General features: G+C 37.1%; 1 protein-coding gene across 3 annotated transcripts; it reads right to left on the reverse strand.

Annotated features, from left to right (window-relative positions):
• Positions 1-42627: 42627 nt before the first annotated feature.
• Positions 42628-210716, reverse strand: ABCA12 (ATP binding cassette subfamily A member 12). Of its 3 annotated transcripts, XM_055345351.1 has the most exons (53): positions 210329-210716; positions 198261-198354; positions 158952-159105; positions 148928-149019; positions 145130-145227; positions 142309-142494; positions 140242-140420; positions 134203-134315; positions 129509-129581; positions 125823-125941; positions 124663-124769; positions 118282-118538; positions 118071-118183; positions 116713-116837; positions 114543-114716; positions 112278-112442; positions 111743-111953; positions 110645-110784; positions 108754-108873; positions 105332-105422; positions 102987-103166; positions 102105-102420; positions 99201-99315; positions 92783-93112; positions 91385-91454; positions 91162-91296; positions 89244-89399; positions 88108-88294; positions 85759-85977; positions 84588-84784; positions 83636-83796; positions 82033-82269; positions 81207-81357; positions 78536-78788; positions 77838-77924; positions 76941-77034; positions 73618-73745; positions 71075-71162; positions 68750-68855; positions 64798-64852; positions 64033-64210; positions 61967-62082; positions 60597-60756; positions 59232-59485; positions 57032-57236; positions 55282-55391; positions 54848-54989; positions 53714-53848; positions 51781-51884; positions 50220-50312; positions 48844-48949; positions 45264-45401; positions 42628-43778 (listed from the first exon to the last, which is right to left on the reverse strand). In XM_055345351.1, exons 1-53 carry the CDS (start codon positions 210395-210397, stop codon positions 43671-43673), a joined length of 7794 nt encoding a protein of 2597 aa, XP_055201326.1. In that variant the 5' UTR covers positions 210398-210716; the 3' UTR covers positions 42628-43670. The 3 variants fall into 3 exon arrangements, with proteins under 3 accessions (XP_055201326.1, XP_055201327.1, XP_055201328.1); XM_055345352.1 differs by lacking the exon at positions 142309-142494; XM_055345353.1 differs by lacking the exon at positions 158952-159105 and having other exon boundaries at positions 210329-210400.
• Between the last annotated feature and the right edge of the window lie 37597 nt (positions 210717-248313).

The following is a 248313-nucleotide window of genomic DNA, read 5'->3' on the forward strand; positions in this document are numbered from 1 at the left end:
GCAGGAAGGCTAAGTTTCAACCTGGTGATCTTTCTCCAGAATCCTCACTTTTATTCATTTTCATAAGGTCTCAAAAGAGGTCAGTGTGTCCTAACCCAATATGATAACCCAAACCCATAAGGATTGTCCCCGAGTTGTCAAAAAGATTCACTTCTACTCTACAGAGTAGAAAACTCTGTAGGATACTTCAAAGAATTATCTCAAAATTGATTAAAAAATGATGGTACCCTATAAGGGGTAAGCTTCTTATCTCTGGAGAATTAACTTATGGAGGACTGTAACAATGAACTGTTACTGTCTTATAGCTATTCCTTATTTTATCAGATTTATTTAATACTTGAGTTATACCTCATCTTTAATTTAGACCTAAAGCTTTATAGGGCATAGGTACATATATAGTACCATATTTCTGGAGTTACACCAGAAATGACTTTTATTTATTGTGTAACATATTTTAATGCTAAGTAATTTCTGGATCATACAGCTCTTTTCAGAGTTAAGATCAACAATAATCAAAAGTGGTGCTTTAGAACCCCATTTGAAAGACAATAGACTCCAAAGTAAAAATCAGTCTTTTCCCCTTATGTAGTAGCTGTCAATTCCATTTTTCTAAAACTTTGGCCAGGTGACTAATATTCTTTATTCCCCAGACTATATTTCTTTAAAAATAAATTCTAATTACCTCATAATTAAGGCACAGTTAGTCTGTTACAGGTCATGGTTTCATTACATCAATCTAGGTTTACTGCCAAATTATCTTGTTAGCATCCAGAGCCTTGAGGCCACTGAGAGTCTAAACAAAACATGCTGTCATAAATCTTTCCTGAGAAAGGGCAGATAGGGGTATTAAAAACATATAAAAAGAAAAAAGAAAAGAAAAGAAAACCATCTAGACGTTTAACTTTTTCTTCTTAAGAAATGCCCAACTTTGGTAATGGTTGAAAGGCAAGGCATCATCTCCTGGCATCACATGAGAATTGTAGTGAGACCTTGTAACAAATACTTGGGTTCCACCTGACAATGAGTAAGTCAGGAGCTCAGGAAGTAGGTTCCAGATATTGATGTATTTAAAATCCGCCCCCCCCCCTTTTTTTTTGAGAGAGAGAGAGAAAGCGCCCACACATGTGAGGGAGTGGTGGGTAGTGGTGGGCCAGCAGAGATAGCGGGCGGCGGGGAGAATCTTTAGCAAGCTCCATACCCAGCTCAGCACCCCACATGGGGCTCGATCTCATGACCCTGAGATCATGACCTGAGCTGTAATCCCAAAATCCAGAGTCAGACACTTAACTGACTGAGCCATCCAGGTGTCTCCTTCCCCAGTTAATTCTAATGTGCAGGAAGCTTGAAAACACAGATCTAGGCCAAGGGCTGGCAAAGCGTGGCTGCTGGCCTGTCCAATTTGTAAATAAAGTTTTATTGGAACATAGCTACACCCATTCATATACATATTATCTATGACTGTTTTGGGCTACCAGGGCAGAGATGAGTAGTTGAGACAGACTATATACCCCTAACAGCCTAAAATACCTACTATTTGGCTCTTTCAGAAAAATTTTGCGAACTTGTGCTGTAACACTAATGAAATATCAGGGTATTTGTGGGACCCATTACAAAGTGAAAATGTAAAACCCCGATTCAAAAAGCAGAGACACTAAAGGTAATGAAATATAAAAATTTTTCCTTTATTCTGTGCTGGTCTTTCAACTTGTCAAGGTGTTTTTATTTGCTATTTAATGTGGGTTTTTTTTTTTAAGATTTTATTATTAAAAATTTTTTTAAAGATCTTGTTTGTTTATTTGACAGAGTAAGAGAACACAGAGAGAGCAGCAGAGGGAGAGGGAGAAGCAGACTCCCCACTGAGCAGGGAGCCGGAGCCGGAGCCGGACTCAGGGTTTGATCCTAGGAATCATGACCTGAGCCACCCAGGTGCCCCTAAGGTTTTATTTTTAATAATCTCTACACCCAACATGCGGGTCACAACCCCGAGATCAAGAGTCGCGTGCTCTACTGGCTGAGCTGACCAGGTGCCCCTGCTATTTAGTACTCTAAATAAAGAAAAGCTTAAATCATGAATTATTATAACAAATTTTACAGTTGATGTTTATATACTGTAACGACAGTTTTAAATGTGAAGACAAGAGTGCTGAACTTGAATGCAGAATTACCCAAATTATACAATTTGTAGTTTATTGCTCGTCCCTGTTTATGGAGAAATGCACAAAATCAGCTCAACTGTTTATTTCTTGACTACTTTAACTCTCTCACCTTTGGTCTTGGCAACACGTTCCTCCAACCTGCCACAGAGCTCCTTCCCCAGGGCACCTGTCACACAATGCTCTGTATGCCAACGTGCTTTGCGACTACACAGTGAGTTCTTTCAAGTCAATGAACCTGTTACTCACCTTGGTTTTACAAGAGCCTAGAAAACAGTAAATATTCAATTCCTGCTCCGTGAGGGAATATGTAAATGACCAAGATTAATGAATGGCAAACTGCATTTCTCAGTTGTAAATTCCCAACTTCGTCAGACAGAATTATCAGTGGTGTGTTTCAAAGATTCTCAAGGATAGAAACTCTACAGCTGTTTTCCATAAATCCATTTCTAGTGCTTTTTTAAAAAAAATTTTTTTTAAATTTTTATTTATTTTATGATAGTCACACACAGAGAGAGAGAGAGAAGCAGAGACATAGGCAGAGGGAGAAGCAGGCTCCATGCACCGGGAGCCTGACATGGGATTCGATCCGGGGTCTCCAGAATCACGCCCTGGGCCAAAGGCAGGCGCCAAACCGCTGCGCCACCCAGGGATCCCCATTTCTAGTGCTTTATCAACTTGCTAGTTTTCTCTTACTGTCAAACGGTAAGGTTTTTTAAAATTTACTTATGACTCTTTCATGGGCACTGAGCAAGACTTATTCGGTCGGTGGTGTGGGGCAAAGATTCAGACAGACTTGGGGTCAAGCATATCTCTAGCAGTTACTTTTGTAAGAATTTTCTGGTGAGGTACCTATTTTTGGATGAGCTGCCTTCCTCAGAGCTATGGCAAGGATTATGTCAAACACATAATAATTAGTACAGAGTAGACTTTCAAAAAAAATCGTAGTCCACTCCTCTACTCTCTCCCCATTTAAACATCTTCCACATATTCAGTATAGCAATTGTCTCGTCGCTGAGATAAATAACTTTGTCATTATATTCAACTCAAGAAAAGACCATTAATGGTCCAATTTAATTTGAACTCTGAGTTCTTTTTTTTCCATTTTGTGTGTGGTGTTGGTTACATGGTTTAATATATCCCCCCACTACACCTAAATTATAGACTTAAGTACATTGGATTTTATTGAACATAAATTCTACCTCAATGTTCCTGACAATATAAAATAATAAAGATATTCTAAAGTCATGACTTTTTTGCTTCTGATATCTTTGTTTCTCTTCAGGGTGAAAGTCCCACACTCCTCCTACCTCCTGGATTGCTTCGCGTCAATCTCTGAAATTCACATTCTCTGTATTAGTGGGTTAGGGCTGCCATCCCACAATTCCACAGTCTGGGAGTTTAAACAATAGAAATTTATTTGCTCACAGTTCTGGCAGCTGGAAGTGTAAGATAAAGGGTTGGTTTCCACCAAGGCCTCTCTCCTTGGTTTGCAGATGGCCTCCTTGCTGGTCCTCCGTGGCCTTTTCTCTGTTTGGGCATCATCACTGGTGGCTCTCCTCTTACAAGAACATCAGTCATATTGGATGAGGGCTGCACCTTCTTGTCCTCTATCTAACTTAATCACTTCTTTGAGCATCCTATCTCCAAGTATAGCCATATGGATGAAGGTCTACCCACATGACCTCACTTAAACTTATTACCTCTTTAAAGGCCGTATCTCCAAATACCTTCACATTCTGAGATACTGGGGATTGAGACTTCAACAGATGCATCTGTGGGAAAACACCAGACAGCCCATAATACTCTCCTCCTAACCAACTCCCCTAGTTAAAACCTCCTTTTTTTTTTTTTTAAGATTTATTTATTTATTCATTCAGAGAGAGCGAGAGAGAGGCAGAGACACAGGCAGAGGGAGAAGCAGGCTCCATGCAGGAAGCCCGATGTGGGACTCGATCCCGGGTCTCCAGGATCACACCCCGGGCTGCAGGCGGCAATAAACCACTGCGCCACCAGGACTACCCAAAACCTCCTTGTTTTAACTAGAACCCCACTTCAGCAAAATACTTAACATATTCTTTTCTTGCAAATGGGAAATATTTTATTATTTTCATTTAGTGAATTCTTATTTATCCTTTATTCTCAACCCAAATATCCTAAATGTGATTTCCTTAGGGAGACTACTCCTTAAACTCAGGTTAGGTCCCCTGTTTCATGTTCACAATAGTATCCTGTAATTCTTTTATTTATTTATAAGAGATTGTATTTAAGAGAGAGAACATGAGCAAAGGGAGGGGCAGAGGGAGAAGGAGAAGTACGCTCCTCACTGAGCTGGGAGCCTGATGTAGGGGCTCCTGGTATCATGACCTGAGCTAAAGGCAGATGCTTAACTGGCTGAGCCACCCAGGTGCTCCCTATTATTCCCTTATTATGTGGGAGCTTTTATGGCAGCTTTACTGATATATAATTTATAAGCAATAAATATCACCAATTTTCAGTGTACAGTTCGAGTTTTGACAAACTATACAGTAATATAACCACAATATTAATGAAATAAAATATTTTTATTACCCAAAAAAGGATCCTTAGGGCCATTTGCAATCAACTTTCTCTATCCACAAGCAATGATCTATTTTCTAACGCTGTAAGTTTGCCTTTTCTAGAATTTCATATAAACTGAATCCTATGGTAAGTAGTCTTTATGACTGTTTTCTTCTTTTCATAATGCTTTTGAGATTAACATATAGTGTACATATCAGTAGTTCATTTTTTTAAAAATAGATTTTATTTCTTCATGAGAGACACAAAGAGAGAGAGGCAGAGACACTGGCAGAGAGAGAAGCAGGCTCCATGCAGGGAACCCGACATGGGTCTTGATCCTGGCTCTCCAGGATCACGTCCTGGGCTGAAGGCGGCACCAAACTGCTGAGCCACCTGGGCTGCCCCTAGTTCATTCCTTTTTATTGATGAGTAGAATTCTATCATATGGACCTACCACAATTGGTTTAATTCATTCCAGAGTTGATGAGCATTTGGGTTGTTTCCAGGTTTTAGCTGTTATAAACAGCTACTGTGAATGCTCACATAAGAGTCTTGATGTTGTTATGTCTTCATTTCCTTGGGTAATTATAACTGAGACCAAGCTCATTTTTCTTGCCACATAATGGGCTAGTAAGTCGAGAGGCAAGATGTTGGGGTAAAGAAAGGTATTTTATTTGGAAAGCTAGTAAACCAAGGACATGGAGGACTATTGTCCCAAAGAAACATCTCCTGTCAGCACGAAATTCAAGCTTCTTTGATATTAGCGAAAGGAGGAAGCAGAGGGGTTGGAATCAGGTGACTGCTGTCTATAGACATCCAAAGAAGGTTTTGTAACTCCTTTGCTCTTGGTCAGTTGGCTTTTGTGTACAAGAATGTGGCCGGGGGATCCCTGGGTGGCGCAGCGGTTTGGTGCCTGCCTTTGGCCCAGGGCGCGATCCTGGAGACCCTGGAGACCCGGGATCGAATCCCACATCGGGAGCCTGCTTCTCCCTCTGCCTGTGTCTCTGCCTCTCTCTCTCTCTCTCTCTCTCTCTGACTATCATAAATAATAATTAAAAAAAAAAGAATGTGGCCATGTCATTCCTGTAAATCTGAAACATAGCATAGTCATTTCTGCACACGCGTCCTTCTCTCCTTCGGTGATGTAGGTTTCAGGTAAAGAGCAGTTTTTTTGCTTTGTTTTGTTTTGTTTGTTTACAAATCTTGGCTGTAATATGCTACGTGCAGGGCTAAGCAGAAGTTTCTAAGCTGCGGGTCACAGCAGCAAGGGCAATAGGAGCAATATGGAGTCAGACATGCTAAGTTTCACTCCCTGTTGCAATTCCCCACTGTCAAAGCTTCATTCTACAATCTTGTGAGATCAGGGACAATGGGACATCATCTATCATCTGACTACTTCCTGCCAGATGGGCTCAACAGGGGCGACTGTGGAATGAAACCATTTGACTTGACTTATGATATATTCCTTAGTGTCTCTTTTTGGCATTGGGGTCTTAGAAGTAACCATAGGCATTTCTACGGAAACAAAAGAAATACAGAGATTAATGGTTGGAGTAAATTACAAACCCAGTGTCTGAGTGCTGAGTGCAGCCAATGAGAGGATTTTTAGATGTGGAAAGCATCCACAGATGGAGTGGGGCCCACAGTGACAAGCTGATAGATCTCTCTGGTTTGTAGTTCCAATGTCTCTAGTGATCCTTTGGAGTGGCCCACAGTGCAATAGGCACAGAGGCTATTTCTATAGGAGCTCTCGTGGCAATTTCTCTGAGGTTTACCAAGTTGTCTAGCTTCAGTTTGCAGAGCTTTAAGTAAGAGGGCGGTTGTTCTCAATGATTTCAAGTCAAGAGAATGAGAGAAAATTGGAAACCTTAATTTACAGAGCTATAGCCAGACATTTGAGGAAACCACAAAAATTCAGGATCCAGCCAGTTTTACAGGGAAACAACAAACACTCAAAGACAATCAGAACTATAATCTAATACCCACAAGGGTATGTTTTTTTTTTTAAGGGTGTGTTTTTGAAACATAATTTTTCTCTCTAAAATCACTCTCATTTTTATGAAACATAGCCAAATTAAAACTAATTGTAAAATAAGTCCAGTTTTAACAAACTTGGTCTGATCATTTACATAAGCACAGCAAGAATGGCAATTGACAATACAGGTTCTTTAAATACAGGCTCTGCTGTGCTAGCACTTTTTAAAAAATTTTTTAAATATTTATTTATTTATTTATTTATTTATTTATTTATTTATTTATTTATTTATTTATTTATTTTGCTAGCACTTTTTATAAGGAATTTCAGATTGAACTTTTAATAGCCTCTCAAGGTCAAAAACCAAGCCAAATACTGGCTGTCAGATTTGTCTGCAATACTTGTGATTTGGGTGAATTCTTCAGTTCTCAAGGTCCCCAAAATATCCTGAGGTTCCTGCACCTGCCGGGAAGTGACATTCTTTTTTTTTTTTTTTAAAGATTTATTTATTTATTTATTCAGAGAGAGCAAAGAGAGAGGCAGAGACACAGGCAGAGGGAGAAGCAGGCTCCATGCAGGAAGCCCAATGTGGGACTCGATTCTGGGTCTCCAGGATCACACCCCGGGCTGCAGGCGGTGCTAAACCACTGCGCCACCGGGGCTGCCCGGGAAGTGACATTCTTGACTCACCTGGTAAGACTGCTGGGAATTCTGTAATTAAGTTGTCAGACTAGCATTTCCAAGGGGCTCTACTGGCTCCAGAAAGTCAGCTGGTCTGGTCATATCTGAGTCTATGTGCAGATAACTGTAACTGTCGTGATAGAAAGAATATTCACTGAGAGCATCTGAGTTCTGAAGGGTTCATGTAAACAGGAAAGATAAATGTTTCACATTGTTTACAAAGGAATATTTTATCGAATTTCTATAAGTCACAGATATAATTTTTTTAAAAGATTTTATTTATTCATGAGGGACACAGGCAGAGGGAGAAGCAGGCTCCATGCAGGGAGTCCGACGTGGGATTCAATCCCTAGTCTCCAGGATCACACCCTGGGCTGAAGGCGGCACCTAGCCACCCGGGCTGCCCACAGATATCATTTTTTACAAAGATTTTATCTACCTATTTATTAATCTATCTATCTATCTGAGAGAGCATGCACACAAGCAGAGAAAGTGGCAGAAAGCAAGAGAGACAGAGACAAAGAGAGAATCCCAAGCAGAGTCTGTGCTGAACCTGATGAGGGGCTCTATCTCACAACCCTGAGATCATGACCTGAGCCAAAAATCAAGAGAGTCCTAGATATCTTAAGGGAGAACATTTCCTTAAATCTGAAAGAGTAAACATTAGAGAACCAGCCAAGTTTCAAAAGAGTCATACAAACTATAATCATCTTTCTCAATTCATTTAGTCCCATGTTACTTATTTTTATCCTGTTTGAATGTAGTTTTTCCATTTGTTCCAGAAATTCCTAGTTTAGTATTATGAATTTAAGGATATCAGAAACCTATAATTATCAAAAATCCTTTGCATGAAACTCCTTAAAGTGGAAACCGATTCTGACGCAAGAACATCAGAATAAAACAGGAACTGTAAAAAAAAAAAAAAAAAAACAGGAACTGTAAACGACAAAAGATTCAAAAGTGGCCAAGGTAAAAAATCTGATGAGAGCTCAGTATGAGGCAGTTGTCAAGGAAATTCGGTTATTTTTGCGACACCCCACATCTCAATGATTAGAACTGTATACGAAGACATTCTACTAGGACATATTAAAACTCAAAGGGGGATCCCTGGGTGGCGCAGCGGTTTGGCGCCTGCCTTTGGCCCAGGGCGCGATCCTGGAGACCCGGGATCAAATCCCACGTTGGGCTTCCGGTGCATGGAGCCTGCTTCTCCCTCTGCCTCTCTCTCTCTCTCTGTGACTATCATAAAAAAAAAAAAAAATTAAATCCTTTAAAAAAAAAAACTCTAAGGATTTTCATAATGTCTGAAACAGTTATAGCATTTACTCACTCAATATAACCTAAGAAGGTTTATCATCATTTGTTTGACAATGATTCTATGTAACTTAACATACCAAATACGCAAGCTGAATTCATCAAAAAGACTTCATCTAGAATTTGCATCTTGGAGAAGTTCCTAAAAACCTCAGAAGGTTCTAAAGCATGTACCTAAATAGGGTTAATTATTATAAAACTGAATATGTAATTATCTCTTTAACCAAGGTGGCAATAAGAGATTCTACAGAAGGTTATATAGTTGTTAGCAAAGCTCAGTTCCGTTAATATTGAGAAGATTTAAATGAAGTAATCAAAGACCTGACAAAGACAAAATAGAAACTTCATTTTTCTGGACAATAAAGAAAAAAAATCACTTTGTTTACAATTTCTTATCAAGAGCAGAATAATACAAGAAAACTTTGTCTTTTTAACAAAGAGAAAATCCAAATTCTAGACTTATACCAGTAATCTTTTAAAACTCATTCATTTCAATTTTGGTCCTGAGCACACATAAAATTCCCCTTCACAAACCTTTTACAACTTTTCATTCATATTTTGTTTGAGTTTTCCTTCTTACAATCTAAGTTTTAGAAACCTTAGTCTCAGTGAAAACTAAGTGATCTGTTATACCAGAATTCTTTAGATTGACCAATTTATGAACTATTGCATAATTTTTAGAACCATGATTTTTTCATAGTACAACTGTTAATAAAACATGAACCATGTTTACTAGCAGACCCAAATTTATCTTTAGTTCCTCTGGAATTGGAAGCCAAAGGCATATAAACCTGTTTAATAATTAATGTTTCAGTATTTTATCTTATTTGGAGAAGACTTAGATATCCAATGAATTCAACCTAATTTATCATTTAACCTAGTAAAACTTTAGTTTTAGGTTACCAAAGATTTGCAAGCTATTTATTTATTTATTTTTAAAGATTTTATTTATTTATTCATCAGAGGGAGAGAGGGTGGGGGGCAGAGACACAGGCAGAGGGAGAAGCACATTCCATGCAGGGAGCCCGACGTGGGACTTGATCGTGGGACTCAGTCCCGGGTCTTCCGGATCACACCCTGGGCTGAAGACGGCACTAAATGCTGAGCCATCCGGGCTCCCCAGATGTGCAAGCTATTTAATAGTTTACCCAGGGATGCCTGGGTGGCTCAGTGGTTGAGCGCCTGCCTTTGGCCCAGGGCGTGATCCTGGAGTCCCGGGATCGAGTCCCACGTCGGGTTTCCTGCCTGGAGCCTGCTTCTCCCTCTGCCTGTGTCTCTGCCTCTCTCTCTGTCTCTCATGAATAAATAAATAAAATCTTAAAAAAAAATAGTTTACCCATAAACCTTTTTATTAAACTACATGCTCTTATTGATTATCCACAATAACTTCATGAGGCAAAATTAGCTACCATTTTAAGTTGTCCTTGCGGACAAACTGCAATAGAGATAACATGAGCTTATTGACCTTCAGCAAACCTTGGTAGAATAAAAGTTTTATATGTAATGCTGACAACTTTAAAGATAGGTTTACTTTAATTAAAACAACCTTGAGTTGGCTTTAATATTGAATATTTTTCAGATCATGTTAGTTTGAAAAACATCTAGGTTCGTTTTTCTCTTTCTGAATTTCAGAATGCCCAGTTTTTACAAGAGCTCATTTTTAAACTAATTAAGTAGATGCTCCTTTCCTATGAGTGCTATTTACAGGCTCAAGGCTTGTTCCAGTGGGACCCTACTGTCCAATTGTCCTGGTGAAGAAGTCACTTGAGGATTTAACTTACCAAGGAGATCTTGGCTTAAAAGACAGCTTTTTTTGTATGTGCCAGAATGCCTATCCTATGTTTTAGCATGAAGTCCCCCAAATGACATTCCAAAGGCTGTAGGACGGAATGATTAGTGCTTTTCCAGATACACTGGTAACTGAGATAGCCTGAGAAGTCTTATTTTTTATTATTTTTTAAACTTTTTTTTTTTTTGAGAGAAAGAGAGAGAGAGAGAGAACACGGCAGAGAGAGAGGGAGAAAGAAAATCTTAAGCTGGCTCCATGCTCAGCATGGAGTCCAATGTGGGGCTCAATCTCACATCCCTGAGATCATGGCCTAAGTCAAAACAAGAAAGTTTGGCGGGAGGCCCTGGGCCCCTTCATGGTGATTTGGGAGGTGCTCCCGTTTGATCCTCAACAGGAGGTGGCCCAGCAGCTTGGGGTGCTTTTTATTCCTTGACAGTGAGGGTAGGAGCAGCAGAAGCCCATGGCCTTGGAGGTACAGCCAGGAGCAGCCCAGGGGGAGGTGGTGCAGGAGTGCTGCCAGCAAGGCTAGAGGCAGAGTCAAAAATTGGACTAACATTCCTTTCTCTCCTTCTCCAATCTCTCCTTCCTGCAAGACAGACTTTTTCTCTGGTTGCCTTTATTCCTCCCTCACCTTTTGTTCAAAATATGTCCTAATGGACTTTCTTTGGGAACAGAAAGAGTATTCCCCATGTGCCTGGGCAACAGTTCAGAAAGAACACAGAATAAACAACACTCTAAAGAAACGAAGTCCAGAGTACCACCATTAGCGTTCATTCCTCCCCAAAACTCAGAGGTTCACCGACTAAACCAAACAGCTTCCTAGACAAACTCAGAGAACCAAGCCTCAACCCCCTATTTGGAGTCAACCGAATGGCACGCAGAAAACTGAGTCACCAATATTTGTGGAGCCAACATTAAAGGCCTACTTTCCATATATCTCTTTTTGTTATAAAACAAGTCTAACATGACCAATTTCATCCAAAGATTAGCTAAAAGCTGCAGCCACAAAGGAACCACTTCACAAACAAACCGGGTAAAAGTCTAACAGGCCTTCCCCTCTCCAACAGGGTGCCACCAACATAGGCAAGCCAGTGGCTTCATCTCTACCTCACGGAGAAGCCTAAATGGAGGGGTGTGGAAGGGAGTTTCCGACTACACACCGGAGCGCCTTACCCTACTTCGGAGTCCATAGGCTAGCAGTTTGTCGACGACTTGTCCTAACAGCCATGGAAGCCTGTGGAACACCGGTCCAGGCAACTCTGGGACCCAGCCGCAGAACCTCGGGGGGGGGGGGGTGAGGCAGCTGGCCATGAGCACTTTCTCTGAAGCTCCTTCTGCTCCTGGAACAACAGGCCAGTGATTCAAGAGGCAAGATGTGGGAGAAAAGAAGGTCACTTTATCTGGAAACCCAGCAAACCGAGGACACAGAGGACTACTGTCCCAAAGAAACATCTTCCCACAGCATGAAATTCAAGCTTCCTTGACGTTAGCAAAAGGGGGGAACCATGAGGGGTGTTGATGTCACAGGTGGCTGACATCTATAGACATCCAAGGAAAGTTGTTTAGCTTCTTCATCCTTGGTCAGTGGGCCTTTGTGTACAGGAAAGTGGTCATGTCATTCCTGTAAATCTGAAGCAGAGCACAGTCATTTCTGCACACGCTTCCTTAACTCCTCAGGTGAGGTAGGCTTTGGGTAAAGAGCAGTTTTTGCAAATCTTAGCTGTAACATGCCCACATGCAGAGCTAAGCAGAAATTTCTACACTACAGGTCACAGCAGTAAAGACAATAGAAGCAATATGGGGTCAGAAGTCTTAAGTTTTCTTCCTTGTTATGTAATTACCTAGGAATGGAATTCTGGGTCACAAGGTTGGTATGTATTTAACTTTTTAGTCAACTGCTGAATGATGGTTAAGCTGAGTTGGTTAAGTGTTAACATTTGTTCCCTGTTCTCATCAACACTTAGTATTTTCAGTTGTTAACTTTAACCATTCTCATGGGTGTTTGTTGGTATGCATTGTGATTTTAGTTTTTTTCTTCATGACTATTTGTATTGAGTTTAAGTCTTTCTTAATATATTTAAGTACTTGCAGAATGTCTATTATACCTCTCTGCTAGACTGTCAACCCCACGACAACAGAAACAATATAGTTTTTCTTTTTTTGTATTCTTTATTTTGGAAATTTTATGTTCTTTATTCTCTAAAAGGGTTTTTATGGAATATTTCCAAAAATACAGAAAAAATAATAATGATTTCTTATGGATTCACCACCCACGTATGAAAATCTTCAAGCCAGGCCCCTGTTTTTTTTTAAATTCATAGAGACAGAGAGAGAGGTAGAGACACAGGCAGAGGGAGAAGCAGGCATCATACAGAGAGCCTGACGTGGGACTCGACCCAGAGTCTCCAGGATTACGCCTGGGCTGTACGCGGTGCTAAACCACTGCACCACCAGGGCTGCCCAAGCCAGGCCCCTTGGGTGTCATCTTTTAACAGCTCTTGTATCCCCATGCCTCACAAATGTGGATGTATTTTAAAACGTATCTGAGACTGTACCTTTCTTGTTCACAGATGTATCACTAGTGTTTAGAACAATGCTCAGACACGGAAGGGGCTCACTATTTGAACGGCTAGCTATAATTTTTTATACATGGCTTATTTTATCTCACGGTCTTATCTCAATGACCAATCATGACTTCAAGTCAGCTCATTACTGGAGTCGAGGTTTTTTGGTAAATTTAAACAGCAGCATCATAAGCCTCTTTCAAAAGCTGCATCTAGGGCAGCCCAGGTGGCTCAGTGGTTTAGTGCCGCCTTCAGCCCAGGGTGTGATCCTGGAGACTTAGGATTGAGTCCCACGTCAGGCTTCCCTGCATGGAGCCTGCTTGTGTCTCTGCCCCTCTCTCTCTCTGTGTTTCTCATGAATAAATAAAATCTTAAAAAAAAAAAAGAAAACTGCATCTATCCTTTGACTATTGTGAGAGGGATGGTGGAAGCTCAGAAATATTAACATTCTCCTTAAGCTAATCAACATCACTTGCCAAGATTTTTTTGGGGGGGTATGAAGCAGTGTCTCTGAATAAATCAGCCATGAAAATGAGCTGCCGCTATGGTAGATTTCGAGCTATTTACTGAAGTCTGTATTAGGTTGAATACTGAATAGTTCATCATACCAATAACGGGGCCGGGACAGGATTGCTTGACTCTGGTTCAATGCTGCTTCAATACATACATCGTAAAGCTGGCTGTCGGGACGGCATGAACAATCAGAATAGCCTGTAGCAGAAAAACATTCATAGGCTGATGATTGGGCCAGAGTAAAACAGATGTAAGTCAAAATTCTGGAGCCCACTTCTTCCTAAGGCATGATTCACAACATAAAAGCCCTCCAGAAAACCTGGTTAAGAGATAAACAGCACTGCCTGAGAGATAAGACAGGTAAATACATTTCCCATATTCCTCACTGGGTCCTACAATTAATCCTGAACCTAGTAGGTTTTGAGAAAAGCAGATGCCTAAAAGGAAGGATGGACTTTCGAAACCATGAGTTATGTGTGATCGCCACAGCTTTGTTTTCCCAGAGAATAGCAATTGGATGACTCAAAAGGCTTAATTAAGAGGTGATATTGCTTCGTGACTTCCAGTTTGTTTCTGTTTTTCCCTCTCTGTGGTGACTCAGCCAAGGTATGGTGTGCGCATTAGTTGAAACAATCCTTTTCCACAGTTGGCTTTTCATGCCGTGGGCTGTGGAATATGTGACACAAAAATATCACATTTTTAAAGCAGCAGTCTAACAATGTCTGTTAATCCTCATGTTGTGGTTAGATGCCAATAGCTCCATGAAGGCTACAGTTGAAAATAGCAATTATTTTAAAGTATGTCTCTTTTGTACACCACAAGTAAATTGGATTATGTTTTCTGAGCCTCCCGGGGGCATTAGCCAAAGCATATCTAAAGCTTTTCCAGTATTATAAATCATCTTTATAGGCTCGCAGATATTTTATAATAAAGGTTGGGATTTCCCTAATCTTTTTAATGTGAAATTCATGTTTCCTTCTCTCCATTAATCCTTATCCCATTTCTGTGACTCCACTCACACATTAAATTTATCTAGGCTATCAGCCAAAGTGGAGTGCTTGTTTACTTTCTTCCTAAAGCCAGTCTTCTCATCCAAATTACCCACGGTAGATTAGAACTCTATTCTGACCTTGCTGCAAGAAATCAGGTAACTCTGCAATTCTGAATTGTGAGTAGGTGATAGGCTTATAAATTACCCACTTGTTTTGTTGGTATTAACTCAAAAGAGGCAGTTTTTCTTTTTAGAAGCATGTTAAACTTTGTGAGAAAAATAGGAGAAGACTTCCTTTTGCATACTCAGAAGGAAATAAGATGTAACATTATGGCACATTTAAAAAACTGCTTACTGTTGGCAATTTTTAGTTTGCATGTGGAATACGTGTCTACACAATTACAAAATACTTTAATTTTAAAAAATTCCCAGCTGTCTAATTCTGAGCTTTATGTGCCTTTGTCGAGACTCTCCTCCAACCCCATCCTGAAGTAAAAAACAAAACTAGAATCAAACAAACAAAAACCACTCGACGAAGAGCTCCAGCCAAGTTATTGAAAACATACTGAAGGGGTAAATGCCATTAGAATCTGAATCTGTTTAAGTGTGATTTTTAGCATAAAACCAGAAAAGGAATCACAATTGGAGAAGTTTGCTTTAGCTTTAGCTTCAGTGAGAGGCTGTAGTAGATATCTCCCAAATCAATGTGATTCAGAATTTTAAGTAGATATTATTTCATAAAGATGTAGCTCTGCACTGCATAATAGAAATAAAATTTCCCATCAGTTAATGTGGTGGGTTTCTGTTTTTTTTTTTTTTTTTAATTCCTTTGCCTTCAAGTAATAGAATTTACATCTTATAATGGCTTAACAAAAACAATTATTTCATCGAAAAAGAAGTCCAAAGTCTGGATGCTTTCGGGATTGGTTCAACAGCTTAGTGATATTATGAAGTCAGGTCGTTCTATATTTCATCTCTCTATTCTCAGAGTTTTGTTTTGGAGCTTACATGTACTTAAACCTCTTGGATTAAGAGTGTAGGTATAGTTTAGGTATCACATACAAAGATGACAACATCTGCCATAAAAAAAAAAATGCAGTTTCTTTCCACATATTTTTTTTGTAAAAGGAAGGAGAATCTTTTTCAGAAGTTCCTAAGCAGACTTTCCTTTGGATCCATATGCTGGGACTGGGTCTCATGCCCATGACCTAGCTGCAAGGGAATTTAAGAAAACTATGTGTGACATTCGGAGACTCTAGTTGAATGTCATCTGGGCCACTGAAGAGGAAGTGGAGAGAGGGAGGACTCTGCCAATTGGGAAGACATCAGTTGTCCACCAATAATTTATATTACATCTTATCACTGTTTTTTTTAAATATAAAATAAAGTTACTAAGAATTAAGTGTAGTTTTATTTAAAATAAACTTCTGTGTTTTTGCTAAGAAACTTGTATCAATATATTACAGATCTTTTTGGGGCAATTCACAGGTTAATTCTAATTAAACTTCTTGAATTTCTTTCAAATAAATTTTAGAAGTCCCTTTTACACATTCTTAGAAAAGGAAAAGAAATTTCATTATGATATTTCTGTTTCAAGTAATAAAAAACAATAGGATGTGATGAGCTAATCCAAATCACGTTCTTTCAATGGAATGGGTAAAGCCCAACCGACTAGTAAAATAATCAGGAAACAAAGCCCTCAACGTGGACAAAGGCACGAGGAAAATCAATCAGATTAAATAGACATTGATGCTATAATTATATTCCACAGCTGATGTAGAACTGAAAACATCAGGGCTCTTGTTTTGCTCAAACCAAAGCTAGATTTTAAAGACAGAGTGTGAGAGGCAGAGGGCAACATTAAATCATCTCTCTTCATTTGACTTGATTCACTGGGGAGACATCTAGATTTTCTAGGGGTGGGACAGTTCCATTGTGGGGGCAGGGGATTGGAAAGAGACAAAAAAAATCAAACAACAAAACAAAGCAACGAAACAAAGATGTTCCCTTCTGAATGCTCCAGAAGAGGAATACTTGGAAGGCATGTTTCTCTTTTCATAGTTTTCTACTTTAATCTAAAATGATTACAGGTCCTCTCCACAAAACAAAAAAAGCTTTAATGCAAAGTATTGCTCAACAATACTGTGTAAGCAGGGATTTATAAATCCTCACTATAACTTCTTTTATTGTTTCCTTCTTTTGGTAGAAAAGAAAACACCTCTGAGAGTCACAAAGGGGACTTAAGATGGCTTGTTTAGTAAGTCCCCAAAGAAAGGAGCAGAGCCTAAGGCCTGCTGTATTTCAACCAAAGACAAAGGTGACCTTCCAAGTTTCACTAAGCACCAAAACAAATGCAATTCTGGCTGAATTTAATTGAGGATTAATAGAGAATACAGACATTACAGCACATTATTAAGCAGCTATTCCACCCCCTGAAAGATAAGGTGCTTTCCTGACAAAAACAAACACAGTATATTGAAATTTTCTTAAAAAAAAAAAAAAAAAAACACACACACACACACACACAAAAAAAAAACCACCCCAAAACTCATCCTAATGAAAATAGAAAAATACCATTTTATTAATTAATTTTTCAGGAATAAAGGCTTTTTATGTTCTTCATTATCCTAAAAGTCAAAATCTCCATTTCAATAGAGTGTCTTTAAGGAAAGGTGGAGGAAAATTCTAATGAATATTTATGTCTAATTCTAGCTGGATGTGCTTAGTGACAGGACACAGAACCTTTTTACATGCTTTTAAAAATGCGTATGGAACCTAACATGAAAAACAAGATTGGCATCACATTCAAATGCCAGAGCTGGAGGTATTCCAACAGGCCATTTCAAAGGTCTTAAAACAATCATTATTTTTCATAGTAACAAATGGCTTTCCCTCCAAGACACAATACAGCAAAACCAGTAGTCATTTCGTTGAAGCCTAATTGAGCTAAGACATTAGGTTAAGCCTGTGGAGTATTTCAACCAGCAGCAGCCATTAACAACCCCACATCTGATTATTTCTATCGGTCCATTAAGTCTGTAAATACTGAACACTAGTACTCACTCTGATGGATTCTGGGGACATGGCAGTGAACAAATCATGGGTTCTGCCCTCAACTTCAGTCTTCTTTCTCTTTTTTTGTTTTCTTCTTCAGGGTCTAAGGAACAATTCTGAAGGCTGTTTTTCAGAGATTCTCCAGTAATGCTAATGGATCAGAAAAAAACACCCATGTAGATGATATACATACCCTTCAGATTTCAGCTTAAGCATAGCTTTATACAGAGAATTTTTTTCAACTCTCCTGACTCCAAATGACATGCATCTTAATCATTTAGATTGGATTTTTATGAACACTATTATGTCAAAAAAATTTCCTTCCATTTACTTTCATTTAAACCAGAGGAGAGACAATAACTGCAAAATTAATATAGTGGTCCATGGTAAAATCTCTGAATGATCTTACTCGGCATGCTAATTACCATTGGTTTAGTGCCCATTGTTTTTACATGCATACCAACACACCCAAGACTCTGTTTGAATTTTTATTTCTTAAAATGTACCTCCTTACCACAGGGCCTTAAGAGAACGTCCATGGGTATTGAGAAATATTTATCTGCTCTATGAGAAACAGCAATGCAGGCATGATGATAAATTTGTTCACATATATGACAAATATTTATTGGGTGGCTACGATATATCAGTCAGTGTTCCAGGCTCCTTGAGGATACTGTGATCTCTGCTAGGTTAGAACTTCAATTCTAGAGTGAAGATGGAGTCACATGGGGCATCTGGATGGCTCAGTTGCTTAAGCTTCTGTCTTCACCTCAGGTCATGATACCAGGACCCGCTTTGCATTCCCTGCTCAGCAGGGAGTCTGCTGCTTCCTCTCCTTCTGCCCCTGCCCCTGGTTTGTACTCTCTTACACTCTCTCAAGTGAATAAATAAAATCTTAAAAAAAAAAAAAAAGATGGAGACACAGATAAGAAAGTAAGCAAGTGGGCAAGCAAGATTACAGCTGACACATGAATGATAGGGTTTTTTTTTTTAATTTTTATTTATTTATGATAGAGAGAGAGAGAGAGAGGCAGAGACATAGGCAGAGGGAGAAGCAGGCTCCATGCACTGGGAGCCTGATATGGGATTCGATCCCGGATCGGGCCCTGGGCCAAAGGCAGGCGCTAAACCGCTGCGCCACCCAGGGATCCCTGATAGGGGTTTTATCTGTGCAGGTCCACTTATATTTAAATGAGGATTTTTTCCATAAATACAGTAATGTACTATAAATGTATTTTCTCTTCTCTATGACTTTCTTAGTAACATTTTCTTTAGCTTACTTTTATAAGAGTACAGTATATCTGTATATAACATGCAAAATATGTGTGAATTAGTTATTTATATTATTTAAGGCTTCAGGACAATAGTTGACTATTATTAGTAGTTAAGTTTTTGGGAAGTCAAAAGTTATGCACAGATTTTTGACTGCTTGGGGTCAGCACGCCTAATCCTCACATTGTTCAGGGATCAACTATTTCTTAGAAAATGATAAGTGTAGTCAACTAAATAAAAGAGAACATGAAAGTAGAGAGTCACCAAGTTTAGTCCTTCATTTAGAATGGTCAGAAAAGGCTTCTAGGAGGTATGGAACACTAGCCTCAAAGTTAGGAGAGACTCCAAGGTGAAGGCAACTGTGACAAACCAGAGAGGTGCAAATCTCATCTGAAACAAACAAGCAGTGCTATTACATTTCTGTAGACTATTTATCCTTGGCAATAGGGCCATGGGGCAGCTGGGGAGACCATGATGCAAGATATGGCTTTTCAAGAGAAATTTAGATTAAAAAAAATGCTTTTTAAAATGTTGGCAAATAATCAGAATTTTAAATATCTTGCCTATCAATACTATACCATTGGGAACCAAGTATGTAGGAGGGCTGGATCAGAGTAGAGGGTGGCCAGTTCTCTGAATCTCTGCTCTAGGTCTTTCTTCTGTTCTAGATGATCAAGGGCTAATCTAATAAAGTAATCTGACCTAAAATGTTAATGGTAGATGTTGAATTAATGTGTATTTCTTCTAGAGATGATATTTAACAGCTTAATGGGACTTGCCAGGAAATGTTCATTATAACACATATTGGAAGGAGGGACTACTTAACCAGAGTGATCTGGTCACTCTCCCTCAAGTCATAGCTATGTTTCCACCCAGTCTGCCCCTACTTATGGGTGCAAAAACAATGAGAAATAAACTGATGGAATTGGCATAATGATTAACATCATTCAGAGATTTTATTAAGGACTACTGTGGATATATTTCCAACTGTATTAATTTCCCAGTCATCTCCTCCCCCCTGGTAAATTAAAATAAATGGAAGGAAAGAAAATGAAAATTGGACACATAGGTTCTTTCATTTAATAATGGAATAGCATGCAGATATTGTCAGTAATGCTTTATAAAATTAAATTAAATCATGCTTTATAGTAAGAAGTGAATGCTATTTCACCATAGCATTTTAAGTTTTGTTCATTTTCAGGTTTACTTGGAATTATTTTCCATTGCCTCTTTATCTAACTCCTTCATCACATCTCAGCAAAAATGTCAAACCTTGGCTATGATTCTTGGAAAAATCATGCCACATAGTGTTAATGCCTCACATTTCTAAGGAGAGCCTTTATTCTTCCCACCTCAAGGCACAGAAAGTATTGTAAGCAGTTCTTTATTAGTTTTTATTTCTGACTTCATCTTTTTAGAGCAGTTTTAGGCTTACAAGATCAAAAGGAACAGAGCTTTCTCATATACTCCTTACCCTGACACATGCAGAGCCTCCCTTTTTATCAACATTGCTCATTACAGTGGTATATTTTTTTTATCCAGGATGAATCTACATTGACAAATCATAATCACCCAAAGTCCATACTTAGGGTTCACTGTTGATGTTGTACATTCTATGGGTTTAGACAAAAGTATAATGACATGTGTCCATCACTATAATATCCTACAGAGTATTTTTCCCTGCTCTAAAAATCCTCTGTGCTCTGCATGTTCATCTCTCCTCCTCCAACCTCTAACAACCACTGATCCTTGTACCATCTCCATACTTTTGCCTTTTCCAGAATAACATATAAACTGGAATTATATAGTATGTAACCCTTTCAAATTGGCTTCTTTAACCTAGTACTATGTATGTAAGTTTCCTTTGTGTCTTTTCATGGCTTGATAGCTCATTTCTTTTTAGTGCTAATATTCCATTGTCTGGATATACGGTAGTTTATCCTTTCACCTACAGAAGAACATCTTGATTGCCTACAGAATAAAGTTGATAGAAACATTCATTGGCAGGTTTTTGTGTGGACTTAAGTTTTCAACCCCTTTGGGTAAACACCTAGGAGTATGATCACTGGATTTTATGATAAGGCTAGGTTTAGTTTTATACCTATTAGTTCTATAAAGAAAAGAATATCACAGTCTTCCATCGGTTTATATAATTGAGTGCAGAGATTTTTTTCATCAGATCTGTTTTACAGTCAGATGATGATTTCTGAGACACTTGACCAAGGTGTGTGTGTTTTTTTTTTTATTTTGAAACATTTCAGATCTGCAAAGATTGATGAAAGTTGGACTCTAAAATATGTTAAATAATGAAATTTTTCTTTGAAAAGAATTATTAAAGTAATTAAAACCTATACTCAGTTATAGATTGAACTCTTCTGGAAAACAAATTATTTACAATAGAAATATATTTTATTTTATTTTTTTTAAAGATTTTATTTATTTATTTATTCAGGAGAGACACACAGAGAGAGGTAGAGACACAGGCAGAGGGAGAAGCAGGCTCCATGCAGGGAGCCCGGCGTGGGACTCGATCCCAGGTCTCCAGGATCACACCGCGGGCTGCAGGTGGCACTAAACCGCTGCGCCACTGGGGCTGCCCCAGAAACATATTTTAAAATTGAAATAACTACCCTATTTAGATTTTATAGTGAAGAAGAAGATGAAGAAGAAGAAAATTAAATGAAATAAAATAATATGATAAACCATTTTTTGAAGCAGTCTTTCTTTACTTTTCACCAAGGACAGATGGTATCAAGAAGGGGCAGTGAGATCTTCCATCATACTAATGACAGCAACCATTTTGAGGATAAAGATAAGGATAAAAATCTCCCACATGGTGAGAAAGCTAACACTGAAACCAATTCATTTTGAATAAAAACTAGAACCATTTACTGTGAGACAAACACCATTATGAAAATCACACTTAACTCAAAGGCCCTGATTGTTTTCTAGTTCATTATTTTTTATTTTTCTGTATTTTCATAGTCATTCTTATAGTCCAGGGAGGAGCATGCAGTTTCAGTTAGCAAATTTACACCCTGCATTCAACCACTTAGAAATTACCTGCAGTATATTTTTCTCTTTTTCTTTTGAAAGTCTTAGTGAATGTTATGTACTTTGAAGAGGATAAAACACATAATATCGATCCAGAGGGAAAATATCCTCTACATAGACTTTCCTTTCCAAGAAAATGAAGAAAACTGTTTGTTCTTAAAGAATGCCATTTGACCTCTCTGTTAGGTTGTCTATTTGGGGATATAATAGGCTACAAGCTGTTCTTTCTGCAAAATGAGCTTGTTTTGAAGTTAGATGGTGGTTCAAAAAAGGATATACATATATATTTTTGAGCCTACATTAATACAGTTTATTAGTGTAATTACACACTACAAATTATAACATACATATAAAGTTGGGTTTTGATATCAATTTCAAATTCTACTTTGCTAAGGAACTGGGGAAGGGGGTGGGGGAACCCTCAGTTAAGGGTAAATATGATAAAAGAACCCATTACACATTTTGCATAACAAGGATGCAATGCCTCAGAGCTCCTGTTGATTCATTTGTGGTTGTTATTCTAATGTATTAGAAGCAGCATGGAGTCTACCTTCCAATTTCATTCAAATTTCATCACTCATTTGCCATGTAAATTTTTTCTTTACTCATCTTAAAATTTTGCAATATAATAACAGTACTCATTGTTCCTTACAACTGAATAGTACTTGAGAATTTATACTTTTATGTAAAATATCTCACTATACATCATAAAAGGAGGGGTAGACATTTGCTGAAAATTTATTAATAATTACATATATTGAACTGTGAACCAGAAAATACGACCTTAAATGATACTCAAAACGGGATTTTTGTGCAGACTCTTTAGCAAAGCTGGAATCTGGATGGGGTGTTATGAGTGTGGTCTTGGCTGTGGGATGGAGTAGCCAGGAAGGTTTGGATCTTATCTCTAGAAGCAGCCCTTTGAGAATCTATTCTCTTCAGTTTGGCTGCTTAGGATGTAGTTTATTAAGTCACTTAAAGAAAGTAAGCAAATAGCTGAGTGAATAGTCTTAACTTAGCTCCCAATTCCTAGAAGTTCTCAGAACTCTCCCTTAAAAAAAAAAAGTACTCTCCCTTCAAATCCCCATCTTCAAGCTCCTAATCATCCCAGCAACAAAAAACTACTTATTCCATCTCCAGAATACATTCTTTAGGATAAAATAAAATCTACTCTATAACCTCTATAACCACAACTGATGCGAGGCCTTCAATGATTAAAATACCCCATGGAAGAAAATCCTATTTCCTTCTTTACCTCTATATTCTAGTGTTAACAACCTTATTTTCTAGCAACAAGCTCTCTATTTATTAACCTCAACCCTTCCGCATCCTCACTATCAAAGGAAATAAACAATGATGTAATAATGACCACGAAACCAATAGTCATCAGCTACTGGGAAGTACGTAATTTTTTTTTTTTTAAAGATTTGTTTAGGGATCCCTGGGTGGTGCAGCGGTTTGGCGCCTGCCTTTGGCCCAGGGCGTGATCCTGGTGGAGACCCGGGATCGAATCCCACATCAGGCTCCCGGTGCATGGAGCCTGCTTCTCCCTCTGCCTGTGTCTCTGCCTCTCTCCCGCTCTCTCTGAATGAATAAATAAACAAATCTTTTTTTTTGTTTGTTTTTAATTTATGATAGTCACAGAGAGAGAGAGAGAGAGAGAGAGGCAGAGACACAGGCAGAGGGAGAAGCAGGTTCCATGCAGGAAGCCCGATGTGGGACTCGATCCTGGGTCTCCAGGATCACACCCCAGGCTGCAGGCGGTGCTAAACCGCTGCGCCACCAGGGCTGCCCAAGTATGTAATTTCTGAAAGTACTTTGTTCCTTCAAAATTAGGATGCATTCAATTAATAGTATTTAACAGGATTAATATCTAAATTATATGATATTTTATTGCCCTCTAAATAGTGTAACCATTTTAAAAATGTTTGATATAATTTATTTAATACGCTATTCAGTCCTCCCAACAAATGGTTGATCATGTAATAACACCTTTGAGCAGGCAAGGGAGTATTAGGAGTATCTAAGCTTGGCCTACAGCTATAAACCAGGACTGCCCTCTGCAAACCAGGGCACATGTTCTCCCTACTTCTAAGCATGTTCTCAAGATAAAGGAGAGCTAAGGTTCCTCATTCAACAGGCAACTTTCTCCCATTTGTATTTAGAGTTCATATTCGCAAACGAAACCACCAATTCTCTTTTCCTGTAAATAGAAAAACCGTATCTGTTCAAATTTTCAACATCAATAACTTCTCCAATGCGCATGTAACTCTACACTACACCAGTCCTCCACCAAAACTAGGGGATCATCTAGCAAGAATTTCTTGTTCCACTATCTGAAAATATATCATTACACCTTTGTTTTCCCTTTCATGTCCCTCCCCAATCACCATGTAAGCTCCATAGAAGTAAATACTTTGTCTTGTGTATTGCTGTATCTCCAGTGCCCAGAACATAGTAGGTGTTTAAAAAATAAATAAATGTTAAATAAATAAATGAGTGAAGGTTCATGTCCAATGAGCATTATTTGGTTAAAAACAAAAACGAAAACAAGCAGGGGAGGTAAACTTGGCGGGAAGCTTTGTAGGGCCTCTTACAGCAGGTAACAGAGACTGAACAAGAGAATGGACTGAACACAGTGGGGGAGAATCCTTAAATCTACATTGTGGGAGTGGTAGGCATCAGGCTCACCAAAACCCGTATCTCTAGCTGATTGCTCTCATGCAAATGAGATGGTTTGAAGCCTTTTAATGATCTTGATTTTTTGTTATAAAAATAAAAAGGGAAAGATAACATATCTACACAGTGATCTGTTGCTAAATGAATAACAATAACATTATGGTTTCACATTTAAGCCTCACCTTCTGCAAATTTGTCAGGGACTCCAGTAAAATGCATTTTTGCATATTTACATTCATTAACAAGTGAGGGGAGATTGTTTATCTTTGCTCATCATCTAACCAAGAATGATTTTTACTAATTTAAATTTTGAATAGTACTCTCAAACCAACAATTATACAAACAGGGTAAGTCTTAAAAATAAGGAAAAGCTTGTCAAACATTTATAAAAATCTCATTTCACAATAAATCCCAGTGATTCCCAACACTTAACCACATCTTTCTTTCTTAGGAATTGATTCTAGCAGCTTTCAAATGCCTGTGCAGGCAAAAATGTTTGAACATAAATAAAACTCAAAGTGGCTACATAAAAAAGCCCAATGCAAGTAACAAGTGCTGTTGCATCATTTTTTCAATCACAGTACCATCATTGTTTATTTAAAACCTGTTTACATGCAGGGATACAAAGTTCAGAGGCCTTGCAGACAGAAATTACACCCACACAAGCTGGAAGGATTCTGAATTGTTTTGGGCTTGGAACCGGGAGTTCTCCAAATTTTCCTCCTATACAGAATCCATTGGTTATCAAAGGATAAATCATTTTTTGAACTTCTAATTTGAAGCTTTCATATATTTATCATTAAAACTCTGTAGTAACCACCTCAATTTTTAGCATTTATATCAACAAAAGATGTTTTCGGGTAGGAGTATTTTATTATAGAGCTTGTTTGGAATTGCTGGAGTTAGGTAAACAAAAAAAACCCACAAAATTTTATAGTTGGTTCTATTATTATTTTTAAATTGTCTACAGACTTCATACCTCAGTTTTGTCTGCACTGGTGTGGACAGGCCCCATGGCCACCCTTGGAAGGTTGTAGGAAAACAGTAGTTAAGTAGAGGGAGGAAAAGATATTGATGAGGAAGGGTGTAATATACACGTGACCTTTCTCCACTTTCATGAAGATATTTGCAAATTGTCCAATGTTTAGCCTCTAGGTCTGATTTTCTACAGATGCTCAGGCAACTCACTGTTTCTACTTGAAGAAGAGGGATTCACTGAGGATGCTTAAGTAACTGAGCTATGGCACCCCTCATCTCGTGTGGGGTAACTTTAGCCCCTTTTGCTCCCTAGGGGCTGAATGTGGGGCCACACTGCCTGATATTGGACCCAATGCGTGGCTCTTATTTCAGCTATATCCAGCCCATGGGCCTGTGTATCTTATTTTTGAGTCCAGTTATGGTTTTGTTTTACCTATTACACATTTTATCTACCATTATTTGGTTTTTATAGGAAAGGTGGGTTCAGCAGAGCTTGGACTTATAGAGCCAGCATCTCTATTTTCTATTGGTATGTACATAAGCATCCTCATTTGTAAGTTTATTTAAAATCCTAAAAAGTTCAGGAGTGAAACACACTGGTGGTTATCTCTAGGGAGATAAGGATAGAGCCTAAACTGGGAATGGTGTCAAAAAATCACTTCATCTAGTCTGTAATATTTTAAGTTTTGAGGAAAACTGTAGAAATATATTTATTAAGTAGTTTAAAATTCACATAAACATCTTAATGAAATAAAATAATGAAAACAAGGAATGAAAGTATTTTATAAATGCCAACTGCTTTATTTATTTTAGTTTTTAACCGAGAAGCATAATTCTACCTTTAGTAAATCTTAATCCATCTATCTATGTGATGTTACTTTAATGGAACTTTAAAAATATTAAAAATATATATTAAGTTGTTGCACTTCTTGCTTTTATTAAAGGATGCTTACATTTTAAAAATTGAAAAATTATTCATAAGGTATAAAAATATAATTCCCTAAAGTACTGTAATGAATGCTTTACTTTTCCAGTCTAAAATCTGCAGACATAGGAGTATACTTCTGTCACCATTTTTTGTGAAAGTAATCAATTTATTAAAAAACTTCAATTTTCTGTGGTAGTTCTTATTCACTGATACATAACATAAATGCCTTAATACCAAATGGATTGTTAGGTAAGATTTAAATGATTCACATATGATGCTGAGACAAAGCCTTCTCTTTAAGAACAGCTCAACGTGATTCACATCCTGCATTATATTTTAAGAAAATGAGAAAGAATAGAGCAACAATTATAAAAACAGATGGGACAAATACTTTAGAAGCTGTTTTGGTACCTATAAGGGTTGTAGAACCACCTGGCTAAAAAAGCAAAAGAATGCTCATCGTAATAATCTTATATAGGATAGTTGTTGGGAAGAGCTTTTTTGGAGGGGAATATAATGACCCCAAAGAGATTCAGTTGTGTCGTTCTTTTGCATGTGGCAGTTGGTGCTTATCCATGTTTTATTTTTTATTTTTATTTTTTTTAATTTTTATTTATTTATGATAGTCACACAGAATGAGAGAGAGAGGCAGAGACATAGGCAGAGGGAGAAGCAGGCTCCATGCACTGGGAGGCTGACGTGGGATTCGATCCTGGGTCTCCAGGATCACGCCCTGGGCCAAAGGCAGGTGCTAAACCGCTGCGCCACCCAGGGATCCCTTATCCATGTTTTAAAAAGCCACATGAGTTTTTAAATATAAGTTTAAGAGAACAAAGGCTGGGGCATAAATTAATCTTCACATTATTTATTTATTTTTATTTTTTTCAAGATTTTATTTATTTATGTAGATAAAGTATACTGTGAGCAGGAGGAGGGGCAGAGGGAGAGACAATCTAGTAGACTACGCTCAGCACGTGGGACTCTATGAGGGCCCCATCCCACAACCCTGAGATCATGACCTAAACCAAAATCAAGAGTAAGCTGGCTGCTCAATGGACCAAGCCACCCAGGTACCCCTTATGACTTTTTTTTTTTTAAGATTTTATTTATTTATTCATGAAAGACACAGAGAAAGAAAGGCAGAGACGTAGGCAGAGAGAGAAGCAGGCTCCAAGCAGGGAGCCTGATGTGGGACTCGATCCTGAGACTGCAGATCACTCTCTAAGCCAGGGGCGGCGGTGCTCAACCACTGAGCCACCCAGGCATCCCATGACTTTTGTTTTTAAGTAATCTCTACATGGGGCAGCTCAGGTGGCTCAGCGGTTTAGTGCTGCCTGCAGCCCAGGGCCTGATCTTGGAGACCTGGGATCGAGTCCCACGTCGGGCTTCCTGCATAGAGCCTGCTTCTCCCTCTGCCTGTGTCTCTGCCTCTCTCTCTCTCTGTCTCTCATAAATAAATAAAATCTTTAAAAAAAATGTGATCTCTATACAGCAATGTGGGGCTCAAACTTACAACCCCAAGATCAAGAATATCATGTTCTTCTGACTGAGCCAACCATGCACCTCCACCTCATTTTAAACCATTATTTGAAGTCTCAAAAGGCTCTTCTTTCCAATTCTGATTTTAATGGCATGATTATAATACAAGTTTTCAAGGGACATTAGTACTTGGGATTTATACTGAGGCAATATAATTTATAATTCTATCTATGGAACCAAAGACTAATATACATTTGATAAGAGTGTAAGGAGTTATATATATTATTTTTGAACTTTTTCAGTGAGATATCAATTAACCATAGAAGATAGAACCATGACCATACGTTAGACACACTTGGAGACTTTTAAGACTCCCAGTGGCCACACCACACCCTGCTCAGTTATATCAGATTTTCAGGGAAGGGTGGAACTCTGAAATCAGTGTAACTTGCCCATGTAATTTTGATGGGCAGCTTAAATTGAGCATCACTGAGTTAGAAGTTACCATAATAAAGCATGCCAAAAATAATTTTCTTTTAAAATATTATATTGTGAAGCCGAATCTCAGATTTTGTTGAGAGGAAAGTTAAAATAAGATTTGTAGGACTTATCACATTTATTCTTTCATTTATCCATCCATGCGTCCTTTTATTCAACAGGCACTCATCGAGTTCCAATATGTGTGAAATTGAACTCAGTTTATCATCTTAAATTAGGGAAATTATCTTTTTGAAGGCACAAAGATATACTTTTGATCCTTTCTTGAGAAAATTTAACCTGAAAAAATGAAGGAAAAAAATAGTTTTGTAACAACTGCAGTTCAGAGGAAGATGGAAATGATTTGTCAACTAGAGTTCTTCTATTGTAACCCTTTTCTGCTTGAAAAGATACTTTAGGGGGAATGGACTTAATGAAATCCAGTTAAGGTGATTCTTGGAATCAACAAGAGGTTGTAATAAAACTGTTAAGTGTAAAGGGTCATCACATCATCCCTAGAAAACTTTGCTTTAATGATTTTTTCCTTTATATTCTTTTTTTTAAATTTTTTTAAAATTTTTATTTATTTATGATAGTCACAGAGAGAGAGAGAGAGAGAGAGAGAGAGAGAGAGAGTCAGAGACATAGGCAGAGGGAGAAGCAGGCTCCATGCACTGGGAGCCCGACATGGGATTCAATCCCAGGTCTCCAGGATCGCGCCCTGGGCCAAAGACAGGCGCTAAAACGCTGCGCCACCCAGGTTTCCCTGATTTTTTCCTTTAGAAGACATACTACAGACAAAAATAGCTTTAAATTTGCATTCATTACTGGTCTTCATAAATGGAACCGAGATATTAATGAGAGTTATCATTTATGCAGAACTTACCATAGGGCCTCTTCTAAGCATTTTTGACATCCATGCAATCCCTTTTTTTTTTTTCCATGCAATCCTTATAACAATCCTGTGAGGTAAATACTAGCATTATTTCCATTTTTAAAACAAGAAAAATGAGTTACAGAAGGACTAAATGTCCAAGGTCACCAGTTGGGGCAACTGGAAGTGAATCTCAAAACTGGGTGAAGAACTGCAAACCAAAGGTTGAACCATAGACAGTTGGTTCCAAGGTCAACCTCAAAGTGTGCCTGAGCAGCAGCACCAGTGGTATCCCTGTGATGGAGAATTCTGGGCTTCATACCTGACCTACTCATCAATATCTGCATTTTCATAAGATTCCTGGCCAAGGACATGTATATACTTACGTTTGGGAAGTAATTCTCTAAAACCTTGTTTTATGCTGTCTTTTAGGTCTGATATAGTTTATTTTATGAGCTGCTTGTAAAAGTGTAGATATATGTATATGTTGTCAGTATAGGCTGGCATATTGAGGAGCCCAGGCAAGAACACAGAAATAAGATGCATCAGATCATTTTCTAAAACAATGGTTCCCCAGTTTCTCTGTAGATAAAAAAATCACATGATTGCTTGTTAATAATACAAATTCTTCCCTAACTACTGATTCAAAATCTCCAGGCCTTCTCCAGGGGGAAGGTCTAAAAAGTCTGTATTTAGATAGATAGCCAGAGCTAGAGCTAGACCTAGAGACATATTTTTTTTTTAAACAAAGGGCCCTAAGTGATTCTAATTATGAGGGAAGTTTGGGTACATTGCTCTGCAGTTAACTTCACGATCAATAAATAATAAAGACACAAAATCAGTACGTTGGAAAAACTCTATTTTGATTGAAAGTGCTGTATTATCATATCTAAAGAAATAAGTATTCATCAAAAAGCAAGCTTGTTGGCCATAAAGGATTGAAAAGAGCTTCTCAGAGGCAAAAGATGGCAGGGCTTAGGGCTCACTCAGCTCTGAGGAGGAAAGACATTTTCGAGAACGAAGGATGGGTCTTTTTTTTTTTTTTTTTTTAGGATGGGTCTTTTGAAGGTATATCACACTATGGAGATGGATGCCTCAGGCTTGAGGCCTGATGACATTAAATGTTGGAATCATATAATTAACTCAACTCACCCTGAGTCTATTCTCAGCAAGCAAGCTTCTGATGAAAGCTTAACTTCCTATGCAGTGTGCTTGCCGGGAGAGAAATGCATCGGCTGGGGGATAGGAATGTTCAGTTCAAGTTCTCATTGTAAATCAATAATCTGGCACTCATGTTTTATCCATCGGTGTTCTGGACTTTAATGTGAGTCCACCCATGGGAAATATGTCTCCTTTATGCTGCAAAGGTATGATTCTGAGCCTGCAGAGCTGAGGTGTGGTGAAAGGTGACACAAGCCAGTCTGAGGAAAGATCTGCCTGGATAGACCTGCTGTAAGCCCTCCTTTTGGAGCTTTTTCTCATTTGTCTTTCTGATTATCACGCCATTTCCATGTAGCCCAAGGCCCTTATCTGTTGGGGCAGTGGGAAGATTGTAGGGTAGGAAATTAGGGGATTGGAAAATTTCTGGGGAAAAAGTGTGGAGGAAAAAGCCAAGGTACTCTTCAGTTTATGACAAACACAATAGACATATGCAGCATGACAGTGACTCTGAAGAACAGGACATTCTCTTAAGAATGGATTTACTGGGGATCCCTGGGTGGCTCAGTGGTTTCCCGCCTGCCTTTGGCCCAGGGCGTGATCCTGGAGTCCCGGGATCGAGTTCCGTGTCGGGCTCCTGCCATGGAGCCTGCTTCTCCCTCTGCCTACGTCTCTGCCTCTCTCTCTCTCTCTCTCTGTGTGTGTGACTATCATAAATAATAAAAAAAAAAATTAAAAAAAAAAGAATGGATTTACTATATTTCTTTGACTTTCCTCCCTCTGACCCACTTAAATTAAAATCTAGCCTGGAAAACTAGGGAATGAGTTCAATATCACAGGGTTTTCTTATGATGAAAATACGTTTTCTGTCTTATGATCTGCTATTTGTGGTAGAAGGAGGATCAGATGTAGAGAAAGCTTGCCTGCTTTCTGTTTTGGGGAATTAAGTGCAGAAAAAGGAAGAAAAAGACGGTAAGAGGAGCGAAGAGTGGACGTAATGATAATTTTATACTCTCTGGGCCTTGACATGGGAGCATGGGTGTCCTTGTGTATTAAATGTTCACTAAAGGAACTTAACGTGGAAGGCGAGCTGCTGTATCACTCTGGGACAGGCCATACCAAAGTGAACTAGACTGTGCAGGAGCGTACAGTAAAGGTGCACTGGGCCTCAGTGTCACCACCTTCAGTTGAACGTGGCATGGTCCTTACCTTGAGAGCAGTGTTCCTATCACGGTGTCCACCCTGCCAGGACCAGGTGACCTCTGAGCAAAGGGTGAACTGCTCCACCCAGTGGGGGGAAGGAGTCAGCCAGGAAGCACCACCAGACTCTGACCAAGCCAAGACTTTATGTCAGCCCAGGCTTTCCTCATCAGTCCTATTGGGAAAATAGTACCCAAGAAACAGGGGGGCATTGCCCACCCCAAAGACTCTCAGAGGCAGAGGGCGCTACCACTGGCAACCTTGACCCTTTCCTGCCCCAATAAGAACATGTGAAATCCCTCTTCTGGTATAACTGGTAATTTCCCTCCCAGTACCACCTATTTCTCTGCTCCCCTCTCCTCTCTTGAAAAACTCTCTTGAAAAACTTACCTATAGACTGCATGTCTGCTTTCCCTCTTATTTTTTATTGCCTTCGTTCCTGAGGTTTTCTTACCTATCTTTCCACAGAAACTTCTCTTGTCAAGGTCACACATGAATAGGTCAAATCATGTAGCCAATTCTCAGTTATTTTATTTTATTTTATTTTTTAAAGATTATTTATTTATTTATTTATTCATGAGAGACAGAGAAAGAGGCAGAGACACAGGCAGAGGGAGAAGCAGGCTCCATGCAGGGAGCCTGATGTGGGACTCGATCCCGGGACTCCAGGATCATGCCCTGGGCTGAAGGCAGGTGCCAAACCGCTGAGCCACCCAGGGATCCCCCCTCAGTTATTTTAATTTACTTAGCAGCTGCCTTGACAAGGTCAGTCACTCCCTACTTTTTTTTTTTTTTTTTTTTTTTTTTTTACGATTTTATTTATTTTATGAGAGAGAGAGAGAGAGCGAGCACACTCAGGGCAGGGGATAGAGAAAGAGACAGAGAGGTGAGGGGGTGAGAATCTCAAGCCAACTCCACACTGAGCCCTGAGCCCAAAGTGGTGCTTGATCTCCAGACTGAGATCATGACCTGAGCTGAAACCAAGAGTCAGACACTTAACCAAGGAGCCAACCAGGTGCCCCAGTCACTCCTTACTTTGAAGAAACACTTTCTTAACTTGCATGTTACAAATAATTTCTGGATGTTCTTCTCTCCCTCAAAAATAGTGTAATGCCCCAGGATGCTCTCTTTAGATTGTTTTGTTGCTTTAGGCACACTCACCTCCCTGAATAATCCCAACCAGATTGCGGCTTGAATTTCCATCTATATACCAATGATTTAAGCCCTTTTGTCCAGTATGGACCTTTCCCTGAGCTGCAGGATATAGATCTTCAGCTCACTCAACATTTCCTCTAGAATGTCTAACACACACATCAAACTTAATGTACCTTAACCTCAGTTCTTGATTTCCCCTCCTAAACCTGCCTTTGGCTCTCCAGCTTCCCCATTCTCCAACAAATGACAATTCCATTTATATAGTTGCCTAGGTCAAAACCCTTGAATTCATCCTTGACCCCCTTCTTTCTAACTACACTCCTCACTAATTTGGCAGCAAGTTATATATTTTAGATTTGCCTTCAATGTATGTTCAGAATCTGACCGTCCTACCATCTCTGCAACTACTGCCTTATTTTGCTGCACTAGTTTCCCAGATTGATCTGACTTCTGCTTTGTCTCCCTAGAGTGTGTCCTCCATAGCTGCCAGAGTAGTCCTTCAGGCTTGGCTGGACTCTGTGGCTAAATAAATGGCAGCAGGACTTGGTCAGTTCTGCTTGTCTCTGCTTGACTTCATTAAGTATGCAAACTCTATGTTATGGATAAGATGGGAACTGGGAGCCCTAGACTCCTTTTCACCCAGTTGAGCAATCCCAGGAAAAGGAAATATCTCTCCCTCCAAAATTTAAATATTAGTTTTGAAAACGATTGACTCACTTCACTGGGGCCACATGTTAATCTCTAAATCAAAGCGGTCAAGAGAACTCAGGTGCTCTGGCCATCCTGGGTCAGGTGCTCACCCTAATTGCTGGGATGGTATGGATCCACTATCATTGGCAGCCTCATGGAGATCACCTCGAATAGGAACAAGAAAACCGCAGAAATCAGAAAAGAGAGACTGGGAAAGAATTTAAGGCAGACACAAATATAACTAGCTACTATAATTTAATGCATGTGTTTGTTGCTCTGAGTTAATCACTTTGATCCTAGTTCCTCATTGGGGCAGTAACACTTCATGGGGTTGTTGTGAAGTCAGGTGATTCTATACATATAAGGTTGCTTTATTAAAAAATGAAATTATATACCTTGTCATATAACTGTTAGCTATTGAGATTAGTCCATCACTGGCTGATAAAATATGGATAGATCCAAAGGATGACCTTCTATAACGTATAACAATGGATTAGGTGTGGACAAAGGTCAATCGAAGAATTAATATCTTAAGCAAAGAGACAGGAAGAAAAATCATCCTGAAGACCAGGGCGAAGAGGATCGTTATAGCATACTTAAGTGACTAATGAATAATGAGTAACTTCAGGAAGGATTATTTGAAGGAAGAACGCTGTCAACAAGGCCGCAATCGCAGTGTTAACCAGGGCTATTTTTCATCTGCGTGCTTAACTGGAGAAGAATCTGTCTCCAAACTCAGGTGATTGTTGCTAGCAGCCTTTGCATCCTCGCAGTCTGTGGAACTGAGGGTCTCCGTTTCTTGCTAGCTGTCAGCTGGATTCTGTGTTCAGTCCCTTGTCTTGTTGCCTGCAGTCCCTTGCCAAGTGGGCCTCACTCTGGCCCCTTACTTACTTCATCAAAGCCAGAGAGAGAGAGAGAGAGAGAGAGAGAGAGAGAGAGAGAGAGAGAGAGAGAGAGGCTTCTCCCAAGGGAGATGTGATAGCCTGTGTGACATTATCACCTTTGCCATATTCTGTTGGTCAGAAGCAAGTCACAGGTCCTACCCACACCCAGGTAAGGACTGATCGCTCATGAACGTGAGAACAGAGGTGAGGATAAATGGGGGCCATCTTAGGAGGCCCGGTATACTACAACAGCCTCTTTTCTCTCCTTAGATTTGCAAAAGACTACTATTGCTAATTAAAAAGTGTTTAATGAGGGTACCTGGGTGGCTCAGTGGCTAAACATCTGTGTTTGGCTCAGGTCAAGATCCCGAGGTCCTGGGATCGAGTCCCGCGTCAGGCTCCCCACAGGGAGCCTGCTTCTCCCTCTGCCTGTGTCTCTGCCCCTCTCTCTCTCTGTGTCTCTCATGAATAAATAAATAAAATCTTTAAAAATATAAGTGCTTAACTCACTGTACTCAATACATAATACACTTTACATACGTAGGTCATATTATAGATTCCCTGTTCATAGAGGAATCTTGACATGCTAGACAGGTCATAGTTGTTAAGATAGGTTTCAAGCTCTCTTTTTAATAAAGATAAATTGTTTAATAAGATAAGCCATACTTTAGTTTCATTATCAAGGAAAGGTTTGGGGAAGACCTCTGAAAGGGGAGGCTACATCTGAAGACTTACCTAAAAAGGGATAAGTTCTTAAAGCTGGTTAGTGAAAAAGGAAAAATTTTAGCTTAGTTCATGTGTTTGTGCCTCTCACTAAAGAATCTGACAGAATTTTATAGGATTTATATCTGGAGTTACACCTGAGGTTTTCCTTGGGTAGGACTTTCCATTTATTCCATTCTTGAACTACCATGTGCATTGGTTAGGGCATCTTGCTTCCAATTTTTTAGTCTAATAATATTTAATTAACATCTTGATTTACTGGCTGAATTGTCTCAGACAAAGGAGAGGAACACTTCTATGGTAGTACTAAATATTTCTTTTGGGCTGGTTTTTGGAGATTTTGTCTTTGAGGATTCTGAGTTGCCAAGAGCAGTAGTTCAAGTGAGAGGCTTTCCTTTTTTTCCTAGAGACTTCTCAATGGGCCCCGGGGTAACAAGCACTGAAGATCTGTTTTGCGGTGTCCAAAGAGCCACTTTGGACATAACTTGTTTAGGGCAAGTGCCATTTCATAATGCTGGCTTCCTTACACTGGGAGATCTGTTTCCTTTTGAATGGAATAGTAAAACATAAAAATGAAAAGCAGATATAAGATGGGTGAAATAAATAGCCAAATTATCTGCTATATTGAAAATAACAGCAAAATCCCAGTAAGTACCAAGGAAAAATTATGGAGTTAAAATAAATGTAAATGATTAATAAATATCTGTATGTCTAGCTGACATGGTTGGATTTCTTTGTGAGAAATTTCAGAGGAGGCAGACTTGAAGACTGGGGTTTTTCTGGAGGATTCTTAGGGGAAAGAGGATTATCAGGGATGTCTTCTCATCCTCACCAGAGATCTGTGTTGCAGTAGGCAAGGGGGCAGTGATTAAGGCCACCAGGGCCAGTTCACTTACCAGGTCAACACAGACATAAATATAGCATACCCTTAAATTATTGGTGAACTTATGTATCTAAGTCAGCATATTCAATCTTTCTTTTTTTCTTTTCTCTTTTTTCTTTCTGTCTGTATATATGTATGTATTGGTCTATGTCAGAATATAGTCCCTGGAGTCAAGCTTACTTTGTTGCTGTATGATTCTGAGATAGATAATGACCTTTTCCCAATCTCCAGTGTCCTTGTCAATAGAAAGGGGCTAGTAAGTTGAAAGTATGCCGTCAGAATTAAATAAGCATATAATAAATATGGCACACTTGACCTGGTGTTTCATACATAACAATTTTGATAGCTGCTTTTATTTTAACTATATAACTTAGCTTTGTTTTTCCATTTTGCAACGAGGGTGATTAAGCATCACTCTATCTAGGTGAAAGGATTTGATTTATTTTATTTTAAAAATATTTTATTTATTTATCCATGATAGACACACACACAGAGAGAGAGAGAGAGGTAGAGGGAGAAGCAGGCTCCACACAAGGAGCCCGACGTGGGACTCAATCCCGGGTCTCCAAATTCACATCCTGGACGGAAATTTGGTGCCAAATTGCCAAGCCACCGGGGCTGCCCAAAGTATTTGATTTTAAACAGTATTTTTAATTTAATATCGCCGGGCAAATACTGTATTAGGCAATACTGTTAGTAAAATAATAGTACGTCCAGTGGCTGGCATTTTAATGAGATATGCTGTATGCAGGATCAACATTTTGGTTTTAAAATGCTGGTCATCTGCATATTATCCCCAGGAGTTAACTTTAAATTTTCATGGCTACTCTTCCAAGATTTTTAAAATATATTTTTTTAAAGATTTATTTATTTATGATAGAGAGAGAGAGAGAGAGAGAGAGAGAGAGAGAGAGGGAGAAGCGGGAGAAGCAGGCTCCATGCCGGGAGCCCGACGTGGAACTCAATCCCGGGGCTCCAGGATCACGCCCTGGGCCAAAGGCAGGCACTAAACCTCTGAGCTACCCGGGGATCCTCCTACTCTTCTAAGATTAAGAACAAACATAATTGCAAAAAAAAAATTAGAATAAAAATGATGAAAATATTTCTGAGTTGACATGGACTTCTTTGGTGTTTCAGAGATTTATTGAGCAACAGTATGTGAATATTGTGCTGGATGTGGGCCATACAAGGATGAAGGAAAGGAGTAGTTCTTAGAGTGTAGTGGGAAGAGGAAGGCAGCACAGGGATTGCTTCCTGCAGAGCCCTGCACAAAATGCTTTTGTAGCAGAGGATAGGACAATTAACTCTGCCTGAGGCTTTCCGGGCAGGTTACCTTAAAAAGAAAACACAAGAGAAGAGTGGTAACTAAGATGAAGAGAAGTTTCTAGATAAAAGCTAAGTGGGGACAGGGAAGAGGTCTTTCAAGAAGAAAGTAGTGTGAGCAAAGTGCCATAGAATCAAAAAAAGGTCTAACATACTAGAAAATAGCAAGAAATGCACAGAAGTTGGAGCAGATACTACATGGAGAAGAGAAGTGGAAGCACTGGGAGCTGGATGATGGAATACTTTGAGGACTGGTTAAAGCGTCTGCATTTCATTTTACAGATTATGGAAAATTAGTCTGGGTTTATAAGCAACGGGATTGATTTTGTATCAAATGATGTCAAAGGAAATAATTCACTTTTAGCTTGTTATTATATTTAAAAAGTTTATTGAGAAGCTTACAGTAATGAAGCAAGCAGGCTCCCAGGTCCCGAAGGGGTAGGAGAATGCAAACCTTGTCACCCCCACCCTCACCCAGGAGGGCACCTGCTGTTCAAGTACCGGGATGATCTCCAAGGAGAATGGACCCATCATTCAGGAAGAGAGCATGGCTGGAGAAAGTAGTCGTACATATCATTTTTCTATTCTTCTGATTTTGCACCAAATGTTTTAATAAGAATCAGGTTTTATAGGTGAACTGAAGATTGCCACAATCCTCAGAAGTAATTCACATAACTCATAAAAAAAAAAAAAGCAGATTCTGTTCGTGTTATCCAGAGTGGAGGCAGTCCTCTGAGAACTGGAAATTCTCAAAACATTTTCTCTATTGCAGAGAAATCTGAAGGGATGTGAGTCCTAACAGTTTTTTATGCATGTTCCTTATTTCTATGTAAAAATGTCATGAAACTCCTGTGCAGCACATCCTTACAGACAAAAGGACAAAGAAGAAATAATAGACAGAGATGTATAAAAGCAAAGCATTAGAATTCTGATTTCCAGGAAGATACCAAAATCCCCCCACACTAGTGGATTCACTGTAATATCTAATATGGAATAAAGCATCATATTTCCTTTTTCTTCTCCATGAATAAACTAGCCCTTGGGAAACTTCATTGCATTTCAGAGATTTATACTGAAAAAGGATGCTTGTTTTTCATATCAACCATGCCAGCTCCTCTTTTGTTTCTCCTTCATTTATTTAACCAACAAATATTTGTTGAGTGCCACAAATGCTCATTGTATGTGTGTAGGTGGGAAAATTAGGAAGATTAAAATAGATTTTCTGTCTTCACAGAGCTTCATGTCTAGTGAAGGAGAGAAATACTGAATGAACATTTAAATAAAAATGCAGGGATCCCTGGGTGGCGCAGTGGTTTGGCGCCTGCCTTTGGCCCAGGGCGCGATCCTGGAGACCCGGGATCGAATCCCACGTTGGGCTCCCGGTGCATGGAGCCTGCTTCTCCCTCTGCCTGTGTCTCTGCCTCTCTCTCTCTCACTGTGTGCCTATCATAAATAAATAAAAAAAAAAATTTAAAAAAAAAAAATAAATAAATAAAAATGCAATGACTACAGTATAGAGGCCAGCTTGGGCTTCCCTGCCTATGGAAGGGTAGATGAGATTGGCTGGGACCCCCCCCAGATTCACTCTGTGGGGTCAGAAGCTCCATTCTGCATATCCAGGCTTCTATTTCAGGGTCTCCTCTGCCTTTAGGCTTCTCTATGGTGAAGCAGTCACTGTTGCACTTCTTTCTTTTTTTTAAAAAAAATTAATTACAATACAGTTAACATGCAGGATTATATTAGTTTCAGGTGTACAATACAGCAATTCAACACTTCCATAATCACCGGTGCTCATCACAAGTGCCCTCCTTAATCCCCATCACCTAACCCTCCCCCAAACCCTCCCCCCTGGTAACCAGCAGTTTGTTCTCTGTAGTTAAGATTTTATTTTTTGGTTTGTTTTCCTCTTCTTTTCTTTGCTGGTTTGTCTCTTAAAATCTATATATGATTGAAATCATATGGTATTTGTCTTTCTTTGACTTTTTTTGCTTAGGTTCATACTCCCTAGATCTATCTATGTGGTGGCAAAAGGCAAGATTTCATTCATTTTATGGCTGAATAATATTCCATTGCACATATATATCACAACTTCTTTATTCATCTATTGATGGCCCCTTGGGCTACTTCCATAATTTAGCTATTTTAAATAATGCTACTATAAACATAGGGGTGCATGTGTCCCTTTGATTTAGTATTTTTGTGGAGTTTTTTTTTTTTTTTTTTTTTTGGTAAATACCCAGGAGTATGTTTATTGGGTTGTATGGTAGTTTTGTTTTTTTTTTTTTTTTTGTTTTGTTTTTTTAACATTTTGAGGAGCCTCCATACTGTTTTCCACTGTGGCTCCACCAGTTTGCATTGCCACCAACAGTGCAAAAGGGTTCCTTCTTCTCTACATCTCTGTCAACTCTTGTTTCTTAAGCATTTGATTTTAAACATTCCAACCTGTGTGAGGTGTTAGCTCACTGTGGTTCTGATGTGCATTTCCCTGATGATCTGTGAGGTTGAGCATCTTTTCATGTGTCTGTAGGCCATCTGGATGTCTTCTTTGGAGAAATGTCTGTTCATCTCTTCTGTCCATTTTTAAATTAGATTGTTTTTGGGTGTTCAGTTGTAGAAGTTCTTTATATATTTTGAATACTGACCCTTTATTGGATACATCATTTGCAAATATCTTTGCTCATTTAGTAGGCTGTACTTAATTTTGTTGACTGTTTCCTTTGCTGTGTAGAAACTTTTTATTTTGATATAGTCCCAATAGTTTACTTTTGTTTTTGTTTCGTCTCAGGAGACATATTTAGAAAAATGTTGCTGTGTCCAATGCCAGAGACATTACTGCCTCTGCTCTCTTTTAGGATTTTTATGGTTTCAGGTCTCACAGTTAGGTCTTTAATCCATTTTGAGTTTTTTTATGTGTGTGTATGGTGTAACAAAGTGGTCCAGTTTCATTCTTTTGCATGTAGCTGACCAGTTTTTCCAATACCATTTATTTATCAATACTATCCTTTTTCCATTGGATATTCTTTCCTGCTCTGTTGAAGATTAACTGATCATGTAACTGTGGGTTTATTTCTAGGTTTTCTATTCTGTTCTATTGATCTATTTTTGTGAAAGACCACATTTTTGTTTGTTTTTGTGACTGTTTTGATCACTACAGCTTTGTAATATAACTTGAAGTCTGAAGTTATGATATCTCCAGCTTCACTTTTCTTTTTCAAAATTGCTTTGGCTATTCAGAGTCTTTAGTGGTTCCATTTAAATTTTAGGATTGTTTGTTCTAGTTTTATGAAAAGTGCTGATGGCATTTTGATAGGGATTGCACTGAATGTGTAGATTGCTTTAGGTAGCACAGACATTTTAACAATATTTGTTCTAATCCATGAGCATGGAATGTCTTTCCATTTGTTTGTGTCATCTTCATTTTCTTTTATTAGTATTTTATAGTTTTCAGAGTACATGTCTTTAACTCTTTGGTTAGGTTTATTCCTAGGTATCTTACTATTTTTTGTGTAAGTGTAAATGGGATTGTCTTCTTTTTCTGCTGCTTCATTATTAGTGTATTGAAACGCAACAGATTTCTCTTTTTTTTAAAAAATATTTTATTTATGACAGACACACACACACACAGAGAGAGAGAGAGAGAGAGAGAGAGAGAGAGAGAGAGAGGCAGAGACACAGAGAGAGAAGCAGGTCCCGTGCAGGGAACCTGACACAGGACTTGATCCTGGGTCTCCAGGATCACACCCTGGACTGAAGGTGGCGCTAAACCGCTGGGCTACCGGGGCTGCCTGTTTTCTGCATTTTTATTTTGTATCCTATGACTTCACTGGATTCATTTATCAGTTCTGGCAGTTTTTTGGTGGAGTCTTTCAGGTTTTATATCTATAGTATCATGTTGTCTGCAAATAGTGAAAGTTGCCCTTCTTTCTTACCAATTTGGATGCCTTTTATTTCTTTTTGTTGTCTGATTGCTGTGGCAAGGACTTCCAGTATTATGTTGAATAAAAGTGGTGAGAGTGGACATCCTTGACTCGTTCCTGACCTTAGGGGGAACAGTTTTTCTCCACTGAGTATGATGCTCGCTGTTAGTTTTTCATATGTAGCTTTTATTATGTTGAAGTATACTGCCTCTAAACCTGCCCTCTTGAGAACTTTGATCATGAAGGGATGTTGTACTTTGTTAAATGCTTTTTCTTAGTCTATTGAAATGACATTTGGTTTTTATCCTTTCTCTTATTGATATGATGTATCATGTTGATTGATTTGTGAATTGTGAATATTAAACCAGTCTTGGAATATCTCAGGAATAAATCCCACTTGATTGTGGTGAATGATTTTTTTTATATATATTGTTAGATTCTGTTCTTCACCTCTTTTAAATAAGACATCAACTCACCCCTTCTTAATTTTTACCACTCATTTGTAAGTGTGGTTGACTTTAATGCAGATTTCTAGAAGTCATGAGGACAGTCCATAGCATGGTAGCACAGTGAATGAATGTGAAAATGTATTTGGAAATCCATGGTTGTCAAAGTCCGCTCAACCACTCCACCTTCTCCCTGGGCTTTCATCTCTTTAATACTCAGTCTTCCCTGCTTTCTCCTTCTCCACTTCTCTCCTTGTCTTTTGCTTTCATTCCTACCACTACTCAGAAATGAGAAGGCAACCAACCAACCAACCAACCAACCACCATCACCACAATAACAAACACAATGAACGATAAATCCTTTTATTCTTTCATGAAGCCTGACCACCTTTTTTTGTCTTTGGGCTCCCGAAGACATTCATGCTCTCAGAGTTACAACTTCTACTCTGAAAACCTTATCTACATATTATACTCAATACAGGCTTTTTCTATACTAAGAGAAATTCTGTTGCCATCTGTTAAGATGTGTATTTTTAGTCTGGATAGATTACAAATTAGGATGCATGCTCTGACAGAAAAGTAGACGGTACAATAAAGTACAGTATTAAAACAGAGGGATTGGGCTTAAACTGAGGAGGTAAAAAAGGAAGGCTTCTGTGAGAAAGAGTAACATTTCTGAGGACTGTTAGCATAGTCTCCTGACAAAGAGGAAGGAAGAACATTTCAAGTAGTGGGTCTGGAGATGCGAGGGGTTTGGTGCACTGGGAAAACTGAAAAGAACCAGCATGACTATACCCTAAAGAGGAAGAAGACAAAGAAAGGGATGAAGGTGGAGAGGTGAGCAGGGACCTGATCACTGGAACCTTGTAGGTCACATGACTCCAGTTTTTAGGTTCCTGAATCTTCTCTGACAAATGAAAAGACTTCATGAATTATTTTTTCTAAACTTTGAGTTTATTGGTTTTTGAAACCAATACAATTGTGCCAAAGCTGGCAAATATGTACACACACACACACACACACACACACACACACACATTACATAAAAGCACCTTCCCAGAGGGCCATATCATTATGAAGCCTATCCTATAGTCATATGCATGATTCTGGGTCAGCAGGGTGATTAGCTGAAATTTATCTCCATATTCATTTTCTCTCCACAGGAATGTTTCCTGCAGAGAGGCCCACAATATGAGGGTTTCTGTAAGAGATTAAAAAAAAAAAAAAAGTCGCCTGCCAGCAGCACATGAATTTTCCATCAGTTTTTAGGATATCTATCTGTTCAGCTGATACACCCATTTCCTCTGAAGAACAAATAGCTTCTTACTCTGCTCAGTGCCTTACTACGTGTTAAGGCCTGGCAGGAATAAATCTAAATTCTGTTTACCACCAGGGTAAACTGCCCTCTTATTGCATTCTTGTGGAAAGGCACTTTTTTGGCATTCAGTATACCCCACATATTTATAGGTACTGAAAATGACACACCACATATATTGCAGACATCGAGCCCACTGCTTACTGTCATTGCTAATCTATATCCAATGATGATGCTCATTCTGTTGTTTTCTGGAAATAAATTATTTTGTTTTCCCAATTCTATCTACCCCAAACTATCTTACTTTTCTTCTCCACTCTTACTTTTCAGCTACTAATAACTATGCCTTTTAAGTTGTCTTTTTATTAAAAGTAATAAATTAAGACATTTATCTTTAAGTGCATTGTGACCAGCATATACGTTAGCACGCTCGGAGTATTCAGTTTACCAAAATTCATTTCAGTAGCAACAACATTCACTGAGTTTAGAAAAAAAACTTTCCACTTATAGTAGGTTACTTGTTAGTCTCACACAATTGTACCTTCCATACAGTATAATACTTTAAAATTAAGATAGCTTGAGGAAGTGATATCTTCTGTGGCTCTTCCTTAAAAGGAAGCCATTGACCATTTGCTGTGCTTGACTTTGATAGAGATAATACTAAGATTCCATCCGGTCATCCTGTGAATCAACGCTTATGGTGGAACCTTGGCTACTGGTATCAGCAGTTTCATAGGACTTTTGATCTTTGGCAAAGTTGATGAAAACCTATTTTTTAAGGGAAATAAAGCCATTAGTGCTTGGTAAGCCAAAGGAAGAAATAGGGTTAATTCACACACACACACACACACACACACACAGTGAAAGAGAAAAAAGAGAAGTAAAGTAGATATTATAGGGACATGTCCACACAGAAACATACATTCTCACTAGTATTCCTTTTATATATTCAAATTTAACTGGGGCAGGGGATGCCTGGATGGCTCAGTCAGTTAAGTGTCCCACTCATGATTTCAGCTCGGTTGTCAGGGCTGTAGGATGGAGCCCCATGCTAGGCTCTGCGCTTGGCATAGAGTCAGCTTGCCCCTCTCCTTCGGCCTCTCCCCCTACTCACACTCTTTTTCTCTCAAAATTAAATAAAGTCTTTAAGAAAATTAACTGAGGTTTGAAAATAAAATCTATATCTAGAACTATAATCATAATATCAATCTAAAGCTATAATTAAATATCTATAACCACATATTTGCATTTATAAGATTTATATTAATATTTCTATCAAGTATAATCCAGGAACCCAAGCCATTATCAAATGTTTATATAATGATGTTGAGACAAATTTCACTAGTTTCAAGAGTTAATGTACTAAAATAAAATTTGTATCGAGAGCCCACATTATGTTCAGTAAGCCAATTATTTGACAGGCAGACCTTTAGGACTTGGTCATAGATACCTCCAGAAACTGAGATTCTACTTTTGTGTCAGACAGGGTCCTGGTAGTTGATTATAAGTCAAAGGCTAACATTTCTGGGTCAGTAAAGCCATAATTGGCTAAAACCCTCATAAAAAAATTGTCCATAAAATGCAGCACTTAAGAGGCCCCTGAGGCCTAACGTTTAGACTCGTCCTTAGATGCTACTCAATGTTCTCTATACATCAGGTTGGTTGAGCTCTACAAAATTAACACAGGGCAAAGAGGATGACAGATGACCTCTAAAGTCTCCAGTTATAGAAGATAAAATAATTAAGACAGATGATGTGAGTGAAACAAAAAAATTCTGCATTTACTAGTTTGGTTGCCTGAACCTAGCAGATCTACAGGTCTGGCACTGAATTCTCTCTAGAAACCCCCATCCTGTGCTAACCCTGGAAGCCAATCAATAATGTTATTTAAGAAATCTACCAAGAGAGAGGGGGAAAAAAATTTATCAAGGAGAAAGGAAAGTGTAAATAACTATTTGTTTTATGGGTGAAACTAACATTTTGTTTCTTTATATATTCCTACAACCTAATGAATATAAATGTCTTATAAGAAAGGAAAAATCTTTTCTCCATTAAAAAATGGTTAATGCCTTTCACATTTTTTTTTTTGAACATCCTAAAATGCTGTTAGAAATAAATTCAGCTAAGTTTTTCAGGTGCAAGCTTAGATATTGTTTCAATTACAAACAAATTGAATGTCATTAAAAAGAAATAACCAGAATGTGTAATAATTAAATGTGGCATTATGCACATGGATCATGGTAACCAGCTTACCTCTTCCAGAGTGGTCTGACTCACTAAGAAATTTGTGATATTTAAAGCAGTCTTGTTGGTTTCCAGCAGATCAAAAATGTTGGCTACTCCTCCTGCCGTGACTGGCACATGATACTCTAGCATGCTGAGGTGCTGATCCTGTGGGAACCAAAGGAAAAAATTTATTCTGCAATGTCAGGCAATATTGAGTTGACTAGACATAACTTGACCAAGAGCTAAAGAAAATACTGAAATTCATTCCGTTGACAATGATGAGACAGTGTAAAGGATGGCTATGTTTTGCAGCTAACAACCTGCAAAGATGAGATGAAAAGTTTTACAAATGTCAAAGAGGAAATAAAATTAAATGAAAATTTAATTTTATTAAATTTTATTAAATCTAATGAAAATTCCCAAGTATTCTATTTTCCTGTGCACTTATAAAGTCCTTATAGTCTTGCCTAGAAAAAAATATTGTGAAATGGTATTTCAGATGTCAGATTGTGCTCAGCTCACATAAGATTTTTTTAAAAGAGATCACATTTAGAAATTTTTGTTGTTTTAATGCTAGAACTGTTCTAAAAGGCTAAGGATTAACTGTTCAATTTATATTGGCTAAAGAGGCTAGATTTCAAAAGTGCTGCGTAGGAAAACTTTCATTAATATATGCCATATCTGGGGCATCTGGGCGGCTCAGTTGGTTAAGACTGCCTTCAGCTCAGGTCACGATCTCAGAGTCCTGGGATTGAGCCCCAGATGGGGCTCCCTGCTCAGTGGTAGTCTGCTTCTCCCTCTCCCTCTGCCCCTTACTTTCTCCCAGTCCCCACTGGTGCCCACTGGTGCCTGCTTTCTCTCTCTCAAATAAATAAAATCTTAAAAAAATATATGCCACATTGTCTCTTAATTTACCCTAAAATGCTTTTCAATTTCTTTATTTAGTCCATAGTATCACCATCTACTTAGTAATCTATTTTTGTTTCCATGGAGCATCTTTAATACCTTAATTTTCTACATATTCAATCAGTTACTATATCCTATTTGTTTTTTCTTCTAAAATGAGTCTCGCATTTAAACCTTCCCTCTCTACTTGCACCATTAACTCCATTCTCACTACTCCATACCTGAGTGACTGCCTCGGCCTCTTCCATGGCCTAGAACCTGTATATATTCACATATCCTGGCACAAAGCAGCTAGGATAATCTTTCCTGAGAACTATTTTATCAAGATACGTTCTTACTCCAGAATCTATCCCTGCAACCTAAATGGATCAGATGAAGACTGTGTATTTCACCTGGTTTTTATTTTTTTTTTAATTTTAATTTTAATTTTTTTTTTTCACCTGGTTTTTAAAACTTCTGTTACTGGATACCCCTCCTCTTATCACCATCTTTGCTCACTGGCTAACTCCTCTTATCGACCTGGTTACACATTGCGCCTGTCACTACCATCAGGCTATCTTATTTTTATTCCCAAAATGTTGCTCTTGCTATTTCTCTTCTAGGGATCTAGAAACAACTACATACTTGTCAAGAATGTTCTGTTTAGAAAGGAATGAAACTTTTATGATCACTCTATTTGCTTTGTATAGCCCTGGTCCTACAAGTAACAGACCAGGGTGAATGGAATCTCAACACCCAGTGAATAAACATAGATTTCTTGGTTTTGTTTTTTTTTTTTTTTTTTTTTTTTTTTTGGCTAAACACAGATTTCAACTCAGAAACTCACCAAAAGAAAAAGCACTATTGTGATTTGTGCAAAACAGAGTCCTTTAATTTTTAAATTTGTTTTTTTTAAATTTTTATTTATTTATGATAGTCACAGAGAGAGAGAGAGAGAGGCAGAGACACAGGCAGAGGGAGAAGCAGGCTCCATGCACCAGGAGCCCGATGTGGGATTCGATCCCGGGTCTCCAGGATTGCGCCCTGGGCCAAAGGCAGGCGCCAAACCACTGCGCCACCCAGGGATCCCAATTTTTAAATTTGATTTTAATTTAGGTGGTAGAAAATGGACTTTGATAAGAATCATAAAAGCTATTATTTCCTGGAGAAGCCAAGGTTTGGGAGGTAGAGACAGAGGTATTTTATAGAGATAAAAGAATTGTTTTAAAAAAATACATTCTATTTTGCTCTCTATAATCATGTCACATTAATATGGTGCCTTATAGTTTATGAAGTAGCTTTGTAGACATTTTATCATTTGTTTCTCACACCAATCTCATGAAGTAGATGTCATTATTCCTATTTTACAAAGGAGAAAAATGAAGTTCAGAGACTTTAAATGTCTTGCTGGTAATCACACAGGCAGAGCCCAAGTCTTCCCATTTCCTTCCATCATTCCACACCTAATTTCTTTTATTTTACTTTTATTTTAGTTTTTTAAAGAATTTATTTATTTGAGAGAGAAAACACGACTAGTGGGAGGGGCAAAGGGAGAAGCACATTCCCCTTTGAGCAAGAAGTCTGATGCAGGGCTCCATCCCAGGACCCTGAGATCATGACTTGAACCGGAATCAGATGCTTGACTAACTGAGCTGTTCAAGTACACCTACATCTGCTTTCCTTTAAAAACATTCATTTGCTATAATCATTTTGTACAAACTACCTGTACATCAAAGATGTTATGATGATAGCTTTTTCTGTCACATGCATTTATTTTAAGTATGTACTATGTGAGATATATAAATATATATGCCTGCCCATCCTGTGGATATGCATATATAAGATCAAATTAAGTGAACAATGTTTCAACTAGTGTGGGAATTAAGAACTTGATTTCCAAGCAGTTCTGCTAAACTACTGTGGTCTTATCTTTCAAATGAGAGAAGCAAGAAGATAATCTTCTCTAGCTCTGACATTCACAAACTCTATTTTTTTTTTTTTTGTAAGATGAAATGTCCTTAGTCATATAATATTTGTCATCCTTTAATTCCTTAACATATGTAACTAGTAAACTAGTTGGGACTATAACTCAAAAACTAATAGCATGGTCATAAGGTCTTTGTGAGGAAGAAATAAATAAAGCTATATAAAAGGATCACATTTTATTTATGTATATATGTTATGTATGTATGTATTTATTTTAATGTAAGCCCTACCCCCAATGTGGGGCTCAAACTCATGACCCTGAGATGAGGAGTTGCAGGCTCTAAAGATTGAGCCAGCCAGGTGCGCCCTAGGACTACATTACTTTCAACTAGCCATAAAATGATGTAATTAATTTGAAGATTCTATTTGTTCCCACTAAGTGTGTTTCAGAATATCATATGTAGCTTGAACTAATATATTAATAATAAGGCTATGTTCGACTTGAAAATGGTAAACAACCGTATTAGATTATGACTAGCAAAACTAATCAAGATCAAAAGGCAGGACAATTTCCTACTTACTTTATTTTTTTTTGGAAATATATATTTTTTAATTTTTATTTATTTATGATAGTCACAGAGAGAGAGAGAGAGAGGCAGAGACATACGCAGAGGGAGAAGCAGGCTCCATGCACCGGGAGCCCGACGTGGGATTTGATCCCGGGTCTCCAGGATTGCGCCCTGGTCCAAAGGCAGGCGCTAAACCGCTGCGCCACCCAGGGATCCCTCCTACTTACTTTTAAGTATGTTTTTGGGAAGTGCAGTTGCATAAACTTTGTGAGGGTATCCATGCTCACTTTGGTATTCTTCAAGTGAACCTTGACAGTAAATCCTCGTCCAAACCTAGAAAGAAAAAGTGCAAAGTGTGATAGGAGTTCTATTTTGCTGAAATAGCTCCCCTGGAATTCTAGGTAATGAAACAGGACCCAAGCTGACCATTATTTCCCCTTTTTTAATATAAAGACTGCCATTTTCTCATAAAAGTTCAAGGTATGTTGCAACTGGAAATAGTGCCCTGCCATGATTTTTTATTTAGTTCTACCACTATACAAAGTCACACTCCTTGGACAAAAGCTGCATTAGAAAGAAAACATAACTTGGCTTTCATTGATATCAATCAATTGGCAATTGATGTCAATATCTGGGGTTAAATACTTTCTAATTTAAAACAAACAAGGTCTTAAAAGGCAAGTCATTGGAGTTTTGGTGTCCAAAGTGAAGATTAAAGTCACTAGGATTTTAAAAATGAATAAGAAATCAATATGCTAGCTGTATGCCCAAGAATAGAGTTTGTAAGCAAGTCACAACAGACTCTCTGAGAACAATGTAAAATGTCCCTTTCTTCCTTCTACCTCAATTATCTTGTTTAATACTATTTTATAAGAAAACCAGGTTGTACAGATAAAGGTATAAAGTAATGTCCTGAAGTTTGGAGATTAACATAGATATGTATAAGTGCATATGCACTCTGGCAAATATAAATATTAATTTAATTTTAATTTGATAATATATTTATGTACATTTCCCCAAAGTATTCTTGATTAAAAGGTTTTGAATGCAGTAAAAATGTTAAATAGCTTGCTGAAAGCCTGTGCAAATGGCAAATGAACACGCTAGATAAAAATCTGTGCTTTCATGTACTTGTCAAGGTCTAATTTGTTATCGAGTAAATTCTTGAAAACTACTTTCCGAGAGTATTTGTGTTGTAGATTTTCTTTTAAGATCTTTTAGTAAGATAATTTAAGGTAAATCGATTATCAACTTTTTCTTTCCAGTTTTACTTCTCATTACAGGAAAATTGTTGAGTAATCCTCTAAGGTAAGTATGGTACTTTTAGATTGACTTCCCAACATCATATGTTAAACAATACAATTGTTCTTCACCTGTTTTATTTTTTTTTAAAGATTTATCTATTTGAGAGAGAGAGAGAGAGAGAGAGAGAGAGCGAGCATGGTGGGGAGGGGCAGAGGGAGAGGAAGAGAGAATCTCAAGCAGAGACCCCGCTGAGTGCAGAGCCCAATGTGGGGCTCATTCTCAACCTTAAGATCACAGCCTGATCCAAAACCAAGATTCAACTGCTTAGCCAACTATGCGACCCGGGCACCCACCTTACCTGCTTTTTATATGCTGCAAAGATCCAATACATTGGAACCTTCCATTTACCATAATGGCCAACCTGGTACAGAGAGCCTCACATTCTTCCATGCTGAAAGACAGAATCACATCAGCATTCTGAGCACAGAAAAGTGCTCATAAGCATAAGTTTAAATGTTTCATTATGGCACCTTAGAAATACTATTTTAGTTCCTTAAAATGTCTTTTCCCTTGAAGGATACAAAAAATACATTTTAAAATATAAATGAAATGTCTTCACATAGGGTTTATTACTCTTTATTCTCCAGCTTGAAGCCAGCTCTCTCACCTGGAATGCCCTCTCATCAAACACAGTATTTCTTTCAACCTCTTTCAAGCTTAGGCTTAAGACCTACATTCCCTGAGAAATGTTTCCAAAATAATCTTGAGCTTTTTTCATGATGCTTCATACTCCATATTCAGTTGGCTTTTATGCTTTGTTATTTATAAGTAGTTAACCTGTACTTGATTATATAATCTCTCATTTCAAGAACTATGACAACTAGTAGAGATCCTCTCCACTTTGTACAAAAGTGAATGGAAATTAAAGATTGGCTTCAGAACATGTAGTGTGCCGGGCAAAGCTAGGATATGAACAAGTCTCTTAATTATAAATAAATCTAGAATTTTTTCTATTATATGGTAATTGCAGTGAAGGGATGACTTTAATACAGGCTTACCTTGTAAGGAAGGCACAGATAATATGCTTCAGTAGCCTTTTTACTGAATTGATTGGAAGGGTCTACTTCATAGAGGAGGCTTGGAGATTAAAACTTAGATTTTGTGAAAAGACCATCTCAGGTAGAAAGCACAGGCAGAGAGAGGGTGTGGTGATAGGGAAGGGCAGTGAATGTATGTGGAACCACTAGTCATTCAGATGGACTGGGAGGTGGGGTTGTCATGGTAAAAAAAAAATAAAAAAGACTGGAAATTTAGATAAGGCCAGACAATAAAAGGCCTTTCATACTAAGGTGGAGGATAATGAATTTTATGCAATAGGCAACAGGGATTCTTAGTTAAATTGAGAAAGTCACAAGTCCCTTTTCATTTAAGAGAAATTTGTTTTTACTTTTTAAAAAAATTTCTTTTTAAAGATTTATTCATTTATTTGAGAGAGAGAGAGAGAGAGAGAGAGAGAGAGAGCACATGCACGCGCACGCACACAAGTGGGAGAGGGGTAAGGAGAGAGAATCAAGCGGTGGACTCTGCATGGAGCGCAAAGCCCCATGTGCGGCTTGATCTCAAGACCCATGAGATCGTGACCTGAGCCGAAATCAAGAGTTGGATGCTTAACAGGCTTAGCCACCCAGGGGCCCTAAGAGAAATTTGTTTTTAGAAAGATTGCTTAGGCCCTATCCTACCGGCCACAGGAGCTGGATTCTCACACGAAACCTGCCTGACTTCCTCCTCTTGACTGCAAACATAAAATACTTTAATCCAATTGTGGATTCATTATCAATACGTAATACATAGGATTACCTCTTTCCCTCTCTCCTCCTAAAATCTTGTCAATGGCTTTAAAGTTGCCACACGCAGTTTACCTGTGAGACGTGAGGATGACTGAACATTTATTCTGAACTTCTTCTGAAATGATCTTCCAGAGGTGCCGTTTCGACTTAGGATCCATCCCAGAGCTCGGCTCATCCTTAATAGAAAGTTACAAGAAAAATTTATCAAATTAATTAATTTTTGATGAGGTTCTTTACATAAATCACTGCATCTCACTTGCCTAGAACAGAAATTACTTTGCAAAGTCCTGTGACGAACTTGTTTTATACTTAATAGGCTTCTTTCTGCTGCTGTCAAAAAGCTCAAAATTAATCATTTAAAATTGTCAATCTGTTTTAAAAAGTGTCTCAGTGAAGTTGACACCCTGTTACTTTACACTTGTCTCATATTTCTTTGGAAAAAAAATCTGCTTCAATTACTGACAAAGTGGAGTTTCTTCATTTAATACTACATTGTCACATATATATCTGAAGCTGCATCAACAAGATTTCTACCTTGCTCCTGATAGTAGAATTGTGGCTATGAGTGATACGCACATGTGACACGCAGAGAACATAATTTGACTTTTCAGTTAATATTTGAGGTGTATTTTAAATTCTATGGTATTAATTGAAATGTAATCCTCTTTGGAGAAATAAAAAATAAGATTTGCAGAAATTGCCATGTAGAAAATATAAATTATATTTCAGACATAAATTCAAAATGCAAAAATAGATAATCTAAACAAGCAGTAATAGATTCTGAGAGATAATTAAATTAACAAATTAGAGGTCAAGATGAGGAAATAATTAAAGATAACATATCTGCAGTTGTATATAGGATTATCTGAGGCTTATTATAGTAAGAGATTAAAGGAATGAGTGTTGATTTGGGGAAACAGGAAGATATCTTGTCACTGCTCCTATTTTTGAAGGCGATAGCATATATGGCAAATGCATATGGCAGAAAATATGATAGCTTTCTCTCATAGCTTGTATTTCAGTTCATCTCACTACTGCATAACATTTGCATAGCACTTTTAAACATTTTAAGTACTTTATATCAATTGTCTCATGGGGGTGCCTCAGGGTTGTTTTGTTCAAGTTAAGGGACACTTAGGCAATAAAATTACACCATAAGCGTCAGTTGATAGGGATGTAATGCATTATAAGCTTCTGGTATTATAGAAAGAGAGGTTGGCATCCCTCTGCTGGGCAGTTTAAATGATTTGGTCCTCTGTATGACTTAATCCCTGGGATAATGTGCTGATTTATAGCTGAATTTGTATGGCATATGATTAAAACCCTTCTGAAGTTTGGAGTTCTTTGAATGAAGGGATCTTCCAAGATAAGGGCAAGTTCATTTCTCAGAAATAAGTCCTTTCACAATGTTTGGCCTGAAGAGCAGGATGCCCTATCATCTCTATGGGTAATTTGTATTTCCAAATGATTAATTTTCCAGCTCTTAACCAAAATAAAATATGTAGAATGCATTTCTTGCCTCCAAAGAATTCAAATAAAATAGAAAGGCAACATTGTCAATCACACCCCAAACTAGGTAACTCATATTTTTGAATAACAAGGAAATGAAATTTCAGAACACATTGCCCTAAAATGTATCTTTCTGTTTTAGTAGAAGTTGGAAAATATGTTGATTCACCTGATGAGTTACTAACTACAGATTTCTTCAGTAATAGACAATCAAATTCTTCCATATTTCATAGTATTACTTATTTGAATACCTGAATTTGTTTTGGCTACTTCCTGTTCACATGACAAGTGTTTCTTCTGAAATGGACTAGCCATAGCTCTTTGCTGATATAAATTCCCTTAATGAGATATTATATGTAAGATGTTTTGCAAAATAATCAGCATATAGTGAGACTTCAGTAAAGGTTTATGGCAACGATGAAAATAAAATGTTACACACACTATTGGGTATGTGGGTCTAATTATGTGGTCGCCTTTTCCATAATGATCCTCTTACCAGCAGTAGAATGGAAGGTTTCCCTATCAAGGCCAGTGCTGTGGATAATTTTCTTTTTGTGCCATAACTGCACAAAGAGGTAGCTCTGTCCTTGTAGGGCATCAGGTGAAGTCTCCTAAGGAGTTTATGAACAGTCTGTGGGTGGAAAACAGGAGTTAGGTTGTGATCTTCCCCTGCCAAAATTCTAACAGCATTACATGGAAAAAAGAATTGTGAAAGTTCTATAGTGAAGAAACACATACCTGAAAACAATTCAAACACTATACCCAACATATTTTATTTTTACTTTTAAAGGTCCACCTAAAAATTAATAATCATTTAAAGGGAGAAGAAATTCTGTAGAGGTTCATTTTCAGATGGGATTTTTTCCCCTAAATGTGAGTGTGTGTGTTTACAATTGTGGGTTGCACTTTCTGCAGGATTTCTTTATACAACTTAAAATTGCTGAAAGAGAATTTGACCCTTCATAAGGCAGGTTTCTCATGGATCATCCTCACTGTTTCATCTTTCTTCTTATGGAGGGGGCAAGTTGTCACAAAGGCTTTATGTCTATTTAAAACTGACCCAGTATCAAAATTTCAGCACATTAACTTAGGAATCATGGGTTCTTGAGACTATTTCTGTAAACAGCTCTGGCAAATAGTGGAATCCTAGGAAGATTTCAACAGGTCCTCAGGATTGCACAAATAGAGGAACCTGCCGGAAGGGTTAGCCATTCCATTAAAAAGGCAAATGATTGCAGTGAAGTCCAAAGTCACATTAAAAAAAACAAACTGGAAGCTATTTGATTTTATGTGGGCAGTTTGCAGGGAATTCCATGTTTCAAAACTTATCTAAACACTAGAGGATGTACAGACATCACCAACCAATGCTTAGCCCAGAGCCTAAGGATCTTTTATTGAATAGTTCTTAAAAGGTAACCGAGCAAACACAGGTCCAGGGGCTTCTGCAGCTGAGTTCAGAGGTGTATAGCTGATCTTCACAATTAAGGTAAGACTGCCTCAGTGCTCACTGACAGGAAGGAAATGCTATAGTTTTCCAGATTTCAACTTAGTTGTGAGCATAGGGGGTGGGTGGGCGGTGGCAGTGACAGTAATCATTTTCAAATGAACTAGTTTTCACACTTCTACTCACTTCTTTAATATCTTTTTCTGGAATTCCATGTATCCTGGCATAGAAATACAGGTGTTCTTCTACGGACACCAGGTCATCTAAGGCATCTTCCTGAGGGCAGTATCCAACCAATGAGCTGTGTGAGTCAACGTGACCCAGAGATCTGAATTGAAAAAAAGCAAAGACACAGATGCATTTCAAAAGGTATGTCCCTTCTAGTCCCCAAAACAGCTCTATTTTGGTCATGGTGATTGGTGATTCTACTAAAAAAGAGGTAAAATATCCCACCATATCCCACATCACACTGAAAGGTTTAAAAATTCACACTTGCTTTGGAATACCTATTTTTTCTCTAAGGATTTAATAATATAACTACAAAATAAAAGAGGCTTAATTTTAATTTTTTTCATGTAATTATGTTGTGCTCGGTAAGTTGAAGCCATGGTTTTTCATACCCAGTTTTATTTCTTATCAGAATATTTCCACTTGAAGGAATTATGTCTCCTGTCAGCATCTTGAAGATAGTTGTCTTTCCTGCTCCATTCACCCCAAGAAGGCCAAAGCACTGGTTTGGGAGAGCAAAAAAAAAAAAAAAAAAAAAAGATATAAATCTTAATCCAAACCAAAGAGATGTTACTATTATGTCCTGTTCCTCTTTCTCTCTGGGTGAAATAAATTACAAAGAAAAATAAATCATTGGAATTATTCATAGATACTGTAGTATTCTATTGACATTTGATAAAACTTTCTCTTTTAAAACAAATGGTTACTTACATATCTTTTTTTTCCTTTAACCATCTGAACATTTGTATGTATACATAGGACTTATTTTACATATTATCTTATATTATCTCTGTGACATGATAAAACATCCCACAAGTAAGATATGCTAACTTGACAAAGTAATTATATTTATAGATTTCACATTATTTACACAAAATCACAACTTTACTGGATAAGCCGCTGAAGGAATAATTTCTTTATGCTGTTGAATAGATTTGATGCATTTGGTTTGCAGCTCTGCTCCCAAAACTAAGGGAAATGCTGGGCAGCCCGGGTGGCTCAGCGGTTTAGCGCCACCTTCAGTCCAGGGTGTGATCCTGGAGACCTGGGATGGAGTCCCACGTCGGGCTCCCTGCATGGAGTCTTTCTCCCTCTGCCTCTCTCTCTCTCTCTCTCTCTTTCTCTCTGTGTCTCTATGAATAAATAAATCTTAAAAAACAAAGCAAAACACAACTAAGGGAAATGCTCACATTCTCTTTCACCTTTCTTTTAATTTATAATTTTTTAATTTTTATTTATTTATGATAGTCACACAGAGAGAGAGAGAAAGGCAGAGACACAGGCAGAGGGAGAAGCAGGCTCCATGCACCGGGAGCCCGACGTGGGATTCGATCCCGGGTCTCCAGGATTGCGCCCTGGGCCAAAGGCAGGCGCCAAACCGCTGCGCCACCCAGGGATCCCTTTTTTTTTTTTTTTAAATTTATAATTTTTTTAATTTTTATTTATGATAGTCACACAGAGAGAGAGAGAAAGGCAGAGACACAGGCAGAGGGAGAAGCAGTCTCTTTCACCTTTCAACGCTGCCTTAATATTTCTTTTTTTTTGTTTTTAAAGATTTATTTATTAGACAGAGAGTGCTTGAGTGCACACATGAGTGGGGGAAGGGGGAAAGGAAGAGGGAGAAGCTAAAGCAGACTCCACGCAGAGCACCGAATCCAGCTCGGGGCTCGATCCCATGACTCTGAGATTATGACCTGAGCTGAAATCAAGAGTCAGATGCTTAACTGAGTCACCCAGCTGCCCCAATATTTCTTCCATAAAAACAACAAGAATAACTACAGGTACAGTTCTAGGACCTCACTTCTGACCACTGGTCTCTTTATGATGTCTTTCACAGATGGCTGAAAACTAAAAGTTGAAGAGAGCACCCTGCACAGGCATCTTGACCAGAAGTCCACCCCAGCGAGGACAACAGCTTGGCAAGGGGCTCAGGACTGGGGGTGTGGTAAGTCCTCTCTGTTAAGAGGGAAGATTTAGAGGGTAAATAACACATGGACGTGTATAAATTTTAAATACAGCATACATCAAGATATTCAGGAGTTGACATCCATATTTCTAGAAAAAATATAGGAAAAGATAAAGATTTTTATCACTTAGCACGCCAATATAAAGGACTGTTGACAACGAAGCAGTGCTCCTCACCTCCCCAGCGGGTATCCCGATGCTGATGTTGTTTACAGCGATAATCTTTTTGTGGATCAGCTGATAGGTTTTTGTGAGCCGATGGAGCTGGACCAGGTCAAATTCACCTGCACCATTCTCCACTCTGAGTCTCTCAGCCCTCACATCTTCATCTTCGTCTATTGTCTCCATTACAGGCGAAGAATTAAATTTTCTGAAGAAGAGTCTAAAATATGGGCCCAGTGATTTTGCATCAGTAATATTGAATTGGCACCACTCAATTTTGACATGTTTTAATGGGTTCTCACTTCACCAAAAGTGTGTAATCACACACTAGGTTTGTTTTAAATTTGTTATGTATAATGCTACTTAAATAAGTTAAAAATTAGTACGAATGCCCTTCACCATATTCAATATGGTATCTGGAAAACAGCTTCTGCTTTCCATGCCTTAAATGCTTTCAGATCCATTGTAATAATTCAGTTAGTTTGGGTTTGAAAGTTACTTCCTAAAGGAGAGACCAGAGTCATTAGGTCATTAGTAAGCAACACTTAGAAGTCCATGATCAATGAGCATCTTTAAAAAAAAATCCTTTCCTTTTTATTTCTTTTTTAATCATCAATGACATGAATGTTCCTCTATGTTCTGTTTACTGTGAATGTCTTACCAAGGATCTAGCCAATATATTAAGGTTATCAGTCCTGAGAACTAAGTCTCAAAGCTACCTCAGTATCTTGCCTAACATACACTAAAGCAAACCAAACCAAATTTAAAACCCAACAAATCAATTCAGGTCTTCCTCCCAATGCCCCTGTTTCTTTTAATGATATCCCCAGAGATTCCAACTGTGAAGTATTCTTTGAATCTTCCCCATTCCAAACTCTGCTCATGTAGTCAGTCTCCTAGCACTGGAAATGCCTTGTAACACCCAGTCATCAATCATGTTCTGTCTATTTCTATTATCATCAGAGGCTTTCACTCTTTCTCACCTAAATTCTTCAGGAATCTCAAATTGCTCCAGTATCTCTGACTCTTCCATTCTAATCTGTAGGACCTTCACAGAATCACATTCCCTAAAGCACCATTTGATCAGGTTGCTTTCTGGTCAAAACCTTTATTGGACTACTATTTGTTGAATAAAGTCCAAATCATCTCTTTAACTAAGTATAGACCCCATAGTCTTCCAGCCATGTGCTGGAGCTCCTACTATTTTATTACATTTATTCTATGTTCTAATCACATTGTATTTATTACTCACTTATCAAATACAATCCAAGTTTTTTTGCTAGATCTTTGCTTTTGTCATTCTTTTCATTATTTTTAATTTATATTTTATTTTTCCATAGGTGATGCCTGTGTCTTATGTATTAAAAAGGCACTAAAGAATATATAGTGAGAAGTAAGTTTCCTTCAATTCTATACAGTTCTCTTCAGTAGGGCACCCATAATTAGAGACAGTCTATGCATATGGATATATAAATTATAGTTCTTTTAACTCAAATGGTAATATACATTACACAAAGTTCTGAAACTTGCATTTTTCATTTAATAAAAATCAGTAGTAACCCCAAATATTACATATAGAACTGTATGGGTCTAATGACTGCATAGTGTTTCACTTATGAAAAAATCATATAATTTATTGAACCCCTCTTTACATGCTAGACATTTAGGTTGTTTCATTCTTTTGCTATTAAGAATGGTTGCTATGATGGATGACTTTACAGATACATAATTCTGCAAATATGTGAACATATTTATAGGAAAAACTCCTAGAAATGGAATAGCTGGGTAAATGGTATATGTATTTCTTTTTATTTATGATTGTTTTCACTCAATCTCCTTCTCCTAAACCCACTGCTAATATTATACTTAGTTTTCTCCCCCATTTCTACTTTCTTTCCATCCTCTTAAACTCAACTCAAACACTACATCTTTTGTTTATGTATTTTCTCTGTACCACTGAATTTTAATTTCTTTAAGGCTAACAATTGAGCTTATTTAATTTTATTCTCTCATTCTACAATAATACTTACACTTGGTAAGGTTTGATAACTATTTTCTGAATGAAATGAATAATAAATTACACTACAATTTTTAAAAGTTTTTTGAGTACAACATTTCCATTTTACTAAAGGAAAGATGACTAGGGACCCCTTCCTAAATATTTTGAATTGGGTTCTCTCGTGGATGTCAAATGCTATGCTTTCATTTTATTTACCTGAGTTTCTTTATTAGCCATTCATTGATTAAGAGCCGCAAGAAAAAGAACATGGTGCCCTGAGAAACCAAAGCCACGAACATTGCACCTAGTTTATCCATCTCAAAGGTTTCACTCGGGTACTCCACTCCATATGCTTTTAAGAAGTCTAGGACCGACTGCTGTTGAGAAAGTTCAATCAAACCATAGCCAAAGCAGAATTGTGGAAAAATCAGGAAAATGCGCTTGAGGGTTTCAGAAATAAGTTCTAAAGTCTGAAATGAGAGAGAAAAAAAACAAAGTTGTTAGACTTCCAACAAATTGACAAAAAAGTAAAATTAGATGTGGACAAATATTAAAACTTGAGAAATTCATCTAGATTGGCAATTATTTCTCATGTATGTTGAATTTACACGTATTTACTATAACCAAACAGTAGAGATTTATGACTAAAATACAAGCAGAAAAGGATTATCTTTTTCTTGAGATGATGTATGATTAGGCCAAATCCTGGCAGCAGAATCACTTCTAGTCCTGCCTGACATCCCAGGAGTGCAGAAATAGCCAAGGTGTTGGAATCTGATGCAGGTTATTGGTCATGCCTGAGTAGAGGAGGTAGTTGGTAAGGTCAAGTTTTAGAACCTTAGATAACTCTACTTGAAGAGGGACTAAAATGGTGAAATGAGATGAAAAGAGAGACAACCTATCTCAATGAGGAGCAAATGGCTCATTTTCGTGTTATTCACACTTGGGCCAACCACTTGCAACTCATGAATTGTCTTCTTTCTCCTGGAGTATGCTCATGTATTCCTCAGTTCAGTTCATTTCCTCTCTATTCTTTCCCATTCAATTGCCTAGTACTGTTAGTGCTTCCCTTCCCACTAATTATAGTTGTCAGCTCTGAATGGAAAGTGATGCTTACAATGAAGTAGACTCCAATACATGATTGAAAGGGAATGAATTAGGTTTGTTCTCTGTGAACGTTCAAAAAAGTCTTAACCCACAGTCATAGAACTAAGCCATTGTCCTTGTTACTATCATACAATAACAATTGGTTAATTAGTAAAAAGTTTAGCCGACCAATTCGCTGCATGATTTTTATAGTGTCATACTATATATTCGATTTAACCTCCACTACCCCACTTAAACCCTATCAAATGTTGGTAGTTTTGACACTGGGTAAATATAATCATAGGCATTAACCCAGATGGAGCCTAAAAAGAATTTCAAAAAACTGTAGCTTCTCTTCTACTACATTTAATAGAATTAAATGAAATTCCTTTTTTCTATTAGATAATGTGAAATACAGAAAAATCTTTTCACCTTGAACATGTTGAAATGTTTAATACATTTATTGAGGTTTAGCAGACTAATAATGGACCTTACCGGATCATTAGGCTTTTCCTTGGAAAGAAAGTACACCACTGACAAGGAAACAATGGAATTGATGCCAAAAAAAAGGTTGATGCAGACGTAAGTGATGAAAGCCATTCCGGTTTCATGGAAGAGCCCAGCCAGCAAGTACATCCAAGAAAATGTGGCATACCTGCATGTTAATAATACTGAGGATTAAATTTATGCCTTCATTATTATTCTTTCACAAACAAACAAATAAAACCTTTGATAGGGTTTTGAAAATAAACATTAGGGATAATTGCTAGAGCTCTTATAGTTAGATCTCTTTTTTACAACATTTTTTGACAAATCCTTTGGATTTTTTAAAGTGATAGTAAGAAGCCTCTCTTTTACGGAAATTTGAGTAATTCTATATCATCACAGCTACAAAGTGATTCCTTCTAGAGATTGTTTCATCCTACCCAGGGAAGTTTTTGTTTGTTTGTTTTCTCAGAAATAAGATTTAATCAATATAAATCTTATAATTTAATGCTGAGGAAAAATAATGACATTATTGTAAGCTAGCTAAGCAGACAGGGATTGCTCAGAAGCTGGATGTCCTGCTCTGAGCAAACATTAGAGCAGCCTTTCTGGTTATGAAGAAGAACTAGAGACAAAATCATCCTTCATCAGCTATATTGTGAAGCCAATGGATACTACCCAAGCATTTAGGCAGACAGAACTGCTATGCTGAGCACTGATTATATCAACCTGTACTACCTGCATTGCCCTCTAATGCAGACATAATACTGTGTGTGTTAGATATCTATAAAAATATAAATAAAGGGGATCTCTGGGTGGCTCAGCAGTTAAGCGCCTGCCTTTGGCCCAGGGAGTGATCCTGGAGTCCTGGGATTGAGTCCCATATTGGGCTCCCTGCATGGGGCCTGTTTCTCCCTCTGCCTGTGTCTCTGCCTCTCTCTCTCTCTTTCTCTCTCTGTGTCTCTCATGAATGAGTAAATAAAATCTTTAAAAATAAAATAAAATAAAATATACATGGTACACATACCTCCTGCTACATATACTCATGATTTGTCAATACATAAATCCTTACATGTACACACATTTTGCTGACCATTCTAAAACATCCATTTTTATGTAAATTAAATTACATATGTAATTGCTAAGCATGACACTTGATACTTTGTAAGTACTTATTAATGTTAGATATTACTATTAATGACAATGGCATTCATTTTCAGAAGTATTGTATTTTACAAACTGTGGACTAGCACGTGTAATGTACTGTTAGTCATCATTCATGGCTTCTGAAACCCCAAGATAATGGTAAATTACCTAATGAGATTTAGGTTCTGTGCCTAGGAACACTTAATTCTGTTCATTCTTTCACAGCAGCTTACCCAAACAGCAGAAGTAGGAGAGATACAGCACCGAGGTTGTTTCCACTGTAGAAGGCAGGTAACTTGAAAATTGCAATGACACCAATTGAAAATGCTACAGGCACCAAGTAGAAGGCCTGGGGGAGGGGAGCATGTAAAACAAGGCTTAATATATGGCAAATATTTTCCCAAAAACATCAATAGCCCATCTAGTTAAAACTATAATAAGTTGACCTTGATATATGTTAAGGAATGAGTTTTTGTATATGTTCCCATTCCTTGCAATGTTCAGCTTATTTTACACTGATTTCACTCTAGATTTTGTCTCCTGAAATATAAGGTCAAGCCAGGTTCCATCTTTATAAATGTACATGGAGTCCCTGGTGTTCATGCCTCCAGGCTTTGAGACTGGGGATCATTCAGTGACAGAGGTGCAGTAAGAAAGATAAGACAGTCGGGTGTCTTGGTATTAGATTCGGTCCTCAAAGTATTGATTTCATTTTGAATGCTGGAACACTCTCAGGTGGTTGATTTCTAAGGCTTGGTTATCAGTGTGAGCCACTCTGTGTAAAACAGCAGGGCAGTGGGTTCTGCACATTCTTGGAATCAGAGGTATATGAACAAAGAACTCAGTGTTTTATTGACAAACAGAAATATTAAACGCTGTGCAGGTTGCAGCAAGATGCACACTATGAAGGAGATGACAATTTAATTTGGGTGTGTGTGTGTGGGAATCTCCTAAATTGGAAGAAGCACCAGACAGATGACAAAATCTAAGTAGTAAGGAGCTCTTCACAGAAATGTGTACTTTAAGCTTTCTTGGCTCCTATTAGTCCAGAGGAGTCATTACCAATTCTTTTAGATTTGACTTCTTCAACAAATGCATTTCAGACCCCACTGGATACATTAACAAAGTGGATATGCAGTTAATTACTCTCCAGCTCTTCAAGCCAATGATCTATACAGCAACTCAGACAATTTTGCCATAATCACCAGGCAAATGCATACCACATCCTGGGCTTTTTGCCAATACGGGTACATTTGGAGTCAACAAAACCATTTGGACTTTGGGACCATTTTATGCAACTGAGAGAGCTGTCAATGAAGTTCATCCTGTATTGTCCCAGCTAATTTTCTCTAATATGTCACTCATCAGGGAATGCTACTTCAAAGTTTTTACTATTGGTTGATTAAATTTTTAGAAGCTTGATTATCTGGGACCATTGGACAAGGCTATTTTGCTAACTTCTATTTCTCCAGAGTAGTGGCTCTCAAACTTTAGTATGCATAAAATCACTTCAAGGATTTTGTTAAAAACGCATATCCTGGCTCCACTCCCAAGATATAGAACTAGTAGGTCTGGAGTGGGGCCCAGGAATCTGCATTTCAATAAATGTCCTGGGGAATTTGATATAGATGGTCCTTAGACCATTGATATGAGGAGAGGTGGATCTTTCCTCTAACTATGGAATTGACTGTAACATTGATGCAAATTATTTTTTCCTTAATTTGCTGATTTGTAATAATCTGAACAAAATAGGGCAAATAAAACTAATGTATTCTTTTTTAAAGATTTATTTATTTATTATTTATTTATTTATTTATTTATTTATTTATTTATTTTGAGAGAGAGAGAGAGAGAGAGTATGAGTGAGTGGAGGAGGGAGGGAGAGAGGGAATCTTTTTTTTTAAATTTTTTTTTTAAATTTATTTATGATAGGCACACAGTGAGAGAGAGAGAGAGAGAGAGAGAGAGAGGCAGAGACACAGGCAGAGGGAGAAGCAGGCTCCATGCACCGGGAGCCCGACGTGGGATTCGATCCCGGGTCTCCAGGATCGCGCCCCGGGCCAAAGGCAGGCGCCAAACCGCTGCGCCACCCAGGGATCCTGAGAGAGGGAATCTTAAGCGGACTCCTCTCTGAGTGTGGAGCCTGACATGGGGCTCCATCTCACAACCCTCAAAATCATGACCTGAGCTGAAACTAAGAGGTGGACACTCAACCAACTGCGCCACGCAGGTGCCCCTAAAACTGATATCTTCTCCCCAAATCAATCCTGTGTTTCCTGCAATGATACAAGCTACTCACCATGTCATAAATAAAGTTTGTGACCCAGTAGCATGTCACACCGATGCCTGAAATGTGCTGCAGCTGCTTGGCTTTGGTCTGATGCTCCCTTACAACATAGGTGACAAAGCTGGCAGTAGTGACAGAGTAGCCCATCAGGATGGAGAGTGCCACTAAAATATCGATTAAGCTGCTCATTCTGTAGTGAGCAATAGGAAGAGGAAAGCATACATAAGTTTTTGGAACTCTTTTCCTTTCAGAAAGATTCATGACCAAAACCATCAACGAAACAGCTAAGACTTGGTTGGCTCTGACACAAATAAGTCTTCCTGCAAGGCAGCCAGATAATATCCTCTACATGACTCGGCTATGACCCTGGATAAATATAGCTCTAGTGCATCTAAATTGACTAGGGATATTTGATATATACATATAAAAGAAACAACAACAAACCTCGGTCTCTATGAGTTACTGAGTGTATGCAAGGCATATACGGTTCTGAGCACAGAAATAGTACTTAAATGCTATGCAAGGAAATTGAAATGATAAAGCACTTATGCACTTGACTTATAAAAGCAGCAGATTCTGATTCTATAGTCGGCAAGCTCACTTGGCAACTTCACTGTACAGACTCTCAGAAACTTCCTTTTATCCCAGTGACTTATATTAACAGCTCTCCTAGATTGACATTCATTCAGATACAACTGTGATTTCCAATTATAGTACTTTATACAGAGGCTTGACTATGCCAAGGAGTAAGGAGTCATGCCAGATATTTCTACTTACGTGGCTTGTTCTTGGTCTTGCACTCCTGGATAAGGATGGCTATACATGATGATGCCTGAAAGGAGAGACAGCTCTTTTCATTAGTAGATATTCAGAAATACCAATTTTTCGATGGCTAATACATAATATTTCCTCCTTATGCTATAATTTTACTTTGGGGATACTATTTGAAAGGAAAATTATCCAACCCCCTCCCCAATCTCATCAATGCCATAAAGTTAGTGTCACTCACATAAAGAGAAAACAAATCTTTTTCACATTGTGTATGGAATTTTGGAGAAAGAGGCAAGAAATTTCCCCTTCTTATATAGCATTTCCCCTCTATTACATTTTTGTTTTCCATTTTGTTCTCTCCACCTAATCATGTTTGTAATTTTTTTTAAGATTTTATTTATTTATTTGAGAGAGCACACACACAGGGAGAGGGGAGAAGCAGACTCCATGCTGAGCACAGAACCTGATGTGGGGCTTGATCTCAGGACCCTGAGATCATGACCTGAACTGAAGGCAGACACCCAACCGGTTGAGCCACCGAAGTGCCACAAGTTGGCATTTCAGTAGCACTTACTGTATTAGTATTTAGACCAATTATATGAGAAGCATCTAAAGAACATTAGCCACCCCCATCCCTCTTTATTGTCTTTTGTTGGGAAAATACTGTAGCCCTAGAAGATTCCTCCTTTTTCACTACTTCCAAGATAACAATTGTTCCAGAACTCTATCAGGGTAAGGCTTGGGGGTTTCAGCCATCCCTGAGGGATTTTCATGGAGACATAAATCTCCAAGAGAATTCAGAGAAACTAGCTGTCTCTGAAAAACTAGTCACTTAAATCCAATACAATTCTAAGTTATTGGGATGTCCCATAGTCAGTTATAGTTTCTGTGTTAGAAGCAAGGTTCTTTCCTCCACTTATCAGAGGATGCTGATAGCTATAGTTAGCCATAGTCAAAATAGGTGGCTGGCAGCAGTTTCCCAAGAGACCACAGTGTGAAAGCAAAGTCTATACAGTCTGAGTAACTTTGGGTAAGAATGGGAGAGGATGACAATGAGGCTAACCCTTAAACATCTTTTTTTTATAGAGTTCTAAGCTGAGCAAGAACTTTCTCACTGCTCATTTAGTATATGTTTATTATGTCAGGATATTAAGACCCTTCACAGCAGCCAAATATAAATTATTCTAAAGTTATATTCTTCCCATTAACTCGAATTTATAATTTTTATTAAGTAGAATGTAATATATTTTGAGGTTGAATTCTGAAATTTTTACATGTTAAAAATATACAATTAGAGCAAAACAAACTAACAACAATCAATGTGGTGTATAACTTTAATCACATCATTGGGGGAATGTACTTTCCCTATCTTTTGTGTAAATTAATGGTCGGTCTCTCTCTCTCTCTCTCTCTTTTTTTTTTTTTTTTTTTTTTTTACTGAGATTCTGTTTTCCTTGGGGCCTTACTTAAACCTTATTGCTGAATTATAATATAGGCAGGGGGAAAACATTTCTTTTTTTCTGCTTTGTATTTCAGAATCAAGAACTACTCTATATCACTAGGGGAATCTTTGCAAATGCATTTACTCCACTCTGAAAAATACTGCTGAACCAATTGTTTTATACATATTTTTAGCAGAAAGATCAAGTAAATGCATTAGGCATAAGGATGTATATGGAAATCTTCTCTGGGTTCTATAGCATCCAGTATAATGTCTTGAGTACAGTGATCAGTCAATGAATACTTATTAAGTCAACCTGAATCTTAAAATTCTAATGATTTCCCCCCATATGCAATTACATTAAAAGTAATACATTATCTGTTTCTGTTGTCTCTGTAGTTGTCAAACTAAAATGAGATGCTTCCCATTGATCACTGGTACTAATGCAATAAAGGGACAGAACGAACATGTCGGTGGAGGGACAATGTGTCAGTATGTTTGGAAAAGAGCCTAGTTGTAGAATATTTGTTAGACCTATATCGCTTGAGAAAAACAGACTTTTCATGTTAAATTAACCACTAGAGGGAACTCCATGAAAATAATAGATATTGACATGGCAAAGGAAAACTAATTAAAAGATATTTACTAGCATGTTAGAATTCAAAGAAAATCAATTTTACAGCTAAAACAAAGTACCAATTCATGCAGAATTCAACAAACATGTCTTTAAAACAGCTAGTGTTGTAGGGGGCGGGGGGTGGCATGAGAGTAATTGAGTTGATTTTTAAAGACCATATTACCATGGCAGACCCCTTACATGGGTTACAAAACAATAAAAGTATTTTAGTGTAACATGATTTCTTCTTTGAAGAAAATCAAACTCCTTCCTGAGAAAGTGAAAAGCTACCACCTTCATGAGTTTACACAAGAGAAGTTAATACAAATAGCTATATAATTCAAACTAAGCCTTATTTTTAAACCTAAAATACAAATTTCCTTTTAGGACCAATACAAAGTTTATGTTCGAGAATTCTTAATTCTTTAAATTCTGTAACTTAAAAAATATAGTGGTGGAGCCACAATAAGCCTGTTAGAATCCAGAGTGATTCGGATTGCTTCGGTCTTGGCAAAGAATACTACTAATAATTATATGAAACCTGTACACAGGTTTCAAAAGCTGAGTCTTCAAAATTGGCATTGGTCTCTTGTTCTCACCTACCTCACATTTCTAGCACTCATACTTTCATTATCTGTCACAGAAACGAACATCCTTTGTTCTGATGAAGACATCCTACGAAAAGTCAAGTGTTCAATTGTATTTCAAACCAGGTTATGTTAAACCTGTCTGGGTTCAGTCACTACTGAATTTAATTGGCCTCTTTTGACTATGCTCTTTATTGATGCTCCAGATCTAAGGACCGTTTATTAGTCTTGTTCTTTTCTTCATGGTCCCTCCCGCTAGGAAAATGCCAAAGCAATTGAGAAAAAATACTCTTCTCTCTAAAATGAAGACCGAGATTCTCTTGCTATAATGGAGGATTTGACTCTATAATTACTTCTAGAAATACCACTTCTACAAGTACCAGAACATCCAGCACACACTATTTTGCACCCCAGAAAGGAGATGAAGGAAAAACAGAGGTTGGCATTTCTGGAAGATATGTTGTGTCTTGTCTCCTATTTAATAGGCTGTTAGTCTGTTTATTAGGCTAGAAACTCAGTCTTGGCCAGGAAATAGCTTACTCATTCTTCTCCATCTTTATTATTATTAATTTTTAGGATCGGTATGAAAAATATTTTGAGCAGGCTTAAGAAGATGAAATGGTTTGATGAACAGTAATCAAATTAGAAAAAAATAAATCAGTCTCTTTCAAATCCCAAGCCCTGTTTTGAAAACTAGGTGGATGCCTCCTGGGAAATTCAACTGAAGGAAACCTGGCTGAGTCCAGAGAAATATTAGAAAAATGATGAGACAGGAACCAGACAGACTTGGGTTCAAATCCCACTTTGGAGCCCCAGAAGAATAACAGTGGGGAACAGTAATGTTCATCCCAAAAGGCTGTAAGGATTAGCAATATTTCATATAGAGCACATATTATGGCAATTGTTTCATTAATGGTAACAGTTTGGGTCAGTGTAGAACGTTTTATTATAAAATTTCCAGCTTTATGTTTAGATTTATTAACATTTAATTATTTTAAATTTCTTAGCCTATATACAAGCAAATAGTAATAAAATGTTTTTGTAGGAGTTACAGCTACTGGATGTGAGACCAGAAATAAGGATGAAGTAAGCATTATTATCCTGACTTGATAAATGAGGAAACTAAATTAACTCAAAGTTAAGGAGATTATCCAGAATGTTCCATCTGGTGGTAGTTACTACTTTTAGACTTCTTTTAAAGATCTGTGATTTAGATACCATAAAATACCTGGAAGAAACGGAACCTAACATGCATTTTTATATGGAGAGAGGCAAAAGTTGCAATATGAGAAGCTTCTGTGTAAGTAACTTTACCGTGTCGGGCAGCATCGTATTTTGACATGTTAACTCGCAGGAGGAAATTATTCAAGCTGTTGAGGTAAGCTGGAAGTGAGTGATAGCCTTCTGGATCATACCATACCTGTTAAATTCCAAAAGAGGGCAAGATCAGTATTGTGTTAAAATAAATTAGGCTGCTTATACATCTGATACCCCACAGAATTTATATTTAAAATCAGAGCACCAATTTCCCAATAACTTATTTTATCTTGGAAGATGAGAACCATTCCCCAGAGTGTTGCCCACAGACCTCTACGTTTCCAATTTAGAGATGGGCAGAGATTGGGAAAATAGTTTTTTTCTTTTCCTGTGTGATAGCACTAAGTTATTAGTTAGTGATTCTGTATCTTCTGCATAGGCAAAGCTTGAAATAAACTGCAGAAATTGTTAATATCTCCATCTCTGTGACTAGTCTACCGAGATTTTGGGGCTAGAGCTAAAACATTCTCAATAATAATAACAACAACAACAAATGGCATCTGGGCCAGTCTGTACAAAGACGTTAAATATATACACAAACATTGTGTCCTTAGCAACAAGACTGATAACCTTGAAATTCCTACACCAACTTTCCATCCCTACTTATAACCCACAAGGGAGTGAGTTACTTTATCTTCTCTGTCAAAAACAGAGGGACTTAAAATACTGGTGTGCTTCAATTCAGGAAACCCTGTTGATAATTTAAAATTACAAGAGAAAAAAAATAAAAAAAATAAAATTACAAGAGAAAACTTATTTAACATTAGAACTCTTTGTTTATGCAAGAATGTTTACTCTGTGTGTGGAGAGAGGAAGAAAAAGAACAAATGGCAGGTCAAGGACATTCAAATCTCCAACACTACTGTCTACTTTTTTTTTAAGATTTTATTTATTTATTCATAGAGACAGAGAGAGAGAGAGAGAGAGAGAGAGAGAGAGAGAGAGAGAGAGAGGTAGAGACACAGGCAGAGGGAGAAGCAGGCATCATACAGAGAGCCTGACGTTGGACTCGATCCAGGGTCTCCAGGATCATGCCCTGGGCTGCAGGCGGCGCTAAACCGCTGCGCCACCGGGGATGCCCTGCTGTCTACTTTAAAAAAAAAAAAAAGATTTTATTTATCTATTTAGGCTGGGGAGGGGCAGAAGGAGAAGCAGACTCCTGGCTGAGCTGGGAGCCCAAAGTAGGGCTCCATCCCAGGACCCTGAGATCATGACCTGAGCTGAAGGCAGACAGTTAACTGACTGAGCCACCCAGGTGCCCCTACTGTCTACTTTTTACATGACCCTATAAAAATCGGTTAAAATAGGCCATATGATATCTATCTCATAGGAATGTTGTGAGAATGTAGTCAGGTAGTTTGTATAACAGGTTATCAGTGCTTGGCTTATCACAGACACTAAATAAATATTAATTTCTCCACTTCCCCCAAGTTTATATATGTCTCATCACCAAATGAGAAGTATGAGAAGGATAATTTAAAATTCCTAAGACTACATAGATCATATATGCATGACTCTAGCTTTTTGAAAGCATAGGTATGATCTAAAGGTTAAAAAGAAAGAAAGAAAGAAAGAAAGAAAGAAAGAAAGAAAGAAAGAAAGAAAGAAAGAAAGAAAGAAAGAAAGCCTACAGGAGTATTTATCTCCATCAAATTCTGTTAAGTATACAGGTCTGTAAGAAACAAGGATAAAAAAATATAAAACATACATAAAGAAAAAAGGATAAAACATTAATGTTTGGTTAACAAAAAATTATAAAAAGAGTATACCCATTGAACTATCACTCGTGTTGAGGAACAAAAATTGCCAGCATCCAGAATATCTTCTTGGGATTCTCTGTGTCCCTCAAGATTATAATACTGTCTCTAGACAATATGGTTGAGTTTTGCCAACTCTTAAAGTTTACAGTAAATGCAATCATGGTTAAGTGTTTCTTTTTGTTTTTTCTTTTGCTTATTAATAATGTTTGAGATATTTACCTGCTTGCAGGGAACTGAGCTCATTTCATTGTTGAAAGTTCTACTGGAATACACAACAATTCATTTATGCTACTGTATATAGACATTTGGGGTTGTGTTTTTGGCTCATATGAGAAACACTACTATGTAAATTTTTGTATATGTATCCTGGTGCTTTTGTATCTATGTTTCCCTGGGGCAAATACATAGGACTGGAACCCCAGTGCTACAGGAAAAGTATCATGCCAAACAGCTGCTCAGCTTGATTGCACGCATGTTTTGTTTCTACTTCATGAAAATGCTTGAGCATTTCAAGTTCACATTCTCATTTGTATGACATCCCAGAAGAAAGGTTATGACTTACCTTAGCAAGTGTTCTATTGGCAGGAACTTCTGTTATATCAAAACGAAGGTCTTTAGTCAAAGGCAGTCCAAAACTCCAACCTCCGTATCTATATAGAATAACAAAATTTATATTTGTTTTAATGGAGAAAATAGTCATAAATGGACCTAAAAATTTTTTTTGGATCTAAAATGTTTAACTGAGGGTTCAATGTTTTCTTTTCATTAGGAGCACGTAAAGTATGAAATACTGCCTGATGAATATTTTCATTTTTATTGATTTCTTTTCTACATTTTAATCTAAGGTGCACATTATTTAAAGTGTATATTATTAGAAGTAAAAAACTCCTTTAAACAATTGCAAATACAGAGTAATCATTCTGAAAATAAGTGATCTGTAATCTAACCAATTCTTTCAAACTTAACTGGATCATGCACCACCTCAAAATTTAGAATACTTTAGCCCTTAAAAAAATCCTTTTTAAAGAAGTGACTTAATACTAAAGGGATATAAGATCAGTTCTCATCTTTTTTCAAATGGCTGTTTTCTTCGATTCTCCAGACTTTTCCCTCTAGCTTGTCCCCTGGTGTTATACTTTCTCTTCCTGGTATTTGAAGGTGAATTGTGCCTATATAATTGCCTGGCACTTGTCAGTTATAGTATCTTAAAAATAAAAAGTGGATTTAAAAAATCCAAGCAGTAATTTTAAGAATAGATTAAATGTCCCATATTAGATTTGGGTTAAATAAATAATGGCACAGTCATACTAGACTACTTGTGACTATCATCCTAAATGTGATATGATAGAGCTGTATTTTTGACATGCAAAGAACACTACAGTATATTGTCTACTTTTTAAAAAGTATGTTTAAAAATTTTTTTATAATAAACCTCATTTTGTTGAAAATATTTACATGTATCTGTATCTAGAAAATTTCTGGAAGGATATATAGTCAATAGTGGTTATATCTAGACAGAGATTCCTTTTTCCTTCTCTTATATGTAGTTTCTAATTATTTTAGTGAATATCAGTCATTTATGTACATTGAGAAATAAAAGAGGGAAGAGATGGAGGAAATAGTAGCTATTGCAAAATGACCAACTCCCCCTGCCCCTGCTTTATTTGAGGTATAACTGACAAATATTGCATGTATTCAGAGCACACAACTTGATATTTTGATACATGTGTACACTGTGAAATAATCACAATCAAGCTAATTAAAATGTCCATCACCTCACATAGTTACCATTTTCTTTTAGTGTGCACATGCATGCATGTATATGTGTGTTTGTGTGTGTGGTGAGAACTCTTAAGATCCATCCTTTTACCAAATTTCAAGTCTACGATACAGTATTGTTAAGTGCAGTCACATTGCTGTAGATTAGCTTTCCAGAATCTATTCATCTTGCATAACTGAAACTTTGTGGCCCTTAACCACATTTTCCCATTTTCTGCTACCCCCAGACCATGGCAACCACCATTCTACTTTCTGCTTTGTGAGTCTGACTATTCAAATGCCATATATAAGTGGGATCGTGCAGTATCTGCCTTTCTGGTTTATTTCATTTAGTATAGAATCTCCTCCAGGCCCATTCACGGTATCCCAAATACAAGCCTACCAACCTTACATCCACAGCAAACCTTTAGGTGGCTTAGGTACAAGCCTGTGGCCTTACTACACATGGACACATTTTATTCCGACACGGATATCATAATCTAAATTTGAGATATTTATATTGGAATCAAGGCCAACTGTCACCTAAAGCCATGCCTTAAAACTCTCCAAATCGGTGTAATCTAGCCAATAAACAATTTTGCTTCAAGAAAGAAAAAACGTACAAGTTTAACAATATGTCTTTGTGGCCTAAAGAAACTCCAGTGCTTCTCGATTTCCTAAAATGAGTCTTAATTTGAGAGACTGAAATTTTTTTTGAGAGACTGATATTTTTTAAAGAAACTTTAATACAGAAGACTCTTGATAAAATAGAGAATTTTTAAAAAATATTTTATTTATTAACTTATGAGAGACACACAGAGAGAGAGAGAGAGAGAGAGAGAGAGAGAGAGAGAGAGGCAGAGACACAGGCAGAGGGAGAAGCAGGCTCCATGCAGGGAGCCTGACGTGGGACTCGATCCCATGTCCCCAGGATCATGTCCTGGACTGAAGGCAGTGCTAAACCACTGAGCCACCCGGGCTGCCCTAAAATAGAGAATTTAACCAAGTAAATAGCCAATAGAAATTTTCGTCTATTTTTTTTAAGGATTTATTTATTTTAAAGAAAGCAAGCAAGCAAGACAGCATGACTGAGGGGAGGGATAGAGGAAGAGGGAGAGAAGCAGACTCCCTGCTGAGTGGGGAGCATGACATGGGGCTTGATCTCAAGACTCTGAGGTCATGACCTGAGTGGAAACCAAGAGTCAGACACTTAACCAACTGAGCCACCCAGGCACCCTGGAAATTTTCATCTATTGTTTCAAGGTTATAAGGCAGTTGCCATTAAAAAATATGAAAGCAAGGTAAATTATATGCTAAATTAATATGCTATAAGTAGAATATTTTTACCTTTTTTGCATAAATTCATTAGCAGTTGATATAAGATAATTTTCTAAGCGGTGTCCAGTGAGGTTGTAAATTATTTGAGAAGAATAAGTTCTTCTATGCGGTGGAGAGTAGTTAAATTTAGGACACTCCTGAAAAATAAAGTTAAAAATGAAGTTTTGACTGATGCTTTGCAAATCAAATAGACAATGTCAAGGAGCTTCGGTCTCATGATTTGTCTACTGCTGCAACAGGTAGAGTGTTATAGGACTGTCTTCTGACTCTGAAGAGCATTGAAAAGGAAGGCATCTTCCTATTCCAAGAAATTAGAATAATTGTTATTTATATAGAGCATATACATATGCTTAGGACTCATTTGAAGCCAAAAAGAATACAAGTTAACCAATGTGCAATTTTCTTTTTACTGTACTAAACAAGTTTGATATGCATGGAGAATAATGTTAGGATGACTCAAAATTCCCTTAATAATTCACAGGAAAGAAAAAATGTTTGCCTGGATTTGTAAAGATAACATTAATGGACATAAAGTTCTCAGGTGACAGCAGTGAAGTTTGTGTTGTATTATTTTTAAGGTACCAAACCTGGGTTTCAGAGCTCATGTTTACGTATATCTAAATCTATATAACTTAATTTTAAATAAATTTAAATCTAATCTTTACACATGCAAATGTAAAGTTATTCCAAAATAAAGTTTATATATATTGTAAAGTTGCTTATATATGTCTATATGCACACACATATATTGCAAATTTAATACTGAGAGTCTCTGTGTACCCTTTACCTAGTTCTCCCCATTGTTAGCATCTTACATTACTGCCATTGCACATTTGTCAAAATTAAATGCGTCGGTACATTACTATTAACCAACCTCACAGCTTGGTTTTATGCTCATAAGCTTTCTTAAGTTTTCACTGAAGTTACCCATGCTTCTGTGACATGAGGTTTAGTTGGGAGAATCCTAGTATTTTTCCAGTTTCTCTTTCCATCCTTTCACATGATGCCCCAGAGGCTAAGGCTAGAACCACATGTGTGTACTGAGATCATACATAAAGTTGCTCTAAAATACGAATGCTGAATTTCCTCTTACATCAAATCAGATGAACAATTAGATCATACTTAAAGAATGCTACTGGTTCTACAATTAGAGACACTCTTATGAATGTAATTATCTGGCTTTAATCTTTTGTTGAATTAAATATACAGAAGAGCACATATAGGTATGCTGCTTGATACATTTTTTTTTAAATTTTTATTTATTTATGATAGTTGCACACACACACACAGAGAGAGAGAGAGAGAGAGAGAGAGAGAGAGAGAGAGAGGCAGAGACACAGGCAGAGGGAGAAGCAGGCTCCATGCACCGGGAGCCCGATGTGGGATTCGATCCCGGATCTCCAGGATCGCGCCTTGGGCCAAAGGCAGGCGCCAAACCGCTGCGCCACCCAGGGATCCCCTGCTTGATACATTTTGACAAACTGAACACACTCATATAACCAGAAACCAGATCAGAAAACATAACAATGCAAGGACCACTCCCAAAGTACCCAGCACAGAATAGTTTAGTCTTTCTGTACATTATATAAACAGAATCGTATGGTATATACTCCCTTGTATTTGACTTTTTCCACTCATCATTCCTTTTTTTTTTCTACACATCATTCCTTTGTGAGAATTCTCCATATAATATGTGTAGTTGTAGATCAATCATTCTCATTTTGCTGTATATAGAATTCCAGTGTGAAAATGTATTACATTCGATTTATCCACTCTAATGTTGGTGGGAATCTGAGTGGCTATTATGAACAGTAGTGCTATGAATACCTAGCATATGCCTCTTGATGAACCCATTCACGCCTCTGATGGGAATACAATACAAATGGAATTGCTGGCCCTAGGGTATGTGTATCTTCAGCATTATTAGGTACTGTCAAATGTTTTATATACATATTTAGTGATTTACTTCTATTTTTAAAAAGTTTTTATTTTAATTCCAGTTAGTTAATATACAATGTTATATTTGTTTCAGGGCTACAATGTATTCAACACTTCCATATGTCACCCTGTGCTCATCACAGCAAGTGAGCTCCTTAATCCTCATCACCTATTTCATTCATCCCCCCACCCTCTCTCGTAAACATCAGTTGTTCTATAATTAAAAAGTCTCTTTCTTGCTTTGACTCTCTTATTTTTCCCTTTGATTAATGAAATTTATCTAATTCCAATTTATATAAATATATATGTATATATCTACACACATTTATATATTATTTATTTATTTATTTGACAGAGAGAGAGAGAGAGAGAGAACAAGCAGGGGTAACAGGAGAGGGAGAAGTAGGCTCCCCACTGAGCAGGAAGCCCAACTGGGGGAGGGGGGGTTCAATCCCAGGACCCTGAGATCATGACCTGAGCTCAAGCAGATGCTTAACCATTTGACTCTTAGTGTGAACTAAAGAAAATACATGATGAATTTCAGAAATTAGCTAAATCAGATGAGGGATCAGAACTCTCTGAGTACTAGGTAAGACTGGTATTGAAATATGCAAGGATTTCTAAAGATGCTTATGCGATCCCAGCTTTTATTGTTAGTAATTATCTTGCATGAGAACACAAAAATAGGTTGCGTTTACAGAAAACATTTTCATTCTAAAAGTTTCAATGATACAATGCTATTAAGAAAATATTGCTAGATTCCTCTCCTATGGGGAAGTAAGTTGACAACAGAGTCCCTCTTAGAAACTAACAGTGACCCCTTCAACAGTCTTTCATTTCCCCAGTGAATTTGGTTTTCTTAAAAGTATGTGGCATTGATAGGTCTAGAAGAGTAAGGTATCTATAAAATACAGATGGCATAAGGGATGGTTGGACAATCTTTTCTGTTTCTACCAGGACATGGATTTTTCTTGCATTGTGGAGGTATGCCTTAGAGACAAATGAAGTTCTGTTCTGGACTTGCACATTATTGACTTCATAGCTGACCATCAAATGGGCAGTCTCACTCTGTTTTCAAATGTGACACTAATGGTGGCTTTGTTGTCTGAAACATAGAGCTTTCTGGTTAGAACTGAACTGAGACCAAAAATTCATTTTTAGTTGGTTTCCACAAGATTGTCATAGAATTACCCGCCTTTGGAAATTTGTTCTGAGATGGATTTAAGACAGTGACCTGAAGTTCAAAGGCAATATTTTTGAGCTGCCCCGCTCCACGTCTCTGAGCTACTAGCTTCCATAAAATGAAATTATACTGACTCTTTGGTAACCTGGATGGATCTTTCAAGTTTCAATATTTATTCCTTTCTTTTTCCTGGAATGGAATTCCATCTTACCTGAATATTTTCTGAGCAGGAGCAAACACCAAAATTAGTGACAGGCTCCCCACTGGTGTTCCATTTTCCCAGACTGCCTTTCTTTAAACACCTTCTGCAAATAAAAATGTTATTAAAGTTATGTGTGCGTGTTCTCATGTTTATGTATGAATATATAAGCGAGTATTTGGTATTAAATTCAGGTGTATAGTCTTAGGTACAGTCTACTGGTTTTTCATAACTCAAATATACATTATACTACCATTTTCAAATGATCTGACATTTTACGAGGGATAAGAGAGAGCACTTATTGATCGAACAGTGTTGAACCAAAGCTCACTGAATTGTTTTAATGTGGCCGGATGGGGTTTTTTGATGCCTTTCTTTGCTCTTTCATCCTGTCCTCTGACAGGAAGGTGATACTTTAGCAAAATAGTGCACCAATGTCAGGTTCACATGCACTGTGTACCGTATCTTGGAAGTTCAAATAGGCAATACTACACAGAGCAAAGACAGGGATTGGACTCAGAAGACTTGTGCCTTAGTTTTAGCCGATTGACTTACAATCTAGATTTTTTTTTTAGACAAGAATCTCAGTCTGTATAAGTTTCAGTTAAAAATAAGGTTAATAATTCACAGGGTTGCTGTGATTGTAAATGGAAATAGGTACATAAGAGAACTCCACAAGTTATACAGGCCTTCATGTTTATTATTACAGGATAGCATAGACATGGAATGAGCTAGAGGGGAGGGAGAAAATCTGTTCAATACAGATTTTTCTTAGCGGGGGAGAAATCCCAGCCCCCAACACATACCTATTCACACACACACACACACACACACACCTGTACATGTACACACACAAACTGGAGTGTCAAGAGAAGAAAAAGAAAAAAAAGAAACCCAAGAACCACTTACGGATCACTGATGTTCAAACACATGTTGTCGATGCCAGGGAAGTTCCACATTGCTGAGACCAGGCCTTGTGTGCTTGGGTGAGAATTCCTGTAATATTAAAGGAAAGGAACACATTCTTGATCTTCCACTAGTCTTCTATATTCAAGTCATGCTCATGAATAGTTTGGAAAAATAAAATATGTTGTCTATGGGATAGTCTTCTTAAAAACCTGAGACTCCATATCAGGAAAAAAAAAATAAGTATCGTGGAAAAAAAATCAGCACAACTCTCTCTTTGGCTGCCTTGTTATTCTCCTAATCATCACATGCATTTAGTGATCACCTATTGTATATATGTAATATTATATTATGCAGAATTCTGACCTTACTATCTAACACTTGTGAGGCCGTTAACAAATTCTTTGCTATATATTACAACAGATTGGGAAGTCACACCTAACCTGGCTTTCTTGATTAAAGTCTAGTCATTAAAAATAAAAACCTGCCTATAACTTTACTTTTAGACAAACACAAAAACTCTTATAAAGTTATTTGTTGGCAATAGAAATGTCATATTGCAATAAATCAAACTGTCCATTCCTTTGGTAGAATCAGGAACAGCACCTCACAATTCTTTATCCTCCAGCATTGCAGGCAGTCACGGAGGCGCACTCACGCCTCTGGAGGCTGGGGAGATGTTTTAAAGGAAAGAAACTTACGCATAGAAGGTTGTCTGCTCAGAGGTACCGTAGAGAGATGGGGAGATCTGGATCTCTGGATAACTGTTGCTGGAGTTTCTCAGTGTGCCAAGGCCCATGGCAGTGGTGACAAAGACGATGGGGAGGATAACCTGAGCAATGATACCTTTCCAGTTCCTGCGTGTGTGGTGGAACCTCTTAATGAGGATAGCCATGATCTTCTTCAGTAACAGATCAAAACCACCCAACCTCTCTCCTCTTGTCAGGATTTTGTCTGATTAAAAAAAAGGGGGGGCATAGGGTTGGAGAGAGAGAGAGAGAGGGAGAGAGAGAGAGGGAGAGAGAGAGAGAGATTTGATAATACGGTTCTCGGAAACACTGGTAAATCACCTAACAAAGTAACTTCAAAAACCATGGATAGATAGTATAATGTGATATGGTAGGAATAGCTTGTATTTTGAAGGTTCTGATTTGAGGTTCAGCTCTTTCTTTTTTAACATTGGGCCCAAGCCTCTCCATGTCATAGAGCTGTATGTAAAAGTGCTTTGTGAATTATAAACCACTATACACAAAACATTATTAGTTGTATACACAGTCGTTTTACACGTCAGAGTGAGAGATCTATAATTTGGCAAATGAATATTGTCCCCAAGCTCCACAGTCTCAATTCCTGGTTGGTATGTATTGCTAATTATCAATATTCAAGAGATAGCTTCCATTGAGAGACTGAATTCAAATAACATAAACAGAAACCAACACCTGAAACTAATAGGACGTAAACTAATACAACAAATAACTACAGATTAAAAAAAGATAAAAAATAAATAAAATAAAATTTAAAAAACATAAATGGCAGCCAAAACATCTGCCTCGTCTAAGAACTTAATCCTACTGTGGGTAACTTAGTGATTATAAGTCTAACTGGCTCTCATTCTAATGGGAGGTCCAGTGAATTCATCTTCCACTTGGGAAAAGGGAAATGGTCTCCTCCAAAGTGTGATTCTAGTTCAAACACTCAATCATTACGTTCTCTTCAGAAATTTGGACCGATTTTATATGGCATTTCAAAACTCCATTTTTACCACTATAATCACAGAAGAAACCTCATTGGAAAAAAAAAATGTCTATGCTACCCCTACCACCCTGAAATGTTCTTCAGGTGCAGAGAAAAATCCCCTGACTTCTGAGCATGAGTAGCTGTGGAGGCCATAAACGGCTGCTTCCTCAATGGTACTCTTACAACTGATAATTCCATAGCCCCCTCTAAAAATATAATATTCTCTCCAAGGGCCTGCTGCCAAGCACTCCTCTAATGTGATAAGATGACCGTCAACTCTGTGGATATTTTTAATTCTCTATCACAAATTATGCAGCACAAAAAATCATGATCTTCATTTAGCTGATAAGGAAAAATACAAAGCTGCTTAATTTAAAATGAATTCCAATTAAACAGAGTGAACAAGTTTAAATGCAAACTCATATCTCTGCAAAGGGGAATTGTAGAAGGAGATGAATATTTTAAGTTAATTAGTATGCTTTTCTGTTTCTTGAGAAATTACATGTGGATGACTTACAGGTGTATCAAATGGAGCAAATGTGCTTTCTAAAAGATAATGTCAATGAGGGAAACATTTTGACTGAAGAATAGTTTCAAATTATGAGACAAATGCAGAGGCAAATACGTAACATTTACTTCCTGAGGCAGATGACCACTTTCTAATCAAAGTCCTCAATTCCATGGGCTCAACAATTATATTCCCCAAAAGATGATAAGTGAGGAATATGGCAGAGGACAAATGAGACTCCCAAGTTCCAGAACTATGCAAACATCAGAGATGATCTTTTCTAAGTTTTAGAGCCAGGCAAATGTTTAATTAAAAGTTCTATTCCTAGAGATTTTTTCCAAGTTAAGCAAACTGTTGAAATGACTATTCCATAATTTATACATCATTTTACTATATGCTTCCTTAAGTAAATAGTGTTTCCAAAGGCATAAATTAACTGTCAGAAAGAGAATAAGAGAGGATAAAAGTGAGGTTCAAAGGAGGTCAATTCCTCAAAGTCATATCAAGAAGTACGATTTTTGAAACATATCTTGTCTGAAGAATTGGGGGGAAACTATTATTACAGATTCTTAGCCATGGAGTCCGACTTCATCAAAACTAAGACCCTCCCCCCAAAAGCATTTTCTCAGAGTCAGAATTTTCTCCGCACCTGAATTGTTCACAGAAGGGAAAGATTAGACATGTTTTCCAACGAGGCCCCATAAAGAGTGATGACTCTTTTCTTATAACTTTTTTCGAAGACTTCTTTGCTGAATGTTTAATAAGCAATGAGTCAGCTATCTTGCAAGGTAACTGTCCATTGCTGAACAGCACCAATTACAGGAAAGATTTTAACTTGTTGAACACAAATCTAAAACTGTAGTAAGAAATGTCTTGAAAGTGACTTCTGGTGGGTATCAGGAATATGCACCACGACCCTAACAAGCAAGTTCTTTCAAGCTCTTCAATATATTTTTGAAATAGAGAATTTGATTTTCTTTAATAAATACTTGGCATATTAAAAAAAGCTTATTTTTCTTTATTCTTTTTGAATTTAAAAAGAAAATGTGAAGCTGAACTTTGTCCTGTGATTTTCTCATTTATGCCACTTATTGGAATTAAGCAAAATATGCACATTAGATTAATACCATCTCTGTCTGTGAAATTGCTGCTGCTCACAGATAAATCATCAGGAGCTGAGATGCCGTTGGTACTGGGATTTCCAATTTTCTTTTGTGTTAAGTGCTCAAGACTCATACTACTATTTTTTTGTGACTCTTTAGTCAAGTTCAGAAAGACCTAAAAAGAGAAATCAGAACACTTCATTAACACAAAACATGTATGTCCTTTCTAACTTCTAAGCTCAATTTTGATTTTTGAATTTTTATCACATTTACTGAGACAAGTAAGTGTAACTTTTAAAAAAATTTATTTATTCATGTAGACATAGCGAAAGAGAGAGAGAGAGAGAGAGAGGCAGAGATAGAAGCAGACTCCATGCAGGGAGCCTGACGTGGGACTCGATCCCGGGACTCCAGGATCGCGCTCTGGGCCAAAGGCAGGCGCTAAACCGCTGAGCCACCCAGGGATCCCAGTAAGTGTGACTTTAAGTGAATATTTCTGACAGCGAGTTTAAGTGAACATTTTTAACCATACAATGTTATCAAATATTACTGAGTACATTCTCTATGCTGTACCTTTAATCTCTGTGACTTACTTATATCTGGAAGTCTGTATCTCTTAAGTCCCTTCCCCTGTTTCACTCATCCCCTACCCCCCTAAGTAAGTGTTTTGGTACGTGAAAGATACGTGTTCTCTAATTGGATAAACATGTTTGTTTAAGAATGGTTTTGAGATAGTTTTAAGATTTTCTGGAAATGTTTATTTATTTCTTTTCTCGTTTTAAAAGAACTGCATATATTTATTCTAAGGGAACAATAAGTTATATCAGCTTCAAGAAAAGAAGAAACACACCTCTTCCACAGTGGTATCTGAAATGCCATAGCACCCGATGTTGAGGTCACCCATGCCATTGTCCAGCGCCCTCAGGAGTGACAGGTATGCCCCAGAGACTTTGGTGCTAAATGGAGGAAGCACATACACAAGCTCTCCCCCGATGTCCTCCTTGAGGTAGGCTTCAGCGAGATGTGATCGGATCATTGCTGTCACAGCCATCGTGTCGCATGTTGTATTTGCACTTAGATTTGGACTCTAGGGACAAAAACAGAGGTTACCACTCCCTTGTCCCTACACTCTGGTGGCACTCAAGGGCCCTAATCAGGGGATGGAGAGATTCTTTCAAACCACTCAGACCTGAGTCCGATGACACATCCCTCCTCAAATGGCTCCCTGTCCTGTGGGGGTCTCTAGAGCTGTCTACAAGTTACTATTCTATTGGCTTCATTCTCCCGCCTCCCCTGTCCCTTCTCCAGCAGCACTGCCCACTACTCATGGCCCTCATCTGCCCCACTCCAGCCTCAGCAGCCTCTTAGTGTTATCAGCGTGGTGAACTCAGCCACACCCTCCTCGGGCCTTCTCAACTGTGGTCTCTTTGCCCCCAGATAGTGACATGGCTCCTTCTCTCCCAAGCCCCAACTCCTGGCTCAACTGTCATCATCTCAGAGACCCTTTCTCTTCCACCCTACCTAAATTGGCACCACTCAGCATTCCCTATTCCCCCTCCTTTCCTTATTTCTACCCACAGCATTTACCACCTGCTAATACACTTAATAATAATCTTATCAATGGTATTATCTGAATTCTCCACTCTCTATTAGAATATAAACTCCACGAGGGTAGAGATTTTAATATCATCAGTTCACTGCTATAATCCCAAGAGCCTGGAATAGTGCCCTGGTCACACACAGAAGCATAATACATACATAATACACACATTTCTTAATGAATTAATGAATATAACAATAAACTACTTTTTATTTAGAAGTCACATCAGGATGTTCAGATGTAAAATAAATGGCTGTAGTCAAAGCCTACCTAATGGCATACACATCTGCACAGTATTGATAATCATATGCTATTTTTAGGTGGAACAGGGGTTCTATTCAGCACTGCCATTCTTCAAAGATTTCAAAGCATCACTGGCCTGAGTTAGTCTTCACATTGCCACTTGAGAGGTACTGATCAGAAGGTGAATACACAACTGCATATTTTCTTTATTTGCTTTAATGCAAAAAATCCAATTTTTAGCCTTATAGACTGAAATGCTAGGGAAACTAAAAGGCTGATTCTCTATCAGTAATCTGAGGATATAGATCCTTTTGTTAACAAAGTTAGCAACCCGAAGCATCAGCATCACCTGGGCCCTTGTTAGAAATGTAGTCAATTCTGGAGCTCCACCCCAGACCTACTGAATCAGAGACTCTTGGGGTGAGGCCAGAAATCTAGGTTTAACGGATACCTCCAAGTGTTCTGATGCTCCCTCAAGTTTGAGAAACATGAGACTAGCATATTAATGATGAATTTTAGCAACTAATAAAGTTGGAGAGATTCGGCGTCCATTTCACACAAAAATGAATTTATGACCCTATAACTGACTTGTATTTTCTCTCTTACAAACCTTTTTCTTGGTGAGCGTGAGGTGATACCCATCCCCAAATGCTTCCTTGAGGTAAAAAGGTGACCCACAGCAGCGCAGTCCACCCTGCTCCAGGAAGGCGATACGGTCACTCAGCACTTCGGCTTCGTCCAAGTGGTGCGTTGACAGAATGATTGTTCTGGCTTAAAAATATAGAGGAGAACAACCGAGGATGAAAAATGAAGACACAGTTTCTGAGATCTACAGAGTTAGCCCAAGTAAATCCTGTGATTTATGAGGAGAAGAGGCATGTTTTATGAGAGAACTGAAAGAATGACCAGAGGAGCTTTCAAAATAAACAAAGAGAAATTCAGAAGGGATGTTACTAAATATCCAGGGCTGTTTTCTTCTACGTTGGCAGCGAATAAGCATTTGTTGTGCTGTAGGGCTAAATGTCCATCCTTTGGAGTGTGTGCATTAGTGACTCCTTCCTTAGTTTGCTCCCTTGTCTTCATTTTCAGTTTTTCTCTCTGTCTCCCCCCCCCACTCTCTCCTCACTATGAAGAAGCAATAATTTTAAAGACTTTTTGAATATTCTTCTCTGATTAATGCACTCCAGTTTGATTGCTTCTTTGCTTCACATCCTGTTAGCACTTGTTTAGTCTGTTTTCAGTTTATTTTCGTTTGTGTATGTTTGGTATCTCTAATTTGATTCTAAGCTGGAGGCAGAATGTGGGACTGCTATCAGACGTGCATGCTCTCAAAAAGGTCAGTGAAGTGATCAGTTCACAGTGGACGATACATGGATATTAACTACATGGATATTAACTAATGGACCCAGAAATTTAGTGGGAAGAGAAGACCTGGGAAGGGGAAGACCCTGTCTGAGACTCTTAACAGGGCTTCTAAACAGAAAAGTCGTAAATTGGGTTGCATGCATCCCAAAGGGCAAATTATGACTTCTGGGTGCAAAGTTGTAAGAAAGTACTCATACCAGTTTTGTTCTTGGATATAACATCCCATATACTTCGGCGAGAACATGGATCAACTCCAGTGGATGGTTCATCCAAAATGACCACCCGAGATCCACCAATAAGAGCTATAGATATGGATAACTTCCTCTTCATTCCTCCTGACAATGTTCCAACTCTCTTATGACGATGGCTATATAGTCCAGTATCTTTTAGCGTCCTTCAAAAATAATGTATGGTGGTTATTTTTGACAAAAAATATTTGAATATTGAAAAATACAATAAGCATTTTATGTAATAGGTCTTTACTAAGCAACTATTATGTGCTCAGCAAAGTGCAATAAACTGTTGAGGATTCATGATATAGATTTTTTTATTGTTTATCATCTAGTTGGAGGCACAAAATTATTACCCAGAACACAGGGGATATATGATTCATTTTTTATTTGTTTATTTGAAAAAAATTTATGGAGGGCCTGTCTATTTTGTGCCAGACCATGTTTTAGCTGCTGGAGGAAAGTAGTGAGAAAATAATATTCCTATTAGGAGATTAGGTCCTAGTATATGTATGTATTAGGACAGATGCATATAAAATTCAGCCAAGAAACATCTTGCCAAGTAAGTTTATAATTTTCCAGGTGGTGATAAGTGCAATAAAAAAATACATAAAGCAGGGTACATGAGATAAGGAGTGCCTTAGGGCATGCTATTTTAAGCATCTATTTTATATATCGTCATCCCCTCAAAGAAGGTGACATTTGATCAGAGACCAGGAAAGTGGAAGAGTGAGTCAAACTGTGTCTGGAGAAGGCTGCTCTACATAGAGGAAACAGTGAGAAGTCCTTTGGCTGGAGTGTAAGCCAGCATGTGGCTTGGCCAGTGTTCCTAGAGCATAGTGAATTGGGGGAGAGTAGATGGAAATGACATCAGAAGTAAGATGGGGACGGGTTACGGTATAGTAGCCATTAGAAATAGAGGATTTAGGGCAATATGGTAGCCTGAGATGAAGAGAGTTAAACAGTTTCAGTGTAATAGCTGGCTGGTGAAGATAGTGATATATGTATACAGTGCCAGAAAAGTAGAAAAACTAAGAATCAGTTGTTTTGTGACCAAACGTTCCTATTGGATTACCGTGGCTTGACCTCATTTTGAGAGGCCTTACCAATGCACTTCCTGGTTGCTCCTATAACTGACCTTTTTACTTCCTCATGCAGCTGCTTTTTAGTCCAGTGAGGAACTTTGATGGAGCCATATAAGAGCAGGTGTTCTTTGGTAGTGAGGTAACTAAACAAGACATCGTGCTGCATGCAGACACCCATGTTCTTCCGTACAGTGTGTAAGTCTGTTTTGAGATCTTTTCCATAAACAAAGATGGTACCTGCTGAGGCCCCAAAGAGCCCAGTCAACATGGAGCTGAAAATGAAGAAATAATAAAAGTCTCAACCAAGCATTTAAGTTTGATTTTGAGGCTAAATATATCTCAGTCATTAGCAACCAATATTACAGTATATGTCCTCAGGCAAGATCAAGCTATAAAATAAAATGGTATTAAATGAGAACAAACATTAAATTACTTGTAAGCTTTTAATTATTTAGAGGATTACATAAACACTACCCAGTGACAATGATGGGAATGGGTTGGTGGTAGTAATGAAGGGCATGGCTGTGTGCTTCAATTGCAAGAATGCTCTCTCCTAAAAAAAAAAAAAAAAAAAGAATGCTCTCTCCTTTCTCTCCTTAAGCAAACTCATGCACTTCTCTGGCATCAGATAGTCTCTAGAGGTCGCGAAGTCTCAAATTTATAACTGTAACCAAGACTTCATCACTCAGTTCCAGGCTTGCACTATACATCCAGCAGACAGTGTCACTTCTCCCTGAGATGTCTTACAGGATCCTCAACATATTTAAAACTTAACTTAGAATATATTTGCCCTCAAACGCAGGCCCCCACTGGTGTTCTCTTTCGCCATATGATGAATCTACATACTAGTTGTACAAGCCTGGGATCCAGAAGTTATGTTTGCATCCTCCTCCTAAATCTGTTTTCTACCTGTGCCCTTATGTCCCATTTTCCCAGCCACACTACAGTACAAGCTCACAATACCACCTGCTCTTGACCACCGTAATCTCTTATTAACCTGCCTTTCTATGTGAACATCAGTCACCTTCAGCCCCTATCTCTACACTGATTATTCTCTATCTTATCAGATGATTGCTCATCATCTTTCAGATGGTTAGTAAACTGGGCAATTGTTTAATATTCTCCTTCTTCAGTAAAATGTAAGCTCCATGAGGTCTGGCAAAGGACCTATTTTCTCATCACTCTCTCAGTACCTAACTAGTACCTTGTACCTTGTGTATAATAGACCTTAAATGACCACCATGGATTTGATAGGGAATCAATATTATATGCAGTTCTTCCCATAAAAACACATTGAACTACGTACACTATACTTCATTCTTTATATTCAGAAGAATAAAATTGAGACTTCCTCAGCTAAAATTACAGCCTTTTCAAAAGCCCTTTTCTTCATTGGTCTCCTATTGCCTATTAGAAATCATGTTGTTAAGCCCTGTATGCTCACTAGAAAGCCAGCTTTGAATTTAAACAGGCCATATAAATAAGAGCAGCTACATGTTCACTCATTCCATGACCTTCCTTTGTCCCCTCTTATTTACAAAAGAAAAATTAATTTGAATATATTTTGGCAGTCACTGAGCTTACTTATGATGATATTAAATAGGATATCCAGCAACTGACATATTTTTTCAAATGAGGGTGAGGGTAGCAACAGCATCTTAGCGTGGACTTCCAGCTAAGCCATGTGGAGCGCTGGCGGTGAGTCACAAAAAAAAAAAAAAAAAAATTCAAAAGAATGTCTCTTCAACAACATTTGAGTCTCTTCTCCTTTTGGACACAGGAAAATGTTAGTTAAATGAAGAGTGAGAAAGAACAGCACATATACTGCTCCTAGCCCTTTTGATCTATATCTGATGGCTGGTGATACTTTTCTTTCTTCATGAATCAAGGCAAGGAACAGCTGGGGCTGAGTGTGTTTATAGCAGAGTGTGTAAACTCAAAATTATACACGGGCCAGAATAGAAATGCAAATATATGAAACAGACTGGGCATATGAGACAGTGCAGAGTGGTGGGGAACAGGAATAAATCAGAAGGCAGATGTCCCCTTTAAGAGAACAGCCACCAGTAAGCCCCCACCAATTGTCCTCGCCTAGGACTATGGACCCAATGTTGCCTGAACTTCCTATTACCCAAGAAACGTCAAGACTATTTTTTTCTTATTAGGAAATTTCTCCATTTTAAAATATTGTCCCTGGATTAAAAATTTTAAGAAGTACTGAGGCCTGATCTGACCTTTAAGCTCACAGGTTGGTACCTATGATTCAGACTTGATTCTACAGTATACAAAGTGAGCTACCTTAATCCATCTGGGAGATGTCATAATGTGATTCTTTATGAAAGAGGCAAGGAAATGCTAAGTAATATGCTGCCGTGACAGTAACTATTAAACAAGTAACGTACATTGTAGTAGTTTTCCCGGCGCCGTTGGGACCGAGCAATGAAGTAATATGTCCTTCATAAAAGTTCAGATTGAGGTGATTGACAGCAATTTTTGAGCCATAGATCTTTGTGACCCCATGTAGGGCAACCCCAACTGTGAGATCTTTAGGCTCGGGCTCAATGTTGGAGGGAAACATGTACTCAGGACCTGGAGGGAAACCAAGAGAAAGATTAAAAGCTCACAAAGAAGGAAAATGCAACTAGAGCTAGACCTTTCCTTAGTTAAAAATTGAAGACTAAAAAAAAAAAATAAAAAAATAAAAAAAATTGAAGACTATAACAATACAGCCCTCTAAATAAAAATAATTCTGGAAACAAATGATCTGTTATCTTTAGTTTCCTTCCCATTTGGTTAAAGAATAAATGAGAGTGAGAAACCAGGTTCTCCCAGGTTGGTATCACCCTTCTCTGTCAGAATAGGTAGTTGTAGAATATGGTATCATAATAATAAATTTTCTTTTATACAACAGATCTCAAATATTCAAAGGATAATCTAAGTCTTATTTCTCTGATCAGAAAAGATAATACCAACTTATGGAAAAAATGTCTACAAGGTTGATTCTATAGTGAAAGGCCAGCTCAGATCTGTGGTTTACAGAATCCAATTCATCTGATTATTATCTACATGTGTTTTAGGCATCACATGTAGACCATGGATATGGGTCATCCTTACTTTATAAAAATGGCACTACTTACCCAAGTCATGACCTTTCAACTGTTTGTGTCCAGTGTTGATGACGAGTTATGATATATTATCTGTACTTGTAACTTGGTTACTTTTTTTTGACTAGTGACAGATGGCTGGAGTTAGGGGTGTAGACTGTGGCCAAGGAACAAAATTTTTCTCTGTGTGTGTCTAACTGGACCACAAAGGGATCTCCAATCTTGGCCTAATTAGCACCATATGCTAACCAACCAAGCTAATGAGCCCAGAAAAAGCCACTGTTTAATTGTCGTAGAGTCTAAACACATATGTGTAGACATTCATCCATGATTAAAAGGATGATAATTTTGCCATTTAGAAAAACATAATTAAAATCACTAGTCATGTAAATTTTATATCACTTCTGTCATAATAATGCTTGTTGTTGACCTACTTGTCTTACTAGCAGATGGATTGGTGTTCTGCATCATGATATTAGTAAACATAAGGCCATTGCTTTTCTCATGCTTCACATCTGTACATCCTAATCGCTCCTTCCAATAGGAAGGAAGGACTGGAAAATACCACGGAGCTGCCATACCATATGTACCTATAACAAAAATACATTAGGAAGAGTAAATACTATTAGTTGATTATTAACATGAAGTATCAGAAACTAAACAGAAGATTATATATGATTCAGAAAGTATTTTCATTTTTTTGATCCATATCAAACTGAAGGGTAATCTCGGTTTCCAAAGTAAAGCAAAAAAGATAAGCTCTCTTTTATTATTTTTTAAAAACAGCTTCATTGAGGTATAATTATATGTCATAAAATTTACTCATCAGGTGTAGAGATAGATGATTTTTAGTAAATATAAAAAGTTTTGCAACCATCACCACCATCCATGCAATATAGCTTCAAAAAGTATTTTCATGACTATTTACAGATAATCCCTGTTTCTACCCCAAGTTCTAGACAATCACTGATTTGCTTTCTATCTCTACATATTTGTATTTTATAGGAATTTTATATAAATGGGACAATATTCTTTTATTCATTTAGAACACTAGGAAAATGTACAAATGGAAAAGCTCCCAAGCATATTAAAAGTGATGACTACTTGAGACCTGGATGGGGAACCCAATGAGTGTTTTCCATTAGAATTTGGTAAATTCTTCTTAGAATTACGAAACCTGGTGTTTGCTTTATCACATCTCAAAAGTGCATTTGGAAAGACTGGATTCCATGCTTCTTAATCCACTCCATCCTTTGTAGGAACATCAGATTATCATCAATAACCAAACTGGAAAGAGTCAAATTGTCCATAGACCAATGAATGGATAAGGAAGATGTGGTATATAAACACAATGGGGTATTACTCAGCCATGAAATAATAGAATCTTGACATTTGCAATGATGTGGATGGAGCCAGACTACTATATTAAATGAAATAAATCAGAGAAAGACAAAGACCATATGATTTCACTCATATGTGGAATTTAAGAAACAAAACAGTACAACATATGGGAAGGTGGCAAAAAAAAAAGAGAGAGAGGGAAGCAAGACTAAGAGACTCTTAACAACAGAGAAAAAACAGGGTTGATAGAGGGAAGTGGGTGGGGGATGGACTAGATGGATGATGGGTATTTAAGAGGGCAAGTGCTGGGGATGAGCACTGGGTATTGTATGTAAATGCTGAATCACTGAATTCTATTCCTGAAATCAATACTGCACTATATGTTAACTATTTAAAATTTATTTATTTAATTATTTATTTTTAAATTTTTATTTATTTATGATAGTCACACACAGAGAGAGAGAGAGAGAGAGAGAGGCAGAGACATAGGCAGAGGGAGAAGCAGGCTCCATGCACCGGGAGCCCGACGTGGGATTCAATCCCGGGTCTCCAGGATCGTGCCCTGGGCCAAAGGCAGGAGCTAAACCGCTGCGCCACCCAGGGATCCCAACTAATTAAAATTTAAATAAAAATAATAAAATAAAAATAAATAAAGAAAAAAAAGAAGAAAAGAAAAAAGAAAAGAAAAGAAAAGAAAGAAAAGAAAAGAAAAGAAAGAAAAGAAAAGAAAGAAAGAAAAGAAAAGAAAAGAAAAGAAAAGAAAAGAAAAGAAAAGAAAAGAAAAGAAAAGAAAAGAAAAGAAAAGAAGGAACTCACCAGTGTATTAGCTCATCCTGGAAAATTATCATTAGTTTTGGGATTTAAGTTGGGTGTTTTGGGATTTAAGTTGGGTTTTTTGGTATGGTTTTTTTGAGACTATATATGGCAAATCAAATACTAGGAAATATTTATTAGCTGATTTATAATTATGAAAACTATAGAAAAATATCTCTGTAGGAAGCATGTTCATACCTGGGAACACATTCCTGACATACCACGCGATAATGAAATAAATGAAAGAGTCAGCTAGGATTAGACAGCACAGCCAGCCAAATGAGGTGGTGTCATCCTGAACTGGGGAACTATACATATTTTCCCACTGAAGACCTAAAAAGTGAACATATATATTTATACTTCTGTGAGACATACTGCAGATGCAAATGCTAAAATCTAGTTTTAAAGGAAGTGGGCCTACCAATGCCTTGCTCTTCATATCTTGCAATATACTGACTTGCATAACTGAATGCTGTTGGCGACAGCAGGCTCTGTGAAGAAAACAAACAGCAATGATAGTTCTTATAGATTTTGTACAAGAGGGATCTAACCATACTTAAAACTTTGGACATTTATATAGGTAAAATTGACACTAACTTCCTAAGCATATTTAAAAATACAGAGGTCTGTTACCAAGAAGAGAAGAATGAACGAATGAAGAGAAGAGGAACAGCAGAAAACAAAAGAAGCAAAATTACAACTTGGAAAAGATTTGTCAAAAATCCAAAATGTATATTCTAAACTTGGTAAATATTGCTTAGCAATTTATCATATAGGTAATTACAGGGTAATGCAATGTTAAGACTAAAATCATATAAACAGGAACCAGAAGATATATATATATATATTTTTTTTCTATATCTATGAAGTTTTTAAAGATTTTTTATTTTTATTTATTCAGAGAGAGAGAGAGAGAGAGAGAGGCAGAGTCACAGGCAGAAGGAGAAGCAGGCTCCATGCCGGGAGCCTGACGTAGGACTCAATCCCGGGTCTCCAGGATCACACCCCGGGCTGCAGGTGGTGCTAAACTGCTGCACCACTGGGGCTGCCCCAGAAGATATTTTTATTTCATAAATTGATTACAGGTAACAGAAGTATTATGAATTAAAATATACTAAAATATGACTTGATTGAATACTTCTAATGCAACACATTAGAAATCTAATGTCATTTTAACCCAAAGTAGTCAACGTTAAATGAAAGTTATTTAATACTTTCTATTTCCATAAATATCAAAGTTTCAATATGACTCTCAATGAGATTTAGTTTTCTGCCTTTCAAATTCCAAAGTAAGTATTCTTAATGATTTCATTACATTTCTTTAATTCAGTATTTTTGAATTGAAACAGGCAAAAAAGGACTCAAAATTGATAATAGACTGTCAGTGCATTTGTATTTATGCCTATAAGTTATATTGTATATTAGGAAAAACATAAAAATTATTCAAATGTGAGAATAACTCCAGTTAAATAAGGGCTTTAAGATATTTAAGGAATTCAACCAGAGAAGAAGTCAGAATTTTTGATGATCTTTAAAATGTAACATATTATAACTATTCTTTCTTCAGAAATTATTTCTTAACAGCATTAAATATTATGATTTTTTAAAGCTGTGGGGGAAAGTTTCCTTTTCATTGTATTATACTGCTTGTACAGTATACAACAATGTAGGAAAAACTATCATTAGGACAGTTAAGCTTATTTTGCAATCACAGAACTTTTCAATTAGACAAACGAACTTTCAGTTTAAAGAGTCTAAAAACATAAAAAGAATCAATTCTTATCACCCCCTGGCCATTCAGTTGTGACAGTTGACTCACCATGAATACTTTTATTACATAGCTCAACTCATCCTCAACTGTAATCAGAACAATAAATGGAAAAAAGGCAATGATGTAGATGAGGCTTCCAATCAGGGCTGCAATATTGGTGTTGTTGAAGAAGACACTGATAAGATAGCTCATAGAAATAACTGAGAAGCTATAGTCCGAAAAATACAGGAACAAAATGAACCCATTTGTCTTAGGAAGAATATTGCCAAACTTGAGTATAATGATGAGGATGATGATGGTCACCAGTAAAAATCCAACACTCTCTATAAGCCAGGCAAAAAAGTGACTGCAGGAGTTCACACCCATCATCTTCATGTACTGTGAAAAGGAAAAAGCATTAGTCACTTTTGAACTGATATTCTCTCAAATAGCAATTATTTCTGCACCATGCCAAAATGCCCATGAGACTCTTCATATATATGCAACTAAGCATCTTAATAATCTTCATAAGTTGAGGATTTGTCCGTATTTGCTATGTAAAATGAATATGACCATTTATATCGGTCCATTTTAAATTATATGCTTTCAGAGTGCCCCAGTATAATGGATAATTTGGATGATGAGCTTTTTTTTTTTCAATTTCATTTTATAACTGGTATCTAACTGATGTATCCAGATTAAATTAGTTTAGAATAGATTATCAAAATTTATGGTATCTCTTGCAGAATTTTACAACACAAATTTGACATTTGTACAGTCATGAATATTTCAAGCTGGTAGGAAAACATGGTTTATTTCAAATGCTATAGTGACTGAGATAATAAAACTCCATTAAAAAAAATGAAACATTAATGGCAACACAATCCGTACTCTTGTTCCTGAGAGAGAATAAACTTGACCCCTAAGAATTAAAACATGGAAACTTTTAAGGGAGATTTTCTGACTTTTGGTACAGCTTTCCCACCTTTTAGATAACTGGTAGTTTAGGGCAGGTTTGTCATCTTCGTTTTCCAAAAAGACATTCATGCACCCAAAATGAACTCATGTATCTGAGATCATGTATACTTCTCTCTCAACTTATATTTTTTAATAACTCAGTGATATATCTAGAGGCCATGGCATTCCACCAAGGTAGGAAAACAGATCAACATGATGTGTTTGAGCATTAACTCAAAGGGATTCTGAAATTTCTAAATTCCCCTGGATCTTGGTTGTCTTGAATTTGGTGACATGTTGCCTTCAGCGGAACCTGGATATCCTGGTTTCTAGTTTTAATAATGCATGATTAATGCTAAGCTTATGAACCTAACAGTCCATTTTTAAAAAGAAATACTCCACTAACAGCTTATAATAATCCAGTATTTTGCGTGAAATCAAGGATTTTCAGTGTCCTTCTTTAACACTAACTTGTCTAGAAAAAAAAAATTGCCGAATCTTTTGCTCTACACATAAAATAGTGAATTTTACTTTCTGCCTTTGCAAGTTATCACATTTTGATAACTCTGCTGCTCCTCTTGTTGCCATGGAAACAGCTACCTGACTGCCAACAGTCTAAGCTGTGGGCCTTAAGCTAATCACCACTGAGAAAAAGCCTGTGACTTTTCCTCTTAACTTTGCCCTGTTCCTCACCCTCCTCCCTCCTTACCGTTACTCTCCTCCCAGACCCTCCTGCCCTTTGCAGTAAAGACTCAACTTATGTTTCCATAGGAATGGAAGTGTGGGTCAAAGTAAAAAAAATCAGCATGGAGTGAAGAGGCACTATGGAAGGTTTCCTCCAGTTGCTACGCATCTATCATTGAAAATAAAATCACATTTCAATGTGAGAAAATATTTCACAGGTCTTACTTTTGATTTTTTTCTCTGCTCCCCACCCATTTGAGAAAATTACTGTGTCATGTTTGATGACTGCATTTTAGAGACATTCATCTATTCATATATGGTTATGATATGTTAGCTCTTTTTATTTGCCTTTCCTATTTGTGTTTTGAGATTTAACTGAGTTTATAGTTAACTGTGGACTTAGGAGACCCATATAACTACTCTAAAGCTTATATTCACAACCTAATTTCATGTGCCTAATACAAAAAATATTTTCTCTCCAATAGCAGTATATATTAGTAGGAGACAATGCTAATATATTTCACAAGGTGGCTAAAAAATATCTAGGACAATATCAAGGACATGAAATAAAGCTGACTTGGGGTGTACAACATGTTTTCCTTCCCCAACACTTGATAGCTACGGTATAAAAGACATATATTTAGAAAATTCTCCATTCACAGCCTTATTAAAAGATAATCTGGCAAAGCTGAAGACCAGACTTAAGGTATATATTACTGTAATTTTGAAATTTTCAAGACTCAAGATCAGATTCCTATTCTTGAGAGTTGGTAAAAGTTCCTGAGAATGATCATTGCTTCTTATTGAAACAGACTAAGTTAGATGCTTCTAAAAGTGTTCACTATTTAACATTCTAGCATGAAACTTCTGTTAAACTTCAGGATTTTGTGCCACGAGGAAAACAGCTGTTATTCATAAGAGAAAGAGCAATGAGAGCATGTAAGTCATCCATAAATTATCCAGATTCACTGCCACTTCGTTATAATAAATAAGACCAAACTTGCTGATGGAAGATGGCCCACAGAGAACGTCTGGCTATGCTTTCCTGGATGTCATTAGTTGCTCCTCAGAGTGACATATGTCAGGTGCCAGCTTTGCAATCAAAGAATCACTTGTCTCAAGCCTCCCAAACCTGCCTGAAGCAATTCATCAATATCGGATAACCTGTTACTCAAGGAAAACCCCTCTACACAGCGATCAGAGTTTGCTCCAGTTTATGGCAGAAGATAATAAGAAGAGATTGTGTAAGATTTGGGATAAATGTGTTGCCACATTCAAGAAAAGCTTTTGCATGGGGATTGACATTAATGCTTTTGGGAAAAGAAATCACAAATATTCATATATTTACCTGGCAACAAAGTCTTCATTAAATTCAACAAGAATGTCAAGTACTAATTTATAAGGAATAATACCATTTTCTAATTCAGTTAAAATTATTTTCTTAACACTAGATATTTCTACTATTATTTTTTAGTAAGATATAAAGGATATTGGGGTCACTACATGAAATGTTCCAAATTCCCACTAGTATGATGGATAGTGTCTATCAAGAAGACACAAAAATTGTCTAAAGTGAAGCACCAAAGGACTAAAAATCCCTTACATAATTCTTGACACCATCTCTCTAGACCAGAGATATTTTAGATTTATCTGAACTGAGAAAGAATTCCAAAATTTTTTCTCAAGCTGAATATAAGCACTGAAATCCCCATAAATGACATATTAGAAGCTAACCCATAAATCAAGAAAATAATGTGAAAAAGTATTTTTCTGTGTGTTATAAATCAGTTTTTGCTTACCTTTAATATTTCAATGTTAAAAGCAAGAAACACAGAACAAAACCCAACTGAAAGGTATTTCAAAATAGTTTCTTTTAAACTACAGATTTAATTTCATCAATTAACTTATTGGGCATTAATATTTGTGCTAATTCTTTTTTTTTAAATATATTTTTTTTAATTTTTATTTATTTATGATAGGCACACAGTGAGAGAGAGAGAGGCAGAGACACAGGCAGAGGGAGAAGCAGGCTCCATGCACCGGGAGCCTGACGTGGGATTCGATCCCGGGTCTCCAGGATCGCGCTCTGGGCCAAAGGCAGGCGCCAAACCGCTGTGCCACCCAGGGATCCCTGTGCTAATTCTTTTAACAACTTAAAGGAATTCATTGTAGTCATACTATACCAAGGTCAAAGATTAATGGCTTCATCGACATAGCAACTAATTTAGTTTTCCTGCCCAGATTTAAGAACAATTAGAGAAGAAAAAAGGTATTTTTTTTAACCTTTCTAAAAAAATTTTTTTTGGAATGAAAATGATGTAGGAAATTAAAAGCTTTAGAACTTAGTGAATATTAAAATGATGGTATTAAAAAGTGATTTTGAGTCTCTGGTAACCTACAAGATTATCCATCATCATCTTCAAAAGTCTTTAAGGGTCCATGCTATCAAAATAAGATTGTGAGAGGGAAAGTACCTATGATGTGAAAAAGGATTGGTTGAAAGTCAAGACATTGGAGTTCCAGAACAAGATCTACCACTAACTAGCTCTGCAGTTTTCAGCAAGTCACTTCTCACTTACTGGGCTCAGCTTTCTCACTTCTAAAAAGAAAGAGGAAAGATAAGAACCACGGGCAGTACTGGAAGGCTGAGCAGGAGGCATTGAGAATACTCCATTCATTGCACCCCTACTTCCATCAATTTATCTCACAAATAGACTGCATTCCTTTGAATTTAGGATGCTGATTTTAAGACATGCCATTATTTGACATGGCAGCAAGAAAGAAAAATCACTACCAAATAAGTGATGATACCTTATCAAATGCATCCCAATTTCAGAGGCTTTAAGAAGCAAAGAAAAAAAAATCTTTGCCTTAGAACTGATAAAAATAGACAACCTTCTTTGTTGTGACAATAGAGCCACATTTTGGAAATGTATTGCTGAATTAAGTCTAGATGGTAACAGCTAGAAAGTTTAATGGATTGAGTCCAAGTGACTATGAACTGGAAGACTCACAGCCTCATTCTCTAATGCCAAGTTCAGTGATTTTCCACTATCGGACTTTGACCCTCAAGATCAGGTAATTAAATTTTGAAAGTAAATGCATGTAAAACAAAGACACAAAGCTACCAAACAGAAAGTGGTTCATTAAAAATGCATCTTTCATGTCTTCAATTAAGAAAGAACTATTCATTACGCTTTGGTTTTTGTGTGTGTGACATCCATAGATATATTTAAAGAGCATCATCTTCAAACACAAAATAATAGTGTGTATCACATATATATACAATATAATACTTATATTTACTGTGTGTTTCTACCACAAGTACTACTTTTAAGGTAGATATTTATTTTGAAGTAGAAAAGAACTCAGTTTCTATCACAGTTTTCTACTTTAAAGTTTTCCTTTAATCTGTGAAGATTCACTTCTGAGTACAGGAACCTGAAAGAAAAATATAGGTAGGAGCCTGCAACCAAAATTCTGGTTGAGGGCATTGATTCAAGTTTCTAAATTGGAATTAAGAAAGCATTGCACTCCATCTTAAATACAACAGAGCTCAAACCAGTTGATGAGGGGTTTACCAAATTATAACTGAAATAAAAAAAAAATACAGCTGTGAGGATCAACCAGAATTCAAATAGAAAAAGTAAGAAGTATAGGTTCAAACTCCAGGACATCCCTGGAAGCCTGATGCTGAGCTCACAAAAACATGAAGCAGTAATTCGTACCTTGGAAGGAGAAATAATCAATTGCCTGGAAGCACTGGCAAAGTAAGTTTGAAAAGCACAAGTGGACTAACAGGTTACTCTAACCTCATTATTTCAGATTGTCAGCGAGGCTTTGCAATAATTATTGTCCCCCAGTTTTGAAATGTTTCTACTTTCTCTTCGCTCCATGAGTGAGTGTAAGAATGGACTCATTACAGGATGAGCAGATAAGATAGTTCTTTCCAATACAGTCCCCAAATCACACAATGCTTTTTCATAAACTCTAAAAAGAAGTAAGATATTTTGGATTTGGAGATATTGATGAGCATGCTCAAGAAGAGATCGTGCTTTACAATGCAGGTCTTGTCTTTCATCATCATATTATTAACCTAGTCAGTAGCAGAACATGAAATTTTCAGTCTCTATAAATCACCAGTCAATGGAAGATAGGGGAGAAGATAATTGAAGAAGACAAGGCATACTGGAAAGAGAATTTCCTTCTTGAGAGCTGAAACAAGCCATCTGTCTGTCTATGACTGTGTCTGTGTCTGTGTCTACGTCTACATATCTATATCTATTTTCATTTGGACTCATTTAGTTACCATGCCAACAGTTATTACTGTTATTAAACTTCCTGTGTTAGATCCTAAGTCCTATAGGAACTTCTTGGACAAAAATTATTCTTAGGATCATAAATTGTATTCAGATTTTATTCAGAATTATTTATATTTCATTTCTTAGAGGAACTTTTTTTTTAAAAGATTTTATTTATTCATTCATGACAGACAGAAAGGGAGAGAGAGGCAGAGACACAGGCAGAGGGAGAAGCAGGCTCCCTGCGGGGAGCCTGATGCGGGATTTGATCCCGGGACTCCAGGGATTGCACCCTGGGCCAAAGGCAGGCGCTAAACCACTGAGCTACCCAGGGATCCCCTCTTAGAGGGACTTATAAAATGACTGCTATGTAACTTTTTGAGAAAACAAAATATTGCCATATCAGTTGCCTTTTTGATTCATAAAGTAGTTTTCTTTTTAATTCATGTACAGGTCAGGCTTTCTGGGTTTGAATAGGCATGATGAAAGTCATAGTAATTATTACACAAATAGATCTTATTCATAAGAGGAGATTCTCGACATACCTCATGAAGCCGGAGATCTTTCTCATAAACAAGCTTTTTTACAAATGCAGCTATAAATACAACCCAGGCAACCATGAGCACAATTGGAAGAGAATAAGAGACACTGGTTAGGAAGCTGTAAAAAAGAACAAAAACAAAAGCAACAAAAAAATTCAGTGACCCAAATGAGTATCATCTGTGCAGACTGTAATATATAAAGAACACATTCCCTCTTACAGTGAAATCATACTCCTGTTTTGAAATTGAGCATAGTTATTAATATTACCCCTTTGTTTTTGAAGTGTGAAGCCGACTTAACAGTAGGGCCATGATTTTCTTGCTGTAATGTTGCAAAAGTAAAAAACAACTCTGGATTGTTAGATAAAATTATCATATTGTTTAGAGTGTGTTTGAGTATGTCCTATCTAGAAAAATAATTATTACATAGATATAATTGCAAAACTCAAAACTCTTCTGTCTAAATTTTTATCTAAAAGGCAGATATAAAATTAGATGATGATTGGTTTATCTAGCTAAAAGCCATATCTTCCCAAATTACTGTATTTATCTACTCTTTAGAAGCTCATACTTATTATTAAACTAAATTTCCCAAAATGAAATAAAATAAAACTCAAAGCATTCAATTTAAAATGCAAACAAAGAAGTTCGATTCCTCAAAATAATGCTCTACGAGATGTTTCACATGTAGTATAGCAATGTCTTTTCTGATAATGTGCTGAACTAGGCAGTCACTGGAAGGCTTCATCAGGCGACAAAAATACTTCTAAATGGCCTGCCCGTCCCGGAAAGTTCCAATGCAGTGTTTCTCTTAAGTTAACCATGCATCACACACCTGAAGGGCTTAGTAAAACACAAATTTCTAAGCCTCACTCATAAGCTTCTCATTTATTATATCTAGGGTAAGACAAGGAATTTGCATTTTAGACAACTTCCCAGGTGATGCCGATGTTGCTGGTGCAGGGATCATAATTTGAGAATCATGGTTCTAACACTGGCCACCTTTTTATGGGGTAGGGTAAATGAGTAGTTTTCAAAGAGAGGAACTGTAAGTTGACCTGTTTTCCATATTAGGCTCCCCTGACATTTTCATGAGGAGATAGGTACCAAGGCCATTTCCTTTTTAATCTGTAAGGCTAAGGTATTACCTTCAAGTTCCTCATGAAAAATGCAAATATTAATGGAACATGACATCACCATCATTCATTATAACTTTAGCCATCAGAAGTGTATCACCATCAAAGATATAAGGGTTATTTGGCTTTTTTTTGGATGAGGGACGACTGATATTGGGGCCATATCCAATTTTCTTCATTCCTGGGAAACTGTCTGGCATGAGTTAGGCACTTAAACAATATTTGTTGAATGAATTTTCTCTCGGCTCAGGTCCAGCCTTAATGGTATTTCTGGCCCTAGAATTAGGCAAAGGCCCTCATTCATTAATAACATATCCCCTGTAACGTTTCTTCCAAGTGATTGTGTATTTTAAGATTGGTTTGGTTTAGGTTTGGTTTAATATAAAGAAGAAAATGCCGGTCTCCTAACTGAAGGACCAGTAAGGTACCAGCTGTACAACTTTGGACATGTTATTTAACCCTTTTGGGGGGTTGGATTTCAGTTTTCTTCATCAGGAAAATACAACTAATGATACCTGCTCCTGCTTATCTTACTGAAGTCATTGTATAGAACAAAGGAAATAATATATGTGGGAGCACCTTGTATGCAATAAAGAATTTATATGTATGTGGAAGATATTAGGATCATTCTGTTCCATGAAGAAGACAGAACAGAGTCACTTTTCTTCTTAAAAAGGAAACCGGGCACCCACAATCTTAGGCACCAAAATTTACAAGGAGAAAAAGATGAGCAGGAAAATAGATGAGAATTTTCTTTTAATTGAACCCACACGTCTTTACTATTCATGCAGGCCATTGCAGTTCACACACAGTTCAGGCTGCAAAGGACTGACCGGCCTCCACAATAAGCAGCTGACCTTGACAACCCACTGATGGAATCCTCATTCGTCTCCCTGTATCGCTACTGCACAAGGGTTACATAACCTCATTTCATCTATAGCTCTTGAAGCAGCCAAAGGAGACAGATGCATCGATAGAAAGAAAAATGAAAAAAAAAAAAGTCCAGAACAACCATCTGAATTGCATATAAACTGCAGTAACTGGGCTGGATAACAAGTGCAATGTCTTTAAAGTAATATTCAGCCTCCAGCTTTTATGTAGGAGGATGAGACTAACTGTGGTCAAAGTGGAGGAGCCAGTCAGTGCTACCCACCTGGTAGATTTCTTGGCCATTCAAATTCAGTTGTTTAAATCATGGTCTTTGTATCTTTTGTTCATTTAGCAAACCATTTTAGATAAAGATTCCTAGCAAGCGGACTAGTAGTGCATAACGTAGTTTCAGATAGCATAATATTTATCCTAGAGAGTTGATCAATGATGTGTTTTATTGAAATTTTTCCTTAAGATTGGCCAAATGGTCGTAAATTTTAATGAAATTTGAGAGTTAGAAGAGATGCTAAGATTGACTCATTTAATCCCCTCCTTTAACTAGAGAAAGGGAAGACCAGTACAAAGTGGGTAGTGTCAAAATCATGCAACAACGCACTCAGGTGTGGAGTCTGATTCTCCTGATTTGAGGGCCAAGGTCCTTGGGAAGCTCAGGGTCATGATCAAGAAAACCTGAATCATTTGAGAAGAACTTTGCCATCATTTTGGTAACAATGAGCAGCTGTTGTAGAGCCATGCCCTGTAGTGTGGACCCTTTCCTGGAAATAAGCATTTGACAAAAATTCGGTGGAAGAGATCTTGATCCATGTGAATGGATAAACAGAAATGAGTTATCACACACAAAAAAAGGCTCTTAAAAATGGCTACAACCACCCAGACTTACTTGTCTTTCATGTAGCAGGGATATGGAATTGCCTGAACCTGAACCGCTACTTCTTGGGAGTTTCTTCCAGTCTGCAATTCAATGATTGCTCTCTCAATACTATCCTGCAAGTAAACAAAAGCCCTGCCATAGATCTGGTTATGTGATGGAGAATTGTGTGGCCCCGGGGCCCAAATCTTGGTCCTTATGCTTCTTGTGGTCTGTGCAGTCTTGAGACTCATGCGGATGGTATATTTTATGACAGGAGGAAGAGACACATTTTCAGAGTCATAGCGTCTATGTTGGCTTCTGTTAGAAGGAAGCTTAAAAATAACACCTAAAAATAAAATGGCAACAACAGCAGAAAGGTTATTTTATGGTTGACATTATTCACTGTTTGGAGGGTACACTTAGGGGGCAGCCAAACAGGCAATTGAGTTTGTAATGTGACACTAAGTTCAGGCCCCTAATTTACAGAAAAGATGGCTAATTGGAAGTGACAACTTCAGAGATTCAAAGCAGGGGTCTGAGAATATAATTACAAACTAAGTGGCCAGATTAAATATATCACTCCAAGCCACTTACTAAAATTAAAAAAAAAATACACAATAAAATGAATAATCTTGACTGATTATGGACTCAACTTCACCCTGTAACTATGTAATCCGTTTCAGTCCTCGTCTTCATTTTAACCATGCCAACAAAATCACACATATGCAGAAGTCTCGTCAGATGATATAGTGGGTTGACTACATGAAAGGTTTTCGCTTCTAAGGACATCAGAGGGCACAGTGACCCCTCCCCCTGCCACTACTTTCCTGAGTTCTGGATGAAAGGGGTGAAGGAAGAATTTGGCCAATTTTAGTACAAAGAGAGCTCAAACTCTAGTAGAATAACACTTACTTCCAAAGAGTTCATTGCTTTTGTAAAGCCTGTTGGCCTCTCTCTCCATTTCATCTACATTTTCTGCTGCCTGAATACGGTCATATAATACACAGGAGGAAATATTTACTGTCAGGGAGGATAGTGTGTTAAGATGATCAATGAGGTCAATGCTGTTTTCTAATTTCAGCCTTAGAATATCTAAAAAAGCAAAACAAAACAGACAAAACACATATTATAATGTTGTAATGCTGTTTCTAGTAGTAATGAAACAAAATACTGACTTTTTGTTCAGTGCCTACCACTTAATAGATAACGAATAATAGGAACTTGTAGAATTTACTCTAAAATATCTGGTAATAAAAATATCAAGTAACACCTGGGAAAATGTGTCCAGGTGTGCAGATATTCATTGAAGAGAAAGTTGAGCTAGTACCGACACAGTAGACCCAAGTTCAGAGAGTGATACCCAACCTAAGCCAACTTAAAAGTATATTCTGCTACAATTTAATTAACCAGTGGCTAAAGGTGAATAATTTAAAAAATACATTTACATACAGTCAGGAAGAAAACTAGAGACAAAACTTTCGAGTAAAACAGAAATGCTTACCTTGTTCAGGGAATGTGAATGTAAGAATTTAAACAAAGGGAAATTTATGTAGCGTGTGTAGAAAAAATAAACTCTACCATTCAATAATTTGTGCTACAGAATCATTTCTTAGGAGACTGTGAGAATCTATGCCACATAGTGAACAACTTTCTAAAAATGTTTGATTTAAAACCTCATATGAGTTATCTCTATTGATATCTGTATTAATCTAGACAAAGTGATCAAGATTTTATTTCAGGTAATTACTCTGGAAGAAAGAGGATTTAATTGCTCTTCAATTTCATGATTCCTTATGAGGGAATCAACTGAGACAAAGGGTAAATATGAAATTGCAAGTTAATAAATCACTGGGCCAATTAAATTTTCACTGACTTGATCGTCGTGAATACCAAGAATGTTGTGAGTATCATAAATCCCTTCTCACAGAACCCAAACATGACTCTTCCATAGTCCAACATAAGACTTAATTTCTCACAGAGGGCAACTTATTAAATGCATTTCTCATTAGAATTTAAAGTGAAATGGTTTGTTTGATATAGACATTGGTGGGGGAGGGGCAAAACTGTGGTTGAACAGTGGCCTCCAGCGGCCACTGCAAATCAACACAACACCAAGGATTCCTTAGAAACGCTGGCAGTTAGGCTCAAAGAGGAGCCATGAGGGTCAGTGCTCCTTCAGTTCCAACTATATAAATTCCTAGATACTGAGTTACATATACAATTACACAAACATCAAGTCTCACTGCTACATTAATTTTAATATAATTTTAAATTCTAGAACTCCCTTCCCATATGATGTTAGGAAGATAAAACTTACATAAGAACTTTGTGTTGTATTTCCAATATTTTGATCAAATGGTTTCTTACCCAAATGATACTTTTAGAGAATAAATCCACTAATATCTTCCTTTAATCAAATTCAGTCAACTATCATAACGTGCACACAACTATATACAAGACAAATGTAAGCATAATTCCTCCCTACTGGTTTACAACCTGTGTTACTTCTGTTCCAGTAGTACCAGGGATGAGGAGGAGGGGCACCTGCTCCACTGCAGCCAAATTCTGATGCTCTCAATCTCTTCCTCATACTTGTGGTTGCATAGCAACAGTGAATGAGACACAGACTGAATTAGATGTCTTGCATCCCTTAGGTTGAAGGTGGGGATGTGGCAGAGGGAATGCATAAGTTCAGACAGGTTCCTTTGATCCTCTTTGCCTGTTCCTTTTAAATGACTCTGAGAGGAGGATCCAACCTTGAATACTGATTTAAGTTTATTTTCCTCTGAGTCTCTTCATTGCTTTGTTTTGCTTTTGCTAACTCAATAACCTCATCCAGTTACATTCTGGGTTAGTCAAAATGATTCTGAGGCTGGTGGAGATAAAATGTTAAATATATCCAGAAATAAACCATTTCATCTTCCTTTGTCCTTAAGGACTTGCTTTTCATCAAGTTATCCAAAAAAAAAAAAAAAAAAAAGGTCCTCTTATTTCTGTCAACCTACCAATGATTGCAGGAAACTGCATTTATATGAAGTATATAATGCTGAAACTAACTGCAGATATTGGGCATCCAAATAGTTGTTATTAGTTGTAATTATACAATGATCTAGGAAAAAGATATACAGGATTTTACTTTTCTTAGAATAACTAGCTAAAAATCAAATACAGAAGAAAACAAAAAGTTTCCATATGCAACCATGTTTCTCATATTTCTGACATGACTAGTGAACAAAGTTTTGTGAATCTGGACTTACCGAGTTCATCTATCTGTTTCAATAGTTCAACAGCATCGAGTCCCACAGAGAACTTCACAAAAACTTGCACAAAGGGGTTCCTTAGAGTATTCTAACAAATAGTAATAGGGAATCAGTGTCAACAGAAGAAGAAAACATGTCTGTCTAATCACCGTTTCTCTAATAACACCTACAGTGAAATGAAGTAACCACTACTCCACATTATAAATGCATCACCTTGCAGCCCTCACATAAAAATCCTTGAGAAAGAAAGAGAAGGTATACGGCTGCTAATGACTAGAAAGAAAGAATCACTAGACACAAATTGGCTAAAGCAAGCTAAAGTAGCCAGCTCTGACCCTAATTATCAACATCAGAAAATTATATTCAACGTTAAAAGTCATTTTTACCCATGGCCACTATATTGTTTTTTGATATATGTTGTATACAATTGTAGTGGTTCATAGTTGAATTTTGTTCAACTGAAATAAACTAAAACAACTCCTCAAAATTGTGATAACACAGTTGATTGTACCCCACTTCTCCTACTTCCTAGCTATGGGCTCTCAGCAAGCACTCGGCTTTTTTCCAGCTTCATGTTACTTTTCTGTAAAGAAAGAATGAATGGCTCATCTTATCAGAACAGTCAAATGTAAATTACTATAATATCATTTTATATTGTAAAAAGCACAATTATGTGAACACAGAAAAATGAGCTGATAATAAAACTTTAAATTACTCTATATCCATGGAAAGGCTGAAAATTTTTTAAAAAGCATAAATGCTGTAACATATAAAGACTTTTATAGCTATCTTCCAAATTAGGAGACACAGCTTTTACTACTGTAGAAGTACAACTAGGTAACACTTACTGAGATCTTATTGTGTACTGGGCACTGTCTAATACACTTTACCTTAATTTTCTTGCACAGTTTTCCCTAACACCTTGAGGTTGCCTACAGACACAAAATTAGTAAGGGCCAAGGGGAAAGTTGAAGGCAGAGAAATCAACTTGATTAAAGAAATGTTTACCTTATGTGTTAATTTATGGCCTACTCTTTATGTGAGCCAGGCCTAAGTTGGTTTTCCCTTTAGAGGACAATTCAGTACCACTTATTATTCTGTCCTTCTTACCAATGTCTTAGGTTTTGTTATCACAGAGGTAAGTGATTAAGAATAATATGTATTAACAGAGCATATATACAATAGAATTAATTCACTAAATCTATAAGTCTAAGAAAAGTTGGCAGCATGCAGACCAATGGCTATCACACAGCTACATGATGACCCAAGTCCTTTAAATTCTATTTACCAGGAATTAATTTGTGCATCATGAAAAAACTGAATCAGAGCATTACTAATAAATAAAGCACTGTGTTAGTTGCAGTTCAGAGCTGACCCCCTGAGCCATATTGCCATTCTCCCAGTACTCCTTCTTCCAAACAGTCTTATGATATGTAATACTGTTTTTATACACTTCCACACATATGATCCTCACAAATCCATGAAGTGGCTATCAAAATGCTCATTTTAGGGATCCCTGGGTGGCTCAGCGGTTGAGCATTTGCCTTTGGCTCAGGGTGTGATCCCAGTTTGGGGATCGAGTCCCACATCAGGCTTCCTGCGAGGAGCCTGCTTCTCCCTCTATGTCTCTGCCTCTCTCTCTGTCTTTCATGAATAAATAAATAAAACCTCAAAAAAAAAAAGATTCTAATTTTAGAGATTCATAAACTGTAGATCAAGTGTCTTACATCTTTTGCCTTGGGCTTCACATTGGCAAAGCCAGGTGTTGGGCTAAAAGTTTTAAATTTCAAATTTGTGTACATGTGTAGAAATAAGTTTTTCCTTAATAGCTTAGAATGATGATTTGTTCTGGTCTAGAATAGACCAGAAAGTTACTTTGATGAGATAATGGGCCTTTTATGGACAAGGTCATAGAGTTTCTCCACAGCAAATTACTGCATTTTGGAACTACTAGGCATAGATCATGTCTTTTGTTAATTCACTACTTTGGCCAACAAAACTTTCCCTAATGAAATCATATGTGTAGGGTTTTTTTCTGCTCCACAGGAAAAAAGTTTTAGGCAAAAAGGAGCAGTCTTCCATTTAGGAAAATACATATGTCAATAATGTACTACTCAAGTGGTCTTGGTTACATAAGACTCATCAAAAAAAAAAAAAAGGCCAATTAAAATGAACATGCGTAAAATTAGAAAATTATAACCACACTTAATAGTAAATTGTGGGGAAGGTGTTTGATGAAAGTTTCCATTCTTCTATTAATAAAATTATTAAGTATCTTTTTCAGAAATGTATTTTATCATTTATCGCACTATAGTATAAATTTTATGTATTATTTATAATAAAAGCCAGATTGTAATTGTAACTATGAGCTAATTGTTAGTCAAAACAAAGATTGAGCAAAGCATCATTTGGGCGTAATTTTTCTGACAAAGTTGTGTGACACAAATCCTTTATGTTTAGCTTCTTGAGCATGATTATAAGAAGGCCTTTTTGGGGTGGGTGGCAAATATATTTTAGCTCTCCATCAGTTTTCCATGGGCCTCTCTCAATATTCTGATATGGAAGGCATTCTCTCTTCAAGTTCCTAGGTTGCCATCCTTCCTGCCAGTTTTCTCTTCTCTAGTTGGTAACTGGCCTGACTCTGCTGCTCCATCGTTAAGTTGTCAATAGCTCTGTTTGTGATTGGAACATTTCCCTACATGATCTTCATCATCTTCAGAAAGCCTTGAATCTTTTGCAAGAATTGCCAATTACACTTTTGAGCCAGTGTGCATTGTATTTGAGTTGCATTGTCAAATCTTTAACCTAGAGTGTCGTATGTTTCAACCAAAGAATTCCCCAAATTTAACATTCTTCTCCAGAATATTAATATTTTAGGAATTCTGGTTCTGTTAAAATAGTTAAAAATAATCTAATGTGGAGGAACCAAAATATCAGCACGTTTAAAGTACTTTTTACAGGGACAGCCCCGGTGGCTCAGCAGTTTGGCACCGCCTTTGGCCCAGGGCCTAATCCTGGAGACCCAAGATCGGGTCCCACATCGGGCTCCCTGCATGGAGCCTGCTTCTCCCTCTGCCTGTGTCTCTCATGAATAAATAAATAAAATCCTTTAAAAAAAAAAGTACTTTTTACAGCATTTTATTTATGGAAAACAAGATTTAAGTCACTATTTAAGTCAAGTTCGACCTATAAGATGGCTTCTCTCTGAATTACAGAGAGAGGACCCACCACAGGTGATGAAGAGGACTATGAATGGGAGTGGCACAGACCTATTATCCTGTCTTAGACTTTTTCTTAGACACAATTTAATCTACTGAATATGGATTCTGAGTTACTACCTGCCCATTCCCATAATGAAGGTGACTAAAATCTAAAGAATTACAATTCCCATGAAAGAGAAAGACAAAGCCATGTCTTACTTGGAGCATGGGAATCGTCTGGTTTAACAGGTGGAAGGAATTCATGAAAAGTGGTGAGTTATCCATCCACTCTTGAGATTTTTCTCTTAATTCCGACAGCTGCCTCAGAGTCACATTAGACTAAAAGACAAAGAAACAAAAATAGATCCAGCCCATTACTATTTTTCCTATATTTCAAAAAGGCATTTTTAAGGTTGTCTTGTTACAGAGCTTTAAGAAACAATTCTAAAAGGTGGAGCTAGTAAAAGCATAGTGTCAGAAACCCCACAATGTCAGAGTTTTTGAGTGGCGACTTTTTATAGGGTCAAGATCACTTGTAAAAATTCTGGAAACTGTAAGGTTTGCTTCACTGTCCACAGTTAATTTAGAGTCAAAATGAAGATGTACCTTCTGGAGTTCTCAGAAATTATTTTTTCCAGTGACACATTTAACTTTACTACTACAGAAACACCCTAGTTCAAGGATATGAGAAAGATGCTTTCACATACCACTGGTGGAAATGAATATGTTACAGCCCTGTTTGGAAAGCAATCTGATAACAGTCATGAAATAAAATACGTTATCCTCAATCCTTCAATTCTGAACAATCATCTCATTAAAATAAAAATACCACCATATAAATAATATGCACGAGAGAATTTGTTGTCACATTATTTACATTAGCAAAAAAATTAGAAGGAAACACTCGAAACAAAATGAATGCCCTAAAATTGAGGACTGGCTGAGTAAATTCTATGATATGAAAAAGTTTGCAATTTTCAAAAAGAATGAATTAAACTACACCAACTGAGTTGGAAGAATTTCCACAAGGTATTGTTGTGTGAATAAAGCAATGCGTAGGTAGAAAAGCATTATAACGTAACCCCATTTTAATAATGCAAACAATGACAAAAACTCTGCATATGAATAGATATGTAGCATAATAACCTATAAAGAATTAGAGAAATGTGCATAAATTACAGGAAAACACATTTTGATGCTAAAATTCATTAGTTACATGAAAGAAAGAGTAAGATCAAGAGGAGAGAAAAAGAGAACCAAACAAAAAGGAAAGAAAAAAATGACTGCACTTAGGAAATAGGCAGGTGATGACTTCATTTATGCAAAGTTATACAGAGGTATAGCCAATAAAGCAAATAAGATATTAAAATGCAAACAATAAAAACAAAGAACCTTTTAGAAACTAGTGATGAACTCATGTCCATTTTTATATAGACCTAAACTGATATCATATTCACTTAAACTATGGTCTAATGACCAAGTAATGGTAAAGCAGAGACTTCTTTTTTTTTTTTTTACTTTCACTCTATCATTTTAAAAATAGCAGGTTTATAATTCAAATCATGAAAACTAACTTTAAAAGTTGGAGAGAAATGTAACTATGGTTAAATTAGGTAGATAAGTACAGTTACTATTAATAATGTCTTTCTTGACATCAATCTCTTATATAAACATAACATGTTGAATTGTACAACCTAATATGAAGCCAAAACTTTAAAATTTAGGGATTGTTTTTGCTCAAACTGGCTATGTAATGCTTTAATATAATTTTTTTCTAGTGCCATTATTTTTACACACTTTGAAAATTAGACACTACTTGTAGAAAACTTTTCTGCTTTTGGAGACAGGCTGAAAAATCTGAGGTCTTGCTTCAACTAATCTCATTCTCAAGGGTCTACACAGTTCCTGTCTCTTCAAAGAGCTACCAACCAATCAACATTGTTTACACATATAAAGAGCAGACTTTGAGAATTAAGAGTTTCAGAAAGCCAAGGGTAGCAGTAGGTAAGATATAAAGAAAGCGGATTCAGCTATAGTAAATTTGGAAGTTGATTACTTTAAAAATCATCTTAATATTCAAGATAGAAACTTTGAGTTATGATGGTCAAACCTTTTCCATTATTGCCTTTGTGATGGGGGTATAGGGTGCATACAAAATTTTTCCCAACAACATAGGTTTTAAGAAGGCCCAAATCACAGGTCCAGCAGGCATATTAATGATGTCTTTATAAAGGGAGAAGCAAAATGGTGCTGGAAGGAAAAAGTGAATAAAACCATTTAGTATATGTATCTAAAATCTATTTCCTTATGGTAAATTGACACAGCTTATTGTTATCACACTCAAAGATACATGTCTTCTACTTCCCTTATTATTAATGGTTATGAGGCCTCTGGTATCAAAGGAAGAAAGTGTAGTAACAATTTTTTTTTTTAGGTATGTAAGTTTAACCCATTCAACAACCTTATAATAAGTGATGGCATTTTGCTAAAAAGGAGTTAGAGAGGTTGAACATCACATTTCAGAATATCTCCCAACAGATTCACCTCACTAGTGCTTAATTTAAGAACACATATACAAAAATCTGCTACTAGAATAGTAGTACCAGATACATAAGAGTTTTTCCCTGAATGTTGAATGAATAAAAAGATGAATAAACGAGTCAATCCAATTGGTATACCAAATATCCATATATTATGTGGAAGAGCTCAGTTGATGGAATTTCGCATCTCAAGCATCATGGGGTTGATGTGCCCCTAAATGTTTATAGTTCTGCTGCATTCAGAACTTTTCTAATTCTGGAGGTCAACAAAAATGTTGACCTAAGCAGATTTAAAGCATTTTTTTTTTTATTATTATTATTTACTGGCAAGGATGGTGTAGTTGTGACTGGCAAATTCTCAGTGTGGTAATTAAGATCTTGCAATAGATCACTGAATTCAGATCACAGCTATGACACTTTCAGTTTGGGTGACTGTGGCCAGGTATTTAGTCTATTTGTGTCTCAATTCCCCTTACTAAGATGGAGATGCACACCTCCTAGGTTGTTGTGAAGTGTGAATCAGTTAATACGCAAACATGTTTGATGTGTGGTAAGTGCTGTCAAAGTGTTGGAGAAAATTAATACTTCATTGATTATAAAAGGCTAAGCTATAGTAGACAATGTTATCAGGAGATGATGTTACTGTGCTGATTTTGAAGCGTACTTACTGGTATGTGTGGGAATTCCATATTTGGAAGCAATCTGTTCTTTGCTTAATTTATAAGTCAAAAAATCCTTGGTATGGTTGCCTTTTCGCCTTTGAGAAGACGGCAGCATGGCCGTTAAATATTCAGTGGTAATTCCCTGGGAACACAATGCTTGGGAGATGGTGCTAAATGATCCTTGGGGTGTGTTCATCCGGTTGCTTCTGTACATTGCCTATGAGATAAAAATCCAAGATTTATTAACATTATAAAGCTATAAATGCTACTGAGAACAATACAGAAGAAAACCTGGTAGTGCTTAGAGTACCCGTACAGCTTCCATAATTCCCTTAAAGTATGTATCCCAAATATAAATGCAGAATGCTGAACTTCACTAACTTAGTGGCGAAAACTTTTGCCAGAGTAGAAGAGTTTTCCTGCAGGTGCTTTTTCCCAACATACTATATTTGTAGCTGAATGTATTATAAGCAATCTCAAGTAAAAGTTAATGTGACAAAAGGAATTTCCCAATAAATGTATTACTGGGTGATTTTCCTACCTGTGATAATGGAACACTTCTGGGCAGATGCATTTGTCTCAGGGATGTCATTTTATCTAGCAGCGGATGTGTGCCGGAAGCCATCTGATTGAGAATCTCTTTTAGCCTCATGAAGAGTTCTATCATCTTTTCTACTGGCTTTTGATCTTCCCTAGGGAAAAACACCTAACAGGAACAGAATAAAAATAAATGATATATGTAGAGACATTGGAACCCGCACACAGAGGAAAGTTTAAGGCAGGGCAGGAAAGATGTGTGAGGTACATGAGGAGGGAAAGCTCCTGACATGTCCAGGGAAGTCAACAACCATAGGAGCACAAGATGCCAATGGAATGATACTGTGAAGATACAAAGCTACCTCACTAGCACAGCTACTAACTTTAGTCATATTTTTTTCTAAATTACAAAATCAACATTTCCATTTTTCTTCAGTTCTGCAAAAATTCTGGGCATTCCTACACTGATGTGAAATAAATTGACTAGTGATGAGAAATGTTTATTTTTCTTTGCAATACCTAAAAGAAGCAGGAATGGTTTTCTGTTTGTCAAATGCACATATTTAATTACTAGACTCAACACAAAATATTTGGTTTGATTATCTGCTTTGTGGACATACCATAAAATGAGGATTAACATTTTATATGAACAAAATTAATAATTTCACTTCATATGCATTTTAGTTTACAGCTGATGTTAAGTAACCCTTTGTCTAGTTAATAGATACTTGCTGAGTGCCTCTTTGGGCCTGGCACTGTTTTGGCTTTTGAAATATTGACTGGTTTCTTGTAGCAGTCATGGGCCCAAGGAGTCAATGAGTAGGAAAGAAAATTTTAAAGATGGGAGAAGTTTTGCAGATCATGGGGTTCCTGTAGGATCTGGGGGGTTTACTCGAACAGAATGAGAAACCACTGGAAGGTATTGAGCACAGGGTCGGCACAATGTGACGTAAGTTTTAAAAGGATCACTCTGGCTGCTTTGGGATGGTGGGGCAGGGTGGTGGTGGTGGGGAGTTGCAAGGATGGAGACAGGGAGGCCAGTTAAGAGGCCACTGCAGAAATACAGGTGTGAGAAAATGATGACCCAGAATAGGATTTTTGATAACTAGTCCTAAACCATTTTCACCCTTTTTGTTGTAACAATGTACGTCAGCCATGTTGCTTCTGGTTCTTTTTTATTTTAAAGGGAAAAACATTTTTTTCAGTGTTTGCAATAACATGTAAATATTTTTGATCTAGTATAGATATGGGTGAAATAGGTGTTTAATTCTTTTGTGCTTACATTTTTCTTTCAGTTTTGTATTACACAAGTACTTATGAAGCACGTACTTATTGTAAGATGAGGTCATTGCTGACTTTCTTTTTTTTGGATTTTATTTATTTATTCATGAAAGACACAGAGAAGAGAGAGAGGCAGAGACACAGGCAGAGGGAGAACCAGGGAGCCTGATGTGGGACTCGATCCCAGGACTCCAGGATGACACCTGGGCTGAAGGCAGGCTCACTGCTGACTTTTAAGCTCTGATAATGACCTGTTGTTTTGTTGTTTTGCCTAAGTAACAGTAGCCTCTTTCTTTCTAACTTGAGGCAAAAGACACACACACACATTTTTAACACCAAAACACCTCCTACTTTTTATTTATTTCTTTATTTTTTTAAATTTTTATTTATTTATTTATTTATGACAGTCACAGAGAGAGAGAGAGAGAGAGAGGCAGAGAGAGCAGAGACAGGCAGAGGGAGAAGCAGGCTCCATGCACCGGGAACCCGACGTGGGATTCGATCCCGGGTCTCCAGGATCGCGCCCTGGGCCTAAGGCAGGCGCCAAACCGCTGCGCCACCCAGGGATTCCCCCTCCTACTTTTTTTTACAAAAAAAAAACAAAAAAACAAAAAACACTTTGCTCTAATCTTTATTATCCTACCAAATTAATGCTGATTCACTGTAAAATATATATATACACACAGACGTACACACACACATAACATCTATATTTCATACTTTAGTATGTATATATTGGATTTAATATGTGGTCTTGGATATATACAAACTGAGAGTTAATAAGGCAATAATATTAATTTCCTCATCTACAAAATGTGCAAATTTGCAGTATATGATCACTAAGGTCCTATTTAGCTCTAAAATAAAGCTATAATTCTAAAAGCTATAAATGGATCTCATTCATTACAGTATCAGGGAGCATCCTCATGTAATCAAATATTTTTATACTAAATTGTGAATATAAAATATTTCACTAACAGTAACTTGCCTTGTATGTGAAGTTGTAAATGTCCAAGTAGTGCAAAAGGGTGAGTCCGATGAGGTAAGACTGCCGGGATCTTTCTGTAAGAGGCAGATTGCAGAATTCCTTCATCTCATCTTCCATGTTGGAATAGGTCATATTAGCATCACAAGAATACAACCAGAACACCCGAGAAATAATCTGCAAGTTGGAGAAAGAAAAAGATTTTAGGTGTCAGTCCTTTGACAGGTATCTCTCAAAAGAAAGGTTTATCTTTACCCTTAGATTTCCTTTAATAATATGATAAATTATGCTCCAAGTCAAATTTTCTTTTCATTTAAAGCACTAATCACTGGACACCTGGGTGGCTCAGTTGGTTAAGTGTCCAACTCCTGGTTTCAGCTCAGGTCATGATCTCAGAGTCATGAGACCAAGTCCCATGTCAGGCTCCATGCTCAGTGTGCAGTCCACTTGAGATTCTCTCTTTCTCTCTCTGTGTCTGCCCCCATTGTGTTCTCTCTCTCTTGCGCACGCGCCCTAATACTGTCATTAATCCTATTTATTGGATCAACCAATCTACTAGGCCTCTCTCTCTCTTAAATAAAAATAAATAAATCTTTAAAACAATAATAAAGCCCTAATTACTATCAATGAACTATAGAGAGCCCAGAGTTCACTGGAAAACTTAGGAAACAAGAGGGAGAAAAAGAGACAAAGAAATATATGTAATGATCTGAGATTTCTTGTTTGAATGATGGTATCAAGAAAGGATTGATCTGGAATTAAGTTTGGAAAAAATACTTGCTTAAGACTCTTTTTCCCTTTGAAATTTTAGTTTATGTAAATTGTATTTCATTTTTAAATCATTTGAAGTTATAATCTTTTTTTTTTGAAGTTATAATCCTATGCAAGATCCTCTAGATATCTCTATCAAGAGATAGGGCAGCCCGGGTGGCTCATTGGCTTAGTGCCCCCTTCAGCCCATGGCAGGATCCTAGAGACCCGGAATCGAGTCCCGTGTTAGGCTCCCTGCATGGAGCCTGCTTCTCCCTCTGCCTGTGTCTCTGCCTCTCCCTCTGTGTGTGTCTCTCATGAATAAATAAATAAAATCTTAAAAAAAAAAGATAAAGGGCAAAGAAGAAAAAGACCAGAATTACATAATAATATGAATCAACCATCCTGGACAGTAATGTGCCATGTGAAAAGTAGGGTGTGCATATGAGAAGAGGTCTCTATTGCCATTGAGTTGAAATCAAGAGAAAAGTTTATGAAATCAAGGTTGTTGAAACTTTTCTCTTCCTTTTGAAGTATGTCACTCTCCAAATATATGCTTTTATTTACTAAAAATGAATCTGTTCACCAGAAGTCAAACACTTGATTGCTGAAATTAGATATTAGGAAAAAATGAGTAAAAGGTGAGATCCAGGGGAAAAGGTCAATGATTAGCATTTGCTGGAACAAGAGACAAAAAACAGAAGGGAAAGCAGTTTTAATTTTTTTGTATGAGGGAACCAATGAACAGGACGCAAGTACACCTAAATATTTCCCAAAGGCAGTCTTAAAGGCTTCAAAAAACTTTATCCGATATTGGAGAATAGCTGTGCTGTGCTTAGAAATGACACACCCTGTCACACGTAAGTTTTGAAAGGATGAGGTCTTAAGCCCTGCAGTTCTTTTGGAAAATTTCTATGACGTTTCCAGACAATGGATTTGGAAAATGGATAAAAGAAGAGACATTTCAATGGGAAACCCTATTATCAGCTTATGAGGAAATGACATTATTCATTTTCACACCAGAACATATTCCCTGGATCCTATCTATTTTATATACTATGTCTTGTCTTGGGACTTTTAAAAAGCAAAACTGAGTATTCATTTCAACAAATTGTAAATGGTCAGATGTTTTCTTTTCCCCCAATTAGGTTACTGAAATCGGTCTCTGATGTCATCATGACAGACTGGCAAATTTATCTCAGAAGTAGAAGGAAAGGAAATGATAGTGATAATCCTCTTGCTTCAGGATTTTTCTTCTAACCCCACTAGGAATTCAGCTGCTAATTTTATCATTAGCATGGAAAATTCACCAGATCTGTGGTGTGACTTCTCAGTGTTTTACTGATAAGTGTTCAACAAATACTAAACATTACTTAAACTTTTTTAAAGATCTGGCTGTCAGTACGAATATATGACACCCCACCTCAGCTCTGTTATCAGGGATAGGAGTGGCCAGCAGACTGTCAATACTCCCAGGGGACATGCCTGTTGTTCTCCTCAGTTCTTCTTTCAGCTCTTCAACATTTTTAAACATTTCTATTAACCGACCTGAAGGTAAAACAAACAAAACTCATGTTGGTTGCAATGTGATTCTTTTTCAGTTGTTGTACTAACATTAGAGAAACCTTCTAGACTAAAACACACACTCAACACACATGCCTTGTGTCAGGAGCAGAGGTCACTCTGTTTTGGCAAACTCTGCATCTTTAGGATCTGTTTCTATCTGATTTAGACTTGTTTCTATTATGATATCATTGATCCAAGGTAACAGATTGCTCTGGGTCATAAATTTTCCTTAAATGTCTACAATATGAAGTTGATTTAAAGAAATGGGGTTTCCTCACAGACTCTGATCATATAATGCACTAAATATATATATATATATATATATATATTTATCCCCCTGTTTGATTTAAAACATCACACAAATTCAAAATGCTTTCCAACCATGGATCATATAGTATTGTCAACTTAGGACAAGGTTTGCTAAGTCTGCACCATAATTCTGTAGAGCATTTTTCCTTAAGTCTGCCCAGCACATTATAGTTTATAAAGGATTTTTAATAGTCATTACCTCACTTTTAAATAGAATGTGTTTAACTTCAAACTTTTTTAGGACAGTGATTATAATTACTTCATATCTGGGTCATTTAATGCCTAACAAATAATATTTTGATTTGATTTTTTAGCAGATTATAATCTTCATTCTGCAAAAATCTTTCAATTTCTTTATGAAGTATCCCTTATGCAAATATACTCTCTTTATTTCTGGACTTAGTGCCCTTCGAATTTTGCAGCTGCCTGTTGTCCAAGATTCTGAATGCCTTTCTTTTCAGTATTGAGGTATTATGCAAAGAAGAAACGTATTGCATGGGGCATCATGCTCAGAATATAAATAGGAGGTTCTGAATTGCGATTTCTATAGACAGCAGTGCATCTTTTTTATTTTTTAAATCAGATTATTTTCATGGAAGTAAATAAATTCCATCCTGGCTAATGCGCTTTAATATATCAGTGAAATAAAAGGTGAATGGTCTAACTAGTTAAAATTTTGAAGATCTTTTTGCTGTGAAATCAAATTCCCCTATTTCATCCTCTCCTGGCTTTCTGTGTGTTTATTTTAGACAATAACCATATTTGAAAGCTTCAGGTTTCTCATGTATAAGGGCAGATACAAAGCAGGTTTGGTTGGGAACTTCAAAAAATCCTTTCTTAAGCTGCAGCATGAGAATCACACACATTCTTATTAAGACAGCACTTAAAATATGGATGGGGAAACACCTGGCTTTTCAGAAGTGTCTGCGCTGTTATTGACATGCAGCATGGCCTCTATGGTTGGCATTAACTGTGTGATATTTTCCAAGTAATTCATTTGCAGTGCCTGTTCTAGAAACCTGGAACAAAACAGAAGAGAAGAAGAAACTGAACTAAGCATATCCATAATTATTTGAGAAGGGATTTTGCCAAGGAAAAAGGCAATGGAGATACTTACCAATCCATATTTAAATTAATTTTGCTTGGATCCCCAGTAAGCAAATCCCTCAGTTTTTTAGATATAATATCGTCATGGTACAGTAAGTTGGCTGCTATTTCGGTGCCAAGCTCGGCAGCTTCGAGGAGCTGCACATGAAATGCACTTTCTTCACATAGGTTCCTAAAGTTCACGTCAGAAAGCTGGCACATTCTCTGTATTGAATCGAAAGTTTCAGATTTGCAAAGAAGTTCGGTCACGTTTCGAAGTTGAGACAGCTTTCCAGAAGGCGGAAGGAGTGGGAAATAGATTAGTTACATTACTATAAATATTTGGTAGTTGATAATAAGCAACCAAAAGTTATTTACTTCAAAAAAACCATGGTGCATATGTGTTTAGTTAGTTGGCATTTGGCAAGTGTTTAACGCAAAGCATGATTTTCTGTCATTTGGGTTAATTGTTTTCTTAAGAATTTTATAAGACTTCTAGACCTATTCCCAACTGGACTTAGATTTTGTAGATTCAAAGGTTAAAAAAGATGTAGTTTTGTTTTCTCTCATTTAAATCACAAGTACATCAACTAATTTATATTTTAGTTTATGTGTTAAATCACGCAGAAAGCAGAAAGCAAAATGAGTTGGGCATGAAACTTCAAAAAAGTCTTTCTTCCTCATACCCATTAGAACAACTATAGTAAATAAAAAAAGTAGAAGGAAAGAAGAAAGAAAGAAAGAAAGAAAGAAAGAAAGAAAGAAAGAAAGAAAGAAAGAAAGAAAGAAAGAAAGAAAGAAAGAAAGAAAGAAGAAGAAAGAGAAAGAAAGAAAGAAAGAAAGAAAGAAGAAAGAAAGAAAGAAGAAAGAAGAGAGAGAGACAAGTGCTGGAAAAGATGTGGAGAAATTAGAACCCTTGTGCACTGGTGGTGGGGATGCAAAATGATGCAGCCACTATGGAAAACAGTACGGAGTTTTCCTCAGAAATAAAAACAGAATTACCCTTTGATCCAGCCATCCACTTCTGTGTATATACCCAAAAGTACTGAAAGTTGAGTTTTAAATAAATATTTGTGGGATGCCTGGGTGACTCAGTTGTTGGGCGTCTGCCTTCGGCTCAGGGGTGATCCCCAGACTGGGGATCGAGTCCCACATTGGCTCCCTGCGGGGAGCCTGCTTCTCCCTCTCCCTGTCTCTTCCTCTCTCTCTCTGTGTCTCTCATGAATATAAATAAAATATTTTTAAAAAATTAAAAAAATTAAAAAATAAATATTTGTGCCCCCAGGCCCATGGCAACATTATTCACAATAACTAAGAGGCAAAAGCAACCCAAGTGTCCACTGACAGATGAGTGGGTAAACACAGGGTGGTATATATACACACAATGGGATATTATTCTGCCTTAAAAAGGAAAGAAATTGACACATGCTACAACACGGATGAATCTGGAGGATCTTGTGCTGTGTTAAATAAGCCAGTAACAAAAAAATAAATACTGGATGATTTCACTTAAATGAGGTACGTAGACTAGTCAAATTCATAGTGACAGAAAGGAGAATTGTGGTTGCCAGGGGCTGGGGAAGAGAGGAATGGGAGTTATTGTAATGGGCATAGGGAAGAGGTTTGCAAGATTAAAAGAGTTCTGGAGATTGGTTGCACAACAGGGTGGATATATTTAACAAGACTGAACCGTGCAGTTAAAAATGCTTCAGGTGGTAAATTTTGTTAAGTGTATTTTACCACAATTTTTAAAACTGCATTGACAAGAAAAAAAGTTTTTTTTAAATGCAGCATTTGAATCACATACATTTTAATAAGACTGTATTTAAAATATGGATGGGAATACACTTGGATTTTCAGAAGTGTCTGCGCTGTTTTGGACATTATCTTCCACCCTCTTATGTACTGAGGGAAACGGGGTGCCTTTGTTCTACGGGAGTGCTTAAAAGTTCTGTTGTGCATGGAAGCTACCCCGGGGTATTCCTTCTAAGAAATGAAATAATTTGAGATGCCTGGGTGGCTCAGTCAGTTAAGCATCTGACTCTTGATTTCAGCACAGGTCATGATCTCAGGGTCATATGATCGAGCCCCACACTGGGCTCCATGCTGAGTGTGTGGAGCCTGCTTACGATTCTCTCTCTCTCTCCCTCTGCTCCTCCCCCTCCTCTCTGTCTCTAAAAGAAAAAAAAAGAGAGGTCCAATCATTTGTAGTGATATCTAAAGAAGCAAATGTATGTGTCATTCATTGCAACTTCAATTTCAAACAGAAGTTTCATTTTGATAGAAATGAAATATTTTATGATACAAACAAATGTTTAGGGATGTTTCTTTCCATATATCAAATAGGAAAGGCACAATTTTGTGTCTTAGATGAGAGATTTATAGTAACTACATGTAGGCAGTAGCAATTAAACACTGATTATCTTAGTAAATATCATTGGTCTGTTTTTTACTGTATTTAATATTCTAATTGACTTCTGGCTTTGAACTATCTAAAATAGCTTCGTGCATATGAAAATTCTACTCACTAGTCTTACTGCGATGAGAAAATTTCCATTATAGGTCCAATTGTTTTACCAGCTGTAACTATTTGTTTGACACTCTATTTCTTCCTTTGATTTCCCAAATATCACATGATTAAACTTTTAATGAATGGAGCCAAGCCCCCCCCCCCCCCCCGCCACATCCTCCAGGGACTTTTAATGGTTTCTTAAACAAAATGGTAAATACTGGTAGCCCAATGAATTTGTTTTCATCAAGCTTTGAGGGTATAGTAAATATGAAACTTTTACTCAATAGAGACCTATATATATGTTTTTTGACCCAAATATATTTTTTAATTGCAAGTTTGACATACATATATGAGAAACCAGTAAAAGCTCATAAAATATAATCTTGGCTTGATTAAAGTTATTGAAGGAGAAACTGGAAATCTAGCCATGCTACTGAAGTAGAATTGGTTCTCTGAAATAAGGGTTTAATTCAGGGTCAATAATGTGGAATGCATCATGGGGCACATTCACTGAGGAGCAACTTGATGATCATTTAGTATTTGTCATTATTTTCTACTTTCTTCTAAAAGCAATACAAGCATTAAATTTTTAGAAGTTTCATGGATCATTAATAATCAATCATAAATTCAGAGAACTAAAATTCTCTCTTCAAACTTAGTGTCAAATCCAGATTGTAGGTTTGTCAGAGTCTCATATATCCTCCTCTCCTCTATCATGACGCTGGTCCACATAATGAATAAGGTAAGCTCAGGTCAAACTTGAACAATAACCCATAAACTAACCCCAGGTTCAGCTGTGACTAAATTCCCCAGTGCCTGTGGTCCCTGAATGCATCTGAATCAGAAATTTAAGTTATATTTAAGTAAGAACTCAAAATATCAGGGTCGTTCAGTTGGCTGAGTGTCCAAGTCTTGATTTCGGCTCAGTTCATGATCTCAGGGTCATGGGATCGAACCCTGCATTGGGCTCACGCTGGGTATGAACCCTGCTTAAGATTCTCTACCTCTCCTTCTGCCCCCACCTGTGTCCCTCCCCAAAATCTCTCAAAATGTCATAAAAGTGTTGGAACAGCAATGTTCCTGGGCTCTTGCCAAGTAAATGCAAGGGAAAGGCACCTATTTAAAAATTTAAAGGTATTATAATAAAAACATTGTGCTACCCATATTTCTGCCCAATATGGGGAATATCCACTTTATGAGTAGTTCCCCAATCAGGAAGCTATCCTTCTCACAACGAAGGGAGGAGAAAACACAAAAACTCAGGAAGAATACAATGTCAGGACTATAAAAGAAGGGTAGGAACAGAAGGAGAAGTCATCTTTGAATGGCAAGCATTTGACATTTTGGAGGGTCTAAACCTTCTTAGAAATACCACAGGTAAAGTTTTCGAATGCATAGGCCCTAACTGACTGTCACAATTAAGATACTAATTATCAGAGAAGGCAAAGCAAGCAAGTTAAATCATCTCTTGTAAAGCTCTAGGAAATTGTCTTCCTTCTTTCATGGATATGTATTGAATATTTTCCATGGGTCAGACTATATACTCGGTGCTGAGAATACAACAGTAGAGAGATGGACTTAACAACGTTCCTCGCAGAGCTTACAGTCTCGGAATGCAGGGGTTGTGTCAGTTGCAGACAGCAGCCATGCCTGTTGTAAATGACAATGGATTTTCTACCCAAGGGACAAGATTGCAGTATATTTCCACTTTGTGGCTTCTAGGACTTTTTTCATAATGTAACCCTCAAGTGGAGCAGTATATTCAAAATGTGGATGCTGTTTTAAATTATTCTTACATCTATTTCCCATTCCATTAGTGTAAATGACTGAGGATTATTGTTTCAGTTTCCCTGGTATATATTTTGTGCTGCCCGGTTATTTCACAAGTTGAGAACTACAATGAATAATTGTCCAGGTAGTGCAATTACATCACCAGGGCTCTGTACATCACCAGGTCTTTATTTTAACACCCTTATTTGTTCACATATCCGTGAGTTGTCTTAAGCTCCTACTATGTGCTAGATATGGGGCTTTAGGGATACAGAAGGCAAAATGTTATCTGAGTTTATATTCTAGTGTGGGAAACAGACCTCACTCACAACAAGTTACGATAATGCTAAGTAACAAGTTCCAAGAGCCAGAAGTCTCATTGGTATCAGACTCCTCTTCTTTATGGCTGCCGTGTTGTATCATCTGACTTCCTATGCCACTCTTGAAATGGTCTCTTCCTTCTTTCTCTGCCATTGACATAATGCAGGGCTCACTTTTGCTTAGTTTACCACAAAAATCACCTACTTGACTTTTCTCCAATCAGTCCTCCATAACTTTCCCAGAGAGATCTCTTTCTAAAATGCAAATTTTACTTTCTTCAAATGCACAACTTTCCAGATCAGATTCAAACTCCTTGACTAAGTATAAAGAGGACTCTGGGATCTGGGCCCCATCTCTCTGCAGTCCCATTTCCTGCCTCTCCTATAGGGACCTTCTGCTCTAGATGGGCACATGACTCCAGGTAACCTATATCTGTCCTTCAGGATCACACCTCTGTCTTAACAAATGCAGGTCTCCATGTCTGCGATGTAGGACTGTAACTCAATCCTACTCTGCCTGTAAGAGCAAGCATTATCTCCTCCATGAAATTTCTTCTTTCCACCTTCATCCCTCACAATCAGAGTTAAATATTCCACCTCCATACACAGAATCCTGCCCGTCCACATACCACAACACTTATCTCACTGTGTTCTAATTACTGGTCTGCTTTTCCATCTGCTACAGTGGATTGCTATAAGGACTTTGGGGTTAGAGATTATGTCTTTAAACAAATAGATTAGTGTTATGGGACCACAGATGATGGACTGAATGAATGAATAGATAAATATTATGTGCACACAACGCCATTATCCTGGCTGGGAAACAGGGAGAAAGGCAATACTCTAATATTACAGAAGTGACATTTAAACCTGTCTTTGAAGGATGAGTAGGAATTTTCCAGATGAATGCATAACTTTCTTTTCATTTGCACAAACAAATTAAGATAGTGCTAAATTAGGTGCATTAGAAATTTTGATTTGTATAGAAGACCAGGACAAAATGTAGGTAATCTCACTAGCATACCTACTTATAATACACAGGGACATATGTTTTGGATGCCTGCTTAATTGGACCACGTTGACTATACAGAAAGTCATCTTGCTTGCCCTGAATAAACCAGTTCTAATTTTGCTTTATCCCTGCCTACATAAATTCAATTAAACTGCTGTTCTTACTAGGAAAGCTGCTTTCAAATTTTAATAGGGTTATTTGAGAAATAAAATGATTATCATGATAACCTGTATACTATATGCATGAGCTAAACAAAGAATAAATAAATGTGAATCAATTCAAACTAGAGTTTAAAATTTTTTTCTGTTGCTTTCTCTCCTTTTTTTAATATCATATACCTTAAAATGATTTGTTAGTTTCTGCTTCTGATGACAATAAAATAAGGTTAGTCAACTTCTGAGATCTTTGCACACTGTGTGAAGTCTAAACACGAGCTTTTAAAATCAACTTTTAGAGTTTTAAAAACTGAAGACATATTAAATTAGAAATCATATTATGAATACTTTTTTGAAATTATGAAGTTTAATGAGATAACTATATTATTAGCCATTCCTTTATGTATGTGAATGCTGTAATTAGGCTTTTATGGGTCATTTCATATAAAGATATCCACTAATTAAGAACAAAGTGCCATTTTATAGCACAAGAACCCTTTCCCCCCTTTTTCTGGCATTAATCTAGTCAAAATAGGACCAATATTTAGGAAGATACAGATTAAAACTTAAACCAAAATTACATCTTGCCAGAGTATTACAGAAAATGTTGAAGATTTGTTTATTTTTTTCTTTCATGGCTTACTTTTGATTTCAGGACTTCAGGAACTGAAGAAAAGTAGTCCTCATAAAAACCATTTTGAAGAAAAGATTTTTTAAATGAAATTATGGACTGCAGGAGTCTTAAATTTTCTGTAAAGGAAGAGAGAAGAGTTACCTTATGTGAACCGCAAGGTCATTTAGGAAATCCATTTGAAAGACACCTTTATCCTAATTTATTGCTAAGTTTTTCCTAAAATAATGGCCTAGTTCAATCTAAATATACGACAAGTGAAAATTTAACCTTTCCTTGAACCATGGAGACTACAGAGTTCATTATTTTTAAAATATTCATAGATATTCTGCTTAGAGACAAAAATATTTCTAGCAAAGGTGCTACGCACTTTTGGCTCTTTGTGAAATGAATCTGCTTTTATTTCTGACTTTTGGATATACTGTTAAGTTGAAGCATTAGGGGGAAATTGATTATATAATCACTGTGACACAGATACGCCCTTCCAACCTTGATTAATTCATGCCTAGTAAACAGAGACCACGCTTAAATACTTGTGTGCTATTTGCTTGCCATTAAGTCTCAAGGAACTCTTTGGTGTGGGGAAAAAAGTGAATGTAGATCTTTCGAAAAAAGTGAGAAAAATTGATATTTCTCTTTAAAAAGGAAAAGAAATGTTTGATTAAATGCCGTCTTCATGGTTGTCCATGCAGGCAAAAAACTGAAAATAAGGTGTATAAGGGTGGGAAGTAAAAATAGTCTACCACACAAAAATCCTTTGTTTATATAATTTACACCTGCTTCGGGGAGTCTACATTATCATTCTTCATTATTTTTTGATAACTAAAATTATTAAGAGTACAGAAAATGTCATGAAGGGTTATATGAACTACTAATAATTCCAGAAACTTGGCAAGTTTGTCTGGGTGGTCATTCTCATATTCTCTGTTACATGGCTATCATATATTAAGGTTTGTCCAGGTGGCCAGAGGGTATTAGCAGCAGGAAGAGAAGTAATAATGTAATAACACGATTAGATATTCCCTTCATACATCAAACTACCAAACTGAAACTTGAGCATATGGTAACTAAGATCTTTTAAAAATCTTTTTATTTTTTAAGCAAATGTCTTAAGAAACTTAGAACAGAATTATAACCCTAAGCAGCATTTTGACTAATAAGAAGAGTATTACCTTGTGATCCTCTGGCCAAACTGTCTGTGACATTTCTCACACAGGCCAGGTAAGGAATATAAGGACTATCTGCTGATATATTTAAGAGAGCATCTTCAAAGTTTTCCAGTATTAGGAGCCTATAGAATTAGAAAAGAATATATAAATTAAGTTGTATAAAAGGAGAATAAAGCTATGTTGTTTTTTTGTTTTTGTTTTTGTTTTCTATAAAGCTATGTTGTTGAGATCACTTAAGTCCCCAGGTGTTTGGCATTGGTTGACTTGAGCATTGAAACTTTAAGTAGAACATCTTCCATATGGACTAAGTGTGTATTGGCTCTGCATCCTCTGAGCACTTGTCTGTGGGCATTATCTTTATATTTACTTATTATCTTTATATTTAGTTATTTTAATATTCAGTCATAAGTGATATTAAGATTATTTCTAGGCACATGAAAGAAAAAAAAATTATGGGGCTAGGATTGCCAGATGAAATACAGGCCTTCTCAGTTAAATCTGAATTTGAGCTACACAATGCATAATTTTTCTTTTCTTTTTTTTAACAATGAATTTTTTCCAATGTAAGTGCAACCTACAGGTCTTGGATGTTTTTCTTTTCTATTCTTTTTTTCTCTCCTCTAAATCTGGCAAATGCCCTCTGGGTCTCAGTTTCTTCCCTTGTCAAATGAGATGTGGGGGGCTGATGATCTGCTAATCCTATCCACCTATAACAGTCTTCAAATAAATTTAAATTTATTTAATTGTGATTTAAAAAAATAGTGGAATCTAATTGAAAATATAAGTTTTTTTCTTTTCTTTAAGCAACCAATTCAGTTTTTCAAATTAACCACTTTCAGCTCTCCTTTCAACCTGGCTGGCATATGAGAATATAGCCTAGGGTTTCTGCGGCATCAGTATGAGTGAATATGTGTGTGTCCTGAAAGCTCTGTCACTTCAACTATGAGGCTGCATTTCTTCATTTTGTGACATCTTCCTTTAGTGTCTATGATTGAATTTTAGGTACGAGAGAGAGAATAAATGTCAATAGCTGATTTGGGGACCATATACTTTGAATCAAACAACACAATACACAAATTAACTAGTTCTGTCAGATGTTTAACTAGATTTTGTTCAAATACTAAGGGAAGAGACTCATCCTGGCAATAGCTAGTAAAGATGTAGGAAAATGTTTGCATTAACATTAAAGCACTCATAAGGTATTGAGATGTGGGTTAATACCACTGGATACTTGAAGAACTTTAAAAAGAAAAGAAAATCTACATCAAGACAAGTCTCTAATTTGGTAGTCAGAGCACAGGTAATTGGTTAGATAGCTAACTTTTCTTTAAATAATTGATAGAGGTGCTTGGGTGGCTCAGTCAGTTAAGCGTCTGCCATCCGCTCATCTTGTGATCTCAGGGTCCTGGGATGGAGCCCTGCATCCGGATCCCTGCTCAGCCAGGAAGCTGCTTCTTCCTCTCCCTCTGTCCCTCCCCCCACTAGTGTGTGTGTGTGTGTGGGGGGCATGCTCTTTCTCTCACCCTGCTCTCTCTCTAGCAAATAAATAAAATCTTTAAAAATATAAAGATAAATAACTACAATTGATAGCCTCCATATAATAAACGGTAACCATTTCCATGTGTTGTAGTTATTATAGCATAGAGCCATTTGCATCGTGGTACAGTGCTCAATAGCAAAATATTGGTCTAACCTTCTACATGAAATGATACAAGGAATTCTCATGGTGAATTTTCAAGCTTAAAATAGAAGAAGTAGAAGAATGTTGCACTAAAAGTGACCTTGAAATATCTAAGCCATTCTTCTTAGTTTCAGGAAAAACACGTGACTGCCAAGATTTTGACAATTGTGTTTAATGTACTCTGAAAATTAAGATTCCACTTGTCACTTCTTTAGTATAAACATCTGATAATTCTTTTAAACCATTTATGTATCTTTGTATATAATCCTACTTTTTTCCAAAAATGTTTGCAATGAAGGATGAGCTTATGTGCACACACACACACACAGAATAATACAAATAATAACCTTAGGGCAAAAATAATAAAGAGGGAGAAAAGCAATGAGGGAAAAATATTTTTGAGCAGCCTTATTTAGAAAACTCTGGACTAAAAAAAAACCTTTTAACTTATGCCAAATATTGCCACTCTGTGATTATTTTAAAATGGTAATGGAAAGGAAGTTCAAAGATAAGAAATTCCTTAATTTCATCAATCTTAACAAGAACCATCTTAAAAGTACTGAATTCTTCCTAATACTGCCAGCTAGCTGCAGAATCTGTGGTCTAAAGTGCTAGTATTATCAATGCTATGGATCCTCAAGGCTCTGATAAAGGTACTGGTTTCAACAATAAGCCTGGTCTCAATACAAAGTTGTGTGCTTTTTTTTAAATTTTTTTGATGGCTATATAAGGAATGTGTTTAAAAGACCTATTTGGAATATGGCATCCTAGCCGGGGTCCAAGGCCACTTGATTGCTCTGGAAAGAGAACCTGCTTCAGCCATCTTAGAGGTGGGAGCAGACATACGAGGTGGTTGTTTATGGAAAGAATTTACCTAGAATTTACCCAGAGCTGGAGAACTTCTCATTAAATAATAAAAAGATTATAAACAACTACATAAATCCTATTTCAGAAAAAAAATAATGGCTAAAAATAAATCCTACTATTTGATTTTATTTGTGCAAATTTCCATTAGCACAGAAATATATCCTTTGGGACGAAAGTCAAACAATTTCAATAGTATAATTTATCAGGCCAAAACAACGTTTACATAACAGGCCATCTAGTCTCTAAATTTGCCTTGAGCTATAGGAATTTACTTCAATCAGCTTCTACAGGCAACTGCATGCATTCCCTACCATGATTATTACAGTTCCTTCAGAGAACTGCTTACATTAATGGTCTTTAGAGGCCAAGACTACTGTTGTCATTTCCACTGCCTATTTCTGGGACAACATATTCACATGCCCCAATAAGAGTCCAAAATTAAATTATCTACAGTTTTACCCATGCATATGCTAAAGAAGCAAATAGATGTTGTATTACCTTGACTGGTGTAAGAAATATCATGATTTTTAAAAACTAAAATAAGTCATAATGGGATCCCTGGGTGGCTCACCGGTTTAGAGCCTGCCTTCCGCCCAGGGCCTGATCCTGGAGACCCAGGATCGAGTCCCACATCGGGCTTCCTGCATGGAGCCTGCTTCTCCCTCTGCCTGTGTCCCTGCCTCTCTCTCTGTATCTCTCATGAATAAATAAATAAAATCTTTAAAAAAATAAAATAATAAAATAAGTCATGATGTGAAAAATCAGATGCTTATATATCTTTCATAATGAAAGACCTTAAAATGTTGGAAATTGGACCTCCACCTAGATTTTCCTCAGAGACATAAGGTAATCAAACCAGACAGGACACACTGGATCTAGTTATATACAATGACACAACTGAAAAAGAGATGCTCATGTTGCATTCTCCAAAAGTGTCACTGGATAATATGAAAAAATAAGTTTCAACTTTACTACATTTCAGCTATGTCCTTTTCTTAGGTCAGTCAACAGTGGATTTTTCTATTTCAAAGTCTTACAAACTGATAAAAGAATTATGTTTACAAATTGTGTCACTTGCTTATTCAGACAAGTTATCTACTAGTTCAGAAATAAACCAACAGACCAACAAAGGAAGACTTACTGTGCAGCCAGGCTGCTTGGGGATAACTGCCCACCTTCCTCGTGCCACACATGCGTCACATTATCAGAGCCACCTGCAGAAATGACATTTATATAATTAAGCAGTAAACATATTTGCTTCAAGGATTTATTTTTCATAGCAAAAATGTTCACAGGTAAATAAATGGGAAGAAAATGCAGAAAAATCTGCAGAATTCTTCTCCAAAAGATTTTACAAAAGATAGCTATGGTCTTTTTGTTTTCGAAACAGTGAGGATATTTATAAATAATAGATGCCTGCTAATCAGAATAACCCCAATGGTCAAGCACATGCGTTTCTGTAAGAAATTCTTTCTCTATCAAAATGTTATTTTCTCCTAAGACCTGTATGCATAGATGACTCTTGAATACTATAATGCAGACTGCCTACCACGTGATTTGTTAACCAAACGAGGCCCAGTTTCAGTCTTACAGGTCACTGGATTTTTTTGCCTTCAGTTGTCAAGAATGTAGCCTTAGGAAACATCTGCTATCACTAATCTATATTTTCCATCTTTCAAAAAGCAGCCACTGATTTCAACTGAATGCAGCTGTGAATGCAAATTGGCTCATATTAACAGAACTTTTCTGAGTGGTCTCAAATAATATGAAGGTTCAAAGTGTGGAAAGCTTCGCTAACTAATGGAAGCCATATGGGAAGGTCTAATTCAACACTGTGAATTGCCCCTAGAAGTTAAATAGGTTGCTGATTCAGCTTGCCACATAACATTGTATCATAAAAGAATAAGTGTGCAACAGTATTCACATGAAAAATTGGACATGAGAGTACTTTTAATGGCTACTGCATAAATAAAAATCATAAATCCGAAGCTTTCATTCAGCCCCTTTAGGGAAATGGAATCAATTCTTGCAGTCTTCTCTTGAGACACTACTTATTCCTTATAATCCAATATCTTTCAGTGCTGATATTTTTAACACTGGTCTAATCTCTTTCAGAAGGATATTTTATTACTGGCATTAATTGTTCTCTCATCGTCCCTAGTTAGTGTGTCTTAAAGGCTTTTATAAAGGTCCTATTGCAAAACTATGCAATCATCCATACTTTCATGGTGCTGATCAATGAATTTATTTAAATTAGGATGTGTGTAAAAGAGACTATCACTAAATGAAAGACCTCCTTGTCCACCTCTGTATCAGTGGTGGATGAGTAATGTTTGTGCCATTGCTTGGACTTGGCACAGGGGCTTTTTCAGTCTTCCTGTGCAGCAGAGCAGAGGTTTCCTGTGTTCTGCTCAAGGTGTAGCTGAATGTTATTGCTCTAGCGATAGCAATGCATCAGTGAGGTAAAGAACTAAGAATGAAGATACCCAGAATAAATAAGCTTAATTAATAATGGTAATATCTATTATTTGTTGGCATGCATATATAGAAGAATCAAGGATAGAGCTCTGTTGGGACTTATACATTTGCAAAGTAAAAGTATATAAACCATTTTTCCAAGATCGAATCTTGCTCACTTTAAATTCTTATGTAATGCTGAGCAAGTTTATTGGCATTTGTATACCAAATGGTTACAGAATTCTCTTCCTCATTAAACTATTTGGACGAGTAACTAATAGAAATTAGCTTTGTATATATCAATGATAGACTTGACCCTGACGTTGAGTAGGGACTCTTCCCTCTGGCCACTATTCTCTCTAGACTATAAAATATCTTGGAAGAAATAATGTACTAAATAGGCTTTAATGAAATACAAACTTTTACAGAGCTTTGAAAAAGTAAGACTTTACTTGTTTTTTATTTGTAGGGCTAGGCATATTTTAAAAACGTACCCATAGATGTAGAAAGAAATCTAGTGCACAGATAATCTCTTTTCATCAGTAAGGATGGCTTTCCATTTAAAGAAGTAATTTCATATAATTTACTACTTTGCAAAAGAGCAAACTTTAATGAGTCACAAAGATATCCCTGTTCTCAAAACTCAGTGTTTATAAATGGAAATGCTAAAGCATATTAACTGTGAGGCAGGGATCTTCACTAGGGCAGAGATGAGAATTAGATCCCTAAGACAGGAAATGAGGAGACAATCTTCTTCCTGTATATTAGAATCTCCATATTGTCATGGCTCTGAGTAGTCTCCTAAAGAAACCTTACAGTGTGTTGAATAACAGATGGACATGAGATGGGAAAGGTTTGTAGGAATCAGAGTGCAGAGAGGAATGGGGGGGGGAATGGTTGTTGAAAAACTTATGTGGGAAGGAATCTGTCATGATGAGTCAAACTCTACAATGGCTAGAAGTGGGACCCATTTTGAGGTCTGATGATGGCAGGTACTTGCATGACCACATGAAATATCTTGGAATCAAGTGCGTATATGTCCCAGAAAGTAAATGTGAGTAAGGTCATTTGGCAAAGAGTTAAAGCAATTGGCTTTGTGGACAGACAGATCGAGGTTATCTAATCTCATTTTGGTCACTTGCAGGGTAGGTAACATAGGCAAAGTGCCCAGTCTCCTTATGCCTCAGTTTCTTTGTCTGTAAAACAGAAGAATAATTCTATCTCATAGACTTATTTTCATGAAGAAAGTGATTTACGATAGTAAAGCACTTAGCATTGATACAAAAAGTACTAATTCTTATCTTTCTTCTTTGAAAGAGTGGTACAAAACATTCAAGGCTATCTGAACCGTGTCATCCATTAGAAAGAGCCCAAGCAACTTTGCTGTGAGACAATGCCCAACTCCAGCTTAACTGAGTACAAAGCCAAAGGAGAAGTGTGCCGGTTTCACAAATACTCCTAAAAGCCATGAAGACTAAGCACCAGGTGGCCTAGGCAACATAGAGGTGTCTGTACTTGGGGCTAGAGGCCCTTGCACTGTTGAACTAGGGCCACCAGTTCAGCCTTCAATGACAAGTTTTAGTTCTCTGAAGAACTCCCAGGAATAACTAGAAGAATTTTTCAAAGACCACAAAATTTCCACTCAAGCAGGTAGGGATTTGGGGCCAATGTTTTCCAAGAATTGACATTAAAGACTTTAATTGACTTTTATTAATCTTCAGACCAAAGAAGTCACAAGTGCAGGAAATTAAAAACACAAACAAATGTAAGCAGCTCTAATTTTATAAATAACAACATATTTCTTTTATTGTATTTCCTGGTCAACCTGACCACCCAAAACATGTTTTAATACATGTAAAATCATTAGCATGTTCATAGACCTGAGACAGGACCATTCTTAAATATTGAAAACTGAGCTGTACTGTTCACCAGGAAAAGTGTTTTGATGCTTCAATTAGAAGTGGTGCTTACTTATTTGGTTTCTAAGTAGACCACTGATGAGCTTTTTTGTCCTTTGTAAGATTTTTTTTTAACTTTATCCCTTAACTTATATAATTACAAGGTGTGAGTCTGAAGATGAAAAGAAAAAGAATGGTAAGAAGAAACTCAAAGTTCTCAAGTCTTCAAAATGCAAATAAAAAAATACAGAGGAAATAATTAGTGTTTGTTAGTGTACAGTTTGGTTTTCTGGCCAGAACTTTTTTTTTTTTTTTAAAGAACAAGCATTTTTTCCCAATGTTTGTCAAGACCATTAAATTTAACAACAATCAATCTTGCAAACTAGTCATTAATTCTGTAATTATATATACAAAAAAATGCTCTAGCCTCACAAAAATTGGTTTCCAATGGTATGTTAGATAGTCCAAGGAAAATTCTGCAAAGCCTATCCAAACTTGCTATCCATAGGAAAACTAACAGTTTAATGAGCAATAGTATAATGAACAATCAGCTTGTGACCTGATGCTCTCAGGATACTTAATTTGTAATCCAAAGGTAAAATCTACATATTTGAAAACTAACAAACTCAGCCAACCAAGTCCCAAACATTTTACTTGGTACCTGAGAGTAGAGATTGATTCCTTACAACCCTAAATCTTTGTTTATATGTGCCTGTGTGTATGTATCTGTGTATTTCCATGCATGTGGTATATAATGCTATTTTACATATGCAAAGATGACATTATATGACTCACTAGAAACATGTCTTACTGGGAATGACAGTCTATTACACAGATGTTCATCATATATTTTCAAGATGGCTGGGTAAGGGATATATATGTGTGTGTGTGTGTATAATTTATTTATTCATGAGAGACAGAGAGAGAGAGAGAGAGAGAGAGAGGCAGAGAGACAGGCAGAGGGAGAAGCAGGCTCCATGCAGGAAGCCCGATGTGGGACTCGATCCTGGGACTCCAGGATCACGCCCTGGGCCGAAGGCAGGCGCTAAACCGCCGAGCCACCCGGATGTCCTGATATATATTTTTACCAATGAAAGATTCATCTCGAATAAAAAGCCAAAATTTGGAAATGAGGGTAAAAATACCACAATTTAGTGTAGGCTTTTATTTGAAAAAGTGGTAGAAATCTATTTGTTGAGGCTTGGTCCTGATATTTATTTTCTATATCAAGTATAAACACAGCTTTACAAACTAAGAGAGATAATTTTCACCTAAATATAAAAATTCTCAAAAGTCACAGCCTCTTTTTTGGCCATTTCTCCCTTTCTTTGATTAGCTAGAGATCCAGATTTCATTGAGGCATATTTGGCTACCTAAGAATAATATCATCTATAAATGATTACTTCGGTTGCACTCTGTTTTATATTTCCAACAGGCTTCACATCACATAACAGAATAGAGTAAGCTGGAACTATAATACCTCGAGCTGGGGAGTCCAGAGTGTACAGCAGATGTTTAACAGATTTATGGAGTGTTTTGAAACCTTCGTTAGTTGTGACATGTGGATAAACCTTCTGCACGACCAGCAGCGCACTAGAGAGTCAAAAAACAATTAAACCAGATCACATTTCAGGGTTTGCAGACAGAAACAAAAGGTTAATTCAAGGAGAAAATGGCTACAGTATAGAAAATTATTTTTATAGCATAAGAGACAAGATGCTGCTTTTGTCGTTTAATTACTTGTCTGTTCATGCACAAAATCCCCCCAAAATGTTCTTGAACCAGACAGAGCACATTACGTTTCCCGGATTCTAAAGACTGGGGAATTCAACAGCCTAAAAGTGAGGGAGCAAAGTTCACATCAAGTGTTTCTGTTAAGACTTACAAATAAGTGGTTAGGGAAAGCAAGGTCCAATGAAAGGATGCCTTTTTTCTCTTTTTAAAGGAAAAAAATTAAATACTGGAAAATATTTTCATTAAAAATCAAACCCAAAAAAGGGACCCCACTTCAGGAATAATAATTATTTAAGCATTTGATAAAATTTATCTTTTGCTAAACAAATGGTAATATTTTTGAAAAAGAAATGGAGCTTGCCCTAATTAAAGACTGTATTCTATCCTCTAAGTGTCCCGTAGGCACTGCTCCAAGGGTAGCTCAAAATTAATATCCAGACTAACTGGCACTATCTTCCTAGAATTTTTATGTTACAAATGAGATGGGCAGTCTGCACTGGGGAAGGCCAATCAGCAAATTCACTTACATTTGAGTTCATTCCATACTTTCAAAAAAGCAATTTGTTTCTTAAGAAACGTCTTTTTAATTCCCTTATTGTCATTAGTACATTAAAAAAAGTTGTCATTGTATGTCTGAATTTCCCAAATACTCTGATTTATACCAATAATCAAGGACAGTGTTTTAATTTACATGAGTAGTAACTAGAACAATAGGCTTTGTTAACACTCTGCCATTTTAGGACTAAATGTACAAATGAGCTAATAGTTTTTCCCTATGTACCTTAGTCAACTAAAGTAAAGGCTCACTCCAGCAATAGATTTAGTATGTGCACATACTTTCATGGTTTTCTACAGTATTTTTGAAATTTTTAATATTTAGATGAAGGTCATTTTAGTTTCAGCTCCTTAGCTATGAATAAAAGCTGTATTTGGAAAAGTAAATTTTGAGCATCTTCTAGATTCTAGTATAGTATGAGGTACACATATAGATATGTGCATATGTGTAGATACACACATACATATATAATTTTATTTAGTACTCCAATAATTCTGTAAAGTCCACTTTATTTGCCCTGTTTTCCAATGGGAAAATTAGAGCTTGAAAAGTTACATAACGTAAACAAGGTTGTCCAGTATGTATACGTGCAGCTGATATTGTCTAATTTCAAAGTTTACACTCTTTCCATTCTAAATCTTGCCTCTGACACTGAAACTTTGACCCAACATTGCTGGGCAAGAGGAAGGCAGAGATTTCCTGCACAGAGCCCATGGGCATTGGTAACTTGTTATTGTGTTTGGCCATAGATGCTTAGCTGTATTTTTTTCATCTGTGCTCTCTCTATATAACAGTGGATACCTCAGGCATTTTTTATATTTGCCCAAAGAATCTTCCAGTTCTCAGACTTTGGGTTTTCTAAATCCTGGTGACCGCAGAGACAAGTTAGATGGTCTCAGTTTACAGATTTCTGCCAGCCTTCTCCCAGCTTGGCCCTCTGCCTGACTCACCTGCTCTGTTGTCAAACAGTAACACCTTCAGAGACTGAACCATTGGCAATCTCATTAAAGCTGTCAACGTTATTGTTATTAACATCGTTAATAAAATGTCAGTAGACTTAATTTATCTTTTTCTTCCAAAACGTTTAACTTAAAAATAATGACACCTGGCCTTCATCCTCTCTGAAATCCTTTGAACCATTCGTTGATCAAATATTTTTATTTTACTTCACAGACTTTTCCCCCCTCTTTATATGATAAAAACAGAAGTTATCCCCCAAAATCATAAGTAAAGATAATTTTACAGAAGAGTTTTCATGATTTGTATTTCAGCACAGCTCTCTCATAAATGGTGAATTTATGAGAGAAAATTTATACATTTTTTTCCATATAGACTTCATGATTTTTGGGGGGTTGCTCATTTTTGCTAATTTCTGCCATAACATTAACATTATATAATTTAGTTTTGGTGATGGGTTAATAATGATGTATACCTCAAAAAAATAAAAAAGTTTTTGAGGGAAATGACTAAAGTTTTTGTGGGGTTCATTTATCCCTATTACTTGACCAACAAGAGTAAGATAAACCAATGAAACTAATTTCATATACAGTCAATTATGTGAGGAAAGTATGGCTCTTAACTACACTGTCATTTTAATAACAGTAATAAAGAAGATTTATCTTTAAAAAATGGTTTCAAAGCACTCTCCAATAGAAATATAATGCAAGTCACATATTTAAATTGTATAGTAGTCACATTAAAAAGTTAAACAGAGGAAATTAATTTTAATAAAATATTCTATTGAATCCAATATATCCAAAATGTTATTAATTCAATAGCTAATTGATATAAAAATTATTAATGAAATATTTTAAATCTCTTACTATTCTAAGTCTTCAAAACTCACAATGAATTTTATATTTTTGGAGCATCTCAACTCAGATGCTAAATTTTTATTGAATATTTAAATATTCAGGGGGGTTCCGGGTGACTCAGTCAGTTAAACGTCTGCCGCTTGATTTTGGCTCAGGTCATGATCTCAGGGTCCTGGGATTAAAGTACCATGTCAGGCTCCATGCTCAATGGGAAGTCTGCTTGGGAAGTCTTCCCCTCTCCCTTTGCCCCTTTCTCACTCATGCACATAATCTCTCTCTCAAAGAGAGAGAGAGAGAGAGAGAGAGAGGAAGAAAGAAATCTTTAAAAAAAAGAGAAATATTTAATCTGTATTTACATTTCATTACAATGACAGATGAAAAAGCAAGTTCATATACCAACATTGTTCCAAAGATACTCAAAATGTTAACATTAACTGAATGAAATATCAGTGTTTACAATTTAAATACAGTTAACAATTCAGAGTTTTAGTTAAAATCCACATGTGGCTATCATATTAGGTAGCCCAGGGCTATCATACTAGAAAAGAACAAGTGTATAAATTAGTAATAAAAAGCTAATTTAAATATTGACCACTTAAAAAAAGAGTTGTTTAAAGTCAAATGTCATTCACTTTTTTTTTTTTTAAGGGAGGGAAGGGTGGAGGGAGAGAGAGAATCCCAAGCAGGCTCCAGTGTGTGGCCTGATATGGGGCTCAATGTCATAATCCTAAAATCATGACCTGAGCCAAAATCAAGAGTTGGATGCTTAACTGACTGAGTCATTTACTTTCAAATAATTTGAAGCTATTTCTTTTAGCTATTTCTGTCTTCTTTTTCATTATTATGTAGACTGGTTTACAACATTTGTAATTATTGACAGAAAGCATGCTCTATTGCATAAAGCTATAATACAAAACAATTTTACTTAAAATTTTAAGACAGTTAAAATAGCCACAGTGCATGCCCATAATTTACTTCACTAAAATAATGCCTAAAGTATTTTATTTACTTATATATTTTTAAATCTAAAGTATTTTTTGGATCTCCTATCTTCTATGGAATATTATTTGGTGGGATTTTTGTTTTTTATTTGTTTCTTAGCCAAATTTCATTGAGGTAGAATTCACATGCAATAATATGCACTTATTTTAGGTGATAATTCAGTGAGTTTTAACAAATATGTATACTGATACAGCCATTACGCTAATAAGACATAAAAGCATGTCGATAATCCCCAGAAAGTTTTCTCATGCTCCCCCAAGAGATGTCCTGGGACCCACTCATCTAATTTCTAATGCAATAAACTTATTTTAGCAATTTTAGAACATCATATAAATGGAATAATATAATACCTATACATCCAGTAGGTGTTCTTTTTTTGGTGGGGGGGGGCTGGATTCTTTTGCCAGCATAAGATTCATATTTATTTACATTATTGTGTGATTCAGTAATCTGTTTTTCTTGTTGAGTAGAATTATAAATGAACTATAATTCTTTTATAATTCTATTTATGGATATTTGGCTTTTTCCTCCAATTTTAAGCTATTATGAATAAATCTGCTGTAAACATAGCATAAAAGTCTTCATGTGGGCATATGTTTTTTATTTTATTGGGTAAATATCCAAGAATAGAAGGCCACATCATATGGGCCTACTGTTAATTTCATTAGAAGCTATCACACTGTATTCCGAAGAGTTCTATCTGTTCTACATTTTTGCCAACAATTGGGCTTGTCCATCTTTTAAAATTTTATACATTCTAGTGTGAGTGTGTAGTGATGTCTTAATGTGGTCTGATTGTTACTTTGACTCTTTTTATTGCTACACTATGTGATTCAAATGATTCTCTTTCTCTTTTAATTGATTTATCCATTTGCTTGTTAAAACAGAATACAAATAAGAACAAGGGGATGAAGTGTCAAAATTCTGGGTGAGTGAAAATTACCCCAACTGCTAAAATGAGGACAAGTCTAGATAACCAAACTTCTTAAGATCTTGCTCCTTCTGTAATTTAGTTATGATGTGCTACTGTGGAAGGAGCATAGGACTTGGCTTTGGATTCCTCAGCCCTGAGTCCTATCTTTGCCACTTACTAGTTCTAGAACTTTGGCTAGGTCATTTGAAAAGCTTTGTTTCCTCTTCTACAAAATGGAGATATCAGTTGTCTCAATCTTATAGCATTGTTGTGGAATCAAAAGAGATTAATGCACCAACATAAGGTCTTATTATAAGGTCTTTGGAAGCTCTTGGAAGCTTTCCAAAGAAGATGAGAACACTCTCTTCTGGTACTTCAGACATTAGAGATGGAATACATTGTGTTCTTAGTGGCATATTAGAGAGGCAGCCTGGATTCTGGAGTTAGAAAACTCAGGATTAAATGTGTTCCTTGCTATATAATCATCAAATATTTCATTTTCTTGACCCTTTGTCACATCATTTACAAAATAAACACTAGTTTAGTTGTAGTGTTTAATGTGGTATATATAAAGGACTCAGTAAAGTGTCTGGTATAAAACAGACACACAATAACTGATAGTTATTGATGTAGTGTTGTTGTTGTCTTCAATGTGCATTTCTAAATCAGCTACACAGGAGTCAAAGTCAAACTAAGTACGATTCCATTAAATTCAAAATGCTAGTCTGAACTCTTTTATAAGGAAAGTAGCCTTAAACGGGTTTATTCTGCAAAAATAATTTCAGATCTTTGTGCCAAACAAAGCCAAACTAGTATGCAAGTTTTGAAATCATTTATTTATAGGTTGGCTGCACGTGTTGGAAGCCAACCCCACTGAGGTGGCTCAATTCAAAACTCCAACCAACAGGTTATTTTACATTGGATGGTATCAACTAAAACCCAGTGGGACAGTTTATTCTTGGGCAGTTTAAATGTTAAATGCACAGAGTTCTGGTTGTCCCTGAATGAGCCTGAGCCAATGTTCTAATTGACTATTGGTCCTTTTATACACCTCTTTCTCAAAAGGTCTGCAATAACAACTGATAATAGATCCTTCTGGGGGTTTGGGGGAGGGGCCTGTGGTTGAGCATCTGCCTTTGGCTCAGGTCATGATCCTGGGGTCCTGAGATCGAGTCCCATATCAGGCTCCCCACAGGGAGCCTGCTTCTCCCTCTGCCTATGTCTCTGCCTCTGTGTCTCTCAAGAATAAATAAATAAAAAGATCTTAAAAAAAAAAAAAGATCCCTCCCTCGCTTCCTCACATACTCTTGGATAGTCCTGATGACTCTAGTGTGTGTTTTGCCTTTTCTTAACCAATGCCCTCATCTTCATTGCTAAATTTGCAATAAAGCATGAAGGATTATTTGCCTCATGTTTAAATTACTTACCTAGCAGTGATCCTCACAGGTAACATTAAAAAAAAAAACAACTTTTTTCCACTTGATTCTTGTATTTTCTTACCTGTTTGCATTTCGAAGAACATCAAGTAGATTGCTTAGTGTTGTGTCATTCTGGAACACATTTGGAAAACTAGAAAGAAGCTGCCACACAGCGGTCTGCTCTTGGACTTGTGAGAAGAAGGACAGCACTTTGACCATTTCCTGGAATACTGTCTTCTGGTTGCTGGGATCACTTGATATCTTATAAAATAACAAACAGGGCAAAATGAGAGTTCAGCATTTGTATCATATGACTTACTGTTTTTAAAAGCATTAAAAATTTAGATTTCACATAATTCTTTCTGATTTTCATATACTTTGAAGTCATTTTTGCTTGGAAAAATTACAACAATTTTTAATGTCCTTAAACATAATTGGATTTTTTTCTATACCTCCAGAAATTGGCATATTTCAAATTTGGTTATATTTTTAGCTGTATTTATAAGAAAGATTTTAAATTGCATTTTTGGAAATTAAAATTAATTTCTTAAAATGAAATTAGAGTCTGAGAAATGTTTTTGCTTTTCCCTAGGATCTGGTTTAGGAGTTACAGACATATCTTCTCTGTGTCTATTAGCAGACTTTACCTTAATTATTATTTGGGTTCAGAATCCTTACAACTATATATATTTGCTACCATAATTACACATACACACATACTTAGTGGAATAAAATATTTCCAAAGTTCTGTTGCCATACCAGAAACTTTAGTTATAAAAAATGATTTATAGTGAGTGAATCTATTTAATAATCACATTTTTATATTATAAGCAAACAACAAAAACTGTGACTTTTGCTCTTGCTCTGGATCATAGGACCCAATGAGTACTTTCAAAGTAAAGTATGTCTTCATTATATTCCCACCCGAAGTAATTTTCTTAATAAACTCATTCATACTGGTAAAGTCAGGCTTTGTGTTCAGTTGTAATTCAAGTTCTTTCATGCTGAGAATGTGATTTTGAACAATGTATTCTTAACCACACATTCTACCCTACATGACTGCTGAATTTGTTTAGAAAGCATTTTAAGTGCTCAATGTTGAATTGGGGTTATTATAACAGTGTCTCTAATCTGGTTCATTTAGAAAACTCAGATTACTAAAGGTAATTCAAGCATTCTGTACTTAACAAAAACTACAATAAAATTCAGAGAATCAAGAGGAAAGTATCAAAAGTGGATATGTTTCATTTATTCCTGTTTATAAAATTTCAAGAAAATTCTGAGTATTTTTGTGATCTTCACTGTATATGGGGTTTCATTAAATGTAGACTATGGGTACCTTCTTTGCACATCATAATTTAAGAATAGCATATAAAAGTGGTCATTACCACTTTACAATATAAAGTCCTTGACCCCAATATACAATGTTTTGAAGAGAGGGACATATCGTCTCATCAAAAATCAGATTTTTTAAGTAAGTTTGATGTTAGTGAGAAAAATTAAAAAGATAACCCATTATTCTAACTTTTTTTAAAAGATTTTATTTATTTATTCATATAAACACAGAGAGAGAATGAGAGGCAGAGACAAAGGCAGAGGGAGAAGCAGGCTCCATGCAGAGAGCCTGACGTGGGACTTGATCCAGGATCTCCAGGATCATGCCCTGGGCTGCAGGTGGCACTAAACCACTGCGCCACGGGGGCTGAGAGTTATATGGCTCCAATAGTTTAATTACTACACTTATATTACAGCCTGAGTAATCTTCCTTAAATAGCTCAGACAAAACAATCTTCATTCACCATAGAGCAAAACCATCTACAAAGATATGTCTATAATAACCATAGTGCAATATTTTCGGTCCAACATTGTAATAATTTCAATCTTGCTATTTATTTATTTATTTATTTATTTATTTATTTAGCACCTTTAAATGCAAAGCAGACATGACTTAGATATTGTGTGTGAACCTCTGTGTGAGGAAGCCATGCCAAGCGTGAGCACATATTCCAGTCAGCATTTCCCAGGCCATGTGGGTTATAGACTTACTCTCTGACTCAAGTGGAATCACCTTGTGGATACAAGAATGGAAACAATACATTTCCTTTCATTGTTTAAGATGTCCTGATCAAATTAAAATATTTACACTCACCTGAGAGAATTGGTTGGTTAGTTCATGGAGAGAAGACTCTAAAAAAGTCATATTTGATAGGCAAAATTTGTTAAAAACGTTTTTCCCTAGAGTGGTCCAAGAGAAGGCGTAACGAGTGATATAGTCTGGATAGCTCTCACACAGTTTTCTTCGTATGTCTTCTGAAGTTGAATTTTGCTCTAACAGCTAAAAATACGTGTGAGAAGAGTGAAATAATATGTTAATAAATATAGATATAAAGTTGTCTAGTCTTCAAGGAAACTGACTTACCTTTAGAATAGCTATTTTAAGGCTCCTACATTATAGCTAGTTTTAAAATAACACTAAAATACATTTGGTTTATTTACGAAAAGTTACAAGAGAATGTGTGAATGTGGTAATTCTTGTCATTGTTATGTTTTAAATGATTCATATATGATTTGTTTAATTGATATCCTGTCTCTGACCAGAGAAGCTAAATGCATCAGATCTTTTCTGACAAAAATCTTCAGACTTAAAAATCTGAGTTTTTTCCTAGGCATTTAAGCAGCAAACTTGATTGTCCTAACTCTTTGTGCACTTCAAGGGAAACTGGCTGCGATCTTTGGAAGACTTCCAGAGAGGAGGAGCTTTGGCTTCCAAAACCCACAGTAGTTTTTTTTTTTTTTTTTTAGAGAGTGGACCAACATGGATTATGTTTCATCTGTAAAGCAAATACTTCATTTAAGAATTATACTTATGAAGAGAAAAGGAAAATATATATGAAAACACATAAAAGTATATAATTTACAACAGCAATGATTGGAAAGTGTTTCTGTAATGGAATCGTAAGTCTTTCATATATTTCACAGTACAGACCAGTCATAGACACAGCACTAATTTCAGGTATAATAGTGATCACATTCATTATTTTAAGTTGTTTAGGTATTTACAGAGCCAATTATATTTAGTTATAATGTTGAATGGGTCCTTTCTAACAATTAATTCTTAGAACCCCATGAGTGAGGGTCAATTAACTTTATCTTCCCCTTTAAGATTATGTCACAAAAGCTACACTCTGCCTTCCAGTGACGCAGCTTCTAAGTGAATGGAATAAGACAGGATCCACTAATTCTAGGATATACTATAAGTGCCAAGTCTTCTAGTCATTCATCCATATCTCTTTCTTAACATTACACATAAACTCACTCCAAAATGATTTCTCTACTCATTTTTGCAAAGGTTGCAAAAAAGCAGCAAAGAGAAAGAAAGGAATCAGAGAGATTGAGAGAGATTGCTGACACAGGCATCAATATGTCATCCTAATTTTTACATCCCTTCTCTGCTGCAACTACTCTAAAAATATGTATCTATACATAGAAAATTCATTTTTGACTTATCTCCACTGGATATATGACTCTGTGCTGCCTCACAAGATTCTGAAATTTCATTCCATGTGAGAAAGAGAATGTGGGAGTTTCAATACAATGAAGTGTATCTTTGAGAATAGTGTTGTTATCCTAGATATTAAAGAATTTAACTGATCCAGTGAAGACTGTTTGCTTCTAAAAACTAATATGGAAGAAATGGAATGGAATAAAATAACTTTCTCCCCATTTACATTGCTGGCCTAATTTAGGGAGCCTTTAAGTTGGAATTAACTGCGCATACTGGGGGCTTCTTATGCCAAATAGGGAGCTTTAGGTATCTCAAATATTATTCTGGTTGGAACTGGACTTTCAAAGTCTAGACTAAACTGAACAGGAAAGGCTTATATTTCAGCCCACACTGATAGAACTGCCTTGATGCTTAAAAATGGCTTTGCTGGAATCCCTATTTGCATTGTCCTTTGGCTTATTTACATAAACCAGTTTATGAAGATGCCTCACACAGAATGTTAATTCAAAGGTAACTAACAGAGACATATTAAGTAGCAGAGATTATGATCACTGAAGAATGAATAAAAGTCGAAGCTATGTCCTATATCCTATGTTCCATCCAGGTGGAAGAAATGTCTACTACACAAAACATGGATTGCATATGTGTGCATGTGTGTATGACCGAGAGAGACAGTGAGCAAGAGAGACAGAGAGAAGTCCATTAGCAACTATTGAAAAAAAAGATCTCTTTAATTTCTGAAGAGCACATAGAGCAGGGGCCAGCCAAATAAAAGTAGGAGTCTGGCTGGATGAAAGACAGTAAGGAAAAGTCAGGATTGTGGTCAACAGAAGAGTACCCGTTCTGCCTAAAGGCATTCAAATTCAATTACCTAAGATCCCTACACACACACACACACACACACACACACACACACACATTTAGCTCACAGGCTGCCAGTTTATGCCTCTGATAGAAATTATTTTTTTTGCCAGTTGGAATCTTAAAATAAGAAGGATCCATTGGCAAGCTCTCCAAACTATGCTAAAGAAAAGAATTTTACTACTTTAGGGAGGTATTTTCCATAGCTCCAAATTTTCCAAAGGCATTATCAGTATGGATGAGGCAGCAAATTTCATATTAGAGCTTCATTTGCTGTCATGTACCTTTTTTTCCTTCCCTGTTTCAGAAAATTAGAAGATCATATATAATGTGACTCTGTCTCTTACTAAAGGATAATCTTAACTTTGATTAAGGCACTTAACAGGGAAATAAAATGTCCAAGACCTTAAAAAGAATTCAGAATGTGGGAGAATTAAGCTTTTTTTATGGAAAGGCTCCTGAGAAAAGAATCTCCCTGAGACATTACTCCAAATGGGAGGGGGTCCCAAATATCTTCCTATTTGGGAGATCCTTTTATTAAGCTAAGAGGCGTTTGTTCAACTGCTATTTATTATCAGTCCATTATAAAGCTGAGTGAAATTACCTTTTCCAAACCAAGGATCCGGGCAAGGACTTGACTACTATTGAAAGTATCTGTTCCAGTGCTTGTCAAAACAGAACTTGGACTGGGAAATACTGTGGCTGTAATAGAAGAAAGAACAGATTAACATTCTAAACAAATACACAAAAATGGGCAGATTCACATAAGAATCCATAAATATCACTTGTGCCCTTATATACCCCACAGCAAAAATATGCTCAAATATGCATCTTCCATGAAAGTTTTGTACTGGCAAAATGGCAAATTCCATTATTATTTCTTTTCACATAAAATTGTGATGGTTTTGGTCTGCTCTTGGGTTTTTTCCAATCATTTTAGATGTCATTTGCTTTCATTCCAGTTTATGTCATTAAACTTCATCACCAATATTATTGCCTAATAAAGTGAATCATTTCTGTGCAGGCTTAGAGGATTTAAGGTGCCTCTACAAGCTCCACAGATCCATCATATCTAACATCTGTTCAAAGGATCTGCCAATGCACATCTGGTGATAATGGTTTTCTTTTTAATTATTCAATTGGGAGGCTGAAATCTGCTTAGGATCATAAATTCTTTCCTCCCCAAAGTGTTTTCTGAAAGATATTTCAGATCAAATAAATGGGATGAAGCAATTAGTCCAAACTACAATATACTCAATTAAGTAATTCTCAAAGTAGCCTCATCCAGTACTATTTATGACGTGGTAGGGTATTGTGGTTAGGAATATTAGCTAGAAGATTATGTTCATACCTATAGCATGGATGTTCATTAAGCCAGTATGTTACCTTTAATAAGTTTTGGACACACATACTTTGTTATCCTCACAGCAAAGAATCTTAGCATTCAAAGATAGAGTGATCTATTATCATGGCAGCCTAAGTTTTGTTATAATGCCTGTGGGGCTGAAGAATTTACCAACTGATTCCTCTGGATCAAGGTGATACATTTGTGAGATGAGTGGCCAGGGTAAAAACATAATCTGTGGCTATTGAGCAAAGCAGAGCTTACTAGATCACAACACCATGATCTTATTTCTACTGTGCTTTAAGCTACTCAGCCAAATACCCTCAGATCATTCACAACAGAACATTAACTCCTCAGAACCACTCACTACTATATTCCTACTACATTAACACAGGACCTTTGTCATTTGGTCCATCAATCTGTATTGGAATGTTATTTAATGTCATAGTTTTTTGTTTGTTTTTATTTGCGTATAGTTCACATACAGTGTTACGTTAGTTTTAGGGGTACAACATAGTGATTCAACCTCCCTATATGTTATGCTATGCTCACAAGTGCAGCTATCATCTATCACCATATAATACTATTACAACATCATCGACCATATTCCATATTCCCTATTCTGTGCCCTTTACTGCTGTGACTTATTTATTCTGTAAATGGAATCTTGTATTCCCATGCCCCTTCACCTATATTGTCTGTCCCTCCCCCACTATTTCCTTCCCTCTGACAACCATCAATTTGTTCTCTGTATTTATAGGCCTGATTCTTATTGTTTGCTTATTCATTTGTTTTGTTTTTTAGATTCCATTTATGAATGAACTCATATGGTATTTATCTCTCAGTCTGGCTTATTTTACTTTGCATAATACCCTCTAGGTCTGTCCTGTTGTTGCAAATGGCAAGATCTCATCCTTTTTTATGGTGGCATAATATTCCAGTGTGTGTGTGTACAGCACATCAACTTGTATCCATTTCCCATCAATGAACACTTTTGCTGCCCCATGTCTTGGGTATTGTAAATAAAGCTGTAGTAAACATAACGGTGCATATATCTTTTCAAATTAGTATTTCATTTTATTTGAGTAAATACCCAGTAGTGGAATTATTGGATCATGCGGTATTTCTATTTTTCGTTTCTTGAGGAAACTCCATACTGTTTTCCACAGTGGCTGTACCAACTTACACAATGTTATAGAATCTTATATATTCCATGGCATTTTTAACAGTACTTCTTTTTTTATTTCAGAGCACCAATCACATTCCAAACACACAGGAATCTTCGTTTTGTTCACTAATATATCCCCCAGAGACAGGACTGAGCTTACATGATAGCAGGCACATAATAAATATTTGTCAAATGAATGTAAAACAGTCCTGCTTTTGAGTTTATTTCCAATTTACAGCTTCTAATGAGTGTCTCATGACCATCGGTGTTAGAATTACTTGGTGTAAGGCTCATGCAGCTCAGCTGGAAGGTTTTCTGCACTCTCAAATGTGAGGGTCCCTGGCCTAGCTATAAAGGAAGCACACAGTCCCATTTAAAGACTATGATACTGAGCGCTGAGAGAGAGGAGTAAGGATATAGTGGAAAGAGTCCTGGCTTGGCTGTTACTCTAGAACCAGGTCTGCTGGATAAGCATGGACAGGGCACGTAACTTTGTTGGGCCTCGTTTGAACAAATCTATGGGATTTCTTTTTTTTTTTTTAAGATTTTATTTATTTATTCATGAGAGACATGGAGACAGAGAGAGAGGCAGAGACACAGGCAGAGGGAGAAGCAGGCTCCATGCAGGGAGCCCGACGTGGTACTCGATCCCGGGTCTCCAGGATCACACCCCGGGCTGAAGGCGGCGCTAAACCGCTAAACCACAGGGGCTGCCCAATCTCTGAGATTTCAATCCAGTAACTTTTTTTTTCTTTTTTAAACTTGAAGTATGATTAACAGACAGTATTACATGAGTTTCAGTATACAGTATGGTGATTCCACAATCTGTACATTCCTCGTGCTCATCAACGTGAGTGATCCTCTTTGTCTATTTCATCCCTCCTGCCCTACTTACCTCCCTTCTGGCGACCACCAGTTTGTTCTCTGGATTTAAGGACCTGTTTTTTAGTTTGTCTTTTTTTTCTGCATTTGTTCATTTGTTGTGTTTCTTAAATTCCACATAGAAGAAAAATCATATGGTATTTGTCTTTCTCTGATTTATTTCACTTAATGTTTAAACCCTTTAGGTCCATCCATGTTGTTGCAAATGGTATTTTTTTATTTTTTATTTTTTTTATTCTTCACAGTTTATTTTTAAAGATTTTTTAATAATAAATTTATTTTTTATTGGTGTTCAATTTGCCAACATACAGAATAACACCCAGTGCTCATCCTGTCAAGCACCCACCTCAGTGCCCGCCACCCAGTCACCCCCGTCCCCCGCCCTCCTCCCCTTCCACCACCCCTAGTTCGTTTCCCAGAGTTCGGAGTCTTCCATGTTCTGTCTCCCTTTCTGATATTTCCCACTTATTTTTTCTCCTTTCCCCTTTATTCCCTTTCACTATTATTTATATTCCCCAAATGAATGAGACCATATAATGTTTGTCCTTCTCCGATTGACTTATTTCACTCAGCATAATACCCTCCAGTTTCGTCCATGTCAAAGCAAATGGTGGGTATTTGTCGTTTCTAATGGCTGAGTAATATGCAAATGGTAATTTTTTATTACTGGGCTTTCTAAACCATCCCAACATTATTTAATCGCAGACAACTAGAGTCCCTAGCCAATTCTGGGAAATTGTGCAATTCTCAACATTATCTTTAGTACCATCTAGGCTTTTGCTCCTAGAAAGTATTTTAGTAAGAACTTAATTTCCAATTATTCTCAAGAACTTTGCATAATTACACCACCGCATTCAGGCAACCTTAAGGAACATTTAGATCTCTTGGGAATATTATAAGCATTCCATCTCTGCTTCAAAAGTTAAAAGTATAACCCTTTCAAAGATTAGACCTTGCTGGCTGTTCCAAGAGGCCTGCTCTAAACTCGACAGAAGAGAATAGCTTACCTGGTGATGTGTGCCTTCTTTCTGGAACTTTGGTGCTCCGGAGTGATAAATTGCTGTCCTTCTCCAGGTTGGATGACTTTCTCTGAATTCCACTAGTGAAGAAAAAGCAAGAACTCTGTAACTTCACCCACATTAATTTCAGTTAGTTACAGTCATGTATTATGTGGCAGATTCCAGGGCTCTCGAAGGACTTGCAAATTTTTAATCTACTTCCTAGGATTGTAATGGAAGAACTCACCTAACCATACACCAATGAATATATAAAATCTCCTACAAGGTAAATTTTTATTCAGAGAAAATGGTAACTAGATGAGGTTTAAAATAGTTGTTTTTACTTTAATCTTATAAAAAGAAAATTATTTTCAAAAGACATTAGAGCTAAATATTAAAAATAATCATGATATATCTATATATATCTATATATATCTATATATAGATCCCAAATAGATAATAGCCCAATAGTGCTTCAGGTCCTAAAACAAAGGTATGTTTATTTGTCAACCTCGTTAGGAAAACAAGTTTTATATGTTAAATTATAGCTAGCAAAATCAAATGCTTATAAGACAGATTCAAGGAAGAAAGGAAAAAACATACATTTATTGAGTATCTAGTCTATGCCATGCTCTGTGGCTGTTGTCATTATGAATGGCACCAGGTGTCAAAGGAATGTATAATGATGTGAGTAGATCTTTTATTGTACTGAATATATCAATGTGGTAATAATAGCATTGTGGTGCCAGGAATCTGCATGTCATGATCATGCTGGCTTTTGGAAAAAAAAATTATGAAACCTTCAGTAACCATTTTAAAAATTCACTGCCTGTTTAGTTGATTATCAAAACGGAGATAATCATATTTTCTTGAAAACTTGATATACCTAATGTGCCTAAAATAAATGTACATATTTCAAGGGTGAAATCAGTTCAGATGCCTGGATGTGAATACTTTTTGGAATTCCTAAAAGCTGGTGAATTTTGTGTAGTTGTTTATTAAAAAAAAAGCTTACTTAAGATATATAAGGATGGATATAAAAATATAATAGTGAAAAAGCAAGAAGTTCTACTCACTTCTGTTGTTCAACTTAACTTCCTTTTCAGAAACAAGATCTGAATCATGGTTCCAGGTACTATGTGGAATTTGTAATTTGTAATTGGGTTTTTCTTTTTTTTAGTGTGTCCTTTTAGTAAAAATGATAAGAAGAGGTGATATTTGTTTTCATTCCCTAGTGTTTTTCCAATATTCTCTATAAAATGCACTGGTTGCTCCAAAAGTTCTGCATTCTTAATGTATATTTGAATTATTCATGACCATGACTGTATTCCCCTAAATCTTTTTATATTCCTTATGCTGACTATTTGGATGGGAAAACTGCTCAGATAAAAATAAGAACTGACCTGTACATTTTCCCTTCTCTCAACAGAAGTTTTAGAAAGTTTGAGAAAGTCGGTTTCACTTTTCTTTTACTCAATATATATTTTTTTAGTTTAGCCTGAAATACTATAAGGAAGACTACTGAATATCAACACATTTTGAAAATAAAGGGGAAAACTGCCTTTATAAAAATTTTAAGGAATAAGGATAGCACCAAAAACCAAAGGAAGAACAACAAAGATCAACATGAGCAAAGAAGGAGCAAGAGAAAACAGAATAATAAATGGGAATGGGAGAGAAAAATAGAAGAGGTGATAGGGAACTAAGAAAATGTGAGTTTAGAGAAGCAAAAGCTGCATCTACTAGACAGAGGACACCTTGCTCATCTTCCCACATTCAGAGAAGAACCCTAAAACTACTCCTTCAAGTATTCTTTAAAGACCAAAGAAAAATAAGCTCATCCCCTTCTGAGCAAGCAGCTGGCTCAGCAGGTCTGCACTTGCTCAACAGTAAAATGGCTGCTTCCAGACAAGGAACTATGGAGGCCTCTCTTCTAATAGCACCTGTCCTTGACCAGAAGGTACCCATGGTCACATGGTCACCCATGCATATATATTACAGGAGTGGGGAGGTGATCTATCTCCTTGTGTGTGGCCTGGGTGTGCCTTTTTGCTGGGGTGAGAGATCAGGATATCTAGTGGGCTTTGCTGTTCAATGGCCAACAAATTCCCCCCAGTTTCATTTTGCATTTACAGAATGTGGTGTGATGGCATGTGGCCACTGCCACTGTACAACGGAAATTATTGCCTTTAAACTCTTAAAATGGAAACTACAAAATAAATGTACAAGAGAGCACTATGGGTAAAAAGATGAATTAAGGTCATATACTGAAATGCAGTTTACTTCCCCCAAGCAAAGGTAATTAATTCTTTTAAGTCCCTATTAAATTACTAATGCAGGGCAGGAAGGTAGCCAGTACTACTGAATTAATGGTTGTCGCTGAACTTTCTCATTAGCATGACCACGCTTATAGACAGAGCACTATATGCTTCTCGGAATGATAGGTAAGAAACGGTATTCTTTCCATCATTTCAGAGAATTGAAGCACCAATTCATACAAATTTTTAGTGCATTTTGTTTATTTGTGTACCTATTCCTACTGCTTCTCCATTTTAGGCAATGACATCTTTGGAAGTAGGCACCATGGGTCATTCCTCTTTTTATTCCAAACACCTAGCACAGTATTAGACCATAAGATCAGATGGCTGATTAAATAAAAAGAGGCAGTAATGCTGCGGGGGGCGGGGGGAGTGTCAGAAAGTACTTTGGTGTTAGAAGATACCTTTGGAATCCCCGCTCTGCCATTTCCTAAAACATCTCAGTCATTCCCTTCCTCATCTGCAATTTAGGAATGATATAACTACCTTGCAAGAGTTGTGAGAACTACACAGGATGTGCTTATCGAGTGCCCTTCTGGCTCTGTCATTACTCGCCTATATTAACTGTCAAAGTACTCACAAAAAAATAGATGGCACAGACACAGCGCTCACCATCAGGATGGAGCTGGGGCCCTATCATACATCCAAGGTCTATATATAATCCCTCTGGAATACTAGAAACTTCAAGATCTCTGGACACCAAATGGATGTACCCTTATTTTTTCACAGCTCTAGAGGCTGTAACCATTGGCTAGTGGGGTAGGACAAGGCAAAGGATCTCACCCAGGGTTGTGTAATCCCTTCTTCATTTTATTATTTATTTATAAGTTTACTTATAAAAGCAGTGCTTCATCTGTAGTGATGATCAGTTTTTCCCCTTCTTAAACTGTAAAATTCATCAGAAAAGACTACAGCGTACTTGACTGGCAGATGGGAGGATGCCTTGCACATGGCGAGCACTGAATACTAGATAATGAGTATCATTTGGAAGAACAGATAGCTAAGGAAGCATATATTTTTTTTTTGATAGCTTAGGCTGCCCTCCATTGTTGCGTACCTGTTTCTGCAAGGTCCTTAAAAGAGAAAGCACCCCGGAATGGTATGGCAGACAACAATGTTCCTACCATTTTTCATTGATAAACTCGCCAACATTTATTCAATTCCCACTACATATAATGGAATAGTCAAATAAGGGGTTGAGATTATAATCCACTAATAATAATAGCTAAGTACGGACATGGGGACAATGGGAACACATGACAGGGGCTGCTAAATCAGAGAGCTATCTAATTTGTTCCTTAGAGAGCAAGATTCTAGAATTACAACCTTAATTCAAGCCTCTTGCTATCTTAAAATTTTTCCTTCATCTTTTCACTAGGCCAGTGGTTCTCAACTCTGGGCAATCTTGGCCCCCGTCCCAGCAGATGCTTGGCAATGACTAGAGACATATTTTTTGTTTGTCGTATCGGGGGCAGGGGGTTGCTACTGTCATCTAGGGGGTAAAGGACAGGGATGCTGCTGACCATCCTACAATGCACAGCACAACAAAGAATTACCTGGCCCCAAGTAGCAATAGTGCTGATGTTAAGAAACCCTGCAATACGCTATTACAGATTTATTCTGTGATGACTCATCCCCATTCCCACTCCCGACAATGAACTCAGGAGACTTAATCCTATTCAAGAACTCCAAAAGCTCTGAGGAAGTCTCAGAGGATCTATCTCATACTGAATATCTCTGGGAAGAGTATTAAAGCAAATGCAAAACTTAGAAGCCCCCTGAATCCAGCATACAGGCACATGAGCCCGCACAATCCAACCATCTAGGTGGGGCAAGAAAGCCTTGAACTAAATTTCTAAGCGGCCATGGTATAAGTCAACTACCTTTTATGGGACCCAGACATTTGTACAGTACCAAGGAGATGTCTAAGGGATTCTCCTATGATGCTGAGGAAGTAGATTCTGCCTCAGTGGCATTTATAGGTCTCTGTTTTGGGATGGAATTCAATAGAAGAAATAGCTCAGATTCAAATGTTAAATTTAAGATACTGGAAGGGAAACTAGGCCCAGAGTAGCTCTTACATCTTCTCAGACATGTCTACCAACAGTAACATTTGTGAAATGTCACATTTATAGATATCATTATAATGGTGGAATTTATGCACTCATACTGGATGTCTCTCTATTTCCTGTGAGTGGGAAAGATTACCTGTGTAGGTGGTATCCATGTGTGCCATGGTAAATTTTGTCTATAAAAAGAATTGCTTTTAGGGAAGACACATATGTCAAGTCCTAGAAAGAAAATTCTGACATTCTTCTTTGCCTCTAAGGGTTAGTTAAACTTTTTTATATTTTTCCCCTTTTTTCCCAGAATAATCACACAGGTGTGTAGTGACACATGAAAAGAAGATGTGAGATGTGCTCTGGGCCAGTTCTGATCCCAGCTTCAGACGACATTCATTACCTGACTTTTAGCTACAAATAAGGACACAGTCTGGCACTGAGGCTTCCTTACTCATTTGATGCAACTGTCCCTCCTGGCTACTCCCAAGCAGATGTCATTCACAGGAAAAATCTTAGTTTTTTTTCGTTGTTTTCTTCTATTTCATCTAATGTTTATTCTTTCAGGGTTATCTGTGCTTCAGATATAATCCCTGCCTCCTCAGTTCAAAATACATATCTTTTCTAGGTGGCCCAGTAACTAATCCAAAAATTTTTATCAGTTAAGACGTTAAGATTTAAAAATGTCTTAATATGTTCCTCTGTCCCTGGTTATTTTTTGTATTCATAGGAGGGACTTTGGAGATCTAATACATATATCTAACATATATGAACTAACACCGTTCTAAAAGTTTCTAAAGATTCTATGATGGACAGATGAGGAAATGTCTTAGGGGGGTAGATGCATATCAAAAACACACAGAATATGGTTGGAGACAACATCACAGTGTCTTTCAGGTGATACTACACAGATTATGTTTTATCTAGTCCTGAAACAGGTTGATTAATCTGGCAACACTACAAAGGAATTTATCATTTTTTCCACCACTATTTGCCTATTCCTCCAAGCTACACAAGAGCCTTTATTTATTTCTCTCTTTCATTAAATTCTGGGGTTCTATCTCTGTGGCCTATCTCAATACAGCTTGGTTTAGTCTGGTATCCACCACCCTACCTGTCCTTAATGATCACACCCTTAAAGGCCTCTGGAGAATTCTCCAGACATCACCCCACCCAAACCTCTCTCCATTCCAATAACACGTCCCCCCCCCCCCCCACTTTGTTGTCTTCTGTTCCGAGCATAGTGAGACCTAAACAAATACTCATCACGTTTCCCACATTATATGGTAATTTATCCGCTTATCTGTCTCTCTGTCTCTTTCTCTCACTCGTTTGTAAGTTTGTATAGAGCATAGGACAGGCCTTATTCATCTTCATACCTGCACCGACCTGCATAGTCTCCAGCACATGATACATATTCAATGCATTCTCACTCAGTGAATTAACAATTTTGCCTGCATGGCAGTTAAGATATCCTCCCACTTTGCTAGATAAAATGTTAACCCTTGATTTTTACATGACCAAATGATTCTAAAATGGTTGCAAAATGGCTATGGATTACTTACAATATGAGACCTTTCATGTACAACTCACATCACCTTTATAGTCAAATGAGGACACACATCCATTCTATTTCCACTTACCTTACATTCCCAACAGTATCTTTAGGTCAGTTTCTAAACACAACTGTATTTTTCACCACTAAACAAAAGCCTTGGCATTTTAAAATCATCTGGGTGGCTCAGTTGGTTAAGCGTTTGACTCTTGATTCTGGCTCAGGTCATGATCTCAGGGTTGTGAGATCGAGGCCCATATTGGGCTCTACGCTTAGTGCAAAGTCTGGTTGTCCCTCTCCTCCCACTCTTCCTTGCGCTCACACACTCTCTCTCAATCAAATAAATAAATAAATAAATAAATAAATAAATAAATAATAATATCTTTATAAAATAAAAAATAAAAAATAAAATTATCCCTTGAAAAACATATGGTTAACTATATTAAAAGTTGTGTATAAGCCAATAGGAGCAGAGGCATGAGACTGGAAACCACAGGTCATGGATGTGTGCTGGCAAGACAGAGATAGGAAGCAAATGCACAGAGGGAATTCTCCCATAGGATTTTCAGGAATGCTAAATCACTTCTCCAAATAATGACCCTGTGAGCTCTGGAGGATGATCTGCACCGTTCACCAGCTGTGTGAACAATGGCACAGCCAAGGGCTCCCACTGCTCTGATGTATTCTTAGAGGCAGTGCAGAGGGAGGAAGGACCACAAGGGTAAGTCTTGTGATGTTGGATCATCAGTTGTATAAATGAACGAGAAAACCATAAATGTAATGTTTCTTTTTCCAGACAGCTAGTTAAAGTTGATGCTGAGTATGGTGTTGGATTTTTATTTTAAAGCACCTCATCCTGAAGCACCTCATCCTGAAGCTAATGCCTAAAGAGTATGAATTTAATAACAGAAAGCTGTTGCCGATGAAAAAACATCAAAACACTTGGCAACTGACCAGCGAGTAGTGGCAGCAGCATGATCACGCCTTTAAGAAGAGCAGTCTATTAAAATAAACATGTTGGGCCTCTTTTGATGAGGCCAAAGATGGCATTTTCTTCCCTTCACTTGTAAGCAGAAAAAAAAAAAAACTGTTTTATTTCTTAATGAAGCTACACTGGTGAATCTTCCTTTACCAAAGGGAAGCAATTTAGTGGAACTGCTTACCCAGTAGCCATGCCCCAATTTTGCTGCACGGCTGTATAAACCATAAAAGTTAATAGCATGGTGGGAAATATCATTAATGCAATTTTATTATTGTACATAATTTTCTAAATTAAGTTCCAATTATTTGGTAGTTTAGAGAAAATACTGAATATACAGCAATATACAGTTTGAGCTAGACAAACTACCTGGGGGTTAGAATAAAACAAAACAAAAAAGCAGACATGGTCATCTGCCTAGAGAATCATCAACAGAAAATAAAATAAAGCTGGAATTTAAGTCTAGTTCCAAAACCAACTCAGTGGCTCATCTCAGGCAACTCTGAGTGTGGTTCTCTATGATATCACACAGAAAAATACTCTTTTTTGGGAAGGTACATTTATAGTCTTAGATAGCGTTAACAATTTCCCTCATTGTAACTTAGTTCTTCATGAAAAAAAAAAAGATACAAAGATGACAGCCCCAGGTAGAGCTGCAATCCAATTTGTTAATAAAGGACATTAATATTTCCCATGTCTTCTCTAACCCTCTATTCATGAAGTGTCTATCTCAGGAACAATCTCTTCATGAAGATCTACTGGATTATTTTACCTGAAAGCTCTCTCTAGGGGCGCCTGGGTGGCTCAGTCGGTTGAGTCTGCCTTCAGCTCAGGTCACAATCCCAGGGACCTGGGATTGAGCCCCACATGGAGCTCCCTGCTCAGCAGGGAACCTGCTTCTCCTTCTCTCTCTGCCTCTCCCCCTGCTTGTGCTTGCACACACACACTCTCTCCCCTGCTGTCAAATGCACAAATAAAATCTTTAAAAGTCCCCCCCTCTCTCTACTTTTAATATGGAAGGTGCCTTCCTTCCGCATCCTTCTGGTACTCTTCATCACACTCTCCCATCATGATGATATATTATATTACATATATTATATAATATAGATAATATATATTCCCTTTCCATTTTTAAAAAAAATATATTTCCTTTCCTATTAGAATACAGGCACAGATCATGTGCCTAATTCACCACTCACATGGGGACCACAGGCCATCTATAAATTCATTGAACAACCAAGATGTCATGCTTCCATCTTAGCTCTATTCTGATTACACGAGAGGGCACAGGCTCTTGTTAGCTCTTGGTCCCATTGCAGAAGTAATGCAACTGGTGCTAGTTGAGGTAATGCTTATATACACTTAGAACATGCTGGTTTCAAACAATATGCCATATCATCTCCCCGCTTAACACTTTCCAATGGCTTCTCATTATAATAAAATAAAATGCAAATCACTTCCCTTTCCCTATATGCTTAGTTCTGCATTCCCCACCCCTCGTATCCTTTCTCACTGTTTTAGCAATATTAACCAACTTTCTGTTCCTCTAAATGGTCAGTTTTATCCCCATCTGAGGATTATTTGCTGCTTTGCCTAAAACACTCTCTTCATATGCTGTGGCTGGTCTCTTCTGTCCTTGTTGGTCTTGACCCAAATGCTACCTGCTAGCAGAAGCCTTCTCCTGCCACCCTATTAACTTCCTACCTTACAACTTCTAGCCCATAGCCTGCTTTCCTTTTTTGCTAGCACACTAGTCATTATGCTATCTATTTATTTGATTGCTCTTTTTTTTTGTTTTGCTTGCTTTTTCATTAGAATGCAAGTAACAAGAGTAGAGGATTTGTCTGATTCACTTCTGAGTCACAGGGCCTAAAATAGTGCCTGGCACATCGAAATTTCTCAGTCATTATTTCCTGAGTAAATTAATAAATGAATGAAGAACCTGAGAATATTTTAAGCTTTAAGATTCATTAACTTATTGAACCAACAAAACCAATATGAATTAGCAACTCGACAATTGTGTTTTCTAAGCCACTGCCCATGATAATTCTTGATATGTTTATATTTTATGCTAAACAGCTTTCAGTTGTTCTCTTAAAATATTTGATGAACAAAATAGAGAAATAGTGTTAAATGCCAAGGAAGTTAAATTAAAATTTCAGAATAAAATATCTCTGATTAGAGATAAATGCAATATTCCCTTGAGAAACACTTTTTTAAAATCTCTAGCCAGAATTATCTCATGGTCAATTCAGATAACAATATTGTTTTCAGTTCTACAGACAGCTGGGTTCCTGGGAGTCTCTTTAGGTTTAGAATCCCAAGACAGAAAACTGAGATCATAATCAGGTTGTAAATGGTCTAGATTTCCTATCTTTATTCTTCAGCTGCCTCTCACACCATAAAACAGGACACATATTAACCTCATTTAAGGGTTGTTATTTATTAAGTATACTTTCAATTTTATTACTTTGATTTCTAGAACTTTATTTATTCATTTGAAGAGAGACAGAGAAAGCACGAGTCAGGGGAGGGACAGAGGGGGAGGAGAGGGAGAAGCAGACTCCCCACTGAGTGTGGAGCTAGATGTGGGGCTTGATGCCAGGACCCCGAGATCATGAGCAGGAGTCAGATGCTTAACTGACTGAGCCACCCAGGTGTCCCCAATTTCTAGAACTTTAATTTCCATATTTGCATCTCCTGGTTTCTATTACACCTGGAAGTACCACGTAGAGTAATATAAATATATCATGCTTCCAAGATATAATGCCCCTAACATTGCCCTGTATCTGAACTTTGTGATCAAGCTTAGGACAATGTGTCACTGACAATTTGAGGTGGAAAAGAGAATCTTTGAGGAAAGTTGAGGAATGCCTTGGCTACCTAGCTTAAAAAGCAAAGTTTGGATATTCATGCCAAGTAAATTATGCTTAATCCCATATAAACATGGTAATTCCAGTGTGTATCCAACCTGTTCATTCATATTTAGATCACCACATTTGCAGATATATAAAGAAAATAAAGTTGTATGTCTAACCCAGGATGGCTTTCTGAATATCTCAGAAGGAAACAAATTCGAATCTTTCAAAGACAACTAAACATAGTTGGGAAGTGCCCCTACCTGCCCTTAAATAGCGCATCATCAATTCCTTTCCTACGAAGCAGATCTTGTGGCCCATAGGGTGTGTCTTTGCATTTAGAGTCTGTGTCACAGAGTAGGGTTTGCAGGAACGGGAAGAAGCCAGTACTAGGAAGGTTTCGAGGTGCAAGGTAACCTGAAATTTAAAAACAACAACAAAAAAAAACAATAATTACATCACTGTGGCATTTGCCTGGGAAGGGAAGGGAGTGTAGTAACTCTATTTTGTGAAATTACTTCTTGTATTATGACTCTCTGGGTCCACTATGTATCAAAAGATATAAAAATGTCTTTTGTCCTACAAATTTCTTTTCCTGGAATTAGCTGCAAGAATGTCTGCTAGAGTGTTTTAAAAATAAAGCACAGTTTATCTATATGGTAAAACACAATGCAGCTAATAAAAATGTTGTCAAATAATATAGAGAATGTTTATAATATTTTGCTAATTAAAATGACTAGATAAGAAAACAGCATGACCAGAAAAGTTGTAATCTATAAAAATTATGTAAATATATGTATATTTAAAACCCGGAGGGATTTCCTTGGAGCTATATTTCACATGATTTTTGTTTATTTTCATTTAATTATACAGTAGCTATTTTTTTCCCCACAATGTACATGTCTTCTTTTGTTATCAAAGTCATTATAAATGCAGCCAATCTTCTAGATACTGGGAAATACTTTTGGTCTTTTCAAAATCTAACATAACAGATAGATTAATTATCCTATACACACAATATTTTTTCCTATTTAAAAACCAATAATAATTGATTAAATAAATCTCCCAAATTAAGATCACAGAAAACAAGAACTGCAAAAGTAAAGGGTTTTGTAACCTTTAACATTTGTTTTATATAATATGATGATGTCATATACGTGTCAAGAAATAGGCAAACTGCAAAACACCAATCTTTTTGCAATTAAGTCTAATATTAAAACACTAGGTTCCTCTTTTGGGGAGAATATGAAGACAATGAACTTTCAAAAAAGGCAGGTTTAGAAAAGATAAGAGTAACCTCCAAACTGAGGACTAAAAAGCAAAACCTTCACTTCATGAATCTGTCAAAAAAGGTGTCAGTACAAGTCTGTTTTCATTATAAAAAGAAAGAGAAAAGGTTAAAAAAAAGAAAATAGTATGAGCAACAGGGCAAAGTAAGCATTAATAGATTAGCAGAGGAAGTGATAGAAATTTGATCTAAGTAATTTAAATACAGCTCTACATACAGAAAATTGGAAATAAAAGTGAAGGGATAATAAGAAAGTTGGCCAGAAGTAAAGAGGGGGAAAAAGGGAGATGGGAAGATGTTGTACTGCTGACTTTGAAGATGCAGGAAGAAGCCAAAAGCCAAAGTAAGCAGGTGACCTCTAGATGTTAGAAAAGGCAAGGACACAAATTCTCCTAGAGCCTACAGAAGAAATGTAGCCCTGCTGACACCTTAATTTTTAACCTGGTAAAGTGAAATTTTAGACTTTTTATCTCCAGAACTATAAAATAATAAGTCGGTGGGTTTTTTTAAATTGAAGTATAATTGACACACAATATTATATCAGATTTGGGTATACGACATAGTATACCCAACACAGTATTTTGACACTTAAATACATTATGAAATGCTCACCACAATAAGTCTAGTTACCATCTGTCACCATAAAAAGTTGTTATAATATTATCGACTATATTCCCTACACTGTACTTTACACATCTCCATAACTTATATATTTTATAACTGGAGGTTTGTACCTCTAATCCCCTTCACCTATTTCGCCCATCTCCCAACCCCACCACTAAATTACTTTTTAAACCACTAAGTCTGTGGTTTGTTAGAGAAGCCACAGGCAACTAATACATGAAATACGACTGGTATGAGTTACAGTTTTGGGAATTCAGAAGAAATTGGAAAAACTTTAGATCCACCAAACTATTCACCACTACCTTCTGAGCTGCATCGCTTCCTGACACCAGAAAGACCAGCATTTCTCCTAACATTAAACCCAGTGAAAACTTCACTGGGAAGTGGACCTCAACTGGGTTTTTTTTTGTAGTGCAATTCCCTGGACGAACTAGAGACTAGCAGTTAACTCTTCACATCACCCGTCTACCACAATTCTGCCACAGTGGACTGCCTACAGCAAGACCTTCACAATTCTGCAGTGGAATTTCACCATTGATGGTGATCTACCCTACATCACACAGATCCCAATGGCAGCCGCTCTCCCAGAGGGCAGGTCTGCAAATGGTCTAAGTCCTATTTGATCTCAAACACAGGCAGTGGCTCCTTCGAATGGAAAGCAGACAGCAGGGCAACAGAAGCAGATGACTCCTTTGCTGTCCGCCACTTATCAAGGTGATGGTATAGCTGAGCCACACAGTGCTGAGAACACCAGCCCACGAGAATCCATGTCACAACAAGAAGAGAAGGAAAAAAAAAAAGGGAAAAGACATCACAGGAAGGGGATCTGAAAGGAGGTGGCCTATTACATCCAGTTTTAGTTTCTCTGACATTGATCATAACCTTCAAATTATTAGAGAGGAATCTGGAAGCATTTAAACCCTCAAGATTCCTCACGCGATTACTACAGATTTGTCTATTTTATAGGAAAATCCATCACAGGGTTTCTTTAAAAACTTTTTTAAAAGTCCCTACAATATTCAAAGTACAGACAGCTCACGCCTCACGCAGATTTTTCTGATAACCGATATTTAATTTTTTTAAAAGATTTTTAAAATTTATTATTTGACAGAGAAAGAGTACAAGCAGGCAGAGTAGCAGGCAGAGGCAGAGAGAGAAGCAGGCTCCCCACTGAGCAGGGAGCCCATTGTGGGGCTCAATCCCAGGACCACGACTCAAGCCAAAGGCAGACACTTAACTGAGTGAGCCACTCAGGTGCCCCTGATAACTGATATTTAACTTGTTAAAATGGGTTCATGCTAATGAGGAATTGGTTTAGGTGTGTACATGTTTTAATAAACAGTGCCACGCACAGCATGGACGGCCTGCATTATTTATTTTACTATGACCTTTTAACTAAGAACCATACACTCATTAAGATAAGGAAGTCTGTTGCAACAATAACTGACTTATTAAGCATCCACTTATTCACCATAATTTGGTAGGAATGTGACATACACTTATGTCACATCCTGCTTTGATATCCATAATATGGTTTCTCATACATGTCAACTTTTCACATAATCTGGAGATCCTCTAAAACTAACAAGTCAGAATTAAATATAATTAAACTTTATTTAGTAGTCTTCTTAGCGGGGAAAAGTGGATTTTTTCTCCCATCTTCTACCCATCTCGGTTACTTTTGTGTCAGGAAGTAATAACCACTCAGAGCAATGGTGGAGTCAAACCATCACACGTTTTAAAGAGCTGCTAATTCTAAGTTGAACTCATTCTATTCTGAAGGTGTCTCTGGCACTTTCAGGTTCCAAAATTGTGTTTCTCTTTATATCTGTAAATGCTAGGATGCGGGAAAAAGAGAAACATTTCTCTTTCCCTCCCAGGACTTCCGTGCAGCAAGCATGAAACATGCAAAGTTAGGGCTAAAAATTGGTTGCCCATATTCACAGCCAGAGCACAGATTTAAGGATATAAGTAGAGGAAGATCATAACTATGCAAACTACAGTACTACTTGCAGGTTAAAAAAAAAAAAAAACAAATCTTAGGGGCTTGGGATGGAGTAGTAAAGCAAGATAAATTCCTTGATATCATGATTCCCAAAGGTCTTAAACTCAGGACAACATTCATGACTATCTCCAGGAGAAAAACTATTGAAGAACTTGCAATGTCATGGGGAAACTGGGCCAGAAGATGCTAGCATATTCTGAGAGTGAGGTAGGTGAGTAGTAAGCAAGATCCCAATTTACCTATGGGTTGGTTTCTTAGGGCCTCCATGCAGAGGCAGTGAAGTGGTCTGAGCAGCCACCCATTGGTGGGGAGAAGTTAGTCTCATAAAACAGACACAGTCAACATTACCTCCATAATAATAGCATTGCCAGATTCCAACATTATTTCAGCGAGTTGAATCAAACCAAACTATAAAACATTTTAAGGAATAAGCCATTAATTAGCTAAGTTTTTAACTAAATCAGATTAAGTTTTCATTGTTTCAAGAATGAAACTGGCATTATAAAAAGATCTAGTTTTAAGAATTTAAAAAAACAACTCTATAAAGAATTGTGCTATCAACCCATACATCTGTGTTTACCTATAAAGGGGATCAGGTTTGGTTTTCCTTTCCCTTTCTTCACCAAATTCCTTACTTGGAACAATATTTAAGTGACATAATGTGAGATTAGAGCAGGGGTTCTGAAAGCTCAAATCTTGGACCAACAGCAACAGCACTGCCTGAGAACTTGCTAGAAATGCAAATTTGAGATCCCATCCCAGATCTACTTACTCAGAAATTCTGGGAAAGGGGTTCAGCACTCTTTATTTTAACATGCCCTCTAGGTAATTCTGATGCACACTAAAGTTTGCCAGCAATAGGATTAGATTATAAACTTTTTTGCAGGAGAGTCAAATAGTGAATATTTTTAGCTGTGAAACAACTGTCTTCATCATAGTTATTAAACTCCTTCAATGTAGTATGGAAGCAGACATAGTGTATATTAATGGGCCTAACTGCATTCAAATAAAACTGTATTTACAAAAAAAAAAAAGGCAACAGAGTAGGGTTGGCCTACAGGTTCTGGTTTCCTGATCCTTAAGAGGATGACCTCTTACATGTGTCCATCTCCCTCTCTTGCCTTGCTCACTTCTTATTTTCACAATTTCCCCATCCTTCTTTTTTTCTTTTTCCATTTTATCTAATTTACTTAATATTCCCTTTCCTGTATTTCTCAATATTTTCTTTCCTTTCCACTGAACATCCCTCTCTTTTGATTTCTTTTTCCTGCTACTCCCTTCACCAACTCTTATCTCTTTACTCACTGTTACAGCCAAGAATGCACATTGCTCCCAATATCTTCCCTTACTTCTTTTCCTTTTTCACCTCCACAGAAGGATTTTGTACCCTTCCATAATAAATTCAGGACCACATTGCTCATTGGCACTATCCACAGAAGTGCTGTTTTCTATTTACTGTATTATTAAAGAAAGAAATGTCACAGTCTTTTCAACAATGAAGCTACTTCCATTTGACATCATTAGGCTTAGGAAACATTCTGTAGGCTACCTTGGTGACATTTGTAGATATTATAATAATGGTAGATATTGGAGAATTTCCACTGCGTTTCTTTGTGTTTTTCTCAAAGCAGGTCAGAACCCAACCTAGATGATATTTTGTGTTTCCAGGTGAAAAGAATTTGGTCTTTACTCCAGTAAAGAAATGATGTACCTTGGAAGGAAATTCTGACTTTAAAATATGAAGTTATTCATTTTGGGTGTTATATTTTTCTTAACTTTTTAGATACAGGGTCACATTAGCAGAATACATATCAGGACTTCTGATCAATTAAATGATAAGTCTCCTCATGAAACACCACAAGAATTTCTCATCATGACAAGAGTACAAAATGAGACAAACATATCTAGAAATGAACATCACCGATAAACAATCAAATAACCAGATAAGAGTAAAGAAAATATGAGAAAGGAAATGAATCTCAGAAGGATATTTGTAATAATTTATTAAAGTAAGTCTTTTTTATTCTTCTTATAGTTTTTCAGCAAATTTTGTTCTCAATAACATTTTTAAAGATATAATTAAAATGAAAAAAAAGATATAATTAAAATGTATACGACATAACCCTAGCCTTTTAAATTATTTTATGACATTATATCAAGAGCCCATAAGACTGCCCTTGTTCTTCACTTGAACTTTTCATTTAGAGGAGAGAGCTGATCCCTGGGGAGAGGTGTCCTATTCCCCACTTATCACCAGGTAAACTCAAATACACTGGCTCTTCCTGATTCTAATCCCTCTGAATGAAGGCTTTGTTTTTGTTTTCGTTTTTTAAAATCTTTGTGGCCCAGAGAGACTTTAGCCTAGGGCTTAATACTGATATGACTTTGAATCTTCAGGTAAAGTCACTAGCTCAATAAAATCGCACTCTCTGAGAGACTAGGTAAAGAACAAGCTACTGGAAAGAAAAATCTTTACATAGTTCTTAGCACAACACTCAACGTAGTACAAGCAATTATTAACTATATGAATGAATGAATGAATGAGTGAACAAACCCCTGAAGGTCACAGAAAGACTGTATGATTTAGGACTTTAACATAATATACATCTTTATTATTTATAGGGCAAATTTTCAAATTTTATCCCATATTATAGTAAGTTCAATAGATAATAATGGATATTGTAAATTCAATTGATAATAAGTACAAAGGATAATATACTATTGCATCATATTCATGTGCCTTATAAAAATAAAAATGGATAAGCTGATATTGATAAAACCAGTAATACTTATTGTTTTAGGCTCCTTAGGTTTCAGTTTCTTTGCAAATCTAGTGAGTACACATTGACATCTGTAATATCGACCACTGAAATTTTTATCCACAGAGAGAATCCATTCATAATCTATTCAGAATATTTACCAAACAGACACTGTGTGTCTGCCCCTGAGTAAGGTGCTAAGTAAAGGTCATTCTTCTATTTTTTTAAAATTACAAATATTTCATTTAAACATCTTAAAAATTAATTTCTAGGTTATGTGTGTGTGAGAAAGAGAGAGACAGGGAGAAAGACCATCCATTTTCAAAGCTCATCACACTTTCATTATATAATATGCATACAGAAACCATTGTTTTCCTAACCTGTCAGAAATATAATATATAGAAATAGCATATGTTTGAAAATAGATAGCAAAACATCGATAAGAGAGGAACCTTCCTGTTTTTTGGAGTAATTAAACAATGATCATTTCATACAACTCTATGGCAGTCCTATAGGATCAGCAGGGCAAGCGCGATGCCCATTTTGCAGGTAACCTCAGAGAGACCAAGCAATTTGCTTAAGGTCACCTGAAAAGTTAAGTGCCAGAGTTACATGATATATGACAATAAAGAACACAACCTTCTGTTCAGCTAAGTTTCAGCATATCTTGGAGTGAGCAGACTGCGAATTTGAAAAACCGGTACCACTTCTGGTTTTGATGCTGATTCATTGTATCACCAGGGGAAGTTAACCTCTCCATGTCTCTATTTCCACATTTACCAAATGGAGGATAATGGGCCTTGCCACCTCACAGGGCACAAGGAAGATTAATCAGATAACTTGTGTAAGGAACTGTGACAACTAGAGAGGGAAGGCCGTGTGGAATCATCGCTGTTGCATCATGTGTATAATTTACCAGGCAGTGACCAGGGCTGTGCTGCTCCACCTGGTCTCCCATCTCTGTGTCTTGAACCAATGAATGGTTAGGAGTATTGCATGATGTGCTTCTCTCCCTAGTAATTCATAATAGGCACCTATATCACCTGCTACAGTGCTTCAATTACTGCGTGCTCAGTGGGTGTGGCACCATGATACATTCTTCCTAATTCTCCCCAGGCAAGTCTTGCTCCTTCACACAGGTGCTTTTCCAAGTTCAAATCCTTTGGCAAAAAGGTAGACTGTTTCTGGCAGTGCGAGTTGCGACAAGATCCTTAATCCTTAAAGCAGAGGGTAAGAGGGTCCTATACTCAAAAGGTTGGCATCTTTGGATGCCACAGAGAACAAGAACAAACCTTGGGTCATTTGACATGGTGTCCTACATGCTGGGATCTTTCCCACATTCCTCCGTGTTGTCTCTAAATACCACAACCAACAGGTTTTGAAATGTAAAAAAAAGTATCCCAGAGAAGATAATTTGGGGACTCTGCTACAAAACTGCAAGTGCTATACAAGGTACGAAAAGATTCTTGCCCTTTTTATATATTTGGCTTTTTGCTATTATTATTTTTTTAAGATAAAGGGTTGAGGGGCTTTAGACTCAGGACCTTGCTATCTCTTTGGATATTATCCCTTTGATCCTAAAGTGCACACTTGAACTGATGGTCAACCCAAAGGGCTCCATAACCCATCTTCCTTAGTTTCCAGAGGACAATGTGCCTCCTTTCTTTCTGAAGGTTAAGGAGACCCTGTTGCGTGATGAGTTCCAAAGACCATGGCTTGATTTATTTAAACTGTAAACAAAATGATTTGATTCAAGGTGAGGAGACATCATTGTAATACATACATGCTAGATTATAAACTCCCACATGGACTGAATCTGGAGTTTAAAAACACTCACTAATACTATTAAAAATATTTGCACTTGGCAAGGAATAGTGAGTCTTGGCTCTTCCTGGGTGAGTAGGGTCCATCAGACAAGACTAACAGAAGCCAGCTGAAACTTGTCTATCAGCAACAAAGATGCACAACTGCATTTTTAAAAATCTTCCTTGCCATGGCCATTTGCAAACAGAATCTGGGCAACTGTTTTATTTCCTTCTAAATCTAAAGTTAAAAGAAAAATGAACGCTAGATCTTTGTTCCATTGTAGAACCTTGCTCCTATAAAACTTGGTCTTCTAATTCTTCTTAGATATGGCCAGCTAGAAAAGTACCTTACAGCTTTTGGGCAGGGCTGATTTGAAGCTGGATCCACACTGGTATGGCTGGGTTAACTGCTAAGGTCAAGAAGACCTGACACCAGTGGGATGAGAGCCACTGTGCTGCACCCCATCAGTCACAGATTCTCCTGAGACATGACCCCCTCCCCTTCCACAAATCCAGTGACATCTGTTAACACCTAGCAAAGGGTGGTGGTACTTCCTCCAGTGCCACCACATTCATTCTGATTTGTCAGGGAAGTGCTGCACTAATTGTTACCCACAGTCATCTCACTCAGGCGTCTAGGTAGTTAAGTCACAAAATCTGCACCGGGGGATAAACTGAAGAACCAATTCTTCTCTCATCATGGTGGTCTCCAACGTGATGTTGGGGTTCGGGGGAGTAGGGGAGGATAAGCATTTCCATAAACCAGGTTCTGGGGCTACAGGAGTTTAGGAAACTGAGCTCCATCTCAGCTTTCCAAGCTCAGCTTTCCAAGCTCAGTTTCTCAGCTTTCTGGGAAAGCCAGAGTACATAGCATATTAAAGATTCTGAGAAGTTTTTCAGTAAAAAATCTGAATAACTGGTTAATTCCACATTTCCACAAATGTGAGTACAGAATATTAATTCTGATTTTTTTCTTTCTCTTCCTGTTTTACTTAAGATTCCTGGGAAATAATATTCCATGAGGCACACTTTGGAAAATAGTGCCTTTACCATAATCTCACATATTCCCAACTGAAAAGGAACCTGGAACTAGAAATTTATTCATTCTCCCCAGGAGGGAACTTTTACCATAAAGAAGTATCTTGGCTTTGAGCCTTGATGTGCTAGAACTTACTTGTATACAGCCACCTTACTAACTTGGCCTAAAGTATTTATTTGTGAAATATTATTTATTTGTATTTATTTGTGAAAGTCCGTTACAACTGTCCTCTATTTGTGGAAGTCCTTCAGTGAAACTTGTTTAAGACAATGTTTAGGGAAGGGGAATTTCATTCCAGAAGGATTTGGGAAACCTTATAAAAGTACACCCTCTAAATGGGAAAAAATAAGGTAATGAAGAAATCAGAAATAAGAGCAAACAAACTTAGGAAAGAATTAATCCAGCACAATAATAAGTGCCAAAGGTATGTGTATTCTTAGAGGTTGGCTGCAAATTTGAATCTGATTGTCCTAAGGAACACAGAAACAATCATTTAGAATGTCCCAAAATAAAATAAAACTAAATAAATGTATAGGGGGAGGTACAGCTTTAATTATACAGAAAGAAATCATACCCGTCAGGTACCATGAACTTCAGTGGGTCTTAGTGTTTTTGCCTCCATCCAGAAAAGGAGCACCAGTAAAAGTGACTCATCATCCTAGTGATCCATCCCTAATGGGAAGTGAGTGACCTGTCTCAAAGCTGTTTGTCCTAGGAGGCAGACTGGGGAGAAACCGAGGTGCCATTCTCCCTTTACCACCCAGGAAAGGGGTCCATTGCCAAGCCGGGGCACCGTGATCGTGGGACGGGATGCATAATATCAAACAAGACAATGACAATAGTGCAAAGTTGTTTGGGAGTTAGCCAGAAAAATGTCCCCTTCAACTTGTCTCCCAAATATTTGCCTCACTGACATCTCGACTAAGTTCTGAGTCATTACCACAAGCTACATGTTGGGAGAAATTTTAGGAATTACTCTAGTGAGTAAAGCACCAGGCAGGAGCAAGAGTTAAAAAGCATCCTTCTAATCCTAGCTTTGCAAATGATTTATTATGCAACCACGACCCTCTACCTTGAGTCATTTCCTCACTTATGCAGGAAACATAAATCTGGACTACCCATCCATCACAACTATTACAAGTAGAAGAATCTCCTGTAAAAGGAGATTAGCCATGCTGAAGTATTAAGCACTTAACGTAAGATGAAAATTATGTTTGGAAATTAAAATGTGATCTCAGTAACCCATTAAGAGTAATGATATGGAGAAAAGAATTTTAGTAATTACCCCTATAAAGGTATGTTACTAACAACTATTTTTTTCATTCAGAAATCTGATTCAGTTATCCCAGAGAATTTTATGTGTTATAGTGTAAAAATAAAAACCAGTGAAGTTTTGCTAGGAACATTGTGCAGGAAAAAAAAAGAAAGTCCCATAAACACAGAAGCTTAGTAACATCTCTAATTCAACAGATGGTCTATTCACTTGGGAAGAAAAGGGTCTGGTTTCGGATCCTATCACTTCTCAACAGCTTGTGTAATATTTATGTCTTTGGTATTCATATTGTGTCTATTTACAAATGATACGTGTGACAACCTGCCAGTGGAAAATGTATGTCGCAACCTTTTCCTTCAAGCAACGCTGCTGACAGGTAGCAACCTCATCTTCTTGTTAGACTTGACTTTCTCCTAAACCAGAGATTCTCTTACCAAGACCTCTGCCAATCACAAAGAGACAATTTAAGTGACCTGTGGCTTGCTTTGTAACCACAACATATTACTGGTCTTTTCTCTCCTTCTATGTAAAACAACTTTTCATCAAACCACTTTTTTTGTCATTAGGAAGAGAAAAGAAAGAAAGCAGAGAAAAATCCCCAGGGGGTATTTTGTAGAGGAAAAAAAAATGCTAACATGGCAATTAGTATTTTGTTTTTTTGTTTTTTTTTCCTAAGAAAAAAAGTTTTTTTTTCTAAAAAAGGAAATATTTCAGAAAAATATAAATGGAAACTTCAAGATTCCATTTGCCTGTCAGTCAGATTGGCAAAAGTGTAAAAAGTCTGACAACACCAAGTGTTGGAGAGGATATACAGCAGTGGGAACTCTCATCCCATTGTGAGGAAAGAGTAAAATAAAAAGTAAAAATAAAGCCATCGTGGAATGCATTTGGCCACACTGAACAAAGTTTAAAATACGCATAGCTGTAGGTATATACCCTGGAGACGTGCACACAGGCACAAAGAGACATATTTAAGACATCCATCACAACACTACTGGAAATAATTGAAAAAATAACCTAGGAGCTCATCAAAAGACCATGGATAAATAGATTGTGATATAGCTATACGTGGAATACATGGTCAAAATGAATTCACTAAAGCTGCATAAATCAATGGAGATAAAAATATGAAATGCCATGCTGAACAATAACATAGTATTCAGTCAAAAAAGCATGGTGCAAAAGGATGCTAAGTTGGGGTACCATTTCTATAAAGTTTAAAAACCTATGGTCAAAAAGAACAAACCTTCAGTTATAAGATAAATAAGTCTTGGGCACTTAACATATATCATGGTGACTATGGTTAACAATATCATATTGTATATTTGTAAGTTCCTAAGTGAGTGGATCTTAAAAGTTCTCAACATGAGAAAAAGATTAGTAACCATGTGAAGTAACGAATATTAATTAAACTTACTGCGATCATTTCACAATCTATACACATACCAATTCATTATGTTGTACATCTGAAACTAATATGCTATATGTCAACTATATTTCAATAAAACTGGAAAAAACCTTACAGTTATACTAGGAGACATATGAAATAAAAGAGGAAGAAAAGAACCACTCGATATACTACATAGCAAAGAAATTATCAAAGACACCCTTGGCAATGAATCCTAGAATTATCCCTGATTCTCCACAGCACCCATTTCAGAACAAAGCTCTGTTTCCTAGGATCTTCCTCAGTTGTCACCCAAAGTCCAACTCCTATAATAGGTTCCTGCTAGCATTTTCCTACTGAGATACTCCACAGTTCCTCATGGTGCAGACTCTTCCCTAGCTTCCAGGAGGAATAAACACAACTTATTCAACAACAACAACAAAGTTAAATAAAACCAAGAAAACAGGATGCCTGGATGGCTCAGTGGTTGAGCATCTGCCTTTGGCTTGGGTCATGATCCCATGGTCCCAGGATCGAGTTCTGCATCAGGCTCCCCACATGGAGCCTGCTTCTCCCTCTGCCTCTCTCTCTCTCTGTGTGTGTGTCTCTCATGAATAAATAAATAAAATCTTTAAAAACAAAAACAAAAAACAAGAAATCACAGAATTTTTAAATAAAATCTGAAAAATTATATAATGTAGTCAGGTATATAAATATATAGTAAAAAATATAAAACAGGCATGGGAATGTTATACACCAAATGAAATGATAATGACATCCTTCAGGAAGGGAAAGAGGGGTGCAGGCAGGCAGGAGAGAAATTAATCTGAGTAGTTTACAAAGGGGCTTCAATGGTACCTTAATGTTTGATTTCTTTTAAATAAATGATTCTGAAAGAAATATGGCTAAAAATGTTAGGGTTTGATAAAGTTAGATAGTGGATACATGAATGTTTGTGCTTTTATGATTGCCAATATGTTTGAAATGGGACACACTTTTCCTTTTTAATGCATTTTTTAAAAAAGATTTTATTTATTAATGAGAGAGAGAGACATAGGCAGAGGAGAAGCAGGCTCCATGCAGGGAGCCTGACGTAGGACTCGATCCCAGGTCTCCAGGATCAGGCCCTGGGCTGAAGGCGGCGCTAAACCACTGAGCCACCCCAGCTGCCCCACACTTTTCCTTTTATTTATTTATTTTTGTTTTTGTTTTTTTTGTTTGTTTGTTTTTTCACACTTTTCCTTTTAAAGATAAAGCTGTAAATCTTCCTCCACTTATGATGGTGTTATATCCGAGAAACTGATAAGTTGAAAATGAGGTAAGTCAAAAATGCATTTAATACAACTAGTCTACTGAACGTCATAACCTAGTCTAGCCTACCTTAAACATACTCAGAATACTTACATTTAGCCTACAGTTGGGCAAAATCACTGAGCATATAGACTATTTTGTAATAGAGTATTGACTATCTCATTTAATTTATTGAATACTGTGTTGAAAGTGGCAAACAGAATGGCTGTATGGATACAGAATGGTTAAGACCATCGGTTATTTACTCTCATCATGCATGGCTGACTGGGAGCTGTGGGCTGGCTGCTGGTGCCCAGTATCACGATAGAGGGTTCTATGGAATATTGCTAGCTTGGGAAAAAGATCGAGATTTAAAAGTCATATTGCATGGTTTCTACCAAATGTATGTTGCTTTTACACCATCATAAAGGTGAAAATTCTAAGTTGAACCATTATAAGTTGGGAACTATATATGGGAATTACATTAAAATTTAGGAAGTTAAAAAAATAAAGTAAAATTTAGGAAGTTTTACTTACTGAAATATCAGAGAAAGCTCATTATAATGCAATCTAACCTGTAAGCCAATTCAAGAATAGCTTTATAACAATGCTCTCTAGGTTGATAAATTCCATCTACTTTTTGTAAATGTTGAGTAACTCATTAATCTATTTTTTTAATGCATTGTCTTCCTTGCCCTGTTTATTATGATACTAGCTGGGAGTCTCTCTTCCCTGAGAGGCATGGCTAATTCAGAACTCATTAAATGCACGACTCCAAACTGTTCATTATATATTACCTCCATCCTCTCTCCATTGAGCATCATCTGCTTTTGTGTTTACCCCATTACTGAGCTTAATTAAGTCCTCCAAGAGTTTCTCATAATCCTCCAAACTTGTTGGCAAATATGTACCATTTATTTGCATTGCTTCCAAATCAATGATAAATATGTTTTAAGATTGTTTCTAGGCTTCTAAAAGTCATCACAATGTTCAAACTGTCATGCTCTACTTTACATATTTCCTTATTTCAACTGGTTTTTGGAACTACCTGGGATCTAATCTTTCATCTATTCATCTATTAACTTGCACCTCAACTTATTTATTTATTATTATTTTTAAAAGATTTTATTTATTTATTCATGAGAGATACAGAGAGAGGCAGAGACACAGGCAGAGGGAGAAGCAGGCTCCATGCAGAAAGCCTGATGGAGCCTCGATCCAGGGCCTCCAGGATCACACCCTGGGCCAAAGGCAGGTGCTAAACCACTGAGCCACCCAGAGATCCCCTACGCCTCAACTTATTTAAAGGACCCTTCATTCAGAGCCCTGTGGGAAGATCACAACAAAGTGCCAACCACTGGCTTCCCTAACTGCAAATACTCAATTATCTCAAGGAGTTTCAGCAGGTTAAAAAGACATAACTGAGTTTATGAAAACTACATTGAATGAACTGCCTGGGAAGGTTTTTTTTTTTGTTTTGTTTTCCTGCTAAAGGAAAAATTTCTCACATCTAATGTGAATTCCCAGGTCTCTCTTCTCACATTAAAAAAAAGAAAAAAGCAAAACAGGTTAGCCATTAGCCAGCTGGCAGCTCTTTAAAGATATTCTCACAACTAATGGTAAATGATACAGCTTTTCTAGTGGGTCAGTTTCATTCTGCAGTTTCCTCAGATTTTCAAAAATGATAACCAAGGCAAGCAGTGCTGTTTCATTCCCCCAGATTCCTATGGCTTTCATTGCCAAACTCAGGTCAGTGGTCTGCATCACTGTGTGGATGACAGTAACACAAGATCATGGGGCATCGCATTTAGCCTCTGTCCTGCTTGACTATCTGTTTGAGAGAATCTTGATCTAATAGACTCCTCTGACTTTACCACATATACGCTATCAGAGAATGCTTGTTACTTTTTTGAATTGTAAGCAATATTGCCTTCAGATCTCTTCTTAATTTTAAAAGTCTTAGTTTATGTAGCCCTGCTGATAAATTTGTCTTTTGTTATCCTTTCTTGGGTAGTCATTATTCCAATTATCTATCTACATTAGCAATGTAGCATCATTACTCATTCAATCAATCCAGGAATGGCCACTGAAAACCTTTTATGGACATAACATGGAAATGCTGTTGATGGACAAGGGAACCAAAGCTATCTTCATTCTTAGACTTATGAAGGACAGGAGAAAACACAGGAGTTACCAGGTTAGTAAAACGAACTATAGCCACCCCTCTCTATTTTGGGGTTATTAATAGCTGAGAATTATATCTAATTGGCACAGCAACCCCCAGGTACCCCCACCCCCTTTTCCTACTTTGTAACTGCCTCCCAGGATTAGACTACTCCGAGCTAACAGTGAAATTAAATCCTTCCCATACATCCAATAATTACAACAAGCTGGGATATGAATCAGCACACGAACTAGGCGAGTAGCTTAGTATATATATATTTTTTCTTCCATCCTGTCTCCTTTTATGCATATTTAGTGGACTTTGTAGCAGCCTCTTTTGTATCTGAGGCAAGCAGATGCTTTTACTCTCCTAGCCTAATGATGTGGAGGAAAACAGAAGGATGCAAAAAAGTCTCCAAGTGCTTCATCTTCAGAGACAATAGATACTGAAATTGCATTCCTCACACCATCCCCTCTTCCCAGTTCAGTATCTGGAAGTGGTGAAAGAAGCTGTGCTGTAACACACAAGAAAATCCTGAAACTGGTGGGTTTCTTTTTAGAAAAAGGTGAGCAACTACATAAAACTAAAGGATTAGAACTTAGAAGTCATTCTCCAATGGACTCATTTCACTCAGCATTTGATGGGATGACCACTGGGTGTTATACTATATGTTGGCAAATTGAATTTAAATTTTAAAAATGTAAAAAAATAAATAAAAATAAAGCATACAAAAGCTAAAAAGGACTAAAAAAAAGAAAGTTAAAGTTATGACAGTTTCTTCTTGGCTGTGAGACAACAAAGTGTAAATGAGGGGGTCTTACTAGCTATTCAAAATCAAACTGTCAGGGCCAGTCCTAGAGAGTATTGGTAAATAACAGGGAAGGTAAATGGAACAGGGAAGATATCTGAAAGTTCAAGCCAATCTTCAATTTTCAAATACCAAAATCTATGTAACTTCACTGACTGCTTACTATGCTCAAAGGAACAATGGAGTCAGGATAAATTCCAGTAGTCTTCTCCAATTCAATTTTATCTTTTCCTGATCATTGTCCCTCTTGTTTTGTATCATTCAAATCAACAAAATGAGTTACCAGCTTTTGCTTAATTGCTACTAGACATGCACCAATTTCCTCCATAGCATCAGACTCTTTTTAATTATTCCTTTTGGCAGTACTGAACAGCTCTGTTCTGTTACTTAATAAAATGTTTAGAAGATAGTTAACAGAAACTTTAAATCCCAGGCCAGTACTTACAATATTTTAAAAGACTGATGAAATCAGGTACAATATGGACGTTTGGAAGAAATTAAAGTTAGACATACCAGTAGGTTTGATGTCATAATACTAGTTGAGGCTGGATGCCCCAAAGGATAAATGGATAAATGGATGACTATAATTCATTGTATTCCTAATAATTATTCCTCTATGTGACATATATCATTTGTAATTCTTACAACTCTGAAAGGCGATTTTCTTTTCCATTACATATAGTAATTCAGAATAACCTGCCTGTTTTGCATCTTTAGTCCCACATAATTTTTCTTGCTTGTTGATAGGAAAATGAGATCTATTATTAATAACTTCTAGTGTAGTTTCTTAAAATTCCTTAAAAAATATAAAGTGGATACTCTCCCCTTAAGATGCAGCCAAAAGAGTCACAAATTTATGATTTATCATAGAATGAAAGCATTCCTGATTAAGTTTCAAAATGGTTTACAAATAGATATTTATAAATATAAGAAACAACTGGCCTAGGAGATTTAAAAAGAGAAAAATTACTTATTTACTTTTTATAGATTAAAAACGAAAGACAGGACAGGAGTGAAAGATACACCAGAGACAGCCCAGTGGCCCTAAGTAACAACCATGCCTTTCCATGTCCCATGGGATTCTCTGTTGGGAAGTCAAGATGGTATCTTAAGTCCCATATTCCACTCAATGCTCCATCCTCCTGCTTCTGCTTACTGCAGTAACTGGGATTTCAGATCGACAATACTAGAAGCACAAGGCAATTCTTCCAAGGAAGTGTAAGTTAAGTCTCTCTCCTTTCCCTTCAGAACTATATTATTTTTAATCTTTTCTTGAGCAACGCTAGGATATTCCCCTATCAGTTGATTGAGAATTAAGAATTTGTTGATCAAAATTGAGAATCATTTGATTTATCCTTAATTTGGCTTTATAATGCCGATTTCTGGCCAGGAAAAGGAAGATACCAATTGCCCTGTTAAACTTGATGTGTGCATATTTGTATTCAAAAGATCCAGTTAAAATTAAAATTGACTGGCTCTCCTTAGTCTATCTACCTTCACTTCTTGACAAAACAAACAAGCAAAAATGAGAGGTTTTCCCCTAAATAATGGTAATTCAACTTTTAAACATCGGGATACTTTGATATACACTACTTACTTTATAATGCATCACAGAGATAACATTTAAAATTGTACATCTAAGAATATTATATATATCTGTTATTGTGTATTATATATTATATATATTTGTGTACTTATACACACACACACACACACACACACACACACATGTCTTTAGAAGAGCCCAACGGAATGCAAGAGGGGAAATTCAGACAGGGAAAAAAGGAGTATCCAGGAAGAAGAGATTCAGAGTGGAGGTCTGTTACACTATGAAATAAATAGAGGATCTTGCAATTTCTGACACAAAGCCAATCTTAAAAAGGCTCTAGATCTGTTTTGTTTCTAGGCTATTGGGATTGTCCTTACTGAGAGTGTTACACAGTTATGTAGACCTCAGGTGAGAGAACAAGAGTGCTCAGGCAGAGACGTGGAATGCCACTATAATGTGTTAATGCCCTCTTCTGAGCAGCCTTCCCATCTTCAGGATAAAGTCCAAACCTTAGCCCTGGGTAAGACTCCTCCTGGCCCCCACACTTGACTCACTTCCAACAACAGGATGTCTTTCCCACCCATTAAAATGAATCATTTTGTTTATATTTTGCAATACGACTTATAATTGTGCCACAGAGTTCACAGGAGTATAGGCCTGGGGCAGACAATCTTCCTTATTCAAGCACTTGCCTTCTTTCGCCTCAGTGCTTCTAGCCTGATGGTCTTCAGGCTGAGCTGAGGGGCAAGAAGGAACAATGGCCTGTGAAGAGTCGATGAAAAGGCTGATGTCTGTGACCCACCATTCCAAACACAAACCCCTTGCTGCCAGTGCTCTTGTAGCTAATGGAATACATGTAACTTGGCTGATCTTGAAAAGTTGACTCAAGAAAGTGTCCTTTTCAATTACTATAATAATAACATATATAACTGTATATAACTCTAGCGTTTTAATGCTTTTCAGCGTAAAAGTACTTTCTGAAATAACATTACATTTGAGCCTCATTCACATACCATGGGAGGTAAGCATCATTTCCTCTTTTATGGATTAGATAATAAAAGCTCAGTGACATTTGTAGGTAAACGAAATTGGAACTTAAAACCAGGAGTTGTGGTTTCAAATCCCATACTTTTTCCTCCATATATTGTGTGATCTGAAAGCTGATACAGGTCCAGGAACTCCCCCTGCCTCTAACTATTCTTCCCCAATTTGGTCATATGGTAGGTATTTCCATATAGTAACGGTTGTCTGGATATGTGTGCTTTTATTTATTTATTTTTAAAGATTTTATTTTTAAATAATCTCTATACCCAATGTGGGGCTCAAACTCACAACCCTGAGATCAAGAGACACAGTCCACCGACTGAGCCAGCCAGGCACTCCTGATAGCATGCTTTTAACTAGATTAATAGATTAATAGATTATGTTACCTGAATTATGTAAGGCATTGGATATCTGATTTATCCATAGGGATTAGTGTTTATTAGTCATTGACATGTAGAGTCACCTAGGAGAGAACAGGTGTCTGGTGCAATGAATAGTGGAATGTGAAAGTCTGATTGAGGAAGAAGCCTGGAAATTGTCCTGAGCATGGAGCTGACCCTGAGTGGGGCATCAGAGTGAGAGATCTAGACATCAGCATTCAGTACAAAAGTATCAGAGAGGGATGGATGCAATATAGAAACCAAAGAAAAACGCCAGGAATATCCTATAATCTAAAACTACTAATTGACTTTGGTCATTGTAAGAGATTATCTGGCAAAGTCTGTTTACACTGAAAAATCAAAGTATTTGCAAGAAGGGAAAAAATTAACCATATTCACTTGTCTTTTGCATAAGCATAATACTGCTTTTGTTTTTCTAGATTATACTAACTAGAAGTCCTATATATACTACAACCGTGGTGCTCTCTTGGGGACAATGAGGTTGAAACCCATAGTTCAAGTGGATGTGCTGAGGCAGAGTAGCTCATGTGGCATGTCAAGTGGCTTATAATGGGTATTCAAGGGTGCCTGAGTGGCTCAGTCGGTTGGGTTTCTGACTCTTCATTTTGGCTTCAGCTATATAGGATCTTGGAGTCCTGGGATCAGGCCCAGGGCCAGGCTCTGCACTCTGGGAGGAGTCTGCTTGTCCCTCTCTCTCTACTCCTTCCCTCACAGGCATGATCTCTTTCTCTTAAATAAATAAATAAATAAATAAATAAATAAATAAATAAATAAATCCTTTAAAAGAAAATAATGGGCATTCAGTCCAATGGCAAAGGTATGTGGTATGCCATGTGGAATAACTTAGCTTTAACTACTGTGCATCTTTTCCCCTTAAGCCATTATTTCAAAGTGGAAATATTTTTATATTGATGTTATCATTATGTTTCTCTTTCCATGTTTTGTCTTATAAAGAATATTTTCAATTTGCACCTACCACATCAGTATATAATTTACATGTGAATCACAACTTATGCTTATAGAGAGCATTATGTCAAGGAGCAAAAAAGCATTGTGACCTTTTACTTATTAAATGTCAATCAGAGTAGCAATAATTGATTGTCTTATTACTCAAACAAAATGTTTGCTTTTGTCTTTCTGTAGTTCTTTAAAATCTAACCTATAAAGTTGGAGATGGAAATAAATATGGTAAGATCGATAATAGTCTTCTGCTGATCTGAAATGGCTGCAAAATCTTGCTGAAATGCTGAAAGATGCAGTGACCAAGGCTGAGTTAAAATCCTTACCCCTCCAAAGAGAGAGTTTGGCCAGAAGCTTCTCATAACTATTATCCCAACTACATAAAGATCAACACGCTCATTTGAACTCAAGAGCCTATTAGTTACAACTCTCCGTGAAGTTCAATTTGACCTACTGGCAACAGTTTATAATGCATATTATGCCATATATAGGTCTGTCAAAATGTGGCTGGAGTGGGGGCTCAAAATAATATTATTGAATGAAAGAATGAACCAATCAATTTATGACACTGTCTGGTGTTTATGCAGGAAGCTAATGCTATAGCACCTAAATCTCAATAACAATGAGCTCCCCATACTTCAGAGGTACTAGGCTTTCACTGTTATAAATATTAATTGAAATTAAGTAAACCAGATCAAGATTTCAAAATATTTTTGGCAATGGGTTATAAAGGGAATTTGTAATGGTGTTAGCCCGGGCCTGGACTCAAAGCCTGGCTCCAGCTTCACCACTGTACGACTTGAGCCAATTGATTTCACTTCCTCTTTTCTTTAGGACACAAAGGAGATAATAGCATCTATCTCCAAGTCCTATTATAAAGATCAAAGGAGATGTTATATGTAAAAGATTCACCATAGTCCTGGGTACAATAATGTTAATTCCTCATGCATAAATATTTTTTTATAATGGGATTTACTTCAACAAGAACTGGGCTAAATTAATTTGCTTCTGTATGCTGAAATTCCATCTCTTTCATTTTAGCATTATGTATACAAGGATAAGTTTCTCCCTTCCATAACCTGGAATGTCACTCATCCATGCTATCAACATTCTAGGACTTTATATGTGCAAGTAAAAGTTCTACACAGAGTTACTGCCACAGGGAAGGGAAAGTAGAAGGCGAGAAGAAGGGCAGAAATGTTCAACAAAGCATTCATGTGCTTCCACAGGAGTATTAAACATATAGGCACTTGAACAATCAAACAATACTATGTAATTGACAGACCTCAATATGAGTGAAAAGACCATTATATAATTTCAATATAAAACATAAAAATAAAGCTGGTAGAAGAAGCCAGAACCTCCAGGTTGAAGAAGGACAATGAGAGAGCAATCACATCTGAAGGTGAACAGAGGAGGGAGTAAGGAATGGGAAATGTTTTAAGCTGTGTGACAGGAAAGTATTTGCTCAGTTAACCAATCATTCCGGCCACAATTCATTGCTGTCAGTGGAATTTATTGTGTACCATCCTTAGGAGGGGGCTGGCAAAAATCAGTGTGACTGTCTCTAAGATTCAAGAGCTAATTGATGTTATGTAGTTGATACTTGATTTTAAAATACTTTGGGATACAGTGGGTTAAGTGTGTTCCTTAATTTTAACCTAGCAACTATCTACTAATCTTGAAGTTAATTCTAGCTTAAAATACAGAGGCTGTTATTAATTTTTGAAGTTCCCAAATCAGGGGTACACAGTCCAGGAAGAATTAAATCTAAATGAGAAACTCTAGGAGGACCCGAGCTAGGATGACATTCTGCAAAAGCAATTCTCCTGTTTTTATTTCAGACAGCCCTGAAATGTGTTAGGTAGCATAAGAGGTGTTAGAAGTAAGTTTTCATGGGTGAAATGAATGGTGTTGAAGTTAATGTGGCTTGGCTAGAAAATATTATAAATGTACCTCCCCTCTACCTATTCATGAACTAGGTGTGAAGATCAGCAAACCCAGGGTCTCAATACCCTCTAGGGTATACCTGTGGTCTCGGAGTCCCATTCAGCCCTGTGCTCCAGCACTAACTAGGTGATTCTGGGCTAAAGCCCATTGTTGCTAGATATATGGCTGCATGTGTCTCTAATGCACCTTTCTAGGAAGGCCTTTGTTAGAATGCCTGCGAGGACAAAGAATTGGGACTCCATGGAAGTTCATGAACAGCTTTGTGTCACTTCTTTTGTTCAAGCTTGCCAATAAATGTTTTTATGGATGGCAAACTGCGAGATTTGTCATTGCAAATGTTGCCGAAAAGATTGTGAGGGAGGAAACTCATAGGCTCACTTATCTCAATTAATATTGGGTGGGGGGTAAAGAAGCCGGTACCTGCCATGAGTTTTGAAGGACAAGTTGGAGCTAGCAGAGAGAATGACAAGGAAGGGAGAAAATAATATATGCAAAGGCATAAATGTAAGAAAGCCCTTGAGAAGGCTGAAGTACAATAAAACTCCACGATAATGCAATAACTTGAATTCAGATATAAAGCAATAGGCTCACCAGGTCATTTCATTATCCTTGCAAAACAGGCTCCTGAATTTTACATGATTGGATGTTCTGAATGTCACTTATAATGTAATGGCAGCATTTCCTGTAGTCTGTTGAAACTGGCTGGAGTGTGAAGTACAGGGCTGTGATTGATAGGAAGAGGATTATGGCCAGAGAAGGTGCTGAAAAGTTAGGCATGAACATGAAAGGTTTTAGGTGCCACGTGGTAGAGTCTAGATTTTATCCCAAAAGTAATGTTGAGTCAGAAGAATATTAGGTATGAAAATGGCATGGAAATTTGTGTTTAGAAAAATAACTGGCATCAGGGGTGCCTGGCTGGCTCAGTTGGTGGAGAATGCAACTCTTGACCTCAGAGTTATAAGTTCAAGTTCTATATTGGCATAGAGATTACTTAAAAATGTTTTTTTAATCTTTAAAAAAAGGAAAAAGAAAAAAACTGGCATAAGCATAAATGATAGACTGTAGGGAGCTAGATCGGGCACAAAAAGCAGATAAAAAGGTGCTGCAGAAAAAAAAAAGGTGCTGTAGTTCTAGCAAAGGGACAGGAGGAAGATCTAACCTAAGGCAGTGACAGTGGAGATGGAGACAGAAGAGTTTCATTAGGAAGGAAGAAGTGATTGGACATGGTGGCTGAAGGATTTGAAAGTGAAGGGAAAGGATACCATTTTATTGCTTTGGATGACTCAAAGGATGGGGGGATCCATTCCTCACATTATGAAATGGCCAGGTTGGGAAAAAGGGAAGAAAAGAGAGTTAGTAATAGATTTGTTGAACACTTCTAACAAACCCACATTTCCTTCATTATTTTTCTCTAGGTATTGCAATTGGGTTAGTCTACCATAATAAAAAGTCATTAGATTTCAGTAGCTTGAGCTGAGCTGGATTAGAGACATTTATCATGAGTTGACTGGGAGATCTGGAAAGGAAGCTGTCAGAGGCTTAGTTTGGGGTTATTTGTCATCAGCCCAAACTAGGATTTTAATAAATGGGAGGAGGTAAAATTTAAGAAAGGGAAATGAGAATGGAGACATTTATTCTTGGACAAAAGCTTGTTAATTCCCAGTTAGGATCATGCATTGGTTATTAGTAATGCTGAAGGATGTTGGTGATGTAACACAGCAGCTCTGCAAATGAGGTGTGTTTTTTTTTTTTTTAAGATTTTATTTATTTACTTGACACACAGAGAGAACAAGCAGAGGGAGCCAGCAGAGGAAGAGGGAGAAACACACTCCCCGCTGAGCAGGGTGCCTGATGCGGGGCTTGATCCCAGGACCCCAGGATCATGACCTGAGCCAAAGTCAGATACTTAACCTACTGAGCCACCCAGGTGCCCCTCAAATGAGTGTTAGTAGCAAACAGGGAGTTGGTATTTTGGGGGGAAACTCCTCCGTGATGCATTGATTTAGTCTCTCCAAAAGGCACTCCAATATCCATCCATCTAGTAAATACTTATTAAGCATCTGTTAAGGCCCATGCACACTGAAAGATCTAGGAGAGCTGGAACGAATTTAAAAAGAAAAAAATAAAATCTTGGTCAGAACTCATTCAAAGGAGGTTTTGGTACTTCAGACCTCTACTGTAGAAATAAGGACCCAGAGATATGACAGGAATAACTAAAGTGAATGAATACCTACTCTGGATTGATTGGATTCTTTTTAGCTTTAGCTCAAGTTGTTCTTTTCTTTTTTCCTAAGCCTTACTTATGCTCAAATAAGTTTCTTGTAAGTATATAATCTTCTCTTGCTTATTGTTTTGTGATACCCACATTCCTTCTCCTAAGAATGGAACAAGAACATGTCAAAACAAAAAGAGTGATTATTGATACTCTACAACTATTAGGAACCTCCTCATGCAAGGAAATAAAGATAAATATTAGCAAGGATATGAGAGCAAAGCAAGGGCTTTTACAAATGAAAGCCTCTGAATATTTCTGTCTCAAAAACATTTTCTCATCAATTTCCCTTTCCTGTGTGATTGCTGTCTGGGGCCTACTGAAGGGAGTAGGATTCTTTCAAATGTTGGTTCTATTAAAATGTACTTGGCTTCTCAACTATAAACAGTTGATGTAACATCTTTATTGCCTTCAGTTTTAAAGTGCAGCCTCACAAAGAGAAACAAGTTCCATTAATGGTGGTTGTTGCTGAAGATTATAGGACTAATTTAGCATTAAGAGGGTTTTTTTTTTCCAGTGTGTCTCTCTTGGCAGAATTTCACATATATGATCTAGCATAGAAGCATAGAAACCAAAGAACAATTTACAGCCCTTCCCAAATTTTAGCATAATTTAGATTGGCAGAACTCAGATGAAAATCACAGTTTTATTTTTTTCTTCAAACAGGAATGTTTCTTAATGCATGGACTGCAATAAACAATTGCTAATAAGCAATTTATATTTTCACTATTCTATCCCCATGCCTTAATTTTTTTCCTCTAATAGCAACAGATATGTATAACAAACATGTCAAAGGCCTGGGTTCAAATCACAGGCTCTTCCACTTACTAGCTGTTTAATATCAGGATAAGCCATCTAATCAAAATCTTTTATTGAGCACTTACTACATACATCTGTAGACTACAGGTATCGATATCACAAATTAACTTATTATATGCTCTCTTATTAGATGTGTTATCTTATGTAACTTCTTCCAAAAATGCCATAAGATAGGTTGTGTGATTATCTTCATTTTACAGATGAAGAAACCGAGACTTAGAGAAGTCAAATCACTTTTCAAGAACACAAAGGTTGAACTGGGAGTTGAACGCTCAGACCAGAGACCCATGGGTTTGATCAGCAGGCTCAATTAGCCCAAGAATTTTGAGTTTTTAATGTGTAAAATGGAAATCACATTAATGAATCTCTCAAGATTTTTATAATAATTAAAAGACAATTTGCATAAAGGGGTCGTTACTGTTGTTATAGTTTTTGCTATTCCATTTTCTCATTATTTCATATTAAAAACTAGGAGAGCTTTCATTTCCAAGTATTCCTTTCTCCCCCAAACCCGATCTCCATCATCCCATACTGACTCTTCCCAATACCACTCATTCTTTCCCATTTGTTTTATCAGTTGTGTTAATGACAGTGTCCATCACTTTTTGTAATTCCAACAATTGTGTAATTCCTTTTCTTGCTCAAGCCTTATATAACCTTCCCATGCCATCTGATTAATATACACAAAACACAATATTCCTATTACCATATGTCATTCTTTACTGCTTATCAGGTAAAGACATCCTAGTGACATCACCCTGGTACTTCAGAATCTGGGTTTCTTGGTCCTATATGACCATTCAAACTCATTTCTCAGTAGCATCTAATGGAATAGGGAGGAAAAACTTCTTTATTGACTGTTAGTACGAGGCACTGCTAATATTTGGTAGAAAAGACAAGCTTGATTAGGCAGGGGCCTCATGAAGTAGAGACCAGAAACATAAATATCAAATAAATACATATATAGTAAATCACAATTATATAAAGGAAAGGTAAGTGGGGGTGAAACTAAACTAGTATAGAGGTTCAGGAAACGTTGCCTGAGGCAAAATAAGACCATTCATCTTATGGAACACCATGAATTTGGTTTGTTCCTTTCCTTTCCTTGAAAAATGTCCCTGTTCTCCTCCATGGAAATCCATTTATCCTATTAGTCTTCCTCAGGATGCAGTTTAAATCCTACTCACAATATGAAGGTTTGCTAACTTCTCTAGCTTCCAAGGGTTGTATTAAAAAAAAATAGTGCATTTGTTGTTCTTTGTTCCTTATCGAAGTAATGTAACAGATTATGGGTTTTAAGGTCAGGTACAGTATGTCTTGCCCTCACAACTTGACTACTGATGTTTTTATCTAAAAGCCTGTGTTCATCACCTTTAGATTCCACACAGTGCTATGATAAATGAGTATTTATTTAACGAATAGCTGAGTGTTCAGTGGGTGTGTGCATCTAGATGTCCAGAAATCTATGCAACACAAGTAGGGATCAGACACATGGCTCTAATACCTTAAGCAACCTTCCTAATGCTTGAGATTAACCTAATCCCACTCTTGTTCATTTGCTTTAGGTTTTATTTGAGCTAAAATTTGACACTCTTTGCATTAACATTGCAGAAAAACTGACTGCTTATTGTTCTGGAGGTTTGGCTACATTACCTAATGTTAACACAGGCTTCCTAATAAGCCAAAAACTGAACTCGCCTATGAGATCCACTCATCCCTGTCATTTGCCTTCCGGATTATATATTTAATGCCAAATCTCCACTAAAACTAAAGATAAATCAACAAAATAAAGACCTTAAATCTCAGCTCTTGGCATGCCTTCGAAAGAAACGTGATCCATAACAAAGTTCTGTTGCTTCGTTTTTGTTTTTTCTAGTTTTAAGAGTTCTGCTTAGTATGCAATCTTAAAACAGCTAATTAAAGCTAAGAGGATTCAGTGGAGGTGAGTGAAGTTTTCAAAGCAGACTAAGTTCAATTTTGGTACAAAATTCTGCCAGAAAAAAAAAATCTGCCAAAGTAAACAGTGTTAGTTGTGTAGAGAGGTGCGTGAGAGCTTAAGTATGTCATGCTGTACCTCAAATGCATTTTTTCCTTTTTTCTATGGGTTAAATGTTGGAGCATAATAGTACTCAAAAGAGAGGAATTCTAGTGATGCACAGTTGTTTCTCTATTCCACTCCCACTCTCAGAGACTATATTCAAAATAATGATGCAATGATATAAACTTCATTCTCCATAGACTCCTTGTAGGTGGTCATCAGATCACAAGCTACTCTCAGAACACAGCAACTCCATATTTTCTGTATTTTTATTATCTCACTTCTACACTTTAAACACATCATCCTTCCAATGAATATGACAAAATAATAACCTGCACAAGAGGCAAACATTCTGGTCTGTATTTCACAGTTTTCCATTGACTTGTAAGTAAATTTGAACAGATTTCTTCATATCGTTAGCCTTCATATATCATAGTACCAAGTTTGTTCATTTGTTCAACAAATATTTGTTGGGTGACTACTAAGTACCAGGCAATATTCCAGAGAGTGGTTCTGTTAGCTATGCCAACAGCAAGGTGAGTGTTTCTAACAGAGATGAATGATTCTGCTTGACAGAGAGCGTGGGGAGTAGAAAGAGGATTTGAGTATTAGGACCAAATTAGATCTTGGCCTCAACACTTACTTAGTGAGATCTGTCGCTAAAAGCTCTGAAAATAAATATCTTCATCTATAAAATAGTAACAGTTAAAAAAAAATTGAATGATGCCTCCATGTGCAGGCACTATGCTCCGTGATAGGAAGGCAGTATGGCCCCAAGCAAATATGGATTCTGCTGTGGTGGGGCTAAATATTCCAAGCATGTTCAGCACACACAATTATTGCACCTGACTCTTGTTAGTCTCTGTGGTGGCTTTAAAATGTGCCCACAGAATCTCTGACACTTTTTCCTTCAAAAGGTAGAACCTAATTCTCTTGCCCTTGCATATGGGTGCAGGTTTAACAATTTGCTTGGAGGCTTCCGAGGCGAGGTCATAAAAAGGCAAGTGTCTGCCCGACTGTCTGTTGGATTGTCTGGTCTGGGGAAGCTTACTGCCATGTCATGAAAACACTAAAACAGCCTGTGGAGAGAAGCCACCAACTTGGTCCCTACAAGTGGTACCAACTTGCTAACCATGTGAGCAATCCACCTTTAAAACAGATGGCAACCCTAATCAAGCTATCATGGGGGGCCAATTCCAGCCAAAATTCCACTGCAATCTCATGAGAGACCTTAAGAAAAAACTGCACAGTTAAGCCACTTCCAAATTCTGGACCCATGGGAACTGGAGGATAGTAAATGTTTACTGCTGTCACTGCTAAGTTTGGGGAGGCAATTTCTCATAGGCCAGTAGATAACTAATTGAGCCTATGATATAACCATCTGGATGAAGATAAAAAATTATGGTAGAAGACCTTTTCAAGTTTCTCTTAGTTTATCTCCCATGTTGGAAAAAAGAAAAATTAAATAGTTCTTTGCAGTCTTCTAGTGTTTCTTTTCCTATAGGGGAAAATCCAAACTCCTACGTCTAGTGTTGAAAGCCTCACATGATCACATGATCAGACACAGCTTGGTCTCTCCTACTCTCCAGCATTGTCACTCTCCAGGGCTGAACCAGTCTACCTATCCTCAGCCAGGTTTTGAATGACCTTCCTCACTCTTAAAGGGCATATCTCTTCTTGTTGCATATTCATTTGTTTTCCTTTCAAGCTTAATTTAAATCCTAGGGTAATTCTTGATGACCCTAATGCACAGCAACCTATTCCTTTTTAAAAACTTGTGGTGGGATGCCTGGGAGGCTCTGGTTGAGCATCTGCCTTTGGCTCAGGTCATGATCCTGGGGTCCTGGGATTGAGTCCCGTATCAGGCTCCCTGAAGGGAGCCTGCTTCTCCCTCTATGTCTCTGTCTCTCTGGGTCTCTTATGAGTAAATAAATAAAATCTTAAAAAAAAAAATAAATCCCTTCCCTGGTTGGCTTTCACAGTAGTGAGCTGGTAAAGAAATGCAACTGATTTACAAGATAACTGAGAAGATAACTGAAAAGAAAGGAAAAAGTAGCTCTCAAATTTGAAGCTGCATCAGAACCACCTGGGGGATTCTGTAGGTTATCTGGTCCTCATGGCTCCACTCCACAGCACCTCATCCATTCACCATCCAGCGTATCATCTCTAACATCCCCTCTACCACCACCACCACCACCACCACCAAATGCCCATTTAGAAAGCCCAGGGTAATCCATATGTCTCAACAGGTGTATTTATATGATTTGGATTAAAGTAAAGTGGCTAAGTATATCTGTTTATCAATCACTAAGATAGAGACAAGATAAGGAAAAATACCAGTAATATTATGTATCCCATATTACTGTCTCTGTAGTTAACTGCATTCTACTCCCCAAATTTGTCTTAAGTTGTGTTCATTTCATTTGGACGACATGAAATTAGAGGGTTATAGTTAGTTGTATTTTGAAAGCCTCCTTATTACAAAGAGTAATTCTCTATTCATTAAAGAAATCTGGATCTTAAAATCTGGAAATAAAGTGAGTGATTGAAAGAGAGAATGTTAAAAGAATTGAGGAGGACACAGCCAGCTGTGACATAGAAGTCTATCGACATTGTAGCCACATAGCATTTCCAGGGCAATCAAGAGATTATGAAAGGAAAACTGAAGTGGGAGTCTTAAAACCAGAACTCTGTGCCCAATCCAATCACCACCTTCTATGAAACCATCTCCATGCTGCTGCAAGAGCTCCTTCTGAAATATTATCTGATCCCAATGGTCACATTTTGGTTGTGTGTTGAGTGTGTGTGTGTGCGCATGTGTGAGAGTGTGTGTGTGTTTGATATGCACATGGAAAACAGCCTGAGAAAATGTACACGGAAATGCTAACAGCAGTTATCTTTAGAAGGCCAGATTAAGCAAGACTTCTGCTTTTTACAGTATGCATACTTACATTATCTTTAAATAATAAGCATGTATTTGTATGACCAGAAAAAATATAAATATGTTGAAACAAAGCTAGTTTACTAAAAACTTCCAATGGTTTTTCATCCTCTCCAAAATAAAGTTCAAGGATCTTAGTATTGACAAAATAGCTTCAGTTCCCCACTTGCAACAAAAAATCCTCCTTTTCCAGACAAAACAAACTACAAATTCCTACCACACCTAATTCTGTCATGTCCTGTGTCCTCACTCATGTCGGTCGCTGTCTGTGAGGAATGTAAAGACGCTAGTTGTCTAGCTGACAAAATCCTTCTCATTAAAACTAGTGTGAAGATGTAGGACTTCCCTGTGAAGCCTTTCCTGATATCCTAGGCAGTGCTACTAGAGCCAAAATGGAGCCCAAGGCAAAAATAATACTGAGACTATCTAAAATTTTAACATTTTCTTCATTATAGAATTTTTAAATTAATTTTTATATTTTAGAATATTGTATTGAAATATGATTGGTCTTGATTACCGAGATTTTGCTAACCCCTCAAAGTCTGTATAGCAATAGCATCCCCACTGTCCCATCCCTGATCCCAGGTAAGGTTGTCTGGACTCCTCCTCCTCTGCTGATTCGCTTTTGAACCTACCTCCACTGTGGAATTTATCACATTGCATAGTTATTTATTACAGATTCTGACATATTTATTAACCTCTTACAGACTTGATTGTTCTAAGGGCTCATGGCTTTCTTGATCAGTGCAGACATAACAGGTACCCTTTAAATATGTGATAGAGGCAAGAATAAATGTGAAATTTTAATCAAGTCTTAAATTTTCTGAGCTTCAGTTTTCTCATCTGTCAAATAATATACTAGATTAGCTTAATGATACTCAATGACTGATGTTATACCCTATATCTAAACAATAGTATAAATATATAATATAAAACATAATAACCAGGGGCACCTGGGTGGCTCAGTGGTTGAGTATCTGCCTTTTGGCTCAGGTCATGATCCAGGGGTCTTGGGATCAAGTCTTGCATCAGGCTCCCTACAGGCCTGCTTCTCCCTCTGCCTATGTCTCTGCCTCTCTCTGTGTGTCTTTCATGAAGAAATAAATAAAATCTTAAAAAAAAAACTAACACTAATATAGCTCTTATTGCATGCCAGACATTTATCTAAGTATTTAACAAGTATTAACTCATTCAATTTTCACAATAACTCCGTGAGGTGGTTGCTGTTATTAGCTTCCATATACAGATGTGAAAACTGAGGCTTGGTAGCATCCAGGAGACTTATTCAAGGCTTGTGTTTGAATCTAGGTAGTTTGAACCTGGAGTCTATGTGTTAAGCCCTTATACTGCTTCTCACAATAATAATAATTTTTACATATAAATATAAATATGTAAGTATATAATCAAAACCCAAAGATTTTATTTTTCTTAATGAGAAATATCATAAGTTATTCTAACTTTAATGCACAGTGAAATTCTAATTGACTCAAGACCAGAAAATATTGTATGCTGGGGCATTTCTTGGATGACGCTTGCTCTGTTCTAAAAATATACCCTTGTTCATTTATCAAAGCAAAAGACACAATGTGACCTAGTCAAAGAGAATGAGAAAAGTTGAATAGTGAGAGCAACATAAAATGACCAAGGTTTGCTAGGCCAGGTTTCCTAGGTGATACTTAGAAGAAAGTTTAACAGTCACTCGGGAAAACATACCATCATCCAACCACACAGCCAGATCCTCACCTGTGAGCCCGTGTCTGGGCATAAGTGAAGGAGAACAGGGTAAGCTTAACTTTGTTAAATCTGGCTCTTAGCTTCAGGGGTATATCGGAGACATCCATTGATACTGGGGACCTCATCAAGTGATATTTACTATACTTGTGAAAATTTTATAAATAATTATTTATCTTTATTTGTCATATAGACTTGAGTATTAGAAGTCTCCACCTGAAAGTAACAGGAGCCCCCTCTGCTCTTTTTGAAGGGAAGGAGAGAGGCAAGGAGTGAAAAAGAGAAGACACATGGCCCCAGAGACGATGTCAGGTGAGTAGTCACCTCTGGGAAGCCAGTAAGGTAAATCATCAGAAGTAGGGATGATATAGAATAGACAAGGGGAATAAAACCCAAAAGACAAGAAATCTTCCAGTGTGCAATCAATAATTTCTCTAGTCTTTATTTTCTACTTGTTCTTTTAAAAAACATTTATTTATTTGAGAGAGAAAAAATGTGGAGTGGCGGTGGGTAAAGGGAGAGGGAGAGAGAATCTCAAGCAGACTCTTGGCTGAACACACATCTCAATGTGGGGATCGAACCCCCATCCTGAGATCACGACCTAAGCCGAAACCAAGAGCTCCACACTTAACTGACTGAGCCACCCAGGTGCCCCTATTCTTCTACTTGGTTAAATTAAATTTTATTATACTTAAAGATATTTCCGGCTCTCTGATGCAACTCTGTGTACTAAGCCCAAGAGGGCATTAGTTGAGAAATCCTTTTGTCGTGTTTATCTGGCATCAGGGTGTGCCTGCTGACATTGCATGAGAGCTTGGAAGGATTTCTAACTAGGAGTAGGGGGAGATGGGCAGCTACCAGCAGGAGCTTCAGCCGCCCCTCTGTAGGAGTGTGCCCAGGCCACGTTCACCTTGCCCCTTTCCTGCTGCTTCCTACAGCTCGGTGAAAACACTGTCACAGTCTGTAGGGGACACTGTCACAGTCTCTGTCTCTGAGTTTCACAGAGTTTATCTCGATGGTGCCATCTAAAGGGTCAGTAATGTTTCCCCAAAAATGTGTTAACTACTGATTTGCAGATAAAAAAAGTAAACAATGGGGCTTTGGCTGGGAAATTCAAAAGTTGCTCCAACATTTTCTGGAACTTAAGCAAGAAGTAGACTAGACTATAACTCTCTCCCACACAAAAATCTTCTGTACACATTCACACGAACTCTTAGGTATTTGTGAGGGAAATTCCCAGGTGGATCTACTTGGGGAGGAGTGAGAGAGCTTTTTACCCCTTTTCTTGTCCCAATATTAGCCTTATAGATATTTTTTGATATCACAGTCCGATTTACCTGGATCTGAGAAGTAAAAACCAAGCCCAAAGCAAGCTAACTTCTTGTCCTTTACCTGTCTCATACTCACATTGAGCTTTATTACTATGCATCTCTGGGTGAATTTTATAATCCAATCACCCATATCTTTCAAACTGCACTAAATTCTGAATGATGTATTACATTTTATTTTGTTCCCTCTGGTAGGAATCATACTGTATCTGATATTAGTATGATGCTGTGACATGATTTCTGCTACTAATGTACTATCTGTCTAATGAGTGAGTCAAGATTAAAGCATAAAGCATTCAAAAACCACCATTGGCCCATACAGTCACAAGATTTTAATATAAAGGACAAATAATTGGGAGTTTTGAGTGATCAGGGAAGGCAAAAGTATAAGCCCTAAGTGTGTGTGAGCTTGTCTTCTGATAGACGAGGAGGAGGAGGCAAGAGCATGTGTGTCCAAGTGGGAATGAACATGAGATGTGTGGAAGACATTCGAACACTGCTTCTTTAGGCAAAGGCCACATGCCACAGAACACAGTGAACAGAAAGTTGGATGAATTCTTATTATGAAGGTCTTTAAAGCAGGATAAAGAGGAGTTAAAACTTAATAGATACAAAGAATATTTTAAGGGACTATCGGATGATACACTCTGGAAAGAGGTAGAGGTTGAGCTCCCAGAGTGCCCTTCACCACTCCCAAAATAAAAAGCTGTTGAAGAAATAAAGGCATAAGACAATGAGACCTTGAACCAAGGGACTGCAGGAAGGATGGAGAAGGGGTAATTCCAGGATACATTTCACAAGATAGATTCTGTCTTGAAGGCTTGTGGTTATGGGAGGTAAAGGAAAGGGAGCAGTCAGGGATGACTCAGATGTTTCTAACCTGGGAGACTGCCTGGTGCTTCTGGCACACGTGAGAATGGAGAAATTAGATGGGGAAATAGCTGGCAGGCGATGAATGATGAGTTCTGAGCTCCCCAAAACAAAACCTACATTAATTTTGAGCCAATCAAAATAGAATAGGAAATTATTTACTATGGGTGCTCCAAATATTACTATGAAATCATGAGCATGCTGGAAAGCATGCTGTACCCCAGGACAGAATCCTGTCCTCATGCACTTGCCATCCCTTTCACGAAAACATGCCACACAAGAGGTCAGAAGCGAGAGCAGGGCCAGAAAAAGCCTGGCTCCTCTGACTTTCACAAGCATCACGAGTAAGATGCCTCATCGGCTCTTTCAACATAAAACCACACAAGAGCTTCCTCTTAACAATTCAGGGACTGTAGGTATAGCAACACGCATGGATCCCACAAACCACCTATTAATCAATATTTTCAATCTTCCTTCTCATATTTTTTCCTAGAGCTGCTGACAAGTAGAAAAGCCAATTGAGTTCACTTTTATAGCCATGTTCGATCTATGATTGTGCTAACAGGTGGCATGAGGAAGAAAAAGGAGGCACTGTAAACTGAAATGAGCTGGACCTTAGTATTGCCTTTGTTGGCGGTCACGACCTGAATACAACTACTGTATCTACAGGTAAAACTGTATTTAAAATCCAGGCTCAGGCACATAGTACCCATGTGAATATGGGTAAATTACATAACATCTCTTTGCCTCAGTTTTGTCATCTTTAATATCAGGACAATCATATAGTTTGATGTATTCACTAAGGAAATTCATGTGAAGTACTCAGCACAGTGTCTGACACATAGTAAGGTGTTCAATAAATTTTCACCCCTATTATTACTTTTATTGCATCCCTGAAGACAAAAGGTAGGCTCTGGAGGTCAAAAGACATGCTGGTAATGGCGATCTTGCATTTACCAAAGCTAATGGAGTCACATCCAGATAGGTGGATGTGACCATAGTCACAGTATAACCAGTATAGCCCTGTGCTAGCACAAATTTGTATATAATTCAATTAGCAGTTGGCTCCCGCCTTCCAACAGCTCATCTGCAGATGTGAGATGGACCTAATTTCTTCTTTTATGAGGAGCTGAGGTATTAGGAAGTGATGGCCTTGAGATAGTTGGAGTTTAATCCAGGCTACAGTCATATTTATGCAGTATCATTTCTATTGTGCTGTTAGTGATATTTTCAACCACTTGAAAAATATTGTTTTTCATTAACTTCATAAAAATGTGACTCCTTATTTGGCAGGAGTGCAGTTTTTGGAGTCCACTTATCTCATTATGGCAGGATTTTTTCTGTTCTTGAACAGTAGTGAGCTCCGCAGTAATTAGGAACTGCTTGCCTGCACTTCATGGGTATGTGTGTGTAAATGAGACAAGGATAACTCACTGCACATTATAGCTGGGCTTAGTCTAAATGTGTTTTGGAGGGTCTGTTTTGTTTTGTTTTGCTTGTCTGCTCCCTAAGCATGATGTTTCGGCTTTAAAGTTTGCCTCCTGACAAGTCACTGCATGTACAGATTATAAGAGGTTGGAACTATTTCAGATGTGGTGCCGTAGCCCATTTCTTCACTATGTGAACAAGAAGCATCCTGGCCTGTCTGCCAGGCTTGGGAAGCTTTTCTTACCTGGAATTTATTATTTTCAGAAGCTAGTTACCTAAGCTGTTTGTGATGACACAGAAGGGCGTTAAGTGAAGGCAGACGATGCCAAAAGTTTAGTATTTTGCTCAGGATGGGTGCTCACCATGGCAGAGACTTCAGCAGCTTCCTTACTCACCAAAAATTCAGACTTCTCTGGACACCCATCAGTCAAGAAAACTATGGAGGGAGCCCTTTGAGTCACTAATTACATTGGTTCTGAATGATTTATCAGTCCTACACACCTGCCCAGCTATTCTAGGAGCAGAATGTGCCCACAGGATGACAACTCCTGTTCTCACCATAGCTGGGTTTCAGCTGGGGTGTAGCCTGGAGTTTCTTTTTCATTTCTCTGTTGCCCAACTGGCACTGAAGCAGTCACTGTAGCGCAGAAAGGATTTTTAACTCTGTTAAACGGGACCTGATTTCCACGATACAACTACAATGATTCACACAGAATTAGTCGGAGAGAGGCAGCATTCGCCACTGAATACTAATATTTAGGATAACTCTGATTCATACATCATCATGCACCTTTCCCTCATATTTCTTGATTTCATGGTAGAGACAGAGATGGGGTGTTTATATTCCTAATTTCTAACTTTTAGTCTACTTTTGTGAAACCCAAATAATGCAGCATAAGAAATTAGTACTGACTCCTAGATGTTAAGAAATGTGAGTCCATGTGCTTAAAACTAGAGTCTGGAGCCAGATTGCCTGGGTTCAAATCCTGATACTACCATTTATTAACTGTGCAATCTTGGGCAAGTTACTTAATCTCTCTGTGCATTCGTTTTCTCCCTATCAACTGAATAACACTGCTATTACCTCCCTAAGTGTCTGGCACACGTGGGATCAAGAAATATTTATTTTTATCATTTGTTATTATGAACTCACTTTAATCTTTCACTGTGAATAGATAAGAAAAACAAAGAAACACAAAAATGATTTTAAAAAAGAATAAAAATTCCTGAATCCAAATTTTCATTTTGGAGTTATTCCCTCTCTACCATTACGGTGAAAAAAAGTAACTGTGTTTACACTAGTTTTAGATTATTTAATTTGCTGTACAGATAGCACCTTCAATTATAAAATCACATTTTATACTCTATTGATTATAGGGTGAGTTGACATTTTGGACACAATTTGTATTTTGGCTTTTTGTGTAAGTGGGTAAAATATGAGACAAATCTCAAAAACAAAGTAAAAGTAGTTTCCAAAATCTTTTGCTCCTATCCCACATGATTGAATTTTTTTTTTAATTTTTATTTATGATAGTCACACACAGAGAGAGAGAGAGAGGCAGAGACACAGGCAGAGGGAGAAGCAGGCTCCATGCACCAGGAGCCCGATGTGGGATTCGATCCCAGGTCTCCAGGATCGCGCCCTGGGCCAAAGGCAGGCGCCAAACCGCTGCGCCACCCAGGGATCCCACACATGATTGAATTTTGGCAAAATACAGTCTCCCTGGGTCCCAATGTTCTCCTCTGTAAAGTGAGAGGGAACCTTCCCTCTAATAGTTCTCAAAAAGTTCTAATAAAAACAATAAAGTATTTTTTAACTGAGTCTTATAAGGCCTGAGAGACTAGCAAAAATATTTCCAATGTTTGAGCTTCCCTATAATTTTGTTCTCTCCTACCCACAAACATAAAGACAACTACCTGATAACTAATTATTATCAGCATATGATCATAAGTCCATAGTAAGAAGTGGTTATTCATTTTCCTTCTGAATGTTTTATTTTTGAAGAACCTTTTAAAGATTAGGTCTCTGACGCATTCATCACATGGTTTTTCCAATTTTTTTCTTCATAATTTAGTGGAACTCTAAGAGCTTTTCATTTTTTTCTCTATGAATCTCTAAATCCCATCAGGTAGCACCAATTAAGACTATTCACTCACACACCTTATATTTCTGTCTTCACAAGTTTTGTAAGAGAAACTTATCAATAAAAAATCCTTATAAACAAATTTATAGAAATAAGTTGTTGAAAGAAGCTAATAAACTCCTTTGGCACTATCATTAGTAAATTGATAATTAACATCTTAAACCAGAGTTAGTCAAAGAGTGTTTGTCCTTATATGCTAAATGCATTATTTCTAAAGTCCATGCTACTTAAGATAGGCAAGAATACATACATTTCAAAAATATAGAATGGACTTAATCTGTTATAAAGAACTAATATACATACAATATGAAGAGAACAAAATTATGCTGCTTTTATCAACAGCCTAATAAAATCTCATCAACAACTCTGCATAATAACTTGAGCAAAAGTCCTTTAGAAATGGCAAAATGCTTTTCAAATGTAAGGAATTATTTATTCTAGTACCAAGAGTTTAAATACACTAATTGAAATGATGTTCTCTCCAAATTATTCTATTGTGTATGAATCAAGATTCCACCATTGCTGTCATCTTACTTCTTGGGACTGGGTGATTGAAAAAACACTTATTTTTAAAGACACTAGCTCATTCTTCTCTTTACAAATAATTCAGCATAGTTTTCTTTTACAAAGAAAATTACCATAATTTATCTGAAATACAATTTGATTTTCAGAAATTTGGTCTACAAGCAGATTTTTAGGAGATGGCTGCTTTGTGAAACATGAAGTATCTCACCCAATCTTCACTCTTCTACCAAGAAAAGTGCCCCCAAAGTTTAAGAACAAAAGAAAAAACAACACTGGTCAGATCATTGGGGTTAAAAAGCTCATCTCTCTCAGTTTTGAGGACTTTTCTGAGTCTTTCCTGCATCTTCATTCTGGATCCAAAAGAAAATAAAGGCCTGAGGTGGCCTTCTGCCCATTTTTCAACTTGGTGATGACTAAATAATGTGGTTAAAATAGCAATAACTGGAAAACAATGTTCTTTCAAATTAAATATGTTGATACATTTGCACCACTCATACAAGTCCTGAAGAGAGATCTATATGGTACTCTGCATTTCATTTGTTCAGTTGATTAAATACCAGTCTATGGTTTCTGCTACAATATAAAAGTAATGGATGACCTAACTTGAGATTGCTACTTGTTTGTGTTGTACATAGCATGATGAGCTTTATGAGGTGAATAATAAATGAGTCAAAATTTTGTAAAAATTAAAATATATTCTCCTACATGCTTCATAGTTTTTTAGATAAATATTACAGGCTCCCCTTTCTAAGCAATTCAAAAAATGGAGAAAAAAAAACAGGCTATTTATACAGACTTCCAGGTGGAAACATTATTAAAAAGTTTACAATAAAACACTAAGGTGGTATTAAAATAAATTTTAACTAGATCCCCAAATTAGGGGCACCTGGTTGGCATGGTTGGTTAAGCATCCAACTCTTGGTTTTTGGCTTAGATTATGATCTCAGGGTCATGAGACTGAGCCCCATCTGGGACTTGTGCTCAGCAAGGAGTTTGCTCCAGATTCTCTCTCCCTCTGCCCCTCCCCACTGGGCACGCGAGTGCACGCATTCTGTATCTCTCTCTCTTATAGTTTTTTTTTTTTTAAAGAATTCCACAATTAGGGAAACAAATAAATCTCATTTACTTACAAGTTGGTTTTGCTCTTGGAGGAAATTTGGTCCGGGTAATAGCCAAAATTATGAAAATAATGACTGGCCATAAAATCAAGACAAGTGTCCAAAGCTGCAAAATAATGATAGGAAAAAACGTTAATTGTATTGTTGAACCAAAAATTTGACAAGAAGTACAACATCTTATAAAATTCAAACACAAATCAGATATTTGCTTATAAATACTATTAATTATAAAGGAACGAGAGATTTTTAAAACTATAAGAGACCTTGGGGTGAACACAAGAATGCTTTTTCCTTAAAATGAGTTTCTGAAGCCCCCTTTCATAGTCACCTCTCATGACTGTCCCAAGAGTGATGATCTTAAAATTCAAATATCATCAGTAATTTCCATACTTAAAAAATCTCTTAGTTGCTTGTTGGATAAGGCTCAACATTCTAAACAGGGCATACAAAATCCAAAATAACTTCAACCTAGACTTATCTTACCACTTCCCATTGTCAGCATTCTGCAGTCAGCCATAGTTTGTGACATTGGATAACGGCTCAATAAACATTAGTAAACAAATGAATAAGTCAATGAGTAAACGGGAACTTAAAGTTATGTGCAACCCCTCATGCCACTATAAATAGTATCTTGTGTCTGCTTTTATCATTGAACTTATATTCTTATTATCTATCTGTATCTACCTACCTATCTACAATAGGTAGATTTTTTTTATTTTTTTATTTTATTTTTTAATTAATTTTTTTTTTTTTTTGCTTGGGTTACAACAAATTGGCAACTCTTTTATGGCAGGAACAGTGTCTTCTTCATTTCTGAATTTCCACTGGTACAAAACAGAGGTTCAATAAACCAAACACTGCATCAAAATTTCTGTTAGAGGATTTCACTATAAGACACTTCAGTTGGTAGACATGATTCACGTAGACATGATTCAGTTTGTAAAATGTGAATTACTTAATATTTTGCATATGTATAAAACTGGTTTCAGAGCAGTGAAAAACACATATTTGCAAAAAATATCAACTGTGACATGCAAATAGTTATAGTTCTCAAGCCAAACCCTAAAGAATAAACCCTACCAATGAGTAAGGGACAAGTGGGGTTAGGCAGGGAGGGATAGGTAGGGGACTATGGGACTAGGCTCACCAAAAATTCCAAAAACGTTGAGGCGCAATGAAACCAGAGATAAGGGAACAAACCAGACCACCTTGCCCTGTTCATCAGAGGTGGTGTCTTTTTATGGCAGTCACATTGGTACCACAAAGAATGACCAGACCCCAAATAAGTCATTAAAGATGTTATCCCTAGTCCTCACTAAAACTAAGATGTCACAAGAATATTAAGGCCACAAGCTCCCTGGTAAGTTCTAAATAAAAGACTATTGGTGGAGTCCCACGTTGGCAACCTGGTCAGGACCCTTCTCAACTCCTGAGAGCTTTTCCTGTATCCTTGCTTAATAAAATTCCATCGTTTTGCTCATTCTCCTTTGTCCTCAAGATTCTTCCACTCCAGGAGGCAAGAACCTCCCTTTCCTGCTTCCCTCTCCTGCTTCACCTATACTTAATAGAGTTCAACTTGGAACTATGTTTCTGTCTGGTTATGCAGACTTGTTACCACTCCTCCCCCACTCTCCACCACTTCAGAGACAATTTGCTTCTGACAAATCTCAAACTACTGCCTGGGGCTCTTTGAATCTCCAAAACAATCTAGACCTATTCAATTATTGATCCTTAGGTAATTGAAAATCTCCACTCTGTGTATACAGCTGAAAGGCCTATCACCAGCTTCCTGGACTGCAGGTTTAAGGGCAAGTTTTTAGCAAATGGAAGAAGTTAACTGTAGATCTAAGAAATCCTAGGGTACTTGGTTTGATCATAGCTGAAACACTCCCAGACAGGCTGAACAGCTTAATCTGTAGCAGCGCTTCTCAAGTATGAATATGCACAACAAATCACCTACGGATCTTGTAAACATGTAGACTCAGATTCAGAAGATCTGAGGTGGGGTAGAGATTCTGCATTCCTGCAAGCTGCAGGTGGATGATGCTGTGGCTGCTGTCCATGAACCACACTTGTAGTAGGGCAGTTCTAAATGTATGCCGCCTTACCTAACTAGCAGGATTGTTTATAAAGTCCTAGAATATTTTTACTGGGAAGTTCCTTTAACATCATCTAATGGATAGAATTCAAGGCATTTGTAAACTTTGATAGGAAAAAGAAAATTACATTTTTATTTCCGCTACCTTTTGATTGAAATTAACCATTTCCATTAATGAGAAATATAGGCAACAAATCACATTATTAGAAGTTACTTGTGACTTTGCAAATCACATTAATGTTGCAGATACCTCAAAGTTTTGTTTCTACTCATGGTAACATTAAAAATTATAGTAGTTATAGAATTATCATATTTTAGTTATTTATTTAGTGCTATAATAAACACATACTACCATATCATAAATTTGCTTTTTAATACCTTAAGAAATTAATTTCAATATAATTGGTTTTATTTGTAATTCTATTTATTTTACTGATTTAAAAACACTATTCTTAGAAGGGCCACAGGCCTCAGCAGGGCCATAGGCCTCATCCATGGCACAGAAGAAGCTAAGAAGCCTTGATCTGATCCAACTTTCTTTTTTGTTCTCTGGGGTGCAGAGTTTGTCACAGCTTTGTCCATGAACTTACCCAAAATCACATACCCAGTTGGGAGGCAGAGCAGAGGATGAGGATCTGAATATTAAGATACGTAGGCTAAATTTTTAAAAATTTCATCCTACTCTAAGGAACAAATAATGCTTTATAGAAAGTAGAAAGTCTATCAGAAATAATGTGTTTATAATAATAAACACAAAGCCCTCCACACTGATCTAGGGAATGTTAAGGTTGACAAGTTAATCACAAAAGCAAGAAATAAACAAAATTTAAATTTTCATAGCAGCAGGATTGCTCCCAACGCCATTCGAAATATTATCATAAACAACCTAGAAGCAAATGCAGTGTCAAGTATCCAAGTAGTAAACCAATGAGCCATGGCTCATTTTGTTTCTTTGGAGAAAGGGCTGATATATTGATTTTTATACATATAGATATTGGACTACTTGAAAACTAAAGGAAAAGCAGTTTTTAAAAGTTTCATATTTATGCTAATATTTTAATGATCTCACATTTGCCTCTATACATCATTTACATTCCACCCTATACCCCACATTCTTGACATCTAAAAGCATATGTACACTGAGTAATTTAAAATTCCTTAGTGGAAAAAAAATAAAAAATAAATAATAAATAAATAAATAAATAAATAAATAAATAAATAAATAAATAAAATTCCTTAGTGGACTATGGCATTTGTCTCCTTTTATTTCTCCAGGGTTTATTTTCCATTGAGATGCCCCATTCTGTTCTCTTCCTCTTCCCTTTCTTTTCTGGAACAATTCAGTGGCTGAAAAGCCTTTCAGTGAGGCCCAGGAGGGGCTAGTCCACACTAGGACCAAGGGCACAACAGTAACAGAGGGAAGAAGGTGGGTCCCTAGCAAGGTGAAGAAGAAATGCATAGTGCAGCAGTCAGACCTGGGTGGTCAAAACCCAGGCTGGGTAAGGAAGGGGTCTTCAATGTGAGAAGCAGATGATTAGTTTCATGTAGGAAGGTACACCAAAAAGTAAACACATTACTCAGAAGAGGAGCCAGGTTTCTTACTATCCATCCAGGGCATTATTAATATGAAAAACAGGAAAATGAGAATGGTATAGCGTTGGATTGGAACTAAAGACAGGGGTATGAACTCCTGGTTTCCAAAATGCATAAAGATACCAGCCTATCACAAACTCAAGCATCAAATTTGACTCACTGGTCAAATTTAAACATTAAAAATATTATGACAATAAAAATTACATCTAACTGAATAAACTAGGAATCTGGGAATTTATTTGGCATAAACACATAAGCAAACAAATATATAAATTAAAAGTTTAATGAGGAATGGGAATATGTACGTAGTGCCAAAATAGTTTCCCCCCAAAATGGGACAAATTGACATTGTGCACCTCCTGATGCAAAGCAATGGTGTAAGAACACAGGACCATCTTTGCAGCATTCTTGCCAAAGATAAATAACCAGAGTCTAAAAGTAAGGAAACAACAGATACTCTGCAAAACAACTAGTCTTAAATGTTCAAAATGTGTGAGGGTCACAAAAGTCAAGGAAAGACTAACAAACTGTTGGAAAGGCAAGACCAGAGACATGAAAACTGGATGCAGAACGTGATTCTGAACTAGAATCTTTTGTTATAAAAGACATGGCTGGGACAACTGATGAAGCTTGAATTGCATCTAAAGAACTGATGGTGAAACTGGGTTATATAGGTGAATGTCCTTGTTTGTAAAATAGTCACACTAAAATATCCAATCTCAACTGGCTCTAGAAATAAAGTTATTTGCACTGTTCTTGCAACTTTTCTTTAAATTTGAAATTGTTTCAAAATGTAAAATTTAGAAATTATTTTTTTCTTTTTAAAAATCCAGAGCCAATTTTTAAAAGATAGCAAAAGAGAAAAGATGAAGAGCCAAGAAAAGAGACAAAAAACAAACATGTTTCATATCTGGGAATTCTATCTTACTGCACACATGGGACAAGTTTTGGGAAATTAATGGTGATGGCAGGATACATTTCAATGACATTAAAGTCAGCAAAGCCATTCACTCAAAATCTCAAGTTTAAACCTTAAGAAATCCCTTGAATAAACCAAATATAAATTCACTCCAAAATTTTCATTTAGAGCTCATCTGTATTACCTATTAACTAACTGAATTTCATAGTAACATTTGCCTCTGCATTTGCTAAGAACTATTGTTTTGAATCTTTGAAAACCTCTCAAATGTAATTTTCTGAAAAATCTGAAATTATGAGCACGGCACATAATTTCAGCTTTAGGTAATTCATACACCATTATTTTGTCAGAACCTTTTATTCTAATTACTGCTGGTCCATCTGATTCTACTTGTGTCCACTATTTTTATTAGTCTTAAAAATCATTTTCACTGGAAGTAAATAAGAAAATAAGATGCAGGTGAACTTTAAATGAATACGTGTTACCATATATTTAAAACTTTGAGGAGACTACTACTATTTGAATGCTTTTAAATAAAGCATCCATGCTCCAGTCTTCATCATAAATGTCACCATTCCCTACTGTCTTATGCTTGGCCCACTTCACACAGTGATATTACTTTCTTTCCTGTATAGATATTTGAGTTTGTGTCTCTTGCACTAGGGTGGTTTGAAGTTGGTTGTGTCTAAAATGAATGATACTGAATATCAGTACAATTTCCAAATTGCAATGGGAATTCTTTTGCCTAACTCTGAAAATCAAAAATAAAATGCTTGAGATGAAGATTCTCTATTCCTTTCCATGGAATCATAGTCTTAGAGAGTCTTACATTCATAATACAATAGAAAAATTTATGCACCAGTGGGTACCAGGCACTGAGGATAGAGCAATGAAAAAAATAGGTCTTTTAAGGAAGGAAAACATTAAAAAATTTATAACCAAATGTAACAGATGATGCTAAGATAAAGGAAGTAGAGTGCAAAAGGAAGATAAAGCAAGGGGAGCTGAGACTAAAACCTAAAAGATGAAAAAGGGTCAAGCAGAAGAAAAGATATGTATGTTGGATGAAATGTGAGAAAGAAGTGGGAGTCTTTCAAGCAGAGGAAACATATGGGTGAAGACCCACAGATGGGAAAGAGGGTGGAATATTCTGGGAAAAGAAATAAGTCCAGAATGACTGGTATATCAAAAGTTAGGGTAAACATCTTTGCCATATGGTTATTCAGCCTCTACCTGAATGCTTCTAGTGACTAAAAGTTCACTCTTTCAAGAGACTTCGTTATTGGACAATGCATATTGTCTGATTTTTTTTTCTCATGTCAAGATGATATCTTTCTTCCTGAAACTACCACTCATTCATCTTAGTTTGGCCCCTTTTTCTACATAAGAAATCAGCAAGTATTTGTAGACAGAGTCCCCTCTCCTCTTGGGTACCAATGTCAGTTCCTTCCACAACTTTCTGTTAAATATGATTTCAAAATATCTTCCTCAGGATGAATTCTTGTCAAGTGGTTTTATAATTAGTATCAATTCAGTATAGTACTCCAAATGATAATAGCTAATATTTATTGACTGCTTAGAATGTAAAAGATGCTATGTTAAATACTTACATGCATTATCTCATTTAATATAATCACCTCATTTCCTCCTGCAGATGGGAAATCAGAATCTTAAAGAGATAAGTAAGCCTTCATTCCATAAACCACTAAATGGTAGAGCTGGTATTTGAACTCAAGAAGCCTGGCTTCAGGACCTGCATAGTTAATCACTAAACTGTGTAGTCAAACCACTATAGGATATACTACTAGCTCTCTTTGATCACAATGCCATACTTCTATTAGTTCAACGTATATGAGCACTGCAAATCATTTAAAGGTTGTCACGTAACATAGAACCATACATAACTTTAAAAAAAAGGATTTATTTCTTTTAGAGAGAGAGAGAATGAGATAATAAAAGTGGAAGAGGCAGAGGGGGAGAGAGAGAGAGAGAGAGAGAGAGAGAGAGAGAGAGAGAATCTCAAGCAGACTTCCCCACAGCACCTGAGGTGGGGTTCATCCCAGGACCCTAAGACCAAGATCTGAGCCAAAACCAAGAGCCAGATGCTCAACTGACTGTACCACCCAGGCACCCCTAGAATCATAACTTTTTATTACACACTTCAAAGTAAAAATTGCCCAAATTTCCATGTATAAAGTATATGGTTTCTTCCTTCTTTTGTTCTTTTCCTTTTGGATTGTCCTATATATCAAGGATGACTGATACTTGGTGGTTACAAGAGTATTCCAGGGTTCACATTCAAAGTAAGAGGCTGGTTTTTTTTAGATCTGGAATAAACCTTAGTTCTATCCCCAAAACAAGGAAATAAAAGTGACAGAGCTCTCAGTTAATTGGGCTTTCTGCTACTGAACACTGCCATCCATAGAAATGACTCATCTAAAAACTGGGATCAAGGACATTTTCTGAAATCTATACTTACAGATTATAATACATTTTGGAAATTGGTAAATTTTCAATGATGCATATTAAAACAAAACTTTTTATTGGACTTCAAGCTAATTTATTTCTCGATTGTTCTCATTTCTAAGATCTTCATCTCATTTTTTTGTTTCTTTGAGAGAGAGACAGAATATGTGAGTTAGGAATGGGGGGACAGAGGGAGAAGGAGAGAGAGAATCTTAAGCAGGCTCAGTGCAGAGCCCCACTGGGGTGGGGGTGCAGTCTCACAACTGTGAGATCATGACCTGAGCCAAAATCGAGAGTTGGATGCTTAATCAATGAGCCACACAGGCTCCCCTCATTTGGTTTTCATTGTTTGACTAAACTAACAAAATGTGCATGTCTGCTATGTGCCAGGTCCCAACATCAACAGGTAGATCTAAATTTTTTTGTGAACAATTAAAAGGGGTTAAGGGAATAAACGGTATAGATGTGGAAGAGGTAAATGGGCCTGGGACATTTGATCCAGTAGTTGCCTGAATTGTTCAGGACCTAGTTTATTTTAATCCAATTTAGAATTAAATTTGAGGTTACAGCTTAATCCTAAATTGCTTTAATCAAAAACATTATTTTAATACATAAATCAACCTTCTCCAAAATTTTGAAGCTAGGACTTCCTCTTTTTCTCAACACTGTGGGAGGATGTTACATGAGTAAGGTGAGGGTTGGGTAGGAAGCATCAAACTCTATCCAAAGGGTTACAAATCAGGGGCGCCCGGGCAACCCAGCTAGCTAAGTGCAGACTCTTGATTTCAGCTCAGGTCAAGATCTCAGGGTCATGAGCTCCACCCCCCACGCCCCCACTCCCCGCAGGGATCTGCACTCAGCATGGATTCTGCTTCTCTCTCTCTCCCTCTCCTTCTGCCCCTCTCCCCACTCATGTGAACACTTGCACTCACTCTCTCAAATACATAAATAAAATCTTTAAAAAAATTAAACAAAAAACAAAGTATTAGAAATTAGTCAAGTTGTGGGAATGTCTGTGATAGAAAAACTGGTACTATTACCAACTGAGCTAAAGTGTGTTCCACTAGCCAAACAGTGAGATTAACATAAACAGCTCAAGGTAATTTTCCTTCTTCTGTTGTGAGTCTGGAATTAGATTCCACTTCTATAGAGATTTAAAGTCATTCTTTGATATGCCTATTTAGAATTCATCCTCTTAATGAAAGATAAACTCTGATCTTGCACTATCTAGTCTTTCATCCTGCAGAATCTGCTGTGCCAGGACTGCCGTTTCCTATCATTAACTAGCCTCTCATTAGGTAAGCCTCCCTGTTGCTAACCATCTCCAGTGGAATTTTTCTTCATTTCTGCATTATTTCTAGAGTTAAATTACAAGCCCAGCAGGGTAGCCACTGCATCTAATTGATTTTCTGTATTACCTACCATTTCTGTTGGTGCTTAATGTATTTTTTTCACACTCCTGTAGCATTCTTTTTTTCCTATAGGATTGAGAATTGATGTAGCCACTAATACTAAAAATCAGCAATATCTAAGGCCTCCTTAGTAAATATGATCTCTTCACTGGTGAGCTGAACTCTGAGTAGGGATCCGAGATTGTTGGAAAAGGAAACTCAACTCAGTGGCCTCAGTGGCTACAGGGAAACAGCAAGAGGTAGTGAAAATAATAGAATCATTTGGGGGGAAATCTGATTTTGTGTTCTTAAACTCATTGTGTGACCTTGGACAATTCCCTTACGCTCTCTGGGGCCCAATAAAATTAAGGCAGTTAGATAATATCAAATATTTCATAAATCTGATATTCGATTTTATAAAAAAGGAGAGAAAGAGAAATATTTACTCTCAGAACAATTTTGAGGGAGGTCACCTCCAAAGTTAAAGATCCTGCCTTACTTTTTTTGTAGCCAAATTCAACATTTAGCTTATTGCAATGTCTCAATTTCTTATATTATATGGGTGTTTGAGATTCTTTTCTCACTTCATATTCTAGTATATATTTTTATAATGTATTTCCTCAGTAATTCCCACTCTAATTATTTTACTATATATTTGTTTTTCATGTTTTTCTTTTCTTATATGTCATTTGTTTCTCCACTAGTAGATTTCTAACTTCTTTCTTTAGAGACTATCCTTCCCATCATTTTGCTTTGTGACAGAATCTCTTGAAAACACATGGAGGAGGATGTCTTGGTAGTGATTATTCTCTCTCTCTCTCTTTTTTTTTAAGATTATTTATTTGCTCATGAAAGACACACACACAGAGAGAGAGAGAGAGAGGAAGAGACACAGGCAGAAGAGAAGCAGACTCCATGCAGGGAGCCTCGATCCCGGGTCACCAGAATCACACCCTGTGCCCCAAGGCAGGCGCCAAACCACTGAGCCACCCAGGGATTCCAGGTAGTGATTATTCTTTAACATTCGCTAAAGACTGTATATTTCCAGTGTCACACAACTTCATTTCTATTTTCTTAGGTAAAAAACTACATTTTTAAAGTATCATATTGAGAAAGTTACAAGAGAAATAAAAATACTTGCATTTTATTTTTTTAATACTTGCATTTTAAATAATAATTTAAGTACTTTAAATAATTGCTTGATGGATGACAGAGTCCAGTCCCTACATATAGACTATGTTCTCTTCTCAATTTATATACCTTTTCTTTTAGCATTCTTTTAATTTGTTTATATTTTCTCTTTTCACAATTTCTTTTTTCATTTCACCTCCTTTTACTGTCTTTAATCCTAACTTTCCAACCTCTTGATTGTCTCATCCTTCCCTGTTAACACTATCACAGGCACATCCCTTCCACCTGTGTTCTCAAGTCTTCTTTCCAAGAGCAGGAAATAGGGCTGACCTGAACCAACTTTGCCCTCTTGCCCTCCACCTAGAAGTGTCCTTCCTTCTTCTTTGGGCACCACCATTTTCTAAAGATCTCTTATGTCCCTCTAGTTGGTCATAATGGATTCAAGTGACCCTTCTGTATTTCCCCAAGTTCAAAACTATTTCTGATTTCATTTCCTGCAATCAATACTTAACCTGTCCTGGGACTCAAGGTAGCCTTAAGATCGGAGTCCTCTGAAGTCCTCAAATGAACTAACAGATCATGTATTCTCTTTCCTTGGGCAAAAATATAATGACCAGGGGCTTTTTAGGGATTTTGACTACATAGGAATAAGACAAGGTATCATGGTGAAAATGTTTTAGCATGCCTGAATTCCATCTCCTTAAATATGCCATATCCAGCAGAAATTGACTAAAATGAAGAAAAACTCTAAAGCAGAAAATTGATATACTAGCTACTTTACAGATAAGGAAAGAATTTATTAAAGTTTCTAAAGATAAAATTTCTCAATGGAAAAAAAATATATTCACCTGAGGGTTTTTAACTTTTTTTTTTAATTTTTAGGTAAAATGAAGTTGTAAGGAAAAATACATCACGTCGGTATTCAAGTTTATCGTCAATAACAGACGTTAAGTTTTCAGTTCCTCTATGCTTTTATTTTTAACTAGTGAGTTTTCATCACTTAAGAACTGTGCTGTATATAAATTTCTTCCTCTCTCCCACAATCCCTTCTCCTGGATTTCTTTTCACCAGTACTTTGAATAAAATATGACACACACATTACTCCAAGTCCCCCTATAATCTGTTTGCCAAGTGTCTCACCATTTGTAAAGCACTCTGAAATACCTTGGCACATCTGGTTCTTACCATGGTATGAGATAGATATGGTAAAACCTGGGCCCATTTTGCAAATAGGGAAACCAGTGCTCACAGAAACTGGTACACTATTCAAGTCATGCAGTCGCAAGAAGCAGAACCAAGAATCCAACTGTCCTCTTCTGACCACATCCACCTACCCAGACTCTTTTCCTGTTGAATTCTACATAGAACCTACCACAGAATAATTATGGGAGGTTTTCTTTTGTGTTGCTTCCAATTTAAAAGGAACACTAATGATTTAAATAAAAAACATTAATGATTTAAAATTTTATGTCCAAATCCCACACTCACAAAGGTGAGTGAGCACTACTTCTCTTTCTTAACATATACATCAGAATACTTAAGTAAGGTGTCAAGGCACTTCCAGGAAACCCAGAGTGAGATAAGGTACACAGATAAAATGTTGGTTTCTATGACACACATTATCTGCATAAAATATATATTATTCATTTGAGGCTGGGAATTACCACTCTAAAATGAAGTATATGGAGTGCCTTTTTGAATTTCTCTGGTTTTCAAACATTCTTCTGAGTATGTGACAACTCATAGAACCCGATTCCTATCTCAATCTCCCTACACCCCCATCTGATGAGGATCTAATAGCTAGATTTGTAATTTAAAAAGCAAACATGAATGTAAGAGCACAAAAAAGATGTTGTAATAAATTGAGTAGACAGACTGTAACCGTAAAGTTAAAGTGACTCAATAATATTCTGGAGGCATGGCACATATATGGACTCTTGTTTGACATTCCCAGTAAGTAGTTTTTAGGCACTGAAGTTTCTTAGAAGCTCTTCTATATCAACAATCGTCAAACTATTTCTGTTCTATATCTTACTTTTTGAACAGACCTTCCATCACTTTGGGTTTTCAAACGCATTTTCCCCCATTTATTATTCCTTTCATCTGATATTTTTCTTCATCTCATTTTTAACTAAATTCATTAAGAAAATTTCTGAAAACATTTTGGCCTGAAACCTAGAATTCAATACTAGTTCCAACACTAGTTCAACACTAGTTCCAGTAACAAAGTGCATCCTTTTCTTCACCCAGGGCATGTCCTGCTTTACCCTTTTAATTTACTGAAATCAAAAGGCAGCTTTGGGGGCCTGTTTAGACTTGCCCCATTAGCTATAAGACAGATACAGGGATGTTTTCTAAATATCTTAATCCTGCTTTAGAAAATGGCTTAAAACTCTTCTCTCTTTACCTCTCATTAACATCACATTTAAGGATTGCCTGGAGTATTGGCCCTGGACCCCCCTCCTTCCCTTTTTCTACTTACCGGCTGCCTTTTGACACCTAGCCAATTTTTCCAGACCAGAACCCGAAGCTGATGAAACTGGGAAGCCATCCTCCAAACACCACAAACAAGAGAATTCTTCTCTTTTCTTCCACCTCACAGAAGAATTGGTACCCTGTCCAACTTGCTGTGTCAATGGGCCAAAGCCTTTTCACGGCATAGCTTTCCTGAGGGCTGGGGTAAGAAACCCACAGTTCTTCTACTGCTGGATTTTTTTCCTTTAGGTTAATCTTTGACCAAGGAACACTTCTCAGCCAACTCTTCCTCTGAAACAAGAACCCAGACCAGATCTGTCAGTGGCTTTGCTTATTTTAAAATAACATCCAGGTTACTGCTTGTTGCATGAAGTCCAGCCTCAAGAGAGAATGAATATCATTCAGATAATGCCCTACTGTGAAAAAAAAAAAAAAAAAAAAAGCTAAACTCACACCTCCTACTCTCCATGAAATTAACTACCTATCCACACCTTCCAGAGGTGTCACCTGCATTGGACACGTCATGAGGAATTAGGTGGGACTCTTGCCAAGCCAGTAGGACTTGTCTTACATTCTCTCACCTTCTTTTCTACATAGTGCCTGCTGTAGCAGAGGCAGGACACATAGCATTTTCCAGACTCTGGGCCCATTGACTCATATTTAAACTGTCAGTAAGATGTTTTAACTCAGTATGGCCAGAGCTAACCTGAAACACTCTGAATCTCAACCCATGGAGAAAGTCTCAGTCTTTAGCCCTCTTTTCTTTTAGACTAGGCCTGCCCATCCAGGTTCGTGATGCAGGATTGTCTTTTAAGGATGACATGCCAAAGTCAGATGTCAACAAAGAGTACTACACACTGAATATGGAGAGAGAAGTATGCTGCCACTTTCTTGATGTAATTTTATTTTTGGTAGAATCCTAGTGGATTGACACAGTCTACATAATTTACCTTTTGAACTTGTCATCTCTCTATAGATTTCTAACTCTGATGGAACGTGACCAGTTGGCATGTTGGGGAAAGCTACATCACCAGTGACATGCTGTTCAAGCTGGCCCGGACCACACCCTACTACAAGAGGAATCGACCCCACATTTGCTTCTTCTGGGTAAAAGGAGAATGTAAAAGAGGAGAGGAGTATCCATACAGGCAAGAGTTGAATTGCATTTTCAATATTAGCTTTCAAATAATTAGTCATCTAAGAAATGGAAGCTAGCTTAAACTATTTCTGCTTCAAAATCTACAAGTTTATACAACTTGTTAAGTTGAATGCTTTAATTTGAAGAGAAGTTAACTATGCCGAGGTCTTGCCTTCTGCTACAATTTATTAGGTTAAACAAATTGCAGAAAATAAAAGGTAAGCTGTATTGGCATAAATAACATACAGTAGATTCCTTTCTTTGGGGGATCAGGGTTCATGAGTCCATTACAGGAAAGCCATGTCATTTAGACTTTTTTTTTTAAGATTTTATTTATTTATTCATGAGAGACACAGAGGGAAAGTCAGAGATACAGGCAGAGGGAGAAGCAAGCTCCCTGCGGGGAGCCTGATGTGGGACTTGATCCCAGGACCCTGGGACCATGACCTGAGTCAAAGGCAGATGCTCAACACTGAGTCACCCAGTGTCCCCTGTTTTAGGCTTTTATAATTAAAGAAGACATAGGCTGACCCAGGACATTACTGAACTTATGATATAGTAGGAGTCTAATGCACTTGAATATCCAAATCAGCAAAAGATATCTACTGTAAATTAGGAGAAAAGGAAAAAGGCTCTTCAGGATACATGTGAAGGAGAAGTCTGGCATAAAGGTTTCCAGGAGTAACCTTGCTTAAACACCTTAATGACAACCTATTCCCTGTGATACCAGTGCCTCCACAATCTGGCTCCAGCCAATTTTTCAATAATCTACTACAAATATTTGACTGCTTGCCAAACCTATATGTATTACAATGTGCAAACATACCTCTGCTTTCTGGTCCTTGGCTTGCTCATGCCATCTCTACTACCTGGGATAAACTTATCCCTCTCTAAGCTCCCACCTCTCAATATCATCTTCAGGTTGACATCTTCCATGATGTCTTTTGAGAAATACCCTTAGGGTATCCTCCCTCCTGCCTTTGAATCCAGCAGAGTTCTTTGTTTATATTTCCCTCTAGGATCTTGCATTTCTTATTTTTTCCACTAGATTGTCAGTTCTTTAAGGTCATAAACTATTTTATATCAAAGTACTTTCAAACGATCAATGCTCAATAACTGCTGCTGAATTTAACTGAATATTGAAGAGACTATTTGAGCCAATGCTAGTATAACTCTCCTTTGGTCCTCACACCTTTCTGTGATTGATCCAGGTTCTATTTGTAAAATCAATAAAAGCAACATGTGAGTTATCCCTTCAGTGCTTAAGTTCAAATGCTGGTTCAGCTTCCTGGTCCCCATACCGACTCTGCAGTGTTGATGGCAGCCAGCCTGGGGTTGACTGGAGCCATGTTGGCACATGCCCATTACTTCAACTTTGGCTCTGTCTCTGCTGTGATGAATTTTTCCAAGCCTAATCCCCATTAGGCAGCCAATCCCGAATATCTAGAATTTGGCTCTTTAATATATATATATTTTTTCTGAACAAGGTTAAAAAGACAAGATCCTCTTCAGACACACTAGGTGCCTCTGGAGATAACACTCTCCTTTGCCACTCCTGGGATTCAGTGTCCAAGATTCTTCTGGCTTTCTCAAACTTTGCAGATGACTTGAGCTCCTACTCCCTGTCTCCTTTTCCTGCCATCTGCCACAGTCTACAACTCACAAATGGTTTGGTTCACAAATAAATATTACTCACTTGTGAAGTCAGGATGGGATTTGGGATGTGATTCTACATGCTAAGGGACATTACAGGTGTACAAATTTATTCCGTCAGGTTACTTCAGCTTAAAAAGTACTTACTCACCATGTGACTGATGTAGGTGAGAGGTCAGCTCAAAAAAGTATCAAATGGTTTCTCCTAGTAGCTTCTTGTCGTCTTTCCATTGTAATCATGGAGTTGTTCTGTTGCTGTTTGTTTAACTTTGGCTAAGGAGTCTCTCTCTCAGGGTGTTCTCTTGCCTGGACACCTTCATCTACTACCTCTAATTATCTGATGATGATATTGTATTTTATTATAACCCATGACTTCCCAGGAGATTTATCTCCTCAAAGTAATTTCAAAACTATGCATTAAGTGTTTAAGATATGTAAGAAATCCCTTTATACTGGAAGGCACACAATGTCATAACTCCAAATGTCGCACATACTTACTCGGGGTCTGGGGTGTTCTTTCACAAAACCCAACTCAAAGTAGTATAAGGTGAGGTACATACACAATGAGACCTCCAAATTTTGCCCCACTCTGAATATCTATATTCTGGCATCTATGTTGGCCATATCAGCTTCTATCTTCTTTAAGGTTGTCAAACTTCTCTTAAAATTTACTTTTGAAAGCATCTTTTATAATTTCATTCCAGAAAAGGCCTTCCTTACCTAACATCAACCTTGGAAGCTACAGCTTATGTAAATCACTAATCATAATCTCTGATCAGAATAAAACTGAAAGCGATTATTAGACCAAAAGGAAATGGAAGAGCATGTGGAAGGAGATTAAAGACAGTGAATTCCTTTTTATTTTGTTTTGCGCAGAGAAAAATATAGCTTTGTGCCCCACTCCTGACTACAGACTGAGGTGCTCTGGCAGATATTTTAGGAGTTCCCCTTGTGGGAAGAAAGAACAATTTAGCAATGGAAATAAGCTGTATCCAGGACATACAGCCACTAAAAAAAATAAAAAAATTAAAAAAAAAGTTTTATAAAAAGCTAAATTGCAAAAAAAAAAAAAAGCAAATAAACAGAAGCAAAATAGAATAATACAAAATCCACGAATGAATACATTTACCAGTAAATTGTCAACAGATTTTATTCCTATGGTCGTACTAAGAAGTTAAATTACTCTACGTGGCTGAACCATGGTGACCTGCCATACTACTCAGTGTTCCAGTGCTTCTGCCAGAGGCCAGCAGACCTGGCTTGTCTTTAGGATGAAATCCAAGTCTTGGACCATAATATCTGCCTCCACTCCCTTTCTTTGATGGTGGTGATTCTACTTCTTGGTGACCAACAGGTGCATCCCTTTATCAAACAAGAAGTTAACACAATCTACCAGAGCTTAGGTAGTGTTTGCTCTTGTGTGTTCACTTCGCCAACAGTAAAAACAATATATATATATATATATATATACAGCTTTACCATGGAATAGTTCGCACAAAAATTAGTTAATCCTAGGATTCCAGTGTTCTGCTTTCCTGAGCTCCAGTAATGGCAAGTTTTGGAGAACAGTTCAAACAGCCCAAATTTGATTGAACCATGCATAGAATTAGTTTTGAGCACGCATGGTTATCCTAAGGTTGGTCTTATCTAGGACCACCTCTAGAGTCACTTCACCTACTGAACCTACTTAGAAGGGTGGCTTGGCCAAGCCTGCACAAACATGTAACTGACAGGCACCATAAGCACTGGAGTGGCAGCTCCTGGCAGTCAATCATCGTGTAGTGCTACTCTCCAGGACCAAAGAAAGAGGAAATGGGTCCAACCATGAATAGGATATTGATGTTACTGAAACACATTAATTTGTTTTAATAGTATTAACTAAAGATCTATATTAATCATAATAATAATGCTAGATTATAAAGCCTATGTTTGTTTAACTCATCATTGTATAATAGGAATTTAACATAGGTTTTGCCTTATAGTAGGTGGTCAATTAATGCTTATTGAATAACTGAGTAGCAAACATTTGTTAAGCACTTACTGAATCATCATAGGAGGGCTATTATATAGAAAGTAGAGTGGCATTATCCCCATTTTCAGAGGAAGACAGTGACATTCATAGAGGATATAACTTGCCTAAGTTCACCCAGTTAGAAGTGGAGATGGTGGGAATAACTCCCACATCAATATTTTTCATCTCTGTGTCATGCTGCCTCCAATCCCGTGTACTTTACTGTGTGGGAAGAGCTGAGAAGGAAAGAAAAGAACTTCAGGGTTTTCCCTGGTTTTCTAGGGGCCCATAAATCTTTTGTAGAGATTTATTGAAATGAAAAATTATTGCCAAAATAAGTGCACAGGAATTATTGCACCAGTAAGCCAGGAAAAGGAAGGCTGCTCTTTTTAGGCTTCTTGGTAGAACAGAAAAAAAGTTCCCAGTGTGGCCCTTGCCAGCTCCATTAGGTGTGTCTCTCCACTCTCAATCATCCCTGCTGCCATCTGCTGCAATGCCTTGGATGAAGACTATTCACTTTCAGGCTTTGTCATGCTGCTCCCTCAGCCCAAAATGAATTCGTGCTCATTCTTAAGCAACTGACTCAAGTGTTACTTCCTCTCTGAAGCCTTTCCCGGCCCTTCCACCCACCACACCCCCCACTCCAGGATGGATTAATCACCCCTTCATCTGTTTCATTATAGACCTCTGTTCATAAAGATACTCAATTCCTTATAAGCCTCTGTCATAGTCAGGCTTTCTCCTCATCTACACTCTGAGCCCCTTGAGGACACAAACACTGAGTTGGGATTAAGTTTATATCCTTGGAGAATGGTGAGAACTCTGACCTGACTAGACTTAAGAAACTGGTTTGAAGTGGTAGCAGATAAAACTTGAAGAGGGAGGGACTTTAATGGTAAAGAACTCAGGATGCCATTGTAAGGATTCAGAATGGGAAGATCCTAACTCTTCTAAAGAGAAAGAGGAGATAAAACTGATGCTGTGGGAAGATGAAAATGTTAATGGTTGGGGAGCACCTGCTGGTTCAGTCAGTTAAGTGTCTAACTCATGATTTTAGCTCAGGTCATGATCACAGGGTCTTGAGATTGAGCCCCATGTGGGGCTCTACACTCAGCGGGAAATCTACTGGAGAATCTCTCTCTCCTTCCCCCCTCGGCGCTCCTCCAATTCTCTCTCTCTCTCAAATAAATAAATCTTAAAAAAAAAAAAAAAGAAATATTAGTGGTTTAGACCTGAAACCTCTATCCTGAATAGGAAACAAATGTGGGATTGAGTCAATGATGAAGTGAAAGGGCTTAGAAATTTAATGGCGGGCAGCCCGGGTGGCTCAGTGGTTTAGTGCCGCCTTCAGCCCAGGGTCTGTTCCTGGGGACCCGGGATCGAGTCCTACGTCAGGCTCCCTGCATGGAGCCTGCTTCTCCCTCTGCCTGTGTCTCTGCCTCTCTCTCTCTGTGTGTCTCTCATGAATAAATAAATAAAATTAAAAAAAAATTAATGGCAACCAGATCCATTATTTTACTCCTTCACTTCCACCCTGGTTTTTGTCCATAGCATTGGAGACAACTTACTTTTTTTCCTCCCCCCATTAATTGACTTTTACATTAAGATGCTATGGGATGGAGGTGCCTGGCTGGCTCAGGTGGTAGAGCATGTGACTCTTAATCTTGGGGTCATGAGTTCAAGCCCCACGTTGGGCACAAAGCTTACTTAAAAAAAAAAAAGATGCTATGGGATTCTCATCACATACAGAATCTAATCTTTATAATAAACCTGTAAGGACAATTTTAGAATCCCTGCACTATAGATGAGGAAACATAGGGTAAATAGCTTTCCTAGGTCACACAGCTAATGAGTGTCAGAATAGTGACTTGAACCCAGGCCTCTGTGTCTGCAAAGCCTGTTCTCAAAGCAGCCTCATAAAGCAATCATGAATAAAAAAAACATGGCAAATGCGTGTATTTGACCCAGGTGGAAATGTGCAATAAGTTGAGAAATTGAAGCTAACTCCTGGCAAAAATAACAGCATCCTTCTTTTATAAGGAGGGTGGGGCTCCATCAAAGGCTTAAGATAATGAGGCACCAATTGCTAATACCTCATTACCTACGCTCCACCTTACCTGCGATGTAAGGTGGTGATAGCCAGTGCTATGAAGAAGGTAGGTGTCAGGAAGGTGTTAGATTCAGGATTTTCAGGTGCTTTATCAGCACTGAGGCACTCCAATGATGATGTGGATAGAACTACATCAAGAAGCAACTGGTAAAGATCTGATCCACAAAACCAGGAAGTAAGGCACATTTTAAAGGGGCTTAAAACAAGACTCTCTCCAAGCTAAGTTATAAGGCAGCTTCTCTCTCCAAGATGGTACAATGATACAGAATGTCCCATCACAAATAACATGGTCTTGTCAGTAAAGCCAGTCTGATAAACTAACTGATTATCTTGCTTACCATTGAGCCATGTGACTATGGGAATTTCAGGGTGATTTACAGTCTTGCGAAGAATTACTCACCTACTCACCCTGGATGAGTAATAATTTACTTGGTTAGACTGGTAAAGTGTGTTGAATTAATTAATTTTACTACATGTGTTGCTATAGTCTTATAGGGATATGAAATAAGAAATAATTGGCACTTTTTGGGTTGCAAAGCCTGTTCTCAAAGCAGCCTCATAAAGCAATCATGAATAAAAAAAACATGGCAAATGCGTGTATTTGACCCAGGTGGAAATGTGCAATAAGTTGAGAAATTGAAGCTAACTCCTGGCAAAAATAACAGCATCCTTCTTTTATAAGGAGGGTGGGGCTCCATCAAAGGCTTAAGATAATGAGGCACCAATTGCTAATACCTCATTACCTACGCTCCACCTTACCTGCGATGTAAGGTGGTGATAGCCAGTGCTATGAAGAAGGTAGGTGTCAGGAAGGTGTTAGATTCAGGATTTTCAGGTGCTTTATCAGCACTGAGGCACTCCAATGATGATGTGGATAGAACTACATCAAGAAGCAACTGGTAAAGATCTGATCCACAAAACCAGGAAGTAAGGCACATTTTAAAGGGGCTTAAAACAAGACTCTCTCCAAGCTAAGTTATAAGGCAGCTTCTCTCTCCAAGATGGTACAATGATACAGAATGTCCCATCACAAATAACATGGTCTTGTCAGTAAAGCCAGTCTGATAAACTAACTGATTATCTTGCTTACCATTGAGCCATGTGACTATGGGAATTTCAGGGTGATTTACAGTCTTGCGAAGAATTACTCACCTACTCACCCTGGATGAGTAATAATTTACTTGGTTAGACTGGTAAAGTGTGTTGAATTAATTAATTTTACTACATGTGTTGCTATAGTCTTATAGGGATATGAAATAAGAAATAATTGGCACTTTTTGGGTCAAGCTATTAAAACTTAAGGAAAAATCTGAGGTAGAGTATTAAGAAAGATCAATCCTGAGGCATCTGGGTGGCTCAGTCGGTTAAGCGTTAAATGTCTGCCTTCAGTTTAGGTCATGATCTCAGGGTATTGGGATCGAGCCCTATGTTGGGCTCCTTGCTTAGTCGGGTGTCTGCTTCTTCCTCTCCTTCTACCCTCTTCCTACCCCTTATGTGTACACTCTGTCTCACTCTCTCAAATTAATAAATAAAAATCTTTTTTTTTTAAAGGAGAAAGATCAGACCTATTTTTGCAGTGGAAGTTTTAGACAGTTCTCCACTTAAGAGGAAAAACTGAAAATGAAAAATACTATTGTTTTCTTCTTTGCATCTTATGTCTTTCTCCCTCCATAAAACCTAAAGCAGCTTATAAGACAAATATATGTTTTTATCTAGTATCACTTATTCTTTTATCACAAAAAAATACAAGAAACCAATTTCAGCATGTGTTTTAGTCTTTGGTGACTTGCCTGTTCCCAGAGAAATTTAAAGGAGAATATCACAAATATTAAAGGTTTCTATATTCATGTAGCAGTCTGCATTCTCTTGAATACAACAGAAACTATTTCAGAAAATAGATTTTTACTGAATTAGCTGGAAAACTTTCATTCCTAGAATTTAAAAATTCCAAACCTTCAGTATAGGAAAAATGTCACCCAATTATCTGTTCCCTCAACCTTGAGCCACACAGAAATTTTCCTACATATTTCCTACATGTGTCATTACTAAACTCATTTGAAAGAATAAAGGACTGGGGGACACGGAACTGGTCAATGACTTCTAATTCAAATCAATAATAAAATATTTTAGGTAAAAAGTCTGATGATTCAAAAACTAATTGTCCAGAGTACAAAGAATTAAGATCTTTGTTTTCTGCCCCTCTACATGCCTTCTTTTAACAGCACTTTCCTTTCATCAGACTCTCACAAGCAATATTTTGGAACAAAATAGGAGGAAAAATAGCAGAAAGAAATGGAAAGGAGCAACCACTTGTCATATATATTGGCATCTGTGGCTTGATTTTTGAACAAAAGAATGTATTTTTAAAATAGGGTGGAGTAAATTCAAAATTCCATACTCAATATCCATTTTTGCATGTGTTTATAAGGCATGAATATATGCTTCTTTATGAACATGTAGCTAGAGATACAAAGCATATGCACAGGTATGTAAAGAACCATTCACAAAAGTTTAGCCTTTATATAAGCATACATGGACTGTAAATGTGAAGAAAATGGTATATAATAAAAATGAAACATCTGGCCCTCCAGATATGCATTTTAATGAATGCCTTAATGAGAGCATATGACAAATGGAGCATATGGCCATGATATCAGTAAAGTCTTGCTACAGAGTACTGGACAGATCTTTTGAACCAAACTTTGTAGTATATAGATACATCTACAGTATTTTTCTAAACACGTTTAAAACCATTTTAAATTAAATAATTGTATATTCATTAATTGTTTTTTACTAAGTTCACACACTAATCTTCTTCCTAGGAGGAAACACTCACATGAAACACAAAACAAATACATCTTAATCTAAAATAACAATTTGAATGACTGCAATGAAGCTAATCTTGACCATTCTGTACTTATTTGGGCTTTCTCTCTGGATCATGGAATTGTTTTGAAAGCTGGTTGTGATCTAGATATAGGCTATAATAAAGAAGAACTCATTCAAAACTCTCCAAGAGGCTTGCACAAACTTTCCCCCCACTGAAGCTCTTATGGGAAACATAATTCCATTCTCACCTACAGCTTGACCCTCAAATCTTCAACCTTCTTTCAATAAAGAAAGTTCATTGCTTAGAGTAAACAACAAGCATTTTGTGTAGCACAAGGAGCCTATGAAATGGAGTTCTGTTGATGTACTGGTTCTGCAGACTCAGGAGGTCATTGGTAAGATGCCATTTTGACATAGCAGCTTCATTCCCTAAACTAGAGACCCTGTGAGAAATGTCAAATCACGCTGAAAGAGAAGGCACTGACTTCTGGGTGGAGGAGAACACTACAAGGGCTTATTTAAAGAAGACTTGTTTTGACTAACAAAGAAGCAGAATGTTTTGCGGGGAAAGAGCAGAGGAAATCTAGTGATGAGATGCATGTAGAGGCCACTCTGTCACTTCCCAGTGAGATCCATTTCTCAGGCTCAAATGCTCTACTTAGAAAGTGGGGTAATAGTCCACAGATTTGCTGGGGAATTAAATGAAAGGATCAGACCTAGATGTTAACTAAGGCCTCTATGCTCCTCAATTCCTATGTCTATGCATGTGGCTTAAGGTAACATCCTATACAGCCCAGAGGGGAACTTACCCCATGGATGGTATATACAGGAAAACAAAAACAAAAATGCACACAAAGTATTGGGTGATCTTGGTGCCCTCACTGCTGCCCTGAGTGGGGCCACAAGTTGTAGAGTGTGTGAACTCTCAATGTTGCAAACTTTCCCTCTTCTCTCTCCCCTTCCCATTTCCTTCTTCTCTTCATTATTTCCTTCTTCCATTCTGGGACCATTACATTTCTTTCCTTTTCTCTTCCTGAGTAATTCTTTCTCCTTCTTTAAAGCCTGGGTACCTCCTGATTTCCAGAGGGATGCATTTACACCAAAGCTTATATATAAGTCACTAGAATAAGGGCTGTACTCTTTCCATAAGAAACTCTGGTAGCAGCTAGCTGCTAAAGAAGTAAAATTTCACCAACTCCTTACAGTTAATTACTATTATTACTGGCTAAAATAAAGCTTGATCACTTGGAACCTCCAGAACAATGACAATCAGGGAAGATAATGAGATTAATTTCATGGCAATTATTTCACACTCAAAGCAATATTCAATTACATATCAGGGCCTATGAAATATTGTCACTTTCTATTTTTCCTATACCCAAGGCAGTCTGAGTAGAAGTACAGACCCCTCTGTGATCTGTGACATACTCTCAGGGACCTGGGCATTCTTTCTAAAGATTTAACGTTTGGGGTTTCAGATTTATGATACTCTGAAAAATTAAAGTAAGTCTCTTCCACTTCATCTGGATGAACGCCTATGAACAATTAAGTGTCAAGTGATCATCTGTGTTAGAAATGTTCAACCTTTTAGTGAACTGATAAACTTATCTATGTCCCCTCCTAATATTAAAATGAAAATAGTTGTTACATATCTGCTATTAGAACTCAAACTCAGAAGAACTGTTAAATTTCTTTACTAATAGCAATTCTCTGTAGCAATGATTTTTCATAGCTGAAATTCTAATTTTTATGTATATTAAGGCTTTGATCTGACATCATTAACATAATATAGTGAAGCAAAGTAAATACTGTAATTCTAGTGAGTCATTGGGAAAAAAAGAGGTAGACTTAATACAGAAATTATACATTCACAGTAGTATCAAACAAATGCATACACATGCTTTAGAAGAACTTAGTTTCAGCAGAAGAAGGAAATCAGTAGTAAGTGACTTGTTCATGGCACTTAATAAACTATTTGAGCATAAATCCAGATTTCTTGGTTATACTTGAATTTAAAGACTGATTGATCTTTGAAAGATTCTGGGTAGATATAGAGTCTGAACTAGTAAAGATTTAAAGTCATTAATGCCATTACGTATGACTTATATGAACACACATTTCCCACACTTAGAATATATTGACTATAGTGATTCCTCTTTGTAGATTAGACTCAATTCATTTAAATATGCAAAAATAGGGCAGCCCAGGTGGCTCAGCAGTTTAGCGCCACCTTCAGCCCAGGGCCTGAACCTGGAAACCCGGCATCAAGTCCCAAGTCAGGCTCCCTGCAGGAGCCTGCTTCTCCCTCTGCCTGTGTCTCTATCTGTGTGTGTGTGTGTGTGTGTGTGTGTGTGTGTGTGTCTCATGAATAAATAAATAAAAATCTTTTTAAAAAATCCAAAAATATCAAGTAACCATGCACACTGCACCCCTATGATTAAAGGGATGAAGGATAAAAATTAGATCATGATCAACATTGAGAAATTCTGGGAACAAACCCTTTGGGTCCTGAGACAGTCTAGATGTGTTACTTGGCTAGGCTAAGTCCCTAGTTATTCAACCAAAAACTAATCTAGTTGTTTCGTGAAGGTATTTCCTAAATGTCATTAAAGTCAAAGCCCATAATCAGTTCACTTTAAATTAAGAGAGATTACCCTAGATAATCTGGATGAGCCTCATTCAATGGTTGAAAGGCTTTAAGAGTGAGTGGTACTGAGGCTTCCCTGATTTAAGAAGAGATTCAGCCTGTAGATAGCACTTCAGCCCAGAGCTCCAGCCTGCCTTTCCTGACAACCTGAGCCACAGATTTCAGACTTGCCTGACCACCCCCTCACAATTGCATAAAGCCACCTCCTTGCAGTAAATCTCTTAATATACATCTCCTGATGATTCTGCTTCTCTGGTGGAACCAAATGAAAACAGAACCCTAATAACGTGAAGGCATGCAGACGTTCAGCAATTACAAGGAACTGATATCAAACACAAATTTAAATGTAGCAGAACTTTGTAGGTATTTGAAAACTAACCTCTCGAAAATTTTAACTCTATTTTTAAAAAATTTCTGAAACTGTTACACCTATATACAAATACTTGAAGGGGAAAAAAAAGCATTTGCTTTCATTAATTTCTTTAATGTTCTCTATTTCTTTTTTTTTTTATTTTTATTTTATGATAGTCACACAGAGAGAGAGAAAGAGGCAGAGACATAGGCAGAGGGAGAAGCAGGCTCCACGCACCGGGAGCCCGACGTGGGATTCGATCCGGGGTCTCCAGAATCGCGCCCTGGGCCAAAGGCAGGCGCCAAACCGCTGCGCCACCCAGGGATCCCCAATGTTCTCTATTTCTTATGAAGGAACATTATGGATTATAAAAATGGGAAAGTTTCAAACAATTTCTATAAACACCATTGAATGAATATCAAAGATATTGCAGTGTAGGGAAATTCCAATACTAGACAAATAGTCTTGGCAAATGGCCACTGGTGGTAGGAACCAGCATGATGCTCTAAACCATCATAGAGAACTATCTCCAGGGTAACAAATGCAGAGAACAAACAAGATCTGCATCTCTAGTAGAGACCAGTGAGGATCCAGAATGAATGTGGATTTGTGAGCCTCCCATTTCACAAATCTCATTGTCAACTTGGCTCCTGATACTTCCAGATCATTCATTCAACCAGCCCTTAAACCCCTCCACCATCCTGAAGAGGATCACAAAGTGTGAGAAGAAATACAAAAGAGGCTTTATACCAAACACACTGAGTTACCATAAACAGGTTATGCAGACTGGAAAAGACTCTGTATTACCAAACTTGTAGAATTGTTTTTAACCTCATGGTTATACACAAAAGTATTCTAGGCTCTTTTTTGAAAGAACTGAAATCAAAGTACTAGTGGTATCAAATGGTTCACCAAAACCTGCTCCCCAGCTAGTATCCAGGAATATACCTAGAGGTGTTTTTTGTTTGTTTTATAACTATGAGAAGTGAGAGGAATTTTATTTAAGACTGAGTTAGAATAGAAAGATAATGAAATAAACCCATAACATCTATTCCTTTTCAAATAATCCAGGCTAAATTTTAATCACTGAATTGTTTAGGGTTGAGAGCCAAAAACTGATGGAAACGTTCACAAAAGATCTTGTGAAACGGAGTACAAGCAGAATTTCTTTGGAACCAAAGTGATAAAATGTAGCATAAAATTTAAAAAACTGAGATTGGTCTTCCTGCTAAAGGTTAAGAACCATTTATAATCAGGAATCAAGGCCCTGAATTTCCTTCTGACCTCAAACCTTCTGGCATAGAGCAAACCTGGAGGGAAAAAAAAAGCAAAGGGGATCCCAACCAATCCAGACTGATCCTCTAAGACAACTTGTAGTCCTATAAGAGTTAGCACTAGCTCCTTAGTGAGGAGGAAACGGAGCTTCATATCAGAATTCTCAAGGCCTTTTGTAGTGGAACTACCCTGAAGTTTGGTTTTAGCCTCAGTATTTGACCAAAATCTGTCCTATGGTCTCAGCCATTGGAAGATGAAGAGTCAAATACTTAGTGTTTGCCATTTCAGACATTTTTGATCCTATCTGTGGCTGAGAATTGTGTCATCATGTATGCTGCCATTACACCCAGTCAAAATTTCAGAGTCATTAATATAAGATATGTTTGGGTTCATTGTTATCTTAATTGTCCTTCTTAAAAACTGGTAAAACATCTGGATATAATTTGGAATTAAAATTTGTTTACATATTTTCATATTGAAATTCTTATTTTTAAAAAATTTTAATTCATTTACTCATGAGAGACACAGAGAGAGAGGCAGAGACATGGCAGAGGGAGAAGCAGGCTCCCTGCAGAAGCCCAATGCGGGACTTGATCCCAGGTCCCCATGGTCACGACCTGAGCCAAAGGCAGATGCTCAGGTGCCTCATCATATTGAAATTCTATGTCAACTGACATATAAGTGTATATTTATTAATAGCAAGATTAAAACATTGCTATAATGGTGTGCTTTCAAAGCTGTTAATTCAATGTACAAAAAAATTATTAAGAGTGCTGAAACTGTTAAGTAATTAGGAAAATACACTGACCACTAATATGAATGCTAAGAGAGAACACACAAGCTTGCTACTTTACAGAGACTAATGTAGTAACAAGTCTCCAAGAGGGTACCCAGGGATCCTCACCTCCTCACATCTTGGAATTCACATTCTTTTGTAATACCCCCTACTGAATAAAAATGACCTCTGTAAATAATAATCACATAGTGTGATTTCTAGGGCTATGTCAAAATAGACATTGAGTCTGCTACCTTGCTCTCTCAAGTCACTTGTGTGTGAGCCAACTTGGAAGCAGGTCCTCCAGCCCCACCTGAGGTTTCAAATGACTGCATCCCTGACCAACATCTGGACTACAACCTCAAGACCCTAACTCCGAATGTCCAAGATAGATACTTGAAGTCTCTCACCCACAGAAACTGAGGATAGTAAATGCTTATTGTTTTAAAGCACTAGGTTTTGGGGTAACTTCTGATACAGCAATATACAACTATTCCAAATATAATACTTAGCCTAATAATTATTTTTAAAAATATTTTATTTATTTGGCAGAGAGAGAGAGGCGAGAGAGCGCACGCACACACAAGCAGGGGGAGAGGGAAAAGCAGACTACTTGCTGAGCTGAGACTCCGATGGGGGACTTCATCCCAGGACCCCAGGATCATGACCCAAGCCGAAGGCAGATGCCTAACCAACTAAGCCATCCAGGTGCCCCCTAATTATTTTTAATTAATAACAAAATAAAAAAACAACAATAGAGATTAGATTATGCCATATTTCTAATCTTTGGAGAATTGTTTAATGTACTAGTATTTACCACCAGTAATAATATGCTTTTCTATTAGTTACTTAATTACATTTAAGCCTCAAATATTTCAAGAAAAGGACGTAGTTGGAATCTTCATGTTCTGAGAGGGAACCACAAACAAAAGGCAACTTTGCATCTTCAGAATTTCTCCAGAAGAAAAACCTCCAAAATTGTGTATAAAAACATGCATGATAAATTATCTTTGATCCAGTCATAATGAAAACCATGAGGAAAAAAGTACATTAAGGAAAAATCCAGTACCCCAGACACATTTTGTTCTTGCTAATCACATCGGTCATACTGCACAACACAAGGCTTCACTAAGATTTAAACAAATAATTTTCTTATAGTTCTGAGTCTAAAAAGGTTACAAATGCAAACAAAAAGCTTACCAACTGCCAAGATTTTTCATGGTTGAAAATAAAGAATTTTTGAGATTTGACAAGGTATGAATTCTAGGTCCAAAGTTCCTTTTAAGAAACATGTTGTTGAACATCTTTCTCCTGAATTATATCATGTCATCATATCGTATCATATCCATTATGCTATGTTATAATTATGTTAATTTTATGAATACTTTATGAATTAAATTAATGGTTTATTACTGAATATGCTATATGTATATGTATGTATACTATAAAAATACATAGAACCAATATGTCATCATGGAACAGAATAGTACAGCAAAACTACTAGCCATAAAGATAAAGGCCCCTCTCAACATTCTTCTACCACAAATACTCTATATAACATATAAGAAATTTGAGAACTGCTTTATCCATTTTTTTATATAAGATATTCTAGCAAGGGGATGCCTGGGTGGCTCAGTGGTTTAGTGCCTGCCTTTGGCCCAGGGTGTGATCTTGGAGTCCCAGGATTGAGTCCCACTTCGGGCTCCCTGCAGGGGGGCCTGCTTCTCCCTCTGCCTGTGTCTCTGCCTCTCTCTCTGTGTGTCTCTCATGAATAAATAAATGAAATTAAAAAAAAAGATATTCTAGCAAAAAGAACAGTGCTATTAGGTATTACATATTATGAGTCAGCTCAAACAACAACAAAAGCCTTAATATTGTACCTTGCAAATAATAATACCCACCTAACAAGACTTACTAACAACCAGTAGTTATTTACAAAGAAGGTACTTTGAAGACACCAGAACGTACTGAAGAAGTAAGCACTCAGGTGGATCTTGAAACTACAAGTATTTCTCACATAATCCCTGCTCTAAAGATACTCTCATCATTTCTGTCCAGGGAAAATCCTGAAATTTGTATGAAAGGAAAACTGAGATATAGATGGAAATCAAGAGAATATTCTGTTATATTTAAAGGCTTCTTCATTATAAAGTTACTATTTTGGAAGAGATACCATAAGACTATACAAATATTCTGTTCCTCCTTAAACTTGCACCCACAAATTGTAGCACCCGTTGGTGGATCTTGCCTATAGCAATTAATACTGTGGTGTTATAATAGTGATTTTCTATTTCCCATCTTCTTTCAGCACTTATTAAATGAAATTCTTCTATAAAGTAGTGTTGTCCTTTGTATACTATTTAGATAGTTGTTCAAGTATTTATATCAATATGAACTCATTAATATTTATTTCATTCTTTGGGTTAACTTCAATTAACCCAATTAGCTTTTATAAAGTTCAGAGTTAAAGGCACCTGGACTGGGAAGACCTAACATGATTGCTTACGTCAAAATTCTGAACTCAGTGTAGGCCCAACCATGTAATAGAATTCATTACAGAATTCTGTCTTAATGCGTATGTTTCTTTGTGTGTGTTCTATAGTAGATCTGCTGTAGATGCCCAATAAATGTCAAATAAATTAGTAGTTGCTTAAAACTGAATACTTATTAAACCCTAAAGGTATAGATAACTTTGTTGAATAAAGATTATGTCCCTGCCTTATAAACATTATGGAGTTTACATTTTCACAGGCTTTTAATCCATCATGGTATTAAGATCAAAGAACATGGAGTTGCTTTCCAGAGCACAGTTTTAATTTAATACCATGATTGTATCGTACATCAAAATATTAATGTTAAACCCTTGGTTAAAACAGAATCTGCTAAGTTTCTGAACTGTGAAGTTATTAACTAAATTGGGAGAGATGCTTTAAGACATGCTACTATCCTGTTCCTCCTTAAACATTTACTAATTTTACCCACTAAGTTCACTCATCCAGACTGATACTTAGCTCATTATGGGATCTAAAGAATTCAAAATACTTTGACTAAATAATGGTAAAATTAGAAATCTCTTCAGGAAAATGTATTAGCCTGACATGGTATAGAAGTTTAGGCAAAAAAAAAAAAAAAAAAAATCTCAAAAAGCCCAAGGCTTTTCTCTCTTACTTGGGTGTTTTAGTTAAAAACAAATAAGTGGTTTTAAATAATTCAGGAAATACAGTTGAATGACCCCAATATAACATTATATGCCTTGCCCACATTTCAAAGGTGAATTTCAGTATGATATGAATACTTCCTTCTCTGATAATGCTGTACTATGATGAATACTCAAACTATTTAAACTACTTTCTCTAATGCAAAGAGCTTATGAAAAGTCCTGAGTTCAGATTCTAAACAAGAATTATGCCTGAATTGGGAGGAGATAGATAGAACGAACATGTTCCCATTGATGTTCTCCAATAATTGTTTTATAACATAAAATAGATTTAGAGCTTCTTGGAAATGCTAGGACATAGGGAGACAATATTACAAATCTAGGTCAAACAAGAGATACTAATTAAAACCAAACCTTATGAAAAGATATTAGTTACAAAGTCATGTTTAAAATAATTTATAGGGGATCCCTGGGTGGCTTAGTGGTTTGGCGCCTGCCTTTGGCCCAGGGCACGATCCTGGAGTGATTGAGTCCATGTCGGGCTTCCGGCATGGAGCCTGCTTCTCCCTCCTCCTGTGTCTCTGCCTCTCTCTCTATGTCTATCATAAATAATTAAATAAATAAATAAATCTTAAAAAAATAATTTATAGATTTCATATTTTATCATCAAAGGAAAAAAATGGATAAAGTTTGCATTAGAAGGCCAAAGTTCGTGCACATCATTTTCTGTTAACTAACACACATCAACACTTCGAAAACTTTACTACTTGTATTTCATTGGACACACAGCTTTTATTGGGTCCATGTGGAGAAGGGAAGAACTTAACAAAGGTGTAGGAGTTCATAAGACTATTGTTTATAAACCTGCTTTTAAGAGTTAATAGGAACGAAGAGAGATTGGTGAGATTAAGTGTAAAAAAATGCACACAATGTGTATGTAAAAAGTAAAAATTGAGTAGCCTCATGCTTAGACTAATTTCAGGGAGAAGCCCCGAAAGTGTAAACATTATACCTGACATGTGTCCAAGTTTAAGCACTCTGGGAAATTTCTGGCAAAGGCAAAGTCATCTGGGCAACTCAGAGAACCAGAAGGTAGCAAAGAAAGTCATCAATTAGCACTGCTACTAAATTCTTTTTCATGACCCAAGATATGACACTACTCACTGCGTCTAAATTCTTAAACTCCACATTGGTAAAACTGAAATTATGATATCAAGTTGCTTTTCTTTCTTTCTTCTTCTTTTTTTTTAAAGATTTTATTTATTTATTCATGAGAGACAGAGAGAGAAAGAGGCAGAAACACAGGCAGAGGGAGAAGCAGGCTCCATGCAGGGAGCCCGATGTGGGACTCGATCCCGGGACTCCAGGATCACGCCCTGGGCTGAAGGTGGCGCTAAACCGCTGAGCCACCCAGGGATCCCTCAACTTGCTTTTCAATGTTATTGTTAAGGTTATCCAATAAGACGCATACCATTTTAAAACACTGAAATGAGCTCCCCAGCAATAAAGTCAAATGTCAGTATCTGTTCCCAAGAGATATGGTGGATTTTTCTCTTCGAGGAGACTTTATGAAGTCATTTGTCCTGAAAGTTTGCAACATCTGCTGGTCTGAAAGGAGAACGTCGGATTAAATTTCTTAACATCCTTTTCTGCTTTATTCTCTTATAAATTACATGTTGCTTCACGTAACAGTTCTCAATAAGTTTTGATCAGTGATACATGCTCTGTCATCTACTCCTGCCTCTCCAAATCATTTTTCAGATTGCAGCCGCAATGATCTTTTCAAAACACAGGTGTAAAGATAGCATACACACCCCTTTAGAGCCCCTGACTGCCTTTCCTTTGTGTTTAGGACAAAGACAGAACACCTTAATGATCCACAAAACCTATAACAGTGAAAAGCTACTATGGTCTGATGCCTATGTTCATACTACCCTCTTCCCAAATTCTCTCCAATGCCTCTCACTGCCTTCCCTCCTACCCTAGGGCCAAGGCCTAACACACACTTCCGCTCCTCTCTTCTCCAAGTTCATACCTACTCACTCTTTTTTGACTTGCCACTTCCTTAAAAATGTCTAGTCTAATATCCATAGCACTGTGCTTATCTACTTCATAGCATTTATTACTGTTGCAATTTAGATTTTTGTGTATGCTTGCTTCATCACTGGCTATCTCATCTACTAGATTGTACACCTATCAAAATCCATGATATACTGGAATCACATTGTGTCCCAGGGCTTACATGGTGCCTCACACACAAAAAAAGTCTCTCAGTAAATTTTTTTAGATAAATAATAGTTGCCTAAATAATTTATTTCCATATTCTCTTGTTACTGAAGACAGTCAAGGTCCTGCATGGGGAAGAAGCTCCCTTTTTGCATGACCTCTGTACTCACGACAAATAAGCAAAGCAATATATTGGTAATGATGCCAATAGCTATTCAAGATCTTTCTTTCAAAAAGCTAGTTTTTACAAAATCAACTTCTTTTCGAACCTGGCATCTTTATTGAGAACATAAGCCTCCCTTGATCTCAATAAGGAATAGAAACGCAGGGCTGATCAGCAGCCACTGTGGACACGCATTAGTAGGTCTCAGAGTTGCCCCTCAAAACACAACAGTCCAGCCTGCTAAAAGGACTAACCTAGTTTCCCATCATTTTATTATGTGCTAATGCTTTCCTCTACCCTATTTAATCCTCTTGTGGGATAATGCTATTCATTTTAGCTTCCTATTGCTAAAGTCCTCTGGGCACCTTGTTTCTTTAAGGGTAACAGAAAACAGCTAAAATTCTTATCAAAAGTATTCTGAGTGGTGTATGCTTCCAGTTTCTATGAAAATAAAACCCATCCTTAATGTTAGCACATCTTTAAAAATATAATCTATCAAGGAGGAAACAAACATCCAAGTGAGCCACCTCTCAGAGGAAATATTTGGACTACATGAATTAAAGGGCCTCAGAGCACCTTTCGAAAGTAGAATAAAAACCAAAGCAAATGTGTACTGGTGGAATCCCCAGACATCTGGAAGGAAGGAGTCCTTGATTCTCTCTTGAGTGGAAACAGGATTCATTCTACCTTTGAGCAAGGTGACTTCTTTGGGTCTCTGTTATTCCCTTAAGTAACATAGATATTCATTCTCTCATTCTCTGTTTTTCATCCTGTGGGTGTTATCCCCAATTATTTATATTTTTCCCAGCTTTATTGAGATGTTATTATGTAATATAAGTTAATTTAAGTTTAAGGTGTACAGTTCAATGACTTAATAAACAAGTATATTGTGAAATGATTAACACAGTAAGGTTAGTTAATGCCTCCACTCCCTTACATAACTACCATTTTTGCGTATGTGGTGAGGATATTTAAGGTCTATTCTCTTATCAGCTTTCAAATATATAACACAATATTGCTAATTATAGTCATCATGCTGCACATTAAATTCCCAAATGTTATTTATCTTATAGTTAGAAGTTTATATCTCCTGTGATAAACAGCTCCCCATATCTCCCCTCTCCCAACCCTTGGCAACCACCATTCTACTATTTCTTTGAGTTGAACTTTTTTATATCCTACATGTAAATGAGAACATACAGTATTTGTCTTTCTCTCTCTGATTTATGTCACTTAGCATCATGCCCTCAAGGTCCATTCAAGTTATCACATATGGCAGGATTTCCTTTCTTTTACTGTAGAAGAATACTCCATTGTATATGTGTACCAGTTTCTCTCTCCATATATTTGTTGATGGGATAACAACTTAGTTGTTCCTGGCTCATGGCTATCATAAATAATGCTACAGTGAACTAGGGATGCACATCTCTCTTAGAGGTAGTGGTTCCATTTTCTTCAGATATATAACCAGAAGTGGGATTGCTGGATAATATAGTAGTTCTATTTTTAATTTTTGGGGGAATCTCCATACTGTTTTTCCACAGTGGCTATATCAATTTACATTCCTAGCAATAGTGCCTAAGAGTTCTCTCTTCTCCATATCCTTGTCAACACTTGTTATATCTTGCCTTCTTGATAACAGCCATTCTAACAGGTATGAGGTGATGCCTCATTGTGGTTTTGATTTTCATTTCCCTAATGAATAGTGATGTTGAACATCTTTTCATGTATCCATTGGACATTTGTATCTCTTCTTTGGAAAAATGTCTATTTAGTTCCTCTGTCCATATTTTAATTGGATTTTTTTTTTGCTATTGAGTTATATAAGCTTTTTATATATTTTGGACATTAACCCATTATCAGATAAATGGTTTCCAAATATTTTCTTCCATTCCATAGGTTGCCTTTTTATTTTAATGATTGTTTCTTTTAAGATTTTAGGTTGATATAGTCCCACTTTTTTTTTTTTTACTTTTGTTTTTGTTGCTTACACATTTGATGTTACATCCAAAAAAATTGTTGCCAAAGCCAAAATCCAGGTGCTTTTTCCCCATGTTTTCTTCTGATTTTACAGTTTGGGGTCATGCAGTTAAGCCTTCAATCCATTTTAAGTTAGTTTTTGTGATTGGTATAAGATATGAATCCAATTTCATTCATTCATTCATTCATTCATTCATTCGTTTACTTATTTTAAAAGGGAGGTGAGGGAGGGACAGAGAAAGAGTCTTAAGCAGGCTCTATGTCCAGCACAGAGTGCCATACAGGGCTTGATCTAACAACCCTGAGATCATGACCTAAGCTGAAATCAAGAGTAGGATGCTTAATTGACTGAGACACCCAAGCACCCTCAACTTCATTTTTCTCCACGCAGTTACCCAGTTTTCTCTGAAGAGAAATTTACTGAAGAGAATATCCTTTCTCTATTGAGTCTTCTTGAGCCGCTTCTCAAATATCAGTTGACTCTACGTGTGTGTTTATTTCTGGGCTCTCAGCTTTGTTTTATTGGTTTATGTGTATACTTCTATGCTGGTACCATCCTGTTTTGATCACTATAGCTTTATAACAAAGTTTCAAAACTGGAAGTGTGATGCCTCTAGCTTTGTTCTTCTTTCTCAAGATTATTTTGGCTCTTTGATGTCTTTTGTGATTCTATATGAATTTTAGGATTTTTTTTTCCCTATTTGTTACTGATGTCATTGGAAATGATAGGGATTGCATTGAATCTACAGACTGCTTAGGGCAGTATAAACATTTTAACAATATTATTTCTTCTGATCTATGAACATGGGATAACTTTCCATTTATTTATTTATATTCTATTTCTTTCACCAATGTCTTATAATTTTTAGTATACAGCTCTTTTACCTCCTTGGTTAAGTTTATTCCTAAGTGGGGATCCCTGGGTGGCTCAGCGGTTTAGCACCTGCCTTTGGGCCAGGTGCAATCCTGGAGTCCCGGGATCGAGTCCCACGTCAGGCTCCCTGCATGGAGCCTGCTTCTCCCTCCTCCTGTGTCTCTGCCTCTCTCTCTCTCTGTGTCTATCATAAATGAATAAATAAATCTTTAAAAAAAAGAAAGAAATTGTTTAAAAAAAGTTTATTCCTAAGTATTTTGTTATTTTTAACACTATTGTAAATCTAATTATTTATCAATTTTTCATATGTCTCTCCTAGAACGTAAGACACTTGAGGGAAGAGAATTATTTACATATATAAGGCTAAAAAGGCATTTTTTTTTCAGAAGAAAGTGTTGCTTTATTATGACATAGGAAAGACTACAAGCCATTAAGGGAGAAGAGTCGACAGTTCCTCAAAATGACAGGTAAAAGGGAGGTGTAAACATCTTGGTAATAAAATCCACAGCACAATCACTGGAATCTTTTTCTTACAGTTTTTGTTTTCAAGGTTATAGTAAATTAATAAATTGATTTAAAATCATTGATACCTATGAATCTAATAATAGTTCCTGTACCCGAAACAATTTTAAGTACTTTATACATGTTAACTCTGTTATCTTCTAATTTGTAGCTGGGTACTCAGGTATTCATCAGGCTTTTCCAATTGGCGAAGGCCATCCATCCTCTTTCAGTTTTTAAAGAAATGCACATGCATATTAAAGCATATACTCAAATCAAGGCCAACAAGTAATAGTGTGACAAATATTCCAGCCAAACTGTCCGTGCACCCCCATATCACAATATGTAAAGGATCTAGTTCAATGCCACAAAGAATACTAAAATGAGTAAGGTTTGGCGTGTTCTTCAAAAAGTTCTTAACTTTTAGAGGCTGATAAAAATCTGTTGCTCCACCCTTCTCTATCCCTTCACTGGCATCTTTTTCCTCCTGGACTCCTAAAATGCTTTCAATTTTATATAATGAGGTAGGAAATTGGAGGCTTTCTTTCAGGGGAAACTAATCTACCCAAAAGAAAAGACTGACTCAGGTCATGATTTCAGGGTCTTGGGATTGCCCCGTAACTGCTCAGTGGGAATCCTGCTTCTCCCTCTCCCGCTGCCCCTCCCTGCTACTTGTGCTTTCTCTTGCTGTCTCAATCTCTCTCTCTCTCTCAATCTTTCAATCTCTCTCTCTCTCTCTCTCTCTCTCTGTCTCAAATAAATTAAATCTTAAATAAATTAATTAAATCATAGTTGCAGAAATTTAGAGAAAACCGAAGATAGCAGATTACTGAAGGATAAAACAAGAATATTTTCCAGAACTAGAAGGCATGTATTTCTAGATTTAAGGGACCCACCGATAAATACTACATCAAACCACATCATATAAAATTCATGAATAATAGGTATAAAGGATAAATCTTAAACATCCTCAGAAATTAAAAAAAGAAATCCTGATTTTTTTAATAAAGGATCAAGAATCAGTTTAAAATGATCATCCAATAAAGCTCTTAATACTAATAATGAAAAGATAATCAGTTATATCATCAGCAGAAGCTGAAAGTAACAGAACAATGCATTCAAAATATGGGAAAAAAAGGAAAAAGGATTTCTACCCTAGTACTTGAACCCAGTCAAACTAGCAAGTGTGATAACAGGACAAACTATTTTAGGTCATAAAAAAAGTAAACAGAAGTATCTACCATGAATCTTTTCCCAGGAATCTACCGAAGCATGTGCTGCCTCAAACAAAGGAGTAAGGAAAGATAAAGACATGCACTGCAGAAAACAGAGCCTCCAGGAGAAGAGAGGTAGACTGCCTTCTCTGTGGTGGGGAGGGAGAAGGAATTCCTAGCAGGACAGCTGTGCCACCAGCCTTGGACCAGCCAGTCCTCATTACAGTAGGACTGAAGCCTCAGGAGACCTATCTCCCAAAAGGAATAAACAGGACAACATCCTAATATGTTTGAAATTAGTCAGAGGAGTTTATGAAAAACATATCAAAACCAGAACAGATGTAACTGTTGAGGAAATAAAGACCCAAACTCAGAATTTAGAAATAAATCTTGTCATTAAGAAGAACAGCAGGCAAGAAGAGAAAAGAAATGCTCATCAGCCAGAGGCTGAAACCATCCCGTCCCAGATTCTCAGCACAGCAGAGTGAGATTTTTTTTTTTTTTTAATGTACTTGAATAAAACCTAAGGTTTCTTCCAGGATCTGCCTTGGAGTCAGCAGGATCTCCAGGTTGAGAGGAGACTTCAGAGCATAGGGCTTGAAGGTATAAGTAAACAAACTTCAAAATGGGCATTTGAAGGGAGTGTGGACAACAAACACTTTAAAAGGACCCCAGAGTCTGTTCCAGCAGAATATTTAGAGTATGTCATCTGCTGAGATTGGAGCACTTTAACTAGGTATACAGCATGATCTTATAGAGTGGCTCCTTCCTCAATGTTAATTAGAAAAAAGCAAAAGTTAATGCAGGAAAATATGTACAATTATAATGCTCAAATGAACAATGTCTCAGTTATGAATAATGTTTACATAACCATTAAAATGATTCAACTGTTCTAAACAAAAATTATAAGCATATGGAGGGTCTCTGTGTGTGTGTGTGTGTGTGTGTGTGTGTGCGTGTGCTCACGCATTAGCATCAGGGATACGGGTTAGTTGGAGTATAGGGTAGCAAATTCCTCTTCTTCTTTAGTATGAAATAAACAGAAAATGTCTAAAACTTTAAAAACGAAGAAACTGATAAAAGAAACATGCAATTTAGAAATACGAAGGCGAACACCAGAAGAAACAGCTTAAAGAGTTGAATGTGGTTGCCTCTGAGCAGCAGGAGTTAGGAGTTTTTCATTATAAGCCAAGAATTACTTTTTATTTTTAAAATTACATTCAGTCATTACTTCAATAATGATTAAATTTAAATTTTAATGGGAATGTAAAGTAAAGTAGTCAGTAAGGAAGTTCACCCATTCTATCCAGAAGGTCTTATTGGTTTACATTCCTTACCATGCTAAATGTATAACCTACAGTTTCCAGTCCTCAACTTTGTAGGCTCAAAAATTTAATTTCATCTGCACCTAAAAATATGGGTACATCTCTGACAGAAGCAGTGAAAGTCAATCACATTCATGAGATAAAGTATAATAAGTTAGGATGAGGCCCCACTATTCTGGTATCCAGCATGTCTATGTCTGTAAAAATGGTGCCTTCTTTTTCTATGGTAAAACAACATGGTTAGGAAACCAAGAGTCACCGGTTTCCACTGAGAAATGACTGAGAAGGTCCAGAAGCCCATATGCTTGCCTTAAAATCTCTCTCTAGTGAGTGATACCTAGGAAATTACATGGGTAGAAGGTTGGCTGGAACCAAAATGAAACAAATGCAATGAATTGAATATTTAATGGCTTCATCCTTTATGATTTTGCAAGGCAGTGTTATTATCCACTGCCTTGAATATTCAGATTATTTTTTTATTCTAAGAATAAGGAACCAATTCTCAGAAAATTAAGTAGTTTACCTAAGGTCACACAGCTAGGTAGAATTTGAGTCTGGATTTGTCTGATTAATAATATTTCTATTGTACCACATTTCTTTCCCAAAATAAACAATGAAATGGATGATCCAAGGACTAACTCTTACTTTTTTTCCCCTCCTTTTTGCTATCAATAGGACTTTAACAAACCCATCTTCTAAATACAGAGGGTTAAAAATGAAAGAAAACAGGGATATTAATATTTAATGAATGCCATTATGCAAGTCTCTATGCCAGCAATTTTTCAATTCTTATCTACCTATTTTTAAAATACTGTTTTTATTAAGTGCATTTATGAGTCTTTACCTATTTCTACATACTTTATTTATTACATGTAAACAGCAGTTATTTTGTGTTATTAAACCAGACTTGGAAATTTGCGTTGCCATATTTCGGAAATTTTGTTGGCATTTTTACTTCCGTGAACTTAATTGCATAAAAACATGTCCAAAAGGTCTAATGTATTTCCAATGAGTAATGCCACAGTCGTTTCAGAAAATGAAAATGGAAGTAATAACACATCATATTCTGTTACCACCATTGCTCTAAAGCCAGGTTTTAATGAGCCCAACTCTACAATCTGCCTGAGCATTTATAGACCTCAGGAGGAGAACTCTACAGCTTCAGGCACAAAGCAGCATCAGAGAATGTCTCTCACTAGAGCAAGGATGGTGCTGGGTATGGCTGCTCTGGGGGCAAGCTCATCAAATATGCCACTTGCAGGGGGCACTGCCTGGGACAGGAGTAGGGCTGGCTAAGTCTGCTGTTAGTTATCAAGAGGTATGTAAAACCTATCAACTTTTTCCCATTTCATTGTGAAGAAAAGGAAAAGAATATAGTGTTCAGCTATGACACTGCCAGTACAGAAAAGTAGGATTACAAACGTTTATAACATTTATTTCTTGTGGCAATCCAGCCATATACCTTGGAAAGGTAGGCAGAGGGTACCAGGAAAGACAGAAAGAAAATAAGATGGTGCCAGAAAAATCCACCTGCCATCTCTCAATATGCTGAAACTATGCCCAAGATGAGTAAAAGTAGGAGACATGAATCTGTTCTCTCAGTTTATCTCAGTTCCTCTGAGCTTTTCATAGTGTGAGAATCAGATGCACTAAATAAATTCTGGTACTCAGACATGGAAGATAGTTTTCTTACAACATGGCCCTTAAACAGAAGCCAACTCCTTCATCTGGTGCTTAACGGAAGAAAAACTACCTTGTTCCAAAGCTGGAGGAAAAACTGGCTGAGTTGAGTTCAGCTGTGAGATGCTGCGGTGGCCTCCAAATTGGCATCATCCTAAAGGAATTCTGGTAGTAACCGGAACTACAGGCAGTTTTTTCCTTTCTCACTGACTTGAGAACCTAACACCAATTTAAGATATAATCCAGCTCTACCAGATTCTAAGCAGTTTCAAGACAGGGGGAAGCCATGAGCACCAGGCTAATCTAGTAAATGAGGAAGTCGATAAGATTTTGGGATGCTATCAGGACAAAAGTCATGGTAAAGATATCGGCTACTCTAATGTATACCTACAACACCATAAATCAGAGACTTCCTCACTTCAAAGACCAGGAGTTCTATGCAGTCAGCAAATAGCAGGAGAGAAGTAAATTCCAAGAAAGGATTCAGATGTAATTCCAATTAAAAATATGACTAAAGGTGTCTTGTGTCTGATCTTAAACACAGCAGTCCCAAATTTTAACTTGTGCAATAAAGCAAATGTCTCTTTCTTATTATTTTAAATATTCCCTAGTTGTGTAGAAGTGTGATCTGATGAGTCTTTAGTTGTTTCTGAACACTTCACAGGGGCTAGTGGGACAAGAGGGCTAGTCTAAAACTATGCATTTGCTTCCTATTTAGCTCGGAATGTGTAGTTCATCATTGTAGGAGCCTGTCTTTGCTTGAGGATGCATCTCTTTTATACATCCCCTTGATTAACCAGATATAAGTCAAATGCTTACTCAGGGTCCCTGGGATTTTCCAGATACTGGTTATACAAGTGCAAATACATTAAACTGGAATGAGAAGTATTTTGTTTTACAATGTAAAAGACATTCTTGTGGTTAAAAAAAAGGCACATTTCAGTATTCACCTATAAAACCAAAACCCTGGCTATACCAAATATTGTTAGAGGAGTTTCTGCAACTCTCATACATTGCTGGTGGGCAAGTGAAAATGGTATGACCATTCTGTAAAACAGTTTGGCAGTTTCTAATAAAATTAAACATATACTTAGCATATAACCCAACAATTCCAGTAGGTATGTGCCCAAGAGAAGTTAAAACTCACATTTACACAGGAATTTGTACATGAATTTAGAGAAGCATTATTTGTAATGGTCAAAAACTCAAACAACTTAAAATGTCCTTTCAGCGGATTAATAAACCGTGATACACCCATTTGATAGAATACTACTCAGCAATCAGAAGGAATGAACTACACCAGTACTTGCACCAACAGAAATAAATCTCAAAGACATTAAGCTAAGTGCAAGAAATCAGACTCAAAAGATTACTACTGTGTAATTCCAATTAGATGATATTCTGGAAAATGTGAAACTTTAGGGTCAGGAAACAAATCAGTAATTGACAAGGGTCAGGGCAGGGGAAGGGTTTGACTACACAGGGGCAGCTCAACAAAATTTTTGGTGTTGGGTATTTTTCTATATCTTAATTGTAATGCTGGTTCTATGACTATGCATTGGTCAGAACTTGCATAATAATACATAATACACCCCCCAGAAGCGAATTAAAATTAAACACACATACATACACACACCCACACACACAGCTCCTAAGGACTTGTTTAAAATGAAGAGACTGGCAGATTCACCCAGCAGGTCAGCATTCTGAATTTAGGTGAAAAGGTGGAAGTGGAAGAGTACTAGCAGACTTAAGAAATATGGTGACAGGTGGGGCCCAAGGAAAGGATTGTCAGAAGGGAATTGTCTGTGACACAATCTAGGCATGAGTACAATTATGAAAACTGGAAGCATTTCTTTACTTGACTCAGCTCCAGTTTATTAAAAAAAAAAAAATCACATCAGAATTCTGCATTGATTTCTGTCTCCGGAATAGAGGCATGGAAAGAATTTCCCATGTAATAAATGTGTGGAGACAGTGAGCAAAAACAAAATGTGCTTGGAACGGATTATAAGTGAACTTTTCATTTTCCACGGCATTTCCATACGGTTGTTCCATATGAAAATAATTTTTAATAAAAATATTATACAAACACAATATATTCACAGAAAGAGGCCAATAATTGATTTTTAAAAATCTGTTCTCCCCTTCCCTCACCCTAAGAGTAGTTCTACGAGTCACTGGAGAACAACTGGCATAGCTAATAAGAGGGGACAAGAAGGAAGTGGATTTCAGATGGCAACAGAATCTGGGAGTCCAGTCTGACTACTGTTGGCTGATTATTCAAAGCAGGTGAATAATTAAGCTTGAAAGGCAGCTTAGAGATCATCTAAGGATCCCTATTGTTTTATAGATGAAAAAGACTGGCCCAGAAATATGAAGTGAGTTGCCAGAAGTCTCAGAATTCTTAAATTGTATAATCTAGTCTTCTGCCTCCAAATCTAGTGTATTTTTTTTATTTTTTTATTTTTTCTACAAAACTACAATTTGCTGTTCTTTCCAAAGACAGAAGGACATACACCTAAATGTACAATTTAAACATTCTATGGCACAGTAGGGGAAAATATTTATATTTGGAAATTTTGTTAAAGTGGCAAAATACAATCCTTTCTATGTCCTTTTACTAATAACTATAATTTTGTAATTTTCAGAACTCAGCCAAATGAAAAAAAATCTATCATTTTAGTTCCCAGACAGCCTGTCTCTCTCTCTCTCTCCCACCTCCTGTAGGTGGAAAGTTATATCAGTAGAGAAACCAGGCCAGAGGTGTGGGCTCTGTGTCACATTTGCATATGAAAATATATAGCAGTTTGTTCATTTAAATGGGTTACTCCTTGGTTTGTTCCTAAAAAGGTTGCCCCCTGGCCTTAATCTCTCCTATTACCTATGCAACCAAATCTCAATTCTCTGTATGCAGTGATATATTCATTTACCAAAAAGAAAAAAAAAAATAAAGTGTATTGTCCCTGAAAAAAGGGGAGACAAGGTTCCAACAAATGGAGCAAGGGATTAAAGCCCTCTGAGATGGCCCTGGCCTGTGGATGCTGGCCCCCTGCCTTCAATTTGTGGTTCTTGAGAGACTGCTGAGCTACTGAAGGTGAAAGAGAGAAACAGAGAGACAGAGAAAGAGAGAGAGGGGGACAGAGAGACTCAGTCCAACTAAAAGATAATGGATTTTTTCACTTGGTTGAGAACCGAAAACTACAGTTATTAGTTATTGGACATCGTTCAGAGCAGTTTGCAATACATAATTTTGGTTCATTGACCAAATGAATGCATTGCTGGTCAATACAATTTTTCGTGTTGTTTATGGGCTTTTATAAATGTTCCTCATAGTCTTCAGAAATCTTCAAGAAACAAGAATATCATGAAAGGACCAGTCATGTAACAGTAAAATAATAGCATTATCTTTCCAGAATTATCCATTAACCATCCTTGAGCGAACACAGAAAAGTCAACTTGTTAGGTACTTACAAAAGATTGACATCAGAAAAAATTACATTCTTTTTTTCCCCTCCATCCTCCTAGCTCCATATATATGCATGTTACAAAATTACTGCTGAAACTCTATGAAATAACCAGTAATAATTTACAGTGATGGATGATGTTGTTTTATGAAATTAATCATCAATGGTAGATTTAATGGTGGAAGGGGAAGAACTGGAGATCAAGTTCTGAGATGTTCTTAAATATTTCTTTAATTTATACTGTCTGTCTTGCCACAGTAGGATTTAAACTCTACACAAACAGCATCCTTGACTGTCTTGTTCTCTGCCATTTTTCTCTAATTAATTGACCAATTAATCAATTAATAAGGCAGAAATCTTTGATCAAGGGAAATTTCAGGTATTTAGTAGGTCTGCATAAAAGATAAGTAAAAAATAGTTGGAAAGATTAACTAACATACTAAATGAAAAATAATTTTACTATTGTCATGTCAGGATAAGCATATTTGCTTTGGGATACATTGCACCCCATTTGCTTTAAGATACTAGCGACAGCTATCTAGGCCAATAATTTTAATACACATTACATCACTCCAAGTATTAGTAATTCTAAATATGAAATCTCATGACATTTTGACAGAAGGCCACCTACAAATGTGTCTGAATTATACATGCAAACAAACCTGAATTAATATCAAAGGCAAAGAAGATCTTTTTCTCAGAGGGCAAGAAGAGAATTCATACCAGTTTATCATTTAATACTTTGGCAAAGGTTTTTGCTGGAAGATTTTTAATGTTCTTTTCAGTATTCAATCAAACAACTGTCTGAAGAGGATGTTGTGATTTGAGTAATAATTTTCTCAAACACATTTACATCCTTAATTTCTTTTTGAACCGAGTCAATCAACATGCCATTTGGGATGCACCTGGAGGCAACTTGTTTGAGGTGTTTTTTTTTTTTCCGTCTTCTGGAAAGTGAAAACTGCGGAACATCCATTTGCACTTGAACTGCCTGTAAATACCTCCCCAAGTCCCTTAGCTGTATGCAGGAGAATAAAGGAAACAGCCACTTTCAGTCAGCGCTTTGTGAGTTCTGTATTTCACCGCCTGTAGAAGAGAATAGAGGATGCACTCCACTCTCTTTGGGGTCACTCTGGAATGGAGAGGAAGAGGTGGTTTTTTACACTTGCCAATGCCTTTCCTTTCTGTCTGTGGCGCCTCCTCTGACAGCCCTGCCTGCACCCAGAAGGGAGGGGAGGGGAGGGGACGGGAGGGGAGATGGTTGCCTGAACAGAGTTTGTCCTGGTTTTCCACTTAAGTGGTGAGTGAAAGGTGTGGTATGTATCACACTCTTTACGACTTATTAAGTGTTTACCCCCCAAGTCCTTCTTTCCAACTGTATTACCTCCCTCCCCCTTTACAGCGAGCATTCCTGGACCTTCAGCCAGGGTCTGCTAGCAACAGGCTGTATTCAAAGACTTTGAGCTCCAGTGGGGCGGTTTTGTTTTGTTTTGTTTAGTGATGTGGCCATAGTTTATTTTTTTATTTACCTTTTTAAAATTTATTTTTTTAAAGTAATCTCTACTTTATTTTTTTAATTAATTAATTTATTTATTTATGATAGTCAGAGAGAGAGAGAGAGAGAGAGAGAGAGAGGCAGAGACACAGGCAGAGGGAGAAGCAGGCTCCCTGCACCAGGAGCCCGACGTCGGATTCGATCCCGGGTCTCCAGGATCGCGCCCTGGGCCAAAGGCAGGCGCCAAACCGCTGCGCCACCCAGGGATCCCGCCTTTTTAAAATTTAAATTCAATTTTCTTTTTTTTTTTTTTTTTTTTTTTTTTAATGATGTTGAGTACTTTATTAATTGATTTTTATTGAAGTATAATTAACATACAGTGTTTTTTTTTTTGTTTTTTTTTTTTATAAATTAATTTTTATTGGTGTTCAATTTACCAACATACAGAATAACACCCAGTGCTCCTCCCGTCAAGTGTCCCCCTCCGTGCCCGTCACCCATTCACCCCCACCCCCCGCCCTCCTCCCCTTCCACCACCCCTAGTTCATTTCCCAGAGTTAGAAGTCTTTATGTTCTGTGTCCCTTTCTGATATCTCCCACACATTTCTTCTCCCTTCCCTTATATTCCCCTTCACTATTATTCATATTCCCCAAATAAGTGAGAACATACACTGTTTGTCCTTCTCCGATTGACTTACTTCACTCAGCATAATACCCTCCAGTTCCATCCACGTTGAAGCAAATGGTGGGTATTTGTTGTTTCTAATGGCTGAGTAATATTCCATTGTATACATAAACCACATCTTCTTTATCCATTCATCTTTCGATGGGCACCGAGGCTCCTTCCACAGTTTGGCTATTGTGGACATGGCTGCTAGAAACATCGGGGTGCAGGTGCCCCGGCGTTTCATTGCATCTGAATCTTCGGGGTAAATCCCTAACAGTGCAATTGCTGGGTCGTAGGGCAGGTCTATTTTTAATTCTTTGAGGAACCTCCACACAGTTTTCCAGAGTGGCTGCACCAGTTCACATTCCCACCAACAGTGTAAGAGGGTTCCCTTTTCTCCGCATCCTCTCCAACATTTGTTGTTTCCTGCCTTGTTAATTTTCCCCATTCTCACTGGTGTGAGGTGGTATCTCATTGTGGTTTTGATTTGTATTTCCCTGATGGCAAGTGATGCAGAGCATTTTCTCATGTGCATGTTGGCCATGTCTATGTCTTCCTCTGTGAGATTTCTCTTCATGTCTTTTGCCCATTTCATGATTGGATTGTTTGTTTCTTTGGTGTTGAGTTTAATAAGTTCTTTATAGATTTTGGAAACTAGCCCTTTATCTGATATGTTATTTGCAAATATCTTCTCCCATTCTGTAGGTTGTCTTTGAGTTTTGTTGACTGTATCCTTTGCTGTGCAAAAGCTTCTTATCTTGATGAAGTCCCAATAGTTCATTTTTGCTTTTGTTTCTTTTGTTTTCGTGGATGTATCTTGCAAGAAGTTACTGTGGCCAAGTTCAAAAAGGGTGTTGCCTGTGTTCTCCTCTAGGATTTTGATGGAGTCTTGTCTCACATTTAAATCTTTCATCCATTTTGAGTTTATCTTTGTGTATGGTGCAAGAGAGTGGTCTAGTTTCATTCTTCTGCATGTGGATGACCAATTTTCCCAGCACCATTTATTGAAGAGACTGTCTTTCTTCCAGTGGATCGTCTTTCCTCCTTTGTCGAATATTAGTTGACCATAAAGTTCAGGGTCCATTTCTGGATTCTCTATTCTGTTCCATTGGTCTATGTGTCTGTTTTTGTGCCAGTACCACACTGTCTTGATGACCACAGCTTTGTAGTACAACCTGAAATCTGGCATTGTGATGCCCCCAGCTATGGTTTTCTTTTTTAAAATTCCCCTGGCTATTCGGGGTCTTTTCTGATTCCACACAAATCTTAAAATAATTTGTTCTAAGTCTCTGAAAAAAGTCCATGGTATTTTGATAGGGATTGCATTGAACGTGTAAATTGCCCTGGGTAGCATTGACATTTTCACAATATTAATTCTGCCAATCCATGAGCATGGAATATTTTTCCATCTCTTTGTGTCTTCCTCAATTTCTTTCAGAAGTGTTCTATAGTTTTTAGGGTATAGATCCTTTACCTCTTTGGTTAGGTTTATTCCTAGGTATCTTATGCTTTTGGGTGCAATTGTAAATGGGATTGACTCCTTAATTTCTCTTTCTTCAGTCTCATTGTTAGTGTATAGGAATGCCATTGATTTCTGGGCATTGATTTTGTATCCTGCCACGCTACCAAATTGCTGTATGAGTTCTAGCAATCTTGGGGTGGAGGCTTTTGGGTTTTCTATGTAGAGTATCATGTCATCGGCGAAGAGGGAGAGTTTGACTTCTTCTTTGCCAATTTGAATGCCTTTAATGTCTTTTTGTTGTCTGATTGCTGAGGCTAGGACTTCCAATACTATGTTGAATAGCAGTGGTGAGAGTGGACATCCCTGTCTGGTTCCTGATCTTAGGGGAAAGGCTCCCAGTGCTTCCCCATTGAGAATGATATTTGCTGTGGGCTTTTCGTAGATGGCTTTTAAGATATCGAGGAAAGTTCCCTCTATCCCTACACTCTGAAGAGTTTTAATCAGGAATGGATGCTGTATTTTGTCAAATGCTTTCTCTGCATCTAATGAGAGGATCATATGGTTCTTGGTTTTTCTCTTGCTGATATGATGAATCACATTGATTGTTTTACGAGTGTTGAACCAGCCTTGCATCCCGGGGATAAATCCTACTTGGTCATGGTGAATAATTTTCTTAATGTGTTGTTGGATCCTATTGGCTAGTATCTTGTTGAGAATTTTTGCATCCATGTTCATCAGGGATATTGGTCTGTAATTCTCCTTTTTGGTGGGGTCTTTGTCTGGTTTTGGAATTAAGGTGATGCTGGCCTCATAGAATGAGTTTGGAAGTACTCCATCTCTTTCTATCTTTCCAAATAGCTTTAGTAGAATAGGTATGATTTCTTCTTTAAACGTTTGATAGAATTCCCCTGGGAAGCCATCTGGCCCTGGACTCTTGTGTCTTGGGAGGTTTTTGATGACTTCTTCAATTTCCTCCCTGGTTATTGGCCTGTTCAGGTTTTCTATTTCTTCCTGCTCCAGTTTTGGTAGTTTGTGGCTTTCCAGGAATGCGTCCATTTCTTCTAGATTGCCTAATTTATTGGCGTAGAGCTGTTCATAGTATGTTTTTAAAATCGTTTGTATTTCCTTGGTGTTGGTAGTGATCTCTCCTTTCTCATTCATGATTTTATTAATTTGAGTCTTCTCTCTCTTCTTTTTAATAAGGTTGGCTAATGGTTTATCTATCTTATTAATTCTTTCAAAGAACCAACTCCTGGTTCTATTGATCTGTTCCACAGTTCTTCTGGTCTCAATTTCGTTGAGTTCTGCTCGAATTTTAATTAACTCTCTTCTTCTGCTGGGCGTCGGGTCGATTTGCTGCTTCTTCTCTAGCTCCTTTATGTGTAAGGTTAGCTTTTGTATTTGAGTTCTTTCCAGTTTTTGAATGGATGCTTGTATTGCGATGTATTTCCCCCTCAGGACTGCTTTTGCTGCATCCCAAAGATTTTGAACAGTTGTATCTTCATTCTCATTAGTTTCCATGAATCTTTTTAATTCTTCCTTAATTTCCTGGTTGACCCTTTTATCTTTTAGCAGGATGGTCCTTAACCTCCACGTGTTTGAGGTCCTTCCAAACTTCTTCTTGTGATTGAGTTCTAATTTCAAGGCGTTATGGTCTGAGAATATGCAGGGGACGATCCCAATCTTTTGGTATCGGTTCAGACCCGATTTGTGACCCAGTATGTGGTCTATTCTGGAAAAAGTTCCATGTGCACTTGAGAAGAATGTGTATTCAGTTGAGTTTGGATGTAAAGTTCTGTAGATATCTGTGAAATCTATCTGGTCCAGTGTATCATTTAAAGCTCTCGTTTCTTTGGAGATGTTGTGTTTAGAAGACCTATCAAGGGTAGAGAGAGCTAGATTGAAGTCACCAAGTATAAGTGTATTATTATCTAAGTATTTCTTTACTTTGGTTAATAATTCGTTTAAGTATTTGGCAGCTCCCACATTCGGGGCATATATATTGAGGATTGTTAAGTCCTCTTGTTGGATAGATCCTTTAAGTATGATATAGTGTCCCTCTTCGTCTCTCACTACTGTCTTCGGAGTGAATTTTAGTTTATCTGATATAAGGATGGCTACCCCTGCTTTCTTTTGAGAACCATTTGAATGGTAAATGGTTCTCCAACCTTTTATTTTCAGGTTGTAGGTGTCCTTCTGTCTAAAATGAGTCTCTTGTAGACAGCAAATAGATGGGTCCTGCTTTTTTATCCAGTCTGAAACCCTGCGCCTTTTGATGGGGTCATTAAGCCCGTTCACGTTCAGAGTTACTATTGACAGATATGAGTTTAGTGTCATCATGATATCTATTTAGTCCTTGTTTTTGTGGATTGTTCCACTGAACTTCTTCTTAAAGGGGAATTTTAAGAGTCCCCCTTAAAATTTCTTGCAGAGCTGGTTTGGAGGTCACATATTCTTTCAGTTCCTGCCTGTCTTGGAAGCTCTTTATCTCTCCTTCCATTTTGAATGAGAGCCTTGCTGGATAAAGTATTCTTGGTTGCATGTTCTTCTCATTTAGGACCCTGAATATATCCTGCCAGCCCTTTCTGGCCTGCCAGGTCTCTGTGGAGAGGTCTGCTGTTACCCTAATATTCCTCCCCATGAAAGTCAGGGACTTCTTGTCTCTTGCTGCTTTAAGGATCTTCTCTTTATCTTTGGAATTTGCAAGCTTCACTATTAGATGTCGAGGTGTTGAACGGTTTTTATTGATTTTAGGGGGGGATCTCTCTATTTCCAGGATCTGAATGCCTGTTTCCCTTCCCAGATTGGGAAAGTTTTCAGCTAGGATTTGTTCAAATACATATTCTGGCCCTCTGTCCCTTTCGGCGCCCTCGGGAACCCCAATTAAACGTAGATTTTTCTTCCTTAGAGTGTCATTTATTTCCCTTAATCTGTCTTCATGGCTCTTTAATTGTTTATCTCTTTTTTCCTCAGTTTCCCTCTTTGCCATTA

The sequence above is a fragment of the Nyctereutes procyonoides genome, unplaced genomic scaffold, assembly GCF_905146905.1.
Source record: "Nyctereutes procyonoides isolate TBG_1078 unplaced genomic scaffold, NYPRO_anot_genome, whole genome shotgun sequence".
Lineage (NCBI taxonomy): Eukaryota > Metazoa > Chordata > Mammalia > Carnivora > Canidae > Nyctereutes > Nyctereutes procyonoides.

Bases quoted from the DNA above. Each gene is read 5' to 3' on its own strand.
- ABCA12 (XM_055345351.1), bottom strand. From the start codon at position 210,397: ATGGCTTCCCAGTTTCATCAGCTTCGGGTTCTGGTCTGGAAAAATTGG. The intron at 55,392-57,031 runs GTGAGGAGCACT...CTCCCAAACCAG, and splicing joins TCGGGATACCCGCTGGGGAG to TGCTTTGGCCTTCTTGGGGT. The intron at 48,950-50,219 runs GTAAGGTGGGTG...TTTTCTTTCTAG, and splicing joins TTGCAGCATATAAAAAGCAG to GTTTGGACGAGGATTTACTG.